We start from the raw sequence: 262,997 nt of genomic DNA, 5'->3' as shown, positions 1-262,997 counted from the left end.
CTGGTACTGTGTGACTTCTGACTTTGTCCAACCCAGTCCAACACTGGCATCTCCACATCATGGCAATCCAGGAGTGAGTGATATGCCCCTGGGTACAGTCAAGGTGGATGGCTGCCTGTACAGTACATCACAACACTGAGGCTGCAAGGACTTGCAACAGAAAATCTTTGAGCCCCGCCCCTCCAACCACCACCAGGACAGAACCCCACTGGTTCTCACCTACCACCCCACCAACCTCCATATACAACATATCATCCGCCGTCATTTCCGCCAACTCCAAACGGACCCCACCACCAGGGATATATTTCCCTCCCCTATCAGCGTTCCAAAAAGACCACTCCCTTCGTGACTCCCTCGTCAGGTCCACACCCCCCACCAACCCAACCTCCACTCCCGGCACCTTCCCCTGCAACCGCAGGAAATGTAAAACTTGCGCCCACACCCCCTCCCTCACTTCCCTCCAAGGCCCCAAGGGATCCTTCCATATTCGCCATAAATTCACCTGCACCTCCACACACATCATCTATTGCATCCGCTGCACCTGATGTGGCCTCCTCTATATTGGGGAGACAGGCTGCCTACTTGCAGAACATTTCAGAGAACACCTCTGGAACACCCGGACCAACCAACCCAACCGCCCTGTGGTTCAACACTTTAACTCTCCCTCCCACTCCACCAAGGACATGCAGGTCCTTGGACTCCTCCATCGCCAGACCATGGCAACACGACGGTTGGAGGAAGAGTGCCTCATCTTCCGCCTAAGAACCCTCCAACCACAAGGGATGAACTCAGATTTCTCCAGTTTCCTCATTTCCCCTCCCCCCACCTTGTCTCAGTCAAATCCCTCGAACTCAGCACCGCCTTCCTAACCTGCAATCTTCTTCCTGACCTCTCCGCCCCCCCCCCACTCCGGCCTATCACCCTCACCTTGACCTCCTTCCACCTATCACATCTCCAACACCCCTCCCCCAAGTCCCTCCTCCCTACCTTTTATCTTAGCCTGCTGGACACACTTTCCTCATTCCTGAAGAAGGGCTTATGCCCGAAATATCGATTCTCCTGCTCTTTGGATGCTGCCTGACCTGCTGCGCTTTTCCAGCAACACATTTTTCAGCTCTGATCTCCAGCATCTGCCGTCCTCACTTTCTCCTCAATAGAAAATCTTTGCCAGCCATTCACCTCACAAGAAGGCTGGCTGTACCATGGGTGGGGGTCAGCTGTGTGTTAAAACACCAGAAGTTGCTGAGGAAGCCTGCTCAGACCCGTCACTCCAGAGGAAGACTGCGGGTTGAGAAGGTGCAGCTGAGCTTTCTGTTTCCTGCTTCACCCTGTCCCAAAGCCCTTGGAAACACAGTCAGGCCCTGAACCTGGGGACTGTCACAGCCCTCAAATTAATAACTACCGTATTTTGTTGATACTTTATGCATGGTTAAAACAAAACTAACATTTGAGAAATAGGCTTGAAGTAGTGTCTTATTTCATTCAATCTTAAATGTAAAAGTCGTCTAGGAAAAGAATGCCCTTCCGTTTTTGGGGGCAATGCCATGTGATTAATCTCCTGTTTTTTTCTCTCCTTACACTACCGCCTAACTGCAGTCGTGCTTATTTTTCCCCCAGCGCCCATGGTGTATGTGTGCAGGTGCATTGGCCTCGGGGCCAATGTGAAATTCCGTCCAGGCTGGGGTGAGCACGGACGGGATCCCACCGCACACCTGAGCGTCCTCCAACTGGTGCACTACGTCGGGTCCGAGCACCGCTGTTTTATTTATTTTTTTCTCTTTTTCTTGTTTTTTTTTAACCCCCACACTACCGCCTAACTGCGGTAGTGCTTATTTTTATCCCCAGTACACATGGTGTGTATGCGCAGCTGTGGGACACAGTGAGAGACAAGGTGTAAAAATCTTTATTCAATTTCCACCACCAGGAAAAGTAGGAAAACGCCCGAGTAGCCTGTGACAAGCAGTGCCCTTCACATCAAAGGGCAATGCTGTGTGATCAAAACAGTGAAGGGGAGGGCAGGGACTAAATCAAAATAGAGTTGGAGGGGGAAATGATGCACTCCACTTCCTGCGGCGCCCACCTCCCCTGAACAACTCCAGGGTGTTGGTGGACACCGCGTGCTCCTTCTCCAAGGACACCCGGGCCCTAATGTAACCGCGGAAGAGGGGCAGGCAGTCGGCCCTAACGACCCCCTCCACGGCCCGCTGCCTGGACCTGTTTATGGCCAGTTTGGCCAGGCCCAGGAGCAGACCCACGAGGAGGTCTTCAGACCTGCCCTCCCTCCTCCGCACCGGGTGCCCGAAGATCAGGAGCGTGGGACTGAAGTGCAACCAAAAGCAGAGGAGGAGGTTTTTAAGAAAATCAAAAAGGGAATGCAAACGCCCACACCCAACATACACATGGTCCACGGACTCCACAGCGCCACAGAACAAGCAGTTGGGCTGGGAGTCCGTGAACCACCGCAATCTGCGGTTGCAGGGGACTGCTGCGTGCAGCACCCTCCATCCCAGATCCCCGAGAGAAAGGGGGAGGACTCCAGCGTAGAGGGCCCTCCACTGGGGATCCCCACCGCCCGGTGGCAAATGGGCACGCCAGGGCGTGTCCGGGCGGTGGATGAGGGAGAAGAGGTGGACGGTGTGCAGCAGCAGTCTGTACAGGGCCCGCCTTTTAACGTCCTTGAAGGGGACAAAATTAAAATTTCGGAGGCGGCTCAGGTTGTGGGGCACAGGCTCCCGCGGGAAGTACGGGACCTTGGGGCCGATGTGAAATTCCGTCCGGGCAGGGGTGAGCGCGGACGGGATCCCACCGCACACCTGAGCGTCCTCCAACTGGTGCACTACGTCGGGTCCGAGCACGGCCGTTTTAAGGCGTCGGATGGCGGTGGCCACGTACCGGACGTCGACCGCTGCCCTGCTCGCTATGTCCTGTGGCAGCGTCCAGCCCAGGCCCCCGGCACCCAGCACGTCCCCGACCCTGGTCACCCTCGCCGCCACGGCCCTCCCCTCCGACAGCCACTCGAACCCGCGAGCACGGAGGTGCGGATTCCTGAGCAACGGCTCCCTGACGCCAGCCGCTACTCCTGCCGGAGGGTAGGCGCGACGCGATTCGACCATGTTCCAGACAGTGATCAGGTCCTGGTAAAAGACAGGCAGCACCTTGAGGGCGACCCCCAAACCGTCACGGTCGACGAACAGGAGCTGCGTGTCGTAGTTGAGGTTACGCACCTGGCGGAAAAAATACGTCGCCAGGGCGCACCACCTAGGAGGAGGCTCGACGTAAAGGTATCGCTGCAAGGTCTGAAGGCGGAAGGTCGCGACCTGGGTGCGGACGCACACCAGCGACTGACCGCCCTCCTCAATGGGGAGACTCAGAACCTGCGCAGCGACCCAGTGCATCTTTTTGTCCCAGAAGAAGTCGACCAACGTTCTCTGGATGTCAGCGACAAAGCCAGGGGGAGGGACCAAAGTGACCAGCCGGTACCACAGCATGGCGGCCACCAGCTGTTTATGACCAGCACTCGGCTCCTGTAAGATAGCACTCGGAGCAGTCCTGTCCAGCGGCCTAGGCGAGCCGAGACTTTGGCCTCCAGCTCCTGCCAGTTGGCCGGCCAGGATTCCTCGGCTGGGCTGAGGTAGACCCCCAGGTAGAGGAGATGGGTGGTACTCCAGCTGAACCCCCGAAACTCCTCCGGCAGGGAGTCCACCCGCCACGGACCCACCAGTAGCCGGGAACATTTGGCCCAGTTGATCCTGGCGGAAGACGCCGCCGAGTACACGGCCTGGCACTCGCGCATCCTCCCCAGGTCAGCCGGGTCGGTGAAAGTGAGGAGCACGTCGTCGGCGTAGGCCGAGAGGACCACCCCCGCGCCCGCGCCGCGCAGAACCAGCCCCGACAACCTCCTCTGCAAGAGGCGCAGGAAAGGCTCCACGCACAGGGAATACAGCTGGCCGGACAGGGGGCAGCCTTGACGCACTCCTCTCCCGAAGCGAAGGGGCGCCGTCAGGGACCCGTTAACTTTAACCAGACACTCTGCGGCGGCGTACAAAAGTCGGATCCGGGCGACGAACTGCATCCCGAACCCGAACGCCCGCAGAGTCCCGAGCAGGTACTCGTGATCGACCCTGTCGAACGCCTTCTCCTGGTCGAGAGACAGGAAGGCGCTCGGCAGACCAGCCCGTCGACAGAAATGGATCAGGTCCCGGACCAGATGGACGTTGTCTTGTATCCTCTGGCCCGGGACCGTGTAGGACTGGTCCGGGTGAATCATGTGGGCCAGCACGGAAGCCAGGCGAGAAGACAACACCCTGGCGAAGATTTTGTAGTCCGTGCTGAGGAGGGAGACCGGACGCCAGTTCTTTAACGAACGAAGGTCCCCCTTCTTTGGCAGCAGGACGATGACCGCCCTGCGCCAAGAAAGGGGCAGCTCTCCGGCATTTAGACACTCCCCCAGGACCTGTGCGTAGTCGCTCCCCAGGACGTCCCAGAACGCCCTGAAGAACTCCACAGTCAGCCCGTCCAGCCCCGGGGATTTGCCCCTCGAGAGCCGGTCGAGGGCGCCGGTCAGCTCCTCTAAGGTGACGGGAGCGTCGAGCCTTCCGGCGTCCTCCGGGCTGAGCTGCGGCAGGTCCTCCCACAGAACTCTGCGAGCATCCTCGCTGGACGGATCCGGAGAGAACAGGGCCGTGTAATAGGATCGGACGTGGGCCCTGATACCCTCCGGATCCGAGACGAGGGACCTGTCGTCGGCCAGCAGCACAAGGAGCTGCTGACGGGTGCCGCGCCTTTTTTCCAGCGAGTAGAAGAAGGGGGAGCCGCGGTCCAGGTCCTGGAGGAGCTGGAGCCGCGACCTCACGTACACACCCCGAGCCCCGATGAGCTGCAGGTCCCGGAGCGCGGCCTTCTTCTCTTCGTACACCCCACGCAGGGCCGGGTCCGCGTCGGGCTGACCGAGGTGTGACTCCAGGTCGAGCATCTCCCTCTCCAACTCCCCGATCCTGGATTTCCGCCTCTTTGTCGACCCCCTCGCGTACTCCTGACAGAAGACGCGGACGTGAGCCTTGCCCACGTCCCACCATAGCCTCAGGGAGGGGAAGCTTCCCCGCTTCCTTCTCCAGCCGGCCCAGAAACGACGAAACGAGTCCCGGAACCGCTCGTCCTCCAGCAGCAGGTTGTTAAAGTGCCAGTACGCGGAGCCCAACCTGGCGCCGAACGGAAGGAGTTCCGCCCACACCAGGTGATGGTCCGTGCACGACACCTGCCGCGTGGAGGCCTTCGGAAAGCAGGAGGCGTACGCCCGCGAAACGTACAGGCGGTCGATTCTGGACGCTCCGACCCCAGGCCTCACGAAGGTGAAGGCGATGGTGTCAGGATGGAGATTCCGCCAGACGTCCACCAGGTCCAAGGACTTGACCAAGTTCCCCAACCTCCTCCCCGACGTCGAACTCGTGCGGGCACCGCCGTGGTCCCCGTCGAGGACGCAGTTAAAATCTCCCCCGAGGACGACGCACTGGTTCTCGTCGATGGAAGCGAGATGAGCGGACACTTCTTCAAAGAAGCTCGCTTGCCTCGGCCCGGCCAGGGGAGCGTAGACGTTCACCAAGTGAAGCACCGCGCCCCCCAGCCGAACCGTCAGGTGAAGCAAACGGCCTGGCACTGGCTCCCTGACCCCCAAGATCTCCGGCTGAAAATGCGGGGCCAACAAGATAGCCACCCCGCCAGATCTGCGGGTGAGGTGACTCATGTAGACCCCCCCTCGCCACTCCAGGAGCCAGGTAGCTTCGTCTCCCGGGGTAGTGTGGGTTTCTTGCAGGAAGCACACCGCATACCTCCCGTCCCGAAGGACCGAGAGGGTCTGGAATCTGCGCTGTGACTCCCTGCTGCCGTTGATGTTGAGGCTGGCTATAGTTATCTCCATGTCGGAAGTATAGTGCAACCACCACCGGTAAACAGTTAACAAAAACTATGTACATTTTTACTGGGAGGACGAGAGAGGGGCACAGAAGTCCCTCGCCCTCACCAGGAGTGCTCCCAGGAAGTTCCTGACTTGCTTTCGCTCATTGACGTCAAGCCCGGGCGCCTGGCGCGCAGCGTGGGCCGACCAGTAGACTCTTTCGAAGGAGCTCCAGCGGTCGAGCGCCAGTTGGGCTCTATCCCGGCGACTCCGAGTTTCCTCGACAAATTCCCGGAGTTCCTCGAGGGGGATGAGGGGGAGATCGGTGGGGGGGCACCTGGGACTCGAAAATCTCGCTGGAGACTGACTCCGCGTCGTCCCCGGTGTCCGCCACCGATCCAGAACCCTCCTCCGGGAGGTCGCCTTCGGTCACCGACCCCTCCTCCACCGAGAGGATGGGGGCTGGTCCGGCACCGCCAACTGGCCTCAAACCTCCAGTGACCCCACCCCCAGGGTCACCTTCCGTATCTTCCTCGGCGCACCCCTTCCCGGAACGCCCCGAGTTCGGGTCGCCGGGCGGCAGAGGCTCGGGGCCCCGCTCCTCTCCCGACACCGGGACGCCCGGCTCCTCGGGGAAAAGGTCCTCCCCCAGGGCCAAGGCCCCGGAAAAACAGTCTGGGAGGGAGGAGCGAGGATAACACCTTCCTCGCCTCCACCGCTCGACGTCCCAGCAGTGAATAAAAATCTGTCGTCTGCACCATGGCCCGTGTTGTTATTGAAATCCTCCCCAGGGGCTGGAGGAGTTATGGCGGTGGAAGGCCCAGCTGTCGCCCCTGGGGGTTTGGGCTGGTTGGGCCATGGTGCAGGACAGTGGGGAGACACCGTCGGCTCATCCCCTGGAGAGGGGAAGCGCCGCCAGCGCGCTGATGGGATTTCTCCCCCCTCCCCAAGGGCCAGCGCCTCTTCCCCAGAGAGACAGGGGGGAGTTTATGGGTCTTCCCCTCCCCGCCCGCCTTGGTGGTCATGGGGTCCAAGGTCCCTCCCCCCAGCCTTTCCCGGAATATGATTGGCTGGGGGAATGCAGGGGGGCGTGGCCAGGGTGGAGAGGGTCAGCCGTGTCACTTCCTGCCCCGCCCCTGGTATAACAGGTGATGGCGGGCGGGGCAGGGGCCCAGTTCCCTCTCCGGGGCCCAGAGACACGGTCGCTGCAGGAAGTGGAGCAGCGGTGGTTCCCCCCAGGTTAGTGCCAGGGGGTGGCTGGGTGGGGCGGGGCTCGGTTTCCGGAGGAGTGGTTGAAGCCCCAGGAGTTTCCTTAACGAGGTGGGGGTCGGGATCGGGGTCAGTGGGACCGGGATCAGGTACGGGTTTGGGGGTTCGGGGGTCAGGGTTCCCGCGCCGGGGCGACGCTGGCACGGCCGCAGGGGCATTGTCGTGTCGTGTCGGGGCAGGTCGTGGGCTATGTGAAGGGGAAGGGGAAGGGGAAGGGGATGGGGATAGGGTGGTCTCCCCATGGGCGGGCTTGACGTGTTGCGTCTTCCTGAGCGCCTTCCGTCCGGTCGGACGCTCGCCCCCCTCCCTGCCAGAGGCTGAGGCATTGGGAGCCTCTGGCTTAGCCCCCGGTGCCGGGGCTTGTGGTGTTGACTTTGGTGGAGTGGGTGCGGCGGCACCACCCGCAGCCGTTGGTGTGGGCTGGGCAGCCTTCTGGGTGGGGCAATTCTTTCTAATGTGCCCCACCTCGCGGCACAGGTGGCACCGCACGCCGTCCGCCGTCCAGAAGGCGCGGTAGGCCGCGCCCTCGTGGAGGATGGTGAAGGATCCCTCCGTGACCTCCTCCCGGGCCAGGCAAATAAACACCTGGCGTCGGAAGGAGTATACGTGACGGAGGGCGGGGTCCTTAAGACCGAGCAGGAGCGGTTGAACGCCTGACCGGATCTCCCCCAAGGTGGTGAGGTGGGGAAGAAGGAGCTCGCTGGCAATGAAGGGCGGGACGTTGGAGATCACGACTCTCTGGGCCGTGACCTCCAAAGGGTCGACTGGCAAATATGTCCCACCCACAGTGAGCCCCCTCTCCACGGCCAGGTTGACCGCCTGCTCGGTCTTAAGGAAGAAGACGGCCTTCCCGTACATGCGGGCCGCAGCGACGATGGCCAGTGGGCCGACCACACCAGCCATGGCCTTACTGCAGGCCTCGATTGTCATGTTAGGATGGGGATAGGCCTTGACCCCCAGGCATTTGGTCAGGTGCCTGAAGGGGGATGCGGTTGCGGCTGGGGTTGGGCCAGCCGAGCCTAAGGCAGCGGCTACCCCGGCGTAGGTCCGGCTGGGCCCTGCGACCTTCAGGCTCGCCATACTCTGCTGGTGGATTTAGGGCGGAGGTGAGCCTCTGGCAGCAGCAGTGGCGGAAGTCCTGGGGATGTGCCCAAGGCCAGTCACCCGAGGAGAGTCCCAGGCAGCGACGTTGGAAACTGGCCTCAGGCAACAGCAGCGGTGGAGGCAGTCCTCGGGCGAGTCCCAGGTAGGCTCTTGGTCACCGGTGGGTGCAGGCCTGTTGGGGAGGGTCCCCAAGGCGAGTCCCAGGCAGCAGCAGTGGTGGAGGTTGTGGGGAGTGGCCTCAGGCGAGTCCCAGGCGGCACTGGTGGAGGCAGGCCTCAGGCGACAGCAGCAGTTGAGGCAGGCCTCTGGCGAGTCCCAGGCAGGCCCTCGGTCTCGGTGGTGCAGGCAGACCTGTTGGGGAAGGACTCCCAGCCAAGTCCCAGGCAGCGACGGTGGAGGTAGGCCTCAGGTCGCACCAATGGTGGAGGTTGTGGGAAGGGGTCTCAGGCGAGTCCCAGGCAGCAGTGGTGCAGGCAGGCCTGGGCGGGGTCCCAGAGACCAGCAGTGGGAGTGGGCCCCAGGTCAGCTGAAGCACTGACTTGACCTGGGCAAGGCCCAGGCTGCAGCTCCAAAAGTAGGCCCGGGACTCCAAGCTCTCACCTCCTTCCACCGCCGCCTCCTCCTCCTCGTTCTTTTTCTTCCTTCTTCTTGCACGAGTGCGCACACTCACAGATCCAGCCCAAGTGATAGGGAAAACACCCGGGTGGTCCAGTGACAAGCAGTGCCCTTCACATCAAAGGGCAGTGCTGTGTGATCAAACAGTGAAGGGCAGGGCAGGGATTAAATCAAAATAGAGTTGGAGGGGGAAATGATGCACTCCACTCCCTGCGGCGCCCACCTCTCCCTGAACAACTCCAGGGTGTTGGTGGACACCGCGTGCTCCTTCTCCATGGACACCCGGGCCCTAACATAACTGCGGAAGAGGGGCAGGCAGTCGGCTCTAATGACCCCCTCCACGGCCCGCTGCCTGGACCTGTTTATGGCCAGTTTGGCCAGGCCCAGGAACAGACCCACGAGGAGGTCTTCAGACCTGCCCTCCCTCCTCCGTAAGAATGCCCTTTCTCTACGAACGGGCACAGACATGATTGGCTAATGGCTTAACTCGCAGCTGTCGAACTCTAATACATTATGTAAGTTAAGGTCATTTTAGGTTTGTGGAAATTAACTAACCTTCCCTGTTGTAAATGGTATCAAATTTTGGTCTGACAGCCAGATTTATTCCAACAAAGCTTCAATGGTCTGACCCAGGTTTTTTGTCCCAGTGGTGTGGAGCAGTTGTGCATTATCCTAACAGTGCGTGTTCAGAGCAACACCTTGCAGGGGCTCGGTGTGGGACGCGGTGAGAATTATGTTGATAGTTGCACACAGCGACTGCCCAAGAGAAGTGATCGTTTTGAAGTTGGCAGTTGCAAACACCAAAAAAGCACCACCAATAAAGGGCGTTTAATCGTCAGGTTGTTACAGAATGTCTGCTATGGGTGCTGTCAGGTACACCAAGAGTTGACCGCATTCTTTTAATCTCTAATCAGAGCTCAACCTACACAACTTCTCTTCATATGAAGACTGCTTTGTCTGGTATCCCCTCTCTGGACTGCCTCCAAATCCCATACACCTTTCTTTAGGTCAGGGGGTCAAAACCATTCACAACAGCAAAGCACTAATAAACACCTTTTCCAGATTGAGCAAGACTTCATTATTTCTTAAGGCAATTGATTAGATTAGAGGATTAGATTATTTACAGTGTGGAAACAGGCCCTTCGGCCCAACAAGTCCACACCAACCCGCCGAAGCGCAACCCACCCATACCCCTACATTTACCCCTTTACCTAACACTACGGGCAATTTAGCATGGCCAATTCACCTGACCCGCACATCTTTGGACTGTGGGAGGAAACCGGAGCACCCGGAGGAATCCCACGCAGACACGGGGAGAATGTACAAACTCCACACAGTCAGTTGCCTGAGTCGGGAATTGAACCCAGGTCTCTGGCGCTGAGGCAGCAGTGCTAACCACTGTGCCACCCATTCATGGTCCACATAGACCCCCACCTTTCTTCCTGCCCAAGGCAGAAATTCATGGAACTAGGATGGAAGCTTAGAGCTAGAACAAACAGTTGTTATTTCTGGTTCATTGCCCGTACTACGTACCAGTGAAGCAAGGAACAGGGAGAGAGTGGAGCTGAACACATGGCTGCAGGGATGGTGCAAGAGGAAGGGTTTTGGATTCTTAGATAATTGAAGCTTTCTGGGGAAGATGGGACCTCTACAAATAGGATGGTCTTCACCTGAACCAGAGGGGTACCAATAAATTGGGGGTGGGGGGGTGGAAGTTATGCCAATGCTCTTCAGACAGGTTTCAACTAATGCAGCAGGGGGATGGGAACCTGAATGGTAGTTCCAGTGTACAGGAGGTTCAGGGTAGTGAGGTCAGGGATAGGTTTACAAGGTTGCGAGAAGGCACTGGCAATTAGGATGTTGGTGTGAAATGTGTGCGCTTCCAGGCCAGGAATAAGGTGGGTGAACTTGCAGCGTGGGTTGGTACATGGGATTTCGATGTTGTGGCCATTTCAGAGACACAGACAGAGCAGGGACAGGAATGGTTGTTACAGATTCTGGGATGTTTCAGGAAGAACAGAAAAGATGGGAAAAGAGGGGAAGGTATGGTGTTGTTAATCAAGGGTAGTATTACAGCAGCTGAGATAATGCTGGAGGACTCATCCACAGTGGTAGTTTGGGCTGAGGTCAACCTGTTGGGAGTTTTCTATAGGCCTCCGAATAGTTCCAGAGATGTAGAGTAAAGGATAGCAAAGATGATTCTTGATAGGAGTGAGAGAGACAGGGTAGTTGTCATGGGGGACTTTAACTTCCCATATTGACTGGGAATACTATAGTTCAAGTAGTTTAGATCGGTCAGTTTTTGTTCAGTGTGTGCAGGAGGGTTTTCTGGCACCATCTGTAGACAGGGCAACAAGGGGTGATGCCAAATTGGATTTGGTACAGGGGAATGAACCTGATCAGGTGTTAGGGGAAGGAAACTGCAGGAGATGGACACACTTGAAACGTGGAGCTTGTTTGAGGAACAGCAACTGTGGGTCCCCGATAAATATATACCTATCAGCAGGGAGGTAGTTGTTGAGAGAGGGAACCATGGTTTACTAAAGAAGCTGAAGCTGTTGTTAAAGGGCAGCACGATGGCTCAGTGGTTAGCACTGCAGCCTCACAGCACCAGGGACCCGGGTTCGACTGTCTGTGTGGAGTTTGCACATTCTTCCTGTGTCTGTGTGGGTTTCCTCTGGGTGCTCCGGTTTCCTCCCACAGTCCAAAGATTTGCAGGTCAGATGGATTGACCATAGTGTTAGGTGCTTTTGTCAGAGGGAAATAGGTCTGGGTGGGTTACTCTTCGGAGGGTTGGTGTGGACTTGTTGAGGCAAAGGGCCTGTTTCCACAGTGTAGGGAATCTAATAAATAAAGAGAAAGGCAGTGGTTTATGTGAGGACGAGGCATGAAGGCTCAGTTAGGGAACTTGACAGTTATAAGTTAGCCAGAAAAGATCTAAAGACCGAGCTAAGAGGAGCCAGGAGGGGATATGAGAAGTTTTTGGCATTTGGATCAAAGAAAACCCTAAGGCCTTCTATATCAGGAATAAAAGAATGACTATGGTAAGATTAGGGCCAAACAAAGACAGTAGTGGGTGGAATCTGAGTACATAGGGGTAGCACTTAATGAATATTTTTCATCAGTATTCACATTGGAAGAGGGCAATGTTAGTGACAATACGGAGATACAGGCTACTAGATTAGATGGGATTGCAGTTGACAAAGAGGAGATTTTAGCAATTTTGGAAGGTCTGAAAATAGATAAGTCCCCTGGGTTAGGTGGGATTTATCCTCTGATTCTCTGGGAAGCCAGGGAGGAGACTGCAGAGCCTTTGGCTTAGATCTTTATGTCATCATTGTCGACAGGAGTAGTGCCAGAAGACTGGAGGATAGTAAATGTTGTTCCCTTGTTCAAGAAGGGGAGTCGGAACAACTCTGGTAATTATAGGCCAGTGAGGCTTACTTCAGTTGTGGGTAAAAGATTATAAGAGATAGGATTTATAATCATCTGGAAAGGAATAATCTGTTTGGGGTAGTCAACGTGGTTTTGTGAAGGGTAGGTCATGCTTCACTAACCTTACTGAGTTCTTCAAGAAGGTGACAAAACAGGCGGATGAAGATAAAGCAGTTGATGTGGTGTATTATAGACGACAGTGAGGTTCCACATGGAAGGCTATTGCACAAAATATGGACTTTTGGAATTGAAGGTGATTTAGCGGTTTGGATCAGAAACTGGCTAGCTGAAGGAAGACAGAGGGTGGTGGTTGATGGGAAATATTCACCCTGGAGCTCAGATACCAGTGCTATGTCACAAGGATCTGTTTTGAGGCCATGGGGTTTGTCATTTTTATAAATGATGTGGATGTGGGCATAGGAGGATCGGTTAGTAAATTTGCGGATGATACTAAGATAGACGGAGTCATGGATGCTGCCGAAGGATGTTCTGAGTTACAGAGGGACATAGATAAGATGCAGAGCTGGGCTGAGAAGTGGCAAATGGAGTTTAATGTGGAAAAGTGTGAGGTAGTTCACTTCGGAAGTAACAGGAACACAGTACTGGGCTAATGATAAAATTCTTGGCAGTATGGAGGAAGAGGTATCTTGGTGTCCAGGTGCATAAATCCCTGAAAGTTGCCACCCCCCCAAGTTGATTGGGTTGTTAAGAAAGCATATGGTGTGTTGGCTAGGCAAAATGTGAGGGCTGCAGATGCTGGAAACTCTGATCTAAACATATGGTGTGTTAGCGTTTATCGGTAGAGGGATTGAGGTTTGGAGCCATGAGGTCATGCTTCAGCTGTACAAGACACTGGTAAAGCCGCACCTGAAATATTGCTTACAGTTCTGGTCACTGCAATATAGGAAGGATGTGGATGCTTGGGAGAGGGTTCAGAGATTTACCAGGATGTTGCCTGGTATGGAAGGAAGGTCTTATGAGACAAGGCCGAGGGAATGGAGGCTGTTTTTGTTGGAGAGGTGGTGGTTAAGAAGTGACTTAATTGAGACATAGAAGATAATCAGAGGGTTAGACAGGGTGCTCAGTGAGAGCCTTTTCCCTCGGATGGTGATGGCTAGCATGAGGGGGCACAGTTTTAAATTGAAGGATAGATTTAGGACAGATATTAGGGGTAGTTTCTTTACTCAGACTAGTAGGGGCATGGAACGATCTGCTTGCAACAGTATTAGACTCGCCGACATTAAGGGCATTGGATATACATATGGATAATAATGGAACAATGTAAGCTAATGGGTATCAGATTAATTTCACAGGTTGGAAGGGTATGTACTGCGCTGTAACGTTCCATGTTCTGACATAAAAATTAACATTCCATCAACTTCTCAATAACCCACTAGTTTAATTTATGCACAGAGATTCCCAAATCTCTCTGCAGTCTGTATTTAAATAATATTCAGTTTCTCTATTTTTACAGCCCAAATGTTTAACATCTCATTTTTCCATTTCATAATCCACTTAACTTGTTGCTTACTCATTTAAAACTATCTACATCACTGCAGCCTCTGTGTCCCTCTCACAGCTCATCTTTCCATCTCATGTTATACCAAGGTAGACAGTATTGCGTCTCTTCATCTAAGTTATTAATGCAGATTCTAAGTAGCTCAGGCCACAGCACTTTCCCATGTGGCACTTCACAATTCATTATCCACCAACCTGAAAACGCTGCACGACACTCTCGACTCTTGAGCTCCAGCATCTGCACTTCCTCCAACTATATTACCCTCAACTCTGAGCCCTTCTCTTGCCTATTAATGTTGTGTGCCACATAATCAAATGCCTTATGGAAACCCAGGTTTTATCATTTATACAGGTTCCCTCAGATTTGTAGTAAAGTGTCAGGCATGATTTCTCCTTTATAAGCCACAGTAAGCCTGCTCCATATTTCTAAGTGTTTTGCTATAGTACCCTTCATGATACACCAACATTTTCCAAATGACAGATGTTAAGCTAACTAGCCTACAGTATTTTTTTTTGTTGCCTCCCCTTTTGAAGAATGGCAATACATTGGCAGTCTTGTAAACCTCTGGGACCTTTCCAGGATTTAAGGATTCTTGGCCGACTACCACCAGGGTACCCACTACCTCAAGCTGCTAATTTAAATGCCCAAAGTGCAACCCATCATGTCCAGTGTCTTTAGTCCCATTTGTTTTCTCGGTACTTCTCTGAACTATCATTAGAGTCAGAGATATACAGCATGGATAATGACCCTTTGGTCCAACTTGTCCAGACTAACCAGATATCCTAAATGAATCTCATCCCATTTCCTAGCTCCTGGCCCATATACCTTTAAACTCCCTATTTGTATGCCCTCTTGTTTAGGAATTTCCTACCCTACCCTAGTCCTGGGATATTCACCCTATCCATGCCCCTCATGATTCTTAAACTTCTATAAGGTCACCCCTCAGCCTCCAATGTTCTGGAGAGGCATGGTGGTTCAGTGGTTCGCACTGCTACCTCACAGCACCAGGGACCTGGGTTTGATTCCCACCTCGGGCAACTGTCTGTGTGGAGTTTGCATTCTCCCCGTGGATGTGTGGGTTTACTCCGGTTTCCTCCTACAACCCAAAGATGTGCAGGTCAGGTGGACTGGCCATACTAAATGGCCCATAGTGTTAGGTGCATTAGTCAGGGGTAAATGTAGGGAAGGGGAATAGGTCTAAGTGGGTTACTCTTCGGAGGGTCAGTGTGGACTGTTTCCACACTGTAGGGAGTCTAATCCAAAAAATACAGCTCCAGGCGATTCAGCCTCTCCCTCTAGCTCATAGCCTCCAACACCCTTCTAAATCTTTCCTGATGAAGGGCTTATGCTCGAAACGTCGAATTCTCTATTCCTGAGATGCTGCCTAACCTGCTGTGCTTTGACCAGCAACACATTTGCAGCTGTGATCTCCAGCATCTGCAGACCTCATTTTTTACTCGAAAATCTTTTCTGAACCCTTTCAAGTTTCACAACCTCTTTCTTATGACAGGGAGACCAGAACGGAACACAGTGGCCTAACCAATGTACTGCACAGCCACAACGTGATCTCCCAACTCCTATACTCAACGCACTGAACAATGAAAGCAAGTGCACAAAATGGCTTCACCACCTTATGTGCCACTTCACTTTCAAGGAACCATGAACATGCACCCCAATGTCTTTTTGTTCAGCAGAATGTCCTAAATTAATGTAGTCTTTTTTGCCAGTATTATGCCCATATCCCTCAAAGCCCTTCCTATTCCTGTACCCATCCAGATGCCTTTTAAATATTATATTATTGTTTATTTTCATCCCACTATTGCTCTTGAATACGTAGCATTTTTGGAAACTGATAAGCGTCTTCTGTTGTGTAGAATCAGTGAATAATGGAATCTCATGAACAAATTTAGCAGTGAGGTTACAGAATTACTTCATGTTGTGTGTTCAAAAGGCCAAGTGAAGGCAGGGGGGACAACTCTGGCATCAGTGCCCCTAGCTACAAATAGTCAGATCTTGAATTGAAAATTAGCCAATAATGCTGTTGAGATATCATTAAAACATGCAAAGCTTCAACAGCAGATCCCTTCAAAGAAATATGTAGATGTGGTACTTTCAGATTATGAGTGACTAAAAGTTATGCAACATACTGTAATTTAGGAATTCTTTAACAACTGCTATTTTGACCAAGTTTTTGGTCACGTGCCTTCACATATGACTCACTGCCAAAATTTGCTTGATAGGATTCCTTCAAAGTGCCTTGGAATGTTTCTTTGCATTGTTGTCCAGATTAGATAGATATCACCAATTTTCAATGACAATGGAAAATACAGAACATACAAAATTTTTGATTCAGGAATTGGAAATCAAATGTCGTAGTATTCTTGCTACCAATTTGTGTGCCTGCCAGCAGGAACACAATCATTAAAAATTAGACTTAAAAATGTCTTTACCCATGTAAAATGGGAATTTGCAGTCCTTATCACTTATATTCACCATACACTTGTTTTGAAGCAGTAACAAAGAGAATTGATGAGGGCAGAACAGTGGGCATGATCTTTCCGAACTTCAGTAAGGCGTTAGACAAGGTTCCCCATGGGAGACTGGTTAGCAAGATTAGATCTTGTGGAACACAGGGAGAACTAGCCATGTGGATACAGAACTGGCTGAAAGATAGAAGACGGAGAGTGGTGGTGGAGGGTTGTTTTTCAGACTGGAGGCCTGTGACCAGTGGAGTGCCACAAGGATCGGTGCTAGGTCCTCTACTTTTCATCATTTACGTAAATAATTTGGATGCGAGCATAAGAGGTACAGTTAGTAAGTTTGCAGATGAGACCAAAATTGGTGGTGTAGTGGATAGCGAAGAGGGTCACCTCAGATTACAGCGGGATCTTGATCAGACGGGCCAATGGGCTAAGAAGTGACAGCGTTCAATTCAGATAAATGGTGAGGTGCTACACTTTGGGAAAGCAAGGAGTTAGGGTCCTCTGGAGTGTTGTGAATAAAGAGACCATTGAGTGCAGGTTGAAAGCTCCTTGAAAGTGGAGTCGCAGGTAGGTAGAATAGTGAAGGTGGCGTTTGATATGCTTTCCTTTATTGGTCAGTATTGAGTGCAGGAGTTGGGAGGTCATGTTACAGCTGTACAGGACATTGGTTAGGCCACTGTTGGAATATTGTGTGCAATTCTGGTCTCATAGGTAACAACAATGACTGCAGATGCTGGATTAGTGGGGCTGGAAGAGCACAGCAATTCAGACAGCATCCAAAGTGCAGCAAAATCACTGCACTTTAGATGCTGCCTGAACTGCTGTGCTCTTCCAGCACCACTAATCCAGAATTCTGGTCTCCTTCCTAGCGGAGGTATGTTGTGAAACCTGAAAACGTTCAGAACAGATTTACAAGGATGTTGCTAGGATTGGAGGATTTAAGCTATAGAGGGAGCGGTTGAACAAGCTGAGCTGGTTTTCCCGGAGCGTCAGAGGCTGAGGGGTGACGTTATAGAGGTTTACAAAATCATGAGGGGGCGTGGATAGGATAAATAGACAAAGCCTTTTCCCTGGGGTCTGGGAGCCCAGAACTAGATGGCTTAGGGTGGGAGGGGAAAGATATTAAAAAAAAAGACCTAAGGGGCAATTTTTTTCCACACAGAGGGTGGTACTTGTATGGAATCAGCTGGCAGAGGATGTGGAGGCGGCTGGTACAATTACATTTAAAAGGCATCTGGATGGGTATATGAACTGGAGGGATTCTGAAACAATTACCAGGAACGCTGTGCAAGATGAAGCATTTTTTTAAAAATCAAAAATGCCCTTTTGCTCAGCAATCTCAAAAGTTGTGTCACCAATTTGAATGCTAAAAGATAAATGATCACTGCTGTCAATTAGTGTAAGAAATTTGGCTTAAATAGAACATCCTGGAAAATCTCAGGTCAGGCAGCATATTGTGGAGAGAGAAAAACAAAGTTAATTTGAGTCGAGTATGACTTTTTTCTGCTCAGCCAGCTGGACAAACTGAGTTTTTACACCACATTATTCTCATTTCAGATTTCCAGCATCCACAGTATATTAGCAGCTAACTCACTACCACTTTGCTTTCAGGAATGCCTGACTTGCAGTAGTTCTGCTCTTTTTTTGTCGACAGGATTGGTCAGTCACTTTCACTCTGCTTTCATTGCTTCTCACTTCTCTCTTGTGGTTTGATAAAGGTGTTTACCCTGACTCACTTTCGCGGCCTCAATGTCCTCCTCAGAGATTGTATTAGCTCCATCTCTAACGTGAGTTCTGTCAGGACTCAATATTAACTGCTTCTTTTTTGGCAGACCTGCTGAGATTTTCCATCGCTTTCTGTTCACATTCTGATTTTCTAACATCCACAGTACTTTGCTCTCAGTTGATTTTGTTGATGCAATTTCCTATCTGACTGATTTAGAGTCATAGAACCATATTGCACGGATAAAGACCTTTTGGTTCAACCAGTCCACACCGACCATAATCCCAAACTAAACTAGTACCACCAGCCTGAACTAGGCCCATATTCCTCCAAACATTTCTTCATGTAATCCAGAAGTAAATCTCGAAATAAACCTGAATTTCAGGAGCAGCTGCAAGATCCATGCTTCTTTCAGTCCACCAGTTTAGAGAATAAGGTGCAGTTGGACAAAAGTGTAGCCATCAGTGGTAGACCAGTTAAAATCAGGGATATGACAAGCAAACATTTCTTCCCATCTTTCATGATTTTGAGTAAAGTTTCTGGCTATGCAGTCGCGAGTTGCCAAATAAAGGGGATTACCTCATCAGCCCAGCTTTCCTCATTAATATTTGGCTTCTAATCTTACCAAAATGTTGAGCAAACTAGATGATGAGAACTCTTGACATGGAAGTCAAAGCAGATACCTGGAGACACCAGGTCACCACTTGCAGCTAAGGGCCTCCAAGATGCATAGGAGCAGGTAGTATCTCAGGACATGATCCGCAGGCATTAGCCACACACAACCCTTGTCCATGGACATTATCTTATTGTCTTTAACATGCTAGTTGACAGACAGTCACATGCATCTTAGCACTGGGAATAAATCAGCCTTCGTTGACAAAGTTACCTTGGAAGAAACAAGCATTTGAATGAAGTTGCCGTGTGGATCAGCAATGATTGAATTCAATGTTTGAGCGACTAAATGGCCTATAGCCATTGACAAAATGCTTGGAAATTATTTACCACTGCCACTGGGCTGCCCTTCAACATTTCTCAGAATCCAAACCACATGACTGTTCATAAATGTCAGCATATTCACACATTTACTTATGGAAAGATGGCATTCTGACCTGCAGAGAAGATTCAGCAAAACGTTACACTCCAGATTGACAAGTTAGCAATATAAAACAAGATTGAGTTTGACCAGAATTGACAAAGTTTTATCACGACAAATACAGCTGTAACTAGTGTCACAAATTGGAATTTCCTACTTGAATGAAGCTTCATGTGTTATGAATTCACTGGAGGGAGAAAATACCTCAATTGACCTTCAGTGGCAACACATTTGCAGCTAAGCAAGATATTTTCACAAGGTGCCTCTCTAACCTTCCTAATGTCCCTGTCGTGAATGATATGAACTGCATAGTATCAACCCGTTCATTTTCAACCATGTAACATTAAAGCAAGGTTCTGGCATTCACCTACCTAGACATAGTGTCAGCTGTAGTGTACAAAAAAGGTGAGGGGGTCACAGTTTTAAGACAGTGAAAGTAAAGTAATCACCAGCATTATTAGTTGTCTCCAAGTTCCATGAGCGTTCATTCAAAATCAGGTATGCCTCATTTAGAGATGCAATTACTCCCCCATTTGAAAAAAAGTACCACATAGAAACAGTGCAGAATTGAACCACAGTTACCCCAGCATATCCACACATTTGATGATGGAAAGATGGCATTTTGGCTTCCAGAGAAGTTTATTTAACAAAACGTTACACGAGAAGAAATGCAACAGCTTCTCATGGATTTACAAGATGACAATACTATACAACATTGAATCAGACCAGAAACTACAAATTTCTAGGAAAAATAAAGCAAAGGAAACTTATTTCACAGGTGCATCGTAAAAACATATACCTCGTGCTATTTACAATCCAAATTGTTAAATGATTACATTCTGTGTAGAGATGCGTAAAAGAAATTGGAAGCCTTTGAAAAGTGAATGTTAAGACATAAGCCAAAAATTCCACACACACAATATAACACAAACGAAGAAACGGCCAAGGGATAGAAATCTTAAAACAAGTGACATTCAGAAAAGAAAATGCCAGTATTATGGCCATTTGATCAGAGCTGAAAAGCTAAGGAGATCTCTTTTAGAGGGCAGCAGAGGGAGAGATTGACCTGGGGTCTGTTGCAGATGAGCTACTATGATGTGCAAGGATGGCACAGGGCAGAAGTGCATGACATATCATGACAGAAGGACTCCTGGGAAGATAAGCTACAAGCAGCAGCAGTCAGCTCACAGTGCTAATGAACAGAGGAAGAGCCTCAGTGGAAAAAAAGGCTAACTACTACAAACGCCAGTGGTACAGTTATCAATAGCAAACAACCAATAACAAAAAAAGACAAATTAAACTACAGCTTCAAAAGTCCTAGCATTATTTAATGTAAAATTAGCCATGGAGAACAAAATTCAATTTTCCTTCATTTGTGGAATGTGGGCAACGATGTCACGATGGGATTTTTGAGCCACTTCAGGGGACAGTTAAGAATCAATCCTGTTCATGTGGGACAAGAATTTCATATAGCTGCCCTTACCCACTCAAGCTTAAATTCTCTTCCAATTTGACATGCAATTCTAGGGAGAGAAAGAGACCCAATAATTATTAAGTTTTAACGATTTGAAGCAGTGCTTTCCAAACTTTTCACCAATCTGACTCTACTTTGAAACTTCAGAAATGGGTGACCTTTTTCACGGTGGGCTTCAGAATAGGAAGGTCTGCCCATTAGGTCACGGCTTTCCTATGAACGAGTTAAAGATGACTGACAGCAGTCATCCTTCTTTCTGAACTCAATATCAGCCTTTGTTGCCTGGGAGATTGCAACTCGGCTCCAAGGTTGGGGGGGTGTTGTGACCCACAGTCTGGGAGGTTCTGATTTAAAGCCTTGCATATGATGTCACTCAATAAGATCACGTGATCTGTTCATGGCTCAAATTCCACATTCCCACCTCTTACCAAATATTCTTTATTCTCCTGCTCAATAAAAATTAATCCACCTCGGTCTGAACAATAATGGTAGATTCCAATGGGTTTGTTCTTGCAGCAGTGTCCAGTACCGGAGGACATAATCTCAGAATAAGGGCTCACGCATTTAAGACAGATGATGGGGTGTTCTGCTGAGGGGAATTCTTTACTGCAGAGGACTGTTGAGGCTGGGTCAGTTCGGTACATTCAAGGCTGAGACACAGATTTTAAATCAGAGAGTTGATCGTGGGTTATGGGAAAAAGGCAGGAAAGTGGAATTGAGGGTTATCAGATTAGCCATGATCTCATTGAATGGCGAAGCAGACTCAATGGGTGGAATGGGCGAAAGTGAGGACAGCAGATTAGGGATCATGCTGGAGATTAGAGTGCTGCTGGAAAAGCACAGCAGGTCAGGAAGCATCTGAGGAGCAGGAATATCAACGTCTGGGGCAAAAGCCTTTCATCAAGGCTCAATGGATGGACCAGCCTACTTCTGCTTCTATGTCTTCTGAATGCTCCCTCCGTGACATTTGGAGACAAAGTTCTACAGCTTCACAACCCTTGGAAAAAATTTCCCCTCAGCTCTGACTTAAAAGGGTGATCCCTAATTTTAGAACAGCACCTCCTTTGCCCCAGGCTTATCTCCAACAGGAAAGATCCTTTCCACATCTACCTTGTCAAGACCATTCAGCATCCTATCCCCTTCTAAAAAGACACTCCTGACTCTTCCAGACTCCAATGGAAAGAAGCCCGGTCAGTGCGATCTAACCTCAAGGCAATGCCCTCATCGCAGGTATCAATATAGCAAAGCTCCTTTGCACTGCCTCCAATGTATTCAAAATGTGGTCTCCGTAATGCTCCTTATAACTGAAGGAGAACATGCTTACATCTATATCCAATTCCTCTAGTAATCACGGGCAGCATCTCATTAGGCTTCTTGACTACTTTAGTACTTGCAATAATAACTGGAGTGTCATGGACTAGGATACCTAGTTATAACATGGGGGTTTAGATTAGAGTGGTGCTGGAAAAGCACAGCAGTTCAGGCAGCATCCGAGGAGCAGGAAAATCGACGTTTTGGGCAAAAGCCCTTCATCAGGAATACAGGCAGAGTGCCTGAAGGGTGGAGAGATAAATGAGAGGAGGGTGGGGAGAAAGCAGCATACAGAACCTAGTTATAACATAAATGGTCCATACATAAATCCTGCATATAATTTTTTAAAAATTGCTTCTAAAGTCATTTCTAGATCCAATTTGTGAATTAACTGATCCAAATAGACACCACTACAGGAATTGGTAGCATATGTTTCATTCTTTTTTTTAAAGCTTAATTCAAGGGATGAGGGCATTGCTGGCAAGGCAGCATATAACGCCCATCCCTAATTGTACAGAGTAGTTGACAGTCAACCACATTGCTGTGAGTCTGGGATCATATGTAGGCCAGACCAAGTAAGGATGGCAGATTTCATTTCCTAGAAGGACATTAGTGAACGAGATGAGGTTTTCCGACAACTGACAATGGATTTATAGCAGTTGTTAGATTTTCAATTCCAGATTTTTATTGAATTCAAATTCCACCATCAGCCATGGAATCGAACCCAGGATCTGAGAACATTATCTGGGTCTCTGAATTAACAATCCAGCGATAATACACTAGGCTGAAGGGCATTACAGGATTCCCAAGCTGGGAGCACCACCCATGAAGTAAACACCATCAATGGATGGAGGTGTGCTAACTAACAAGAAAAAAAATCCACTCTCTTAAGGCACACCAAATTCTCAAAGACACCTGGTTAATACAAGAAAATCCAGCATGAGGAAATCCTGTGCCCTCTCGTTGTCACTTTCACTGCATTATCCACAAAAAGTGCTACAACCACTTCTTACTTTAATATAAATAGCAAATCAAAGCTGATGTAAAACAGTGCTCATCAGACATCTACACAAGGCTGATCAAAACTGATCTATTATAGAAAAAAAACACATGCTCCCCAGAAAAGTATGCAGTCAAAGCAAGTAAAAACATTCTAGTTTTAGATGTTTTCCCACGAACACAGTCTTCCAAAGGCTGGAGCACTACAAACATAGTAGCTGATTGTCCAAGCTTTAATAACATATAAGCCAGTCAGAAATGTGATCTTCAGCGTTTATTAAAACCTTTAAGTCCATAAACGACAACAAAGTTACTGTAGAATTTATCGCATACAGCTAGCATACAACAGCATGTCTTCAGTCTAAATGAAATACAAAAAGATTTTAACATTTTCATACAAAGGAACTTTTAAATTTATTAATGTGACCTTACATTTCTTTAGTTACATAAAATCTGCTACAGCAAAGTATCTTATACTTCCCTTGCACATACAGGTAAATACGGGCGGATGAACAAAACTGCTGTCAATGTCAGCCTCATCATGGACACTGGTGTGCAAATGTTTTGACAGCCAAGACGACAAACAGAATGTTTGATATTACAGCTCATACTGGTAATGCAAATGTCTAAAGGCCTTACTTCCGTGAGTTCCCTTCAGGTTAAGAGGACATTGTGTCAATGTTTCCTTAGTGCTAACTCAAGCAAATACTCTGGTTCTAAGCCGAATCAAGTTGGTTTATTAAAATTCACTGCTTGCTTTTCCTGTATTTATGTGAACCAATCTGAATTCAGCCTGCTTCAGTACATAAGAAACCGTTTCAATTTAAACTGTTAGAGAGGCTTATTTCATATACATACATAAATATATAAATATATATAGATATATATATATGTGCGAGAGAAAGGAATCAGAATTGTGTGCTGTAAGTGTACAAATAAAACTAATCTGATTAAAATGAATTGGTTAAAAAAAATGTTAGCGTGTACAGATCCACTGAATCCATAACCCATGATTTAACAACACTGAAATACATGAGGAAAAGTGCTTCAACGAGGATGTGAAAGCACTAGCCCTTTCCTGTAGCAACAGATTATGTCATTATATGACAATGCATCTATCTAGTAGCTGAGCCTAACACCTGCAAACTCTGAAGTTCTGTTCCCAGGGAGACAAACAAATATATATAAAAAATGGTAAAGATGGTGGAAACATGGCAGTTGTTACCTGTGTTAAGTATTTTGCAATGCATGTACCAAAGCACTAAAAATTATTAGTCTGAAAAGCTAATTATGGAGTGATTAATCTTTTAGCATTTGCCCAGATATCATTTCAGCATCACAACACTGTGCCTCAGAATCAAACACAATCCTGGCAGTGACGACCTTTACTTATGCAGCATCTTAAAAAATGGAGGACTGCAGCCCCACTGCATGCTCATATATAGTGCATTTGCTCACTATACTGTATACAGCTAACGACTGAATCCGTGCATAAAACCATTTACCTTGCCCTTTTAGAGTTTCTGATGTCAAATCATTACGATTAAAACAATTTCACGTCTCCAATTCCTGATAGAATCTGATGCCGCTATTTTTCTTCCTTTCAAAGCATACCACCTGAAACAGGAATCCTTCCTCCTTCCACTGTCCATCATCTAATAAGAACACGCAATGAAATTTGAGTTGTGTAGGATGGTTACCCCAACAACTGACTATGCTTTGACATGCTGGCGCAACACAGTTACGAATGATAGGGAGACAAAGCTCGTCTGAAGATTACCTGCTGGCAGCTTTACTCAGATGGTGTTCAGCTGACTGCAGCATCCGGTGAATGTCAGGCCTGGATCCTGCCCAGATGAATACAAAAGAAATTGGGAAGGGCAGCTGAATTTGATAGTACAGGAGTATTCAAGGCACAGGCTCTGCATACCCTGCTCCAATCGTCCAATCAATTCTACCTTATTTTGGTCATGTCCGGGAGAACTTGCTTTTGTTCAGTCTATTTATAAATACACAGAGAACAAGTACTACTTCCAAAAAAAAATGCCAAAAATGCTGTCTAGGTTCTAGGAGTCTGCTTCTTAATTTCTACAAGGTAAGGTGTTCTAACAACTGTGACCTCTCAGACATGACAGACAGGAATTGTGGCTGCGAACACTAGAAGCAACGTTCAGCTTTCACTTTGGGCTAAGTCACACCAAGTGCAAAAAAATCCTGAAACACTTGCTCTAACTTTACACTTAAACAAAATGTTTCACTCTCTGCAAATTGCCGTTTTCAAAGGGGGGGGAAAAAAAACAAACTACATGACACAAAGGCAACTGCTGGAGAACAAAGGAAGGAAGGAAGGAAACAATAAGAAAGTGGTCTAGTTTTTGTGTCGTAGCACAGGTAGTGCTTTGCGTAAATGTGCCTGTGTATGAGGGCTGTGCTAACTGCACACATGAATTATGGCAAGAAGGACCTCAGCCTTGTGGAATGAAGAAACTAAGTAATTGTTTCGACGAATAAGATGGTTTCCGCTCCACCCCATCTGTTAGCAGAGTGCAAAGATCCCAAATACAAGCCCTGACGGTCTCTTTCTCTCTAAAAATCAGCAAATTCCTTAGCACATTTTTCGGTTAAAGAGACACGGATGTCTTCTTCTTCATAATCATCAAAATTGCTGGTGTCGCCTGGGCCTCTGCACTTTGGTATGAATGGAGCTTCCACCTAAAACAATATCAAAGTGTAAGAAGGTGAGATAGACAAATGTCACTGGAACGATAGCTCTGGAACAACAGTTCGACTGAGGCACACGTAAACCCACTGCAGTCACCAGGCAAATTGTCTCCATCTACCAAACTGAAAAGCAAACACTAAAATGAAGCCACTCACCAACTGCATTGTTTACAGCCACAAATGGAAAGAACAAAGATAACATTTGTTAACAAAATATTAAAATGTGCATGGTAGTATGAAAATGAACAATTCAGTTTGCTGGTGCCTGACTTCTGAGGATAAAACCTCAGCTGGAGGCAGTTGCAGCTCCTTCCATCTGACTCCTCAATTACAGCATCTACCGTGTGGTTTATTAATGTGAAGAAAGATTTAAGATTCCTGCGTCAGCTTCACTGTTGTGCCTTTGACTGTCTTGACCAGAATTAAAAATAATCTGTGGATTGGGACAATGTAAACCCATGACATGCAAGCAGCCAAAAGGAACAAGTCGTAGAAATCGGAAGGAGGGGGAATCAAACGTGTTGCAGAGGTGGTCAGGCATTTCAGACCTTTGGTTGCAATTCAGATAATGTGAAGCATTTTCTATTTCATTGAAAATCTCTTCTTGCTCTAATTTCTGCAATTTCTACTGAGACCCAACACAAGTTGGAGGGACTGCATCGCTTTTTCTGGGGTATTTGACAACCTTCTTGTCTCAACATGGAGTTTGACAATTTCAGACCATGAAGTTAGTGCTTCATTTTGATACAGGTTTGCCCTCAGTGTCTGTCTCTCATTTTCATGTATTTGCTTTCAGTCAGAGTTTATCTTTATTCTGCTCCTAACACTTATTCGGATTCTTTTTCTTTCTTTCTTCTCATCTCTCATGACCTTTTGTTCTGTAACAACTCTGATCAACTCTGATCTGTAATCTCCCTTGCTTCTAATTTTTTTGTTCTATTCTTGTTCCATCCCTTTTCAATGGATGAATCACATCCATTTCTACGTTTCCCTTCAGTCTCATACCGGATTCAAAATGTTAACTGTTTCCCTCTCTGTAGATACTGTCAGATCTGTGTTTCCCGAGCACTTTGTTTTATTTCCGATGTTCCAAAACCAGAAAAATTTTGCCTTTGCTTATTTCTTTAAATTTAGATTTGAAGAATCCTGAACCGACAAAATCACCCCCAGTACGTATCATCAAATTGCTTTCTATGGTTCACATGATTTGTAGACCTGGATAAAACTGGAATTGCAAAATCACCTCACTCAATGCCAGACCATGGGCTCCAAACGAAAAACAAAAGGGTTGTCAATTTTGGGAAATTAGTTTGAGTGCTCCTTGTGGAATGAAGTCAAAAAGAATCTGCAATGATATGTCAGACTTTCCCAGTGACAAACTTATGACTTCTTCCAACTCCTGAGACTGCTTGGCCGACTGCCTGGAGTCGGAAGCGAAATGGGCTCCCACACACCTAGCTACCTTAAGCAGTAAAGAAAATACATGGTGCAGTCAGATCAGATTCCTTTTATGATCTACTTATACTTTTGAAAAAAGTGGTTTTGTGCAAAATATGCGTGGTATGGGCTTGTGGGAAGGGAAGGGGTGGTCACTGTAAGTAAGTGATACCAAAGTAGAAGAGGATGAAGTAAGACTGATCAATAAACTGCATTTACTTCAATATAAGAGGCTTGACAGAAGGGTAGACGAACATGGGACTGAGATATTACAGAAATGTGGTTCAGGGAGGGGCAGGACTAGCACCTTAATAATCCAGGGTACAGATATTATAGGAAGGAATAGAAAGGGGAGAGGGGCAAGGGAGGAAGGGGAGTGGCGTCTTTGGTTAAGCACAACATTACAGTTGTATTTAGGAAGAATATTCCAGGGAGAATGCCCAGTGAAGTCATATGGGTGGAACTGAGAAATAAGAAAGGGATCACCTTACTTTCAGTCCCCCAATAGTCAGCCAGAAATTGAGGAGTAAACATGTCAGGAGATCTCAGATGATAAGTTTGTAATGGTAAGGATTTTAACTTCCCAAACATAGATCGGGACAGCAATAGTGTTAATGGAGAGGAATTTATTAAGTATGTAATTTTAAGAATTAAGAATTTTCTTATTCAACATGGACGCATCTCCGAATATAAGTTTGCTCACCGAGCTCAGAGAGCAAACTTATATCCAGACCCTCACAGCCTGAGCTACAAATGGATGTACCTACTAGAGGAGGATCTTCTCTTGGGAAATAAGACAGGGCAGGTGACTGAGATGTCAATGGGGGAGCACTTTGGGACAAGTGATCATAATTCTATCAGTTCTAAAATAGTTATGGAAAAGAATAGACCTGATCTAAAAGCTGAAGTTGTAAATTGACGATATAAAGCAGGAAACTTCAAAAGTTGATTGGGGGAGGCAAGCACAGGTAAAGGGATGGTTGAAAAGTGGCAGGCCTTCAAGAATGAGATTATGAGACAGTATGCTCCAGTTAGTGCAAAGGGCAGGATTGGCAGGTGTTGGGAATGCTGGATGACTACTTAAGGCTCTGGTTAAGAAAAAGGAAGCAGCACATGTCAGATATAGAAGGCTGTGACTAAGTGAATCCCAAGAGTATAAGGGCAGTAGGAGTACATTTCAGAGTGAAATCAGGAGGGCAAAAAGGGGACAGGAGATACCTTTAGCAAACAGGGTTAAGGAGAACCTGAAGAAATTCTACAAATATATGAAGAGAATAGGCCACTTAAAGACCATGAGAGGCTGTCTATGTATGGAACAGCAGGAGATTGAGGGGTGGCATAGTGACTCAGTGGTTAGCACTGCTGCCTCAGCGTCAGGGACCCAGGTTTGATTCCAGCCTTGAGCGACTATCTGTGTGGCGTTTGCACATTCTCCCAGTGTCTGCATGGGTTTCTTCCAGGTGCTCCAGTTTCCTCGCTCTTTCTAAAGATGTGCAGATCAGGTGAATTGGCCATGCTAAATTGCCTGTAGTGTTATGTGCATTAGTCAGGGATAAATATAGGTTATGGGAATGGGTCTGGATGGGTTATTCTTCAGAGAGTTGTGTGGAAATGTTGGGCTGAAGGGCCTGTTTCCATACTGTAGAAATCTAATCTAATCTAATTATTGGTGAGATACTAAACAAATATTTTGCTTCAGTATTTATTCTGGAGCAGGACATGGAAGTTAGGGAACTTGGGAAAATAAATAGTGATGTCTTGAAAAGTGTCCACATTACAGAAGAGGTGGTGCTGAAGGTCTTCAAATGCATAAAATAGATAAAGCCTAGGACCTGATCGAGTGTATCCCAGAAATTTGTGGGGAGCTAGAGAAGAGATTGCTGGGCTCTTGCTAAGATATTTGTATCAGTGATAGTCACAACTGCTGGAAGACTGCAAGGTGACTCATGTTGTGCCATTATTTAAGAAACGCTGTAAAGAAAAACCAGGGAACTACAGACCGGTGAGCCTGACGACAGTGGTAAGTAGTTGGAGGGAATTCTGAGGAACAGGATTTACATGCATTTTGAAAGGCAAGGACTGATTAGGGATAGTCAACATGGCTTTGTGTGGGGGAGAAAGTGTCTCACTAACTTGGCAACCGAGAAGATTGATGCAGACAGAATGGTGGATGTTGTCCAAATGGAGTTCAGCATGGCATCCAATAAGATTCTGCATGGTACACTACTTAGCAAGGTTAGTTCACAAGCAATCTAGGACAGCTAGCCAATAGGACTGACCTGAAGGTAGGAGACAGAGGGTGGTGGTGGTAGAGGACTGTTTTTTAGACTGGAGACCTGTCATCGTGAATGATTATGATGTTGTAGGCATCACCAAGACGTGGTTGCAGGGGGCTCAGGACTGGCAGTTAAACACCCAAGGATTTACAACTTATCGAAAAGACAGGGAGGTGGGCAGAAGGACGGGGTTGCCTTGTTCGTTAAGAATGAAATTAAATCTATGGCACTGAATGACATAGGGTCTGAGGATGTGTGGATGGAGTTGAGGAACCACAAAGGCAAAAAAAAACATAATGGGAGTTACGTACAGACCTCCTGACAACAGTCTGGACCAGGAGTGCAAGATGCATTGGGAAATAGATAGGGCATGTCAGAAAGGCAAGGTCACAGTGATCATGAGGGACTTCAATATACAGGCGGACTGTTTGAATAACGTTGCCGTGAATTCAAAGAAAGGGAATTGATGAAATGCTTACAGGATGGCTTTTTGGAACAGTTTCTGATGGAGCCCAAAAGGGACCAGGCTATTCTGAACTCAGTGCTATGTAATGAGCCAAACATTATGAAAGATCTGAAAGTAAGGGAACACTTAGGAGGCAGCGGTCATGATATTGTCGAGTTCAGTCTGCAGTTTGAAAAAGAGAAGGAAAATTGTATGTAATGGTTTACAGTTATATAAAAGTAATTACAGGGACATGAGAGAGGAACTGACAAAATTCAACTGGAAGCAGAGCCTAGTGGGAAAGACAGAGCAACAATGGCAGGAGTTTCATGGCTGACAAAAGTAGTCAGGAAATGGATCAAAGAAAAAGAGAGGGGCTATAAAATGGCCAAGAGCACTGGGAAATCAGAAGATTGGGAAGGCTACAAAAACAGAGGACAACAAAGAGAGAAATAAGGAAGGAGAGGATCAAATATGAAGGCAGCTAGCCAACAATATCAGAAATGATAGTAAAATTTTCTTTCAATAAATAAGAAATAAATGAGGGGCAGAAGTAGAAATTGGGCTGGTCCAAATTGATGCAGGAAGGCTGGTGATGGGAGATAAGAAAATAGTCGAAGAACTTAATAAGCACTTTGTGCTAGTCTTCACAGTGGAAGACATGAATAATATCTCAACAATTATGGGGAGTCAAGAAGCACAGTTGAGTATGGTAGCAATTACAAAAGAGAAAGTGCTAGAAAAGCTAAAAGGTCTAAAAATTGATAAATCTCCTGGCCCTGAAGGGCTACATCCTCGAGTTAGAGTCATCGAGATGTACAGCATGGACACAGATCCTTCGGTCCAACCCGTCCATGCCAACCTGATATCCCAACCCAATCTAGTCCCACCTGCCAGTACCTGGCCCATATCTTTCCAAACCCTTCCTATTCATATACCCATCCAAATGCCTCTTAAATGTTGCAATTGTACCAGCCTCCACCAGTTCCTCTGGCAGCTCATTCCATACACGTACCACCATGTGTGTGAAAAAGTTGCCCCCTCAGTCTCTTGTATCTTTGCTCTCTCACCCTAAACCTATACCTCTAGTTCTGGACATCCCCATCCCAGGGAAAAGGCTTTGCCTATTTACCCTATCCATGCCCCTCATAATTTTGTAAACCTCTATAAGGTCTCCCCTCAGCCTCCAACACTCCAGGGAAAACAGCTCCAGCCTGTTCAGCCTCTCCCTATTGCTCAAATCCGCCAACCCTGGCAACATCCTTGTAAATCTTTTCTGAACGCTTTCAAGTTTCACAACACCTTTCCGATAGGAAGGAGACCAGAATTGCAAGTAAAATTCCAACAGTGGACTAACCAATGTCCTGTACAGTCACAACATGACCTCCTAACTCCTGTACTCAATACTCTGACCACTAAAAGAAAGCATACCAAACACCTTCTTCACTATCCTATCTCCCTGCGACTCCACTTTCAAGGAGCTATGAACCTGCACTCCAAGGTCTCTTCATTCAGCAACACTCCCCAGGACCTTACCATTAAATGTATAAGTCCTGCTAAGATTTGCTTTCCCAAATTGCAGCACCTCACATTTATCAGAATTAAACTTCATCTGCCACTTCTCAGCCCATTGGCCCATCTGGTCAAGATCCCGTTGTAATCTGAGGTAACCCTCTTCACTGTCCAATACACTCCAACTTTGGTGTCATCTGCAATCTTACTAACTATACCTCTTAGGCTCGCATCCAAATCATTTATGTAAATGACAAAAAGTAGAGGACCCAACACTGATCCTTGTGGCACTCCACTGGTCACAGGCCTCTAGTCTGAAAAACCCTCCACCACCACCCACTGTCTTCTACCTTTGAGCCACTTTTGTATCCAAATGGCTAGTTTTTCTTGTATTCCATAAGATCTAACCTTGCTAACCAGTCTCCCATGGGGAACTTTATCGAATGTCTTTCTGAAGTCCAGATAGATCACATCTACCACTCTGCCCTCATCAATCCTCTTTGTTACTTCTTCAGAGGAAATAGCAGAGGTGTTGATTGTGATCTTTCAAAAGTCTCTGGAGTCAGGGCAAGTCCAAGATGATTGGAAAATCACTGTTGTAACCATCTTGTTCAAGAAAGGATCAAGACAAAAGGTGGAAAATTATAGGCCATTTAGCTTAACTTCAGTTGTTGGTAAAAGTCTAGAATCCATCATCCAGGATGAGATTTCTAAATTCCTGGAAAAGCAGGGTCAAATTAAAACAAATCAGTATGTATTTAGTAAGGGAAGGTAGTGTCTGGCAAACCTGTAAGAATTCTTTGAAGAGGTAACAAGTAGATTAGACCAGGGAAACCCTTATCTATCTAGACTTCCAAAAGGCCTTTGATAAGGTGCCTCACAGGAGGCTATTAAGTAAGGTGAGGGCCCATGGTGTTGGAGGTGGGCTACTGACATGGATTGAAGATTGGCTGTCTGACAGAAGGCAGAGAGTTGGGATAAAAAGGTTCTTTTTTGGAACGGCAGTTAGTGACAAATGGTGTCCCGCAGGGTTCAGTGTTGGGACCGCAGCTTTTTGCGTTATACATTAATGATCTGGAAGTAGGGACTGGGGCATTCTAGCGAAGTTTGCCGATGACACGAAGTTAGGTGGACAGGCAGGTAGTTCTGAGGAAGTGAGGAGACTGCAGAAGGATCTAGACAGTTTGGGAGGGTGGTCCAGGAAATGGCTGATGGAATTCAACGTGACCAAACGCAAAGTGTTGCACTTTGGAAAAAAGAATACAGGCATGAACTATTTTCTAAACGGTGAGAAAATCCATAAAGCCAAAACATAAAGGGATCCGGGAGTGCTGCCCAGGATTCTCTAAAGGTTGACTTGCAGGTTGAGTCTGTGATTAAGAATGCGAATGTAATGTTGTTATTTAACTCAAGAGGGTTAAAATATAAAAGCAGCGATGTGCTTCTCAAACTTTTTATAAAGCTCTGGTTAGGCCCCATTTAGAATACTGTGACCAATTTTGGACCCCACACCTCAGGAAGGACATACTGGAGCGTGTCCAGCGGAGATTCACACGGATGATTCCTGGAATGTTAGGCCTAACATACAATGAATGGCTGAGGATCCTGAGATTGTATTCATTAGAGTTTAGAAGGTTGAGGGGAGATTGAATAGAAACTTACAAGATGATGCAGGGTGGACGCTGGGAAGTTGTTTCTGTTAGGTGGGGAGACTAGGACTGGTATGCACAGCCTTAAAATTAGAGGGGGTCAATTTACAACGCAAATGAGGAGACATTTCTTCAGCCAGAGTGTGATGGGCCTGTGGAATTCGTTGCCACAAAGCGCAGTGGAAGCCGGGATGTTGAATGTCTTCAAGCCAGAGATTGATGAATTCTTAATCTCACAAGTAATTAAGGGCTACGGGAAGAGTGCGGGTAAGTGGAATTGAAATGCCCAACTGACATGATTAAATGGTGGAGTGGACTTAAGGGCCGAATGATCTTACTTCCAACTCCTATATCTAAGGTCTTATAAACAGTGTGTCACAAGGACAGGTGCTGGGTTCACTGTCACTTATATAAATGATTTGAAAAAAAGGAGGTACATTTAGCAAGTTTTCAGATGACACCAAAATTGGTGGTGTAGCGGACAGTGAAGAGTACAATGTGTACTTGATCAGATGGGCCAATGGGCTGAGGAGTGGCAGATGGAGGTTAAGTTGGATAATTGCCAGATGTTTCACTTTGACAAGGAAAATCACGGCAGGCCTTATACACTTAATGGTAAGGTCCTGGGGAGAGTTGCCAAACAAAGAGACCCTGGAGTGCAGGTGCATAATTACTTCAAAGTAGATTCACAGGTAAATAGGGTATTGACAGCAGCATTTGGCATGCTTGCCTTTATTGGTCAATGCATTGATTTGGGACGTCATATTGTGGTTGTACAGGACATTGGTGAGGCCACTTTTGGAATATTGCGTTGAATTCTGGTCTCCCTGCTATAGGAAAGATGTGAAACTTGAAAAGGTTCAGAAAAGACTTAGAGGAATGTTGCTGAGATTGGAGGGTTTGAGCTATAGGGTGAGGCTGAATGGGCTGGGGCTATTTTCACTGGTGCAGAGGCTGAGGGGTGATCTTATACAGGTTTATAAAATCATACGGTGAATAACCAAAGTCTTTTTCCCTACAGTAGGAGAGTCCAAAACTTGAAGGCATAAGTTTCAGGTGAGAGGGGAAAAGGCACCCAAGCGGTAACTTTTTCACACATAGGGTGGTGCATGCTTGGAACAACCTGCCAGAGGCTGGTACAATTACAATACTTAAGCAGCATATGGATGGGTACATGAGTAGGAAGGGTTTGGAAGGACATGGGCCAAGTGCTGACAATGGGACGAGATCAGTTTTGGATATCCAGATGGAGCAGACAAATTGGACCGAAGGCTCTGTTTCTGTGCTGTACGTCGCTATGACCTGAAACCCATTGCCCTGGAGGGTGATTGAAACAGGGGTGATGAATAATTTCAAATGGAAATTGGATAGACATTTGAAGTAAATAAACTTGCAGCCTTCAGGGATCGGGCAGGTAAAAGAGGATGGGTGCACAATGAGAATTAATGCACAAATCATACTTGTGGCCCAAGCAACTGCTAGATTTAGTAATTTAGTCGAACATTTGAAAGTATTTCTTTTTTTAAAAAGAAAATCAGGACACCTACCTTCCTCTGGTAAATAGCAATCCAATCTGTAGTAGCAAACCACTTGTGGTTCTTAATGTCATTCACACCGTTTTTGAGGTTCCCATATCGTTTGGTCAGATCTACCTGAAGCAAATTTCGCAACAGGTCTTTCAGGTCTGAACTGAAGTGAGAAGGGAAACGCACCTGAATAAACAAAGCAAGCCAGTCAGTGTTTTGAGAGTAGAAGTAATAATATAAGACCATAAGACAAAGGAGTGGAAGTAAGGCCATTTGGCCCATCGAGTCCACTCCGCCATTCAATCATGGCTGATGGGCATTTCAACTCCACTTACCCGCATTCTCCCCGTAGCCCTTAATTCCTTGTAACATCAATATGATTCAAACCACTATAAATGGCGGAGGAAACATCACAGAAGCGCTTCACAGGAGGCTCCCAAGCACTGAGGATGTCACCTAGACAGGGGACGAAACGTCTGCAACACAAATTCCCCAGCTCGGCGAACAGAACCACAACAACGAGCACCCGAGCTACAAATCTTCTCACAAACTTTGAAGAAATAATGTGACTTTAAAACAGCGCATCTCAATACATTCCTTGGAATTTTAAGTGACCAGTTACAACGCAGTTTTCACAAACAGGAAAACTGCAACTTTCATTCACCTCACAGCAGGAAAATCCAGCTGGAATTTAAATCCATTTTTAAAAAATACATTTGAATCTTTGAGGACCAAAGTAACCTTGCCTTGCCCCTGTGTACAAAAGATTAGTCCTGGGAGTGCCTTCAGATCTCTATTGAAGCAGAGACTTCCAGCATCAGCAGTGATCAAACACAGACTATGGTATAACACTGTTAAACTATACCAATATGCAGGTAGCAGCATTTTGTTTACTGAAATTCAGATTCCAGGTCTTCTGCATGTTTCAAAGCATTATTAGTTGAAAAAATTATTAGTTACTTGGGCAAATATGGACTGATTAAAGAAAATGGCAGATATTATGGGAAATTTGTATTTAACCGATCTGTTTGTGATTTTTGATGAGAGGATTGACGATAGCAACGTTGCTGATGTGGTGTACCATAGATTTCATAAAGGCATTTGATAATGTGCCACACAACAGCAGGGTTTGTTGAAGGGTGAATGCCAGGCCAGGATACTGGAGAAGTTTTTGAGAGTCTTTAAATAGAGCTGCAGATCTGATGTCCATCTGAACTGAGACACGAGACTTGGTTTTGCAATTTGTTTGCAAGATTATAATGGGGACAATGTATCAGATGTTCAGCAGGGTCACAATGCTGTGGAATGAAGCTTGATCCTACTAAGTTAGGTGACAGTGCTGCTAACGGAGTTAAGCTGACCCTCAATGGACCTGAACACTTTGTAAAATTACACTCAATATCCTCAAAACTATTTGTAAAGGGGGATCCAGAGGACAGAAGGCAATATGTTTCCAAGTAAATCACATAGTTGAGAAACTTCTCAGAAGCTAAATTACTGCCCCAGACACCAACTTCTGAAAGAAGCCAATTAAAGGTGAATTTACTGACCTTAGTAAATTAGGCCCAGTGAGTACAGCAATTGGCAGATTTTGGGATGAGGGTGTCAGAGACAGAACATTTCCTCGGATGGCCAAGTGAATCTTTATTTCCCCCCTTCTCTTCCATGTGTAATCCAAGACAGAGTGCTGACAAATAAATCACTGGCGCCAGTGAGGAGCAAGAAGCTTCCTTCACCTGAACACTTTCTAGTAGGAACTATTGAACGGCTATTAGGAGCTATCATGGTAGCCAACTGTCACATCCACTGCAGTGTACCTATTCAACCACTAGGGGGATTAAGAGAACACTTCTGAAGGTTAATTGGTATTAGTGAGAGACACGAAAAAGACGAGGTGACACATGAGTATCCCAAAGACAAATTCCTGCTAAACCAACAAAACATAAAATGGAAGAATGAGGGGTATTCTAACAAATATGCAAAAGAATGCATATTTTGTAAGTTCATCAAACTTTACCTTTCCAGAGACAATCTTTTCATAGATCTGTATAGGCTGGTCTGCAAAGAATGGAGGGTACCCAGCGGCCATTTCATAGATGAGAACTCCCAGTGCCCACCAATCCACTGCTTTGTTGTAGCCCTACAAAATGAAAATAAGCACATTCCAGTATACAACCCAAAGAACTTGGTCTACAGCACCAATACAATTTCCCCCAAATAGATAAACACTTTGAAAGTTCAACTGTGATTACACTGTGCCAAAGACACATTCAGGAATTCCTAGAGGCCTGGCATTCAAACTGGAACTCCATTAACAAACATATCGATTTGGACCTCATTTACCAACCTCTCAGAAATAGAACCGGAAGCAATATCACCCACCAAACAGATAGAAATAGCAAACGGGGCAGAACACCAGTGCTTCATCAGAGGCTCACTGATGTTACCTAGCATGGGTGACAAAACATCTGAGAACTAATCTACCAGCTCAGCGAGCAAACTCACAACCTGATCCACAAGCTGAGCTACAAATCTTCTCCGAAATTGCGGAGAGAAACATGAAGCGAAGCTTATAAAAGGAAAGCTTAAGCTAACACTGGGGCACATCACATCTCTCATACGTGCTCAGGCACCTCAAACAGAATTTCTTGTTGAAACTTTATTGCACTGGTGCTGTATTCAATGCCAATACTGTAAGGAAGGTTTATTGATATTCAAAGATCCATCTCATCACGGGTTTACCTTGCTGAGAATAATCTCTGGAGCCAAATATTCTGGGGTTCCACAAAGTGTCCAAGTTCTTCCCTTTACCCTTTTCGCGAAACCAAAATCTGTGACCTATAAAAGATTAAAATTATATTGTTTTATTTTAGATTAGATTAGATTCCCTACAGTGTGGAAACAGGCCCTTTGGCCCAACCAGTCCACATGACCCTCCGAAGAGTAACCCACCCAGACCCATTTCCCTCTGACTAATGCACCTAACACTATGGGACAATTTAGCATGGCCAATTCACCTGACCTGCACATCTTTGGACTGAGGGGGGAAACCGGAGCACCCGGAGGAAACCTACACAGACTCAGGGAGAATGCGCAAACCCCACACATACAGTCGTCTGAGGCTGGAATTGAACCTGGGTCCCTGGCACTGTGTGGCAACAGTGCTAACCACTGAGTCACCGCGCTACCCCAAGATTCATTCATGGGTTAAGGACATCGCTGGCTACATCAGCATTTATTGCCCATTCCTAATTGCCCAGAGGCTGAGAGAGAGTCAACTACAGAGGAACCTTGATTATCCGAGTATCAGATTATCCGAAGGAGATCTCGAGGTCCCAATAGAACATTACATCAAAAGAGCTGTTTCAGCACGAATCGCATCTTTTATTTACAGGTACAATGATTAAAAATCTCGGCTCACTGAAATGTTGCTGAAAACAGTCCTGGACATCAATGGGAGCCCAGACACTGTCTCCAAATGACTGACCTCCTGCCCCCTCTCTCCACACACTTCCCCTGGACCTCTACATAGGGGTGCATCCTAAACCCCAGGAAATGAAGGGGAAAAAGAGCACAGAACAAGTGTAGGGAAATGGGGTTAACGTAGATGGACGTTTTGGTTGGCATGGACCAGTTTGGTCCAAAGGGCCTGTGTCTGTGCTGTAGGACTCCATGAGAACACATTCCTTGGATCACATCATAAAAAATCTGTTTAAAATGGAGACCTGTAATCTTTATTTTGTTGTGCACAGCAACATGAAAAAAATCAGAATAAAGGCAGTTTCACTTTACCATTGAGATAATTGTGGCAATTAGCAGTTGGCTGAAGATAGAAGCCAGAGACCTAAATTATAATCTTTAATGTAAATAAGTTGGTAATATGAAGATCCAAAAATGGAAGTGGAGTATCGTAATACAATATTAGAGGGCACAGATTTAAGGTAATTGGCAAAAGGTTAAGAGACATGAGGCTAAACATTTTTGCCCAGAGAGTGGTGGCAACCCAAAACTCTCTGCCTATAAGAATGGTTGACACAGAAACCCTTGTAACTTTTTTTGTAGTATTTAGATGTACACTTGCAATGTCAAAGCATACCCAGCTATGGGGCAAGTGCTGGAAAATGGGATTAAAATAGTGGGTTTTTTTGACTAGCGTGGACATGATAAGCCAAAAGGGCCTTTTTCTGTACTGTAGTTGACACTACAATACAAGTTCCAAGGATGTATTTCAGATCCTTTTTAGTGTTCTAAAATTAAAATAATTTTCCTACTTAATTGAGCAAATTTATTTCTATGTTGTGAAGTGTGCAATCTGGTCACCGGCTTGTAGAAATCATGTTTAAATCACTCAGTATTGCAGGGGTCATTCCTGATCTCTGGAAGTGCCCCGGCCTCAGGAAAGTGTTCCAGTGCGGGCTGAAAGAAGAAATTCTTTGTGATGATGGTGGGAGAGCTATTGGTATATAATGGCTGATTGCAGATGGAGAATGTGTAAGAAACATTCTTGCGTGTTTCCTTTAAGTATGCCAATAAGACAACCAGAAACCACAAGTATCATTTCCTGATCATGTTGATCATTGAAATCAAATAAGAGGGCAACTGAAAAGAAAACTGCAAGACTTTGAGGGGTGGAGAAACAAACAGAGGATCTTTCATTGGGCAGAGAAAGATATAAATATACATGTTAGAATCTTAAGCCAGTACATATTGCTTGTCAAAACATTGAAGGGTGACCAAAGTCATGTCTAACCTAGAAGCTTTCTAATTTAACACTTACATCTATATGGAAACAGTGGTCTTAGAATAATTTAGATATAATTTCACTCCCAACTCCAAAACAGATTTATTCATCAACCGGTCACAGACCAATGTCCCTGAAAAATTACTGATTTTTAAATAAAAATATAAAGACCAAAGTTCAAATCTCAAGTCAGAGCCGTGATTTTTCTTTAGAGCCAGCAGATACTGTAGAGCTGTCACACATTGTCAAATGAATCAATTTAATAAACTGCATAAATACAGGTTCAATAAAAAAAATCATGCTTCAGAGGTTAGAGGAGGGTAGTTCAGAGGCTGCTATCGTGCAGTGGGGTGACACTAATTAAGTCAGTTTTAAAAAATAAATTGCAGACACAGGGAACACTAAATGGCAAGCCTGAGTGCAAAAATTCTTTCCCCATTAAGGCGTAAATGATTATCCAAGATAACTGAAATTCTTGGAATTTATTTGAAACTCAAAATTGGCAAAAATCATTCCTCAATACAAACACTATACCTGGATATACCCTTGTTGGTCAATTAAAAGGTTTTCAGGCTTCAGGTCTCTGTAGATGAGGTCTAGTGAATGGAGGTACTCAAAGGTCAGGACTATCTGAGCTGCATAAAACCGTGCGTGAGGTTCACTATGAAGAAAAATCAATTAGCTTAAATTATACATTCAGTAATCAATTTAACAAAAACTAATAATACAATTAACAGGCTAATATCAAAATATGCAGCATATGAATACTAGATTACAAGTTACATTGCAATTAATCAATTACTACATTACAAATCTGACTAACCAAAGGAGTTGCAAATTTCAACTTATCCACTGACCATGCATAAAACCTTTTAAAATGTTTTTCAAGGAATTGTATATTAGTGAGACAAGAATGGGAATCTACACACTTTCACAATGGATATCCACCATCAACAAAATTTACAAATTTTGCATGTTACAGTTCTTCAGCTTAGATGGAGGAGAATTATTCATACAAGTGACCCTTCAAGAAGTGTCATTGTGCAGGGTCATACTTTAAAACCTTAAGTGCACACTAGGCAAATGTTGATAATTCACCCTGCTGAGTGTCATCATTTGAGAACATAGTTACAGAGTTGGGTTTGGACCCATCTTTACAAAGAGAAAGGCCAACTGAGGCTGTGGCATTTTTTCTTCTCGATCTCAGAAGTCTTAGCAAACATTCAGTGAGGTGGTATTTTGTTCTTGCACCTCACTCTTTTATGGATCAGGATATTGGTTGACAGACAGTAAATGTGGTTCAGTGTGTGACATTAATGATTCAGTGCAGACAGGATGCATTTGCTCTCAAACATTCTATTTTGGTCTTGTAAATAACAGATTGAATTCCTTGAAGGTACTCTATCAGTGGTATTTACACCATGGATTCCTTGGAAATACTACCAACACTTTTGGACCCAGTACTTATAAAAGAAATTATAGTGGATAAAAGCACACTAATTCACCCCATAATTTCCTAAGCTCTGTATAAGCGAAACTCAACACAATCAAAGTAATTCATCACAATGTTAAGGAAAAGACTGCACTCTCCAAAAGGAGAAACTAACTTCTCAGATTTAAATTGACAAATAATTTGTTTTTGAGCTCAGTATATTAAAACCAGAAATTGTATAAAACAGTGTACGCCAATAGTTTATAGACAAACAAACTTCAACTGACAGGGTTTTGCTTACAGAGATTGCTAAATCAGAGCCGGTAATCAAAACACACAAATTAAATTTCAGATTCAAATACCAAAAATGTATTCAATACAATTTGGGTTATCAGATCAAAACAAGACAAATTATTGATGATGCATTTCCCTTGCTTTCTGGAAGACTGCAAACCTGTGTGGTTGTTGCTGATGACAAATGAAAAACAGGCTGACTAGAAAGAGAATGCTGCTGTCGCACAAAAAGGATGGATCTGCCCTCGGTTCATAACTTTCCCAAATAACCTTTCACTGCCTTGCTTATCAATAATCTTACCACCGCAGCCTTCAAAATATTCAAGGACTCTACTTCTATCACTTTTCGAAGAGCAGTGTTCCAAAGACTTAATTCTCAAAAAAAAAGTCCATTTTGCGTTTTGCTTTGCTGAAACCTTATGTTGAAATAGAAGCCCCACATCCAAGATTCTCTCAAGAGGAAACAGCTTCTTCTAACCCACCCTGTCAAGGCCCTTCAGGATCTTCTATGTTTCAATCACATTGCCTGTTAATCTTTTAAACTCCAACATATGCAAGTCTAACCTGTCAATCTTTTCCTTAGGAGATAATATTTATTAAAATGATTTGGATGCAAATTTAGGAGGTATGATTTGTAGGTCTGTGGATGACACAAAGATTGATGGTATAATGGACAGTAAAGGTGGTTACCTGGGAAAGCAACCAAGATCTTGATCAACTGGGGCCAATGGGCTGAGGATTGACAGATGGAGTTTTAATTTAGATAAATACAAGTTGTTGTATTTTAGTCAGGCAAACCAGGAATAGTAGGGCCCTGGGGAGTGTTCTAGAACAAAGATCTGGGGATATAGCTTCATAGCTCCTTGAAAATGGAATCACAGGTAGACAGGGAATTGAAGACTTTCAGCATGCTTGCTTTCATTGGTCAGAGCATCAAGGCTATGGAAGTTGGGTCATCTTATTGCAGCTGTACAAGACATTGGTGAGGCCACATTTAGAGTACTGTGTGCAGTTCGTCCTCCTATAGAAAGGATATCAAACTAGAAAGAGTGCAGCAAAGAATTACTAGGATGCTACCTGGACTGGAAGGTTTGAGTTAGATGGAAGACTGGATAGGTTGGGACTCTTTTTCCTCAGTTCAAAGTGAAACTGAGACTGCATAGGAGACTGAGAGGTGGCCTTATAGAGGTTTATAAAATCATGAGGGGCATAAATAAGTTAGATAGTCGACAGCTTTTCTCCATTTTAGAGGAGTCTAAAACTAGAGAGCATAGGTTTAGGTGAAAGGAAGAGATATAAAATGATTTGGAGGGGCAAGTTTTTCATGTACAGCAGGGTGAGTGCCTGGAACAGGCTGCCAGAGATAGTGGTGGAAGTATAATTCTCTAATTTAAGAAACATTTAAAAACAAGTACTTGGATGGGATAGGTATGAGGGATATTGACTAAACACAGATACGCGAGACGAGTTTAAATTGTGAAAATTCGGTGGCATGGGCAAGTCAGGCCAAAGGGCCTGTTCCCCTGCTGTAGACCTCCAGGACTATGGCTATAACTAGCCCATTCCAGGTTAGTCTTGCAATCCTTCTCTGAAGTGCTTCCAATGCATTTACAACTTTTCTTAAATTAGGAGAGCAATACTGCACACACTATGCCTGATGTAATCTTAATGTCTTTACAATAAAGCAAGTATCTACTTATGAATTAAATTCTCCTTGCGATAAGTAATACAATTCTATTAGCTGACTTATTTAATTGCTGGGAGAAAGTGAGGACTGCAGATGCTGGAGATCAGAGCTGAAAATGTGTTGCTGGAAAAGCGCAGCAGGTCAGGCAGCATCCAAGGAACAGGAGAGTTGATGTTTCGGGCATGAGCCTTTTTTCAGGAATGAAAAAGGGCTCATGCCCGAAACATCGACTCTCCTGCTCCTTGGATGCTGCCTGACCTGCTGCGCTTTTCCAGCACCACATTTTCAGCTTCTTTAATTGCTGTAATAAATACACTAGGGCAGCCAAGTCCCTACGCATTTAAACTCTACAGTCTATCATTTAGATGACACACACCTTTTCCATTCACCCTGCCAAAATGGACAACTTCACATCTTGCCACATGATATTCCACTTGCTCCATCTTTGCTCACTCATGACCTGTATCCCTTTGCAGCATCTATTTCATTCTAACTTACTTTCCTGATGATCCCAAAGGTAGGAGAGTGAGCAACCATACCTCATTGATAGCCACATCCATGTCATTAAATAACCAAGGGGCCCAATAGATAAACTATGCAAACCTTACCTGAACCTTCCGATTCTTCTAAGATGTGAAAACATTTCACCACCTGGCACGTACTCCATCACCATATACAAGTTAGAGTTGTCCTGAAACACAGTGAAGGTATTTTATATACTAGTTAGTATACATGAACAATCAGTCGGTCACACCTATTAAGCTCACGGTAAGTTACCTTAGCTATCCAGTAAACCAACTCCCACAATGAATTATTTTAAAAAGGTTGACACTTCATAGAAAAAAAATTATTCTTCCATACTTTTGTATTGTTATGATTTCTTAAAGGTTAAGCAAAGCAGTTAGGTAAGATTAAAGTCGGAACTCTTTCAAGCAAGGTGATCTTATGAGTAATTTAACAGAAATGATCAGTGCCAACTTCGAGAGAGTGAAACAGAATAGTATAGGTGGTTGGATTAGCAGTAAGCAGACCTTCAACACAATCAATTAGCAACCAGAAAGTGTCAACGCACTTGAGTAACAGTTATCAAGTATAGTTCAAAGTGAAACCAAAACTCAAAAATAATTACATTTTATGGAATACTTCAGAAGTATTCATTGGATAGTTATGACAAGTCTTCTAGAAAATATTTAAATAGAAGAAGAAATTGCAGAAAATAAGTTATTTAAACATTCTAAGGCTCATGGAGTAATGGGCACAATAAACAGTAACAAGGTATTTGAAGAAAATATACTGTTAGATTCTTAGACTGATATGCCATAAAAACATTTGGATAAAACAAGACAAGCAGGCTTCATTAAAGACCAGCAAGATAAGCAACAAAAATTGAAAGTACAATCTCAGCAGGTCTGGCAGCGTCTGTGGAGAGAAAATTTAATGAAACAATAACTGTTCTTCTCTCCACAGATGTGGCCAGACCTGTTGAGTTTTTCCAGCACTTTGTCTCTGTTTCAGATTTCCAGCATCTACAGTTGTTTGTTTTTATTACAGCAAGATGAGCAAGCAGCTTTGGCAACAATTTAGGAGGGGGTATGCAAGTTCAAACAAAAAATGCTGATATTTAAAACAAAACTACCATTGGACTGTGAATTACAGATCAAATGGGCTAAAACCAATCCTGGGGAAAATGTTTGTGCACTGCAAAGAATGCTAACACTGATCAACTAGTAAGACACAGCCTATTTTGTTCTCCTCACTACTCTCACTATTCACATAGTACACAGAGGAGCTTTTGGTCAAGTTGTGAAAATTGTTGACCCCAAACTTGCATAAGAACAAAGGAAATGGGGGCAGGAGTAGGCCATCTGACTCCTCGAACCTGCTCTGACATTCAATAAAATCATGGCTGATCTTTTCATGGACACAGCTCCACTTACCCTCCCACCCATTATAACCCAAATTCCTTCAGTGTTCCAAAAATTCTATCTTTATTTTGAAAACTAGACCTCAATTGCTTCACTGGGCAGGGCTTGTGCTCAAATGACTATTTTTTAAAAACAGATTTCAAATCACTCAAACGAATCAGGATCAAGCTGGGGTGGGGGAGGGGTGTGTGGAGACAGAATCTGATGGTGGATAAATTTAATCTGCATTCACAAACGTTGCACATAATAAAACAGGGCATAGACCATTTACACATGATTACAGAGTTTACATCAGAGAAACAGCCAGCTAATCCATGTGGTCAATGCTGGATGAACAGATGTCAGTTTTCAACTGCGCAAAAACAAGAGATTTCAGTTTATTAACCAAAACAGTCAGTCAATTCAAAACTGCGATAAATAAAGTTGTCCACGTACTGGAATGATCTCAAGCATGCTTGAAGTGATCCAGAGAAAAACAGATGTTTGAATGCAATCTAATTCGCAAACACTGACTAATTTGGCCATATAAGGGGAAAATCCTGAATGGTACTGGTGGTGTACACAGAACCCTGCAGCTAAACAAGGCATTCTTCTTGAACCACTCCCTCCCTCTCAACTCAGTATTAAATCCCTCCTTCCACTGCTATGCTGTATATATTCCTACATGGTGCACTGCAGCAACTCAGCAGTCCAAAAGCACATCCCCACCACAAGGATTCCAGGATTGAGAAGCGTAATACGAACAGAACACCATAACTTGCAAATTTGGTTCTCAGCGTTAATATCTGGGAATTCTCATCTATACTTTGCAACACAACATCAGCACAGAGACTGAAGGCGATCTGAAGAACAGTCACATTGGAATCAAAACATTAACTCGGTTTCTCTCGCCACAGATGCTGCCAGGCCTAATTTTCTTCAGCACTTTGTTTTTGTAACACTAGGAGAACTGCAGCTGTACAAGGAAGGTCTACTACTCAGACCAACTAGAAACAGGCAATAAATTTGGCCTAGAAAGTTTAAAAGAGTCCAAAGTTACTTGGCATAACTTTCTTTAGAAAAAGAAACATATCTTGGAAATCTAAATTCTATTATAGTAAACCAACAAATCAAGCAGAAGACTAACTTACAATTAGCAATACAAGAGTAGATGGAAAATAGAGCACTGAATATATTCAAGGTTCAGAGAATCAGACAGACCTTACATCTGCAAGGAAATCAAGGGTTGTGGGGGATGTGGCAAATGGAGGAAGGAGTTGAAAGCACCATCAGATCAGTCACGATCTTAGTGAATGGCTGGGTAAACTGAAAGAGGCCAAATCACCGACTAATCATAATCTGAAGTAGTTTCATAACCCTCAAACGCCATGTTCATTTCGGTCACCAAGATACAATGGAAATAAGATAGAAATGGATTGCCAAGCACATCCCTTCCACCCACATCTCCCCACTATCACCAAACAATGAGTACACGAAGATGACTGCCAGCCAAAACGACTGATGATACATCAATACCATAAAAAGGGCTTGGCTGAGATATTCATCGGAGGATTAAATCTGCAGCAGACATGAACTATATATGGTCTCTGGTAGGAGGATTTGATTTACTTTTGCTCATTTCTAAATCTGTGCAATATATCCAAACTATACAGTATGTCATACGTCTAAAGCAGGCACTAGTCAGACCACACCTGGAATATTGTGAACCATTTCAGACTCCTTACTGAAGGAAAGGTATATTGACACTGAAGGCAGCCTAGAGGTGGTTTGCTAGGTTGATCCTGTGTATGGTTGGACTACCTTATATGGGGAGTTTGAGTAGGTTGGGTCTGTACTCATTGGAGTTGAGCAGAATGAGAGCTGACCTTATTGAAACATTCAGGATTCTGAGCAGGCTTGACAATCAGTAAGGGAATCAAGGTTTACAGGCAAACAAAAGGCAGGAAAGGGAGTAGAAAATTATCAGTTCAGTCATGATGTCATTGAATGGCTGGGCAGACTCAATGGTACAAATGGCCTATTTTGTTCTCCTACGTCTGATGACACTTGATGCAACTGCAATTAATTTGAGACAGCAAAAAAAGGTTTTGCTGCTGTAGTACTACCTTTTTGTGACCACAAGGCTCTACTGTTTGAGTAACAATTTAAAATATTTTGACAAGTGCACGGGATCCAGTTCTGCCAATCAATTAGATCATAGTTGATTGGTATGGAAATGCTATTTATTTCTGCTTGTTCCATTCCCCTGATAAGCTTACCACAAAGAAACGATGGAATTTCTCAATTAGATTACCCCTCAGCTTTTCAAACATAAGGGAATGCAAGTGGCTCAGTGGTTAGCACTGCTGCCTCACAGCACAACGGCCCTGGGTTCGATTCTGGCCTTGGATGACTGCCTGTGTGGAATTTGCACATTCTCCCAGTGTCTGGATGGGTTTCGTGCTCCTCTCACATTCCAAAGATGTGCAGGTTAGGTGAATTGGCCATGCTAAATTGCCCATAGTGTTCAGAGATGTGTAGATTAGATGCATTAGTCAGGGATAAATGTAGGATAGTAGGGTGAGGGAATAGGTTTGGGTGGGTTATTTTTTGGAGGGTCAGTGTGGACGTGTTGGGTCTAATGACCTGTTTTCACACGACAGGGACTCTATGATACTATGGTAATGCTCTGTCATTCTGGTGAATCTGTATTTGTACCATCGACAAGGTCAATATCTCTGTCCAAGTGCCCAAGATGCAAAGAAACCCAAGTTCTCTCAACACAACATCAGAAACTCTGACAGGTCAAATCAACTGGTTTTAGCTGTCTCCAAGCAGAATGCCACACATGCAATGCATTAAAAATGTAAGCGTCACAAGGCACACCATATGTTGACCAAATTGTGGCAATAGAAAATCACTATGAGCTTCACTCCAGGCAGTCCCCAGGTTGTTAAAAAATTGTTCTCGAGTCTGTTCGCAAGCCAGTTTGCACTCAAGACAGAACTTGATGTAGAACACTATAAAATAGCCATTTTTAAATTTAGGAAACGTTCAGATGTGGAATCTTTCAAATTACACCATGTTTGGGATTAAATTTGTAAATACAAGCGGTCATAAAGGACTTTGCTTTTCTTTAAAAACAGCACAATGGGAGATGTCCCCACCCTTACAGTTTGCAAAATTTGCAGTTGAAAGCTGTATTTGCGGCATGCTGTGTAGAAACTGAGAATTAACAGGCAGATTTCAATCAACATGAACAAACTAGGACTTGGGACCAGCCAGCATCCAACTATTGGTTGAAAACAGCCGGCAGAACATGGAATTCAGATGCTGCGGGGATAGATTAGCCTTTATTATCACATGTACTCAATGAGTATAATGAAAATGGTGCCAATTACAGTGGGGAATTAGATACGCAAGTACCTCGGCACAGCTTCTTCTGTGACAAGATTTGTTTCCAAATAACATGTCCAGCATTACAGTAGAAAGTTCAATATAGCAGGCCATGCTGGCACTTAGATTCCCTGCTTCCACACTGTGCCGGTGATATGCCATGTCGGGAGGCCCCCACGCTGGGAGGACCCTACAGGACGAGGTTGTTGCGATGAGGCTGGGGGTGTGTGTGTGTGCGTGTGTGTGTGTGCGCGCGTGTGTGTGTGCGTGTGTTGTCGCTGCTGGAGGCTGCTGAAGCCCTACAGTCAAAAGGGAAGAAAAGACGGAGAAGACGACAAAAACAAACACTTGGAGGAAGAAAATGAGAAAAAAGGGAAAGAAAAGGAGCAGGCGGAGAGGACGAGCTCCGGCTGGAGTGTCCTACTCCACTGCGTTTGTGGCCTGTAACATCTTTAATTACCTTGTAGTTTCCAGAATCTGCATATCCTTCATAAAGCATGGTGAATTTGACATTTTACCACAGAACCATGAATGGCGATTGCCAGTGGAACCTGTTACCTAAGAAAAGATGGATCTCTGCCTGAAAGGTCTTCTCAATACTTGTCTGCACCCCTTTCATTTTCTGGACGGCTACATTTTTCAATGATTTTTCACAATAAAATATTACTGATTAGAAAGGCATGATTACATTTAGTGTCATCTCTAAGATGCAAATTTCAGTGTCAGCCCATGTTATCAACCTGCTACACCAGATGAATTTGGATACTGTGGAACAATGCAAATCAAACAAATTACATACGTATTACTCAAGAGATAAGTTAAGTAACGAAATTAATTGTAGTGAAAGCCTTGAGAAACTGCACTAATTCTAAAGGTCAGTTAGGAACGGCAACAAATGCAAGCTTTGCCTGCAGTGCTCACACCTCATGAACAATTAAAAAAACGAGCGTTAGCTCATTGTACAGAGTTAAAAATCACAACACCAGATTATAGCCCAACAGGTTTATTTGGAAGCACGAGCTTTTGGAGCGCTGCTCCTCCATCAGGTTTCACAATTGGTGTCATTAAAGTTCACTTGAGAATGTAACTCTAAAAAAGTTTTGCGATTTACATGTGAAAGAACTGAAACCAACATGTTCATTTTAAAAGATGAAAGACTTAAACAATCCAGGTCTTTTTCAATATATAATTTCAGTTACATCACACTGTAAACTGTTGCTAAAATTCTGTGTCTTACAATCTTACAGTTCCCACCCACCCCACCTCACACGTATCCTCACATACGGATGAGGAAGGATAACACTTCGAATGGGACAACACTACTTTCTCCCCACCCCTACCCTCCTCTAGCTTATCTCTCCACGCTTCAGGCTCTTTGCCTTCATTCCTGATGAAGGGCTTTTGCCCAAAACGTCGATTTTGCTGCTCCTCGGATACTGCCTGAACTGCTGTGCTCTTCCAGCACCACTAATCCAAAATCTGGTTTCCAGCATCTGCAGTCATTGTTTTTACCACATCCATCCTAGGACAAGCCAAAGAAAGACATGCACGAGAATTCCTAGAAGCATGGCATTCCAACAGGAACTTTATCAATAAACTCGAGTTAGACCCCATCTACCACCCCCAAACACTGAGAAAAGGAACAGGAATTGACTTCACCACAGGAAATATCACCACCACAGGAAGTGACATGACCAACCCAAAGAAACCCAAATAAATAAAAAGCAGGAATTTTCAGTATTGCTTCACCTGAGGTCCACAGAAGATGTTACCAAGTAGGGAACGAAACATCTGGAAATGAACCTTCCAGCTCAGCAAGCAAACCTACATCCAAAACCTCAAAATGAGCCACAAATCTTCTCAAAACTCGCTAATCATACTCATTGTATGTACAGAGGGGAAAAGGAAAATGGTCTTTTTGTAGGTGGGCCATTCTTCACGCATTGCACTGTAATAAGAAGGGTCACAATCCAATGTCATTAAAGCACTGTCACAAAACGGTGTTGCTTTTCTCCTGCAAAGAAACTTACTTGCCAATGCTGATATGAAAGATCGTGCAGACAATCCCAAAATAATGAAAGCGAAAGTCATTATAAACACATCCAGCTGCACAAAACACTAGTTGTACTATTAAAATCTAACTGGGCAAGTAACATCATGTCTTCTGTAAAGTGAACAATGCCTTTTAAAGCTATGGAAATTAGCATGCTTTCAGTTTGCGATTAGGTGATAATTTGTGGAATATGTCAAACACCAATTTATGTTGAATATAACACCTTTATTTCAGCATCAACGATATCATGCTATTATCAAAACATTACTTGCAAACAGAAAGGAATGGAGTTGTGCACAAGGGGATTAATATGCAGCTTTCGTTTACAGCCCATAAGCAACTGATTAAAGTGTAATGAAGGGATTAGTTAATATTTATAAGGAAAACGATTATTGAAATATAACTCACAGATTTAACAATAGAGGGGAGGCAACAAATGTCTAGACTGTTAAAGCCTAATGAAGCATCAATAGCAGAAGTCACTTGTTAATAGGTTACAAATAGCCACACTAGAGCCTCCATAATTAAATCAATATATTACAGATTTCCAAACACATCAGGAATGCATCAAAATCGCAATAATGAAAAACATGAACAATCCATGACTTGCCAAATCTCACGACCTTCCACTGAACAGAATTTGAAATCAGGTTTTATAAAATTGAACACAAGTTTGTAACTCTACACCAGCATCTACATAGAGTTCCTTTAGTTTACCATCAAACAACTAGTGGAAAAATTCAGTTTTTACAGCAGAGTTTCAAAGAATGATCTTTTCCAAACCTCTTCCAGTGCATTACAGGCTTCACAATTCTCCCAGCTGAGCAAATAGCTAATAAGTTTAAAAGGTTTTAAAATAAACATTTTAACTTAAATGAAAACAGAATGAGAATAGATGTACAACATTGTTCTTCTGATGTCTGAAATGAATATTTACCTTGAAGGAATACTCCAATTTCACAAGAAATGGGAAGTTTACAGCCTGCAATATTCTTTTCTCATTGAGTGTGTGTTCTATTTGCTTCAGTTTGACAACCTAAAGAAAAATAATATTACTTAACATTTCTGAAGGGATCACCATGCAAGTTTAATTCATAGGAGGATATAGTTAAGGCTCAACCATTTAAACATGAAATGAAGTTCAGGTTAACCGATAAATCTGTATTCAATGATCATACTCAAAGAATTCTGCTCAAAATTTGATATCCGGCCTTCTATAGGGGTGGAGAAGGGAAATGAGTCTTGTCTGTGGGTTTCAATTTGAGTCAAATTAGCATGCAGAGATAGGCAAAATATTGCAAAATTTGTTCACACCAGTTTTTTTCTTTCCTCTATTGCTCTTTGGGGCACAGGGTAAGGTGTAATATTGTTGAAAACAAGACTCATCACACTGTCTCCTACACTAGCTCGCTCTTTCACAGGATCTGAAAACTGTGAAACTCCTTACCTTTCAGTGTTCCCTTCCTCCTATAATCTACAGGCTTTTTAAAACGGGATCCTGGCATCACCTAATCACTGCGTGGCAAGTTAGCTCATCTTCTCTACTACTCTTTTCAACTTTTGGTCCTGCATAGTGTCCTGCACTATGAGCCCTGGCCTCTCACATTTCACCTAAGTTCTCAATAAAAAAAGACAAGAAATAAATAAGAACATTAAGTAGACAAACATTAACTCTGAAGATTCACTATTAAAGTTTGTTTCATAAAAGCCCCATACAAGTCATTCTCAAAAGTGACTGGAGTAGTAGACAGTCTCATTGTTTGCTGTTTTTCAGGGTGATAAATATTAGACAGAGCCACATTTCGAACAATCCTTACTGGGAAATGCATGTATAATAAAACAAAGAGAAAGTGCATATGTCAAAATAGGGTTGACCTTGACTATAGCAAGGCCCATACATTGAATCGGTATGTGAAAATGGCAGCTGAAAAATGTGTTGCTGGAAAAGCGCAGCAGGTCAGGCAGCATCCAAGGAGCAGGAGAATCGACATTTCGGGCATAAGCCCCTGAAGAAGGCCTTATGCCCGAAACGTCAAATCTCCTGCTCCTTGGATGCTGCCTGACCTGCTGCGCTTTTCCAGCAACACATTTTTCAGCTCTGATCTCCAACATCTGCAGTCCTCACTTTCTCCTATATGAAAATGGCAACCTGGGAGGAGTATGAAATGGTTCACATGGATCAGAACACCATCCCATCATGTATTAGAACAATCTGGAGATTGGAGGAAAACCAAAACTAAATTTATATCCTATATTTAATATGCCTAGCACCTTGGAAAGGTTACACAAGCAATGTAGAGTTTTAAATTGAGCCACAATTAATAGAGCAGTTAGTAGTCGGTATGTTCGATAGCAGACGACAAAGTGACTACTTTTAATTCATTTTCCTTCCTGTGTCCTTAGAATGTGTTTAGCATACTAATCATGCCATTGATAACAGGAGGGAGCAGGGACATTAATGAGATTGCTGTTCACTTTGTATGGATACATTGTTTCAATTTAATCCCACTAGTATTAGCAAGCTAGTTTATCAGAAAACTAATATTGCTTTTGATTGGCATCGAGCACCTTAGTGTTCAGTGGTGTGGTGCAAATGCTTAGCTCAGTGTGAAGTGAATGTTTAGCACATGGCTTTCACTGATTTTTACACTCAGTCCCCACTCCACCAACTGCATCCTTGTGGTTAAGCTTACTTAGCACATTGGTGAAAATAATTACATTTATGGCACTGTGTTTTAATGCACAAATGAATTCTGGTTTTTTTGTCTTAATTTATCACCTCAAATTGCTCTGGTCAAAGTGGTAGGTTTATGCTCAGCAGGATGTCAAACTATGGATACGGGCCCAAAAATAACTTTTTCCAAACACAATGCAAGTTTGCAAAGACAGAAATGTAGCACAGCCAGGCTCAGTGTTCTTCAGTAGGAAAATGGCCAGCATCCACCATTGCACTGCACTGAATAACTATGTCATTTCATATCATAATCTTTAAACCCACCACAAATGGAACAAACATCATTCATTTGAATTGTAATAGATTTAGTCAAGAACCTGCAGCCACTGTGTTTGTTTGCAACAAAATGGAATAAAAATTCTCTGTAGCTAAAGAGCACGCAAAGTTAGATAGGATTGTCTGAAATTCGAACATGTACATTAGCAAGAAAAATAAGCCATTCAGGTCCTTCAACCTGCTCTACTTCTTTATTTAAGTATTCCTGCAACCAGAATATTGCAAAATCTTGAATTAAATATTTTTAACTTGATCTTGGAACAGAATTCTAACTTGTGCTCACTTTGGTTTATGACACTCACCATCTGTTTCATTGTAAGTCATTGATCTGAATAATGTCAAAATATGTTGTTGTGGTTCTGTTCACAGAGCTGAGAATTTGTGTTGCAGACATTTCGTCCCCTGTCTAGGTGACATCCTCAGTGCTTGGGAGCCTCCTGTGAAGTGCTTCTGTGATCTTTCCTCCGGCATTTATAGTGGTTTGTACCTGACACTTCCGGTGGTCAGTTCCAGCTGTCCGCTGCAGTGGTCGGTATATTGGGTCCAGGTCGATGTGCTTATTGATTGAATCTGTGGATGAGTGCCATGCCTTGAGGAATTCCCTGGCTGTTCTCTGTTGTTTGCCTTGTCCTATAATAGTAGTGTTGTCCCAGTCAAATTCATGTTGCTTGTCATCTGAGTGTGTGGCTACTAAGGATAGCTAGTCATGTCGTTTCGTGGCTAGTTGGTGTTCATGGATGCGGATCATTAGCTGTCTTCCTGTTTGTCCTATGTAGTGTTTCGTGCAGTCCTTGCATGGTATTTTGTACACTGCATTGGTTTTGTTCATGCTGGGTATCGGGTCCTTCGTCTTGGTGAGTTGTTGTCGGAGAGTAGCTGTTGGTTTGTGTGCTGTTATGAGTCCTAGTGGTCGCAGTAATCTGGCTGTCAGTTCGGAAATACTCTTGATGTATGGTAGTGTGGCTAGTCCTTGGGTTGCGGCATGTCCTCGTTCCGTTGTCTTTCCCTTAGGCATCTGTTGATGAAATTGCGTGGGTATCCGTTTTTGGTGAATACATTGTATAGGTGTTCTTCTTCCTCTTTTTGCAGTTCTGGTGTACTGCAGTGTGTTGTGGCCCTTTTGAACGGTGTCTTAATGCAACTTCTTTTGTGTGTGTTGGGATGGTTGCTTTCGTAGTTCAGGACTTGATCTGTGTGTGTGGCTTTCCTGTATACCTTTGTGGTGAAATCTCCGTTCGGTGTTCTCTGTACCATCACGTCTAGGAATGGGAGTTGGTTGTCCTTTTCTTCCTCTCTAGTGAATCGGATTCCTGTGAGTGTGGTGTTGATGATCCGGTGTGTATTCTCTAGTTCTGTGTTTTTAATGATGACAAAGGTATCATCTACATATCTGACCCAGAGTTTGGGTTGAATTTGCGGTAAGACTGTTTGTTCTAACCTTTGCATTACTGCTTCTGCTATGAGTCCAGAGATGGGTGAGCCCATGGGTGCGCCGTTGATTTGTTCATATATTTGGTTGTTGAGTGTGAAGTGTGTTGTGAGGCACAGGCCCAGTAGTTTGAGTGTGCAGTCTTTGTTGATCGGTTCCCCGTCTTGTTGTCTATTCTGTATGTCCAGCAGGTTGGCTATTGTTTCTCTGGCTAGGGTTTTGTCGATAGAGGTGAACAGTGCCGTCACATCGAATGAGACCATGGTTTCTTCCTTGTCCATGTGTATATTTCTGATGATGTCCAAGAATTCCTGTGTTGACTGCATAGTGTCTGGATCTGCTGATCAGGTGTTTCAGTTTCTGCTGTGGTTCTTTAGCCAGTTTGTGTGATAGTGTTCCTGGTAGTGACACTATGGGTCTGAGTGGGATGCCTGGTTTGTGCACTTTAGGTAATCCATAGGATCTGAGGGTGTTGCTGCCTTCAGGTTTCATTCTCTGTCGGTCAAACCTGGTTACGTGTCTGTATTTTTGGAGGTTCCTCTGTGTTGTTTATCCTATTGGGGAGCTGTGGGGTGGGGTCAAACTCCTTCTTTAGGTAGGTGTTGGTATCTGCAAGTAGTTGTTGTGGTTTTTGGATGTACTCTGCTTTGTCCAGGATGACCGTCATTCTACCTTTGTCTGTTGGGAGTACGATTATGTTATCGTTTCTTAGTGCTTTTAGTGCTTCCCTCTCCTTGGTGTTGAGGTTGTGTTTGTCTTTTCCTATTCCTAGACGTGATGGTACAGAGAACACCGAATGGAGAATTCACCACAAAGGTATATAGGAAAGCCACACACACAGACCAAGTCCTAAACTACGAAAGCAACCACCCCAACACACACAAAATAAGTAGCATCAAGACACTGTTCAAAAGGGCCACAACACACTGCAGTTCACCAGAACTGCAAAAAGAGGAAGAAGAACACCTATACAATGTATTCGCCAAAAACGGATACCCACGCAATTTCATCAACAGATGCCTAAGGGAAAGACAACGGAACGAGGACGTGCCGCAACCCAAGGACTAGCCACACTACCATACATCAAGAGTATTTCCGAACTGACGGCCAGATTACTGCGACCACTAGGACTCATAACAGCACACAAACCAACAGCTACTCTCAGACAACAACTCACCAAGACGAAGGACCCGATACCCAGCATGAACAAAACCAATGTAGTGTACAAAATCCCATGCAAGGACTGCACAAAACACTACATAGGACAAACAGGAAGACAGCTAATGATCCGCATCCATGAACACCAACTAGCCACAAAACGACATGACCAGCTATCCTTAGTAGTCACACACTCGGATGACAAGCAACATGAGTTTGACTGGGACAACACTACTATTATAGGACAAGCCAAAACAGAGAACAGCCAGGGAATTCCTAGAGGCATGGCATTCATCCACAGATTCAAATAAGCACATCGACCTGGACCCAATATACCGGCCCCTGCGGCGGACAGCTGGAACTGACAACCGAAAGCGGCAGATACAAACCACTATAAATGCCGGAGGAAACATCACAGAAGCGCTTCACAGGAGGCTCCCAAGCACTGAGGATGTCACCTAGACAGGGGACGAAACACCTGCAACACAAAGTCCCAGCTCGGCGAACAGAACCACAACAACGAGCACCCGGGCAACAAACCTTCTCCCAAACATTGAATGTCAAAATATGCAATAAAATATTTACCAATGTCATTAAAAAAGGTAAAAGAAAACTCTTAAGACTGTTAGTGATCAGGCATTTACCTTAACCTTTTCTAAAAAAAAACCTGCTCTGAATATGGCTGGTTTCTACATGACATATTTTTGTTTTTAATTTCTTCAGAAAGCTTTAACCATACAACAGCATGCTTCAGAATTATACATTTGTCTTTCATCTGCAAAATACTAAATATTTCAAACACTCTAAACTCAAAAATCAACAGCATTCAACATTGCAAACTACATCAGATTTTAACTATTTTCCCCTGATAAATGAAGTATAGTGAAGATGGTTTTATCCGGGGAACTTACCCAGTGCAGCAATTCTGAAGGAGGGTTATTGGCCTTGAAAAATTAACATTTCACAGATGCTGCCAATCCTGTTGCATTTCTCTAGCACTTTGTTTTTGTTTGTTTCAGATCTCCAACAGATGTAGTTCTTCATTTCCTACCCTTTTTCAGGTTGCCTCAATGAAACTCCACTTTAATGTTGTGAATATAGCTCGGCCAGTATGCATTCTTAGCAAGAGGACTGCCATTTTGTATGTTACGATTTAAAGGAGTTGAGTAAAGCACTTGAGATAAGAAATCAAAAGATGTGGGAAGAGGGGAAAGGGGAGGAGAAAAGCACAGGGAGGAGTCATATAATAATGGGGGGGGGGGGGAGAGAAAGAGAGTCAGGAGGCTGAATGACCAACTCTTAATTCTATTTTGTGGAGGTGCTGGTGTTGGGCTGGGGTGGACAAAGTCAGAAGTCATGGACACCAGGTTATAGTCCAACAGGTTTATTTGAAATCACAAGCTTTGAGAGCGCTGCCCCTTCGTCAGGTGAAATTTCAGCACGCCGAAATCTTAGAGTCATCGAGATGTACAGCATGGAAACAGACCCTTTGGTCCAACCCGTCCATGCCGACCAGATATCCCAACCCAATCTAGTCCCACCTGCCAGCATCCGGCCCATATCCCTCCAAACCCTTCCTATTCATATACCCATCCCGATGCCTCTTAAATGTTGCAATTGTACCAGCCTCCACCACATTCTCTGGCAGCTCATTCCATACACATACCACTCTCTGCATGAAAAGGTCGCCTCTTAGGTCTCTTTTACATCTTTCCCCTCTCACCCTAAACCTATGCCCTCCTTTCTGCACACCCCGACCCCAGGGAAAAGGCTTTATCTATTTTCCTATCCATATCCCTCAATTTTTTAAACCTCTATAAGGTCATCCCTCAGCCTGCGACGCTCCAGGGAAAACAGTCCCAGCCTGTTCAGCCTCTCCCTGTAGCTCAGATCCTCCAACCCTGGCAACATCCTTGTAAATCTTTTCACAACATCTTTCTGATAGGAAGGACACCAGAATTGCATGCAATATTCCAACAGTGGCCTAACCAATGTCCTGTACAGCTGCAACATGACCTCTCAACTCCTGTACTCAATACTGACCAATAAAGGAAAGCATACCAAACGCCTTCTTCATTATCCTATCTACCTGCGACTCTACTTTCAAGGAGCTATGAACCTGCACTCCAAGGTCTCTTTGTTCAGCAACACTTCCTAGGACCTTACCATTAAGTGTATAAGTCCTGCTAAGATTTGCTCTCCCAAAATGCATCACCTCACATTTATTGGAATTAAACTCCATCTGCCACTTCTCAGCCCATTGGCCCATCTGGTCCAGATCCTGTTGTAATCTGAGGTAACCCTCTTTGCTGTCCAATATACCTCCAATTTTGGTGTCATCTGCAAACTAACTTACTTACTCTTATGCTCGCATCCAAATCATTTATGCAAATGACAAAAAGTAGAGGGCCCAGCACCAATCCTTGTGGCACTCCACTGGTCACAGGCTTTCAGTCTGAAAAACAACCCACCACCGCCACCCTCTGTCTTCTACCTTTGAGCCAGTTCTGTATGCAAATGGATAGTTCTCCCTGTATTCCATGAGATCTAACCTTGCTAATCAGTCTCCCATGGGGAACCTTCTTAAACGCCTTACTGAAGTCCATATAGATCACATCTATTGCTCTGCCCTCATCAATCCTCTTCGTTACTTCTTCAAAAAATTCAATCAAGTTTGTGAGACATGATTTCCCATGCACAAAGCCATATTGACTTTCCCTAATCAGTCCTTGCCTTTCCAAATACATGTACATCCTGTCCATCAGGATTCCCTCCAACAACTTGCCCACCACCGAGATCAGGCTCACGGGTCTACTGTTCCCTGGCTTGTCTTTACCGCCCTTCTTAAACAGTGGCACCATGTTTGCCAACCTCCAGTCTTCCGGCACCTCACCTGTGACAATCAATGACACAAATATCTCAGCAAGAGGCCCAGCAATCACTTCTCTAGCTTCCCACAGTATTCTCGGGTACACCTGATCAGGTCCTATAAACCTGTTGGACTATAACCTGGTGTCATCTGACTCTACTTTCTATGTTTTGCGCCTGCAATGTCAATGTAGCATTGAGTGACTCGATTGATGCAACGTTTGCAGCCAACAGGAAAACAGCACTGAATAGGTAACAGTTTCCACACACTCAAAGCAACATTGACATTTTCTTTAAACTTGAAAATTTTTAATTGTATGTGCAAAGTGTCTGAGAAGCCCCTTCCAAACAGCATCTTCGCACCACGTGCTGTATCAGATGAAGGCAGCAGCACACCACCATCTTCTTGTGAGCAATTCGGAATGGGTAATAATTTACAGTCGAGCTAGCGATGCCCAAAATCCACGAACGAATAAAGTATCAGCTTTATTCACTTAGAAACTGCACTTCTCTTTTCTGAATCCGGCTCACCAACCTTTGCCTGCTGGTTTGGTTTTATTCACTTGAGGGACATGGGCATTGCTGGCTGACCAGCATTTATTGACTGTCCTTAGCTGCCCTTGAGAAGGTAGTGGTGAATTGCCTCCTTGAACTGCTGCAGTCCACTTGTGAGTTGACTGACAATGCTGTTAGAGAAGGAATTCCATGATTTTGACCCAGTGACAATGAAGGAATGGCAATACATTTCCAAGTTAGGATTGGGAGTGACTTGGAGGGGACCTTGAAGGTGGTGGCGTTCCATGTATCTGCTGCCCTTGTCCTTCTAGAAAGTAATAGTCATGGGTTTGGAAGGTGCTGTTTAAGGATGTTTGCTGAATTCCTGCAGTGCATTGTGTAGATTGCACACACTGATGCAACTGAGTAACAGTGGTGGAGGTAGTTGATGTTTGTGGATGTGGTGCCAATCAAGTGGACTGCTGAGTTCTGGATAGTGTCAAGCTTTTTGACTGTTGTTGGAGCTGCACCCATCCAGGCAAGTGGGAAGTACACACAGACAACTCTTTATCCAAAATCCAAAGTTTTTTTGGTGAAGTTTCTCACATTAGGATGGTTGTTTGGCATGCAAACAGTTAACACAATTCCACACCCATTCAATGCGTGTCACTCAGATGAGAAATGTGGGGAGCATGGCCCAGCACTGGCAGGTCTCAATTCTGTCTCAGACCCATTACTCAGTCAGTCTGCTGTTCAGTTAGATCTTTTAAAATTTCATCGTTGAACTGTCGCTTATTCTGAAATTCGAAGAATTCTGAATTCTGAAAACCAGTTGGTCCCAAGCATTTCGGATAAAGGATTGTGTACCTGTATCCCATCACGGTGTTGACTTGTGCATTGTCGGTGATGGATGGGCCTTTGGGGAGTCATGAGGTACGTTCTTCGCTGCAGCATTCCTAGCCTCTGACCTGCTCTTGTAGCTGCTCTGTTTATGTGGCGATTCAGTCAATGGTAACCCCCAGGATTTTGACAGTGGGGGAATTCAGTGATGGCAACTTTATTGAATGTCAAGGGTTAGTGGTTAGATTGTTTCTTATTAGAAATGGTCGTTGCCTGGCATTTGTGTGGCTACGTGTCAGCCAAGCCTGGATATTGACCAGGTTTTGCTACATTTGAACATGGACTGTTTCAGTTTCTAAACAGTCAAATTTGGTGCTGAACATTGAGTACACAATGAACATCTCTACCTCTGACCTTATGATGGAGGGAAAGTCATTGATGAAGTAGCTGAAAATGGTTGGGCCTAGGACAATACCTTCAACTCCTGCAGAGATGTCCTGGAGCCGAGATGTCTGAATCCCAATAATCACAACAACCCTCCGGTCTGTCGGGTATGATTTGAGTGTTTGACCCCAGTGGCCACTGATTCCAGTTTAGCTAGGGCTCTTTGATGCTACACTCGGTCAAATGTGGCCTTGAGGTCAAGGCTTGTCACTTTTCCATCACCTCTGGTATTTAGTTGTTCAAATTTGACCCCAGATTATAATGAGGTCAGGAGCTGATTGGCCCTGGCAGAACCCAAACTGGGCATCACTGAGCAGGTGCTTGTTAATGACACCTTTCATCACTTTACTAATGAGAGTAGACTGATGCAATGGTAATTGGATAGGTTGGATTTTTCCTGCATTGTGTGTATAGGCTGTACCTAAAGAATTTTCCACATTATCGGGTAATGCCAGCTTTGTGACTGTACTGGAACAGCTTGACTAGGGAAATGGCAAGTTCTGGAACACAAGTTTTCAGTACTATTGCTGCAATGTTATCAGGGTCCATGACCTTTGCTGCATCCAGTGTCGCATTCTCTTGACATCATGCAGAGTAAATTGAAGTGGTTGAAGAATGGTATCTGTGATACATGGGACTGGAGGAGGCTAAGATGGATCATCTACTTGGCACCTCTGGTTTAAGATTACTGCAATGCTTCAGCCTTATGTTTTGCGCTAATATTTCTCCCAGCATAAAAGATAAGGGTATTTGTGGATCCTCTTCCTCCAGTGAGTTAATTGCCTACTACCATTCACAACAGGATGTAGCAGGACTGCAGTTTAGAGGTGATCCATTGATTGTGGGATCACTTAGCCCAGTCTATAACTTGCTATCAGCATACCAGCAATTCTGTTTGGCAACTTCATTAAATTGACATCTCATTTCGGTATGCCTGGGGCTGCTCCTGCACTCTCCACTGAACCTGGGTTGATGCCCTAACTTGATTGTAATGGTTGAGTGGAGGATATGCCAGGTCATGAGGTTGCGGTTTGTGGAGTACAGTTCTGCTGCTGACATGTGCCTCATGGGTGCCCAGTCTTGAATTGCTAGTTCGAACTTTGTCCCATTTGGGGCAGGGTGAGAGTGCCACACAACACGATTAGATTAGATTTTAGATTACATTACAGTGTGGAAACAGGCCCTTCGGCCCAACAAGTCCACACCGACCCGCCGAAGCGTAACCCACCCATACCCCTACCCCTACGTTTACCCCTTACCTAACACTACGGCAATTTAGCATGGCCAATTCACCTGACCTGCACATCTTTGTGACTGTGGGAGGAAACCGGAGCACCCGGAGGAAACCCACGCAGACACGGGGAGAACGTGCAAACTCCGCACAGTCAGTCGCCTGAGTTGGGAATTGAACCCGGGTCTCTGGTGCTGTGAGGCAGCAGTGCTAACCACTGTGCCACCGTGCCGCCCACACTGTGCCACGATGGGGACATTCTCAAAGTGAAGGTGGGACACAGAGTCTGTAGTGGTCCCTCTTACTAATTAATAAAGATGAGGTCAAGTATCTCTTTCCCTGTTGGCTCTGCCACCACCTGCTGCAGACCTGGTCAAGCAGCTAACTTTTTTTTTGAATGCTATCAGCTTGATAAATAGTGCTGCCATTGAGTCACTCTCAGTAGTGTTATGAACTTGAAAGTGTGTACTGTACCTTTAAGAGACTGAATGTTGTTCTGCACTGAGAGCACCTGCCACATGACTAGCTTGCAGTCTCAGTGTACTGGAAAATTAAAAATATATAACATCTGGCTGTGAAATGAATACCCGAGTTTAACCAGTTTAAATTATGCCCCAGAATTCTAAAACCCAATTGAATTTGAATTTATTGTTTTGCAAACCTCAAACCAATGGGACGATCCAATGTTGGAGGTATAAAAGAGGAAGGCAGTTTGAAAGTTAGACAGAGTAACTGCCATCGAGAAAGACCAAGATACTGAAACACTTTCTATCAAAAGTACCTTTTCATATGAAACATATTTGCAGTAAAGGAAAGGCAATGACTCGGAGATCTTCAGCTGAAGGAAGACAGACACTGCGGATGACAGCCGCTGTGTGGTTTTGAAATCAAGTTGATGTAATTTTAATAAGTATTTTATCAGAACAGTATATTTATACAATTGGAGGCAGATAATAAGCAGCTAAGAGAAAGAGTAGCTTAGAGTTGTGAAAAGTTGTTGTTTAATGTTCACTTTTACAGTTCAAGAATAAATGGATACTTTCTTTAAATAGTGCAATTTGAGAGATTTTAACAGATTACAAGGCAAGGTGAGCTTTTCTGGGTGTCTGGTTTAATTAACAGAAGGGTTCACCGCTGTGGCGTATCAGTATTGAATATTGAAATCCCCTACCCTGAATACAGTTTGCTCCCTTGCAACCCTCAGTATTTCGTGCAGGTGCTGTTCAACGTGGAGAAACACTCACTCATAACTGAGGGGGGACATTACATTTTGTTGCATTGCCAATCCTCCTCCGTGCAGCACCTATTGCTTCCTTGCTCAGCTTTTCGCCTCTCCAAGCTATTGCTCCCAATGAGTGTGGGTTCAGGAGAGGGAAGCAGCAGGGGAACAGAGGGATCAGTAAGCAGGAGGGAAGTAGAAGGAGCACATTTCTTTCATTTTCAAAAATGTACTTTAAGTCCACATACAAACGGAGGAATTTAGGAATATACAAAATATTTCAGTTTGCAGGGTTCGCTCTCCACGCCCCCCCCCCCAAGACAAGTCTTACAGATCTTAACTCCAGCTTTTACATTGCTGGCATCAGAAAATCTGGTGTGCTTCACAGTCAAAAAAAGTGTGGTGCTGGAAAAGCACAGGTCAGGCAGCATCCGGGGAGCAGGAGAGTCGACATTGCGGACACAAGCCCTTCACCAGGAGTGTGGGGGTGTGGGTTGGGGTGATCTGAGAGATAAATAGAGAGTCAAAGAGAAGCTGAGGTAAGGTAGCTGGGAAGTCAATAGGTAGATGCCGGTAGACGAGAAACAGCCATAAGTTGATAAGTTAAGGTGCAGCGGATTAGTGGGAAGGAAGATGGACAGGTACAACAGGTCAAGTGGGCAGTACTGAGTTGGAGGGTTGGATCTGGGTTGAGGTGGAAAGAAGGGAGATTTGGAAACTGGTGAAATTGACTTTGATGCACTGTGGTTAAAGGATCCCAAGTCGACTCTCCTGCTGAAGGGCCTATGCCCGAAATGGTGACTCTCCTGCTCCTCAGATGCTGCCTGAACTGTGCTTTTCTAATGTCCTTATTTTCTCCTTCATGCTGTTAGTTAAAATTGCAATCTTCCGGAGTGCAAATTGAACATTAAATGGGGGTTTTAAAAATTCTTTTTAGTGGTGACATCAGGAAACACTGATCAGCAGAGTTCTGGTTCAGGGTGGGAACGGTTTTATGTTTGTTGGCTTGGTTTCAGCTTTCACATTATTTGCCTCGGAGATTGGGAGTAAGGGTCAGAGTGGAAAGGCCGTATTAGTCAGTTAAGTTGTACCTTGTGATTCCTTGTGCAGCTGTTTTGAGTTGTTCTGGTGGGTCAGACAGCATTCTGTTGTTTGAGATGTGAATTCCACAGTATTACAAGTTGAAACATTTATTTTGTGTAAAAATAAGCTTTTTCTTGAAACAAGCTGTTATATTTAATTTGCAGAGAATTCAAACTGCATCAATTGGCTCAATTAATTTAAAAATGCTTATCTTACAAATCTGGAGTGAATAGTTTGATATTATTAAACCACGCAGCTAAGATAGCTGAGCTAGTTCAAGCTTTAAAAGGAAATGGTCTTTGAAGCTTTGTTGTATTTTTGACGTTTCTGAGGCTGACCTTTTCACTATCGCCCTGTAGCTAAGTTGGCAAAAAGCTAAAAGCCAGAATTCATGAAAGGCACCTCCACATTAACTAACATTACATCCCTCTGAAAATTAAACCACATTGCAACAGGGCAAATCCTTACAAGGAGTGGTTTCAGAAAGGAACGACAAAAGGTCCAGTAGAAAGCATAGCTTAGTTATCATACTATCACTAAAATTACCAGGAAGTGACCTAGTATTCCCTCCATACTTGCATAAAAATGTTTCAGTACAAAGATGCTCAGAAGCTTTAATCTACATTTGTATTTCTTTTGTTTATTTATCATGGGACAGCACACTTACTTTCTGTTTGTCCAGTATTTTCATGGCATAGTACTGTTCTGTTCCTTTATGTTTCACCAACATAACTCTTCCAAAAGAACCCGTTCCAAGTGTTTTTTGCCTTTCAAAGTCATCTAGGCCTGCAGTGTTCTGAAAGATACGGAAAAACAATTTGACTTGTTTTTAATGTTGTTCACTGCTATTTCATACTGGAATTGCCGTTCAACATCCACATGGCCCAGTTTAGGTCCTACCTCCAGATTTTGTGAGGTGACTCCTCCTTTGAGTAGATGTGCGCTGGGGGAGAGGGGGAGTGGAAGACAGAAAACACATCCCCTCACAACTAAAGCAAAAAACCAGATGTTTTCTTCCTCTCAATTTACATTCCGAGCTCCTCCTCTTCATTTAATTCCTTGCCAGGATACAATTCTCACAGTACACCAAGCATGTTACTCACATGTAAAGCTTTTCAGTGGCATATTATTTAGTTATGCAAAGCTGGATCTGATCTGGTCTCTGCTTTGTGCTCATGCTGAGGAGTGGGAACTTCATTAAATGTTTTGCCAGCAAATTTTATTTTCTATTCATTCATAGGATAAGGGTGTCGTTGAAGACTTCAGCATTTATTGGCTACCCCTAATTGCCAAGAGGTTAGTTGAGAGTCAACCACATTACTGTGGGTCTGAGTCACAAAGGCCACACAAGGTTGGCAGTTTCCTTCCCTAACGATCATTAGTGAACCAGGTGAGGTTTTTCCAACAACCTTAATCGCAGATTTTGTTTTTATTGAATTCAAATGCCATCATCTGCCATGGCAGGATTCGAACCCAAATCCCCAGATCACTTACTGGGTCTCTAAGTTAACAGGTCAGCAATAATACCACAAAGCCATCACCCCCCCCCCCTTGACGTAGTTTGACCTGTTTGCTTACTATAGGGCAATCAAGACTAGTCTTGCACGGCATCCAAAATGGTTTTAAGATATATTCCAAATATTCTAACAACAATATCATTATGAAGGAGAAATTATTCCTTTTAATCGAGACATGTGGAGGCCAGTTTTAGCACCTTCATAATCTAGGCTACCATCTTTAATTAAAATCTCTCTTTACACATCTTTGCCTTTGCTTACACTTCTGATTTCTATACGTATCAGAGTATGCCAGCACTGAATATGTCTAATGAGGTACAGAGAAATGTCAAGTAAATTCTCGTCTACCTCTGTCATAAACATGAACAAACATCAGAGTATGTGAATTAAGAGCAGGAATACGCTTTTTGGACCTTCAAGATTGTTCCACCATTTGATAACATCACAGCTAATCTGAATGCATCGTCAATTGCACTTTCCTGACTTTCTTGACACCTTTTGTTGGTCAAGGATTAATTGACCACTGCCATAAAAATTTTCAATGACCAGCCTCTCGTCAGATATTACTTCGTGCCTGTGAGAGAATCCATAAAATAGAACCCCTACAGTGTGGAAACATTCGGCCCATCAACTCTACACTGACCCTCTGAAGAGCATCCCCCTGACCCTATACCTGTAACCCTGCATTCCCATGGCTAATTTACCTAGCCTGCACATCCCTGGAGATTGTGTACAATTTAGCGTGGCCAATCCTCCTGATGCAACAACTTTGATGGTGGGTGGAAACTGGAGCACCCAGAGGAAACCCATTCAGACACTGAAGAATGTGCAAAATCCATACAGTCATCCAAAGGTGAATTTGAACCCAGGTCTCTTGGTTCCTTGAGGCAGCAATGCAAACCACATGCCGCCCAGAGATTATAAATTTCTCTCTCTCAAATATGGTGTAGATTCCAATTCTGGAAAGTACTTCAGCATTGTACTTAAATGTCCATAACGCAGCCGTGATGCCCAAATTTAACATGCACAACTTTCATTTGCAATGAAGAGATTTTCACACTACCATTCCGTCTGTAGGAATCACCCAGATATGCCAGTGAACCACCTTGCTCTCATGCCAGCGGTTCTGTCCTGAGCCTGCTGCAATGCTCCAGTGAAGCACAATGCAAGCTCAAGATACATCGTGTTTTCCACTAAGGCACTCTGAAGATTCGTGGTCTGAACACTGAATTCAACAACTTCAGAAACTGACAACTTCATATCTGTTCTCCATTTTTCTAAACTTCTCTCCACCACCACCACCCCATTCCCCCTAAAGCAGAGTCCTGCTTATGTCTTACTTTGCACTTAGTAACAAAAACCAATTCTCTCCCTTTCACCCTCCTTATATTTCTATTCTCTCCTCTATTAACATCCCCTTTGTCTTTTGCAATGGGTCTCGAAAGCATCCTACCCGTAGTTCCTCCTCTACCTCGGTCAGACATATAAAAAAGAACTATTTTCCAACACCTTTCAGTTCTGAATTCATACCAGACTCAAAACCCTCTTCCTACAGATGCTGTCAGGCCTCAGTTTCTAACATTCTGTGCTCATTTCAGATTTCTAGCACCTACAGAATTTATTTCACATTATCAAGATTAATTTAAACAGAAGAATCCAAAAATTAAAAGGGTAAAGTCTGACCTACTATGAGAATGTAAGATGGAGATCAGAGTCGAATTCAGAGTTTTGGGGTGGGGGTGGGGGGTGGTGGTGGGAAGGTGGGTGTGAGAAGGGAAGGCAGCAGGTAGATACAGGTGGAGGTTGACGCTGATAGGTCGGGAGGGGAGGGTGGAGTGGATAGGTGAGAAGGAAGATGGAGAGGTAGGACAGTTCAAAAGCTTCAAGTTGAAGGATTGGATCTGGGATGGGGTAGGGGGATAGGAGGGGAAATGAGGAAACTGGTGAAATCAACATTGATGCCATCTGGTCGGAGGGTCCCAAGGCAGAAGATGAAGCATTCATTCTCCAGGCATTAGGTGGATTGGATTTGGCGGTGGAGGCACTCCAGAACTTACATGTCCTTGGCAGAGTGGGAGGGGGACTTGAAGTGGTTGGCCAAAGAGTCGTGGGGTTGTTTGGTGAGTCTGTCCCAGAGATATTTCCTGAGACGTTCCCTTAGATGACGTCCTGTCTCCCCAGTGTAAAGGATACCACAACAAGAGCAACAGACACAGGAGATAAGGTTTTGGATGTGCAGGAAAATCTCTGCCAGATGTGGAAGGATCTTCTGGGGCCTTGGACAGAGGTGTAGACACAAGTTTTACACCTAGTGGGCGGCACGGTGGCACAGTGGTTAGCACTGCTGCCTCACAGCACCTGAGACCCGGGTTCACTTCCCGACTCAGGCGGCTGACTGTGTGGAGTTTGCACGTTCTCCCTGTGTCTGCATGGGTTTCCTCCGGGTGCTCCGGTTTCCTCCCACAGTCCAAAGATGTGCGGGTCAGGTGAATTGGCCATGCTAAATTGCCCGTAGTGTTAGGTAAGGGGTAAACGCAGGGGTATGGGTGGGTTGCGCTTCGGCGGGTCGGTGTGGACTTGTTGGGCCGAAGGGCCTGTTTCCACACTAAGTAATCTAATCTAAAAAACCTCTTGCAGTGGCAAGGGAAGGTGCTGGGAGGGGAGGGCGGGTTGGTGGGGGGGGTGTGCACCTAACAAGGGAATAATGGCGGGAATGGTTTCTGTGGAATGCTGATGGGGTGCGGAGAGAAATATATCTCTGCTTCTGGGATTTGATTGTAGGTGGCAGAAATGGTTAAGGATAATGCACTAATCCGGAGATTAGTGGGGTAGAAGGTGAGGACGAGGGGGTTTCTATCCTTGTTGCAATTGGGGATGGGGTTCAAAGGTGGAGGTGCGGGCAGTGAAGGAGATGCACCGGAGGGCATTGTGGATCACAGGAGGGGAAATTGCAGTCTTTGAAGTAGGAGGCTATCTGAGATGTTCTGGAATGGAATTGCTCCTCCTGGGAGGTTATAGGAATGAGGAGGGAAATGTATCTCTGGTGCTGGGGTCTGATGGTTGGTGGCAGAAATGGCAGAGGATAACGTGCTGTATCTGGAGATTCGTGGGGTGGAAGGTGAGGACTAGGGGGTGCAAACCTCCCCCCTCACTTCTCCCCAAGGCCCCAAAGGATCCTTCCACATCTGGCAAAGACTTTCCTGCACATCCAAACACCTTATCTACTGTGTCCGTTGCTCTCGTGTGGTCTCCTCTACATTGAGGAGACAGGATGCCAACTCGCGGAACATCTCTGGGATGCAGGCAGCAAACAACCTCATCACCTGTGGCTGACCACTTCAACTTCCCTTCCCATTTCTCAAGTCTTGAGCCGCGTCCACTGTCAAATCCAACCCACCTGACGCCAGGAGGAAGAATGCCTCATCTTCCACCTTGGGACCCTCCAATCACACGACATCAATGTCGATTTCACCATTTTCCTCATCTCCCCATCCCTCATCCCAGATTCAAGCTGGTACTACCCTCTTGAACTGTCCTACCGGTTCATCTTCCGCTCCACTCAGCTCTCTGACCTATCACCATCAGCCCCAACCTGTATCTATCTATTGCCTTCCCAACTACCTTCCCCCAGTCCCACCCTCACCCGATTTATCTCTCAGCCTCTTTCCCCACATTCCTGATAAAGGGCTTATGCCTGAAATGTGGATTCTCCTGCTCCTCAGATGCTGCCCGACCTGCTGTGTACTTCCGGTGCCACACTTTTCAACTCTGATCTACTATGTCCAGTTTACCATTGGAAGATGTCAGAGCAATGTCAGGAGAGACATGACTAGCAACGTAACATTCCTAGATATTGCTGTTTTAGATGGGACAGTAAGGGAAACAAAAAGGGTGGGGGGAGTTGCACTGCTGTTTAAGGATCACAGCACAGCTGTGTTCAGGGAGGACACATTGGAAGGATCTTTCAGTGAGGCATTATGGATGCAGCTCAGGAATAGAAAAGGGTCACAATATTGGGAGTTGTCTATGGACCTCCCAACAGCCCATGGATGACGGAGGAGCCCATATGCAAAGGAGTGGTAAAAAGCAAGGTGGTTATTGTGGGTAACTTCAACTTTCCGCATTATTGGCTGGGAATCCCATACAGCCAGGGGCGAAGATGGAGAGCAGTTTGTTAGATGTGTCCACCAAATTGGTACAAAAACTACAATCACATGGGATTCAGAGTGGGCTGGCTAGCTGGACACAAAACTGGCTTGGTCATAGAAGATAGAGGGTAGCAATGGAAGGGTGTTTTTCAGAGACCGGCAATTAGTAGTATTCCACAGGGATCAGTCTTAGATCGTCTGTTGTATTAAACACAGTACAGACTCTTCAGCCCACGATGTTGTACCGAGTATTTATCTTAATCTAAGATCAACCTAATCTACACACCCCTCAATTTACTGCCATCCATGTGCTTGTCCAGTAGTTGTTTAAATGTTCCTAATATCTCTGACTCTACCACCACCACCACTCACAGTGCATTCCACGCACCCAGTACTCTGTGCGTAAAGAACCTACCTCTGACATCTCCCATACCTTCCTCCAATTACCTTAAGATTATGACCCCAGTTGACAGTCATTTTTGGCCTGGGGAAAGTCTCTGGGTATCTACTCTGCCTCTCATTACCTTGTACACCTCTATCAAGTCACCTCTCTTCCTCCTCCTCTCCAGTGTGAAAAGTCCTAGCACACTCAATCTCTCTTTCTAAGACAAGCCCTCCAATCCATTGGTATCTTGGGCACAGAAATGGCAGGATGGAGTTTAAGTTAGACAAATGAGAGATGATGCATTTTGGAGGATCAAGTTTAGGTGTGAATTACATTGTAAATGACAGAACCCTTGGAACAATAACATTCAGGTGAATCCGGGCATACAGGTCCACAGTTCTGTAAGAGTGGCCAAGGCAATTAAGAAGGCATTTGGCATACTTGCCGTTATCAGCCAGGGCATAAAGTACAGTGTTGGCAAACCATGTTGCAGCTTTTTAAAACCCTTGTCAATCTGTATTTGGAGTATTGTGAGCAGTTTTGATTGCCACACTACCAGAAGGACGTGGAAGTTTTGGAGAGAGTACAGAGAAGGTTCACCATGATGTGGCCTGGTCTCGAAGGCACTGGCTATGAGGAAGGTTACAAAGACTAGGGTTGTTTTAAATGGGAAGATGACCGCTGAGAGGAGACCTGATAGAGGTCGACACAATTATGAAGCAGAGGTAGAGTGGACAGTCAGAGGCTTTTTCCCAGGTTGCAGTTTCAATTACAAGAGGGCACAGGTTCAAGGTGAGAGTGGGGAAGAGTGGGGAGATATGCGAGGAAAGTTTTTCAAGCAGGAAGTGGTAGGAGCTTGGAACGCATTGCTGGAAAAGGTGGTGCACATTGGCCACATTTAAGAGGCATTTGGATGGTTACATGAAGAGGGAGGGAAGACAGGGATACAGACTGAACAAGAGCAGGTGGTTTGTTTTTTGGTGAGGACAATGATCGGCATAGGCTTGGAGGGCCAAAGGGCCTGTTCCTGAGCTGTACTTCTCTTTTGTTATTTATTTTAATTTATACGAAATGAGGTACCTAGCTCCAACATAAAGTCAGAATTACAAATGTAGCTTGGAGCAGGTGCTGTGCTCGAGGATAACCATAAAAAAGCCATTCCACACTGTTTCCAAGCCATTCCAAAGTGATACTCAGAGCATAAAAATAAATTAACAGCACAACTAGAAACTTATGAAAACACTACTTAGTGCTCAGAGTCAGTCACCTTTACAAAATTGATTTCACCAATTGTGTAATGTTAAAAGATTAAATGGGAATAGTTCTCTGGACATTAATGTAACACGTACAGATGACCATCCATTGTAATTCACACTTCATTCAGAGACACAGTCATTTGCTGCTTGCTATTGGCAAGTTAAACTATCAATCTCTTCCATTCAGAAAAGCTTTCTGGCCATCCCTTGAAGCTGGTTATGTAGCATGTGCATTGTCTTGGGGAATCACGGAGTCAGGAAATAGTCTGCATAACGATTCCCCAGGATGAGGGTATTAGCATTTCCATTATCTCAGAGGATGATCTCATCCTACCATTGTACCTGGGGTAATAGGAGACTGGGAGTAACTGAGGTCCGTCTTGAGTGGCATGTGACTGTGGGGGAGCAGCCAGAGCATCTGAGAGCCCCATCTCTAAGGAAGGATGTGCTGGTGTTAGAGGCTGCAATGAGGTCTGCAGATGCTGAAGATCAGAGTGGAGTGTGTGTTGCTGGAAAAGCACAGCAGGTCAGGCAGCATCCTAGGGAGCAGGAAAACCAATGTTTTGGGTTGGAGCCTTTCATAAGGAAATTGGTGTTGAAGGGGGTCCAGTGGAGGTTTACAAGAATGATCCTGGGGATGAAGGGCATGTCATATGAGAAGCAGTTGACTCTGGGTCTGTACTTGGAGTTTATGAGGATGGGGGTGAGGGGACCTGATTGAAAACTTACAGAATACAAGAGGGTTGGATCGAGCAGACACTGAGAAGACAATTCCACTTGTAGGACAGACTAGGACCTGAGGACCCAGCCTCAAAGTGAAAGGACAATCCTTTAGAATGGAGATAAGGAGGAATTTCTTCAGCCAGAAAGTGGTGAATCCATTGAGGTCACTGAGTGAATTTAAGATAGAGATAGATAGATTCCTGTTTGGCAAAGAGGTCAAGGGTGACAGGGAGAAGGCAGGAAATTGGGCTTGAGTAACATCAACCATAATCAAATGGTGGAGCAGTCTCAATCAGCCAAATGGTCTAATTCTTCTGATCTAATCTCACGAATCATCAAAATAGATGCATCAATGCTTCTACAAAGTACTGATTAATAAATGTTCAATGATAGACATTTTGTCCACTAGTTCTTCAGATAATATATATTGAATGACAGCAATAAATCAACTGATCTAATTTCAATGCCACTTAACTTTGGAAAAATCAGAGTGTGAGTAGCCTGCAAAGGCATTAACAAGTCCAGTGAAGATTACAGACTTAAATTCTAAAAGGGCTGAAACCATCAGCTACCACTGTGCCAAATCAATTTTGCTGATTACAGATCGAGTAGCACTAATTTGGTTGCTTAGAGCACTAGTTTCGATTTAAGTAAGGAAAAAGTCAGATGTCTGCTCCTAATTGCGGTTAGCTTCTTCTGAACATTGCAGCACGTGTGACTGTAAGTTCATAAGATGTAGGAGTTGGCCATTTGGCCCATCAAATACGATCTTTGTTCAATAAATGCTGATTATCGGAAGAACTTGGCTTGGTTTTAATAGTTTCTCTTCAGTGTTTTGCCTGAAAAATAGCTACATGACCAATGTAGCCAGGTGACAGTTGATATGACATACTAGCAAGTGCTGTCAGGTGTATAAAAAGAAAAGAGGAAAAACTGGTGAAAACCTTACACGAGAAGATTAGAGAAATTACAACTTAACATTTGGAGCCGTTGCTCGAAAAACCCAGTTACCAATGATTAAAATGTGAGGAAATGCTCTGCTAAATCTACACGTATGGTACCCAAAGTAAAAGCTAACCACATCCGGAGGTTCTCATGCTGTTATTATTGCAGCCCAACAGTTCAAAAGAAAGAAAAAAATGCAAAAACCTGACCTTGATATTTTTAGTATTAGATTTTAGTGGGTCACCCAAGGTATGTTCCAACAGTAAATTCCTGCTTGGATATATATTAAGTTCATAGCTCCCATTACTGTTAAACTTTCTACTCGAGTTAAGAATGCACCTCACATTTGAGCTCAAGGAAAATGCGTGGGCAATCATTTGCAAAGTAATGATCCATTGACAACATCAGTCTACCCCAGTGTCAACTATTTTCCATTCTTTCTTGATCTGGTGAGGAAGTCTGCATTTTCTTTTTACAGAGTAAAGTAGACAGGCAGCAGGCCAAGAGAACACAGCAGGCCAGGCAGCATCAGGAGGTGCAGAAGTCGATGTTTCGGGTGTAACCTTCCTTGAGGGATGGGTGGGAGACTGCAGATAAAGGGGGAGGTGGGGACAGGGTGGTGAAGTGGGGATAGGTGAAGATAGGCAGAGGGCATGATCTGGTTGGTCAATGGAAGGAATTAATTCTGTTGGTGGCAGAGAGGGAGAAGGGCTGGGAAGGGATTCAAGAAATGGGGAGGGACATTATTTGAAATCAGAGAACTCTACGTTGAGTCCTCAGGTCTTTTACAGAGCAAAAGACCACAGATGTAAGCCTGATACTGTCCAAACCTTCATGTGCGACTTACTGCTAGAGACACTTCAATATAAACAAGAAATGGATTCAGTGTATACACAAATACCCAATGTTCTCAGTTCCCTCCCCTCTGATTTCATCCTACAAGTGGCCTTGAGGTCATTTCTGCACATTATTGTTATGCAGCATTGATGTAGGAGCATAACAATCCAACACATACCTGTGGTGGACTTTCCCATTTTCTTAAGAAGTCTTCTTTGGCTTTGGCTAAGAACTCTTTCACTATAAAACAAAGATAGATTTATGGTTAAAATAATAAAGGAGATGTTAGAAGCATAGCTTATGAAAACGACAATTACAGTATCAAGTGTATAAGTAGTATATCATAGCAAATATAAATATTTAAAATCAAACCTTCTTAAAGATCACCAGACATGTAAAACTACTTGTACACAAGATATCAAACTATATTTTTTAACATTTCTTTTGCACACATTTTAAGCTTCTCAGTTGAGTATTTTAATCAGAACTTGTAGCGAGTGCTACTAGTTCGCAACACACAACTTTTTAAAAAACAAAACCCAAAGCAGCAGCTAGGCAAGCAAGTTTTAATGTTAACAGCTATTCAGCAATGAATTGGAATGCATAATGACCACAGGCAAAGACACACAATAGCTATGAAACAATGCAAAACAAAGCTGCTCATAGTCACAGAAGGTTGAATTTTTGATTTCTGTAAAGACAATTTGTGAAAGGTCAGTCTGACTTTCTTCTGATCTGTTGTAACTTTTAGATCTCGAATCAAATCACCATTGAAAAGTGATCCCTTTGCTTGTTTAGATCAAGTATGGTTATGGTTGCTGCACAGATCCTGAGAAAGTAGATGACTTTTATAGTAATGCCAATAAATGTTCAGCAGGAAATATAAAATTGATGCATTTTTTGCTTGATTTACATTTCAAAAATCAGAAGTTTACATGCATGTATGCTGAGTCTTGGTTTTCTCCAAACTATGTAGGAGCATTTTGACATTTAATTGTAGATGAAATATACGCTATGCAAATGAAAACTTGTAATTTCTTTAGTGCTTGTCAACATCATAGTTAGAATTAAATGAAAGTCTAGCAAATACTTTTGTTAAGGCACTTCATTTTAAATGTTTTCAAAAAATTGACTTTCTGTGACTTTGGGCTTCTTACGAAATAACGCGCATACCAAAGGTCTCTACAGTTCATCAAAGGTTTTCAGGACAATTCACCCCAAGTAACCAAAGGGATGAGATGACGAGAAGAAAAGGAGAGAAAAAAGTTCATGAATTTAACCACAGTAGAAAGGATGAATTACAAATACAACACATAGTACATTTCACACTACCAAAATTAAGATAATCATTTAAACGTTTTCTACACTTAAGTTAGTAAACCACCATAACCAACAAGGTAGTGGAAAAAGTGAGGATCAGGGAATGAAGTTCTAACTACTGCAGAGCCAATTAATCCCTGTAAGTCTTAATACAGAACCTCGAAGGGAACTTCTAGCTTTTATCGCTTTTTGTTTTTCTGTCCTCAAGTGTTCTCAGGATAATGTTGTGAACTTCACCTTAGGAATGATTTGATGCTACATTGGCATAATGGTTAAGTCAATGAATTTAACTAAGAGAAGTATTTGTTGCAAGGTGGAAGGAGGTTGAAAAAAGGAGAACACAAAGTATCTGATTGTAAATAAATACATTTCATCTTAAAAATTGTCTTGTGTATTGTCCGGCATCAGGAATATATGACACAGCAAGCTCTCTCAGTTCCAAATTTGTATACACTGGAATAATAGTTGGAAGGGTCAGAAACATTCGACCAATTAGAACACATGTCTGGATATCAAATTTGCAGCCCTTTTTTCTAACCTACCACCTAGCTCTTAAAAATCCAACTAATGGAGATGGCTCTACAGAGTTAATTCCCAGAACAATTTTTCCACCCCTGCACTAAACAAGTTACGAATGAAATTCCAGAAAAAGAGCACCTGCACAAATAAACACAAAAGAAGATACTTTTACAACACCAAACACAAGACTTTTGCAAGGTACTTTCAGGGCAGATTTGCAGAAGCAGACTAATAATTTACTTTAATTCACAACAGTACAACAAATTTCAAATAGTTGTGTTGCATTTTTCCATTTTCACATGCTGATCATGACAAAAGCGTGCATGTGCGGACATTTCTGTTTATTTAATTATCAAACAGAAGTCTGCACGTGGGTCCAAAGTGGGTTTCTTTTCATTCCATGAACTCTTGCTCCCAACAAAATATCACTCAGTGCACTGAGCAGTCAGGTTTACTCAGACATTAACAAGTAGAAAGATTCAAAATTTCAATTTCATTAAAACTTTGATAATTCTTTACAGATATAGGTGTAAAGAATTGGAAGTACAAACAATGAAAATCCAATTTTTTAAATTATAAAATTAGATAACGGGAGTATATCAGTTAAAAGTGTGTATCATTCTGCATTTGAATAATTTTAAATATTTGATATTTTAAGATTTAGATGACGAGTGTGCGCATTTTAGGTCTACATTTTTTGAAATACATTCACAGTATATTGGCATTGATTGTGGCCCAGCTTTCTATGCCGAGAGTAGGTATTTCAATAGGCCTGGAGTCACATGCAGGCCTCACCAGAGAAGGATGGGAGATTTCTTTTCTGAAAGGATATCAGAGAACCAGATGGTGCTTTTCAATGACAAGCTTACTGAGTCTAGTTTTTTAACCAGATTTTTCATTTCAATAATTCAAAGTGAAGCTTGATTTTCTTATTCTCCTGAAATCAAGACAAAGTTATTTTCCACACAATGGTCTGTTTCCTTTCTCCTTCCCCAACCATTTAATTTCTACACCAGCCTGATTTTCAGTGAGAATTACCCTGAGGTACCCTCTAAATTCCCTCCAAGGCCCCAAGGGATCCTTCCATATCCGCCACAAGTTCACCTGTACCTCCACACACATCATCTATTGCATCCGCTGCACCCGATGTGGCCTCCTCTATATTGGTGAGACAGGCCGCTTACTTGCGGAACGCTTCAGAGAACACCCCCGGGCCGCCCGCACCAACCAACCCAATCACCCCGTGGCTCAACACTTTAACTCTCCCTCCCACTCCACCGAGGACATGCAGGTCCTTGGACTCCTCCACCGGCAGAACACAACAACACGACGGCTGGAGGAGGAGCGCCTCATCTTCCGCCTGGGAACCCTCCAACCACAAGGTATGAATTCAGATTTCTCCAGCTTCCTCATTTCCCCTCCCCCCACCTTGTCTCAGTCGGTTCCCTCAACTCAGCACCGCCCTCCTAACCTGCAATCCTCTTCCTGACCTCTCCGCCCCCACTCCACTCCGGCCTATCACCCTCACCTTGACCTCCTTCCACCTATCCCACCTCCATCGCCCCTCCCCCTAGTCCCTCCTCCCTACCTTTTATCTTAGCCTGCTTGGCTCTCTCTCTCTTATTCCTGATGAAGGGCTTATGCTCGAAACGTCGAATTCTCTATTCCTGAGATGCTGCCTGGCCTGCTGTGCTTTGACCAGCAACACATTTGCAGCTGTACCCTCTAAATTAGTCAGACCAGGGCATGATTGATGCCTCATTCACCCACAGATATTGGATATAAATTAGGGTTTAAGTCAGTTAAAGGGCTCCTGTGGTACACATTGGTAGCACCCCTAAGCCCTGAATTCAAATCCCATCTGGTCTAGAGAGGCATTGATTCAAAACATCTATACAATGGAGTCTTGTGGCAGTGTCTGTGCTGGGTTTAGCAAAGGTGCCTTTAGCATCAAATGACAAATCTTTTCAGTGCATAAATTAAAAGTCGCTGAGTACGAACCATAGGCCATAACATTATAGAGTCATAGTCGTTCTAGATTAGCTGAACATTGAATTTTTCACCATATCTTTCCTATATATATTTCAAACATCTTTAAAAATTTGAGAAAACTACAAGTAATATAGAACTCAGTAGGATAATCAAAGAAACGCAACGATGGAAACATCATACTTTGTTTCGTATCTACTTGAACTGTTAAGATGCTCCAGCAGTACAATTTCAGATTGCAATGGAGTTGGTTTTAAAGGCCTTTACCATGAGGGTGAAGTACTACTTGGTGAGAGCTCTGTCAAAGTCATTATACTGATAGTAGCAACTTGAATTATTGAATTAAACAAAAGATCAGTAGTTTAAAAACAGGACTTCTCCTTACAGTGATAGCACATCTGTTTGATAAATGATAATGATGGGTATCTTAACCTATAAATTTGGTAATCAACTTTGAGAACTGAAACTCCTCTTTTAAAGCCTACCACTATTAAAGAGACACAAGTACTATAAAACTACAGATTGCGTGGGTGCAAAGTTGATTAACACTTTTTACTGAGAAAAAGAGTAAAAAAATTTGACTTCTTTTGCCAACATAAGAATGTATGGACAAATGAGCAGAGTCTAGCTTAACTGTGATAGCTCCCATGATCGAACAGCCTAACACTCAGGCACAATGCCAGGGACTCAGACAGGTTGTGGTAACGGCATTACCAGCAAGCGATCATGTAACAATTAACTCTGTATAAAACAGTCAATTCCTGTACAATAGGTCCTAGCAGATCTTGAGCCAAGAGAAGACCAACACTAATTAAATCTGAAACTATAAGGCCAACAATTAGATTTAAACTGAAAAGAAGTTTTACTGTTAAGTGGAATTTATTAGATGCAACACAGGGATTGGTTGATATATTCACATTGCAGTTACTTTTCAGAAATCAACAGCATCACTAGTTTCAGCTGGGTCATAACTGATTTATACTGCCTATGTCCAAAGCAAATCAAGGCAGAAGACTATGTTATGATTTAGATCAAAGTAATGATTTGGAGGTGCCAGTGTTGGACTGGGGTGGACAAAGTTAAAAATCTCAACACCAGGTTACCTATTGGACTGTAACCTGGTGTTGAGGTTTTTAAACTCTATCTCTGTTATTTAGCCCACAAATCCTAGTAGAATTTAAGAAATCTGCTTGTACACATGAGATTCTGAATTCGAATTGCAGCAGTGCCTTTCCTTCAAAGTCAGCCTCTTAACGAAGGTGACAGGAGGAAAGAGCCACATCACCATAGTCATTTTACAGGAAAGGGCTAATCATTGGGCTGACAGCCCTATTTGCAGTGGTAGTCTCCTTATCTCTGAACTAGGAGGTCCAAGTTGGAGTTCCACCTACTTCAGAGGTATGTCAGAACCTCAAACTCTAAGTGATATGGCAGCAGACTTCAGCAGTACAAGACAGACTCCACCAAGTCATCTTTTGCATAGCGCTCTGTGCAGCAATACAGACATGACACTAACCTGACCTTGAAGAAAGACTTGCAATGCTACATACAGAATCTCTATCGATTAAAACTAATGAATGGATAAGAAACAAAACTGTCAGTTGTTCAACATGGGAGAGCTGCTTCTTGAACATTAAACTGGATGCTACCATTATATTTTGATGCTACATTCTGCTCAAATTATCATCAGGCTTTTTCTGCAGGTTGTTGACTTAATCTTCTTGGATGGGAGGTTGCTTGATGACGAAAACTTCTCGATTTGGGTCCAGCCAGATACATTTCCACTGAGATAGGCTTTTGGAATGCCATTGCATTGAATGTTATGATGTCCAATAACAGATTCTATGCTTTCCTGCTGCAATATCCTACCTTTAGTGGGGAGGAGGACTTCATATGGTGGTTAGGAGGATTGGTCATGCTAAATTGTCCACTGCAGGCTAGGTGGATAAGCCATGGGAAATGTAGGGTTACAGTAGGCGGAAGGGTCTTGGGAAGGATGGTGTGAACCTGTTGAGCCAAATGGCCTGCTTCCATACTGTACAGATTCTATGATTCTATTCTATGAATCTATGTGAATTACATGGTCAAAACCAATAAAGCTGAACCCCAATGAGCTTGTTCTCACAATGTATGTGGCAAACTACCAAAAACTTCGGTGTGAGAATATATTTTTCCCTGCCAATTGATGTTGCAGACCGATATGAAGCAGTGAAACATAGAACAATACAGCACAGAACAGGCCCTTCAGCCCACGATGTTGTGCCGAACATTTGTCCTAGCTTAAGCACCTATTCATGTACCTATCCAATTGCCGCTTAAAGGTCACCAATGATTCTGACTCTGCCACTCCCACAGGCAGCGCATTCCATGTCCCCACCACTCTCTGGGTAAAGAACCTACCCCTGACATCCCCCCTATATCTTCCACCCTTCACCTTAAATTTATGTCCCCTTGTAACATTCTGTTGTACCCGGGAAAAAAGTCTCGGACTGTCTACTCTATCTGTTGCCCTGATCATCTTATAAACCTCTATCAAGCCACCCCTTATCCGTTGCCGTTCCAATGAGAAAAGGCCTAGCACTCTCAACCTATCCTCGTACGACCTATTCTCCATTCCAGGCAACAGTCTGGAAAATCTCCTCTGCACCCTCTCCAAAGCTTCCAGATCTTTCCTAAAGTGAGGTGACCAGAACTGCACACAGTACTCCAAATGTAGCCTTACCAAGGTCCTGTACAGCTGCAACATCACCTCACGACTCTTGAATTCAATCCCTCTGCTAATGAATGCTAATACACCATAGGCCTTCCTACAAGCTCTATCCACCTGAGTGGCAACTTTCAAAGAGCTATGAACATAGACCCCAAGATCCCTCTGCTCCTCCACCTTACTAAGAACCCTACCGTTAACCCTGTACTCCGCATTCTTATTTGTGCTTCCAAAATGGACAACCTCACACTTGACAGGGTTGAACTCCATCTGCCACTCCTCAGCCCAGCTCTGCATCGTATCTAAGTCCCTTTGCAGCTGACAACAGCCCTCCTCACTATCCACAACTCCATTTATCTTCGTATTGTCTGCAAATTTACTGATCCACCCTTCGACTCCATCTTCTAAGTCATTAATAAAAATTACAAATTGTGAGCTGGAATACATTGTAAATTGTAATGTCAGTAGATTGTCCATATCTGAAGCCATAGAAAAGTGACTTGAGAATCCCTGTCTGGTAGATTTCACAATATCGCAGAGCTGTTATGATGCAGGAGGCGGCCATTTGGCTCATTGCGTCAGCACTAATTCTATGAATGAGCATGGTAACCAAGTTCATTCTCCCTGCCTTTCCCTGTGGCCCTGCATATTACATTTATTCAAGCAATCATCCAACACCCTCTGAATACCTTGATTGAACCTGCCTCCAGCACACTTTCTGGCTGCACTTTCCACATCAGAATCATTTGCTGTGAGTGTTTTCCCCCATCACATTAATTTTTGCAAATCACTGAAATCACCGCCCTTGCATTCTTACTCTTTTTTGAGCAGGAACAGCTTCTCATTGTCTGCCCTGCCCACAGATCTCTCTTTTGAAAAAGTATACAATTTCCTCTTAACTTTCTCCTCCCCAAGGAAACAGTCCCAACTCCCCCAATTTATTTTCATAACTGAAATTTCTCATCTCTGGTGACATTTTTGTAAACCTTTTCTGGACACACTCTAATGTGTTCTATCCTTGAGTGTGGCACCCATAACTTCAGGTGAGGTCTAATATCTAGGCTCAAAATATCCTCCTACTCTTGTACTTTACACTCCTTGTAATAAATCAAACAATACTGTCAGCTTTGTTAGCCATTCTTTCCATCTGTAATGACTTATTCATTTATAATCAAAGGTCTCTCTTTTCCTGTACATCTTTCATTGTGGGGGGGGGGGAAGAGAAAAAAATTGCATGTTCTCCAAAGCCTCTGGATAAACCTGCCAAATGTTTAGACTGCTTTTGTCAGGGCATGCAGATGGGAGATTATCATCATCAAGCATGGTGTTATTAGAGAGATGGCAGAATGATTGAACTGGGGGGGGGGGGGGGGTGTAATGTTAATTGTGGATGTGATTTTGAAGATTACGGTCACAGGATAGGTGGGACAAGATTTATTTTCATTTTGAAGACTGAAATTGAAGTGTTCTAAAGCTTAGGCAAAGTGGTTAACAAGCTGCTCAGTGCATTCCTTATACCACAGAATTTTGGTTTTTTTGCTACAAAAGCAAAGCCAGTGTAACAAAAATAGTTAATTAGTTCAAAATTACTTTGGCTGAAATTTTCACTTTGTTGAAACACAACCTTATTGTAAATCAGGTGATACGCCTCCATTTTATAAAGCAAATATGGCTAAAAGTTTAATTTATGATGCCTGTGGGCCATAAGTTTTCATTTGTTCACCTCATCCCTTGCCAAATTACAAAAATAACTCAGACTCATCTATAACCTAAAAGCCAGGAAATGTAGAAGTTTCTCTTTCATTAACTTTCCTTACTACTAACATTTATACAAAAAAGACCCTTCAATCTGTATGCTAAAACCTTTGAAGCAGCCGAAAAAGCTGACCAGGTCATAAACAATTGACATCACAGTCAAATCACATTTTCCATTCCAGGTTGCAAAACGTTGGTTTTGAATCAATGCATTTTGTGAATCAGTTTGCAAGCATTACCAAAGCAACCTTGTTCAATACTTTATCAATTATTTATGTGATCAATTTCAAATGTTAAAACATCTATTTCAACTGGACATCCATTTGAAATAAATATTCAAGAAACTACTTGTCAAAACTTGACTTTCACTTGGGAAATAAGGCGGGAAGTGACCGATGTGTTTAAATTAGATTACTTATACTGTGGAAACAGGCCCTTCGGCCCAACAAGTCCACACTGACCCTCCGAAGAGCAACCCACCCTGATCCATTCTCCTGCATTTACCCCTTCACCTAACACTACGGGCAATTTACAGAGTCATAGAGACGCACAGCATGGAAACAGACCCTTCGGTCCACCCGGCCATGCCGGCCAGATATCCCAACCCAATCGAGTCCCACCTGCCAGCACCTTGCCCATATCCCTCCAAACCCATCCTGTTCATATACCCATCCAAATGCCTCTTCTATGTTGCAATTGTACCAGCCTCCACCACTTCCTCTGGCAGCTCATTCCATACATGTACCACCCTCTGCGTGAAAAAGTTGCCCCTTAGGTCTCTTTTATATCTTTCCCCTCTCACCCTAAACCTATGCCCTCTAGTTCTGGACTCCTCAACCCCAGGGAAAAGACTTTGTCTATTTATCCTATCCATGTCCCTCATAATTTTGTAAACCTCTATAAGGTCACCCCTCAGCCTCCGACGCTCCAGGGAAAACAGCCTCAGCCTGTTTAGCCTCTCCCCATAGCTCAAATCCTCCAACCCTGGCAACATCCTTGTAAATCTTTCAAGTTTCTGAACCCTTTCAAGTTTCATAATATCTTTCTGATAGGAAGGAGACCAGAATTGCACGCAATATTCCAACAGTTGCCTAACCAATGTCCTGTACAGCCGCAACATAACCTCCCAACTCCTGCACTCAATATTCTGACCAATAAAGCAAAGCATACCAAACACCTTCTTCACTATCCTATCTACCTGCGACGCCATTTTGAAGGAGCTATGAAACTGCAATCCAAGGTCTCTTTGTTCAGCAACATTCCCTCGGACCTTACCATTAAGTGTATAAGTCCTGCTTAGATTTAGCATGGCCAATTCACCTAATCTGCACATTTTTGGACTGTGGGAGGAAACTGGAGCACCCGGAGGAAATGCAGAAATGGGGAGAATGTGCAAACTCCACACAGACAGGGAGGAATTGAACCCAGGTCTCTGGTGCGATGAGGCAACAGTGCTGACCACCATGCCACTGTATTGCTCTTAGTCAGGGAATACTTTGGGACTAAAGTTAAAAATCACACAACACCAGGTTATAGTCCAACAGGTTTAATTGGAAGCACGGTGGCACAGTGGTTAGCACTGCTGCCTCACAGCGCCAGGGACCTGGGTTCAATTCCCGCCTCAGGCAACTGACTGTGTGGAGTTTGCACGCTCTCCCCGTGTCTGTGTGGGTTTCCTCTGGGTGCTCCAGGGGATTGGCCATGCTAAATTGCTCGTAGTGTTAGGTAAGGGGTATGGGTGGGTTGCCCTTCGGTGGGTCGGTGTGGACTTGTTGGGCCAAAGGGCCTGCTTCCACACTAAGTAATCTAATCTAATCACAACTAGCTTTCAGAGAGACACTCCTTCACCAGGTGATAGTGGAGGGCTCAATCCTAACAGAATTTATAGCAAAAAATTTACAGTTCCGAAATGTCACAGCGAGAAACTGTAATGACCTCCTCAGGAGATAGACACAAAATGCAACCAATAGAGTACCCTTCGTTGTCCAGTACTTCCCAGGAACTGAAAAGCTATGCCATGTTCTTCGTGATCTGCAACACATTATCAATGAGGATGAGCACCTTGCCAAGACCTTCCTCACACCCCCATTTCTTGCCTTTAAATAGCCACCAAACCTCAAACTGATCATTTTTTGTCACAAACTGCCCGGCTTTCAGGACAACACCAGACAACCTTGTCACAGTAGGTGCTGCAAGACGTGTCAGAGTGTCAACATGGATATCAACATTACATGTGGGGTCACCTCGGGAGATGATTGTGGCAGGTACTCATGCGACTCAGCCAACGTTGTCTCTCTCATATGCTGCAGGCAAGGATACCCGGAGACATGGTTCATTTGAGAAACCAAGCAGAGGCTACGGCAACAGATGAATTGACACTGCACAACAAACAGACAGGAGTGTTCCCTCCTAGTCAGAGAACACTTCAGCGGTCTGGGACATTCGACCTCAGACCTTCGGGTGACCACCCTCCAAGGCAGACTTCAGGACAGGCAACAACGAAGAGTGGCTGGGTAGAGGCTGATAGCCAAGTTCAGTCCCCATGGGGATGGCCTCAACTGGGACTTTGGGTTCATGTCAGACTACAGGTGACCCCATTGCACCACACACACACACACACACACACACACACACACACAGTCTCTCAGACACTCATATGCCCTGCCCTCACCCCCCACTCCCACACATGCACAAGTTTGTGGGGTGAACTTGTACTTGCAGAATTACATTTTACTTTGCTCAAAACTGCATGAATCGATGTAAGATTCTGTAAATCAGTACATTAGAGTCAGTCTGACTATTGTAGCACAGACAGTCTCACCTAGGGCAGCTCACACCTTCAATGCATTACCTGGGCCGACATGACACCAATTGTTAAAGTTCACTTGAGAACGTAACTTTTAAATGTTCTGCGATTTACATGCGAAAGAACTCAAACCAGCAAGATCATTCTAAAAGATGAAAGACTTAAACAATCCAGGTCTTTTTCAATATATAATTTCAGTTACATCACACTGTAAACGTTTGCTATTAATTCTGTCTTATGATCTTATTCTCCACAACCACCTGAAGGAGGAGCAGTGCTCTGAAAGCTAGTGCTTCCAAATAAATCTGTTGGACTACAACCTGGTGTTGCGATTTTTAACTTCATAAAAGTTCAAGTTCTTAACTGGAGTACAGCAAATTTTAAGGCTACAAACAAAAATGCTCAAAACAAAAACAGAAGTTGATGGAAGAGTTCAACAGGTCTGACAGCACCTGTGCAGAGAAATCAAAAGTTAATAGTCGGGTTCAGTGACCCTCGAACCCAACACGTTAACTTTGGATTTCTGTTCTCAGATGCTGCCAAACCTGCTGAGCTTTTCCAGCAACTTCTGTTTTTATTTCTGATTTACAGCATCTGCACTTTTCAGTTTTTATTAAGAACTTTCAAAAGTTGATTGGATTACACTGTTCGCAGGTCAAGAGAGAACCGGAGGTGACAGAACTTAGGGAAATAAATATTGATGTATTGAAAACAGTTCACATTACAGAAAAGGAAACGCTGGAGGTCTTGAAAAACTAAGATAGATAAATCTCCAGGACCTGATTAAGTGTATCCCAGTTTTGTATGCCTTGATATCATAAGTATGCATCTAAAAATAATTTTTAAAATGTTGAGGGTTTCTGTCTCTACCACCGTTACAGGCGAGCCCCAGATTCCCAATATCCTTTGGGCGAAAAATTTCATCTCCTCTATAACCTTCTGCCCCTTCCTTGAAGTCAATGCCGTCTGGTTACTGACCCTGCCATTAAGGGGAAAAATGTTTCTTCTTGTATACCTGCTCTTTGTGAAAAACAAATTTCACTGCCCATCGTCACAAAATCCCGCAGACTATTTGTCATTGTGGAAAGTCAGGGATGAAATTGCAGGACCCTTAGCAGAAATATTTGTACCTGTATACACAGGTAAAGTACCAGAGGATTGGAGGATGGCTAATGTTGTGTCATTGTTTAAGGCAGGCTGTAAGGAAAAACCTGGAAAACATAACTTTGAGTCTGACATCTGTGTTGGGTAAGTTGTTGGAGAGGAGTCTGACAGGTAGGATTTACATGCATTTGGATAGGCAAGGACTAATTAGGGATAGTCACCATGGTTTTGCATGAGGAAAATAGTTTCTCACAAATAATTTTTAATCAGGTAACCAAAAAGACTGAGGGCTGAGTGGTAGATGTTGTTTACTTGGACTTTAGTAAAGCTTTGTCTCGATTAGAATGGTGCTGGAAAAGCACACGTCAGGCAGCTGCTGTGCTTTTCCAGCACCACTCTAATCTAGACTCTGGTTTCCAGTATCTGCAGTACTCACTTTTGCCTAGTTTAGTAAAGCTTTGACAAGGATCCAAATGGTAGAGTAATTAGTAAAGTTAGATCACACGGGATTCAGGGTGAGCTTGTCAATTGGATACAAAGTTGGCTTGACAGTAGGACAGGATAGTGGTGGAAGGTTGTTTTTGGACTAGAGGCTTGTGACCAGCAATGTTCCACAGGGATTGGTACTGGGTCTACTTTTGTTTTTTTAGATAAATGATTTGGATGACAATACAGGAGGAATAATTAGTAAGCTTGTGGATGACACCAAAATTGGTGGTACAACTAACAATGATGAAGGCTAACATTGCAAAGTGATCTTGTTCCAGTGGGTCGATGGGCTGAGGAGTGGCAATTGGAATTTACTTTAGACAGTGCAAGGTGTTGCATTTTGGTAATCCAAACAAGGATACGACTTATACAGTTAATGGTAGGGCACTGGGTAGTGTTGCAGAACAGAGTTAGGGGTTCAGGTAATAATTCTTTGAAATTTTTGTCACTGATAGATAGAGTGGTTAAGAAGCACTTAGCATGCTTGCCTTTATTACTTAGACTTTTAAATATGGAGTTGGGACATTGTGTTGAGGTTGTACATGATGTTGGGGAGGCCTCTTCTGGAGCCTTGAAGAAGGACTTATGCCCGAAATGTCGATTCTGCTGCTCCTTGGATGCTGCCTGGCCTGCTGTGTTTTTCCAGCATCACCTTTTTCAACTCAGATTGCAAAGCTCCTAACCTTAATTAGGGAGCCGTCAGGCAACGTACTATTAGAAATATGCAAAGCTGTTACTATCACCCAGTAACATCACAAAAGACAAATGTTTTTTCAAGATCAATTTTGTTGAAATCCTAAGCTCCCTTTCAGCAACACTAATGACTCTGATATAAATATTTAAATAGAATTTAGCTAGAAAATTGATTCTTAATATGTTTAGTAAACAAGAGCAGTATTTAAGATGCTGCTTATATCTAAAGCTTTACTCACCATCCGTGCTTATTCAAAGCAATTCAAAAGACTCCTACTTCTCACAGCTGAGAAATGACAATGGCTATAAGATCATCAAAAAGTGACTAGATGCAAGATGATGTGCTCCCAGTTGCAATTTCCAATGTTCTCTGCTTTACAAAATGTCTGTTCACTAGTGCATATGGGTAGCTATTCATATTTTAGTAAGAGCACTTCTATAACTACCACTCAGTATATTTTCTGGGAAGTACCAATATGAATAATAAAATTTAGTGCAATGGAATGTCACTATTCTTTTAAGCTACCCCAATGATAGTCTAGGAGCGAAGACTCCAGACGCAAACACTGGAAAGGAAAAAAATGCCATTATCTGAGGATACAGTGAAGCATTTTCTTTTTATCATCAAGCATGGTGTTACCACAGCAACATAACTGATGATGATGATGATGATGAATTCACTACAGGCGTTCTCCAATATAATCACACCCACGCTGGTCCAAAACAACAACAAACTATTCCAATACCATTTACCAGCACTTAGACCATAGTTTTGTATGCCTTGGCATCATAAGTACACATCTAAAAATAATTTTTAAATGTTGAGGGTTTCTGTCTCTACCACCCTTACAGGTGAGTTCCAGATTCCCAACATCCTTTGGGTGAATAATTTCATCTCCTCCATAACCTTCTGCTCCTTCCTTGAGATCAATACCCTCTGGTTCCTGACCCTGCCATTAAGGGGAAAATGTTTCTTCCTGTCTACCTTCTCTTTGTGAAGAATAAATTTTACTGCCCACCGTCACAAAATCTCTCAGACTAATTTGTCATCATTGAAATGAATCTGACTATTGTTACAGATATTAGTAATTTGGGCAATTGTCTCTGTGGTGGCACATCAACACCTAGTGTCAATGTGCTGTACCATACCTCTACCACCCCCCACAAAAATAACCCTGTGCATTGTTTTTATCCAAATAATCAACCAAAGCCTCCTGAACACCTTCACTGACCCTGCTTCTCCCACAGTTCCAGGCAGTGTTTTACATACCTCAATAACTTCATGTGTGTGAAAGTGTTTTTTTTCCACACTTCACCTTTGCGGATCACTAAAATTTATGGCCTCTTCTTCCTTTGCAAGCGGGTATAACTTTTCCTAATCTGCACTATTCAGCCTACTTATAATTTTGAAAACCTTGATTAGATCTCTTCGCCTTCTTCTCTCCAAGGAGAACAGTTCCAAACTTCCTCAATCTATCCCTCAAGATTAAGTTCCTCACTTCTGGAACCATTCTTATAAACCTTCTGCACTCTCTCAAATGCATTTAAATCCTTCCCACAATGCAGCGCCACAAAACACCAGCTGAGGTCTAACAGGAGTCTTGTACATGTTCAACATCAGCTCTTTGCACTTGTACTCTACGCCCCAAAAGTAAAACCAAGGAAACAGCATGTTTCATTTACTGCTCTTTCTACTTCTCCTGCCATTTTCAATGATTGTGCACATATGCATCCAGGTCTCTCTACTGCTACACCCCTCGTTAGAACTGCACCCTGATTTTTATATTGTCTTTCAATGTTCTTCCAGCCAAAATGCATCAAATCACACTTCTTTGCATTGAAACTCCTCTGCAAACTATTTACTCAATTCACCAACTTGCCTATATCCCTCTACAGTTCTACTAGGTCTTCAGAACTTAAGAATTATAAAGTCTATGTGCTGCCACCTTCAAAGATGTTTGTACTGGGTTCCTGCATCCCCTTTAAACTTGCAATACTGCTTCCCACCTTTTCTATAATTAGTTCACACTTCTCTGCATTAAATTGCCCATTTCAATCTTGCGTACCTGGCTCTCTATGATGCTATTGCCTCACCTATGACCTTTAGCTTTTCCATTTGTCATTTTGTTCATCATCTTTTACATGCTTCATGCAAATGTCATGTGTGTTGTGCAAGGGCTTTAGAACCCTGGTGCAACCGTGTGGCGATGTTACAGAATTGCTCGTAACTGGTCTTAAAAAGCAAAGGATGGTGGCGTTAGTACACCAGCCAGTCACAGGCAGCAACATTTAATATAATCTTTCAACAATGTAACAAAAGATTAGAGACTGGCACATCTCAGCATGCTAGACATCATATTTAATTTTCATAAGCAATAAACTGTTTATAAAGAAGTCCAAGGCTGAAGGCAATTCTTCATATTGCTTTCTTCTCTACCAGTCTGTCATGAATCTATACTCAGATAAGACCATAACACATTAAAGGGGTAGGCCATTCAGCCAATCATGTCTGTTCTACGATTCAATGAGATCATGACTGATCTGATAAACCATTTTCCTATCTTTGTCCCTTACCTCTTACTGATCAAAGATTTATCTCTCCCTCAGAATATACTTAATGACTCAGCCTTGATTGCCCTACACAACCCTATCCCACAGATTCACGGTACTCAGAAGAAATTATTCAACTGACTTAAATGTGTAACCCCTTGTTGAGATTATGCTCTCTGGTCCTAAACACTCTCTAAAGATACAAATAACCTTTTCACATCTACACCAGCAAGTCCCATAAGAATCCTGCGTGCTTTGATAAGGTCATTTCTCATACTTCTAAGTTCCAAACAATATTGGCAGGAAATTCAACGTTTCGGGCATAAGCCCTTCATTCCTGATGAAGGGCTTATGCCCGAAACGTCGAATTTCCTGTTCCTTGGATGCTGCCTGACCTGCTGCGCTTTTCCAGCAACACATTTTCAGCTCTGATCTCCAGCATCTGCAGTCCTCACTTTCTCCAAACAATATTGCCCAATCTTCCTAGCCTGTCCTCAGGTTACAGTTTATCCACATCCAGTCAACTTTGTGTACCTTCCCTGGACTGCATCGAATGCAAGTATGTCTTTCCTTAGGTAAGGAGCCAAAAATAGTTCACAGATCCCTATCATCCAACTAGTGCTTAGTGTGGTTTTGCTAAAGCTGTGCAAAGTTTATACTCAATTTATTTTGAAATGAAGGCCAACATCCTATTAAGCACTGAGCATAGACGTCAGCTTTTTGTGATTTATGGATGAGTGCTCCTAAATTATCATATCATGTATTTCTAAATGCTCTATTATATCCTTTGTAATAGACTAACATAATTCCAATAACTGATTAGCCTACAGTCACTTCTTTTTTTGATCTGGGACTTTTGCCAGAATTTAAGGATTCCTGGAAGATTACTACCAGTATACCCACTCTCTCTGTCACTACTTCCTTGAATCTCTTCGGTTGTAACCCATCAGTTTAAGGAGACTTACTGGCTTTCAGCCTCATTCTCAAGCACATTTTCTCTTGAAATAAAGTATTATTTCCTCTCTTCCTTTTGTCCCTTGATTTTTTAATGATTTTGGAACGCTATTTGTGTCTTCTACTGTGAAAACAGAGGCGAAGTACTTATTCAACTCTTCTGCCGTTTTCTGGTTCATCATTATGATTTCGCCAGCCTCTAAAGGGACCCATGTTCACTTGGCCTTCTCTCTTCCTTTTTATACAATTAAAAATACTCTTGTGGTCTACTTTGATATTTTGCATTTCCTACTTTTTTGTTTTTGGTCATCTTTTGTTGGTTTTTGAAACTTCCCCAATCCTCTGGCTTATCACTAGTCTGTAATTTCTTTTGGTTTTTTTTTAAATTTCAATTTTACTATGCTTTCTATCTTATTGTCCTAACCTTCTCTGATTAACCAGAGTGGGCTCAACATCCCTGGAATTCTTTTCCTCACTGGGATAGATCTTCGCTGTGAGCCACAAACTATCATCTTAAACATTTGCCACTGCTCCTCAACTGCCTTTGCAACTAAATATTTCCCAGTTCTAGCTCTATTCAGATCCCTTTGGAATTACCCATATTGTGGTCTAGCACATTTGGATTCTGCTTTCTGTGCAACATCATTTCTTGCTATCCGACCTTTTCCAGCCCATACCAATAATATTACCCTACCACTGTTTACCTCCTGCCCGCCCTTTCAAAAAGTCACATGCCCCTGAATATTTTAGTTTCCAACTTTGAACTCCTTGGAACCATATGTCCAAAAGGGCTATAAGATCACGCCATCAACTTGTACTTGTTCAGAACACTGTGTGTTCAATGAAAGAGCCACTGACAGTGCCTTTTTAAACATTTTCCCCCTTGTTGACACTATTTATTGCTGTTCTCGTTTGCACACCATGCCCTTTCCTGTCCCACAGTTATCCAAATAGCTGCCCTGCAATGATGCCACATCCTCTTGCTTTGCAAGCCAGCAATTCCCCTCTCCAAAATCCACATGATTCTGAGGGCCACTCAACCCAAAAAGGTGAACTGATCTCTTTTCACAGATGCTGCCAAACATGCTGAGCTTTTCCAGCAATGTCTGTTTTTGTTGCCTCTTTCCACTACAGTCCCATTTGTGCCTGCACAGCTTGCAAGAATCACGTAACTATTGGACAATGCAGGGACCAAGGTTCCTCAGTTGTAAGCCCCTGGGGTTCTCATACCGTCCCAACTGCAATTACATCTTCCCATTCCTGATCACAGACTAATTTTCAAATACCTAGTCTGACGGGTGTCACCATGTTCTAGAACAAAGTGTCCAGTTAACTGCTCATTTCCCTGGATCACGATGGTGCCCAGCAGCTTCCACACATTGTAGCAGGAACAGAGCAATCAAGCTGTTATTACTATCACATTTGATTTAACTTATAAATTAGTTTTGAGTGTTCTGTGCTTTAAGTATGAATGCAATGACATTTCACTATCATGAATTGAAAAGCTAAAAAGTCATCAGTATTAATCAAACACTTAAGCAGTTATTTTTAAAAGACGTGGGCATAAAGCCACACAACAAATTACATTGGAAAATTAAAATCAAAAACGAAAGCACTCAAATCAGGCTTTAGTTTTTTTGACAACTAAGCTTTGAGGAAGATCAAATGTACTTTGGAATTGCATTCGCATTTTTAAAAATTCTACAGTTTTTTTTTAAGCACGTACTCAACACAGGAGGTCTCATCCATTTTTAATGCATCCTTATATTTAGAAACAGTGATAGTACATAATTCCCTTTGTAAAGGAGTCAATTAATATTACCATGGATCATTGAATAAGGCTCTGAATGACAAGGAAAACAAAAGAATCCCAAGGCAGAATTGTACAGCTATTTTTTAAAGTCAGTTCCTTGGAACCAAAAAAAGTAAGCCCTTTCACAAAGTAATTATGATTGTTTTTCTCTTGCATCATAATTCATACCTACTACAGAAGCTTAGAATCAAAAAGTGTGATGCTAGAAAAGCACAGCAGGTCAGACAGCATCCAAGAAGCAAGAAAGTTGATGTTTCAGGTATAAACATTCCTGATGAAGGGCTTATGCCCAAAACATTGACGGTCTTGCTTCTTGGATGCTGCCTGGACCTGCTGTACTTTTCCAGGACCATAATTTGATTACTCACTTTCTCCTACCAAAGAAGCTTACCAACTCACTTCACTAATTTCCAAATAAACACACCTAAGGCAAAGATTAGCAATGGGTAAATTAATAAAGAATCAAAAATAAATTTGAACAAATAATTTTTTCCTGTAATCTAGCGCCACCTTCTACACACATGAAAACAGTACAACAAAACACATTACCCTAACTCAAGCGCTTTGTCCAGTTCTGGTCACCACACTTCAAAGATATGGGAGTCTGAGAGGATGCAGAAAAGATTTGCCAAAATAATTTAGTTTCAATGTTAGGTTGGAAAACTCGTAATCATTAAAGTAAGAGAAATTGAGTGGAGATTTGATCGAGACATACAAGACCAGTACAAGGCATAATTAGTCCAGTTGAGACCAAATCTGCTTTGCCATTTGATCATGGCTGATGTTTCTCAACCTTCATTCTCCTTCCTTCTCCTGCAATCCTTCATCCCTTTACTAAAAAAGCTGTTTTAAATACACTCAATGACTTGACCCCCACAGCCTTCGATTACAATGTTCCACACATTAACCACCCCTCTGGCAGAAAGTCTTCAATTTTAAAGGGTCATCCCTTCACTGAAGCTGTACTCCCAGGTCCTCCTACAAGTGAAAACATCTTTTCCACATCCACTCTATCCAGGCCTGTCAGTATTCTCCAAGTTTCAATGAGAACCTACCCAACCTTCTCAACTCTGAGCACAGATCCACAGTCCTCAACTATTCCTCATATGACACGTTTTTCATTGCTGGGTTCATTCTTGTAAACCTCCCTTGGACCCTCTGCAATGGCAGTACATCATTGCATAGATACAGGATTCAAACCTGCTCACGATATTCCAAATGTGATCTGCCCACAGCCTTACAGAGCAGTGCAACACTGCTTTTGTATTCTATCCCTTACAAAATGAATGCGAACATTGCATCTGCCATGCTAAATGACAAGTGAACCTGCAAGTTAGCCTCAAGAGAATCTGGAATTAAGACTTTAAGCTCCACTGTACTTCAGATTTCTGGTACCTCGCTCATTCAGAAATTAGTCTAGGCCTCCATTTTCCCGACCAAAGTATATAAGCCCTCAATTTTCTCACACTGTACAGTAGAACCTTGATTAATGGGCGGCACGGTGGCACAGTGGTTAGCACTGCTGCCTCACAGCACCAGAGACCCGGGTTCAATTCCCGACTCAGGTGACTGACTGTGTGGAGTTTGCACGTTCTCCCTGTGTCTGCGTGGGTTTCCTCCGGGTGCTCCGGTTTCCTCCCACAGTCCAAAGATGTGCAGGTGAGGTGAATTGGCTATGCTAAATTGCCCATAGTGTTAGGTAAGGGGTTAATGTAGGGGTATGGGTGGGTTGCGCTTCGGCGGGTCAGTGTGGACTTGTTGGGCCGAAGGGCCTGTTTCCACACTGTAAGTCTAATCTAATCTAAAAAAACCTTGATTATCCAAATATCAGATTATCCGAAGGAGATCTCTAGGTCCCAATAGAAACATTACGTCAAAGATGTGAATCCAATAGTGATCGCATCTTTTGTTTACAACAATTAAACAGGCACCGTCTCCAAATGACTGACCTCCCGTCCTCCCTCTCTCCCCACACTTTTTCCTGGAGATCTAAAGAGGGGGTACCCTAAACCCCCCTTCCCCAAATAATCTCTCCAACATTGTCCTGTACAGGGCAAAGGTGGGACCTGTCAAAAAGTTAAAGTAAAAAGTGTGTGCGCGCGTGTGTTTTTGTTTCTGTTTGGAAACTTACCCCATAAACGCAGCTGCAGCAACAGTCTTGTTGTTGTTGGTGTCCAGTCTGGCTGCCCCAGAGAAGGAGCGGGAGAGGGGCGATGTAGGACAGGGTGGTGGTGCGGGGGGGGGGGGGGGGGGGGGGGGGGGGGGGGGGGGATGGTGGCAGGGAGCAGGGTTGGCCAGGGGCACACGTGCAGTGTGCTGCTGCCTCATCTCCTGAACGGGGAGCAGACTTTAAAAAAAAACTCCAAGCCCCGGAGGAAAGGTATTTAAATCAATTAACTGAATAATCGATTAACCAAATAAAATAGTGCCTGCCTATTTCCTTCGGATAATCAAGGTTCCTCTGTATTCCATCTGTCATTTCTTTGTCCCAGCCTGTTCAAGTCCTTCAGCAGCCTCTTTGCTTCATCACTACCTGCCCCTACACCTATGCTCTTAGTTCTTTCATCCACATCATTAATGTATAGTGTGAATAGTTGCGGTTCCAACTCCTCCAATTACAGGTTGCCATCCTGAACAAGATCCCCTTCTCCCCACTCTCAGCCTTCTGCTATTGGCGAATCCTCTACACAGGCTACTATCTTGTCCATAGGCTCTTATTTTATTCAGCAGCTTTCTGTGTGGCACCTTGTCAATGGCCTCCTGAAAGGCAAAATAGATTACTTCCACTGGCTCTCCTTCATGTAACTTACTCAATACCTCCTCAAATCATTGTCAGATTTATCAGGCATGATCTCCCTTTGACAGAGCCATGCTGACTAAAGCCCATGCTCTTCCAAGAACTCTGCAATTCATCCTCAAAAATGCACAAAAATCTTAACAACTGAAGTCAGGCTAATCGGCCTAGTGCCTCGTCGACTGCCTCCCTCCCTCCTTAGACAGGATGGCTACTTTAGCCATTTTCCTGTCCTCTGGGACCCTTCTGGACTCGAGATTCCTGAAAAATAACCACCAATGCCTCTGCAATCTCCTCAGCTAATTCCTTCAGAACTCTGGGATGTAGTCTATCTGGTTGGGGCAATTTATCCACCTTCAGAATTTTCAGCTTCCCCAGCATCTTCTCCTTACAACTGTCTCTATACTCATTTCTGCACCCTGACTCTTGAAGTTCTGATATGCTGCTGGTGTATTCCACCACGAAGACTGAAGTAAAGTACCCAATTCAGTTCCTCTGCCATTTCTTTGTTCCCCATTACGACTTCTCATTTTCTAATGGTCCAAAGTCCACTCTTGCCTCTCACCTATCTTTTAGATATCTAAAAAAAACTCTTGCAATCTTCTTTTACATTACTAGCCAGCTTCTACCTCACTGACTGCTTTCTTAATTATCCTCTGCTGAATTTTTAAAAGGCTTCCCACCAATCTTCTCCAGATTGAACTGTCCCCGACTTCCCTTGTCAAATAGTTGCTTCTGGGAAGAGCTCTTGTGGCAGTGACAGTGTCCCTAACTTTGAGCCAGAGGGCCAGGTTCAAGTCCCACCTGCTCCAGCGATGAGTCATGAAATCTCTGAACAGGCTAATTGGAAAATACCTCTAAGAACTAAGGACACAAACCTAAAATCTTGTGCAAGAGATGTAGGGAAAAACTGAGGAAGACATTTTTTTAAATGCAGGGGAGTGGCAATGACCTGGAACTCTCCATGCATACGGGTGGATGTTACAGAAACAATCAAGGCAGATGGGATTAGTTGAGAACAGTATCATGGTCAGCAGAGACATGGGAGGACAAAGGGCCTGTTCCTGAGCTGTTCTATGTTCTAATGATTTCAACAGGGTGCTTGAGGGAAATAAACTTGCAGGGCTAGAGATCAGGCAGAGTGAGAAACTGACTAGATTGGTCCACATAGAGCTGGTACAGATTTCCTTCTCTGCCCTAACTGGCTGACTCAGACAAAACCCATACAAGTATTAAATGTAAATGCCAAGTTAAACAGGAATTTCTGCTGTTTAAATGTGTACAAAATTCTCATGGTAATACTTGAACTCCCAGGACATCACCCCTTTTACCCAAATCAACTCACTGGTCACATATCTAATTTGCTGATACCAAATGGAACAATGCCATGTGAAGTATTAGCTTTGAACTATCCTTTAGACAAGGCGTAATTTTAAAAGTTAACCTTATCCCTGATATTATTTTCCTGCGGAAGTTCGTTAAACTTAGCTCTCAGGACTTAATTTGGAGATTGACAGGAAAGACGACTGGCAGGTTTCCCCAGCTTTTTGACTAATTTATGCCAAGGCCACACAAGGTGAACCATTGTGCACACTTGGCCAATATTATACTGAGCACTGTGCTGCACTTCCATTCATATAGATGATCTATCTGCAGTATAGAAACATCTTGTATTTCCTGTTGACAAAAACTTACTTCCTTTTTTTACGGGAGAGATAATCCTGCGGAAGTTATCTATTTAATTGGCATTCTGAACATTTCTTTGCTAATATGCGATGCTGAGAAACTTGCAAATCGGATCAGGACAGCACAGTCAAAAGTTTGTTTCACCTGACAACCCCATTGACAAAAAATTAATGATTAACGGCAACTTTTTCTTTTTAGCCCGAGGCTTTGGGCTGATTTGCAAAGCTGTCCCCAATATTAACTAGCAGCATCTGCCGATGGAAAGGTCCGCGAATTTGAAATACCAATGCTGAACACAAAGTAATTTACTGTAGAATAGCTGGAAAATAAATAAAAGTAACCTTTTAAAACTTTTCCATTGCCACAGCAGAGCAAAATTTCTATTTTTGACCCTTGCCACATTATTCATGCAAGACTGCAAGTTGAGTGTACACATGGCCAATTGACCATTTCCTAGACACCTCGAATCAATGTCCTTGCTCAGGTATAGGTGCCAGAACATCTTCCTTTTGAACATAGGCAACCTGCTTGTGACCAGCTAATGGATCTCCTGATTACACTGTGTGCTAGTCAAGCTAATGAATTTATCAGAGCTCTGTCTACACTGGCATCTTTGACCAAGATGCCCTCCAACGCATCTCGTCCACATCCCGCACCTCCGCCCTTAGACCCCACCCCTCCAACCATAACAAGGACAGAACGCCCCTGGTGCTCACCTTCCACCCTACAAACCTTTGCATAAACCAAATCATCCGCCAACATTTCTGCCACCTCCAAACAGACCCCACAGGGATATATTTCCCTCCCCACTCCTTTCCGCCTTCCGCAAAGACCGTTCCCTCTGTGACTACCTGGTCAGGTCCACGCCCCCCCTACAACCCACCCTCCCGTCCTGCCACTGCAGGAATTGCAAAACCTGCGTCCATACCTCCTCCCTCACCTCCATCCAAGGCCCTAAAGGAGCCTTCCACATCCAAAGTTTCACCTGCACATCCACCAATATCATTTATTGTATCCATTGCTCCCGATGTGGTCTCCTCTACACTGGGGAGACTAGACGCATCCTAGCAGAGCGCTTTGGGGAATATCTCCGGGACATCCGCACCAATCAACCCCACCGCCCTGTGGCCCAACATTTCAACTCCCCTTCCCACTCTGCCAAGGACATGGAGATCCTGGGCCTCCTTCACCGCCGCTCCCTCACCACCAGACGCCTGGAGGAAGAATGCCTCATCTTCCGCCTCAGAACACTTCAACCCCAGGAAATAAATGTGGACTTCAACAGTTTCCTCATTTCCCCTTCCCCCACCTCACCCCAGTTCCAAACTTCCAGCTCAGCACTGTCCCCATGACTTGTCCTACCTGCCTATCTTCTTTTCCACCTATCCACTCCACCCTCCCCCCGCCCCCCACCAATCTATCACCTTCATCCCCTCCCCCACTCACCTATTGTACTCTATGCTATCTTCTCCCCACCCTCACCCTCCTCATTTATCTCTCCACCCTTCAGGCTCTCTGCCTGTATTCCTCATGAAGTATTTTTGCCTGAAACGTCGATTTTACTGCTCCTCGGATGCTGCCTGAATTGTTGTGCTCTTCTAGCACCACTAATCCAGAATCTAGTTTCCAGCATTTGCAGTCATTGTTTTTACCCATCATAAATATAGCGTCTTCCACCTGCACAGTGACAGTACGTTTAACAGGTACTGTCTTAAATGAGCATTAATTCAAATAGAACATGTCACAGATACCATCTTTATGATCATTAACCTGCAAAATCCAAAGAAAATTGTTGAGAAACCTAAAATTTGAAATAACATAATTGCTAAACTTTGTGGCATACCAAGGAAGCAGCAACTTCATTTTAAACAGAAGTGCCTTCAGGCATTGTTACTCAAGCATACAACTGTACTCTCATCTGAGCTTCTACACCAGACTCTAATCTGATGTATACTCATCAAAATAGCACTATTCATTTTATGATGGGGATTGCCCCTCACCTCCCTCCCAAAGTCCTATACACTACACCTCCTATATATCATTTGAGATCTAGAAGAAAAAATATGCAACCACGTATGATTGAATTGTTCGATCCACAAATTTAGCAATTTTTTTTTAGAAACTCAAAACCAAGCTCTGGACTCATTAGACTTTTCCGCTACGGTTCAATGGTCGATCCCCTTGCAGTCAGGAGGTTTGAGCTCAAGGCTCAACCCAGGGATTACTATATCAAAGTTCCAGTTTATAATGAGAGACTGCTGCAATGTTTACAGTTGTCATCTTTCTGACATGAAATCATCCAGAACCTGCCTGCCCCTTCTGGTTTACACACAAAATGTCATTGTAATATCTGAAGCAGATCAGGACGGTTTTCTTGGTCATCTGGCCAATATCTGTACCTGATATATCCAAAACAGGTTATGCAGTTATGTCACTAAGAGAAAGTGGAGAAACTCAGCAATTCTGGCACCTGTGGATACAAAACACATCAGTCAGAACTGATGGAGTCACTGGATCAACACATTGACTGTTCTTTTCTCTCCACAGATGCCATTAGACTTGTCGAGTTTCTGCAGCACTTGTTTTCATTTCAAATCTCCAGCATCTGCAATGATTTGTTTCCTTTTGTACTATTACATATCTCACTATCCTATAATCTGCTGTGTGCACACTGTCATGCTCCCAGCAATACAACAACAATCTTACTTCGAAATACATGATTGACTGAAGGATGAAACTGGGACAGTTAAAACTGAGACACACTACATATGCACTGATAGTAGTAGTTACGGTCTAAACTGACCACTAAAAATGCCAGGAATATAACTTGAACTCAACAAAATTCTGATTTTGTATTTTTCCCCTTTGCTGGTTTGTTGCCCTGAAGAGCGGACAAATATTTCCACACCATTACTCCCAATTTGACAGACAATCAGGATTCAATTGACTATAATGTGGTTGGGCTGAAACTGGGTAGAAACATCGTAGGAGTCCACAGATCTCTTTTGCAATTATAAACCAAAATGGAAATTAGACTGCTGTAGCAGAAATGCTAGGAGAGTTTTACAAATTTTCCAAAATTAAGTGCGAGGTATTGCTGAGCTGAGAGAGAAGTCAAGACAGAGTAGCACAGAATATTAAAAAGATACTAAGTGCCAGGGACGGCAGAGACCAGACCCAGAACCTGACAATAGAAAGCAACAGTCTCTTCCTCTCTGGCAGTAAACCAAAGAAAGCTTATAAAAAATTCCAAAACACCAAGTAATGGCTAAACAAAGTCCATAGCCAGAGGTAAAATTTCTTTTAAGGGTGAGGATGAATAAGTGTTTAACATGTTTGAAATCAGATAGTCATTGACATGTAGAGCACAGATTAAAAACCTTTCAGTCCAACTCGCCCATGCCAACCAGATAGATATCCTATATAAAAGAGTCCCATTTGCCATCATTTGGCCCACATCCCCCTAAACCCTTCCTATTCACGTACCCATCCAGATGCCTTTTAAAATGTTGTAATTGTACCAGCCTCCACCACTACCTCTGGCAGCTCATTCCATATATACACTACACTTTGCGTGAAAACGTTGCCCCTCAGGTCTCTTTTAAATCTGGAGTTAATCAAGTTTATACAGTCAGATCACACTGAAGCCGAGGTTGAAGAAGTTCCAGAGCATTATTAGATTTTAAAAATCAATTCTGATAAGGAAGAGAAGACATCTTCTTAGACTTACAGACAAGAAATGGTCAATAGTTCAACACTGTGGTCTCACCCAAATACAAGGAGTTATTCCAAGTAGCACATGAAATTCCTATGGTAGAACATGTAGGAATATGGAAAACTCAGTTGTCGATAAACAGGCAATTCATCAGGCAAAAACTTCATAAGGACACATCTCAACTTTATTACACATTCTAGTCTTTGATGAAACAGGAGTTAGATTGTGTAGGCTCATGACCAAGAATGAAGGAGAGACTCCAACAATATCCTTCACAATTATGGATATGAACAACCCAACGTACAGAATCTATACTTCAAGGACAATTATAACAGAAGTGGTAGTGGAAAAGTTCACTTTTACTCTGTGCATTACTAGGTCAGACAAGATTTTAACAATACATCTAAAATTTTTCAGGACATATTATGCAACGTGGGCATTAAACAGTTGAAGTCTACTGCCAACCATCCACAAACATAGGGAGTTTTGGAGAGATAACACCAGCCTCTCAAAACTATGATTACAGCATACTGGCATGAACATTCTCAGAATTCTTACAAAGCATTAGACTTCTTACTCTTTCCAGCAGAGATCTCACAAATGACTAATAGATTTAGTCCATTCAAAATGATGGCCATGAGATGACAGGTCAAATAAATTGATTAGGCAGACTTTTTATAATAAAAAGATGAATTTTCAAGATTGGATTGTGTGTCTGTGTTTCTTGAGGGACTCACAGGAGCATAGAAAAAAAACTCAAAGGAAGAATGGGTAGACAGACTGGCAAAATCTTTATCATTACCTTCACAAGATCAACTTTTGAGTGTGAAGTTTAGTGGAAGGTCTAAGATAGTTAGGAGGGTTAGTGCAGTGACTTATCGGATTGCAGGAAGAATTCTGGGTTGAGTCGTGTGCATATGCTAAATCAATGTCATTGTAGGGAAGCAGATAATATAAAACAAGTATGCCATTTAGTAAGGGGAGGGGAGGATAGCAGACACAAAATGTGGTAAAAGGAGACGCAAACAGCTTGTGTAATTCAATTATTCAATAATGAAATACTAGGACATTTAGATACCATTTTCATATTTAAAGGATCTGGTAAACTTAAGAAATTAAGAATCTATACAGATTCACCAGGATGTACTATGTTTGACATGGAAAATGGTGAAAATGTAGAGGAATCAGTAACTTATGATAACATCCTTATTTTGTCAAGTCCAGATTAAAAAAAGCTCATACGGAATTCATCAGTGGCTTCTATGCCAGATGGATCTACTCGGATCATAGAAAAGGGAGTGTAGTGGAGTGGAGGGACCTTGGAGTTCAGATCCCTGAAAGTGGAGTTACAAGTAGACAGGGTAGCGAGGGTGGCTTTCAGCACACTGGCCTTCATCAGTCAGGGCATTGCGTATAGAAGTTTGGAAAATTATGTTGTAGTTGTACAGGATATTGGGGAAGCCACACTTGAAGTACTGTGTTCAGTTTTGGTCACCTTGCTGTGGGAAGGATGTTATTAAACTGGAAAGACTGCAGAAGAAATTTACAAGTATGTTGCCAGGACTCAAAGGTTTGAGGTACAGTTGGACAAACTAGGACTTTTTTTTTTGAAGAGCATAGGAGACTGAAGGGGGAATCTTACTGAAGTGTATAAGGTAGAGTCATAGAGATGTACAGCATGGAAACAGACCCTTCGGTCCAACCCGTCCATGCCGACCAGATATCCCAGCCCAAGCTAGTCCCACCTGCCAGTACCCAGCCCATATCCCTCCAAACCCTTCTTATTCATATACCATCCAAATGTCTTTTAAATGTTGCTATTGTACCAGCCTCCACCACTTCCTCTGGCAGCTCGTTCCATCGGTGTACCACCTTCTGTGAAAAAGTTGCCCCTTAGGTCTCTTTTATATCTTCATGAGAAGCACGTGTAGGGTGAATGCAGTCTTTTTCTCAGGGTTGGGGAATCGAGGACTAGAGGGCATCAGTTTAAGGTTAGAGGGGAAAAGATTAAAAGGGAACCTGAGGGGTAACATTTTTACATAGAGGGTAGTACACATGTGGAATCAGCTGCCAGCAGAAATGCTTGAGGCGGTACATTAACAAAATTTAAAAGGCATTTGGATAAATACATGGATAGGAAAGGTTTACAAGGATACAGCCAAATTCAGGGAAATGCGGTTAATGTTGATCAACATTTTGGTCAGCACGGATCAGTTTGGGCTGTAGGACTCTGTCTCTAAATGAGTGTAATAACGAAAACAGATGCATGCCCACTTTCTGTGAGAAAACAAAATCGACAGGGTTGGTAGCACTTCATTTCTTTCTAAGATTGATACATTGAAGGGGTATTGGTAAGTACCATTAACATCAAAAGGTTCAGAGGCACCAGCCTTCATTACACCAAATGGGATAAATCAAAGTTCAGTAATCTCAAGAGTTTAAGAATGCCCAGCTACAATCCAAAGTCTGATTAATAACAAATAAGCTAAAGAGCCTAACTGCGTAGTTTATTTAGGCAATATTGAAATACAAAGTACAAGTAACAAGACTTGTTTATGAAACAATAGTTATCTGGTTCAGTAACACATCTCTCCAACAGAAAATGTTCAAAAGTTGGGACAACGTACCCAGGAAATTTCAATGAATTGAAACTTCCCCTCCCGCTGCCACCACTTATACAAAGTCTCACTCGAGTTGGGTGTAATTTTATATATAGATTTATAACAGCTTTTTGGCAGTGGTACAAGGCCAAATTAGTTTGCAATGACACTAGAACTCTAGTGTAATTACAGTCTGAAGCAAACTGTACAACTGTTGTCCATAATAAAATGATGCTCCTTACTGAAGCAGGTACAGAAGAAAGCATGGCAAGTGATAGATTTACATTTTTATCAATGTGAAGAAACATTAAAAAAAAACCTAGGAAGTTTTTATCATTCAGTTTTTCAAGCCAACTTCAAATTCAATTAGATCATCTACTTCAACATCATTTTCCTACACTATCCCTATATGTTTTTAAGATGTCAAGATATATTAATTTCAGACTCCAACATATTTAGTGATTGGGCTTCTGTGGCCCTCTGGAGTACAGATTTTTACTATCCAGATTTCAGTTCATACTTGCTGTAAATGTAATAAATCAGGCCTATTATACTCAGTGTTAACATGCAAAACTCCCAGAATCTATTTAGAAATCAGTGTTGGGCCTTCTCAAAATGTATTCATGCAACATGGTCTCACATCACAATCTTTTGAGGTACAGAATCCAAACTTAAACTAGTATGCAGGCATTATGCATGTACCAAAATTCATTGCATGTTGAGCCTAATTCAATTCTTCTATTCGTGGTTAGAAGCAAGCTTCTTGGATACAAGTTTAATTTTTAAAACATAACTGAAGAATAATGCTATTTGGCTATATCATTTTTCAAATACAATTCCTGGCCTTTCACACTGAACATTGGCCCAAAATCAGTACACTCAATTAATTATGAAAAAATTTCATAAACTAATCCTCAAAGTGGTTTGCACATACCACAACATGCATTTCTATAAGGTTCTTGTATATAGCAATCTAATCCAGGACCTTTCATGACCCATGCTAAAAAATTCACATGACCAAGCAAACTAGATCAATAAAGCACAGTTTAAAATAAAGGGTGTAACATTTAAAATGGCGGTGAGGACGTTCTTTTCTCTTAGAGGGTGATAAGTTCTTGGTACTTTCGATTGCAAGCCATTAAATAAAAGGCAGTGATAGGTTGACTCTCTTGTTAGGTAAAAACAATGACTGCAGATGTTGGAAACCAGATTTTGGATTAGTGATGCTGGAAGAGCACAGCATATCAGGCAGCATCCGAGGTGACAGTGAGGTCTGCAGATGCTGGAGATCAGAGTTGAGCGTGTGTGTTGCTGGATCCTGATGAAGGGGTCCAGCCCAAAACATCGACTCTCCTGCTCTTTCGATGTTGCCCGACCTGCTGTGCTTTTCCAGCAACACACACTCAACTCTGATTCTCTTGTTAGTCAAGGACCTGGGATTATTAGGGGTACAGAAGAATGAGTGTTGAAGTCATCATCAGATCAGCCATAATCTTGTCAGAGCTGACTCAAGGGGCCAAACAACACAATTCGGTGATCAAAAGTAAAGAAAAAGCAAGTTACTACGTATTTTGAAAACCTCAAATAAAAACAGAATGCTTGAAATGCTGGTCAGGCAGAATACGTGAAGAGAAAAGCAGAATATTATTTCAAGTCTGTGTCCCTTCACTCAGGTCACAGTCACAAAACAACTTTTTCACTCTGTGGAACTGCTGAATATTTTGAGCAGTTTTGGTTTATTTTGTAGGCTCAACAATCAAGGATTGTCTTGAGAAGAAAGGGCAGTGCAATTGAAGGGGTGTTAATCCATCATGTTATCTTGAAAACAGCATGCAAATTCAGGCGTAACAGGCAAAGAGTTTCAGTAGTAAAAATTGCATGCGATACACGAATGTGAGATTAAATGAGCTTCACATTTCACACTCAGAATCTCAAATTCAACTCTTAAAAGACATAACTAACGGTTCACTGCTTTCAGTCAGTAAATAACTAATCTACACAGTCTACAAGGTCCCAAGTTTAACTTGAGCACGTACTGTTAGTTGACCACATTTGCGAGAGGCATCGAGTCTTGAGCCCAATAAAATATCTCTGATTATACAGAATATTGGAAAGCGTTTAATGCCTGACAAGTAATGCAAATGCCTTGAGAAGAAGAAATGCATCAATATGATACAAAAAGTACAGCTACAATAATGGATTGTAGTGAATTGGCCACTTCGACATATTAGATACTAGGTGGCGATGACAATAGGTTCCAACACACAGTGAATCATTTCCTAACACAAATCTCCTGTAATAAAGAAAGCTAGCCAAATGGAAAAAAAACGATCTTTTGTAAGAACTGAAAATATGTTTAGACATCCCAAATTGTACTCAGCAGAAGATTATTGACTGGCACCAACTACGTTATTTTTGTTCAATACTGAAAGATCTTGCGTTGTAGGTCATAGGGGAACATATGAAATTATAATGTACTGAATGGTACTGTAACTAACATGTATAGTGATTAATTGTATTAACTAATAATAGTGTTGCCCTGAAAACCAAGCCAAAGGTCGTTCTTGACTTTGTCTTCTCAACTAGTTTATCTTGAATCCAATTTAGCGTGTGATCAAACCACACAATAAAAGTTATGAACTTTATACAGCATTAAAAAAGTTACATTTCATTTCATTATTTTAAGACTAATAGCATAAAAGGCAAGTCCTTATTATTTAAAAAAATACACCAGGAGTAGGCCATTTGGCCCCTCAAGACTGGCCCACCATTCAACAAGATTATGGCTAATCTGCTTCAGACCTCAAATCCCCTTTCCTGCCAGCTCAGCAGGCCAGTGGGTTCTAACGGACTAGAAATTGAGTTTACCTACTACACATGGAATGCAGTGGTTCAATATGGCAGCTCATCATCTTCTCAAGGGCAACCTGGGACAGGCAATAAATGTTAGTCTAAGAGTGAAAAAAAACTTCGGAATTGGGGAACTTCAACAGAGCACACAATGGAGCAATACTTCCTCTATTTTTCTTAACCCTTGCTATGCACAGACTTCCAAGGCCGGTGTCTGACAGCAACTTCCGAAACTGGAAGTCAATGTGTTGACATGCTGACTGGCATGTGTGGAACCTCTGAGCAGCTGTAAAGTTTTGCAAAAATGTTGCTATGGATTAGTACTGCATCACTGACAGCAACCTCCCTGTCTATAGATAACTGCACATGTGCAGACACCAAAACTACTCAGTCTCAAGAGTAATCACAACAAATACCGCCAGTTTCACTATCATTGCTAATGCAAAACCCAGGCCACAGCTGCAGCAGTAGGAACCCTGACTAAATTTCACCATCACTACTTCAACCAATATTTATCCTAATTGTCAAACCCTCAAACACTGCCCTCTGATCTCAGTGTAGATCAGTATTTTAATGGTCACCAAAACAAAATGTCACATGCCACCACAATAATCAGGAAATGTATAAAAAGTTACAAGAAAACTGGTACACATGCATTCTAATGATTTGCAAAACAGATCATATTCAAGTTGCTGTTTAAACTCTAATGATTTGACAGTTTAAAGGAGTAGGTTCAATCTTTAAACACAGCCATGCACAATTCAAACTCTAAGTCAATGGAATGCCCCAAGTAATTTTCAGCAATTCCATTAATCGTAATTCTTTTTCTAACTAAAAATAACTGCAGCACTGCACTAAATCAATGCTGAAGTACCCTGGCATTTCGCTGTGGGGATGAGTTATTCTGCTTGCCATGTACATTAGTATTGTAAACAAATGTAGGAATATTTTCCATTACAGTTGCTTAAAATATTGAACTGACCAGGGAAAGCTTTTCACTTTTATGGATGCTATCACAATACAATGAAAAGGAATATATTCAGAATAGTTTCCCCAGCAGACACTCTGGGGTCAGCCACAATCTGTCCTTTCACATCTGTACTCTTTTGTAGAGCTTCTATCACCACATCACAACTGCGTGGGTTCAAGTCCCAATGCAGAAAGATTGAAGAGAAGACTGTTGTCTCCCTTGGAAAAGAAGAGGCTGAGGGGCAACAGCATTGCGATGTACAAAATTGAGGGGGTCCTGGCTAAAGTGTCATGGAAAGGACATTTATCTTGACAAAGAGGCCATAGGGGACATAGATTTAGAGGGGAAGAGAAGAAAAATAATTTCAGTCAGGAGGACAGTTGGTGTGTAGCACATTGTCTGAAAGGTTAGTGAAAGTCAGAAATGCTTGACGTGTTTAAATGGCGTCTGGAGATATGGATCTCAGGTGCCAGAACCTGCAGGGATCTGGCCAAATACTAGCAAGTATTACAACACAGGATTTAGAGGTGCCAGTGTTGCACTGAGGTGTACAAAGTTAAAAACCACACAACACCAGATTATAGTCCAACAGGTTTATTTGGAAGCATTAGTTTTTGGAGCGCTACCCACACCTGATGAAGAGCAGTGCTCCAAAAGCTAGTGCTTCCAAATAAACCAGTTGGACTATAATGTGGTGTTGAGATTTTTTAACTTTGCACAAAACAGGAGGCCATTTGTTGTTAGCAGGTATGGAGGGACTCTAAAAATGACCATTATAATACCATTCTCTTGCATCTTTCCCCATACCCTTGCACATTGAATATTATTTCAATAGGAACAATCCCTTCTTGAATGCCTCAATTGAATCTGCCTCCACAACACATCAGGTAGCTCATTCCAGCCTCGAACCACTTGCAAGAAAACGCTTTTCTCACATCACATTTTCAAATCACTTCTTATGTGTGCCTCTCATTCTTACGTCATAGGAAGAATCCCTACAATGTGGAAGCTGACCATTTGGAGAAAGTGAGTGCAGATGCTGGAGTGTGTGGTGCTGGAAAAGCACAGCAGGGCAGGCAGCATCTGAGGAGCGGCAGACCATTTAGCCCATCGAGTCCACACTGACACTCTGGAGAGCCTACCCAAACCCAAACCCACTCTATAAACCCTGCATTTCCCCAGGCTAATCCGTCCAACCTGCGCATCGCTGGAACATATTGGGCAACTTAGCATAGCCAATCCACCTAATCCGCACATCTTTGGGAGGATACCAGAGCACCCAGATGAAACGCATGCAGACATGGGGAGAATGTGCAAACTACAGTTAGACAGTCAGCCAAGGGTGGAACTGAACCCAGGCACCTGGCTCTATGGGGCAGTACTGCTAACCACTGAGCCATCATGTAAACCCCCAAGTGAGAATTCTTACAGGTGAGAACAGTCTTTCCCCGTCTATTCCATCTCGCCCAATAGTAATTTTGAAAATTCCCAACAGGTCTCCTCTTAGTCTCTTTCTCTCCAAAGTTGGGATGTTCACTTTTGACTGGCACAGTCACAATGGGCAAGGTAGCCTCTTTCTGAACTTAAACCTTCTAATGACTTATAAAACAATTGGATAGATGCCCAACTGGTCTGGTTTTTGATGGTGCTTCTCAAAGGATAAATATCAAGCAATATATGGAATTCTCTGTAACATTGTTTTAAATATTGAGACAGCATCTTTTACATCAATCTGAACCCAATACAAATGGACATTTATTTTAATGTTCCATCAGAATGTTCATACTTCCAATAATGCAGAACTCCCTTAGTATAATAAACCAAGTTCAGAAAAGAATGTCAATCTTTAGCCTCAAAGCAAGTGCAAAGTAATGAGATAACAGATGAGTCAACTGAAAGTTTCTTGAATTTTGCCTTCTTGGGCATCTTTCATTGAGATTACTAGAACATCTTCAACAGCCTTGGTCTGCTTTCTGAAATCACCACACTAAACCCTTTTCTATTATCCTCTTTTGCAAAACCCATCGTTTAGTCAAAACTCCTGTTTTATTTCTGTGAAGCCTCTTGGAAAAATTTTCCTACTTTAAATGTACTATATAAACACAAGCAGCTGCTGTTGTGCCTTTCATCCATCCCCAGAGATGGGAGTCCTTCTGTTCCCAGAACTGACCCTCCCAGCTTTAATCGGTCAGTCACTTGGTACATAGCACGAAATCAAGTTCTAAAAGTCATGGGACTTTCATCTCTTCCAGGTGGTGGCAATTCCAGTGCTTCAACTTAGTGTGTGGAATTCCACTTTGCTTTTGTTTTAAAATCCCAAGTGATGTTCAGAAGTCTGCTCAATCACCAGGTTTCCATCAAATCCACTTTATTATTTTGAGCAGCTGAATTATCTTCATGTATTTTGTCCTGTCTGTATTGCAATTAATCACTTTGGAATTAAAGACAGTGTTTCAATCTGCACTGGAAATTTGTTACTTTCTTTAAACTATATTGCAGTAACAAAAAAGGAGGAAAATAATGAGATTGTTGTATATAAGTCAGGGATTCTGTCAGGATGACAAATGTGATCACAGTGATAGTGTCCAAAACTATTGCAATAACCAATGACGCTTTACACCTCTGAGTTAACATTATATTTCTTGGAAAAAGCGTGCTCGTGAAAGCTCCTCAGTTTGATACAAATTCTCAATTTATTACACAGCACTCGTGGCATAGACAAATAAATTATTTTGAGTGCTCTTAAAACATCTTATCAAATATTAAACACTTTTCAAATACAGCATTAAGGCACAACGATCTTTCTCTCATTCTCTCAGCCCATGCTGATCCTTAAAGGTGCAAATGGCTCATTGCATTTCACATGAACCAAAAGAATTCACTGAAGGGAAGTATCAATTCCAAAATGGAGTGAAAAACTAGGATCTACCAATATGCCAGTAGCTGTTTTTTCATTAAAATAACTGCAAATTCAAATTTAATCCTAAAAATCTAAATCTGCTTAACGGTGCTTTTTTTGCTCTTGAAGTGGCTGAGAGAAATCTAAATTGTAGAAGGCATTGTTACTGCCTTGATAGGCATTAGAAGTGGAGACCATAAGGAAATAAATTATAGCTGCAATAAACATCTTAATGAGTGAGCCAGGCATTAAACAGTGACTTGTTAAACATTGATTCTTAGGATATGGGTGTCAATGACATTTACTGATCATTCCTCATCATTCTGAGAAAGTGTATTCTTGAAATGGTGCAATGTGTAAGGTTGCAAGATTTTGATCAGCAACCAAAAATGAGTGGGGAGAAGGCAGGAGAGTGGGGCTGCGAAACATAGCAGCCACGATCAAATGGACAAGCAGACCCAATTGGCCAAATGGCTAATTCTGCTCAGATATCTTATGGTCTAATATCTAGCCCTGGCTAATAAGTGGCAAGTGATATTCGCTTCACACAAATTCCCAGCAACGATCATCTCCATCAAGAGAGAATCCAAACACCCTTGACATCAATGGCATTACCATCACTGAATCCCTGACTAACATCATCCTGGAGGTTGCTACCAACAAGACACCGAACCAAAGTAGCCATGTAAATACTGTGACTAACAGCACATATCAGAAGCTAGGAACTGCGAAGTAATTCACCTCACGACTCCCCACAGTTTGTACACTAACTCCAAGACATAAATCAGGAGCATGGAGGACTACTCTTCAGTTCCTTGATGAGTGCAGCTCCAACAATATTAGAGGCTTGGCACCATCCAAGACGGAGTAGCCCATTTGATCAGCATTACACTCTCAATCACTCTGTCTTCCACCACCAAATGTTCAGCAGCAGCACAATGTACTGTATAGAAGGTGAAGTGCTCCTTAGACAACACTTCCCAAACCCATTACCAGTAGAAAGACAAGACCAACAGATATAAAGGAATAGGACCACCTGCAATTTTGACCTCCAAGCAATCTTGACTTAGATAAATATATCATTGTTCCTTCACCAAAATCCAGGAATTCCCTCCCAACTGCATTGTGGGTCTACCTAAATCAAACAGACTTTTGGAATTCAAAACAGCATGTTTATAGATGGTCACACTACAGCTTACGAGGGGAAACAAGAAAGCACCAGCCAGCCAGAATGGAATAGAATAGTAGCATGGTAACCTCCAGTAAAAGTGTGATTGAGAAGCAGATATATAGCTGAAAATGTGTTGCTGGAAAAGTGCAGCAAGTCAGGCAGCATCCAAGGAGCAGGAGAATCGATGTTTCGGACATGAGCCCTTCTTCAGGAAAGGAGCACTTTCCTGAAGAAGGGCTCATGCCCGAAACGTCGATTCTCCTGCTCCTTGGATGCTGCCTGACCTGCTGCACTTTTCCAGCAACACATTTTTAGCTCTGATCTCCAGCATCTGCAGTCCTCATTTTCTCCAAGCAGATAGATAGGCAAATTTGAGAAGTACAAAGACAATAGAGCGTAATAATAATAGGGGATTCAATAGCACTTGGGGTAGTTTTAATGTAAAGAAATTGAGGCAGAACTTTTGACACGCATTAAGAGTTTTGTTGACTAGTACATATATGAGATGGCCACTTTGAACTTAGTTTCAAGAAGTGAATTTATGTGAGCATTTTGCTAGAAAATAAATCATCATCACAGTTCAATAAAGCTCTAACAGAACTTGAGTAAGGTCAAAAGATAGAAAAGTTCTATATTGGCGCAAGGCCAATTTTGCTCAGCTGAAGAATGATTTAGCAAACATGGATTGGAAGTTACTGTTTGAAAGTAAATCAATACAAGAGCAATTGGAAGGAAGGGGAAGATTCAGAGTTAACATGTTCCCACAAAGAAAATGGGTGGAATGGCCAAATCTAGAGTCCTTGGATGTCAAGGGCTAAGAGTTTATACCGAACACTAACTCAATACTACAGAAAGTTGAGAAGAGTAGAGAAAATGGAGAAATAAACTCAAAAACAAAATAAGGAAAGCAAAGAATAATGGCAAATAAAATCTAGGAAAAATTAAAAGATGTTTCATCAACATATTAGCAGTAAAAAGAATAGAGAAGGTCTTTTCCCTGAGATGGGAGAGTCTAGAACTAGAGGGCATAGGTTTAGGGTGAAAGGGGAAAGATTTAAAAAGGGACCTAAGGTGCATGCATGGAATGAGCTGCCAGAGGTGGTGGTGGAGTTTGGTAAAATTAGAACATTTAAAAAGGCATTTGGATGGGTATGTGAATATATGCAGAGAGCAGAACACACAAAAAGGCTTAAAAAGTTAACCTGTGTCAAGGAAGGTGTTGATATGGTTAATTAATATTGTTTCGAGTCAGTCTGCACAAAGAGGGGTCAATGCAGATGGTGCAGTTGAGGAGGAGGAGAGTGAAGCATTGGATGCAAATGGCGTGCAGAGGAGGCATTAACAGGATTACCATTCCAGGCTGTGAAAACAAAACAAGGTGGAAACAGTATCGGTCTAAATGTCACTTCTCAATCCTCACAGGTGTGAAGCAGTGGAGGATTGGAGGACTGCAAACATTGTAACTTTGTTTACAAAGGGAATAAGGAATAGACCAAATAATTACAGGTCAAATAGTCTAACCCCAGTAGTCCACAAATTATTGAAATCAATTCAGAGGATAAACAGTTATTAAGAAATGCAAGGGTTCATCAAGGAAAGTCAGCATGGATTTATAAAGCAGAGTGAGACTAACTTGATTGAATTTTCAGAGAAAGTGTCAATGAGATTAGTGCAGGTGACATGGTTTATGGCTTTTAACCATGTCTCTCAGAGTCAGAGTCAGAGACGTACAGCATGGAAACTTGCCCCGGGGAAACTTGCTGACCAGATATCCTAAATTAATCTGGACCCATTAGCCAGCACATGAATTGAACTGAATTGAATTTATTGTACCGAGGCACAATGAAAAGCTTTGTTTTGTGAGTAAGTAGCACAGATGAGTAAATAATAGGTAAACAGTGGCAAAAACAAAAACACAGGTTCAGGTGAGTGTTAAGAGTTTGAGAGTCCATTCAGTATTCTAACAACAATAGGGTAGAAACTGTTTTAAAACCAGCTAGTGCGTGTTCAAGTTTCTGTACCTTCTTCTCGATGATAGAGGTTGTAGAAAAACATTGCCAGGGTGGGATGGATCTTTGAGAATACTGGCGGCCTTTCCTTGACAGCGGGCCTGGGAGATGGATTGTATAGATGGGAGGTTGGCCTTTGTGTCCAGGCCGAGTTCCCCACTCTCTGTAAATGTCTCCGATCTTGAATGGTACAGTTGCCATACCAGGCAGTGATACATCCAGACAGAATGCTCTTGATAGCACACCTATAAAAGTTGGCAAGGGTATTCGCTATCATGCCAAATTTCCTCAGCTACCTGAGGAAGAGGAGATGTTGTTGAGCCTTTGTAACCAGTGCATCCACATGAAGAGTCCAAGAAACCTTGTTGTTGATGACCACTCCCAGGAGCTTGACACTCTCCACTTGTTCCACCTCTGTTCTGTTAATGTGTAGGGGGCATGAGTAACATCCTGCCAAAAGTCAATGAGCTCCTTGGTTTTGCCGGCATTAAGAGCTAGGTTGTTCTCAATGCACCATTTTTCCAGGTCTTCCACCTCCTATTGTAGTCTGTTTCGTCGCCATCTGAGATTCAACCAACTATGGTGGTGTCATCAGTGATATTGCAAATGGCATTAGTCTGGTATTTGATGATGCAGTCATGGGTGTACAGTGAGTACAGTAGGGAGCTGAGTATACAACACGGGGGGGGGGGGGGGGGGGGAGCGAAGGGGCAGTGTTGAGTGTTAGTGAGGATGAACAATTGCCCCCAATCTTCACTGATTGTGGCCCACATCCCTCTTAGTTATTCCTATTCATATACCCATTCAGATGCCTCTTAAATTCTGTAATTGTACCAACCTCCACCACTTCCTCTGGCAGCTCAACCCATACATGTACCACCCTCTGCATGAAAAAGTTGTCTTTAGGTCCCTTTTAAATCTTTCCCCTCTCACCCTAAACCTATGCTCTCTTGTTCTGGGTTCGCCCATCTCAGGGAAAAGACTTTCTCTATATACCTCATCCATGCCCCACATGATTTTATAAACCTCTATAAGGTCACCCCTCAGTCTCCTGACACTCCAGGGAAAACAGCCCCAGTCTATTGACCCCCACCCTATAGCTCAAAACCTCCAACCCTGGCAATATCCTTGTAAATTGAAGAGGATTCTGAGAGACAGGATTTATGATTATTTGGAAAAGCATAGTTTGATTAGAGATAGCATGGCTTTGAGAGGAGTAGGTTATGCCTCACATGCCTTAATGAATTCTTTGAGGATGTGACAAAACACATTAATGAAGATAGAGCAGTGGATGTGGTGTATCTGAATTTTAGCAAGGCGTTTGATAAGGTTCCCCATGATAGACTCAATTAGAAAGTAAGCACACATGGGATACAGGGAAATCTGGCTGTCCAGATACAGAATTGACTGGCCCATAGAAGACAGAGTATTAGTAGATGAAGTATTCAGCCTGGAGCTCGGTGACCTGTGGTCTTCCACAGGGATCTGTTCTGGGACCTGTGCTCTTTGATTTTTATAAATGACTTAGATGAGGAAGTGGAAGGGTGGGTTTGTAAGTTTGCCGATGACATGAAAGTTGGTGGAGTGTGAATAGCGTGGAGGGCTGTTGTAGGTTGCAACTGGACATTGACAGGAAGCAGAGCTGGGCTGATAAGCAGTGGACCGTGCACCGATCCTTGTGGCACACCAATAGTCATAGGCCTCTAAAATGAAAGGCTACCCTCCACCACACCCTCTGTTTTCTACCTTTGAGCTACCAAATGACTAGTTCTCCATATATTTCATGCAATCTAACCTTGCTAACCCATCTACCATAAAAAACATTGTCAAACACCTTACTGAAGTACATATAAATCACATCCATCATTCTGCCCTCATCAATCCTCTTCATTACTTCCAAAAGCTCAATCAAGTTAGTGAGACATGCATGGCAGATTAGATTAAAAGAAGTCTCTTGGGATTCATGGGAATGTTGCAAGCTGGATACAGTACTCACTCAGTGGAAGGTAACAAAGGGGTAAACGTTGGTAGTTGTATTTGAGACTGGAAGGTTTTCTCCAGCAGGGTTCCACAAGACTCACTACGAGGTCTGATACTTTCTGTGATATACATTAACGATTTGGACATTTAGGTTAGGGGCACAATCAAGAAGTCTGCAAACAAAGCAAAAATAATGGCCCTATGGTTGATAGGGAGCACAACTGTTGACCACATGAGAATGTCAATGGATTGATCAGGTGGGCACACAAATGCCAACTAGCATTCGGTAGTCGAACAAGGCAAAAGAACACAATAAATAGGAGATACTAGGATATGTGGAGGAAGTGAGGGCTTTTGGAAATCCCTGAAGGTAGCAGGGTTGTTTGATAAGGTGGTGTAGGACATTTCTCTTTATTCACCAAGGTCTAGAATACTAAAGAAGGGAGGTTATGCTGAGACTGCATACACCATTAGTTATGCCACAAAGTGTCGTGTGCACAGTTCTAGTTGTCTCATTGCAGTGAAGATGGAATTGCACGAGAGGATACAAGATAAACATTTTGATTATGTCGCTGGATCTGGACAAAAACAACTTTGTGGAAAGATTTAATGGGTGGGGTTGGTCTCTTTGGAACATAGAATGCTGAAGGGAGATTTCCTTAAAATGTACAAAATTATGAAGAGCTGTGGATAAAATAGAAGGGCCTATTTACTTCAGCAAGAAGTTCAGCGACTTGTGGGAATAGATTGCCAGAATGATTAGAGGGGAGATGAGGGAATATTTTCATCCAGAGAGATGCAAGTGTCAGGAACACACTGCCTGAAAGAGTAGTAGAGGCAGAAATTCTCAACTGTAAAAAGTGAGGTCTGCAGATGCTGGAGATCAGAGCTGAAAATGTGTTGCTGCTTAAAGCACAGCAGGTTAGGCAGCATCCAAGGAACAGAAAATTCGATGTTTCGGGCCAGAGCCCTTCTTGAAGGGCTCTGGCCCAAAACGTCGAATGTCCTGTTCCTTGGATGCGGCCTAACCTGCTGTGCTTTAACCAGCAACACATTTTCAGAAATTCTCAACTTACTAGAAAGATATTTGAACATGCATCACATGTGCTATACACTGTACAGCTATGGAGCGAACGTTGGAAAGTGGGATCAGCTCATTGGCTTGTTTTTGTTTTTCTGTTGGCACTAACACAATGGGCCATATGGCTTTTTACTGTGTAAATTTTCTACAATTCAATGAATTGGATACTTCAAATACTTTGTAACTAGTCAAGTACTTTTAAAGTGTAGTCACTGTTGTAATATGGGAAATGCAGTAGCGGATTTGCACATTATATCATTTTGTGGGATATTGCAAAGACTAGTTAAAATGGTTGTTGCGATGTTTGAGAGACAAATATTAAATCAGACCATTTGGGATAACTCCCTCAATCTTGTCCAAACCATCAATATTAAATCATTCGGTTAAGTGTTTGTTGGGTAAATGCAACTTGACAAAATATTGATGGATGTGGAGATAGAGGAAACAACAGATAATGTGAAATACCCTAAAGAGTGGTGACAGTAGAAGCCTTGCTATACTCATGGTGATTAAATTATCTGGCCCAAATGGCTTGTATCCCAGGTTAAGGGAATTGTGGGTTGAAGTAGCAGATGATGAGAGAGAGGTGTCGAGGATTAGAAAATGGCAAATGTAACACCTTTATTCTTTTATCCTTCCATGAATAGTGTTAGTAACTACAGCCTGGTCAGTTTAACATCAGTGATGGGTAAGATTTTACAATTCATGATCAGGGGAAAAAGTATAAAGCACCTGGAGAAGTTTTAGATAATTTAGGAGAGCCAGAACAGGCTTGTGAAGGACAGATCATAACTGATCTAAATTTGGTTGAGGAATAAGAGAATATTAAAGAATAGAATGCAGTATATTTTAAGAAGACATTTTACCAGATACTGGGCTTATGGAAGAGGAGGGTCAATGTACAATTCGATACAAGATTGGCTTAAGTACAGAAATCAGTGAGCCATGGCAGTTTTTTCCCCCCACTCAGGATAACACTAGACTTTTTTTGGGCCATATATAAACGACTTGGATTAGCAAACATGTAGGAGTCGCAAACTATGAGATAGAGTATTAGCACTGGCAGACAAGTATCAGTGAGAATTTGAAATACAATCCAGAAAAGAGAGAGGTAATGTATTTTAGCAAAAGGAACAGAAAGAGGCAATGGCAGGGTAAGTTATGCTTAATCTTACAAAGCTCTGGTCAAGCCCCAACCAGAGTACTGCATTCAATCTGGTCACCACACTTTAGTAAAGATATAAAGGCTATTGAGACAGCTCAGAAGTGATTTACCAGAATAGCTTCATGGTTGGGGAGTTTGTGTTACACATTTAGGGTGGAAAAAACTGGAGCAAAGGAAAATGAGAAACAACTTGATGAGAGTTAAAAGATTATGACAGCCTTGATAAGGTAAACAACTGGGGAAAAAGCTCTTCCCATTAGTTGAAGATACAAAGATGAGGGAACAGAGATTTAAGATTTTGGGTATGAGATGGAAGAGCAATAGGAAATGAATTTTGTCCTCATTGGTAATAACCTGGAAACACTGCCCATGAAAGTAGCAGTAGTGGAGACAACGAATGATTTCAAAGAAAACTGGACAGGCACTTGAAAATGAATTTGCAGAGCTATGGGACTCAAACGGTGGAATGGGATTGACTGGATTGCTCCACTGGGAGCAGGCATTAGTTCAAAAGGCTGAAGGATCTCCCTTATAAATGCTTTATGACCAACTGCAAAGACAAATAGAACTTCTGTCTAATGTCTCATGAGAAATGAAACCTCAGATTGTTCAGCAGTATTGAACTGGAACGTCAACCTAGACTTTTGTGCTCAAATCCTGGTGTCGGCCAAGAACCTGTAACTACCTGCCTCAGAGTCAAGTGTGCGCCTAACTAAGCCACAGCTTTCACAGGTGAGACGAGTTTACATCCACTTGATTAACAGTCATTTCCTGAAACTCTGTACACAGAGAAAGGTTTCAACTTTACTTTGACGCTCCTTGCAGTTGATTAATCATCCAACTATCAAACATACTTCCACCTGAACCAACTGGCCATCTCGGAAGAGGTTACAGTTAAGAGGAGGGGAACACTTAGTAGAATATGGGACTTTAAGACCTTCCTTGTACAGATACTGTTCTTTCCTTAACAAAAAATAAATCTAAGATTGCTGAGTAATTTTGCTCACAAAACAAATCCAGACGACAATTTACTCAGAGCCTTAGTCACTGCTCGGTCGTATATTTTTTGTAATTTTGCACAAAAATGACATTGGACTGAAATGTACAGTAAACTTACTACAATCATCCCAAGTGAGAGTGTATCCAGAAACAAAGACACCTTCAGTTTCCAGAAGCAGATTTTGCTCATTAGCAGCCACTTTTGGTTGTCTGTGAAAAATTCTATTCGCTAAGACTTCCAGTTTAACCAGAGCTGAAGAGGTTTTTGATGGTTCTGGCCCTGTGGACTGGTAACCAAATTGATCCTTTAGTTGGGCCATCTGCTGCTTTGAGTCACATTAAATACTTTTATAGCTATTAACAAGGGTTGCAAACATGTAGCACAGTGATCTTCTTAGAGCAGCTATGGCCTGTAGGCTGAACAAACTTCCTGTTTGCAACCAAAAGGCTGTTACCCCAATCAGCACTTTGACCACGGATTGTAAGCTAGTACTGTAGTTTCCTGTCGACATGAACAGCACATTTCACAACCCTCCTTTTTAAAATAATTTTTTAAAAAAAGTATTTTACAAAGCATCAAAATCTTAAAATTTTAAAACTGCTCTGGCAATTTCATTCTGAGCAGTTTAACAGCTTAAACAAAAAGCCCAAACGTAGAAAGGTTTATACCAAAATAGCATTTCCTGTAAGTGAGCCTGTACGAGACCACAAAACTGTCTGAAAATAGTTTAAAAATATAGAGCCCATGTATTTTTCAGGAGTCAAAGGTTACATAGTGTTAGTTCCTTTTTTTTGCTAGTTTTCACCGCACCAAAGACACTAATTCCCGATTGGGGGCTAAGAGCCCTTTTGTACCCCCTCTACCCAGATTTTAATGTGAGTATGGAGGGACTGCACAAGCAAGGGGAGCTTCAAAGCAGAACCCAAACCTAGCTCCATCTGTGAAAGCATGCAAGTGAAAACTGAGGTCAATGAATAGCAATGAGAAACAAGAACCTTGGCTCATCTTCGACACAAATAAGTGGACATTCTTTACAAGTGTTTTCTCATACAGATGTGGAGCTTCAATATTTTATTTGTTTTTGCAATTGCCCCCTCATACTTTTGTTTGAGAAGACTCTGTCTAACAAGAATGAATCAATTCCTCTGCTCAGATCTTGATTCACACTAAGTCCTGTTCACTCACCACCCCTTTTCTTGCGGACCTACAATGGCTCCCTGTAATGTCAAACTTCCATTTTAAAATTTGAATCCTTGGCTTCCAATTCTTCCATGGCCTCGCACAGCGTGTGCCCTCTATTCCCACATTTGTGCTATAATTTTAGCACTAATCATTCCAGATTTCATTAGAATTCAGCTGTATAGCCCCAAGCTTGGAAATTTCCTTTCTAACCTTTTCAGCTCTCTATATCTCATTCGTCATTCAGCATTGTTTAAAACTCTTAACTAAGCTTTCGACCATTTACCTGAAAGTCACTTCATATTTTGTTTTGTGAAACTCCTGAAGCACCTCAGGACATTGCTTTGGGAAAGTTGTATGGCAATGCAAATCATTGTTGGATTAATTAGCAATAGGGAAATGGAAGCCACGATATATTTGGTTTTAAACATGGATCTATAGGGTTTTAAAAAATGCATCCTCTGACCTGAAGTAAGACAATGGGACCTTCCCCTTCCTTTTTTTTTACTTGTAACAGATATTTTTAGTTCCTTTGCCACCAGAGGGATAAAAGTCAACATGGAACTTGACAGCTTTGCAACATTGAAATGAAATTTCAAACAGCTTGCGTTTAAACAGTATCTTGTATTTCATTAGGAGATATTAAAATACTTTACAAAGTTGCAACTCTCACTACTTCACAGACTCCACTGTAGGCTCCAGCAAATACAATGTTAAAGAATCATAATTGGAACCACACACAAGCTTGTCTTTAAACTTATTTGATCAGACTATGACTTTTGTTTGCAGATCAGGAGAGTGAACTACTTATGCTGTCTAAAAAATACAAAACTTGGCTTTTTGTTAACCAAGTATAATTATTCTACAACATTTTGTTTAGAGCTATTGCATGACTGTATGGTGAAATACGTGCAAGCTAAAAAAAAAAGTCCATTGTGATAAAGTTTAGTTCAGCCTTAAGGTTGCCTCGCTTATGGAGTTGTAACAGATAGACATACATTGATGTTATCCGACAAAGAAATCACTAATGTGCCTTTTCTCATGCGTGCATACAAAAGCTAAGGGTTTGTTTTAAAACAGCCAGTAGAATTTTCATTGATTTAAGTTGTTATCCAAACTAAGGATAGTATTTTAACACACAGGGATATCAGAAAGTTTCTGCATAACTACACAGCCCTTTCCTCTGTCAAATTTAACAGATGGAACGATTTCAGTAAGCAGTTTGTGACAATTTGCAGTTTGTCTTCGAATTGGTGCTGCCATAGAACTTACTTCAGGGGTGGAGTTGTTTATAACAGCACCTGTTCAGATTGAGACTAAGGTGATTTTACACCAGCACGACTCTCCCAGCAAATGAACAATCTGGAAGACATGCTGCTGTTTTTGGCTCTCACATCAAACGCCAGAGAGAGGATTCACAGCAGACAAACTAATGAGTTCGAGACCCATGTGATTCTGTGGATTTCAATTTGAAAACTTCATAACATCTAAAAATCAGAGCATCATACAGAATTCACAGCAGACAGCACAATCCTGTCTAACTAATACATTGCAATTATTTTCTGTTTGTACCTCCTCCCACCTATCATTTAACTATGAGTAAAACTCTTCATTTTATCTCAGTTTCTCCAGAATATAGCGAGTTATGATACCTAAGAAAGCCAGAGAATAAAAGCAAAAGGAGGCATAAAGGGATTTGAATGAAAGAACACAAATTTTAAATTGGAGCTGTTGCTAAGTTAATAACACAAAGAATTGGGGAGAGTAGGGCATGCAGTCCATGAAGTCTCCTCTGTCAAGTCTGATCTTGGGCTTCAACTCCACTTTCCTACCCACTCCCATATTCTTTGACTTCCCGAGACGCTAAACATCTGTCTTTTCTAGCCATATATGTATTCAACAATGGCAACTTCACAACCTTTTGGGATACAGAATTCCAAAAATTCACAACACTGAGTCAAGAAATTTCCCATCTCAGTCCCAAATGACTGGCCTCTTACACTGAGGATACACACATGTTTTAGAGACCCTGGTCAGAGGAAATAATCTTTTAGCATCTGCTCTATGAAGCCTTTCAGACTTTTATTACATTTCAATCAGATCACCTCTCATTCTTTTACTCTTCAGCGTCCATAGGTACAACTTAGCTCAGCCTCTCAAAAGGACAATCCCTCATTCCCAGGAACTAATTTAGCGAATCTTCTTTATTGCCTCCAATACAAGTATGTCTATTCTTAAACGTGCACAGCAAAACTGCACAATATTCAAGGTTTCAGCAAGGCCTTTGACAAGGTCTCACACAGGAAACTGAAAGAGAGCTCATGGGATCCAATCTAACATGGCACGTTGGATCCAAAATTGGCTTAGTGACAGGAGACAGAGTGGGTGGCAGACGTGGTTAGAATTGCCACCTCATAGCACCAGAGTCCCAGGTTCGAATACAGCCTCAGGCGACTGTGTGGAGTTTGCACATTCTCCCCATGTCTGCGCAAGTTTTCTCTGGGTACTCCAGTTTCCTCCCACAGTCCAAAGATAAGCAGGTCAGGTGAATTGGTCATGCTAAATTGCTCGTAGTGTTAGGTGCATTAGCCAGAGAGAAATGGGTCTGGGTGGGTTACTCTTCAGAGGGTCGGTGTGGACTAGTGGGGCTGAAGGGCCTGTTTCCACACTGTAGGGAATCTAATCGAAAAGTGGAGCTCTGTGTAGTGGTGTATCACAGGGATCAGTGTTGGGTCGCTTATTGGTTGTGATATTCATACATGATATAGATGAGGATGTGCAGGGGATGGTAAGTTATTTTGTGAATGACACAAAGAATGGTTGGTGATGCAGTGATAAGGAAGGTAGTCGGTGACATAAACGGATTGGTCAGATGGGCAGATCAGTAGCAGACGGAATGTAACTCCAAGAATGTATGAGGTGACACACTTTGGAAGGAAGACAAGACAGTATCCAAAATGGCAAGATATTAGGAAGCCTCAGAGGGAGAAAGGAATCTATGCTTGTCTATAGATCCCTAAAGATGGTTAAGATGGCACAGAGGATGCTTACCTTTTTCAGTCATGGCATAGATTATAACAGGGAGAAAGTGAGGACTGCAAATGCTGGAGATCAGAGCTGAAAAATGTGTTGCTGGAAAAGTGCAGGAGGTCAGGCAGCATCCAAGGATCAGGAGAATCTACGTTTGAAGAAGGGCTTATGCCTGAAACGTCAATTCTCCTACTCCTTGGATGCTGCCTGACCTGCTGCGCTTTTCCAGCAACACATTTTTCAGCGTGGATTATAACAGCAGGGAGATCATGTTGGAGCCTAACCGAAATTTAGTTAGAACACAGCTGGAGAATACTGTGCGCAGTTCCGGTCACCACATGACAGGAAGACTGACTACAAAGAAGGTTCACCAGGATATTGCCTGGGATGAAGCATTTCAGTTTTGGAGAGAGACTGGATAAATCCATATTGTTTTCTTGGGAGCATAGAAGATTGAAGCGCATGGACATGGTGATGAAAAGCTGTTGTTCCCTTTAGTCAGAGGGGTGATAACAAAGGGGGCATAATCTTAAAGTGAAAAGCAGGAGGTTTGAGAGGATTTGAGGTAATGGATGGGGTCTGGAATGCGTTTGCTGGGAGCACAGCTGAGGCATGAAACCGCACAACCTTTAAAAGTACTTGGCTGAGCACTTGAACTATCATTCAAGGTTACTGGTGTAATGTGGGACAGTAGGACTAATGTAGATAGTAGTACATCTTTGGCAGTACAGAATGGATGGGTCAAAGAGTTTTGACTTAGTTATTCATACATGGTATTACTAAAACCCTGCACAATTGTAAGATAATTTCTTTGTTTTTGCACTCACATCCCCTTTCAATAAAGGTCCAATGTGGAATCTGCCTGACTGCTTATCTGTAAGCTACAGCTGTGTACTTTGTGTGAGCATACCCAAGTCTCTTTAAATATAAACACTGATGAGTTTCATACCTTTTAAAAATCTTGTTCTTGTTCTCTTGCAAAGTGACTAAGCTATCACTTTTCTACAAAGCAATCCATCAGCCATTTTGTTTCCACACTCACTTAAACCTACTATTTCTCTTTGAAGCCACTGCATTCCTCTCGCAGTTCACCTTTCCACCTAGCTTTCTATCGTCAATTTTAGGCATTACTCTGCCTCTTCATCTAAGCACTTAATGCAGATTGCAAATAGGTCCCAACACTGGTCCTGGTGATACTTCATTATTCACTGTCTGCCAACTTGAATGTTCTCAGAAATGCCAATAAACCTGTCAAGGAAGGCTTTCATTAGTAAAACTCTATAAACTTGTTCTAACCATATTATACTTTTTGACTGTACATTGTTAAAACTTTCTTAATAATAGTCACTAATATTTTCCCCAAATCCGATGCAAGGCTAACTGGTCTATAGTTTATTTGTTTCTTTATCCTTTAAAAAGTATATAGCATTTGCCAACTTCTAATCTGTTCAGGCCTCTCCAGAATCTAAGGGACTTTGAAACATCACAGTTAGCACATTCACTGTCTCTGCACTAATCTCTTGCAAAACCCTCATGTGTAGACCATTAAATCCAAGTGATGTCAGATTTTAGTCCCGTCTGTTTCTCCTATATTTGTTCTCTATTAGTACGTATTTGCTCACTTTTTAAGCCATTATGGTATGATCTATTGCTTGAATGAAACTTATTTTTTCATGGTGGCACAGTGGTTAGCATTGCTGCCTCACAGCGCCAGAGACCCGGGTTCAATTCCTGCCTCAGGTAATTGTCTGTGTGGAGTTTGCACATTCTCCCTGAGACTGGGGGTTTCCTCCGGGTGCTCTGGTTTCCTCCCACAATCCAAAAATGTGCAGGTTAGGTGGATTGGCCATGCTAAATTGCCCATAGTGTTAGGTGAAGGGGTATATGTTGGGGAATGGTCTGGGTGGGTTGCGCTTCGGCGGTTCGGTGTGGACTTGTTGGGCTGAAGGGCCTGTTTCCACACTGAGTAATCTAATCTAACTTCTTAAAAAAATATCTTGCAGAAGATGCATCAATGACGAGGAGCAGGACTTGCTGCAGCATAGTAAAGATTTGGACGAACCAAAATTTCAAAGATGAAAGTTGACTGATACACTTTGGAAGTGGAATGGACAGTATATGGGGCTGAGAACTCAGTTTAAAGACAAATAATAGAGACTTTGGGAAAAATGCAGTTCAATTGGAGATACTGCTTTTGTGCATTTGAGCATCATTGAGGCTAGTTTACGTCTTCAGGTGAAATAATACTCTGAACATCTTTGCAAGCAGGGGGGATATTACTCCGAGTAAAAAATGAGGTCTGCAGATGCTGGAGATCACAGCTGAAAATGTATTAGATTAGATTAGATTACTTACTGTGTGGAAACAGGCCCTTCGGCCCAACAAGTCCACACCGACCCGCCGAAGCGCAACCCACCCATACCCCTACATTTACCCCTTACCTAACACTACGGGCAATTTATCATGGCCAATTCACCTGAACCACACATCTTTGGACTGTGGGAGGAAACCGGAGCACCCGGAGGAAACCCACGCAGACACGGGGAGAACGTGCAAACTCGACACAGTCAGTCAGTCACCTGAGCTGGGAACTGAACCCGGATCTCAGGCGCTGTGAGGCAGCAGTGCTAACCACTGTGCCACCCACTATGCCATCGTGCCGCTGGTTAAAGCACAGCAGGTTAGGCAGCATCTCAGGAATAGGGAATTCGACGTTTCGAGTATAAGCCCTTCATCAGGAATGAGAGAGAGTAGCCAAGCAGGCTCGAGGAAGATATTACTCCCCCTAGCAAGAAAGCTTGAAGTTTAAACCGGCCCAGCTTATTCGGATCCAGAGTGATTCATAATAACTGTTCTTTATTCTTCTGTGAAAGTTGAGAGTTTTGAATACTATCTTGCCATCTCAGTGAAATGTGCAGTAAATATTTTTACTCTTTTACCACAGTTGGAACTATAGTACTTTGTATCATGAATAGTAAGATTACAGAGCACATTATTTTACATGCCAAAGGATGAATTTTCCAATCAATCATTAACGGAACAAAATGATCCTTAATACTTTTCATATTTACAACATAATGTCATTTTCTTTCCCTTCAGTTCCACCTTGCATTGTTAGAAGATTCTAAGTACAGGTGGTGATTCAGACTAAGCCACAAATTATCCTAAGAAAAAAAGTACAACTAGCTATTTCTCTTCACTCTTTTTGAATTTATTAAGGAAGAGAATAATTATTGCTCCACTCTCATGTCCTCATTTTCTTCATTCAAACTTATTTTACAACATAAAAAATTCAAGCAAAAGACTCTGGTCCACCTATCCAGTCTTGGTCAACTTTTAACAAGACAAAACCACTAATAAAAGCAAAATACTGATGCCGGAGATCTGAAATAAAGACTGGTGTAGGAAAAACTCAACAGGTCTGGAAACATCTGTTGAGAGAGAAACTAAGTTAATGTTTCTCTTTTTGAGCTCAACTGGTTTAAACGAAAAATCCTATTTGTTGACAAGAATCTTTCTTGCTTCCTTAATGTAACTTTGTGTTGAGTATGTACATAGTCATGCAGCCAAGCAATAATCTCAATAGTGACGAGAAGGAATTCTTTAAGCCTGCTTTCAAGTTCAGTCAGCGGACAGAGTGAATCATTGTTTGGACTGTACCATAGCTGCAGCTAGTCTTAGCAACTTAAGTTGAGTGGCTGCACCGACAGCTTGGACAGTCCAGAAACATGTTAAAATGGCCCATTATCGCTATGGGAGATTAAAACAAAAGATGAGAGATTCCTTTACATATTCTCTCCTACCAACGCTCCTCAAGCTGTTACTCCTTGGTCTTCGCGAGTTCTACCAACCCCTGAGAAAAGGAACAGGAAGTGACTTCACCACAAGAAATGACATCACCAACCTAAAGAAGCCCAAATATATAAAGAGAAAGGAATTTTCAGCATTGCTTCACCTGAGGCCCACTGAAGATGTTACCTAGTAGGGTGACATCAGGAAATGAACGTGCAAACCTACATCCATCCACTCCTTGGTCTGCTGGGTTTCACCATATTTGATGGCATGAAGAAAGGCATACTATTGATGGTTTGAGATCAGTGAATAAGGGCAGGTTTGGGTTAAAGGTAGCCACTCTCCAAAAGCTTGCCTGTTTCTAAGGTCCCCCTTATTTAGAAGCAGGCTGATTGGGGATTGGGAAGCAAAATTGCTCAAGACGAGATGAGTTGTTCAAGCAATTGCTCAATGATGCATAATGGTGTGTTGAATTGCACAGTAATAAGCTGGGTGTTGGCAAATTGGTCACAATGAGGCAGAGTTTTCTGAAGTTGAATATATGATAGCAACAGCAGAGATCCTTAAGATTTTGTCCTGCGATCAAGATAAATCATAGAATCATTGACTCTCTATCGTGTGAAAAGCAGCCATTTGGCCCATTGAGTCTGCACCATCTCTCTGAAAAGCATCCCACCCTATCCCCCCATAATGCAGCATTACCATGACTAACCCACCTATCTGGCACATCTTTGGACTGTGGGAGGATATGTAAATCAGTAACTTCATGATATGGTTATTGCATGTTTTGATTTTTTCTGCAGTCTTGAGGAGGAATTGTCTTTACACACAAGCTTGTACATGACAATGGATCATTGTGCTACCTGTCAATACCTGGCCAACACCAAAGTAGTCAAAGATCCTCTGAGCTTTTGAAATTCAACACCGCTGAAGTTTCAGGTTATTCTATTTTGACTCAGATTTCACTGCAACTTTAAATTGCAAAAGTAATTAGATTAGATTACTTACAGTGTGGAAACAGGCCCTTGGGCCCAACAAGTCCACACTGACCCGCCGAAGCGCAACCCACCCATACCCCTACATTTACCCCTTACCTAACACTACGGACAATTTAGCATGGCCAATTCACCTGACCCGCACATCTTTGGACTGTGGGAGGAAACCGGAGCACCCGGAGGAAATCCACACAGACACGGGGAGAACGTGCAAGCTCCAAACATTCAGTCGCCTGAGTCGGGAATTGAACCCGGGTCTCAGGCGCTGTGAGGCAGCAGTGCTAACCACTGTGCCACCGTGCCGCCCACAAATTTAATATTTGTGTAAACTGAATGCAATTTAATTCTACTGCAGGAGCAAGAAGTGTGAAGTGATGCAGACATTGAAGCAATGAGAATAGATGGTAGAGATGATGTAGAAACAACAGACACACCTGGGATTTCATATGTACAAATCTGAAAGTGACATGTCAAATTGATAAGGATGCTACAAAATAAAACATATGGGATGGGTGATTTCAAAAGTTGCTGCACAGTATGAAAGGGAAGTTACAATAAAACTTCTTTCTTCAGCTGGAGTTTGACCTCAGCTGGAGTGCATGTTCCAGTTCCAGACTCAAAAGAAAAGATGTCATGGTGACCAAGATGCTGCAGGGGACGCAATATTGGTACCAGAGATGAACACTTCAGGCATATGGAAAGGTGAAGGGATTGGGATTTATCAGCTTAAAGCAGAAAAGGTTATTAAAAAAAAATAGATATTTATTGGATGATAGGAAGTTATAATTGAATCTGATTCTAAAGATAACTGGATTAAAAAAATTACTGCTGCAATAGGGGAACAACTAACTGAATTTCCCAAGCTCCGCAAACCCTGATCTCTAAATTAAAAATCACAACACCAGGTTATAATCCAGCAAGTTTATTTGGAAGCACTGGCTTTTGGAGCATTGCTCTTTCATCAGGTGGTTATGGACAGCAGTGCTCCGAAAGCTAGTACTTCCAAATAAACCTGCTGGACCGTAACCTGGTGTTATGTGATTTTTAACTTTGTCCACCCCAGTCCAATACCAGCACCTCCAACATCATGACTACCATCAACACCTCAAAATAATAGGCATGCATCAAAATATTTAAAATGAGGGACAGGTCTCTGAGGGAGTTGTTCTGTTGCCTCCCCTGGACATTCTTCCTCCATTAAAGCTGCATGTGAGCGAGTTTTAGACCTTTTTTAAAAAATATTTTAAATACCCACCTGACTCAAAATGACTTTTTTGGCAGTAAAATTACATCCAAGAATCTAAAGTTCAGCTTCTGGGGGTAGAACAGAATTAAAGCAGTTACTTGTTCCCACAGACTAGCATTTTTGTAGCGCTGAAAATGTTAAGTCACTAGAAGCACTTCAGTAAGGATAAGCAAACATCAAAGAAGACTTTTTCCTGCAGGAATTGCACACAGGGACAGGATGTCCTTCCAGTGGGAGTGTATATTAATGCTGATATGTCACCTTACATGCCCAAAGTATTTCACTATAAACACAATATTTCAATTTCACACCAATAAGAATTAATGCCATTTGGCTCCATTAGTAAAAGTTTGGCTACAGTGCAGAGCTCACTTATTTCTAAGCACTTTTTTCTACATGGCAATCTTTCACATCTATGATAAATGATCAATTCCATTTCTGGCAATGTTTTGGTAGCGAATGCCAATTTGGAAGAATGAACCACGTTCAATTTTGACAGCAAACATCAGGGGAAAAAAAAAACCCCAAGAGGGAAGCAGACTTAAAGACTGATGCAAAACTATTTGCACAACTGACTTATATTTTTCATTAAGGTTGGTAGATGTTCTTTGGAAGATCAGTGCAGACATGATGGGCCAAATGGTCTGCTTCCGCATTGTAGGGATGCTATGATTCAATGAAAATGAGAGGCCATATTTGATTTGTTGTGTGTTTTGGACCCAGTATAACACAAGGAGAAATGCAAAGTTAAGTGACTGTGTGGCATTGAAAATGGACAGGACAGTTCAGATACAATTTCCTGCTCATAGAACATAGAAACATAGAACAATACAGCACAGTACAGGCCCTTCGGCCCTCGATGTTGCGCCGACCAAAGCCTACCTAACCTACACTAGCCCAATAACCTCCATATGCTTATCCAATGCCCGCTTAAATGACCATAAAGAGGGAGAGTCCACCACTGCTACTGGCAGGGCATTCCATGAACTCTCAACCCGCTGAGTAAAGAATCTACCCCTAACATCTGTCCTATACCTACCACCCCTTAATTTAAAGCTGTGTCTCCTAGTAACAGCTGACTCCATTAGCGGAAAAAGGTTCTCACTGTCAACCCTATCTAAACCCCTAATCATCTTGTACACCTCTATCAAATCTCTCCTAAACCTTCTTTTCTCCAATGAGAACAGCCCCAAGTGCCTCAGCCTTTCCTCATACGATCTTCCTACCATGCCAGGCAACATCCTGGTAAACCTCCTCTGCACTCGTTCCAATGCCTCCACGTCCTTCCTATAGTATGGCTGCACACAATACTCCAGATGAGGCCACACCAGAGTCTTATACAACTGCAACATGACCTCAGGACTCCTCTACCAATAAAGCCCAGTACACCATATGCCTTCTTCACAGCACTATTTATCTGGGTGGCAACTTTCAGAGATCTGTGTACATAGACACCAAGATCCCTCTGCTCATCCACACTACCAAGTAGCCTACCATTAGCCCAGTAATCCATCTTCTTGTTACTCCTACCAAAGTGAATGACTTCACACTTAGCTACATTGAACTCCATCATGCTCTTAGGAGTTAAAAGAAAAACACCTTTAACACATTGCAATGGTTCAAGAAGGCAGGTCACCAACATTTTCTCAAGGGCAACCAGTGACACTCATGTGCCATGAATGAGCAGAAAAAGAATTTAGAAACACAGATGCAAGAAAACAGATTTAAAAGTAGCAACATCAAAACAGGTGTTTTGCAGAAAATAACAAAGTATCTCAAGTACCAAATGACAAACTGAAAACGATACCTTCATATGTAAAATCAAAGAAACTGAGTAAGAACAAAAGAAACTGAGCAGAAAACAAGTGAGGGAAAAGAGAATTTAAGGATTATACTATCATTGCTTTTACATTTCTTTTACCCATGTGATTATGAAATGCTTTTAAACTGACCATGTGCCTTAAATTAATTTTTGACTGAAGAGGGCTCCATTTTCTATTGCTCCCTCCAGCTGGTCATATTAATTTTCACTTTCACAAAAGCAAAATATATTTGCTCGAAATCTGAAACCAAAAGGAGTCTGACGAAGGATAATCATGAGCCCAAAACTTAAAATCTACTTCCTGAGCTGAACACTTCCAGCATTTTGCTTTCTTTGCAAAGGAAAAAAAAACTATTTCCTGAGATGATGGGCATTGCTGCCAAGGCCAGCATATGATGCCCATCTCCAACTGCCCTCTCACAGAGTAGTGTGCAAGTCTTTATCAGGCAGCAACTATGAAGCATCCACATTTTTGTGGGCTGGAGTCATACACACCAGACTGGGTAGTAAGGAGAGAGCTCCTTTACTAAAAGGCATTAGTGATTCAAATGAGATTTTACAATGGATAATGACAGGTGGTCACCATCACTGCAACTGGTTACCATCCCAGATTTATCAATCGATTTAAAATTCCACAAGCTGTTTAAATTCCAACACCCCACAAGATGCATTGCAGCGACTTGCCCAGGTTTCTTCGCAAGTGTTTCCTGTGCTTACCAAATGAAAAGATAGGGGGCAGCAGTTGTACAGAATCACCACAACTGCAACTGTGCCACTATCTCCCCATTGTATTTTAGACTCCACATTCCTCTCACTACAAAAACTGTTTCTTGGCTTCATATTTTAACTAAGTGATCAGGGAATTGATACAGGTTTATGAAAAATACATAATTAGTTACAAAGGTGTCTGTTTTAAACTTAGACATTCATGAGCAACAGTAACACATGTAATACATCTAAGCTAACTAAATTAAACATGAGCAGAGTGAAGAGGAGCTGCAACAGAACTTTTGTTTTGTTCATGTATCCTGGGGTGTTATTGAAGGAGGGTTATACCCGAAACGTTGACTTCTCCATCTCCTGATGCTGCCTGGCTTGCTGTGTTCTTCCAGCCCCCTGCCTGCCTACCTGGGGTGTCACTGGCAAGACCAGCACCTAACATCAGTTGCTAAACACCCTCAAGAAAAATTGCATGCCATCTTAAATCACTGCAATCCATATGAAGGGACTTCCATAGTGCAGTTAGTTAAGGAGTTTCAGGATTTTAACCAAGCAACAAGAAATTAGGATGTTGCATAACTTGGACAACATTCTGGATCAGTGGTGCTGGAAGAGCACAGCAGTTCAGGCAGCATCCGAGGAGCAGCAAAGTCGACGTTTCGGGCAAAAGCCCTTCATCAGGAATCATTGATGAGGCCACATTTAGAACACTAATTCTGGTCGCCCTGCTATACAAGGGATGCTGTTAAATTTGAGAGGGTGCTGAAAAGATTTGCAAGAATGTTGTTGGGACTGGAGGGTTTGAGTTTAGGGAGAGGCTGAATAGGCTGGAGTATCAGAACCCAAGGAGTGACATTATATAAGTTTATAAAATCATGAGAGGTATGGACAAGGTGAATAGTGTTTTTCCTAGTGTTGGGGAGTTCAAAACTAAAGGGCATAGGTTTAAGGTGAGAGAGAAAAGATTTAGAAAAGGACCTGAGGGATAACTTTTGCAGCAGAGAGCAGGTTGTGTGTATGGAAAGAGCTACTGTAGAAAGTGGTGGTAGCTGGTACAATTACAAGATTTAAAAAGCTTTTGGATTGGTATATGAATGGGAAGAGTTTAGAGGGATATGGGCCAAAGACTGGCAAATGGACGAAATCACGTTGGAATGTCTGATCAGGCCAGATGAGTTGGACTGCAGGGTCTGTTCCTGCGTTGTATAACTGAACAAATATGCAATTGTGGTGATCTGTTGTCCCTAGTCCTTTGCATTGGAAGCGTGACCTTCATCTACCAAAACACTTGGGCAAGTTGGTAGAGTGCATCTTGCAGATAGTATAAACTATGAATATGCTGCACTGGTGGTGACGAGAGTGAATGCTGATCGGGTCCATTCAAATGGACTGCTCTGTTCTGAATGATCAATCTCAATTCTTATTAGAGCTGCAGTCAACCAGGGAAGTAGAGAATGTCAGAGCATTCTATCATATACCTGACTTCTACCTTGCAGATGGTGGACAAGATTTGAGGAAGTGGCAAGTTACTCAAAACAGAATTTTTGGCATCTAATCTGTTCTCGTAGCTACTTATTCCTGGTTGGCCTAGTTCTGCTCAACTGTGATCCCCAAGATGTGGATGGTGGAGGATTCAGTAAGGGTCATGTTGCTGAATATCAAGTGACAATGATTGGCTTCCATAATATTGGAAATAGTCATGACTTGGCATTGTGTGGTGTAACTGTTGCTCGCCACTAATCAGCCCAAGCTTAGACTTGTAGCTTTTCTGTACACTAACATAGACTGCTTGATTATCCAAAGAGTGACGAACAGAACTGGGCATACTGCAAGCATTTGTGAACCACTTCACTTCTGACCTTATGAAGGGAAAGCCACCGAAGAAACAAATGACGATGAATTGGCTTGGGACACTGCTGTTAAAAAAATGAGTATTTAACGGAGTCCAAAAATCAAAGCAGTGAATGATCACGAGTAGGGTTTGTATTACCATTAACTTTGATGCATATACAATCATAGATTAGCAACAGCACAGGAGGATGGTATTCAGTCCATTGTATCCATGCTTGTTGCAAGAACAACACATTTAGTTTACTTGCTTACCCCCAACTGAAAGAAAACATTGAAAACTAGTATAGTAAAGCAATGAAGAGCACCAGATGATGATTTGAAACTGGAAGACGTTTCATGATTTGCAGATTTTTCTATGCATATAGTTCAATTGTTAGGATTTATGATAGATTTGTAGTTCCAAAAATATTAAAAGTGCCTCACACTAATGGTAGGGGGAGAACTTGAAAAGTAAATTAGGAAAGTGAAGAGAGTGCATGTGTAAGTACTGGAAGGTAGAATAAAGCAAAACACAAACGAGTATATAACGAACAAAAGAATAACTAGGGAAAGAGTTGGGCCATTAGAGTGCTGTCTACACGACAGTATGGTGGCTCAGTGGATAGCACTGCTGCCTCACTGCACCAGGGACCTGGGTTCAATTCCACCCTTTGACGACTGTCTGTCTGGAGTTGGCATGTTCTCCCCATGTCTGTGCGCTTCCTGCGGGTGCTCCAGTTTCCTTTCAAACCAAAATGGGCACGTTAGGTGGATTAGGCATGGTAAAAGTAGGGTTACATGGATTGGGGGAGGGGGCGGGAGTTTGCTCTAAGTGGGATGCTCTGGTTTGGGCCAGGAGTGGTGAGAGGAGGAATCGGTGCAGACAAAATGGGTCTCTTCCACGCTTTAGGGATTCTACGACTCCATCAAGGCATTTGATAAGGTCCCTCTTGACTGACTGGTTAAGAAAGTAACAGTTCGTGGAACCTAAGGCAAATGTGCATGTTGGATGCAAAATTGGCTGAGTGACAGGAAGTCTAGGGTGACGGTAGAAGGAATTTCTGTAATTGGAAATTCGTTTCTAGTGTATTTCCAAAAGACTGAGCACTGGGGCCCTTACTGTTTGTCATGTACATTAATGATTTGGACTGAAATGTACAAGACCATTTGAAACAGGAACAGGTGAAGGCTGTTTGGCACCTTTAGCCTGATCCACCTTTCAAAATTATAGTGATCTGACATAGCTCTTACCCACTTGCCTGCCAATTACCCATTATCTTTGATTCCCTGACTGATCAAGAATCTACCTCAGCCTTACGAGTTCAAGTTTCAGTGTGGCAAGTATATTCAGTATAACTGAATTCAGTAAAAAAAAGAGTCATTTGTGGACTGTCACCAAAAATCTCAATGGATTGCTATTGTCAGCTGTTTGACACACCATGATAACACCTTGTGTTTTCTTTGCTACCTCCTCATGTGGCTAGACAAAGATAGGGAAATGTGATGATGTATCTGCAGCAAGGTCACTGTTTCAGGCAAGTCAACCAATATATTTCATTTGCAATACAATGAACAGCAGCATGTCCTTTAATACTTGCTGAATACACAGACACTGTCTGTGGCTTTGGGATGAAGCATCTTGTTTGGACCAAATCACCTACTTACTCACTGCATGAATAATTCTGTGGCCTAAGAAACTGAGCCAAATTGAGTTAGCCAACAAGGATTAACATTTTACTGCTGACTGGAAGGCATCCAACAGCACTGTTGGCAAAGGCAATAAGGTTTTCAATCCAGGTGCTGATTTTGAACTCTGACAGCCTAACAGATCTAAAATGGTGCCAAATAAGGATTGCCTCAAAAAGCCTCTTTTACACTGACGCTTTAGGTCAGATTCCATGAGTCAGTTCCCTGCATTTAGATGACAAAATCCATCCTTGTTTATCTTGGTAGCATAAATATGAAGTTTTTTCTCCCTGAGTTTTTAATTCTGGCACTGATACAGAAACTGGATTTGAAAGCATGTATATTCTCAGCCAGCTAATGATGTTTCTGAAATCCCAACCTGACATGGGCTTCTTTAAAAATTACATTCCTTACAACAACTCACATTTACATACTACACAGGACACTTAACAGACTGGTAGTTACACAAAAATGAATGTCATGTGAAATAAATAAATACTAGTTGGAGTGACAAAAAACCCAACTAAAGAAAGGTCTTAAAAAAGGTTTTAAAAGGTCTGAAATGAAAAATAGGGATGCAGAGTAGTTTAGGGAGGGAACCTGAAAGGTGCGCTGTCAATTCTTGCCTCTCCCCATTTATGCCAGTGTCAAAAATCTATTTAGTCTGGGATTTGGACATCCTTCCCTTTTATGGCCAATTTGGTGGATGATGTTTTTGTGAAGCACATTTTCTTTTTCCTTACCAAATGTTATCATACTAACACAAGTCTTTATTGCTGTCACTAAACTTACACAAAGTCGACTACACGCTGAAATTCTATTGTTTGGTGTTGCTGTGACAAAGAAGTTAAGGATGTAAGTAGACCTATCTATGACTCTGGTATCCCCAAGAGATTTTTCCAATTCATTTCATAGGATGCGACTGTCAGTAATTAGGCCAGCATTTGTTGCCCATCCTTAATTGCCAGAGGTTAGTTAAGTGAGAGCCACACAATTGTGGATCTGGTGTCACATAGAGGCCAGACCAGATAAGGATGGCAGATTTAAAGCCCAAAATGGACATTAATGAACCAGATGAATTTTCCAACAATAATTGCAAATTGAATGCAAATTTCACCAACTACCATGGTTAGTTTGAAGCCCCATGTCCCCAGAAATGGGTTTCTCAATGACTAGTCCAGTGGTATTATTACTGAAGTTCTACAATCTTATCTACACTCGGCTCCAGTGCCTTAAGTTCATTTTCAATAAAATAAACAGCAAGATTAGAGTGGTGTTTGAAAAGCACAGCAGGTCAGGCAGGATCAGAGGAGTAGGAAAATCGATGTTTCGGAAGCAGGACTGAAGGCTCTGTAAGTTCAGCTAAGTTCAGACAGCCTCATTCTTGCAAACTGGGCACACATTCACACAATCTGCGACCCCACGAGACAACTGCGGAAAGTTGGACTGATGTGAAAAATATTTATAGAAGATAAGCAGGACACATCAATTGCCAAAATCTGGATTTATATCAACAGGTGGCCACATTGTCATGACAGCTGTTCTGGCGGGAGAACACTTAAATACAAGCTACTTTTACACTGAATGAAATCTATGCTGGCAACACCAGCGTTTCGTGCATGACCATCTTCAATCCAAATGTAAACTTGCCAGGATTTTCCAAGATAGGAGGAACTCACTTGCCACCAGCTCAGAGCACCAGTGTCAGAATCCGGCATGATTAACACTGTTTGGGCTCTTTATGAAGGCTTTCATATACCCATCATGTGGCTGCCAAGAGGGGCATGACTAAACAAGCCGATTTGGATTGTTGTTTAAGAGTGAAATGCTGACCAATAAAGTACTTTGCTTCATTTCAAAAGTATGACTGAAATAAAACAGTACTTCACAGCCACAGAGATACATTGTGCTGTCTTCTTCAAACATTGAACTACAGATGTAATCATTTTTAGGGAATTAATGGATTGGGTTGGAGTCCACAATATGGCAAATAAGAATTGCTTCTTGTGCTGTACTTTGTTCTTACACATCACTCCCTCAGTCACCTAAACATTTCAATAAAACAAATTCAGAACTCGAAGAGATTTAACTTTGCCAGGTTATTTCTCTTAGATATGTTTAGAATTTGAAATAATTAATTAATATTACACATTCTGAAATGGGATCACACAACCCACGATTATCTTTAAGTAAGGTGCACAGAGGCAGATTGGGAAGAAACTCATCAACCCAAAGTCGTCATGGGAATTCAACAGAGACAGATGAGTGGGTTATCAGTATTAAGTTGGAACAAGTTAGAATCCTGATGAGATAAGTGTTAAAAAAATTACCTCCATTTCAAAATAATGCTTGATTCTTCTGATATTTACCTGAAGTTTTTCAGCAATTAAGTATTAGTATTTATAAGTATTTGTATTCAATTTTTAAAGCAGTATTTTTTTAGTTGACTTGGATACCAGCACAAACCTTGCAGCTACATTCTTTCAGCAAATACTTGCTCTTTTTGATTATAAAACAAAACAAATTACTGGTCTCCATGAAAATAATAAAGTTATAATCAAATAACCCCTGAAAAAGGCAGCAAGAATAATGGTAAGTATATTTATACCCACAATAGGTATGGCCAAAGAACAACATTGGGAAATCCTAATTTTATAGTAGGCAGAAGATCAAAGCCACTGACTCATTACCTAACCATTTTATTCGTCTGACTTGGAATGCTTGATTCAAATTTGTACAAATTGGAACGTGCTCTACTCATCAGCATTCCCACCTAATAACCAAAACTGAGGAGTTAGAAAATAATTCAAGCCATTATAGACATCTAAAATTATTTTTTAAAACTATACAAGGCTAGCTTTAAACTCATTGGCTTTACTTAATATACATTAGTCGATAATTAAAGTCTGGAGTAATTAAATGGCTTCTATCTTCAGTGGTGCAGTATGATCTATTTCTGTAATAACAGAAACTGTAGTTATAAATAGTTTTGACTTGCTGATTATATTCAATGTTAATTGTTAACTTATGTTAAAAATAGAAATGGACTGGGACAAGAGTTTGAAATAATCTTTGTCCGGGAAAAATGCTTAAATCTTTTACAAATACATTAAGGACAAAACGGTAACGAGGGAGACAATAGGATGCCTCAAAGATCAGCCTTTGTGTGAAACCAGAGGAGATGGGGGAGATACTAAACAAATATTTTGCATCGGTGCTTATTGTGGAAAAGAACATAGATGGTGACATCATGTAAAATTTCCATATTACAGAGGAGGAAGTGCTGGATGTCTTGAAATACAAAGGTGGATAAATCCCCACGATCTAATCAGGTGTACCCTTGAACTTTGTGGGAAGTGAGGGAAGTGATTGTTGGGCCTCTTGCTGAGATATTTGTATCATCGATAGTCACAGGTGAGGTGCCGGAAGACTGGAGGTTGGCAAACGTGGTGCTACTGTTTAAGAAAGGTGGTAAGGACAAGCCAGGGAACTATAGACCGGTGAGCCTGATGTCGGCAGTGGCCAAGTTGTTGGAGGGAATCCTGAGGGACAGGATGCACATGTATTTGGAAAGGCAAGGATTGATTAGGGATAGTCAAGGTGGCTTTCTGTATGGGATATCATGTCTCACAAACTTGACTGAGTTTTTTGAAGAAGTAACAAAGACGATTGAGGAGGGCAGAGCAGTAGATGTGATCAATATGGACTTCAGTAAGGCGTTCAACAAAGGTTGGAGGCTGAGGGGTGATCTTATAGAGGTTTATGAAATCATGAGGAGCTTGGATAGGATAAATAGACAAAGTCTTTTCTCTGGGGTGGGGGAGTCCAGAACTAGAGGATATAGGTTTAGGGTGAGAGGGGAAAGATATAGAAGATTAGTCACAGAAAATATTCAAAGCTGAGTTTGATTGATCATTGAACAATGAAGAGTGGAGGGACAGTTAAATTGGAGTTGAGGTTAACATGAGATCAGCCATGTTCTTACTGAATGATGGAGCAGACCCGAGGGGCCAAATGGCCTACTCCAGCTCCTATTTAGGATCTTCTTCTGAAAGGTTGAGTATAGTAGGGCTGAAAATGACAAAAGCAGAATCTGTGTGCAATTCTGGTCTCCCTTCTATTGGAAGGACGCTTTGAAACTTAAAAAAAGAGCTCAGAAAAGATTTATAAGGATGTTGCCAGGGTTGGAGGGTTTGAGCTAGAGGGAGAAGTGGAATAGGCCGGGGCTATTTTCCCTGGAGCATTGGAGACTGAGGGTGACCTGATAGAGATTTATATCATCATGAGGGGCATGGATAGGATAAATAGACAAAGTCTTTTCCCTGGAGTTGAAGAGTCCAGATCTACAGCGTATACATTTAGGGCGACAGGGGAAAAATTTCAAAGGGCCCGAAGGGTTTTTTTATGCAGAGGGTGGTGTCGGTATGGAATGAATTGGCAAAGGTGGTGGTGGAGGCTGGTACAACTACAACATTTAAAAAGGAATCTGGATGGGTACATGATAGCAAGGGTTTAGGGGGATATGGGCCAGGTGCTGGCAAATGAGAATGGGACTAGATTAGGTTAGAATATCTGGTCAACATGGATGAGTTGGACTGAAGGGTCTGTTTCCGTGCAGTACATTTCTAAGACTCCAAGATCTAAGGGGCAACTTTTTCACGCAGAGGGTGGTACGTGTATGGAATGAGCTGCCAGAGGAAGTGGTCGAGGCTAGAGTCATAGAGGTGTACAGCATGGAAACAAACTCTTCGGTCCAACCTGCTCATGCCTACCAGACATTCCAACCCAATCTAGTCCCACCTGCCAGCACCCGGCCCATATCCCTCTGAATCCTCCCTATTCATATACCCATCCAAATGCCTTTTAAATTCTGTAATTGTACCAGCCTCCACCACATCCTCTGGCAGCTCATTCCAAATACGTACCACCCTTTGTGTGAAAAAGTTGCCCCTTAGGTCTCTTTTATATCTTTCCCCTCTCACCCTAACCCTATGCCCTCTAGTTCTGGACTCTCCGACCCCAGGGAAAAGACTCTGCCTATTTATCTTATCCATGTCCCTCAATTTTGTAAACCTCTATCATGTCACCCCTCAGCCTCTGACACTCCAGGGAAAACAGTCCCAGCCTGTTCAACCACACCCTATAGCTCAAATCTTCCAACTCTGGAAACATCCTTGTAAATCTTTTCTGAACCCTTTCAAGTTTCACAACATCTTTCCGACAGGAAGGAGACGAAAACTGCACGCAATATTCCAACAGTGGCCTAACCAATGTCCTGTACAGCCACAACATGACCCCTCAACTCATGTATTCAATACTCTGACCGATAAATGAAAGCATACCAAACACCTTCTTCACTATCCTATCTACCTGCGACTCCACTTTCAAGGAGCTATGAACCTCCACTCCAAGGTCTCTTTATTATCAGCAACACTCCCTAAGACCTTGCCATTAGGTGTACAAGTCCTGCTAAGATTTGCTTTCCCAAAATGCAGCACTTCACATCAATCTGAATTAAACTCCATCTGCTACTTCTCAGTCCAGTGGCACATCTGGTCCAGATCCTGATGTAATCGGAGGTAACCCTCTTCGCTGTCCACTACACCTCCAATTTAGGTGTCAACGGCAAGCCTACTAACTATACCTCTTATTTACAGAAATGATTTGGATGTGAGCATGACAAAAAGTAGAGGGCACTCCACTGGTCACAGGCCTCCAGAGTGAAAAACAACCCACCACCACCTTCTGTCTTCTACCTTTGAGCCAGTTATGCATCCAAATGGCTAGTTTTTCTCGTATTCCATGAGATCTAACCTTGCTAATCAGTCTCCCATGGGGAACCTTGTCAAACGCCTTACTGAAGTCCATATAGATCACATCTACTGCTCTGCCCTCAATCGTCTTTGTTACTTCTTCAAAAAACTCAATCGAGTTTGTGAGACATGATTTCCCACGCACAAAGCCATATTGACTATCCCTAATCAGTCCTTGCCTTTCCAAATACATGTACATCTTGTCCCTCACAGTTCCCTCCAACAACTTGGCCACTGCCGACATCAGGCTCACTGGTCTATAGTTCTCTGGCTTATCTTTACTGCCCTTCCTAAACAGTGGCACCATGTTTGCCAACCTCCAATCTTCTGGCACCACATCTGTGACTATCGATGATACAAAAATCTCAGCAAGAGACCCAGCAAGCACTTCTCTAGCTTCCCACAGAGTTCTCGGGTACACCTGATCAGGTCCTTGGGATTTATCCACCTTTACCCGTTTCAAGACATTCAGCACTTACTCCTATGCAATCAGGACATTTTGCAAAATGTCACCATCTAGTCCCTTTTCCACAGTAAATACTGATGCAAAATACTCATTTAGTATCTCCCTCATTTTCTGTGGCTCCACACAAAGGCCACCTTGCTGATCTTCGAGGGGCCCTATTCTCTCCCGAGTTACCCTTTTCTCCTTAATGTGTTTGTAAAAACTCTTTGGATTCTCATTAATTCTATTTGCCAAAGCTATCTCATGTTCTCGTTTTGCCTTCCTGATTTCCCTCTTAAGTATGCTCCTACTTCAGAGGGAAATCAGAAGGGCAAAAAGGGGACATGAGATAGCTTTAGCAAATAGACATTTAAAAGTCAGTTGGATAGGGGTTTGAAAAGGGAGGGTTTGAAAAGGAAGTGTTTGAAAAGGATGGGCCAGGTGCTGGCAGGTGGGCCGAGATTGAGTTGGGATATCTGGTCGACAGGACAAGTTGGATCGAAGGGTCGGTTTCTGTGCTGTACATCTCTATGACTCTACATTATATTTAAACACAGTTACTAATTTGTTGGTAGGGAATTGCTACAGGCTTCTCAAATTATCTGAATGTTACCATTCCACTGCAATGCTTGTTTTTGTGTACTGAAGCGCAATAGTTTAAAGCGTAGTTCACATCGGATAATGAATTTACCTTCACTCATCTTTTCCTACTTGCATGCAACTGGGGGTCAGTTAGCAATGCAGAATAACACCAGAGTGGGTTCAATTCCTGACATTACCATGAAGGGCTCTCCTTTTGATCCTCTCTTGCCAGAGAGGTGGTGACCCTCAGGTTAAACCATGATCAGTTGTCTCTCTTTAATGAGACAACAACCCTATGGCAATTGTGTTTAAAACACACATCAGCATTAACTGAAAACATATGACTCAAATTCACAAAGATAGTTATCAGATCCACCGTTTTTAGAATATAGATTGAGTATCCCAAAACTGGCACCATTCAGAGCATGCTCAATTTTGATCCTGGTTTTTGGCCAACAAAAATGGAAATCTTAAAATCAATGAAAGGGAACACATGCAATTAAGAAAGCAAGTTCCTACAGAGTAAAAACGTGAATACTTCTTGGATAAAATAAATTAACTAGATCATTAATTCTTGCAGGCTGTGCAGGATCTCAGTGTGTTCCTGAAGCTGCCAGAGAACTGCAGCTTCCTGTCCATGTGGAGAAAAACAAATTGGTCTGGGTTGGGTGAGATCAAGGGTTATGCTTGAAGTGCAGGAGGAAAGGTGGGGAAATCTGTCAACTAGTCAGCATAACCCTGCAGAATATACAGTGCCTGCTTCAATAAAGTCAGAGTTTTTCCACTCATTTAACAGGAATTAAAATTCTTGCATGCTTCCTTAAAGAAGAGTCCTGTCTTTCGGACAACTAGACGAAGTACTGTACCAGTATTTCAATCAGGGACATGCTATTATCCGTGCACACAAACCATCTAAAATAAAAAGCGAATTGGCTATTTGCGAACCATTTTAAGTTATTCGTACAGTTAGCAGTAATATCTGGTTACAATGACTGGCTGCTTGCATTCAAAGTCAGGGATCCTCAAAAGTATATTTTATGCTTTCTTTCAAGCTCATTAAACTTTTGGACACCCTGCCTATTCCATGTACAAGAGCAGCTGACATTCTTATAGAACATAGAACATAGAAGGATACAGCGCAGTACAGGCCCTTCGGCCCTCGATGTTGCGCCGACCGAATCCTACCTAACCTATACTAGCCCAATAACTTCCAAATGCCTATCCAATGCCCGCTTAAATGACCATAAAGAAGGAGAGTTCACCACTGATACGGGCAGGGCATTCCATGAACTCACAACCCGCTGTGTGAAGAATCTACCCCTAACATCTGTCCTATACCTACCACCCCTTAATTTAAAGCTATGTCCCCTAGTAACACCTGACTCCATTAGCGGTAAAAGGTTCTTAGTATCTACCCTATCTAAACCCCTAATCATCTTATACACTTCTATCAGATCTCCCCTAAACCTTCTCTTCTCCAATGAGAACAGCCCCAAGTGCCTCAGCCTTTCCTCATAAGATTTTCCTACCATTCCAGGCAACATCCTGGTAAACCTCCTCTGCACTCGTTCTAAAGCTTCCACATCCTTCCTATAGTATGGCGACCAAAACTGCACACAATACTCCAGATGAGGCCGCACCAGAGTCTTATACAACTGCAACATGACTAGACTCCTAACTAGACTGAAAAGACAGACTGCAAATGAAAGTGTATTAAATAATTCCCAAACAAAACCTCAAAACACAAAGTGACATCACACTAGATAGTCAGGAAGATAAACTAATGAGTATCAACTGTATTAATGCAGCATATAATGAAGATGCATTCAGTGCTTTTGGCTGATAGGCTGACAGCAATCACACTGACTAAGATTCCACCACTGAATCATACTAGTCAATGCTCACGGCCAGCAAACCAGGAAATTAAAAACCTTGGTTACTCTAGCCTGTATAGTAAAGCTAGTGTTTCATGCTGGATCGAAACAGGAACGGGATCCTCTTGAATACAAAATTAACTTTTAGAATTACCCAACATTAACAAATGGACTGCTTGCATTGTTCAGCTATGCCAACATGCACTGTCAAGACTCACGGTTTGATGCCTACGGGAAATTTACAGTAGTTGAGCCAAGGAACATTACCAATAAACACTGACTTTGATTCTGCATTTGAATGTATAGCAAAACTGTCAATATTTTGGTCCTTGCTTTGCAAAACTGACAGCCATTTCTTGGTGGTCTCTGTTCTGAGGAAGGATCACCAGACCCGAAATGTTAACTTTGATTTCCTTTCACAGATGCTGCCAGATCTGAGCTTTCTCAGCAATTTCTGTTTTTGTAGCCATTTCTTTGCATCTGCTCACATACAATTAAATGGGAAAATCCAAAAGGTGGCTGCCAGTGATCTCTATTCACCCTGCAGGATGTGTTGTGGAGTTGCTCAATATGGAAATCAATAAACTGACAATACTTTCTGTACTACTAATCTTGCTTGACAAAGTAATGTTGAAAGAGGTGTAAATAGGTTTTGCAATTGTCTAAATATAATTAAATCGCTTTGGTCCTGACAACAGTAATGCTTTATTTTTACAAGTTTATATTTCTATTATAAAAAGGTTTTTTTTTAAATAAAATGATATTTCAGTTTCCACCTTGGTCCCAAGTGCACATTCCCATCTTTACTTCAATGTCTATGAAAGGAGTAAAAAGTGAAGCATAATCAAGATTTTTTGTTTCCTGGTTCTCTGGTTGTGAACATACGATTTACTGCTCAACTCTCTTCATGATATGATCATTTCTGAATACAAAGGCTTATCTTTAGTTGGCACTAAAATGAAATTAATGTTGGGGAGAGATGAAATCCTTTCTACAATGATCACTAGTTTCATCACTTTGTTATTGACAGCAAAATTCAGGCCATTAAATTGCAAACATTAGACTAATCAAAACAAAAAGTGACACATTAACACTGCAGGTCAAGATCCTGCAGGAGGTAATCAAAGAGATTCCTGCCAAATATAAACTTGCTTACTCTTTCAATAGTGTGTGCTTCAAAGATTTTTTTCAATTATCAATGTGGATCAAAGACTATTCATGAGATTTCAAAGTGATTTGCCCACCATTTTGTCACTGTCCGGGAAAGAGTAATCAAGGACATGGTCAAAATTTGTTAAGGCCATGATGCATTAAAGGTGAAGGAGTAAAGGTTCAGATGACCAACTGATATTGGAGAAAACAGCCACAACTCATTGTTAGAGAACAATCTCAATGATTTATAGAAGTTGAGGATTTTACACATATCTAATTATAAAGTTTGATAGGCACACTTTCCACAAAGAAATGAAACTATTTGAAATTAGTATTACAGGTCATTCTGTCGTCACGTGAATTCACTATAACGCAACTGACGAACCGGGGACACTTCCCAAAGTGCAAACTTTTCAGACATGTGTTGCCTATAATGTGATTATATTGCCAACACTTTTAAATGCTGTTTCTAAAGCACAATTTTTTTGTAACTCAGGATTGCACAAGAATGCAATCATTGCGTTAGAGAAGAATTATCTATATTATAATCAAAATAACTTAAATCAATTTCACCAAACACACTAAACATTGGAAAAACACCTCAGTGCTTCACAAATGGTTAACGGGGAAAAGGTAGTAAAAGCAGTTAGTCAGGGTAGGAGACCCAAGGCTTGACAAAACAGCTTGGTCTTGTGACCAAGAGTTAGAGGGGCTTCACTTAAGTGTGGATGGGCGTGTGTTGCAGGGGGTACTGAAGATGTGATCATGGCAACTGAAGAGAAGACTGCCAATGGTAAAATGCAATGCTACATGAGGCTAGAGGGAGAAAATTCAGAGGGAGGCTCTGGACCAGGGGCTTAAAGAGAATAAGAGGTGCAAAACTATGAAACAATTTAAAATAATGAAACCATTAAAATAAGCGTGGGGGTAGAATTGAAGGGGAAAAGAGTATGCCAATGTAATTCAATGAAGGAGAAGGAAGGTAAATACTAGTACAGAATAGGATACAGACAGCTAGATTAGAGGATAGGTTAAACTTTACAAAAAGAGTGGAGCACAGAAAGCCAGCCAGGAAAATATGGTTAAATATGAAGTTTACCACTACATTGATTGCAATAGTCTATATATAGATGGCCAGCGTTAAAAGAATTGGCCTGAGAAGATGTTCTGTAGGTCACACAGGATATAGCAAAGCAAGCTCAGCTAAGGAGCAAACATGATAAACTAATGTCAAAAAATGGTGGAAAGGCAGAAATCAGGGACAAGGCTATGTGGAGCTGGGAAGAAAAGTTAATACTTTAAATACTTGGGCTACAATCCGAAAGGAAAGTGTGAAACCAACCACGCATTTCTCAACAGCAAAAATGATCGCAAAGGATGAATTCTAGTTGCCGTTGTTGCTAAAATAATTACTGTTAGATTAGTAGCTTTCATAAATGCTGATTTCCTTTTCAAAAAAACGGAGAGATTATTGATTGGAATTTAGTGCAGTAAAAGAGAAGAAGGTAAATTCGGTGAAAAATCATGCAAAATGTAGAAAATGAAGGATTTTCTTTAATAAAATGCAATTAGATGTAACCATAGGCTAAATTTCATGACAGTAGTAAATGGTTAAAAATATTAGAGTATCAGGTCTATAAAAAAATTAACTTCCTTTGATAAATGGATCAAAAACTACTTGATTAAATGTTGCTCATTCAATGCATTTTGGTGCAGAGTTACAAACTAGCTTGATTGGTTACGTTTCTTCATATTATTCAAGAATCCTGAAAACTGTTATTCTGATTCAAAAGCAGATACAAAATTACTTTGGCTCAAATTTTAGTATGTGGTATACAGAATACACAAAGGAAAGAGTGCTGTAAATGATTGATCAAGAGGTGTAGAAATCATGAATTTGATTGTTTGGCATTAGTGCCTGATCCTGGTTACGTTGAGAAAGAAAGTATCAAATCATGCCCATCCACGCTATTGTACAATAACTTTTAAGAATGGTTGTATTCCATTTGCTGCATTTTAGTTACTGACAGCAATATTACCCAAGGAAATATGTTCATTTAACTGAAACTGACCATAGATTTTGAAACACTACTGCTCTTAATATCAACCAAATTTAATTTCCTGTTTTTTTAAAAATGAAATTTGTTGAAAATTTGCAAGTGTCATTATTATTTTGGAACATTAATTGAAAATAAATTAGAGTGTATGACAACTTCAAAACATAGTTCACATGAACAGTGATTGAAAGAATGCACAACTGATCAGAATCCACATGGACAGATTACATTGACAATTATGAATTTTTACTTGAATTCTAGTTTTACAAAACTGATGGGCATATAAAAGTTCAGCAGCAACAAAAACAGAAAATTGTTGAAAAAAAGTCTGACAACATCTTGCAGAGAAATCAGAGTTAAGGTTTTGAATCCAGTGACCCAAACAAGTTCTGAGGAAGAGCCACGGACCTGAAATATTAACTGATTTCTCCTCACAGATGCTGCCAGACTTGCAGAGCTTTACCAGCATTTTTTTCTATTTTAATTTGATTTGATTTGCTGCATCCACGGTTCTTTTGGTTTTTTTTTGAAAAAAAAGTTCAGTAGGTCGAATAAACCTAAATTTTTAACTGAATCATAAACTGGTATTTAACCAATCAATTCGTAGGAACATGCTGTATTCCACAGCATTATCTTTTGACAGCTGTAGCAATATTTGACTGGTTTCAAAGAAAGATCAGACTGTGCTTCAAGGCGGGGGGCGGGGGGAGAGGGAGGCTCTGTAAGCTGATTTGTGATGGAGTGGCAATTCCTGCACTGGCTGAGGTTACTCTTGAAGACCACACCTTCTCAAACTCGCCCATCTGAGGTGCGATGACCCACAGGTTAGACCACCAGTCATCTCTCTAATGAGACAGCAACCCTAATGTTGACTACTTTAGCTGCATTAAGACCATTGTCCTACTCCTAGCAGGTCTGTTTTAAGAAACCATGCTTATCTGTCCTGTGGACCATCTCTCATCCACTGTAGCTTGCCCACAACCATTCTAGTGCCATTATCCAACCTATGTCAACCCTTCTTTTGCATTTGATAAGGTGCCAAATAAAATGTCATTGCAGAAGAGCAAAGCTTATGGTATTAGATTAGATTCCCTACAGCATGGAAACAGGCCCTTAGGCCTAACAAGTCCAATAGGGATAATGTTTTAGCATAGATTGAGGATTAGTTATCAAACAGAAAAAGAAGAGTCAGGACGAATGGGTATTTTTCAGATTGGTAATATTCAACTAATTGACTGGAACAAGAATCAGTCCTGTGCTTCAATGATTTAATAACTACATCAATGATGTGGAGGAAGGGGCAAATATCTAAATCTGATGACAACACAAAAACAAGTGGGAGAACATGTATTGATGAGGACATAAAGAACTTTCAAGGGGACATAGAAAGGTTGAACAAGTAGGCAAAAACCTGGCAGTTTAAGTTTAATGTCGGCAAGTATAAATATTACTTTCGTAGGAAGAATCAAAAAGCAGACTTATTTAAAATGCGGAGACACACCAATATTGTGCAACACAGAGGAATCTGAGTATTATGCATGAAACATAAATGTTAGCATGCAGGTACAGCAAGCAGTTATGGTTTAAAAACCAGAAAGGTCTGGTTACAGCTTTACATTGCGTTGATAAGGCTGCATCTCCAATATTGCAGACAGCTTTGGGTCCCCATATTTAAAGAAAATGAGAATTTGGCTCTGTAGACCCTCCGCTTCTTCCTTTCCCGCCGCACCAACCAGTACCCTTCCACTGACACCCTCCTTCGACTGACTGAACTGGCCCTCACCCTGAATAACTTCTCTTTTCAATCCTCCCACTTCCTCCAAACTAAAGGAGTTGCCATGGGCAGCCGCATGGGCCCCAGCTATGCCTGCCTCTTCGTAGGATATGTGGAACAGTCCATCTTCCGCAACTACACTGGCACCACCCCCCACCTTTTCCTCCGCTACATCGATGACTGTATCGGCGCTGCCTCGTGCTCCCACGAGGAGGTTGAACAGTTCATCAACTTTACTAACACCTTCCATCCCGACCTGAAATTCACCTGGACTGTCTCAGACTCCTCCCTCCCCTTCCTAGACCTTTCCATTTCTATCTCGGGCGACCGACTCAACACAGACATCTATTATAAACCGACTGACTCCCACAGCTACCTGGACTACACCTCCTCCCACCCTGCCCCCTGTAAAAACGCCATCCCATATTCCCAATTCCTTCGACTCCGCCGCATCTGCTCCCAGGAGGACCAATTCCAACACCGCACAGCCCAGATGGCCTCCTTCTTCAAGGACCGCAGATTCCCCCCAGACGTGATCGACGATGCCCTCCACCGCATCTCCTCCACTTCCCGCTCCTCCGCCCTTGAGCCCCGCTCCTCCAACCGCCACCAAGACAGAACCCCACTGGTTCTCACCTACCACCCCACCAACCTGCACATACAACATATCATCCGCCGCCATTTCCGCCACCTTCAAACGGACCCCACCACCAAGGATATATTTCCCTCCCCTCCCCTATCAGCGTTCCGCAAGGACCACTCCCTTCGTGACTCCCTTGTCAGATCCACACCCCCCACCAACCCAACCTCCACCCCCGGCACCTTCCCCTGCAACCGCAGGAAATGTAAAACTTGCACCCACACCTCCACACTCACTTCCCTCCAAGGCCCCAAGGGATCCTTCCATATCCGCCACAAGTTCACCTGTACCTCCACACACATCATCTATTGCATCCGCTGCACCCGATGTGGCCTCCTCTACATTGGTGAGACAGGCCGCTTACTTGCGGAACGCTTCAGAGAACACCTCTGGGCCGCCCGAACCAACCAACCCAATCACCCCGTGGCTCAACACTTTAACTCCCCCTCCCACTCCACCGAGGACATGCAAGTCCTTGGACTCCTCCACCGGCAGAACACAACTACACGACGGCTGGAGGAGGAGCGCCTCATCTTCCGCCTGGGAACCCTCCAACCACAAGGTATGAATTCAGATTTCTCCAGCTTCCTCATTTCCCCTCCCCCCACCTTGTCTCAGTCGGTTCCCTCAACTCAGCACCGCCCTCCTAACCTGCAATCCTCTTCCTGACCTCTCCGCCCCCACCCCACTCCGGCCTATCACCCTCACCTTGACCTCCTTCCACCTATCCCACCTCCATCGCCCCTCCCCCTAGTCCCTCCTCCCTACCTTTTATCTCAGCCTGCTTGGCTCTCTCTCTCTTATTCCTGATGAAGGGCTTATGCTCGAAACGTCGAATTCTCTATTCCTGAGATGCTGCCTAACCTGCTGTGCTTTGACCAGCAACACATTTGCAGCTCTGTAGACATTTCAAAAGAGATTGAATCAGCTGATTTCTGGAATGTAAGAATAAGTTACTGCAGATACTGGAATCTGTACTGATAAACAAAAAAAAATGAAGATCGTTCAGTCATCTGGACTCGAAACGTTAGCTTGCTTTCACTCCATGGATGCTGCCTGATCCAGCGAAAGTCATAGAGATGTACAGCATGGAAAACAGACCCTTTGGTCCAACTGGTCCATGCTGACCAGATATCCCAACCCAATCTAGTCCCACCTGCCAGCACCCGGCTCATATCCCTCCAAACCCTTCCTATTCATATACCCATCCAAATGCCTCTTAAATGTCACAATTGTACCAGCCTCCACCACTTCCTCTGGCAGCTCATTCCATACACACACCACCAGCATTTTTTTGTTTTTAGCCCTGGGATGTATGGGTTGACTTATGAGGACCTAGAACATAGAACTTTACTGCGGCCCTTGATGTTGCACTGTCCTATGAACTTAATCTGATGCCCATCTAACCTACATCATCTATTTTTATCCATATGTCCAATGTACATTTCAATGCCCTTAACGTCAGTGAGTCTACTACTGTTGCAGGCAGGCCGCTCCTGCATCTATGACTCGAAGAAATTACTGCTAATAACTGTCCTAAATCTATCACTCCTCACTTTAAAGCTATGCCCCCTCGTGTTAGCCTTCACCAGAGGAAAAAGGCCCTCATTGTCCACTCTGTCTAACCCTCTGATTATCTTCTATGTCTCGATTAAGTCACCTCTCAACCTTCTTCTCTCCAACAAAAACAGCCTCAGTTTCCTCAGCCTTTCCTCGTCAGACCTTCCTTCCATACTAGGCAACATCCTGGTAAATCTCCTCTGAACCCTTTCTAAAGCTTCCACATCCTTCCTGTAATGCAGGACCAGAACTGTATGCAATGCTCCAGGTGTGGACTTACCAGTTTCTTGTACAGGTGAAGCACGACCTCATGGCTCTGAAACCCAATCCCCCGACCAATAAATGCCAACACACTATATGCCTTCTTAACAACCCTATCAACCCGAGTGGCAACTTTAGGGATTTATGCAACTGGTCACAGATCTCTGTTCAGCGACACTGCCGAGAATTTGACCATTAGCCCGGTACTCTGCATTTCTTACACTTCTTCTGAAGTGAACTACCTCATACTTTACCACATTAAACTCCCATTTGCCACTTCTCAGCCAGCTCTGCATCTTATCCATGTCCCTCTGTAACCCACAACGTACTTTGGCACTGTCCACAACTCTACCTTCGCGTCATCTGCAAATTAACTAACCCATCCTTCTACGCCCACCTCCAGATCATTTATAAAAATGACCCCAAAAGAGATCCTTGCAGCACACCACTGGTAACTGAGCTTCAGGATGAAATTTCCCATCAACTACTACCCTCTGTCTTCTTTCAGCGAGCCAATTTCTGACCCATACCGTCAAATCACCTTCAATCCCAAAACTCTGTATTTTGTGCAAAAGCCTACCATGTGGGACCTTATCGAAGGCCTTACTGAAGACCATATACACCATATCAACAGCTGAACCTTTATTCATCTGTATTGTCACCTTCTCGAAGAACTCAGTAAGGTTAGTGAGGCACGACCTACCCTTCACAAACCTGTGATGACCTTCCCTACTCAAATTATTCCTCTCCAGAGGACTTTTTCCAACACCTTACTCACAACTGAAGTAAGGCTCACTGGCCTATAATTATGATTTGAAGATGCCAGTGATGGACTGGGGCGTACAAAGTTAAAAATCACATAACACCATATAGTCCAACAGATTTAATTGGAAACACTAACCTCTGGAGCGGACTATAACCTGGAGTTGTGTGATTTGTAACTTTGACCTATAGTTAGCAGCGTTGTCTCGACTCCCCTTCTTAAACAAGGGAACAACAATTGCCATCTTTCAATCTTCTGGCACTACTCCTGTCAACAACAATGACAAAGATCAAAGCCAAAGGCTCTGCAATTTCCTCCCTGGCTTCCAAGACAATCCGAGGATAAATCCCATCTGGCCCCTGGATCTTATCTATTTTCAGATTTTCCAAAATTGCTAAAACCACCTCTTTGTCAACCTCAGTCCCATCTAATCTTGTAGCCTGTACCTCCACATTCTCAGTAACATTGCCCTTTTCCAATGGGAATACTGACGAAAAGCATTCATTAAACGCTTTCATTATGTCCTCAGATTCCACACACAACTTCCTACTACTATCTTTGATTGGCCCTAATCTTACTCTAGTCATTCTTTTTTATTCCGGATATACCCATAGAGGCCTTAGGGTTTTCCTTGATCCTAGCCACCAACAACCTCTCACATCCCCTCCTGGCTCTTCTTCAGATCTTTTCTGGCTAACCTATAACTGTGAAGCTCCCTGAGCCTTCACGCCTCATCCTCACATGAGCCTTCCTCTTCTTTTTGACAACAGCTTCAAATTCTTTAGTGAACCATGGCACTCTCTCGACAACTACCTCCCTGCCTGGTAAGTACATACTTATCAAGGACCTGCAGTACTGTTCCTTGAATAAGCTCCACAATTCAAGAGTGCCCACCCCCTGCAGTTTCCTTCCCCATCCTAAATCTTGCTTAATCACATCATAATTGCCTTTCGCCAAATTACACCTCTTTTCCTGCAGTATATACCTATTCCCGCTCATTACTATTGTAAACATAACCGAATTGTGGTCACTATCATCAAAGTACTCACCGACTGCCAAATCTAACACCTGGGCGGGTTCATTCCCCTGTATCAAATCTAATTTGGCATCACCCCTTGTTGCCCTGTCTACATATGGTGTCAGAAAACCCTCCTGCACACACTGAACAAAAACTGACCGATCTAAACTACTTGAACTATAGTATTCCCAGTCAATATTGGGGAAGTTAAAGTCCCCCATAACAACTACCTTGTTACTCTCGCTCCCATCGAGAATCATCTTTGCTATCCTTTCCTCTCCATCCCTGGAATGATTTGGAGGCCTATAGAAAACCCCAACAGGTTGACCTCTCCTTTCCTGTTTCTAACCTCAGCTCAAACTACCACTGTGGAGGAGTCCTCAAGCGTTATCTCAACTGCTGTAATACTACCCTTGATTAACAATGCTACACCTTTTCCCATCTTCGCTGTTCTTCAGGAGACATCTAAACCCCGGAATGTGCAACAACCATTCCTGTCCCTTCTCTAGCCATATCTCTGAAATGGCCACAACTTGAAATCCCAGACAACAACCCAAGCTGCAAGTTCACCCACCTTATTCCAGATGCTCCTGGCATTGAAGCACATACATCTCAATGCAACATCCTGATTGCCAGTGCCCTCTTGCAACGTTGTAAACCTATCCTTGACCCCATTGCCGTGAACCTCCTGTACACTGGAACTACAATTCAGGGTCCCATCCCCCTGCTGCATTAGTTTATAACACCCCCCACCCTCGAAAAGCATTAGCAAATTAACCCCCAGGATATTGGTACCCCTCTGTTTCCATCCTGTTTGTAGAGATCCCACCTTCCCCAGAAAGGCAGGTTAGGCCTTTATTCAATAGAGTTCAAAAAAATGAGTGACAATCTAGGGACAAGATTCTGATAAGACTTGACAGGATAGATGTTGAATTTCCCCACAAGCGGGGAAAATCTCAAAGTGGAGGACAAAATTACAAAGTAAGGGGATACTCAGTTAAAATTGAATGTGAAACTGTTTTATCTTACTAAGGTTAGTAAATGTCTAGAATCCTCTATCCCAGAGTGTTGTGGAAGTGAATTGACAAAGTGTTTAAAAGTGGTGGAGACAGATTTTTGTAATATTAGTTAAATTGATAGCTATACTGAGCTTGCACCAAAGACGAGTTGAGGCCTGGGGCAGATCAGCTGTGGTTTTGTCTAATAACAAGGCAGGCTTGACAGGTCAAATGGTTAGAAGTAAATATGTGCAACATTTGCTTAAAAATCCTGTATGTGTTACTGGTTTTGGTCTCTCAGAGTTAAAACCAGAATATCAAGATGGAAATTGCTCCAAAGACAGGGACTTGCTCAGGACTGAAGCAGAGTTTAACTCACTGCATAGGGAATCCAACATGCTGACAGGAACAAGTTCTCTGACCAGGTGAAACTGATCGAATTAGTCATGGTGGGAATCAGGATTTCTCTGAATAAGCTGCAGATTCTTCTGCTCAATCGAAAAGCACCACCAATAAGGGTGCTAGACTCATTTTAAAGTTTCTCATCTGTTGTATCTATCAATCAAAATTCCAGCATTTGGAATTTTCTCTGTTTGATATTCTAAAGTATATCACATTGATATTCTTCAGTTGGTGACCCTCTGACCTGTTCAGCATTATACACCATTTGAAGAAAAATTGGTACTAAGGCACGATACTATAATAAATTGTTGACCTGACTATTACAAGTGATTAATTGCCAACCTATTGACTCTGCATCTCTAAGGGCAGAGGAATGATTCAGCTTCCTGACCATCAGGCTGAGGTATTTACATTCAGGAAAAAGATCTATAAAAACCCAAGATGTAGCCACAATGATTTTGACCTGGTATAGCAAACTGATGAATTATTAAACAATTATAAAATATTTCTAAACATAACTTCAATTAACATTCAGCAGAGCCTAGCTCACATCATTCTTTTGAATTTTAACTTCTACGGCCAAAGAGATCTCAAAGCTAAAGAACTACCTTGTAATTTCAAATATGTATCCAGTCATACAAGGGATTTTTTTGCATATTCAATCCAGTGTATCATAATTAAATGTGAGTGGCTGATTAACTTTACCTACCATTCTTCCTTGACAGAGAATGAATTTGGTTTACAACAATACAGTATTTAAAAACAAAGCCGTACTTACACTGTTCTGGTGTCTTTATATCATTAGCCTCTGAAGAGCAGCTTTTGGACAGCTGGTGGCAGTATTACAACAAATGCATTATACATATATTTGCAGAGACGATGTTTTGCTCCCCCTCCCTAAAATGACCCCTGTAATGAAGCTTACTTCGGCAATGCCATCAAGTTGTGTGAGACAGGTTTTAAAACACAGATACACGCTATAGGTGCAGGAAAAAAAATCAAAATTGCAATTTGGAAAAATACACACTAGCTAAGCACCAGAAGTTTCATTTTCTGTGCAATATCTTGCATTTCTACTTGATCTAAAAAATTTAATTTCATGAATGCAGTATTAAAATATCCTTTTATACTTGCAGTTGGAAATTTGGTAAGACTGTCCAAAGGTTACGCAGGTTTAGCCAGCACTGAGCTTAGAACACAACCAGATCATTGCAAATTCTAACTGAAGTCTTTGTTGTTGTAGCTGATCTTCATTAGGGTGGCTGCAACTCTTTACACAGTATGGGGGCAGCATCCAAGTGCTACCTAGCAACCTCACTTCAAGGAAACATTTTGATGTTGGCAATGAAAATATGCAGGCTCAGCTGTGTCACCACCTGTGACCAAAGAATCGGTTGAAAATCAAATATTCCAGGCAGCTCACAAACACTATCAGACAAAAATGGTCACTTATGTTGAGAAGGAACCATTGGAAAGACTGAGCAAAATCAAGGATTTTTCTTGGCAGGCCATGGAAGGAGGAAAGTAATGAGGTTGAAGGTGTTTTGGAAGGGAATTTTCTAATTGCAATATGGCGTCGAAGGACTTAAAAAGCAGGCAAAATTGGAACTGAAGGGAACAACCCCAAAAACAGTAGACACTCGAGCAATGGAGTGTTATGGCTGAAGACAAATAATAGGATGCTTTTGTGAGGGTGGAAGATGCTACAAGTACAAAAGTAAAATTATAAAAACAGATCAGAATTCCAAACAGTCAGCCAACGGATGACGCCCTGAATGCTTCTTAATAGGAGTGGAGGTGTGTTTGCATCCAGAGGACTGCAATTATTCCAGCTGACAGTGAACAGTTACCTTCTGCAAGGCAATGTATGTTAGACAATAAATTCTGACCTGGCCAACGACATCCAAATCCCATGAATGAACGCAAAAAAGATGGTATGCAAAGGTGACTTGTTGTTAAATACGATACTGGCAAGTTTTGGAGACAGTTTAAATGAAAGGACAAGATGACAACCTGCAGTGGTCATGTCTGTCACACCACCAAATTCATTTCAATTTATCTGCAATATTTTGGTCTGTTACAATCCAAATCTTCTTAATCAGTTTCTGTGCAATCATGAAATTGTCAGTCAGGAACAGTTTCCCTTTACTACTGTTCTGGACAAGTTTCAATACAAAATTAGTAAAGAAGCTGTTTGAAATCTAACATCCCAAATGATAGATGCCAAGGGCAGTAAAATAACAATGAATAACTATGAAGTGAAGCACTGGATTGCAAACTTTAAATAAAGGCAGTACATATGCATAAACTGGACTTCTGACTTGGTTCAGATTCTTTTGGGGTTGGGGGCAGGAGATGGTTGTGTTCGGCTATTTGATTGCATTGGAAATCCATACCGGTAGTGCACAAAAACCTTATGGCTGTGATTTATGTTTTATTGAGGAATGACTAGCACAGTGAAGTCCACTGTGCCTACAATGGTTTAAAACCACAATTTTTCCAAAACAATTTCTGCTTTTTCTCGAGGTCCCCAAATTTTTTCCTCTTCAAGTATTTACCCAATTTCCTTTTCAATGTTATGACTGAATCAGTTTTTAAACCACTCTTTCTGGCAATGAATTTCATAGAAAATAGGAGTAGGCCATTCAACCTTTCGAGCCTGATCTGCCATTCAATATGATCGTGGCTGATCATCTAAAATGAATACTGTACTGTGTTCCCATTTCCTCACACTATAACTAAGAACTATAAATCCTTTTTGAAAACATTCAACATTTTGGCCTCAACTGCTTTCTGTGGCAGACAATTTTTTAGACTCACCACTCGCTCGGTGAAGAAAATTTCTCAGGTCAATCCTGGATGACACATCCCATATCTTTGGGCAGATCCCTGGTTCTGGACTGTCCAATCATCAGGAACATCCTTAACACGATCAATGCAGTAAGTTCTAAGAGAATTTTACACATTTGAGATCCTCCCTCATTCTTCTAAACTCCACTGAATACAATCCTAACTGATCCAGTCGCTCTTTCTACATCAGTTAGCAATAAATATTGCCTTGACTTTTTATCTTGCAGGAATAACAAACCCACTTTTTCTTCTCTTTCCATGCAAGAAATTCAACATCTTGGGCACCAGACTATAAATTTCCACTGCACCCTAAGACCTTGCCCAACATCCTTCATAACTAAACATCAGCTGGAGTCAAAACCTACATTGGAGGATAAGAGTTCGAGAAAGTCAGGATCGGCCTAACTGTTCATATCAAATTGTTCAATGTTCTTTCACAGGGTCAACTAAGCCAAATGTGCTAGCTTTCACATGCAGAGTTGAGAGATTGGTCAGCCCAGTGTTCTGGTGGACACATCATTAGGTATTAAAATCTTGCTCATCTCACTTGAATCCCTGAAGAGGGAGATTTCAGACCTTTATTCCAAGATGTAATGTTTTACAAAACAAACCACTGCAGAGGGAGATCGAAATGAAAGACAAATTGCTGGTGAAATTCAGCAGGTCTGGCAGCATCTGTGAGAAGAAAGCAGGGTTAACATTTAAAATCTAGTGACTCTATCAAAACTTTACCAGTCCTGAAGGACCACTGAATCCAAAAGGTTAACTCTGCTTTCTTTCCACAGATGCTGCCAGACCTGTTGACTTTTGCCAGCAATTGTCTTTATAACATTTTATATAAGCTTAATAAAAATTCACGTCGAGGCCAAAGGTCATTTATAATATAAAGAGACTCCTATGGACAACACTGCAGAAAATTCTAACAGGCTGGATACACGAGGAGATTGAGATAAAAAAGCACTGATGCCATCAAGAGTTTCAACTGGATTTAAAGCTATGAAGTCATAATTCCCTCTATTTTGCCACATGTCAAAATCGACAACTGCATCTGCAGAACCAAAAATCGCTTCCACATGTGACTACTTTGTGGCCTTAGTCTAAGATCTTTATGTGTCATTAAATATATAAAAAGGAAGCCAGAGGTCAAAGTAACAAACTGCTTATAAAAAGAAACTGGGGACGCAGTTTTGGGAAAAAAGGAAATGGCAGAGGAATTAAACATATTTTTCATTAGTCTTAATGGTGAAAGATACTTTGAACATTCCATTAATAAGAAAGAATATGGGGGAGGAATTAAATACCACTACCATCACTAAAGCAGCAGCATTAGAAAAGTTAATGGGGCTAAAGGTAGATACCTCCTTGGCCTTGATGGCTTATATCCTAAGAGTTAGCTAGAGATACATTGGCTGTAATTTTCCAAAATCTTTGGATCCTGGAAAAGTACTAGAGAATTAGAAAAAGGCTGATTTAACACCTCTATCCACAAAGGTAGGGACGCAAAAGAGAAGGTAAGTTTAGACCAATTAATTTAACATCTATTATTAGAAAAAACATTCGAGACAGAGATGGAATTAAGCAAGTACTAGCAGAACATTTGGAAATTCAAGAAAAATTATTACAGTTTTGCAACAAAGACTTAACCAGAGTGGATAGAGAAGTAGATGTGTTGTGTTTAGACAGAAGTCATGAGGTAAGGCACCTCACAAAAGGTTAAGTCATAAGACAAAAGCTCAGTGTTGGAGGTAGTGTCCTGGCATAAATAGACAACTGGCTAATGGGCAGGAAATAGCCATTTGGGATAAAGGATTCTTTTTCAAGTTGGTGACCCATGACAGTGGTGTTTCACAGGGATCAGAGTACAATATTCAAAATTGCAGACACACAAATAGATGGAACAGCAGGTTGTGAGAGGGATATAAACAATATACAGAGAAATATTCATAGGTTAATTAAATAGATAAAATGTTGAAAAATATAATGTAGGAAAATGCAAGGTTATTCATTTTGGAAGGGAGAACAAAGCAACAAATTATTATTTAAATGGAGCAAACTGCAGAAAGCTGCAATACAGAGAATTGGGGACATTTGTACACAAAAAAAATAGCAAGCCAGCACACAGATGCAGCAAGTAATCAGGCAGGTTGGGGAAAAAGTAGTAGGGAAGTCTTACTGCAATGGTACAAGGTGCTGGTGAGATCATACAGAGAATACTATGAGCAGTTCTGGTCCCCTTAAGAAAAGATAACATTTCATTGGAAGCAGATCATGTAAAGGTGCATTAGGATGATCCCTGCTATGGAGAGATCTTTTGAACAAAAACTAAACAGGTTGGGACTCTACTGATGAGTTTAGAAGAACGAGGCATGACCTCATTGAAACATATAGGATTCTTAAGGGGCTTGACAGTGTAAATGCTGAGACGATGCTTCCTCTCATAAGAGTGTATAGGACCAGAAGGCATTGGCTCGGCATAAAGGGGCACCCGCTTTAGTAATCAGATCAGAAGGAATTTCATCCCCCAGAGGGTTGAGTGCCCCTGGAGCTCCTTGCCGCACCAAGCAGCGGGAGCAGAGTTAGACTCAGATGTACAGCATGGAAACAGACCCTTCGGTCCAATCCGTCCATGCTGACCAGACATCCCAACCCAATCTAGTCCCACCTGCCAGCACCCGGCCCATATCCCTCCAAACCCTTCCCATTCATTTACCCATCCAAACGCTGGTTGCAATTGTACCAGCCTCCACCACATCCTCTGGCAGCTCATTCCATACACGTACCACTCTCTGTGTGAAAAAGTTGCCCCTTAGGTCCCTTTTCTTTCCCTTCTCACCCTAAACCTATGCCCTCTAGTTCTGGACTCCCCGACTCCAGGGAAAGACTCTGCCTACTTACCCTATTCATGTCCCTCATAATTTTGTAAACCTCTATAAGCTCACCCTTCAGGCTCCAACACTCCAGGGAAAATGGCCTCTCCCTATAGCTCAGATTCCCCAACCCTGGCAACATCCTTGTAAATCTTTTCTGAACCCTTTCAAGTTTCACAACATCTTTCTGATAGGAAAGAGACCAGAAATGCACGCAATATTCCAAAAGTGGCCAAACCAATGTCCTCTACAGACGCAACATGACCTCACAACTCCTGTACTCAATATACTGACCAATAAAGGAAAGCATACTAAACACCTTCTTCACTATCCTATCTATCTATCTGTGATTTCACTTTCAAGGAGCTATGAACCTGCACGCCAAGGTCTCTTCGTTCAGCAACACTCCCTAGGACCTTACCATTAAGTGTATAAGTCCTGCTAAGATTTGCTTTCCCAAAATGCAGCACCTTGCATTTACCCAAATTAAACTCCATCTGCCACTTCTCAACCCATTGGCCCATCTGATCCAGATCCTGTTGTAATCGGAGATAACCACCTTCGCTGTCCACTACACCTCCAATTTTGGTGTCATCTGCAAACTTACTAACTTTACCTCTTATGCTTGCATCATTTATGTAAATGATCTGTGTATATTTAAGGCTGAGATAGATAGATTCTTGATCAGTTGGGGAAAACAAGGGTTACGGGGTAAAAGGGCAGGAAACTGAACACGAGGAATGTTGGATTAGCCATGATCCCATTGAATGGCAGAGCAGGCTTGAAAACTCCTGTTTCTTATGGTAGATTAAACTGTTTTGTTACGTTAAAGATGAAATAGAAATATTAACTAAAACAGCTTCTGGGAGCCATCTTGGATGCAAAGTTGAAGAATAATACTTTGAAACAATTTTAGAAACTTTGTTACAATCTAGTCCTAGCAGGCAGAAACAGTCACAGGCCACAACGGCTTTGTCCAGAAAAAAAAGCAGTGTTTACTGGTAATGTAGAATATCCTGTAACCTAGATACATCGGAAAAATAATTTAAACAAGCAAGCCAAAAGATTATATTAATAACCAGCATACCAACGTTGCCAGGAGTCCCTGTTTAAAAATAGTGCCCTTGAGTGCATTTAAAAAACATAACATAATTAACTGACCTACACATTTGAAGGCTTAAAGTGTAGGGTAAACTGAAATGCCTGCATGTGGTATCTATGGTTATGAAATATTAACAATTCTACAATTCATGTTGTGTAGCTTCACACTAACCCACTGGAGCTTCAAATTCAGATTGGTTTCTCTTGATGAATAACTGGTGACTTGATCAGGAGAATGCCTAAATCCCAATTGCATTACCACGTACAAGGAAACATATACAACATTTTAAATTTGAGTACAGGTGACACACAAAAGAAAATATTCCTTTGTTAATGGTCATTAAATGAGCAGTAAAATTACTTGCAAACTGGAGATCTTCATTTTGAAGAGGATCTTTAAAAAACTTCCATAATGAACGATTCGAACATCTTTCTCATAACCACAAGCTAGATAGAAGATTGCAACATCTCTCATGGTATCCTGACTCTTACTGATACAATACTTCCCCTAATAAAGCCTCCTTCTGCCTCTCATGTACATAACTTATTATTGTCTTACCAACAATGTTTCTGTTTTGAAATAATTATTAAATAATGGTCTCAAATTGAAGATTCCCTCTGCAGTATATATTAAGATTGAGTGAAAAGTTAATGCTAGTTTGAAATAAATGTTCCTGATTCTGCCTTTCCTCAGCTTCCAAGCCCAGAACCATGTTGTACCCCTCCGAGGAGAGATTCAATTTACATCTGGGCCTAATATCAATTGCTTCTTTGTCAGATCCTGACTTGGACCTACGTCTGACTGCTTTAGCGGAACTCTCTAATCCTCACATACTGCTCTGTACCACTCCCCCAGTTTTTGGATGATACAGAAAGGCTGCTGTTCTGCTAAGATTTATTCAGTTTGAATGGTAGGCTGAAGTCTCTGCTGCTAGAAGTGCTGGCTGGCTTCATGTTCCTGGTTTAATATCGTTATAGTCTTAAAGAGGTAGATCTTTCTTTTATGCAGAATTTTACCCTCTTCAAATACTTTGTATTGTTGAATCTGACATCTTCACCAGTCATCACTGCTGGCATTATGTTGTGGAAGATGTACACAACTGGCAATGGTCCTGTTGGGATGTTCTTTGGGTTGATATGCTTTGACCATCTCTCAATGCTGGTCAACCTTGAAGACTAATATTAAGTGAAGGATTAACCACTGAAGTCTTAAGAGGCACAAACTTGAGAAGAAGAAATAATTTACTTTACATTACAAAGGCATCAGGTTACTTTAGCTTAAAACTGGTTAACTACATTAATATTAGGTAAGAGACATTGTTCTCTCCGAGGACTAACGAAGTCTCTGCTACATGCTGTAGAATATAGAACTGACTAACTACTTAGATTCAACCAGCTCCTCTTCGAGAGACAGTCATGTCATTTACACAGCAATGGACAGAGCCATTCCAAAATCTCGTATGTTAACTTTTTCAGGCCAACTACCTTGTACAATAGTTGATATCATTTGGTACATGTGAACATTTTACATTTATACAGCATTTTCAAGTTAAGCAGGTCCTACAACATTTTGCAAAGTCTGCTCATTGTAAGGCCACATCTGGAGTACTTTGTTCAGTTCTCGTCTCCACATGTCAGAAGAGATGAGGAATGATTCAAAGTCCAAATGACAGTTACATTGTCAACTCCTGAAGGGGCAGTGGTATAGATAGTTCAAAACACAAGGGATGGATAAGAATAGAGGGCCGAAGTGTCTGTGCTGGGTGACAAGGAATGGGCAGGGAAAAGCTGGTGACACTGCTGAGGATTTTGGGGAGGGGGTGTGAAGAGACAAATGATCTGGCAATGGGTTGGAGAAGTTGGGAAAGAGAGGGTGCAAGGGAGTGAGAGAACAGAAGGCTGCAAGGATGAAGAGGAGAAAGGAAAGTTGCAAGAGGGTGGAGGAGAAAGGAAGAGATAAAAGAGAGACTGAAAAGCAACCAGAACAATTCTTAAATCTACTGATAAAGAAAAACTGACCAGGAGGTTGAAAAACTTGAAGTCACTGATATAGTGAAATCCTTGCAGATAAATGGGAATCTCTAACTAAGGGTGCATTTGTTCATAAGCTACAATATGGGGAAATGCTCTATAATGAACACAGCAGCAATTGTCAAATTTAAATGTGAGGTCAAGATTAGAGTTAAAAAGGTACAAACTGACTGGTTAAAATCATCCAGCTTTGTAAAGATGGAATGAAAACGTATCAGCTGTGACCTCAATCTGAAATGTGCTTAAAGCAATAGCTTTTAAATATGTACTGGTTATTTTGAAAAATTAACACATATCTGTTGGCTTATGCCAATTTATAAATGTGGTGTCTCTAGAAAACCAATAATTTCCTTGCATAATGACTTTAAATTCAATGGACAGTTGATAATGCAGAGGGGAATTTTTCTACCTAGTCCAAAATATACCTTTAAAAATCAACACAAATGAAGGAGGCAATGTATCCACATGACTGTATCCATAAAGCAGTTACCAAGAATGATAAATTAGCCCAAAAACAAAAATGAATCAAAAAACAGCGTTGTCAAATAAAACAAAATGGTGCCCTAACACCTTCCATTCCCAAGTGCTTTACAGCAAATGAAATACTTTTGGATGAAACAGATTTTCAGTCCACTACGTGGATGATACCTCGGTCATCACCAAATGAAACAAATTAGAGGAAACCCACAACACCATCAATAATATCCTTACTGGCATAAAATTCACAAAAGAGATCAAAAACAAACTGCCATTCCTCTTTGTCACAGTAGAGCAATCAATGGGGAACTTCAAACTTGCATCAACAGGAAACCACACATGGACCAAATACTAACTACAGAAGCAATCATCCCAACACCCACAAATAAAGCTGCATTAAGACACTATTTCAATGATCCACCAGACTGCAGCACCAAGGAGCTACGAAAAGCATAAGAGAAATACCTAAACATCGTATTCACGAAGAATGGGTACCAAATAAACAGTCCACCGAATTCTCAGCAACAAACCCAAACAAGCAGACAACACGCCCAGAAACCCAACATTACCCTACAAAGACATCTCCGAAATGACTTCCAGACAGAGTACATGAACATCAAACTAGCCACAAAAAGACATAGCCCACTTTCACTAGCATCCTTACATACAGGCGAAGGACATCACTTTGTCTGGGACAACATTTCCATCCTAGGACAAGCCAAACAGAGACATGCACAAGAATTCCTTGAAATATGGCATTTTAAATGTAACTCCAACAATAAACACATTAACTTGGATCTTAACTACCATCCTCTGAGAAAAAGAACCAGAAATGATATCACCCACCCAAAGAAACCAGAACACAAACAGAAAGCAGGACATACTGCCAGCGCTTGACTGGAGGCTCACTGATGTTACCTAGGACGGTGATGGAACATCTGAAAACAAACCTTCCAGCTCAGCAAGCAAGCTTACATCCAGAACCGCAAGCTGAGCTACAAACCTTTCCAAAAATCATTAACTCTTGAATTGTATTTACAGTTTTGAAACAGAAACCATGGCAGCCAATTTGTGTAAAACAAAGTTTCCACAAGCTGCAATGAGATAATGACTGTTTTAAAACAACAAAATGATGGTCAAAAGACAACTACTGGCCCAGCACCTTTTTAAAAAAATGTTCTCTCATTAAATCTTTGAGCGACTTGAAGGCAAACAGGATCTCAATTTAACATTAATTCAAAAGATAGCAGTCCTATAGGTAAGGCACTGAAGTATCAGCTTAGATTTTGCAGTCATCTCTCAAATGGGGCTGAAACACAAATCTCCTGACTCACAGTGCTGCCCCCTGTGCACCAGTGAAAAAGGTGAAGAATACAGCACATGGATCCAGCAGGAAATATGAAATTGGAGGGGGCGGGGACAAGGTCTGAAGATGAAAGGCAACAGTCTTGTATACATACAGCTGCTAGGCTTAAGATCAGAGAAAATGCAAAGAATAATGTTCTGCTGGCTCAGCACGGAGGTCTATCTACGTGAATTGATGAGCATGTATCTAAGAATTTAAGTGTTAGTGTTCAGCTGAAATTAATAAGGGCAAAACTAATACCGGATGTCAAACGTGTATTTGAGAGGTTGGCTGTGGTGGTGGTGGGCAGAAAGAGTTCAGAAACCAATCTCGGAACAGACTGCAGAAACCAAATCCATGTTTGCTGATGCTGCGGGATAATGTGGTTATTTAGGGGAGAGAAGGGTTCTGGTTAGCTTAGTTGGCCAGGTGACTATCACTACATTCAGAATCCCAGTGTGTTTGATCCCTATGAGGTAGACACAGGCTGCTTCTTCGACTTGCAGTAAAATCAAGACAAGTCTTCACTCAGCAACCCTTAAATATTTAGGGAGGGGGAGGGGGAGAGAGAGAGAGAAACGTTATGTGGAAAAACAGCATCAAGCAAAGGGTCACACTGGAAATTGCAAGGATTGCACTGGAACATTTAGGGATGGAACCAAACAGATAACTACAGTAAAGTCCTGCCATTCATGTCCTAGCCATTTGTGAAGTCATTTCTCTGCATAAAATACTTTTTCACTCACTACAACAGTGATCAATTATCTGTAGATTTTAGGCACCCAAAAATGTGAAGACAATCAAGGAAACAAATCATTAAAAAAGTAATGAAAAAAATTATGAAACACATAGCAACGACATATTGAGCTGGATTTTCAGAGAAGTGATTATCGCATACAACTTGACACACTACCCTCTTTTTTAATAAAGGGAAGGAGACTCCAATTGGAGCTCCTTCAGATATTTGAAGGCAGCCTTTGGTCTGCTTTCCTTTATTGGTCAAGAGTATTGAGTGCAGGAGTTGGGAGGTCATGTTGCAGCTGTACAGGACATTGGTTAGGCCACTGTTGGAATATTGCATGCAATTCTAGTCTCCTTCCTATCCAGAAAGATGTTGTGAAACTTGAAAGGATTCAGAAAAGGTTTACAAGGATATTGCCAGGGTTGGAGGATTTGAGCGAAAGGGAGAGGCTGAACAGGCTGGGGCTGTTTTCCCTGGAGTGTCGGAGGCTGAGGGGTGACCTTATAGTGGTTTACAATATTATGAGGGGCATGGATAGGATAAATAGACAAAGTCTTTTCTCTGGGGTCTGGGAGTCCAGAACTAGAGGGCATAGGTTAGGGTGAGAGGGGAAAGGTATTAAAGAGAGACTTAAAGGGCAACCTTTTCACACAGAGGGTTGTACGTGCATGGAATGAGCTGCCAGAGGAAGTGGTGGAGGCTGGTACAACTGCAACATTTAGAAGACATTTGGATGGGTATATGAATGGGAAGGCTTTGGAGGGATATGGGCTAGGTGCTGGCATGTGAGACTACATTGGGTTGGGATATCTGGTTGGCATGGACAGGTTGGCTCGAAGGGTCTGTTTCCATGCTGTACATCTCTATGACTATGTGGAGCCGTATGTCCACTCTGACTGCTCCTCTAACAGTGTGATTTTGCAGGATTTCAATGAATCTTTGACATGTTAAATTTTCAAACCAGTCTCTTGCTTTTATCCGGTAATTACATTTACCATAATGCATTGTTTTTCTTCTTTATCTGGGATTAGTTGTGCGATCAAAATCATTGTTTCTAATAATACAGTTTTTGAACTGCAGCATGAATTTCAGCCCCTCAAAACGACTCCTTACTTTCACCTTAAAAAAATCTTTAAAATTCAACCTATACATGAATATACATGGCAATCAGGGATGAGAGAATCAAGTATGCGGCCAGTTGAAGAGTTACTCAAGAGTTATGCACTTTATTTCACAGTCTAATTTTTCCAAAGTAACTACAGCAAACTTTGTTTTAAGCAGCACCTTATCAACCAGGAGCACTCTTGATAAACTGGCAAAATTTATCATAAAGTCAGAGTCAGAAAGATGTGCAGCTCGGAAACAGACCCTTCGGTCCAACTCATCTATGTTGACCAAATATCACAACCTAATCTAGTCCCACCTGCCAGCACCCGATCCATATCCCTCCAAATCCTTCCTATTCATATACTCATTCAGATGCCTTTTAAATGTTGCAACTATACTAGTCTCTATCACATCCTCTGGCAGCTCATTCCATACACGTACCACCCTCTGCGTGAAAAAGCCGCCCCTTAGGTCTCTTTTGTATCTTTCCCCCCTCACCCTAAATCTATGCCCTCTAGTTCTGGACTCCCCCACCCCAGGGAAGAAACTTTGTCTATTTATCCTTTCCATGCCCCTCATGATTTTATCCAATACTGCAATCTACCATGATGTTCAAGTAATTATGCTATAAATAAATAATAGTGGTGTGTGTACCCTCTTCATTAATTTTCTATTACTTATTGTGTTGTCACATTGATTTTAGGTGTGATATTTTGTGCATAGATTTTTTGCGGGATGTTGATGGCTTGAAGCTTCACTTGGTCAGAGCTTGTACTGTGGTTGTGTACCACTTTATTACCTGGAATGCTTGATTAACTGGCAGACTCCTGGTTCCATAGGTGCCAATTCATAAAAAGTTGCTGTATTTACATAATTTCATTGGAACCCTCTGAATTATCTGTTTAAATGGAGAGCTTTGAAGGGTTCCAGATAAAAACAATGACTGCAGATGTTGTGAACCAGATTCTGGGTTAGAGCACAGCAGTTCAGGCAGCATCCGAGGAGCAGGAAAATCAATGTTTCAGGCAAAAGCCCTTCATCAGGAATAGAGGCAGAGTGCCTGCAGGGTGGAGAAATAAATGAGAGGAGGGCGGGGGTGGGGAGAAAGTAGCATTGAGTACATGGGTGAATGGGGGTGGGGATGAAGGTGATAGGGCAGAGAGGAGGGTGGAGTGGATGGGTGGAAAGGAAGATAGGCAGGTAGGACAGGTCATGGGGACAGTGCTGAACTGGAAGTTTGGAACTGGGGAGTGGTGGGGGAAGGGAGGGTTCCAGATGAAGTTCCCAGGCAATTCCTTCAATTCTGCAGTGTCTCCAAACTCAACTCCCATCTATGTTGGAACAGCAACCAGTCATGAGAAAGTCTGGATCAATTAACCTTCCGCCAGGGCTAGAAAGCGTGTATTGATGGCAGTGTGCAAGCTGTCATGACCCACAACATTGCACAGTGCGTCTCTGTACTTTAACTCCACCAACATGACCAGGAGAATGTTGAGAAGATCAGTTTGACACATCGTATTTGTGTACTGTCATTAAAACGGTGTATGGTTGGAACCAATCCCATTGAATCACACTTTCAAACATGTCTGCCATTTAAAAATTCTGCATTTGTGAAATTCTCTAGGAATGCCACAAATAGCTGTAGTTACTGTATATAGCAAGTTAATAAAAATAAATAAATGCTGTTTGCAATGTAAAAAAGCCATCTACAACATTGTATAATGGCCTTCCAAACAGCTCAGTTTTAACCCAGTTGAATGTTGGTTATCAAGAATTCTTCAAGTTTTTTTGGAATCAAGATACGGTTTGTATTGATGATGTCAACATTTAAGGATGTGTTAGCTACCTGTTGGAAAACAGTTAGGTAGCATTTGCTACTTATTGTGCAACTGCTACCATAATTCTGTTGACAAAGGTACGAAAACTTCATTCGACAGGTTCACTATATTGATTCCAGAAATGAACGGCTTATCTTATGAAGAGGTTGAGTAGTTTAGGCATATTCTGACTGGAGTTAGAGAAATGAGAGGAGATCTAATTGAGACATACAAAGTGCAAAAGGGGATTGGCAAAGTTGACAGAGAAAAGAGATCTTCTCACACGGGGCAATCTAGAACTAGATCATCATTTCAGGACAAGGGATAGGAGTTTTAAAAGACTAGAGGAGAAATTAGTTCTCAAATGGTCACAGATTGGTGGAATTCAGCAGCCCAGCATGTACTGGATGTTGGGGGAAGTAGTAAATTTGAGGAGATCGACCAGGTGATCCATGATGGAGGATGGGAAAAATGTCTCGCTGTAACATGCAGCTTCTTTTTTGAAGTATTTTAGATGTTGGAGGCGATTTCCTCGAGTTCCAGGAGCAGCAATTACCTATTTCATATGCTGTTGCACTGTTGTGGAACTTCGGGAAAAAAAGTCAAAACGACAGCACCTTTAAAAGGGAGGGGAACAGACAAAGGCAGCATGGTCTTTCGGTGCAGGGGAGAGCACGAGCATGTGAAAGAAACCCACACTGCTAACTGAAAGCAGTGAACCTGTGCAGTTACTGTCTTTGCTTTTTGAATTAATATATCGCTGGACATCAGAGAGCGCCTAGGATGTGAAATTCACAACTGAGCTTGGAGGAACCTGTTTGGGAAAGGTCACAGCACAGAAACAGATAAGTGAAAAGTTTTAGAGGTAGACACAGTGAAGTCTGCGGATGCTGGAGATCAGAGTTGAGTTTGTGGTGCTGGAAAGGTACAGCATCTGAGGAGGAAGAAAAATCGACATTTTGGGCCAGAGACCTTCATCAGGAATGGCCACCAGGAATGTTTTATCGAGATATATTTTTAAGTTTAATTAATAAAAGTAAGCCATAAGTATTAAGTTAGCTTGGAGCTGTGTTTTGTAGATGAATAAGACAGTGCTATTTTCTGGGTCTAAGATTGAAAGCAGCAAAAATGGCCTTTAGTAGAGTGATATGCTCTTCTTGTTGGATGTGGGAATTTAGGGAGAGTTTACAGGTTACTGTGGATTATATCTGCAATAAATGCTGTTGGTTGTGAATCCTACTAGAGCGAAAGGATCAGTTGGAGTGACAGCTCGAGGCAATGAGAAATTGAAAAAAGCAAGGAGGTGTGATGAACGGCAGTTATAGGGAGGAAGAAAAGCTGCAGATACAGTCACACAGATGAGTTAACTCGAAGATTGATAAGAGAGGTAGGTAGATAATGCAGGAGTCTTCTGTGGTGATCCCCATTTCAAAATAGTATGCTGTTTTGGAAAATGTAGGAGGTGATGGATTCTCAGGGGAATTTTTATCATGAACAGACAAGTTTCTGGTATCAAGACTGGCTCTAATGTAATGAGGGCTACGTCGGGTTCCAAGAGATCAATTGTGTTTGGGGACTCTAGTCCAAGGCATAGGCAGATGTTTCTGTGGCCAGCAGTGAAAAATCAGAATGGTGTTGCTTCACTGGTGCCAGGATCAAGGATGCCTCAAAGAGGATGCAGAATGTTCTAGGGGGAAGAGGGTCCATCAGGGGGCTATTGTACACATTGGAACCAACGACGTAGGAAGGGAATAGAATGAGATTCTGATGGCAGAAAAACAGTTAGGCAGGAATTTAAAAATGAGGTCCTGGAGAGTAGTAATATCTGGATTACTCTTGGTGCTATGAGCTAGTAAGGTTTGGAATAAGAGGATAGAGCAGATGAATGCATGGCTGAGGAGATGGTGAATAGGAGACGGATTCATATTTTTGGATCATTGAAGGCGACTAACATACTGGCAGGGAGGAGAATTGCTGGAGCTGCTTGAGAGGATTTAAATCAGTAAGGTTTTGGGGGGTGAGAGAGAGGAGAGCGAGCAAGAGCGAGAGACACCCAGGGAGATAGTAAGGAAAGATCAATCGGAGACTGGTACAGTTGATAAATGAAGCGAGTCAAACAGTCAGGGCAGGCAAGAAGAAATAGGGAACAAGGTAGGACTGAAGAATTAAACTGCATTTATTTCAATGAGAAGGGCTGAACAGGGAAGGCAAATGAACTCAGGGCATGGTTAGAAACATGGGACATATCAGAACTATTGCAGAAACATGGCTCAGGGATGGACAGGACTGGCAGCATAATGTTCTGGAAACAAATGTGACAGGAAGGACAGCAAGGGAGGCAAAGAGTAGGGGAGAGTCGCTTTTTGATCAGGGTTGGAATTATAGCTGTACCGAGGGAAGATGTTCCCAGAAATATATCCAAGGAACTGAGAAAGAAAGAAATGATCACTTTATTGGCATTGTATTATAGACCCCCTAAAAGTCAGTGGGAAATTGACAAACAAATTCATGAGGAGATCTCAGCTGTTTGTAAGAATAATAGGGTGATTACAGTAGGGGATTTTAGCCTTCCAAACAGACTGGGATTGCTACAGTGTTAAGGGTTTAGATGGAGAGGGACTTGCTAAGTGCATACAAATACATGAAGGACAGAAGGGTAACTAGGGAGAGAAGAGGGCCCCTCAAAGATCAGCAAGGCGGCCTTTGTGTGGAGCCACAGAAAATGGGGGAGATACTAAATCAGTATTTTACATCAGTATTTACTGTGGAAAAGGGCATGGAAGATATAGAATGTAGGGAAACAGATGGTGACACCTTGCAAAATGTCCATATTATGGAGGAGGAAGTGCTGGATGTCTTGAAATGCATAAAGGTGGATAAATCCCCAGGACCTGATCAGGTGCACCCCAGAACTCTGTGAGAAGCTAGAGATGTGATTGCTGGGCCTCGTGCTGAGATATTTATATCATCGATAATCACAGAGAAGGTGCTGGAAGAGGTTGGCTAACGTGGTACCACTGTTTAAGAAGGGTGGAAGAAGGGTGGTAAGGACAAGCCAGGGAATGATAGACCAGCGAGCCTGACGTCGATGTTAGGCACGTTGTTGGACGAAATCCTGAGGAACAGGATGTACATGTATTTGGAAAGGCAAGGACTGATCATGGATGGTCAACACGGCTTTGTGCATGGGAAATCGTGTCTCACAAACTTGATTGAGTTTTTTGAGGAAGTAACAAAGAGGATTGATAAGGGCAGAGCAGCAGATGCAATCAGTAAGGCATTTGACAAGGTTCCCCTTGGGAGATTGGTTAGCAAGGTTAGATCTCACAGAATAAAGAGGGACCTAGCCATTTGGATCCAGAACTGGCTCAAAAAGGTAGAAGACAGAGGGTAGTGGTGGTGGAGGGTTGTTTATTAGACTGGAGGCAAAATTGGAGGTGTAGTGGACAGCGAAGGTGGTTACCTCAGATTACAACAGGATCTTGACCAGATGGGCCAATGGGCTGAGAAATGGCAGATGGAGTTTAATTCAGATAAATGCGAGGTGCTGCATTTTGGGAAAGCAAATCTTAGCAGAACTTGCACACTTAATGGTAAGGTCCTAGGGAGCACTGATGAACAAAGAGACCTTGGAATGCAGGTTCATAGCTCCTTGAAAGTAGAGTCACAGAAAGATAGGATAGTGAAGGTGACATTTGGAATGCTTTCTTTTATTGGTCAGAGTATTGAGTACAGGAGGTGGGAGGTCATCTTGCAGCTGTACAGGACATTTGCTAGACCACTGTTCGAATACTATGTGCAATTCTGGTCTCCTTTCTATCGGAAAGATGTTGTAAAACGTGAGAGGGTTCAGAAAAGATTTACAAGGATGTTGCCAGGGTTGGAGGATTTGAGCTATAGGGAGAGGCTGAACAGGCTGGGGCTGTTTTCCCTGGAACGTCGGAGGCTGAGGGGTGATCTTATAGAGGTTTACAAAATTATGAAGGGCATGGATAGGATAAATAGACAAAGTCTTATTCTTGGGGTTGGGGAGTGCAGATTAGAGGGCTTAGGTGTAGGGCAAGAGGGGAAAGATGTAAAAAAAGAGAGACCTAAGGGGCAACTTTTTCTCATTTAGGGTAGTACATGTATGAAATGAGCTGCCAGAGGAAGTGGTGGAGGCTGGTACAATTGCAACATTTCAAAGGCATTTGGATGGGTATATGAATAGGAAGGGTTTGGAGGAATATGGGCTGTGTGCTGGCAGGTGGGACTAGATTGGGTCGGGATATCTGGTTGGCACGGACAGGTTGGCTCGAAGGGTCTGTTTCCATGCTGTACATCTCTATGACTAAGTAAATTTTCTGAGTATGTGGATGTACCACCAGAGAAGGTGCAAAACTTGACCTACTCTTGGAAAATAAGCCAGAGCAGGTGACTGAGGTGTCATGGGGGAGCATGCTGGGGCCAGCGATCATAATTCTATTAGTTTTAAAATAGTGATGGAAAAGGATAGACCAGATCTAAATGTTGAACTTCTAAATTGGAGGAAGGCTAATTTTGATGGTATTAGCCAAGAACTTTCAAAAGCTGATTGGGGTACACGTTCGAAGGTAAAGGGATGGTAGGAAAATGGGAAGCCTTCAGAAATGAGATAATGAGAGTTTAGAGACAGGATATTCCTGTTACAGTGAAAGAAAACACTAGTAGGTGTAGGGAACACTAGATGACTAAACAAGAAATTGAGGGTTTGGTTAAGAAAAACAAGAAATTGTAGTCAGATATAGACAGGATAGATCGAGTGAATCCTTAGAGTATAAAAGCAGTCAGAGTATACTTAAGAGGGAGAATCAGGAGGACAAAAAGGGGGCATGAGGTAGCTTTTGCAAATAGAGTTAAGGAAGATCCAGGAGGGTTTATACAAAAACATTACAGACAAAAAGGGTAGCTAGGAAGAAAACAGGGTCCCTTAAAGAGGAGCAAGGCAGCTTTTGTCTGGAGGTGCAGGAGATGGGGGAAGATACTAAACGAGTATTTTGCATCAGTGCTTATTGTGAAAAAGGACATGGAAGATGTAGAGTGTAGGGAAATTGATCATGACATCTTGAAAAGTGCCCATATTAGGGAAGAGGAAGTGCTGCATGTCTCGAAGTGCACAGAAGTGGATAAATGCTCAGGACCTGGTCAGGTGTACCAGAGAACTCTGGGAAGCTAGGGAAGTGATTGCTGAGCCTCTTGCTGAGATATTGGATTAATTAGATTAGATTCCACTATAGTGTGGAAACAGGCACTTTGGCCAGCAAGTCCAACTGACCCTTCGAAGAGTAACCCACCCAGACCTATTTCCCTCTCACTAAAGCTCCTAACACTACGGGCAATTTAGCATGGCCAATTCACTTGACCTGCACATCTTTGTGACTGTGGGACAAAACCAGAGCACCCAGAGGAAACCCACGCAGACACTGGGAGAATGTGCAAACTCCACATAGACAGTCGCCAGAGGCTAAAATCGAACCTGGGTCCCTGGCGCTGAGAGGCAGCAGTACTAACCACTGAGCCACGGTGCCACCCATCATTTGTATCATCGATAGTCACAGGTGAGATGCCAGAAGATTGGAGGCGGGCTAACGTATCGCCACTGTTTAAGAAAGGTAGTAATGACAAGCCAGGGAACTATAGACCAGTGAGCCTGACATTGGCAGTGGGCATGTTGTTGGAGGGAATCCTGAAGGACAGGATATACATGTATTTAGAAAGGCAAAGGCTGATTAGGGATAGTCAACATGGCTGTGTGAATGGGACTCACAAACTGGATTGAGTTTTTGAAGAAGTGAGGAGGAAGATTGATGAGGGCAGAACAGAGGATGTGATCTATATGGCCTTCAGTAAGGCGTTTGACAAAGTTCCTCATGGTAGACTGGTTAGCAAGGTTAGATATCTAAAAATACAGGGAGAACTAGCCATTTGGATATAGAATTCTCAAAGGTAGAAAATAGAGGGTGGTGGTGGAGGGTTGTTTTTCAGACTGGAGACCTGTGACTAGTGGAGGGCCACAAAGGTCGGTGTTGGGCCCACTACTTTTTGTCATTTATATAAATGATTTGGATTTGAACATAGGATGCACAGTTACTAAGTTTGCAGATGACACCAAATTGGAGGTGTGGTGGACAGCAAAGAAGGTTACCTCAGATTACAACAGGATCTTCATCAGATGTGCCAATGGGCTGAGAAGTAGCAGATAGAATAAATTTAGATAAATGAGAGGTGATGCATTTTGGGAAAGCAAATCTTAGCAGGTCTTATGCACTTAATGGTAAGGTCCTAGACAGTGTGGCTGAACAAAGTGACCTCAGAGTGCAGCTTCATAGCTCCTTGAAAGTGGAGTCGCAGGTAGATAGGATAGTGAAAGCGGCGTTTGGTATGCTTTTCTTTATTGGTCAGAATTGTGAGTCCAGGAATTGGGAGGCCATGTTGTGGCTGTACAGAACATTGATGAGGCCAGTTTTGAAACATTGCATGCATTTCTGGTCTCCTTCCTTTCGGAAAGATGTTGTAAAACTTGAAGGGGTTCAGAAAAGATTTACAAGGGTGCTGCCAGGGTTGGAGGAGTTGAGCAATAGGGAGAGGTTGAAAAGGCTGGGGCTGTTTTCCCTTGAGAATCGGATGCTGAGGAGTGACCTTATAGAGGTTTATAAGGGACATGGATAGGATAAATAGACAAAGTTTTTTCCCTGGGGGCGGGGAGTCCAGAAGTGGAGGGCATAGTCTCGGGTGAGGGGGGGGAAAAGATATAAGCGAGACCTAAGGGGCAATGTTTTCACGCAGAGGGTGGTACATGTATGGAATGAGCTGACAGAGGAAGTGGTGGAAGCTAGTATAATCACAACATTTAAAAGGCATCTGGATGGGTATAGGAAGGGTTTAGAGGGATATGGGCCAGGTGCTGGTGGGTGGGACTACATTGGGTTGGGATATTTGGTCAGCATGGATGAGTTGGACTGAATGGTCTGTTTCCATGCTGTTCATCTCTATGTCTCTATGACAGATTTTTGATTCGCAATGGGTCGAAGGACTATAGGAAGCAGCAAGAAAGCGGAGTGGAGATCAGCCACGATCGCATTAAATAGCGGAGCAGGCTTGAGGGGCTGAATTGCCTACTCCCACTCCGAGTTATGTTGACTGTTAAAGCTGTCAGTTACTTCTTCCTATGATCTGTTTACCTCATCACAGAAACGTCCATTCCGCTGATTAGTTATAGCACAGAAAAAAGGAGTTTCAAGTGAGAAAAGAATTGGAAAGAAGGCAGGAAAATGTAGAAACATATCAATTTTGCATTGTTACTGATTAAAGTTTCTTACTGGCTATTAAACAATAGCTCTCACTGAAATTTGAATTTCAAAATTGTTAGCATTATCATTTAGGCTAAAGTTACAGAAGAAAAACACTCATTTTGCAACGTGCAGTGAAATACATTGCCATCGCAGCCTTTCAAACAAGAATACCATTTCTGTTGGTAGGGTGTGTGATTTCACTGCAGGAGCATTATATCTCTCAATATAAACTAAATATGAAGACCAAACAACTTTAACAATTCTTACTTTAAACCACACTTTGAAATAGATCCGAAAACATAAGATGTAAGAAAAAATGAGCTGCAGCATGAGTTACTTATCTTAAAGTATTTTTTTTATTACCAAGGAAAGAACTCTAGAACCTTAATGTCTCTCATTTTCATATCTTACGGTCAGCAAATCCTTGCCTCATTTTCTCTGTTTGCCCTGCTGTTGTATAAATAGCACTAGTCGTGTGCAGGTTCTCTGTAATGTCTTTCTGCACAATGCCTATTCTTCGAGTATTGCTAGTTTGGGTGCTGACGTCCTGTGCAAGTGTGTGCTGATTCACTCTTCCTGTAGCAAAGGCAGATTTTAGTAGGTGTTACTTTCGCTGTTACCTTGTTCGACTGAGTGTAGAACAAATAAAATAAAGTTCCTTTGTGTTCAACACCTTTTAATACCATATTGTCTCTCTTGATTCAAAAGTACTTTCCATTATATTCTTGTGAAGTAACAAGAGTCAGAGTTATTCACATTTTCATCCACACATTTGACAGATTCTACTTCTCACCTTCCATGAGAAAGATGTGCCCCCAAATCATGTTATCTAGTGGTTTTCACAACTTCCCAAGCTCTACTCAATCAATGCAAGAGTTGCAATTTGTGTTGCAGAGAAACCAATTAACATTCAACAAACAGCAACGAGACAATGTAACCACAAACTGTTAATAATACTGATTGAAGAATAAGTAGTAGCTAGGAGAACAGGATCTTTTAGGCTTACTCAAAAGGTAGCAGAGCTTCAGTTTAATACTTTAACAACCCAAAAGACCTTGTTTCTCAACAATGCAATCATCTTTTAAAGGGTGAAAAATATTCCACAACCACTGCCTAAGGTCTGCTAATTTTTTCAACAATTCTCAAGGATGTTACAAAGACTGGAGAGTTTAAGGAGAGGCTGGATAAGCTGGGACAGTTTTGCCCTGGAGAGGACGCTGAGCGATGACGTTAGAGGTTTATCAAATCATGAGGAGCATGGATAAATGAAATAGCAACGGTCTATTCCCCAGGGTAGAGGAGCCCAAACTAGATGGCATAGACTTAAGATGAGGGAAAACGTTTAGAAGGGACCAGAAGGGCAACTTTTGTTTTACAGAGGCTAGTGCATATATGGAATAAGCTGTCAGAGGAAAATGGAGAGGACTGGTACAATTACAACATTTAAAAGACATTTGGACAGGTACATGGTTAGGAAAGATTTAGAGGAATAGGGGTCAAATGCAGGCAAATGGGACTCGTTCAGTTTACAAAGCCCAGTCAGTATGGACGAGTTGGGCTGAAGGGTCTGTTTCCCCAATGCTGTATGACTCAATGATTGTACTATTTCGATTCGTACCTCCTCCTGTCCCATTTCCTAATTTTTTTTTCACTCACCCATTACCATCTCCTTTTACTTTGCACGAACATCCCATTTGCCATGTAATCTTTCCTGCCGTCCACCTCAATAAAGGCCTAACTTCCTCCAGCTGTGTTGAAAGGTCACCTAGGCAAAAACATCAACTCACTTCTCTCTTTTTCTATGTTGCCTGATCATGGGAAAAAGAACACAGGCATGGGCTATTTTCTAAACGGTGAGAAAATTCATAAAGTACAAAGGAATCTCGAAGTGCTAGTACAGAATTCTCGAAAGGTTGACTTGCAGGTTGAGTTCGTGGTTCAGAAAACAAATGTAATGTTGTCATTTATCTCAAGTGGGTTGGTATGTAAAAACAAAGATATGCTGAGACTTTATAAAGCTCTGCTTTGGCCCCATTTGGAATACTGTGTCCAATTTTAGGCCCCACACCTCAGGAAGGACGTACTGGGACTGGAGCGTGTCTAGCGGAGATTCACACGGATGATCCCTGGAATGGTAGGTCTAACATACAATGAACGGCTGAGGATCTAGGGATTTTATTCATTACAGTTTAGGAGATTCAGGGGAGATCTAATAGAAACTTACAAGATAATTCATGGCTTAGAAAGAATAGACGCTGGGAATTTCTTTCCAAAATGCGGCGATACTAGGACCCGTGGGCACAGCCATAGAATCAGAGGGGGTCAATTTAAAATGGAAATGAGGAGACATCTCTTCAGCCAGAGAGTGGTGGGCCTGTGGAATTCATTGCCGCAGAGCGCAGTGGAGACCAGGACGTCAAATGTCTTCAAGACAGAGATTGATAAATTCTTAATCTCGCAAGGAATTAAGGGATACGGGGAGTGCGCAGATAAATGACCTGGAAATGCCCAGCCATGACTGAATGGCGGAGAGGATTCGATGGGCCGAATGGCCTTACTTCCATTCCTATTTCATATGGCCTTATGATCTGTTGACTGCTTACAGCATTTTCCTTTAATGATCTGATTTCCTTTGCCACATATGTTTTTGGATCTTACACTTTGAATTTATGTAGAGTTTTAGTATATCTAAATGAATGAGAAAACATTCAAATATAAACAGGTGGAGCATTAAAAGATTCAAATTTTTTTAGTTATATAGATCAGATTACTTCCAGTGTGGAAACAAGCCCTTCGACCCAACAAGTACACACCGACCCACTGAAGTGCAACCCACCCAGACCCCTACATTTACCCCTTCACCTAACACTACAGACAATTTAGCATGGTCAATTCACCTGGCCTGCACATCTTTGGACTGTGGGAGGAAACCGGAGCGCCCAGAGGAAATCCATGCAGACACGGGGAGAATGTGCAAACTCCACACAGTCAATCACCTGAGGCGGGAATGCACCATCACTTACAGCTACAATATCGATAGATACATGTATAAGCCATCAAAATAGATTACTGGAAATTAGTTTGGAGAGACTTTGCTGTTTTGAGACTGGCAGACAGTTTCCTGCATACATCACTGCACTTTGAACATAATCATTAATGATTTTGGAAATTTTCCCAAGATATGCAATAATGCTTTATGTAAATGCAGAATTTTATTCCTAACTGCTGCTATTATGCATATCTGAAAGTCAGAATGAAAATTAACTCAACTGCGGAGTCCTGCATGTGATGAAACAGCCAACCAAAACTTCAACTGACCACATGAAAAATTGCTACTTGCACTAAAGGTTTCTATGGAAGCGAAGCCAAAACATGAGTGACTGGCTTTGGGAAAAGGGTGAAGGAAAGTGGATATTGAAGGAAGAAGTCAGTGTCTGAAAGTGCTTTTATGCCATTTATTTTAAAAACAGTTCAAGCAATATTGTTCCCTTAGTTGCGCACTTTCATCCAGAAAATATTTAACATTTCAAATGTCTGAGAAGACAGCCACACCATTTCCAGGATTATGTCATTGTTTTTGGTTGTTGTTCAAGAGGTGACTCACCTTCCAGTAGGCAGCAATTTGTCTCTGCTCTGGATCTCCTCTGAAGGCTTACTCTTACAGACAGAAGGTACTTCAGCACCCATTAACAAAATCTTTTACTGGAATACAAAAATGTACAAAGACGCAAAGGTAGCAACATGCTGCTAGCACTCAGAAGGTCAATCAATGTGTTAAATGTTGTTTGACCTACTGACTGGTCCTAGTCATACTCTCTTTGTTTAGGTTAAGGACAGAACTTGGAAGATTGTCTTTGTTTAAAAATAAAATCTGTGATTCACTTTCATTTATTAGCTAGAAAAATATTGGAGCTGAGGAAACAGACCTAATTAACAAAGTGTTGTCGTTAAAGATAAGCTATATGATGCACATCCTGGAGTATGTCCAACCAGGAGTTGGCGATTCTGCAGGCCCCATTTCATGTCACAATCAAAAAATCTCTGCAGTAAAGACAACTTAAGCAAATGCAACTAATTTAGATGAAGGCCAGTTAAGAACAGTTACCATAATTCAAGCTGAGATTATTATACGTCACTTTTTAAGGAAATTATTTCATAGGATGAGTGATGCTCACAAGGCCAGACTGTTTTCCATCTAATTGCCCTTGAGAATAGAGAGATGAAATTGCCCTTCTGCATTGTTGCAGACCATGTGGTGTAGGTAACAGGGCTGTTAGGGGCTTGCAGGATTCTGATCCAATAAACAATAGTGATATATTTCCAATTCAAAATTGTGAGACACTTGGAAGGCAACTTGTTATCCCATCTATCTGTATCCTGGTCTTTTAGATGCTGGAAATCATGGGTGTGGAAGGTGCTGTTGAAGGAGTCTTGGAGATTTGCTGCATCTTGTCTATGGTAAATACTGCTATCACTGTCACTGGTAAAGGGAGCGAATGTTTAAAGTGATAAATTAGGTGTCAGTTAAGCAGGCTGCTTTGTCCTCTATGGTGTTGAATATCCCCAACGATTCATTCCTGATGAAAGGCGTTTGCCCGAAATGTCTCTTTTGCTGCTCCTCGGATGCTGCCTGACTTGTTATACTTTTCCAGCACCACTCTAATCTAGACTCTAATCTCCAGCATCTGTCGTACTCACCTTTTGCCTATCCCCAACAATTGCCAGTATTTGACACTGTCTCTCATCCCCAGAACTTAAACATGCATCAAGACATGGCTTAGCTGATGCTGAGAAAGGCACTGCCCATAAGATCCTTCAGTTGTGCTCAGTCTGTGTGCCATTGCTCACTGTCCTCAAAGCAGCTGTAGGGGAGGGGAAGTGGGGTAGAAACTGTCATACATCTCCAACTGGAATGTGTATTTGCGAAGGAAGTCTGGAGAAAAATGCAGTGGCTTTCGTTGAGCCTCGTCCTGAGCAGGTCCGTGATGTAGCGGCGTGCTATACGGTCAACTGTCCTGGAAGCAGAGACAAACAGACTCTGCCTGGATAACCATCAACTTGGTGAAAGACACTCTTCGGTCTGCCTGAAACTTGCTCGCCTCCCATTGCAAGAGTATTGTGTGTTGCAGACTGGCATATTCCAAGGTCCAAGACAATATGCGGAGAGCTACACGAAAGCTTGGGGCCGTTGCCACCTAGGCATAGTGGGGAAAGACCATTGTCGGAGGTATTTCTAAAGTTAACTGGGGGCCCCATTCAATTACTGGACCTTGCTAAAGCATCAAATGTAAATTGTACCTTGTCTAAATAAGAAATGCCTTGGGTATGTTTGAACCATCGAGTGAGTCAAACCCCACTACTTGTTTATTCTCAATATGCTAGCATCGTACAGAACTGAACTGCTCTAGTAATTACATATTTAAGATTACTGTATATTTTGTATATTTTTGAAATAAAGAAAGTTGTTGGAACTACACCTTTCTGGAAAGTAGAGAATGTTCTGTCCTGCTCCTTCCTGATCTGTCTTTTCTGGATGGACAAGCTTCTGGGAGTTAAATGGTGTTATGTTCTGCAGAGTTCCAGCTTCTAAATTTGCTTTTCAGCCACAGTACCTAACATGCCTTGTATAGTTTAGAAGAACACAGAAAAGACAAGGCGGCAGAGGGTTGTAGTGGAGGGCTGCTTTTCAGACAGGAGGCCTGTGACCAGTGGTATCATAACAACTGGTGTTGAACCCACTGCTTTTCATAATTTATAATAAATGATTTGAAAGTGAACAGAGGAGGTGTAGTTAGTAAGTTTGCAGCTGACACCAAAATTGGAGATATAGTGGACAGCGAAGGTTACCTCTAAATACAAAGGGATCTTGATCAGATGGGCCAATGGGCTAAGTGGCAGATGGAGTTTAATTTAGATTGCAGTTTGGAAAAGCAAATCAGAGCAGGACTTATACACAATGATAAGTTCAAGGGAGTGTTGCTGAACATCGAGACTTGGAGTGCAGGTTCATAGCTCCTGGAAAATGGAGTCGCAGGTTGATAGGACAGTGAAGGTGGCGTTTCATATGCTTTCATTTATTGGTCAGAGCATTGAATATAGGAGTTGGGAGGTCATGTTGCGGCTGTACAGGACATTGGTTAGGCCACTGTTGGAATATTGCGTGCAATTCTGGTCTCCTTCCTATTGTGAAACTTGAAAGGATTCATAAAAAGTCTACAAGTGTTGCTAAGGTTGTAGGATTTGGGCTATAGGGAGAGGCTGAATCAGGCTGGGGCTGATTTCCCAGGAGTGTCAGAGGCTGAGGGATGACCTTATAGTTTATCAAATCATGAGGTGCATGGATAGGGTTAATAAACAAGTTGTTTGCCCTGTGGTGGGGGAGTCCAGAACTAGAAGGCATAGTTTTAAAGTGAAAGGGGAAAGATTTAAAAGGGATTTAGGGGTGATTTTTTCATACAGAGGGTGCTGCATATATGAAATGAGAAGAAGCTGGTACAATTACAGCATTTAAAAGGCATCGGGATGGGTATAGGGAGTAGGGAGGGTTTAAAGGGGTATGGGCCAAGTGCTGGCAACTGGGACTAGATTAATTTAGGATATCTGGTCAGCATGGACGAGTTGGACTGATGGGTCTATTTTGATGCTGTACATCTTTATGGCTCTGACTCACGTTTTAATTCGGTTCTTTGTGGCTAGTCGCTTTCTATCGCCACAAGATTTTTTTTCTCCTATTTCTTCATTGGGTGCATCGGCCTCTTTTCCCTGATCATCCTTAAATTGAGTGAATTGGGCAGCCATTTCAGAGGCAGCTTGGAATCTACTACATTGTGTGAATCTGGAGTCACAAACTTACACCACAGCAGGTAAATATGACAGAGCTCCTTTTCTAAAGTATATTTGTGAATCTGATGGCCCTTTTTTTTAAAAAAGGAAGAAAGACAAATGGTGCTAGCTTTTTGGTCATGACTGAAATTAGCTCAGTGTCATAGTTATGAACTGAATTTAAATTCCATCAGCTGTCTTCATATTTGAACTAAGATTCTCAGAGCATTATCCAAGTCTGCTGGATTACTCTAGAGTCATTGTCACAGTACCAACAATTTTCCCAAAGTTCCTTCCAAATAAACCTCTCTGATATGTACTTTTATTCAACACTGACTCCAGATGCAGAAAGCTCATCTCACCAAGTGGGGTTCCCAGGTCCTTCAATTTGAAACATGGCAGACTCCCATACAAGACAGAAATGTAGTTTTCATATCAGATGTTATCCACGAGGAACCAGAAACTGTTAACCTAATACGAACAAAGGTTTACACAAAATTATATGCAGTTATTCCTGTGCTGCAAATTCAAAGTACATGGTGCAAGCAGACCCAAATTCAGAGTATTACCTTTACTGCAGAATCATTGACACTTGACGCAGCCCAGCATTATTGAAGGTGCCAAATGCCATTCAGATGACAACTCAGGTCAGAGGCAACTAGTTAACAGTTACCATCACGTAGGTCAAGACTTCAATTCCCAGAGATTTAATGTTTCATCATTCAATCCTTTATAAACCATATTTTATAATTCTTGTTTAATTGGACTTTTATCTAGGTTGTCATATCAGTCCTTCATAAAATTACATGTTCTTCACTTACATTTCTCAAATTGGCAATGCACCATTGGTGAGAATGGACCTAGAGTACTGTGTACAGTTTTGGTCTCATTGCTTGTTGAGAAACACAAGTGCTTTCAAAGCATTCAGATATGCTTAAATAGATATTTCAAAAAAAGACAGGCCAAGACAAATGTGGACATTTTATGCAGAGACAAGAGAATTTCTAATTGGGTATAAAGAAACCGTAGAGAAGATGAACAAGAGCTCGGTGTCTGACATACAGATGACGAGTTAAGGTGTTTCCCTGAAATTAGCTAGATCCATGGATACAAATGGAGCATGGAACTGATAATTTAACTAATTTCTAAGTATTGGAGAAATTAATGACGACTCAGTTGACAAACCCCCACGACCCAATCACCTTCACCCGAGTATTTTCAAACAAATGGCTACAGAGATAGGGAACACAATGATGATAACCTTGCAAAATTCCAATAATTCTGCAACGTCCTGCAATTACATTGCTTAAAAAGGAGAAAGAAAAACAGGAACTACAGACTTATCAACATGACATTTGTGGGAGGAAAAATACTAGAATCTAATTTTAAAAGATGGGATAATTGGGTACTTATAAATTTTATAATTCTCCAATTTGACAATCTACAGGGATTTATGAAGGTGAAATCATATTTGAAACACTTGTAGTTTTTGAGGATACTACGAGCACATTCAATAGAGGAAACCAGTGAATGTGGTGTATTTTAATCTTCAGAAAATGGTTACGATAAAGTCCCATGCAAGAGGATAGTACATAAAATTGCACCCCATGTGAAAAATAGCTGCACAGATTCAGGATTGGTTAACAGACAGAAAACAATGAAGAAACAATGGGACTCTCTCAGTTGGAAGGCTATGACTGATGGGGTACTGAAAGGAATGACGATAATCTATTATCAATATTAATCACTGGCTATTAGATTGAAGGGATGGGAAGTGCAAATAGATAGACACGAAACTGAAATTAAGGTCATAAAAAGATGAAGCCAGACTTGAGTCAAATTGCCAACTGCTGCTCCTGATCTCAGCATATTTTGATATGATTATTGTTTGGTACATTTTTAATCTCAGAAGGGTCATTCCAAAAGTGACAGAGTTAAATATACTTCTCAACATCTTGTTTGGTTTAACTATTGCACCTTCCTTTTCCAGAATATTCCTACATGCTGCAAAGTAATATTTCCTTTAAACTACACTGTTGTGTTGCCATACAGTGTCCGCACCAAGTGTGCATGACAGCTGGCATGCTGATACGCTGATTTTCAGCTTTGAAAGCAGTTGTCATGCACGGACCTGGCAGGAAAAACGAGGGGGAATTTATTTGGAAAAATGTGCAGAGCGGCTGGCAGAGTACTGGAAAGTTGCAAATTAGTGATATGACTTGAGATGCAACTTCTCCTTAGAATAAATGGTGCAAAAGTGAAAATCACACGAACACTTGAGCTGCGACAGTATTCAAACATGCATTGGCTCCTCCTCTCCCTAGGAGTGGGAAAATCGTACAGTCCTGTACAACAGTATACACAAATAATCATTAAATAACCATAAGAAATATGGTGCTCAGGGTTCCTCAAGCATACAATGCAATACAAACATATCTATTTGCACATTATAGAGAAAGGCGCAATTTATCAATTATTTAAATGCATTACTTCTACCAAACCAAACTTATCCACTTTCGATGAATTTTCCAGTAAAGGTAGCATAAAATCATAGTCCCAGTTTTCTCATTAGAGAGGGATGTTTGCTGATGGTTTAACCTGAGGGTCTCAGGCAAGGTGAGAGGTTGAGGGGTCACCCTTTATGGTAACTGAATTGAACCCACTATTTCACATTATGCTGCACAGCAAAACAGCCAGCCAGCTAATTAAGCCGATTCCCTGAATTTTCCAGTTGGCAAGAGATCACTTTTACACAAAACAGGGTGTAGGATATTCAAGCATGCTTTAAAAATACAACTTGCATTTATGTAGCAGCCTTAATGCGCTCTTTTATTGTAAGGATCGAATTCCTCTTTTAGTACATCACTGTAAATATGAAATCAATTGGGGGATTTTTTCAACTGTTCAGCTGGCCACAGCAGTGAGAAGCAAGCTCAAGCTAGACATCTCCAGGTTGGACATCTGGCGTGTCCTCAATTATTAGTTGGGTGCTACAACTGATCTAGAAACTCCCTGATTAAGGGAGGAAGAAGCCAGAAATCCTGGTTCTGATCAGTAGCCAACAACTCACAGCAGAAGTGAGAGAATGCTGGTTGATGACAATGCGCAAAGCATCAACAAACTGAAATAACAGTACAGAGGCACACAAAGAATAAAACTTGGGAAGGGATAAGTTGGCAAAATCATTCTGGCAAAGAAAGGAGGCAATAGCCTAGTGGTGTTATTAGATTCCCTACAGTGTGGAAACAGGCCCTTTGGCCCAACCAGTCCATACAGACCCTCCGAAGAGTAACCCACCCAGACCCATCTCCCTCTGACTAATGCACCTAACACTATGGACAATTTAGCATGGCCAATTCACCTGACCTGCACATCTTTGGACCGTGGGAGGAAACTCACACAGACAGGGGAGAATGCACAAACTCCATACAATCACCCGAGGCTGGAATCGAACCTGGGATCCTGGTGCTATGAGGCAGCAGTGCTAACCACTGAGCCACCGTGCCACCCCCATTGCTGGAAAGTTCTTGCTCAACATGCAGTTCCCTAGTAACTATGGAAAAGCAACAGGTCCAAATGCTTCAACTCTTGAACTCAAAGTAAAAGGCTGCAGATTCACTATTTAGCTTAAAAATAACCTAACAGAAAAGGACAAAATCCACCATTACAGTGCCGTTTCATTTTAGAAATTTAAATAAAAGAAAACCTGTCAGTTGCCCACATAAACATTTCACATTACTCATGATAGTAACCACATCCAATCCATTTTCCTTTCACTTCAAATCTGGCTGCTTTTTCCCCTTCAGTAACATTCTAAAAGCAACAAAATATGCATTTGTTCAGTATATTTCACAGGTATATTTTAAAATTGAAGTCTTAACACCTCGAGTTGCAAGGCTATGTATTGACACAAGAACTCTATCAGTTCACTCCCAGCGCATTTATGCAATTACAGTACTTGACCTTGTCAGAGCTACGTATGAACAGTAGACAGTCAGATTTAATACATTATAGATTTTGTGTCAATTTGTTAAACAAAGTTGTCATTCTCCTTCTCAGATAATGACTTAAAAGAATTAGCACTACATAGGAGGCCAGAAAATCAGTACTGGAAGCAAGTAAACAAAGTCTTATCACACAGTTGGTTAAATCAGTTGAGGGATGCAGTTAAGATAACATGCACTCAAACTGCTCCTGATTTAATTGGGATCATGATGAGGCAGCTCTGATGAGGATTACATATTTGAAATTTTGGGAACCCTGACCTCTTTCCATATAGAATCACTGAATAATACAGCATGGAAACAGGCCCTTTGGCCCAAACTGATCTATGCACACTGTTACGATATGTGGTAAACCCCTCTGCTAACTTAAACTAGCAACATAAAAGATTCACTCCGTGCTGTAACCTGTTAAAATTCAAGAGGCAAAGAGCTATCCCAGAAGTCATTATTTAAAGTTAAAATTAACAATTTTTATTCTTTAAGTCCAACAGAGAATATTAACCAAAAACTACTTACAACTCCTTTCTCTTAAACCTGCTACCTCCCATTCTACAATATTATTCGATAAAACAATCCAAATTAAGATTTACAAGAAAAAAATTCACGTTTCAAAATCAATCTCTTTTGTAGATTCTCTCCAGGTCAGCCTTGATATTTTGCTGTGCAAACTCCTTCCCCAGACAGGAGAGTAGCTTTCAGGAGAGCTCTTGAACTAGCAGTCTCTGTGGTAATTCTCTCTCAACTGTTGAAAATGTTTGGTTATATACCCCAAAACATTGGATTGTTTCATTGGTTTTAATATTAGCAAAATACTAAATCCGAATTTGATTGGAGTTTGGTATATGGGACATAATGTAAATTGATTGGCCAAATTTGAATCTGCTTGTGTCTCATGGCAACCCAGCTACTCTATTTGTGTCAACCATGTGTTACCTTGTTCAGAACACTGTGCGCTGTGACAGGCACTTTTGCTAGCTTTTCAAGTCTCTTAAAAGGTACAGTACCTCTACACCTTCAAAACATTATCATGGTGCCTACTCAGCTAGTTCCAATTGCCCACATTTGGTCCATATGCTTTGTATAGACTGGTGTACTGTGTTTTTTAAAGTATTGCAATCTTGAAAAAGAAAAATGTTATCTGTGTAAACCAGTTACTTATGAGAAAGGGTTAAGATGGGTTGGACATCTTACTACTCACATCTAAAGGACGGTGATCTTGTTAAAAGACAAAATCTTGAAGGGAAGTGACAGAGTGAGGGCTGAGATGACACATCCTATTATGGAAGGAAAGGAGGATTGGGAGACAATTTAAAACTAAGGGATTTCCCACTTATGGCAAAGATAAGAATTTTAATTTCTTTCAGAGGGTCTTAAATCTGTGGAAGTGTCTTTACCAAACAGCAGTGGAGACTGCGTCACTGAATATTTTTAAAAGCCGTGTCAATTGGATTCATACGAGGAAAGTGGAGATCAGGCCACAGTCAGATCATGATCATCATCAATAGTGGAGCAGGCTCGAGAAGTTGTTTGGCCCACTCCTGCTTCTAACTTACATGTTCATAAGTAGTCAATTTATGAAGTGGAGTCAAGAAAGGTGAGGAGATGAGGTTGAGCCAAATGTCTTTGAGAATATGTAAAAGGTATGAGCAGATAGGGAAAGAGTTAAGATTAGGGTTGCTTGACAAAAGGCTCAGCTAGCATGACTTCGACCAGATAAGAACTTGCAGTAAACAATGAGGTGCTGGAGTCAAGAGTACGTTGCTGGAAAAGCATAATAAGTCAGGCAGCATCCGAGGAGCAGGAAAATCGACATTACTTTCGCCTGATGAGATGCTGGAGGAGAGAGTAGCATTTTAACAAGGTAAAGAACATCCAATGTGTAATGCCAGATGGCTTAATCTTTACTGTTGCTTGCTGATTGTAATGTTCACCCAATCAATATAGGTGTTGCCTTATTTGGATGCTGCCCGCCGTAAGTGATGATACAATTCTTCAAGAATCCACTGTTCGAGAGAAGACCGAGAACTCATATCTTTGTGTACATGGGCGATTGCTCTTTCTCCATGGCTCAGGATAAAAGGTAAAGAAGGTAGAGTCATACTGTATGAGAGTGTTTGCTTTGACTGAAATGGGGATACGGAAACTGCATGACAATCTTGAACATACGTTGAAATGAATTTGAATACTGTGCTTTCAGATGTTACCAAGAAGCAGCATGTAAGTGGAAAGAGGGATCACCAGATACGGGATTGCGAAAATAGCAAGTTCACGTGATCCTCTGGTTAGATAAGAACAGAACCAAATGACAACACTATCCTAATGGGTGATAGTTGGAGGACAAAGGTGCAGTCAATTGGTAAAGATTAATTTTAGCTTGAGCATGATAAGAGGTTCATTGTCAAATTATGCCACACCACAGGATTTTCCAAGTCCATCTCAACAGTGAATATAGGCATCAATTTAACAACCAAAAGATAACACTTACAACAATCCAGAGATCCTTCTAAGTTTAGTGAAGTATCCACCTTGATCAAAACTGCCCAAGAGATGTTTAAGTCAGGAGGCAGTACTGCTCGCTGATTCAAGTTCACACTATGACTCAATTGATCTACACTAATAATCTCTTTACCTCCGCATATAGTGAATAGTGAGAACTAAGTCTTTTACGTTAACTTTTCTAAAAACCAGTACTGTATACTGGCCCATATGTCTGAATATAACAGCTGTTTGACTTCTTTCCCCCAAAGTTTTCATTCAACAACTTGCATTCATTGGCTCAAATTAATTACCATCTGGAGAGGTCCATCATCATCACAACTCTGAAATGTAGTGTTGCAGCTTTACACACACAATACAGGTACTTAGGACAGAAGTCAACTTTATCTGCTCTGAGAGCACTGACACTAGGGCTTTAGTTTCCAGCTGCTACCTACTATAACCTTGGCCCACTAATAAATTAGAATTAGTTGAACATTGTAGCACAGTAATAGCATTCCTACTTCTGGGCTAGATGTTCTGGATTCAAATCTAACTTGCCTCAGGAGTTGAGAGGTAACATGCTCGACTAGGGTGATTCAAAATAATTAAACTAGAATTAGTCTGAACCAAAGAAAGTTGAAGCAGATCAAATTTCTCATGCAGAAGTGTTACTCAGTGCACTATTCAGTTATTTCAGATAGAATAGGAGTAGCCTAAAAGAATAGCCGAAATGTATTCAAGTGGAAGCCAGGTAAAAGTGATGGCGAAATGGCATTGAATGTTGCACTGGTAGGATGAAAAAAAAAGTAGGATGGTAGGAGGTTCATGTATGGTTTAAATGCTAACATATAACACTGCTGATGAACAGCTTGCTTTGTTGTACACAGATTGAAAAAGTCACAAATCCTCTGACAGCCCTGAACAAATAAGTTACAACAAGTGTTCTTTAACAGTTTAATTGTTGCAGCAACATGAACAAATGACCAATAACCAACAAATAAAGCGTATGCACACTGACAATTAGAAGAGAAATTAAGAGCAATTACGTCAAACCTTGCAAAGCTTATAATTATTCTTATCCTCTGACGGATATCTGATGACATGCCCCTATGTTCAATGACAAACAGGAGACCACAGAGACCCTGAAAACAGCACAGATTATCAGAATATAAGAGGGGTTCAGTACTCTAATAACTGCAAAATTAAGATAAAATTAATTGATGAAATTGGCTAGATTTTGCCTGAATGTATTTTAATAGCATTTCCTCGGGATAGGACAGCAATACCTTATTATTTGACATTGCACCCTGAAGAAATGGTTGGAGAAAATTTATCAACACCACACTACAGGCAGCTAAGTTCAACAAGGCAATTAAATTTTCCACTGCTGGGACTCACTGCTGCAGTTTTCCAAACATGACATTTCTGATCTGTATTTGCCAAGGTCATAGAGATGTACAGCATGGAAACAGACCCTTCGGTTCAACCCATCCATACAGACCAGATATCCCAACCTAATCTAGGTCACCCTCAGCCTCAGTCTTGACCTAGCGTGGTGGTCTTGGCCTGGCATGACGGCCGTCTTCGGCAAGAGGCTTCTGGTCCAATATTCCAGTGTGGCTGTCTTGTCCCACTGTGGCGTTCCCATCCCACTATGTTCGGGGTATACTACTGCTCCTTAATCAGCTTTCCTGAATCCTGGAGCCATTAACTGAACTCTGAACTTTGTCTTAATTTTACTTTCTTAAAAATTATGTATGACATTTGCCAATAATGAAGGTGTCGTGGTGTCTTCAAATGTTTCACTGTACTTTTCATGTAAACATATACGCGACATTAAATTTCTATTCCATTACCACCAAGCAATGTTACTGCATTTAACTTGGATAGTAATCAGTTACTTTTCATAATACTGGCAGTTGTAAGTTTTTATAAAGACAAATAATAACACATTAATTTTAAACAAAAGTTTTTAAATTTGCTTATAAATATTTACTGATTGTGCTCATATTTGCAGAGAGTTCTCTTCTTTGGAAGCCTTTTCTTCAGATACATCAAATTCTGAACGGTATGGAGAGAATTGACAGGACCAAAATATTTCTGTTTGCAAAGATGGAAATAACTCGAAAACATAAGTCCAAAGTAACTTGTAGAGGATTATAGAGAAGTTAAATACAGAACAGTTAAAAACAATCTATTTTATCTAGAGATTCATAAAATCATAGAATTAGGAGGGGGCAGCCATTTGGTCCAGCAAGCCTTCTCTGCCATTCAATAAAATCAAGGCTAATTTAAATTCACCTTAACTCCTCTTTCCTGTCTGGACGGAGAGGGGTGAGACCTGGAATTCATTGCCTGAAAGGACAGGACAGAGATCTCATCACATTTAAACAGTACATAAATTTGCTCCTAAAATGCGAACAACCTAAAAGACTACGGGACGAGTCACAATCAAATCATTTATCAGCCACCAGGGATGCAATGAGCCAAATGACCCCCTCCTGTGCCATAAATCTTGATTTCTATGTGCAGAAGTCCATAGTTGCCTGTTTTGTAGAGTTTTAATTCCCTGCTTCTGCAGTAACTAGGCAACCTCAAATAGAGGAATCAAAACATTCCTCCATACAATGGTCTTCAGCAACGTGGACAACTATTCCCCAAATCACATCCAATGACCTTTTGCTCTGGACGAACATTTAAAGTTCTAGAGCCCAGTCTTCTACATTTTCTCAAAAAAAAATTTTGCATTCGTCAAATGTAATACATTATGGTTTCCAAACTAAGTGGGATTTGCATAAGTAAGTGACATTACTCTATTTTTTTTTTTAAAATAGCCCAATAGTTAATAAAATATTTCTGCACAAAAAACACTCATCAGCTCACACCATGTCTAGCTCAGCTTCAAACAGAGCATTGCACCATGCAAGGGCCAACAATGTTAATTTGTTTTCTAAAATTCCTTTGCCAAGTACCAGGTTAAGGATCTCATATGTATACTATAATTAAGAAGCAAGATCAAGTCCGGAGTAATACATTCATTATTCAAACGAGTTTGCAAACAGGGAGGGAGATATTCTCATTAGTAAATTTCTTTAAGAGATCCATCAGATCAACTAAACCTGGTTAGCTTTCTACATCTTTCCACTCAGAAGCTGGTGTTTGACAAATACAAACACAAGTCAGTGTACAAACCAGATGTTATCACCACACTCTCGTACTTCCTTTAACTAGTCCCTTCAGATCAAGGATGACAAACTTCTACCTTACTTCAACAGGTTCTGAGATGAATGGCAAGTCTGAAGCATCTTGTGAAGGCAACACTGATGGTACTTTTCCAGGAGTTTTGGGATTTGTTGTAGGTTGCCCAATTCTCCAAAGCCAATAAGAAAACAAGGATCTCTTTTGCTTGGTATACCATGAAGTCCTGGTCCTCAAATAATCTTTCCCTCAGTTGGTCAAATCTGTTTCTTTGAAGGCAATGAATTTTGTTGTCTATGTCTGCCTTTGGCACGGACAGAAGGCCCCCAAAACAATATATGTTTTTCAGGATTTTGCTGTTGAGCTTGACTGACAGGAAGGTGCTTTGTTGTGCAGTTCAGTTTTCTGGGAGCTTTGTAAAAGGGCCATTTTCTTGTGTGCAACACAGAAAAGGTCAGAAGTAAGCTCAGTTTCTGAGTGAATGCACATACAAGCATGATCTACACAGTGAAGTGCTCTGAAGGCTCCTGTCTGGTCTAGAGATTATATCTATGCCTGTGGGTACTGCTAAAGGTGTAATGCTGCAATATAAATGCAGAAGTAAGAGTTGATGTAATGACCGCTTCACTTAATGCCATTTTTTTGCTGAAATAGGGTGTATGGCCGTTCTGTTTGCATGCCCTTGTGCAGTAGATAGAGATGGTGACAAATTTCTGACAGCAGCCACACAGGAAGAGAACGCTTTTAAGTCTTGTGGTTGACAGTATGAAACGGTTTTAAGAGGTTAAAAAAGATCACATAAAAGTTAGTACTATGGCATGCATGTTTATCCTAAAATTTGCCATACAGTGAATATAATGCCTGCGATATCTTATGATGGGTGAAACTGCTTTACAATTCGAAACAAGTTCCTTTGCCTGTAGCAGGCAGCAGTTAAGGGTGATCCTTGCAATGATTTTCCCTGTTGTCTCCCAGCACTTGTCATCTTTTTTAATGTAATGATAAGCAGTATTTGGGAAACCTTGGCTGTTTTTACAAAGTATTCAGGGGATGTGGGTTTCACTGGCTTGGTCAGCATTTATTGCCGATCTCTAATTGCCGTCTAGAAGGTAGCAGTGTGCTGACTTGCTCTGTGCTTTCTCAGGTAAGGGATAGGAGGTTGTGCAGACACGTCAGGAGTGTATGTCGATTGTGTTTCAGAATTTCAGTGGAGCTTCCACTTACTCCAGAGATTCTGCCAGTTTTCAGTTGTCAAATAGCTTTTCCAACTTCAGTCTGAACTAGCATAACTCAATGATCAAGCCAGATGAGCTAGTGAGGAATGGCACTGAGGGGGTTTGAATTGAAGAGTCTCACCTAAGCTTTTATTCAAAATATTCCCTCCAGAAAGAAATGAAGCACTGGTTTACTCCCACTTCAAGCTTTCGTATCATCCTTTACTCTCAGCAGGGTGGATGAGTGCGCTTGGGCCATAGCTCACCTTGATAGAACTGAAGAATTGCATGTCGATAGCAACCATGTGTTATTGGGTCCCACTCACACTTAGACAATAGGTGCAGGAGTAGGCCATTCTGCCCTTTGAGCCTGCACCACCATTCATTAAGATCATGGCTGATCATCCTTTCTGCATATTATTTATTCTTTATCAGCTTTGTATTCCACTGCTGTTTTTCTCAAGCTATGGTAAAATTTAGTCAATAGAAGTTTTACATTTACCCTTAACTAGGTCCTGGCAGAAACACAGAGGACTTCATCAGAGGTGCTTGTCATTGTGGTCTTTCGGATCAACTGGACAGTAAGGCTGCATGGTAGCTCCTCATGGTTGGAGATTTGAGAGGTTGGCAGTGAGATGCTGATTCTTCCCTTAAAAGGTAACCCTGTGTGGGCAGCTCTCTGGGGACATCCTCACAATGCCACAAGCAAGACTTGACTTGTGCCCAGAAAAAGTCCTTTCTTCTTTCCCAAGTAGCAACCTTTAAGAAAACCTAAAATCAACATTTTTCAAGCTTGGTTTCCTTACTGAAGCAAGTCCTGAACCAAGCATCAGCCAACCCAAAGCACAAAGATTCCATCATTGATAAACTTTGCTGCAACATCTGCATTCAATGGATGGACTGCTGAACAATTAATGAAATCTTGAAGCCAATTCCATAAGCATTCAGGTAAACCCTTGCAGCCAATTAATCGAACAGAAAGTGTCAGGATGAGCAAAACAGGTACTGATTCCCAATATCATTTGAGAAACATTCCAGGGTTCAACAAAGAAAATACTTCGAGGAGAACATTGGAATGCATATGAAGCATGGCAGCAGTGGCGATTTGTGAATTACTGGGATGAGTTTGCTATTAACCATTAAAAATGACAATAACTTGTACATCAAGTAAGCTGCATCACACCTTACTAATCAGGCAGAGCAGCAACAGAGAAGGAAAGATAAGGAAGCAAATTCCACACTCCAAATCGGAGTATCTTCCAGCACATCTTATTGTATGCACTCAAAGATACGTGACTCAAGAATTCTCCAATTTCAACACAAAGACTCACATCATAAATGCACTTTGTTCCATTGCAATTTTCCATTAAATTCATGCTAATGTCCAACCTGGAGGAAGTCTTATTTTTAAAAGTATCAATATTTGCACCTCAGATTCCATGGTGCAGACAGTTTCCATCTCTACAAACTAATGTCAATCCTGGCTGCAAAAGAGTTTTGGGAAGTTTATACCATTCATGGCAATTTCTTCTACAAAATAAAGAGGTAGCAGTTAGAAATGGTTTAAGTCAATGTAAATTATAAGGTCATCTAATTTAGTAAACTAAGCATTAAAACTTGGAAAGAGATTACGTTTGTATTTTCCCCTTTTACATTGCTTTCTACAAGGAAGATGGGCAAAAATCCATATTCTGTAATCAAAATGCTCAAGATGAAAATGTTTCCCAACACCCAAACCTAAAACGTTACCCTAAACACAGATGGCATATATTTGGCAAATGAGAGAGAAAAGTCAGCCAGGATTCAGTTGTTAGCACTCTTGGCTCAAGCTTCACTCCAGGACTTCAGCTCAAAAGTAAAAAAACTAATCCTCCAATGAAGTATTGAGGGAGAGCTGCATTGTCATATATGCTGTATTACAAATGCAATGCCAACCTCTTCTGCCCTCCAAGATGGACATAAAAAAAATGCCATAATATTTATTGAGAATGGTCAATAATCATTCTCAATCAACAAAAATTTCTCTGTCAGTATCGTTACTTTTTGTGGAATTTGCTATGTACAAATTCACTGCCACTTTTCCTTCGTTTTCACAGTGATTACAGTCTAATAATACAGGATGATCATAAAGCATTTTGAGATACCTGGTCTTACAAATGCAAGCCTTTCAAAATGGCACACAGACAGAGGATAAAGGGCTATACTAAATTACATAGCATAAAGTGGGAGGAAGCACAGGTGAAACATTTTGTCCCCTGAACACTTATTTAAATCACACAGGAACAGGAGTAGGCCATTCATTCCATTGAACCAGCTCCACCATTTAATACATTACAGCTGATCAAACACTTCAAAGTTCTTTGCAATTTTTGATAAGATTTGTAGCTCAGGATGAGGTTCAGGTTGTAAATTTACTCGCTAAGCTGCAAGGTTTTCTCAGACGTTTCATCACCATGTAAAGTAACATCAGTGAGCCTCCGGTGAAGCACTGATGTAATGTCCCACTTTCTATTTGTGTGTCTTGGTCTTTAAGGCGTGCGACATCATTTCTGGTTTTTTTTTCAGAGGTTTGCAAGTGGGATCCGAACTGATGCATTTATTGATGGAGTTCCGGTATGAATGCCAGGCCTTTAGGAATTGCCATGCAAGTCTCTGTTTAGTCTGTCCAAGGATGGATGTGTTGTCCCAGTTAAAGTGATGTCCTTCTTCGTCTGTACGTAAAGATACTAGTGATAATGGATCACATCTTTTGGTGGCTAATTTTCTGCGTGTCTGCCCGGCGTAGTGTTTGATACAGTCCTTGCAAGGTATTTTGTAAATGACATTCATTTTGCTGGTTGTTCGTTTGAAGTCCTTTAGGTTCATCAACTGCTGTGTAAGTGTTGGTAGGTCTGTGGGCTACCATGATGCCAAGGGGTCGGAGTAGTCGGATAGTCATCTCAGAGATGTCCTTGGTGTATGGTAACGTGGCTAGAGTTTCTGGGTGTGCTGGTTGTGTCTGCTTGTTTAGGTTTGTTGTTTTGGAATCTGCGGACTGTGTTCATTTGGTATCCGTTCTTCTTCCATCTCAGGTGAGCAAACTTAAAACCTGAATTTCAAAGACCTTTTATCCACACTTTCCCCTCACCCTTTGCTGAACTTCCAGAGCCCTAAGGGGATAGAGAACCGTCTTTCAGTTCAGTAATTTGCAGATCCACAGACTCAACAGTCTGTCAGTGTCTGAGTTGTTTCCACTATGACCACACTTTAAGACTTAAAAATTATCACAACTCTTCAGAAATTTCAGAGGGTGAAAAGAGAGAGACACTAGAGAGGACAGCGTTGAAGCTGGGTAAAGGCCAGTGAGGAGAGAGATTCAGGAGTGCAGGGATGGAGCTGAAGGGGGCCTGAGTCTTGTTATCTGTTAGAGGCGATGCATACCTGAATAACTTAGCCAGAGCATACAGCAATCATTGCTGACTCATAGCTCAGTTGGGATCAGAATTCCAATTACAGGAAACTCTATGCTATGTAATAAGGTTCTCCAGCCTCAGAAGAAATTGTTAGAAAATACAAACACATGAGGACTAAAAATCCTCTTAAAAGATGTAATTGCTTCTAAAAGATGTAACTACAACACAGAAATTCAGGCAAAACTTTACAAGTACAGGTGAACTTTGGTATGTTTGCTGGTTCAAAAATTTCTACAACCTCTGAAATTATCAGTTCACAGAATCTTCTCCAAATTATTACTTCACAATATTCATTTAATTCTATAATTATAAACACATGTTGTTGTACAAAGTTTGTTCCACTTCCAATGCAACAATGGACAATTAATGCCGGAAAACGGATCCAGCCACACAGCGAGAATTTTGGAGAACATGTAGTCATCATGTTACAGTAGCTTACAGCCAACAGTACAACTTCCAAACTTAAATATATCAGTAGTTCCATTTCACAATTATTGAAACTTAAACTAATGGACCTTCACTAAAGTTTTAGGACCTCTAAATCCAAGTTAATGACATTTCATTGAGAAATCCAGAAGATTGAACGTTAAGTGATTTTATCTTTTACTTTGCAATTTGGTTATCAGAAATTCAACTTTCATTCAGTGATCAATACAAAAGCCTTTGGACTGTTTCCTCTCCTGTGTATGTTTTGAAGTAGAATATCAAAATGCTTTGCATGATTATTACTAAGATTTACACACCAACAATGCCAATTCTTTTGGTCTCATCAAATGCTTTACTGAAAAAAAACTGTTTTCTACTGGGAGCATTTCCTCACCCAAACAGTCACTCTTCAAAAATGACCCTGGGCAGTGAGTGCTTGCCATTACACAACAGAGGGCATCATAGCCAGGTCTGCAAATCCTACCTGGCATTATATAGCAATCATGAAAAGTGATGTGACATAGGAAGTCTGGCAAGGTTACTCCATCCCTAGCCATCAACAGTACATTTAGTATTCCCTGACTAGTCACTAGGTTGATTTCAGTTAATTTGTATTTATTCAGTACTTGGCTGTGTACACTAACAGTGAGGGAATTCCAAATAATCAAAATTATTTCTTGGAGCCAACGGAACAAAATTGAGGAATCCTTCAACCACAACAGGCTTTGTATTATACTCACTAAATATTGCATCCTAGTTGAGTGAATAATATATTATGCACACTATTCTTTAACATTTTGCTTAATAGCTCTAGGAATATTTTGCTTTTGCTTTCCTTACATAGCAAATAAGGTGTTAGCAAATAAAAAAACATCAAATTTAAGGGCGTTGGTATAAAGTGAAATATCATGCATAAGAGTAATCCAAAAGAACAAAAATACAAGTAATTGAAGCATAAATCCAGTAATCAATGCATGCAGAAAGTTAATATGTGCAAGTCTGATGAAAATCATAAACCTGAAAAGATAAAGTTTTTTCCCTCTCCCAAGATGCTGCCAGATCTGTTGAGTGCTTCTTGTTTCATGTAGTAACCTGCGTCAACTAAGTGGGAAAGCTTAATAAACATGATGACTGGCTTATCGGAATATATTAATCAAGGCGAGAAAAGAAAATACTAATAGAATTTAGTGAGCATTCCTATTCAAATTTCCACTCCTTTCTACTCAAAGATGTATCTTAAAACTTAGCTCTTTGGTCAAGCTTTTGGTCATCTGCCTAGGATCTCTTACGTGGCTTCACGTCAAATGCTACTATATGACACTCCAGTGAAGCGGCTTTAAATATTTAAACACAGCATTTAAAACATATTATAAATACAGGTGGTTGTTGGTGGAACCAGTTTTTAAGAAATTATTCAGAAATACTTTCATATTCCTCTTTCATGACAGTCTTAGTGGCCAGCATACTTTAATGACATTTCATTCAGAAAACAGAATCATGCAATTAGTCATTCTAATAAGTCAATTACTATGAACGCAAATCATGTTCATTGGGTCTCAGTTTGACAAGCATTTGTAGCATTTTATCATGACTCAAAACTTATATGAATAGAGCACTTACAAAAAAAACTGTCCCAAAGTATTTTTCAGTGCTGAAATGAAAAGATGTGGAGGAGCCATTTTTGGACTGGGGTGGACAATTAAAAATCACACAACACCAGGTTATAGTCCAACAGGTTTATTTAGAAGCTCTCCAAAAGGTAGTGCTTCAAAATAAACCTGTTGGATTATAACCTGTTATTGCATGAGATGAAGAGAGACATTGGGAAGCAGGAGAACATTACAAGTGACAAGATCAAAGAGAATGTCAATGAAAGCAAATGGCCAATCACGATGGAACAATTAAGATCTGAGTGTGATTACATGGTTAAAGTCCTCAATACAGTACCTATTGTAGGAATGTTGTATTGGTTTGCAATTCTCATTAAATGCCACTCTTAACATCCTACTCTGATCTGCTATTATGTCAGTCCATGACTGTTACATATTTGTACGTTTTAAAACTAATTTTAAAAGCAGATACAACAGCAACATTTAAAAGGCACCTTGTCATACATGAACAGGCAGTGATCAGAGGGAGACAGACTAGGTAGGGGCAAAAAATATTTAGTTTAGAAAGCACTGTGTCGGTGCTGTCTTGATGGGACGAGGGGCCCGTTTCTGTGCCGTTCTTTGCTCATAAGTTAATCTCTATATAAATATTGATGTGGCGGTTAGTGTTGTATTGGGGTGGACGAAGTTAAAAATCTCACAACACCAGGTTAAAGTCCAACCTGCTTTCAGAGTGCTGCTCCTTCATCAGGCAGCTAACGGGGCATTGACTGACTACCTACAGTTTGTGTGCTTTCTGAACAAAATAGAACGTATCTGCAAATGCAAATTCATCCCTTAGACTTATATGCACGCTTGTATGAGGGAGGGGGAAAGCGAAGGGGGAAGGGTGTGCGTGGCAGGGAGAGACAGAGGTGTATATGTGGAGGTGGGAGAGAAGAATGAGAGTGAGAGCGGTGTGAGAGTGCAAGCTTGATAGAGTGTGTACACGACTGTGGTGTAGTATATGTGACAAGGTGTGCGCGCTCTCTAAGCATCCACAAACATAGGTGGGAGGAGACAGCCAACTGATCTCCAAGTCCACTGCGTCAGCCTGAGTGTGGGTAGAACCCCACTTTCCTTCATACACACTTGTCCCCAACTGTGCATTGCCTTGAATTTGTTCAATGACTATCTCCATCGCTCTCTTAGGACGAGAATTCCAAAACATTTACTCACCTCAAATAAAAATCCCCTTCTAATCTTTATCTTTAAACTTTAGCCCCTTGTTCTAGATTCTACTCTGTCAATCCTCTCAGAATCTTATGTTTTAATAAGGTCACCTTTCTCTCCTTTAAAATGCAATGAGTATAAGCCCAACATGTCCATCTTTCCTCACAGAAATCAGTCCAATACAGGTACAGCTAGTAAACTATGCAACCTGTTAAGCTTGCTCCATCACGTAACATTATCACGACTGATCAAACACTTGCATAACTTTTGCTTGCAATATCCCCATTACTTACATCATTGAAAATCAAAAAATTGATCAATCTCTGCTTTACATCTAATCAAAGATTGAGCTTCCTCAGTCTGTGAATCAGAAGATCAAAGTTTTAACTCGGTGAAACAAATTTTCACCTTGGCCCCAATGGCACCAACCAGGGAAACATCTTACCTAAATCTACCTTGTCTGTCCTGTGTTTTAAATTCACTTCTGTAATGTGGGCACTGCTGGGTGTTCCAGCATTTATTTTCCATCTTTAGTTGTCCCTGAGGGTAGTGGTGGTGAACTGCCTCTTGAAGTGTTGTAGTCTGTGCGCTGTAGATAGACTCATTGCTATTAGAAAAAAAGACTTCCAGGATTATGACCAAGGGACAGTGAAAGAACGGTGATATATTTCCAAGTCAGGATAGTGAGTGGATTGGAGGGGGATTTGCAGGTGCTGGCATTCCCATGCCTCTGCTGCCCTTGTCCTTCAGGATAGAAGTGGTTACGGCTTTGGAAAGTGCTGTTCAAAGACATGTGGCGAATTTCTGCAGTGTATCTTGTAAATAGTACACACTGCTGCCAATAAGAGTCAGTGGTGGAGGGAATGGATTTTTTTGTGGATGTAGTGCCAGTCAAGAGGGCTACTTTGTCCTGGATGGGATCAAACTTCTTAGGTGTTGGTGGAGCTGCACTCATTCAGGCAGTAAGCAGCATTCAATCACACTCCCAATTTATACATGGCAAGTTTCTGGCCAATTGAACTTTTAGAATGTTGATAGTGGGGGGAATTCAGTGACAGTAATGTTATTGAATATCAAGGGGCAGTGGCTAAATTGTGTATTATTGGAAATGGTCATTGCCTAGTATTTGTGTGGCACCAATGTTACTTGCCATTTTTCAGTGAAGGCCTGCCCAGTCTGATCAACCTCTCTCCATAGGACAGTTCAGCCATGAACAAATCTGGTGAACCATTGTCGCAATGAGTCACTTCCTCCTGCACCCCAAGTGCCCCACAAGATAAGGTGATTAAAACAGCATACAGTACTCTAGGTACTGTAAAACTAAGCTCAGATACAACTGAAGAAAAGCTTTAATGCTCCTGGACAGTATGGATGAGTTGAGCTGAAGGGTCTGTTTCAATGATGTATGACTTCACGACTTTAATATTTCTGTACTTAAATCCTGTGATTTCCATTAGCATCCCAAAACATTTGTTGCTGCTGCCTGTTAGCATTCAATGACTTACCTATTTTCAAATCTATGCTTTCCAACCTACCACCTTTTCCGAATTACTGTTATTCCTATCAAAGTAAATAGCCTTACAGTTTTCCACTTTATATTCCACCTGCCATGTCCATGTCCACAATCACCAAGCCTGTCCAAGTCTTCTTGAAATTGTTTTGGTGTCAAAGAACAGGAACAGGTCCTTTGGCCCTCCAAGCTTGCGCCAATCCATATGCTCCATCAAAATTCACCACCTATTTTCTAAGGATCTATATCAGTTTGCTCCCTGTCCATTCACGTGTCTGGCTACATAATCTTAAATGACGCTACCGTTCCCACCCCCACTGGCACTGCATTCTAGGCACCCACCACCCTCTGTGAGGAACTTTCCACTCTCCTTTAAACTTTTTCCCTCTCACTGAACTCGTGACCCCAGAGTAATTGGTCCTCCGGTCTGAGAAAAAGCTTCTTGCTATCCATCCTGTCTACACCTATCATGATTTTGTAGACTTCAATTAGGTACCCCCTCAAACCCCTACTTTCCAATGATGACAATCCTAATCTACTCAACTTCCCCTCATAGCTAGCACCCTCCATACCAAGCAACATCCTGTATAACTTGCTCTGCACCCTCTCCAATGCATCCATATCCTTTTGGTAAATTGATGACCAGAACTGTACATAGCATCCCAAATGTGGTTGAACCAAACTTTTATACAACTATAACATGACTTGCCAATTCTTGTGCTCAATACCCTGTCTGATGAAGGAAAGCATGACGTATGCCTTCTTGACTACTCTATTGACCTGTCTTGCCACCTTCAGGGAACAATGGACCTGAACATCTAGATCTGTCTGTACATTAGTTTTTCCCCAGGACTTTTCCAGTTACCATATAGTTCGCTCCTGAATTGCATCTTCCAAAATGCATCACCTTGCATTTGTCCAGTTTGAACTATATTTGCCATTTCTCTGCCCAGCTGTCCAATCTATCTATATTCTGCTGTATTCTGACCATCCCCTTCACTATCTGCTACTCCACCAATCTTAGTGACATCTACACACTTGCTAATGAGGCAACCTACACCTTCCTCCAAATTATTTATGTATATCACAAACAGCTGGCCCCAGCACATAATCCCTGTGGGACACCACTGGTCACAGGTCTCCATTTTGAGAGGCTCCCTTGCACTCCTACTGTCTCCTGCTGCCCAGCCAGTTCTCTATCCATCTAGCCAGAACATCCTGCACCCCGTGCGACTACACCTTCTTCATCAGCCTACCATGGGGAACCTTATCAAATGCCTTACTAAAATCCATGTATATGACATCTACTTCCCTTCCCACATCAATCAACTTTGTCACCTCTTCAAAGAATTCTCTTAGGTTTGTAAGACATGACCTTCCCTGCACAAAACCATGCTGCCTCTCACTGATAAGCCCATTTTCTTTCAAATGTGTACATATCCTATCCATCAATATCTTCTCCAGTAGCTTCTCTACCACTGACATCAGCCTCACAGGTCTGTAATTACCTGGGTTATCCCTGCTACCCTTCTTATACAAGGGGACATTAGCAACTCTCCAGTCCTCTGGGATCTCAACCCTATTCAAGGATGCTGCAAAGATATCTGTTACAGCTCCAGATATTTCCTCTCTCGCTTCCCTCAGTAACCTGGGATAGATCCCATCTGGACCCAGGGACTTATCCACCTTAATACCTTTAAAAATACAGAACAATTCCTCTCTCCTTATGCCGACTTGACCTTGAATAATCGAAGATCTATCCCTAACTTAAACATCTGCCATGTTCCTCTCCTCAGTGAATATCAAAACTAAGTACTCATTAAGAATCTCACCCTTTTTCTCTGACTCCATGCATATCTTCCTTGAGTGGGCTAATGCTTTCCCTAGTTACCTTCTTGATCCTTATATATGAATAAAAAGCTTTGGGGTTTCCTTAACCCTGCTCGCTAAGGATGACCCTTTACAGCCCTCTTAATTCCTCACTTCAGATTGGTCCTACATTCCTGATTATGTTCCAAAGCTTCATCAGTCTTCAGTCACCCAGACCTTACCTACGCATCATTTTTTCTCTGAGCTAGTCTTATAATTTCACCTGTCATCCATGGTTCCATAATCTTGCCATTTCTATCCCTCACTTTCACATTAAACCCTCCTGAACTCTAAACAACCTCTTTTTAAAAGCCTCCCACATATCAAGTGTAGATTTCCCTTCTTACAGCTGTCCTCATAACATATTCCTGCTCAGCTTTGTTCATCTGCAAATTTGGAGACATTACATTTGACAGATTGAAAATAGCTGGGGCCCCAAATGTGATGGTTGCAGAATCACACTAGTCAGTCTGCCAATTTGAGAATGACCCACTTGCCCCATTCTATTTTTTGCCTGTTAACCAATCCTTAATTTATGCTAGCATATTCCCCAACTACTGATCTCTAATGAACCTTCTATAAACTACTTCTAAATATGCATCTGCTTAAGGAGAGCAGAACTGTATACATTGGGTGCAGTTGCTCTCAAGTTTGTTGCAAGGCTTCTACACCTTTATATTCCAACTCCATTGCAATAAAGATTAGTACAGGCAATAAAAATCAGTTAATTGCTTTACCACTATTCAGGCAGACAGGAATGGCAGCAAGACATCATAAAACCTCCTGCATTTCTTTGAATAATGCTGGGAAATCCTTAGCCTCCAACAAATGAAGAGATGGTACAGTCTCATCAGCCTGTAGCTAGTAACATATTATAAACAACGAGCAAGCGCAGGCAAATGGGATTAGTTCAGTTTAGGAAACCTGGCCAGCATGCATGAGCTGCAGGGTCTGTTTCCATGAACTATATCTTCATGACTCTCTATGACAATGGTGAATTAATTAAGATCTTTTGATGATTAAGACTTGCTGTTTGGTACAGATTACACCCGCAAACCTAAGATTTTGAACATTGCATCATGCATTTATGTTTTCTTGGTTGCTGTTGTAAACCTTAAGAGTGGTTTTTAACAGAGCATACACTGACCTTTCATCTGAGCACCTTGCTGCATCAGACTGATGAGGCAAAAATCTTGTCTTCTATCTCTCCAACATCAACTTAAGGAAAACTCATGAACCTTCTCAACATTACATCTAATTGGGCAACTTCCTACTGTTGCCTCCTTGCAGACACACACAAAACATTTCCAGCAGGCAAAAAACCAAGACAGAAAACGTTGTTGAAACATGTGCACAAAACTGTAAACCCTTCCAATTAACTTTCTTGCTTTTAAACCAGTTCCAAGCACTTTGAGTTCCCCTATGTAAGTATGTAGAACAGGAAATACAAGGCAACCTCGATTATCCAGATGACACAGGCAGGCAGTATTTTGTTCAAATAATCAAATATTTGGATAATCAAGTGTTCGTATAATACAGTTTACCCAAGCATCGGGACCGAGATCTTGTTCAGATAATCCGAAATTCAGATAATCAATGTTTAGATAATCAATGTTGCCCTGTAAGAGATTAAGCTGCAAAATGTAGCAAGGGTAGGTGATAGGCACACATCCATAAATTGGCCCTCAAACTGGGGTTTTCTGAGTTGGCAGAACAGGGCAAACATATATTGCTTTAATGGGTGACTAGCAACAATGCAGGTTTGGAACCTTAATGAGATAAATGTGTGAAAGCCTAACTACCATATCCTGTTTAATCTTGTGAAGCAACCAAACTATCAAAAACTCATTGCAATAAAAAAGACAAAGCTAAAAGTCTTGTGACCCAGTGCTAGTGTCCCTATGCCTGATTCAGCAGGTGAGTTCAATTCTCACCAGTCCCAGGGATGTGACATAACATGTGGAACAGTTTGATCAAAAAAAAGGCAAGCCAAACTACAGTCATACACGAAGCTTCACCTATCAAAATGCAACAGGCTACATTTCAGGCATCGTTAGAATCCAGCAACTGTAATGAGTTATAAACTAGAGGTAGAGCTGTGCCACCATTTGTAAGAACATCTGCTGTCAATAAGCCATGTAGAGCTAGGATGCAACATATATAGTTTTTAAAGTACAGTGGTAATGTCTTCGAGCAAAAAGTGAGGTCTGCAGATGCTGGAGATCAGAGCTGAAAATGTGTTGCTGGTTAAAGCACAGCAGGTCAGGCAGCATCCAAGGAACAGGAAATTCGACGTTTCGGGCCAGAGCCCTTCATCAGGAATGAGGAGGGTGCCAGGCAGGCTAAGATAAAAGGTAGGGAGGAGGGACTTGGGGGAGGGGCGATTGAGATGTGATAGGTGGAAGGAGGTCAAGGTGAGGGTGATAGGCCGGAGTGGGGTGGGGGCGGAGAGGTCAGGAAGAGGATTGCAGGTTAGGAGGGCGGTGCTGAGTTCAAGGGAATCGACTGAGACAAGGTGGGGGGAGGGGAAATGAGGAAACCTCCTTCCACCTATCACATCTCCATCGCCCCTCCCCCAAGTCCCTCCTCCCTACCTTTTATCTTAGCCTGCCTGGCACCCTCCTCATTCCTGATGAAGGGCTCTGGCCCGAAATGTCGAATTTCCTGTTCCTTGGATGAAGCCTAACCTGCTGTGCTTTAAACAGCAACACATTTTCAGCTACAGTGGTAAAGTTCCTACCTCTGAAGGACCTGCTGGTTCATGTTCTACTTGCTCTGGAGGTATGTGATGACATCTCTGAACAGGATGACTCGAAAATATCTAAAATTGCAGTCAAATAGACCAAGGTAACATATGACCAAGTCCCCAAACTTGGTGTCAGTTTCTGGTCAGACCATTCAGCCCTTATCGAAAAGTTGGTGGTCCAGGTCCCATCTACTCTACAGGTGTGTAACAACATCTCTGAACAGGATGATTAGAAAATATCTGGATAGAACACAGTACCAATTGATCTTAGCCACAACTGCCTCCTTTTTAGGAATGCTTCAGTTAATTTGTCCACCTTCATACGTGCAATTTTATTTGTAGCCCCTTGTTAACATTCTAATCCTCTGCCTTTTTCCAATTCTAGGTCAAAAAGTCTTTGACGTTCGGAATTGTTCTCACTGTCAACTGTATGTGAAAGTTTAGCTATAGCTATTCGTACCTTCTCTACAATACATAAAAACAAAGTTGATGATGTTGGAAATCCAAAACGAAAACAATGGTAACATTTTCAATTATATTAGAATTCAAATCCCTACAGCATGGAAATCGGCCTTTCAGCCCAACAAGTCTGCACGGTCCCTCCGAAGGATAACCCACGCAGGCCTTTTCCTATCCGATATTTGCCCCTGATTAGTGCACCTCGCCTACACATCCCTATGGACAATTTAGCATGGTCAACTGACCTAAGCTGCACATCTTTGGGCTGTGGGAGGAAACCCACGCAGACACGGGGAGCAAACCCCACACAGACAGTCATCAGAGGCTGGAATCAAACCTGGGCCCTTAGCGCTGTGAGGCAGCAGTGCTAACCACTGAGCCATCGTGCTGTCCAATATAACTCTTCTTTAGAATCAATAAGTCATTTTAACTTGGAAATGCTAACTCTGCTTTCTCTCCACAGATGCTGACAGACCTGCTGAATTCCTCCAGTGCTTTTCGTATTTCTTTCTTCTTGACTTATCCTTTGTTTCTTTTCTTAATCCATTATCACCTCATTTTGTCATGTATCATCAAATATTTGCAATGTAAAATCCCTTTATACACTTTTTTGGACCTCTCCTATTTTTCCTGCCTGGTGTTCAAAACCTCTGAAAAATCTCCTTCCCATATTATCAAAAGGCTGTGCATTGAATTTAATTCTGCTGCTCTTCCCAGACGCTGTCTGACTTGCTGAGTAATTACTAAATTTTCTGTTTTTATTTCAAATTACCAGCATCCATAATATTTTGTTTTTAAACCATTTAACAATTTTATTCAAACTTGAGGTCTTTTTTGATAGATGTACCAGTCATTCAATTTGCAAATCTGTTGTTTCTCTTTAACGTCACTTTTCTGAAGCCTTATATAATTCCAACGAACAAAATCTTCAGAAAGGCCTTGACCACACATGCAACCGAGTTGAGATACAATACAAGGATTTTAATCTGACTATAAATATAAGGTAATACATGTTGGAAGAGCCAACAGCAAACTCTTTAATACTGAAAGGTTTTTATTTTGAGATTTGGACAGGATGAAAAGGATTGGCAAGTGATTAATCATATCTTGAAAGCATCTGGTCAGAGGGAAGTAGTATTTAAGCTAAACAGTGTGCTGACAAATTCTTCTGGACAGCATATACATAGTGGATAGGCTTAAAATGAGACCAATTCCAGAGAATGCTTTGCAGATTTGGATCCTACTTCAAAAAGGGACACCAATTTATCCAGAAGCATGCATCAGGGTTGATTCTAGGCTACAGACAAGCTGTTACAAAGGAAGATTTAAGCAAATATACTTTTTTTTGCGCTGTAAAAAATAAAAATGAGGGAAACCATGACATGAAAGCTATAAATAGAGTTTTATTTGAAGTAAAACAAGCCCCGTGAGCCAAAGTCTACAAGACAAACTCCAACTTCAAAAGTCTCTCAGCAAGGTCAAAATTTAAAAAAAAACATTATCTCAACAGTGGACACAGGGATCAAACTCCAAGATAAGGTAACTAATGTCCAGTCAGTCAACAACCTAAAGGGTGCTGGTAACTACTAAATTTTTAATGCTGTTCAAGATCATGAGGTAAAAATGGTTCAGCATCTGAGTGGGAGTGGACCTGGTGGGCCGATAGGCTAATTCCAATCTTCAATCACAATGAAGTTTACAGAGATATACAGCGTGGAAAGAGACCCTTCAGTCCATCTTGACCATGTCAATCAAATATCATAGATAAATCTATTCCCATTAATCAGCATACAGCCCATATCCCTCTAAACTATTCTTATTCATACGGACATGCCTTTTAAATGTTGCACCAGCCTCCAGCACCTCGTCAGGCAGCTCATTCCACACATACACCATCTTTGGCATGAAAAGGTTGCCCTTTAGGTCCACCCTCAAATCTCTTCCGCATAAACCTATGCCCTCTGGTCTTGGACTCCCCCATGCGAGGGAAAAGACCTTGTCTATTTACCCTAACCATTGTCCCTCATGATTTTATAAAGTTCTAAGGTCACTCCTCAGCTTCCGACTCTCCAGAGAAAAAAAAGTCCTAATCTATTCAGCGTCTCCCTATAGCTCAAACCCTCCAACCCTGACAATGTTTCTGTAAATATTTTTTCTGAATCCTTTTTGGCACTTCTCCCCATTGGCTACTGTAACTTCAGCATAAACTGATTCGATGTATAAAATGGGTTTCTGCCAAGGTTACAGCAACCAATTGGGTAAAACCTAAGAGGAAATTCCCACTAAATATTCCTGCAGCTACAAATAACCAAGAAGCCCAGAAGGCGAAGCTACTATGCTATTATGATGCTATTCAGGAATACTACAGCTATTACTCATTCAATCATGCTCAGACCTATATATCTTTAAATCCTTACATGTATTTACCAAATTTTCATTGGACATAAAATACAAATTGCTCCATGCACCATGCAGAATAAAGAATAACTTAAAAAGCCATAGATCACACCAAACCAAACCCCCTCCCCATTTTGTAACAGCTGAAATTCTATGAGAGCTTACTATCTGGGAATTACCATCTGCAATACATTGCCTCAGTATAGTGGCAAATTGTCTTCATTTTGTTCTCATTGCATTGTTTGCTACATCAAAAATGGTGATGACAACCAACGGCTAGGATGCTCCATGCACTGTATGCATGATAATATCCTCACAAGCAGATCAATGTCTCAGCCAGAATTACTGCTATTTTCAGTAAACAATCATAACTCAGCCAGTAAACAGTGCAAAACAAAAAGCTTGTTAAAAAACTACAGTGCAAATTCTCTTTCAAAATACTGAAAATATGTCAATGAAATGTCAAACAGGTTGAAATTTTGAATAATTTTAGTAACAGAAGCATAAAAATTACAACCATGACTACTTTTCTGATCTCAAATATCACAATTTGTAATTTTGCAAATTTGTCATGAAATAGATCATTAACAAGATTATACAATAATAAAGCTGATAAACAAAATTAATTACTCCTCAAATCCTAACAATAAAACAAGTTACTATGAAAAATTTCAAAGATTACAACTAATCACCAAATTAAAGCCATAGACTGATGTCACAAAACCATACTCTGAAATTAGGTCACCACTTTTAACAGCTACCCTCTTGCCTCTGGAATTAAGATTACTGCACAGATAACATGTAGCAAAAGGAAACTCAATGTTGTACCACAAACATTCTAAAAATGGCACTTGAGCAATGGTAACCTATTGCTCGAGATAAATTGTTACAAATATATTAAACGCAATATATAGTTTTATCACAACTATTCAGTGCTAATAATTCAAACTTCACAAGCAAGTAATTAACTTCCAGCCAGAACAAGAAAATAAGCTTTCAGGTAACATCATTCAGAAAACCACTCTTTGAACATGGCTATTACCACCTCAAATAGCTTTGTAGTTTGCAATGACTGCTGACTTCCTAGCTGTCCGCAGGTGTCAAAAATAGGCTGACAGCAGTATGCTGACTTAATCTTGCCTAAATTGACAACTTACAGTGCAAAAATATAACCATCCCTGATCGCAAAATGCTAGTAATATTTGAAAATTTGTATAAGTTCTTTAAAAATTACATCCACTGGGGGGGGGGGGGGGGAAAAGAGTAGAGGAGGTTGATAAATTACAGCTCGTATTGAACTCATGTCACATGCTTTTAACTGAACTGTTAAAAAAAACTTTGCCTACAAACGGTGGGGGAGCAGGAGAGAGAAGGTACAATATTGCAACGAAATACCAGGTAAAACTCTTACAGAACAAAACAAATACCTTTCGAAAACAGAAGGTTGCTATTTTTCTCATTCTGCAACTCTGTTCCCTCCACAGACACACACACACACACATACATAAACACAGACACACACACACACACAACCACAAGCTGAAGGGGGCTCGGGAGGAAGAGGGAGAGTTTGTAAGTTAAAGGTTTTAATGAGGCGGTATTAAGGCAGGACAAGGGGGTCTGGGAGGGAATCATGGTCACATCGGGGACTGTTTGAAAGGAAAGGGAAGGGGAAAGGGAAAGGGAAAGGGGGGGGGGGGTAGAACACACAGACAGATCTACAGTGAGAAGCTGCAGGGGGGCACCAGGCCCGGAACTGAATGAATGAGCCTGAGGCTCCCCCACCACATCCCCCCCCCAGTCCCTGCAATGACACTCACCGCTCTCGATCTCGTTGCCTTTTTTGGCGGTCGCAGCGTTTCCCATCCTTCGGAAGACACTGAGGGAGAGGGAGGGGGAACTCGGTGGCTAGAGCTTTGTCCTGTCCGCCTGTCTCTGTGTGTGTGTGTGTGTGTGTGTGAGGGCTTTAGGGCCTGGGCCTTGGGGGGGGGGGGGGCTGCACTCTGGTGATTTTACTCCCCCCTCCACTCCTCCTCCCTGATGTCCTCCTGCTGCTTCAGGAAGGAGTGAATCTCCCTCTCTCCGTCCGGGAGGAGGCGCCGCTCCGGCCGACCCCGGGCTCCCTCCCGCCCTCCCTCCCTCTCACACACACAGAGGCAGGCCTCCGCCTCCCGGCTGGCTGGCTGACAGGCAGGCTGGGTTGATGCTAATCCCCTGTCGGCATCTAGCGGGCTGTGATGTTCCTGGGGTCCCCCCAACCTCGTCCGCCGCCGCCGCCACAACCACCACCGTCTTCGATTTCTCTCTGACGGCGGCAACGGCCACTTCAACGCACCGCAACCCAACTTGATGATGCCGGAAGTGACGAACAAAGCAGCCCCCCTCCGCGCGCGCGCGCGCGCACACACACACACTTGATTGCTCTCTCTGGAGACGGCGTGCCGGACGTGGTGATGTCAGACGTTTCGGGTGGTGGGGGCGGGACAAACCCCGGCACGTCGTGACGTCGCAAGCGGGTCGGTTTCAGGAGCGGGAGGGCTTGCAAAGGGGAGGGCACAACGCGCGTTGTGTGCCGTTACGTCATGACGTCACGCGGCACGGCGGCGGAGTAACGTGTTAACGACTCGACAGCGCGGAGGCCGTCGTGCTTTTAATAGGCAACGACGTCACGACGCGGTGTGCGCAGCTTGATGTCACAGGGAAGGCGGGAAAAGGGGCGGAGCGTCACGCGACTGATGGGTGGCTGAGGCGGACGGCGACGACCCGTGCGCGAGCGGGGAAAGAGCGCATGGGATGGTATGATTTGGAGATGATACGCATGCGTGTGTGGGCGGAGCGTCTAGCGTGACGTCACTGCATGGGGCGAGGTTACGCGTCGGCCACGTGATCATCAGTCCCGCCCGGGGCGGGACCTCTGGCGGTTACCCCGCCCCAATAAAAACACAACAAACAAACCGACAGTGAAGGTCACGTAGTGATTGTGGATCAACATTGTTTACGTTCAGGTCAGTTTATTCCCGAGGGCTGAAAAGTTTTTATTTGTCTTTTTATTTAGTCAAGGCGGTTGCTGTTGCTGTAGTTCGGGCTTCTGCTGAGGAGAGATTGTCGCACTATTTTATGTGTAATGAGACACGGACTGTGGGCGGATCACCGTCGTTTCCACGTTAACGGCCGTTACTGGAACTACTTTCATCTGTTCACCGCCCCGCGCGACTGGTGTGAAGGGGCCACTTCCGGTGTGTGAGTTGACTGTGGGCCCCACCAGGTTCTCTTAAAGCGGCTCCTCACACAGTTCTCTGATGGAGTGTCATCTGGAATGGAAGCGTTAGCTTTCCTTCTCCATGGATGCGCTCCAGTCTCCTTCCACAGTGAACTTACACATTAGTGCCGAGACAAAAATAAACTCGGGCAGTTCAAATTAAACCATTAAAGGGCACAGAAGGTGTTGTGAATAATAATAGATTTTATTAAAAAGTATAAAACATAGAAAATAGGAATAGGAGTAAGGCATTTAACTGTTCCAACCTTGACTACTACACATTATAGTCAAGATGAGAGTGTGTTGCTGGAAAAGCACAGCAGGTCAGGCACCATGCGAGGAGCAGGAAAATCGACGTTTCGAGCAAAAGCCCTTCATCAGGAAAGGGTTGCACATTATAATAATGATTAATCATCCAACTCAACAATCCCATATCATTTGATGTCCTGAGGACACTCAACAACATGAATTCTGTGTTATGGGAGAAATTAGAAGTAGGAATTACTTAAAATCTGATTGAAGATTTGTAGCTCGGGTATCCGTTGTTGTGGTTCTGCTCGTCGAGCTGGAAGTTTTTGCTGCAAACGTTTCGTTCCCTGGCTAGGGAACATCATCAGTGCTGTTGGAGCCTCGTGTGAAGCGCTGCTTTGATGTTTCTTCCGGAACAAACCAATATAAATACCGGAAGAAACATCAAAGCAGCGCTTCACACGAGGCTCCAACAGCACTGATGATGTTCCCTAGCCAGGGAACGAAACGTTTGCAGCAAAAACTTCCAGCTCGGCGAGCAGAACCACAACAGTGGGAATTACTGTTTGGCATCTCATTTCAAAAGGAGGCTAAGAGGTGTTTATAGAGAGTTGTGATTCTTTGAATTCATTTCCCCAAACTTCAATGTGACATGGAATTGACCTTCTCTCACTGGTATCCTTACATACAGACAACAAAAGACACCACTTTGACCGGGACAACACATCCATCCTAGGACAAGCCAAACAGAGACATTCACGAGAATTCCTAGAAGCATAAAGTTAAAAATCACACAACACCAGGTTCTCGTCCAGCAGGACTAATTGGAAGCACTAGCTTTCAGAGCGCTGCTCCTTCATCAGGTGGTTGTAGTGGTTGTGAAAGCTAGTGCTTCCAATTAAACCTGTTGGACTATAACCTGGTGTTGTGTGATTTTTAACTTTGTACACCCCAGTCCAACACCGGCATCTCCAAATTATGACCAGAGTTCAAGTACATTTGGCACACAAAGCAAATAACTCACTTTGGCTTGTGTCAGTCACATGCCTGATGGACACATGATTTTCCAATTGGAAAACAAAAATGGGACTGGTGGTATCTAAACTGGACAACAGCTAACAAAAAGTAATATGAACGAACATCGATGCAGAGCTAAAACAGAGAAGATGGGAAGTACTGCAGGATTCCAGACTAGACGGTGCCAGAGTCCAACACCGGCATCTCCAAATCCCGGAAGCATGGTATTCCAACTGGAACTCTTATCAACAAGCACATCGAGTTAGACCCCATCTACCACCCCCTGAGAAAAAGAACCGGAAATGACATCACTACAGGAAATGATCTCACCAACTAAAGAAACCCAAACATATAAATAGAAAGCAGGAATTATCAGCAGTGCTTTGTCTGGAGGTCCACTGGAGATGTTACCTAGTAGGGTGATGAAATGTCTGGAAATGAACCTTCCAGCTCAGCGAGCAAACCTACATCCATAAATGCTCACCCACATCATGAGTATACACTAAAGAAATTTAATAGATTCTCCTCCCTTGTCAGGTCAAACATCCCACAGGCTTAAGATATGAAAGTTTCCGTTTGCTTTCCAATAATTTATTTTAAACTAGCTGGCTGACTGGTTCACCACAAGTTTCTGCCTCACTCACTCTCTGCATCTTCTTGCCTCGCCACCAACTTCCCCTCCATTCAATGAAAACCAAAGACTCGTAACTCCAAATCCTTCATCACTGAACAATTCGTCCATCGAGCTATCAATCAAAGTGTCTATCTTTCTGCTAAGAGTAATTCTTAAAAGGCTTCTCATTCTGGTGTTACATGTATGAGGAATTCTGTGTCTTGTTTGCTCATCTAAGATGCGATAAATGTTTCCACAACCTTATCATTTACCACCACAAACCACCCTGTGATAAAGTTGCAGTTAGTGCTTTATAAACCAAGCTTTATTTGAAAGTGCAATCTTCACACATTTCCTTATTAAATAGTTTTCAAGAAAAAATGATAAGAAGTCCTGAACTGAATGATTGATTTCCCAAACACTACATCTCCAACATCCAATTCCTAGATCATAACTTTTGATTAGAAAGATCTTTTACCTGCCAGCCCGATGTTCACATTCGCTGCTTCTAAAAAAATCCTCATGTTCCTTCTGATAAAGTTAAAAATCACACAATACCAGGTTACAGTCCAACAGATTTATTTGAAAGTACAAACTTCTGACAAAGAATAACGTTCTTATTTTTCAAATAATGGTATGATTGTCTTCTATCTGTGTTCTCTTGAGGTTTAGAACTTCAAAAGTTGTCAGCTTTAACATTTGTTGAACGTTCTGGCCCAGTCCATAATGATCAGTGTCAGTTTACTCTGGGTCATCTTGTGCATTGTTTGCATCTCTGAGGAACTCTGCATGTGCACTTTTCATCTGTCACTGTCTGGAATTTCTCCAAATCAGTGCTGGTATCGCTGCTAGGCAAACTTGGCAGAACAACAACATTTCAAAATTGGTGTCAGGATGACAAAAACGTGGAACTATATATTTATCATGATATATAAGTAAACAAGCAATTCAGAAGTAGGATGAAAGGTCTGGATCGAGTGATATATGTTCACATACATGGACAATTGGACATCTGAGTGTGTACATTGCAGCCTTTCCCAAAATCTCATTTTATATTCCTCATTTTGTTAATGCAAGAGTGCAACACGACGGTTGGAGGAAGAGCGCCTCATCTTCTGCCTGGGAACCCTCCAACCACAAGGAATGAACTCAGATTTCTCCAGTTTCCTCATTTCCCCTCCCCCCACCTTGTCTCAGTCAGTTCCCTCAACTCAGCACCGCCCTCCCAACCTGCAATCTTCTTCCTGACCTCTCCGCCCCCACCCCACTCCGGCCTATCACCCTCACCTTGACCTCCTTCCACCTATCACATCTCCATCGCCCCTCCCCCAAGTCCCTCCTCCCTACCTTTTATCTTAGCCTGCCTGGCACCCTCTCCTCATTCCTGATGAAGGGCTCTGGCCCGAAACGTCGAATTTCCTGTTCCTTGGATGCTGCCTAACCTGCTGTGCTTTAACCAGCAACACATTTTCAGCTCTGATCTCCAGCATCTGCAGACCTCACTTTTTACTCTAATGCAAGACTTTTGCAAATCTGTATATCTACATAACTATTCCAAAACTGCAATCCAGTTATTGGGTAGCACAGTGGCTCAGTGGTTAGCTCTGCTGCCTTGCAGTGCCCAGGAACTGAGTTTGATTCCAGCCCTTGGGTGATTGTGTGTGGAATTTGAGTGAGCTCTGTATCTGTGTGGGTTTTCTCCCACAGTCCAAAGATGTGCAGTTTGGGTGGATTGGCCCTGCTAAATTGCGAGTAACAAGTGAGGTCTGCAGATGCTGGCGATCAGAGCTGAAAATGTGTTGCTGGTTAAAGCGCAGCAGGTCAGGCAGCATCCAAGGAACAGGAAATTCAACGTTTCGGGCACAAGCCCTTCAACCTGATGAAGGGCTTGTGCCTGAAACGTCAAATTTCCTGTTCCTTGGATGCTGCCTGACCTGCTGCGCTTTAACCAGCAACACATTTTCATGCTAAATTGCCATGTAGTATGCAGGCGAGCTGGGTTAACTATGGGGAAAGGGTAGGATATTCTTTGGAAAGTTGATGCTAACTTGATGGGCTGAATGGCCTTTATCTGCACTGTTGGGATTCTAACTTATATCAAAGAATGTAATTTAATCTACTCCACTCGACCAATGATTATTCGCTGTGTAAAACGTGAATGAAATTATCTCGTAACAGTAGTAGGAATACACAGGATAGCATCACCTAAACCATCCAACAGATTATAAAGTGCATTTCTCCCAGTGCTTTTCCTTTGAAAAGTCTCAAGTAATGAGGAAATGCAATCAATATCAAAACATTTTCCTTTTTCATGTGAGATAACTCTGAAATTTTCAATACAGAATTGTCATCCATGCTGTTGCACAAAATTCTTACTCCAGGATATTTGTGTGGGTTGGGGAGGGGTTTAGCAAGGGCACACAATATTTTTGCAGGGTAAACATTTAGCTCAGTAGGATGGACAGCTGGCTTGCACTTCAGAGAGATACAACAGCAAGAGTTGAATTCCCATGTCTGATTGAGGTTATCACGCAGGTCCGTCTTTCTCAACCTCAGGTTAACCCATCACCAGTTACCTGTCTCTCCTATGAGAAGGTAGCCCAGTGATCTTCTCGGACTGTGGAATAAGAATTAGTTTTACTGTCCTGTGTACTCAAGTGCAGGAGTACAATGAAAAGTGTAAGAAGTCTCCATTCACACTGCTATATTAGTTACAAGCGTACTTAAGTATTCTGCAGAAAAGCAAAGAAATACAGTTAAAAGTTCAACATTACAGACCCTCTATCACCATGGGCCTACAGTTACTTCATGCAATGGCTCGTTGTCCCCTGCATTAGGTCTGCACTCCCCCATGCGGGACTGACTCCCTCACTGCCGACCACCATCCGGGCTCTCGATCCCCTTTATCTCTGACCATGATCCGTGCTCTCGATCCCCTTTGTCTCCGACCACCATCCAGGCTCTCGATCCCCTTTGTCGCTGACCACCGTCCGGGCTCTCGGTCCCCTTTGTCTCTGACCACCGTCCGGGCTCTCAATCCCCTTTGTCTCTGACCACCGTCCGGGCTCTCGATCCCCTTTGTCTCTGACCACCGTCCGGGCTCTCGATCCCCTTTGTCTCTGACCACCGTCCGGGCTCTCGATCCCCTTTGTCGCTGACCACCGTCCGGGCTCTCGATCCCCTTTGTCTCTGACCACCGTCCGGGCTCTCGATCCCCTTTGTCGCTGACCACCGTCCGGGCTCTCGGTCCCCTTTGTCTCTGACCACCGTCCGGGCTCTCGGTCCCCTTTGTCTCTGACCACCGTCCGGGCTCTCGGTCCCCTTTGTCTCTGACCACCGTCCGGGCTCTCGGTCCCCTTAGTCTCCGGCCACCATCCGGGCTCCCGATCCCCTTTGTCTTCGACCACGATCTGGGCTCTTCATCCACTTTGTCTCCAACCACCATCCGGGCTCTTTATCCCCTTTGTGTCCGACCACGATCCGGGCTCTCGATCCCCTTTGTCTCCGACCACGATCTGGGCTCTTCATCCACTTTGTCTCCAACCACCATCCGGGCTCTCGATCCCCATTGTCTCCAACCACCGTCAGGGTTTCTGTCCCCTTTGTCTCCGAATACACAAGCATTCTGAATTTCATGTTTGATTTTCAGCTGGTGAAATCCACATTAATCCAATTTCCTCATTTCCCCTCAATCCACCTTACCCCAATCCTTAGCCTCCAAATCGGCACTGCCCTCTTGAGCTGTCCATCGTCTTTTATAATTATCCGTTCCACCCTCCTCTCTGTCCTATTACCTTCTCCCCCACCTTCACCAACCTATCGCATTCTCAGCTATGTTCCCCGCAGCCCCACCCCCTCCCGTCTATCTCTCAGACCCCTGGCCCACAAGCCTCATTCCTGATGAAGGGCTTGTGCCTGAAATGTCAATTCTCTTGCTGCTCGGATGCTGCCTGACCTGCTGTGCTTTTCCTGTACCACACTCTTGACGGGTGACCTTACTGAGGTTTATAAAATCATGAGGAGTATCATAAAGTGAGTGACAAGGGTCTTTTCCCTCAGGTAGGGAAGTTCAAAACTAAGGAATGTATTTTTAAGATGAGAAGAGAAAGATTTAAGAAGGACATGGTAACAACTTTTTTATACAGAGTGCTTCTTGTATGGAATGAACTGCCAGAGAAAGTGGTGGATGCGGGTACAGTTACAAAGTTTAAAAGTCATTTGGATAAAGAATGAATAGAAGACATTTGGAGGAATGCGGGCCAAGTACAGGCAAGTGGGATGAGTTTAGTTTGGGAATGTGGTCGGTGTGGACTGGTTGGACTGAAGAGTATGTTTCCATTCTATCTGACTCTGTGATTTTAAGTCTCATTTGAGGAGGTACTGATATAAAGGTAATATTACAGCTACAGCACTGAAAGGGGCTATTCAGCCCATCAAGTCAGCACTGAACCTCCAAAGAGCAGCCCTCCCAGACCCAGACACCTACTCTATTTCTGAAACCCTGTATTTACTGCGGCTAACCCACCTAGCCTGCACAGTCTCTTGACACAAACGGCAATTCAGCATGTCCAATCCATTTACCCTGGTCATCTTTGAACTGTGGGAGGAAACTGAAGCACCCAGAGAAAACCCACACAGACACACAGAGGAAATGCGAACTACACACAGGCAGTCACCCAAGGCTGGAATCAAACACGGATTCCTAGTGCTGTAAGGCAACAGTGCTAAACACGGATCCATTGTGTGACCCCCAAATTAATTTAGATTGTACCAACCATGATGCTAAGATTTGAACCCACATCATCAGAACATTAGCCAGGGTTTCTGCATTACTAGAATGGTGATGTTGCCATTACACCACTGTCTTTTCCTTATCACGAGGTGACCAAGAGGTTTATAAAGTCATGAAGGTCATGGATAGGGTGAAAACCAAATGTCCTTTCCCCAGGGTAGGGGAGTCCAAAACTAGACAGCATAGATTTAAGTTGAGAGGGGAAAGATTTAAAACTTACCTAAGGCACAACTTTTTCACACAGAGGGTGGTGCATGTATGGAATGGGCTGTCAGAGGAAGTGGTGGTGGCTGGTACAGTTACAACAGTGAAAAGGCATCTGGATGGGTACATGAATAGGAAGGGTTTAGAGGGAATTGGGTCTAATGCTAGCAAATGGGACTAAATTAATTTATACAGAATTCCATAATAGATATGAAGTGTAAAGCTTTATTACCAGTTATCTGTGTGACAATGCTGTGTTTTTAAGAGATTTTGTTTTGTCCTTTTTTTTCAAAGAGAGGGTCTAAGACTAAGGCATCGAGCTGGCTAGTGAAGCCCCATAAAATAAACAACTTGTGAGGCAGTACTGGAGGGCATAGGTTTAGAGTGAGGGGGGAAAGATATAAAAGAGACCTAAGGGGCAACTTTTTCACCCAGAGGGTAGTGTGTGTATGGAATGAGCTGCCAGAGGAAATGGTGGAGGCTGGTACAATTATAACATTTAAAAGGCATCTGGATGGGTATATGAATAGAAAGGGTTTAGAAGGGTATGGGCCAGGTGCTGGCAAATGGGACGAGATTATGTTAGATATCAGGTCGGCATGGACGAGTTGGACAGAAGGGTCTGTTTCTGTGCTGTACATCTCTCTGAGTATAAGCAGCCAGGGATGGGTGTGGCCAGCTCTTACAGACCAAGATATCTAGTTTTTTTAGTTTTATTTAAGTTTAAGCAGTTGCTGTTGGAGGCTCAACAGAGCAGAAGCTGCTGGAGTTTTAACGTAGTAGAAGCTGTTCTTTCCCCTTCCTTGGTTACAGCTAGAAGCAGGGGCTTGTCTTCCTATTGTGGGCGCTGCATGTGAGAAAATCTGATTTCTGAAATTTATCAAGACAAGTATTTATGGAATGTTACTATCTTGGAACAGTTACTTACTAACAGGTCATATAACTGTTATTATGTTAAGTTTTCCACTAGAGTTAAGTTATTCTAGGTGCTTTCTTTTGTTGTGCTGTAACTATACTGTTTGAATAAATTGTGTTTTGCTTAACGTCAAGTAATGTGACCAGTCAGATTGCATCTGGAACACAGCACTACACATTTGCCTTTAAAATTGGAAAAAGTTAGGTTCTAGGCTGCCTTCTTAAAATATTTTGAGGGGATCTGGCCTGGTCCATAACAAACTGGAGGCTCGTCAGGATTAATATCATGTGAGGTTCAGCAGCATGTGCTCCTAGTGAACTGTTAACAATTTAGTTTAAGTGCCTGTTTTAACTGTGTTTCTTTTCTGGTCACAGACATTTAGGGAACTGGGCCCAGTGAAGTCGTTCTGATTTTTTAGTGAAAGATTTGCACATGCTTCACAATCACAAGGGAGCTCAATGCACCTTACAGCTAATGGTATGTTTTTTGGCAGTGTAAACACTGTTGTTGAGTAGGAAATGTGAATGACCATTTACATACAGCAACCTTCCACAAACAACAATGTCACAAAGGAGCATATGATGTCTTTTTAGTAATGTTGATTGAAGGTTGAATTTTTGCTAGGGCACTGCTAAGTACTTTAAAACGTGTTATGCTGCTTCCACCTGAAAGGGTTAATGAAGTGAATTGTAGCATGGAGAAATCCAAATACCCATTCAGCCCCTTGCGTCTGCTTTGCCAAGTCTGAGAGGCCTCAACCCCACATTCCCGCCTTACCCCTCATAACCATTGTAAGTCCATTAGTTGTCTACCTCTGCCTTGAAAAGATCAATGATTCAACTGGCACTGCTGTCTGGGGAGGAGAGTTTCAAAGATTCATACAACACACTGAGTGAAAACAAACCTTGTCTTTAATTCCATCTAGATGGGAGACACCCTGACTTTTAACCTTTTCTTGTCTGTCCCACAATGGGAAACATGCTTTCAGCATCCACCCTGTCACATCCCCTCATGATCTAGGATAAGATCACCTCATTCTCCTGAACTCCAACACGTACAGGCCCAACCAACCATCACAGATGGTAGAATTTGAATGCAATAAAAATCTGAAAGTAACAGTCTAATGATGACCATGAGACCAAAAGAAATCAGAACAGAAGAAGGCCATTCAGATTCTCAAGCCTGCTCCACTGTTCAGTTGTTGGCTGATCCAACAATACTCACAACAAGACTCATAGCAACATGGCTGACTTTTAACTGCCCACTGGGCAATTAGGGCTAGGAAATAAATGCTGGCCTAGCTAGTGGCCCACATCCCATGAATGAATTTTTAAAAAATCTCCTCTTAAGACATCCTTCCTACTCAAGATCAACCTTGTGAACCTTCTGTGGATTGTTTGCAATCAGTATATCTTTCCTTAGATAAGGGGCCAAAGTCTGTTTGCAGTATTCCAGGTGTGGTCTGACTGGTGCCTTGCATAGCTTAAGCCAGACAAAGTGAACAAGATCATATATGTGGAGAAAGTGAGGTCTGCAGATGGTGGAGATCAGAGCTGAAAATGTGTTGCTGGAAAAGCGCAGCAGGTCAGGCAGCATCCAAGGAACAGGAAATTCGACATTTCGGGCATAAGCTCCTGATGAAATGTCGAATTTCCTGTTCCTTTGATGCTGCCTGACCTGCTGCGCTTTTTCAGCAACACAAGATCATATATGTCCAAGTTATACTCCATTTGCCAACTTTTGTCCACTCACGTTACCTTGTGTATTGTTTTAATCAAATATGGTCTGAAAGGCGTTAGTTGGGTGCGAATTGGTATGAATACGGAGAACTAGTAATCATTGGGGATGTGGGTTTAATGGAGTGTGGCTAACTGAAATAAAGCTTTCACTTAAAGTGTAGACTTGGAGTCTGTCCTAAAACATTTATGTTCAAGTGTGTAACACCCAGATTGTTTTGTAGACTATCAATGTCTCCTCACAATGTACTCTCCTATTTATATCTGGTGGAAAGGCAATCTTGCAAAGATTGTGGCTGATATCCATTTCTAATCAACCCCAATAACTGAGTCTGCTTTTCAAAATAGCACACTGAAATTGATTTTCTTTATATCATCTGCCATGACCAGCGGCAATTCTAAAAAAAATGCTCAGGGTGTACAGTCAGGATGAGGTTGTTTCAGCTTCGACTGCAAATGCTAAACCAGAGAAATTGGATGTGGTATCTGGTACAACTGAACAATTAAGGTCACATTGAAAGAAAGGCAAACTAGCTTTGCAACGCCACCTTCGCACTCCCTCACCCCAAGAATGCCGAAATATCAGTGAAATGTTTTGAAGTGTTGAAATACAGGATACATAGCATCCACAGCAAAGTTGCACAAACAGTAATGCAATAATGACTGGTTTGTATTTTACATAAAACAAAGAACTATGGATGTTGGAAATCTGAAACTAAAACAGAAATTGCTGGAGAAACTCAGCAGGTCTGGCAGCATGGTGGAGAAAGAAAAACAGAGTCCAATGACCCTTCTTCAGAAATTCCTTCTCTTAGAAGAAGGGTCACTGGAATTGTAACATGAACTTTGCTTCTCTCTCCAATTATGCTGCCAGACTTGCTGAATATTTGACTTAAGTGATGTTAGTCAAAGGATAAATATTGGGAATGACTATCAAGCAGAAAAACAATGCAAACAGCTGAGTAAACACGTTATTATCATTGAGAGGGCAAGTGAAGCTTGGTTTTATTCTCTCTCAGAGACACCTCTTAGATATGGTGGTACTCCTTCACTACTGCTCTGAAGAAGCAGCTTAGATCTCAGGCCTGAGCCTCCGGCATGAGACTTGCACCCATAACGTTCTGACAGTTTTTCCCTTCTACTCCTTAGGCTGGTCCCTTGGGACTGAGGATGACTTTGTCCCACTTCAGAGTTGTGGGCCTGGAGGTGTCTAAGCAACTCAATGATGGATCCTTTTGCAAGTGGGACAGCTGATGTTTCAAGAGATAGATGCTGAAATGGAGGGACAATTGTTCTGCAGATTGTACTTGGTCTCGAAAGGCTTGAAATGGTTGATATTTTTGGATATGCTTGGTCTTGAGTTGGAGATTTCCAAGAATCAGTGGGGATGTTGCATTTTTATGGAGGTAGTTATCGTGGTAAATGCTTGCAAGGACTGGAGAGTTTGTTCTGAACGAGTTGTCAGACATGCAAAAGCATTGGCCTGCCCAACCCAACTGCTTGACGATAACCAATGCCTCAATATTGGGGATGTTGGCTTGAGAAAGGACAGTGAGCCGATGCTGCCAGTGGATTTGCAGGATTTTGCAGAGGCACCACTGGTGATATTTCTGTATGGATTTGAGATGTCTGCTGTACATTGTTCACACCTGCAATGCTCACAGGAACCTGGTAATACTGTTAGAACATAGAATTTAGAACGTTACAGCACAGTCCAGGTCATTTGGCCCTTGATGTTGTGCCGATCTGTGGTACCAATCTGAAGCCCATCTAACCTACACTATTACATTTTTGTCCAAATGTGTATTCAATGACCACTTAAATGTCCTTAAAGTTGGCAAGTCTCGTACTGTTGCAGACAGTGCGTTCCCACGCCCCTACTACTCTCTGAGTAAAGAAACCTCCTCTGACATCTGTCCTAGATCTATCACCCCTCAATTTAAAGTTATGTCCCCTCATGCTAGCCATCACCATCCGAGGAAAAAGGCTCTCCCTGTCCACCTGCTCTAAGCCTCTCATTATCTTATATGTCTCAATCAAGTCACCTCTCAACCTTCTTCAAATGAAAACAGCCTCAAGTCCCTCGGCCTTTCCTCATAAGACCTTCCCTCCATAACAAGCAACATCTTGGTAAATCACCCCTGAACCCTTTCCAATGCTTCCATATCCTTCCTATAATGAGGCGACCAGAACTGTACACAATACTCCATGTGCAGCTGCACCAGAGTTTGTACAGCTGCAGCATGATCTCATGGCTCCGAAACTCAATCCCTCTACCAATAAAAGCAAACACACGTATGCCTTCTTAACAACCCTATCAACCTGAGTAGCAACTTTCAAGGATTTATGTACCTCGACACCGAGGTCTCTCTGCTCATCCTCACTACCATGAATCTTACCATTAGCCCAGTACTCTGCATTCCTGTTACTCCTTTCAATGTGAATCACCTCACACTTTTCCGCATTAAACTCGATTTGCCCCTCTCAGCCCAGCTCTGCTGCTTATCTATGTCTTTCTGTAATCTACAACATCCTTCGTCACGATTCTCAACTCTACCTACCTTAGCGTCGTCCGCAAAATTACTAACCCATCCTTCCACACCCTCATCCAGATCATTTATAAAAATGACAAACAATAATAGACCCAAAAACAGATCCTTGCAGTAACCCACTAGTAGCTGAAGTCCAGGATGAATATTTCCCATCAATCACCACGCTCTGTCTTTCAGCTAGCCAATTTCTGACCCAAATCACTAAATCACCCTCAATCCCATGCCTCCGTATTTTGTATGATAGCCTACCGTGGAGAACCTTATCAAACACTTTATTGAAATCCATATACACCACATCAACTGCTTGACCTTCACCCACCTGTTTGGTCACCTTCTCAAATAATTCAATAAGGTTTGTGAGGCACGACCTACCCTTCTCAAAACTGTGTTGACTATCCTTAATAAACTTATTCCTTTCGAGATGATTATAAATCCTATCTCTTATAATCCTTTCCAACACTTTACCATCAACCAAAGTAAGGCTCACAGGTCTATAATTTCCAGGTTTGTCTCTATTCCCCTTCTTGAACGTGGGGATAATATTTGCTATCGCCCAATCTTCTAGCACAATTTCTGTAAACAATGACAACATAAAGATCAAAGCCAAAGGCTCTGCAATCTCCTCCCTGGCTTCCCAGAGAATCCTAGGATAAATCCTATCAGGCCCAGGGGACTTACCTATTTTCACACTTTCCAGAACTGCTAACACTTCCCCCTTGTGAACCTCAATCCCATCTAGTCTAGTAGCCTGTATTTCACTATTCTCCTTGACCGCATTGTCTTTTTCTAACGTGAATACTGATGAAAAGTATTCATTTACTGCTTGCCCATCTCCTCTGACTCCATGCACAACTTCCCACTACTATCCTTGATTGACATTAATCTTACTCAAGTCATTTTTTTATTCCTGATATACCTGCAGAAAGCCATTGGGTTTTTCTTGATCCTTTCCGTCAATATCTTTTCATGTCCCCTCCTGGCTCTTCTTAGCTCTCTCTTTAGGTCTTTTCTGACTAACTTGTAACTCTCAAGCGCCCTGAGCCATCGCATCTCATCCTAACATAAGAAGCCTTCTTTCTCTTGACAAGAGATTCAACTTCCTGAGTAAACCACGGCTCCCTCACTCGACAACTTCCTCCCTGCCCGACAGGTACATACTTATCAAGGACACACAATAGCTGGTCCTTGAATAAGTTCCACATTTAAATTGCAGTTTCCTTCCCCATCCTATGCATCCAAAACCTTGCTTAATCGCATTGTAATTGCCTTTCCCCCAGCTATAATTCTTGCCCTGCAGTATATACCTATCTCTTTCCATTGCTAAAGTAAATATAACTGAATTGTTGTCACTGTCACCAAAGTGCTCATCTACCTCCAAATCTAACATCTGGTCGCGTTCATTACCCAGTACCAAATCTAATGTGGCCTCGCCCCTTGTTGCCCTAGACCTTCCTGCACACATTGGACAAAGACTGACCCATCTAAAGTACTTGAATTATAGTATTCCCAGTCAATATTTTGAAAGTTGAAGTCACCATAATAACTATCCTGTTACTCTCGCTCCTATCGAGGATCATCTTTGCTATCCTTTCCTCTACATCTACGGAACTAATTGGAGGCCTGTAGAAAACTCCCAACAGGGTAACCTCTCCTTTCCTGTTTCTAATCTCAGCCCTAACTACCTCAGTAAACAAGTCCTCATCAAATGTCCTTTCTGCAACCTTAATACTGTCCTTGATTAACAGTGCCATACCACCCCCTCTTTTACCATTATCTCAGTTCTTACTGAAGCATCCCTGCACTGCCTGCCAGTTCCCTTTCCGTCCCCTGACGGTAACCCATCTACCTTCTTCTTTCCCTGTGATCTATGAATTTGATGTCAGCTTTGAGATCTTTGTCATCAAATCAGATGGCCAAAGAATATGATAGCACTCTGGAGACGATATTGAGTATCATTGTTCAGAAAGCCATAAGACATAAGAGCAGCGGTCAGCTATTCAGCCCATTGAGTCTTCTCTGCCATTCTGTGAGATCATGGTGACCTTATAATCCTCAACTCCACTTTCCTGCCTTTTCCCCATAACCTTTGATTTGTTTAAAAAATCTCTCTGTCTCAGCCTTGTCTATCCTGATCAACCAGCCTTTTAAGCCTTCTCCTGCAGAATTCCTAGATTCACTACTCTCTGAGAGAGAAAAAAAATCCTAATCTCTGTTCCTAATTCCTAATGTCTGTTCAAACTGGACAAACCAACACACTGAGATTATGTCCTTTGATCCTATCCTCTCCCACAAAGGGAAGTAACCTTTCTGCATCAATTTTAAGAATACACCTCAGAATCTTCTATGTTTCAATTAGGGTGCCTCTTTTTTTTAAACTTCAGTGGGTACAGGCCTAATCAAATAACGCAGTCCCTCAGTACACCAGAATCAGTTTAGTCTAGTAAACCATACATCAAGGATATATCAGAGTTAACTACTCAGACCCCTGGGAATCTTAGAGGCTCACAAACTAGGAAACACCTTTCACTAGCTACTCACATCGGCTAAAGACCCGACACCCACATCAAACAGGATGAATGTTATCTGCAAGCTACCTGCAAGGACTGTGAACACACTACATAGGACAAACAGGAAGAAAACTGACCACACGAGTGCATGCCACTGCCAGACATGACCAGCACTCTCTCATTTCCACCCACACAAACAATGAAGGCCACAAATTCAACTGGGACAATGTAACCATCCTAGCACAGGTATGTGAGAGAATTTATTGAAGCCTGGCACTCCAACTGGAACTCAGTCAATGAACACATTGAACTGGACCCCATATACAAACCGCTCAGATACCGAACTAGAAGTATCAGAAAACAGAGAAGCATAAAAATCAGGTGGGACAGACCACCAAAGCTTCACTGGAGGCGCACTGATGATGTCACCTAGTGAACTGACAAAGTGTCTGCAGCAAACCACACCAGCTTGGTGAACAAATCTACAACCTCACCCACAACACGAGCTAGACATCCTTTCAAAACTTTGAACCTTCTCAGTCGTGTATATCCATCTGCCAGGATATCTTTCCTTACCTAAGGGCCCCAAACCGTATAAACTAGAGAAGAAGCATCCATGAAGGTACCAATAATTTTGAACATTTACAAAGGGCTCGATGTAGCCAAGTGCAAACTGCAAAACATTTGTGCAAAACCTTGATTATCCCATCCATCTCTTCAAACACCACCTACCCTACTTGTGGCACGGTGTTCATAATGTTCCAACTGTGGTCTGACTTGTATTCTTTTACCAAAAGCTCACTACATGAAGACTAGGTTCCCTTTGAAATACAGGTCAGGACTCCATTTCCTTTCCATGACTGCTGAACCTGTATACTAGCTTTTTGTGAGTCCTGCATGAGGATGATACCTGCTGTTACTGAAAAGGACGATTCCAAGGTATGAGAAATGATCCTCCTTATCCAATGGCTCACTACGAATCTTGGTAGTTGAGGGGTGGAAGGGAAATATTTAGCTCTCTCCTGCTACTATGGGTCAATGATCATTTGGAGCTTGTCCCCTCAGTGTATGCACCTGTAAACATCACCTACATACTGCCCATGCAACAACATAACAATTGAACCACGACAGACATGTGCAGTCTAAAAATGCAGCAATATTGTAACAGTAACAGTAAAAATCCTAGCAAACCTCATTACCTCATTATTCGTCAGCCTGCAGTCTGACAGTAGTGTAGACTGGGCGCTGTAAAAATCACCACAGGTTCAGCTGTAAGTTTGTGTTTAAATGCATTTTAGTGACCAGGAGCAGTCTCTTTCTGGATTCTCAAAAAGATCACTTTCTCTTTTTCTGTTCTCAGTTATTTTTGGGTGTAGGCTGAACAAGATTTTCCATTTAAAGAATTTATTCCTGTTTCAATGTGTTTATTATGGTCCAAAGTAGCCTTAATTGTCACATCAAATCAGGTTTCATTTCATTCCTCTAGACACCTCTTTTGTTTCTTTACTTATCTCTTTGACTTTCGATCATCAGCCTTTTCTTTTGCCATTTAACATCTCCCATCCTTCATCCTATCAAGGACTCAACATTTCTTATTTGTTCTTATTCCCACTCTTTCCACTCTTACACCCCATGTCATCCCCCCAAAACCACTATTCATTTGCTCCAAAACCTTACAGTCCCATCATGTTCCAGTTTTGATGAAAGCAATATAGAAGCAGGAGCATGAGTAGGCCATTCAGCCCTTTCAGCATGCTCCACCATTCAATATGATCCTGGCTGATCATCCAACTCAGTCACCTTTTCCCACTTCCGCCCTTTGATCTCATTAGTCCTAAGAACATTCAACCGTTTTCCATGGCAGAGAATTCCACAGACTTACCATTCTATGGGTGAAGAAATTTCTCCTCATCTCAATTCTAAATGACCTACACCATGACTCCTGGTTCTGGACTCCCGATCATCAAGAACATCCATCCTGTGTATACTCTGTCTCGTCCTGCTCGAATTTTTTAGGTTTCTATGAAATTCCTCTTCCCCTTCAACCTTCTGAAGTCCAGTGAGTGTAATCCTAACTGAAACAAGCTCTCTTCATGAACTGTGGACAGATTGAGTACAGTCTGTCCTCTGCCTATTAAAGATGACTGAGGGAACATTGTGTTTTAGGTAATCCACCAATCACTGTAAAGTCTGGCATATGTACTTCATGTTGTGGGTCAAACTTGTTCTCCGACTACACAATTGAGCAGCATCATGTATCAATTTCTGTGCCTGTGCTATATCATGCTCTCAGACAATGCATTCCAGATCCTAACCACTCATTCCATTGCTGGGGAAAGGTTTGAATCTGGCTTTTTGATCTCTCTAAATTGTCATATATGTCATTTTTTTGTTTTCTATTTTGTAATAACCCTGTACTCTTTTGTTAAAAGGACATTGATAGCCTCATGTGAATAAGTGAGCAACCAAATTACAAAAATACAACTTATGATCTATCATGCCAGGTTTCACTCTGACTTCCAATTTATCCAAAATTACCCTCGAGCTGGGATTGTAACACTGTCTACTGTGTGTAAATCCCACCATGATTATGAACACTCTATGAATCTTCCTATGATTTATTCTCTATGATGAATAACATCTATTTCTCCAATCTATCCATGTAGCTGAAATCTCTCAGTCCTGGAACCATTTGTATAAATGTATCTCACGCCATTACAAATTTCTAAAGTGAGGTGTCCAGAATTGGCTGCAGTGCCTTGGTTGAGACCAAACCATAGCATCCTCACTATTATACTCTATACCTCTATTTACAACGCCCAAGGACACAAATTCATTGCTAACTATTTTTCAACCTGTCACTTTAAATGATTTGGGAACTGTTATGACATAAAGACAGACAGCGATATCAAATCAGCCTCCCTATTCCCATATTCACAATATTGTAAAATGAAAACTTTCAATGATCCTCAAAAGTGACCCCATGATTCCTTAAACGGACTTTCTGAATAACTAATACCAGATATCAGGTTTGTAGCTTAAACAAAATATTTAAAAATATTTAACAGAGCAAAGTTAAGCCACAAGGTAACCTAGTTAATGTCTGTGATTTGTACTCAGTTTTCTTTGTTTGGAGCTCCCATTCACACAATGACAAACAAACAGGTATAGTTTAGGGATAAATCAATTGAGATACAACAGGCTGTTTCACCAAAACAAAATCCACAATCCGTAGCATCTTACGCATGTGGGCTTGTTTGTTGCTTGGTTTCTGAGGATACCTACACATGCAACTGGCTTTCTGTAGACTCAAAGAATATTCACCTCATACATGTAACTTAGGTTCTATCCTTCAAACTTTCACTTAGATAATAATGAGAGAATAACCAGTAAGCAATCAAACCTCCATCCTGTACCTTTAACAGGGACAATCCATCTGATTTGACACAGTTCAAAAACCAGTTGAAACTTTGGTTTCTTTGTGTTAGACTTGGTATGTTCCTGTGAAGCCCCTGCTAACATTAAACTGTCTGCCAGCTCTTTCACATAAAGCATCCCTGGTAGTGAAACATCTATAGGGTTCTTTGAACAAGAATCAATCTGCAATTATCTTCCAGGCTTAGCCTGGAAACAAATATCTCGATATTTTCTTAAAACAGTCCAAAGGTCGCTTCCAGCTCTCAGCTCAGAGTTCACAGCTCAAACCAAAAATGATAAAATAAATATAAAATCATGAAAAATCAGCAAATGATCAGGTCTATTTGTGTGCCTCCTTTAGAATTGTACCCTTTACTTTATATTGCCTTTCCTACTTTATCCTGGAAAAACATATCATTTCATACTTCACTGCACCATATTTAATGTGTCACCTGTCTGCCCATCCACTCACCCGCCTCTGTCTCCATGAGGTCTGTCAATGTCTTTCTTACAATTCACAATATTTCCAGTTTATGTATAATCTACAAATTTTACAATTGTGCCTTGTACACCAATGTCAAGGATCTTGGTATCGATCAAGAAAACCAGAGACCCTGGTCCTGACCTTGGGGAAACCCTCTATATAACTTCTTCCAGTCCACAAAACAGCCACTCATCACTGCTCTCCATTTCCTGTCACTTAACCAACTTTGTATCCATGCTGATATTGTCCCTTTTTTCCCATTGACTTTTATCTTTGCAGGCAAGCCTTTAGTGTATCACTTTATCAAATGTTTTTTGGAAGTCGATTTCTGCCACAGCAACAGATTGTGTCTCATTAATTTGATTGAGTTTTTTTGAAGAGGTGATCAGGCAGTTTGACAAAGGCCAAGCTATTGTCTACATGGACGTTAGCAAGGCCTTCAACAAGGTTCCACATAGCAGACTGGTTTGTAAGGTTAGATCACATGGGATCCAGGGAAAACTAGCTAATTAGATACAAAATTGGCTTGAAGTTAGGAGACAGAGGGTGATGGTAGAGTTATTTTTCAAACTGGAGATCTCTGACCAGCTGTGTTCAGTCCACTGTTGTTAGTCATTTATATAAACAATTTGGATAAGAATATGGGAGGCAAACTTAGTAAGTTTGCAGATGACACAGAAATTGATGGTATAATGGACAGTGAAGAAGTTTAGTTAAGAATACAATGGGATCTTGACCAATTGGACAGGTGGGCTGAAAAATGGCAGATGGAATTTAATTCAGATGAATGCGAAGTGTTGTGTTTTGGTCAGACAAACCAGGGCAGGACTTAGACAGTTAATGATAGGTCCTGTGGAGAGTTGTTAAACACTCCTGGGGTGCAGGTATGTAATTCCTTGAAAATGGCATCACAGGTAGATGGGTTGATGAAGGAACTGCTTGGCACCCTTGTCTCCATTGGTCAGAAGGTTGAGTGCATGAATTGGGACATCAGACTACAAATGTACAAGACATTGATAAGGCCACAATTCGAGTACTGCATCCAATTCTGGTCATCCTTCTTTAAAAAGGATAATTAAACTGGAAAGAGTGCAAAAAAAACATTTACAAGGCTAAGACATAGAGCTGTACATCACAGGAATGGGCCCTTTGACCCACAATGTTGTACTGAACATGATGTCAAATTAAACTAATCCCTTCTGCCTACCCTTGGACAATATCCCTCCATTCCTTGTATATTTATGTGCTTATCTAAAAATCCCTCAAATGGCCCTTTCGTATCTGCCTCCACCACCACCCCTGGCAGCTCATTCCATACACGTACCACCCACTGCATGAAAGTTTTGCCCCAAAGGTCCCTTTTGAATCTTTCCTGTCTCACTTTAAGCCAGTGCTGTCTAGTTTTGGACTCCCCTACCCTGGAGAAAAGACTTTGACTATTCACCCTATCCACGCCCCTCATGATTTTATAAACCTCTATAACTTCAGCCTCCAACGCTCCAGAGAAAACAGCCCCAGCCTATTCAGCCTCTCCCTCAATGTTCCCAGCTCCAGGACATCTCTGCAAGTGTTTTGTAGGCTAGTACTCTTGGTTCAACCATCTTTAACTGTTTTATTAAAGATCTTCCCTCCATTATGAGATCAGAAACGGGGATATAACTGATAATTGCATAATTTTCAGTTCCATTTACAATTCCTCCAATAATGACACTGTCTGTGTCTGCATGCTTCAAAAGATAGCTGATTAAGTGGCGTGTAACATTTGTGCCACAAAATTGTCAGGGCATTTCCATCTCCAACAGGAGAGAATGTAGCCATCGCCCCTTTTCAATCTTTGCTATTACTATGCTGAATCTCACACTATCAACATCTTGTGGGTTACCATTGACCAGAAATGTTTGAGTTAACCATGTAAATAATGAACCACAAGGGGTCAGAGACTGGAAATTCTGTAGTCAATCTCCTGAAAACCTGGCCATCACAAGGCACAACTTAGGTATGTGATGGAATGCTGTCCACTTACCTGGATGAGTGCAGCTTCAACAAATCCTAGAAGCTTACTTGATTGTCACCCATTCACCACCTTAAGCATTCATTCCCTCCTTGATCAGTGCACAGTGTCGAGCTGTGTGTATCGTCCACAAGTTACGTTGCAGTAACACACCAAGGTTACTTTACCAGCACCTTCCAAACATCTAGGACAAGGACAGCAGTGGCATGGAAGTTCTAGTAAGACTGAAACCATTGTGGAACATTAACTACGCCTATCTCTTTGACGGTGATTCATTTGCTAAAGCTGCAATAGCACCTGAGGAAGAAAACAATTGTTTCCATGTCATTGTTCTAACCACGAGACAGTAAGTACTGCAGACGCTGGAAGTCCAAGTCAATAGATGTGAAGCTGGAAGAGCACAGCAGGTCAGACAGCACCCGGAGCAGGAATGTCATCATTTCAGGCTGAAACCATTTGTCAGAACCGATGAAGGGTTTAGGCCCAAACATTGACTTTCCTTCTCCTCAGATGCTGTCTGACCTGCTGTGCTCTTCCAGCTTCACATCCTTTGTTCTGACCATAGCCAATAGCACGGAAACCAGAACAACTAATGATTTATTCACTGGCGGTGTGAACTCATGCTGTACTCAAATTTGTGGATGTCACACTTATGGAATGCCTTGTCAGTGAAATGTTTTGAGGTGTTTTTCAGAAATGATAGGACACCATATAAATCCACATCATTTATTTAGGAAAGCCTAACAATGTGTTCAGTGTTCTGAATGCCTGCCTGTATGAAGGCCAATGTCACCTCCAGCTCAGTTACTGTCTGTTTAATTAAAAGCATCAAGATACAATATAGTGGGAAGCTAGTATATCGACAATATTGTCACATTATGTGGAATAATGGTACTCAATACAATATTGGAAAAATCTCACTTAAACTGCCAGGCTTTAAAGTTCAGTGATCCTCTTAATTCTGTACATTAAATTTCTCTCACCCAGTCTTTAACCGAGGGCAATCTCATGGCCACCAATGCTTCAACTTGAGTGTTTTACAAATAAGCATACTATCTCCAGGGACAACCTACGTTTCAAAGGGCAAAATCAATATCGTGTCTGAGTCCAAACAGACATGGTGTGAAATTTACAGATTTTCATTGCTTTCTGTTTTTGACAGAATCTATTTAGCTAGAGCTAAGGAACAAAAAAGGTGCAATTTCTTTGCTCAGTGAAGTCAATAGACTGCCAGCTACTGGGAAAGATGTGGACGGTACTTATGATTTTGAGGAGGGGAGTGAAAATGTAGTGGCTACATTTGAAGATGACATAGAGATAGATGTATATTGGGAAGATGGCACAGGAGATTTCAGTCTGGTTGGGATAGGTTGTATATTGGGAAGATGGCACAGGAGATTTCAGTCTGGTTGGGATAGGTTGTATATTGGGAAGATGGCACAGGGGATTTCAGACTGGTTGGGATAGGTTGTATATTGGGAAGATGGCACAGGGGATTTCAGTCTGGTTGGGTTCGGTTGTATATTGGGAAGATGGCACAGGGGATTTCAGTCTGGTTGGGATAAGTTGTATGTTGGGAAGATGGCACAGGGGATTTCAGTCTGGTTGGGATAGGTTGTATGTTGGGAAGATGGCACAGGGAATTTCAGTCTGGTTGGGTTCGGTTGTATATTGGGAAGATGGCACAGGGGATTTCAGTCTGGTTGGGTTCGGTTGTATATTGGGAAGATGGCACAGGGGATTTCAGACTGGTTGGGTTCGGTTGTATATTGGGAAGATGGCACAGGGGACTTCAGACTGGTTGGGATAGGTTGTATGTTGGGAAGATGGCACAGGGGATTTCAGTCTGGTTGGGATAGGTTTTATGTTGGGAAGATGGCACAGGGGATTTCAGTCTGGTTGGGATAGGTTGTATGTTGGGAAGATGGCACAGGGGATTTCAGTCTGGTTGGGTTCGGTTGTATATTGGGAAGATGGCACAGGGGATTTCAGTCTGGTTGGGATAGGTTGTATGTTGGGAAGATGGCACAGGGGATTTCAGTCTGGTTGGGATAGGTTTTATGTTGGGAAGATGGCACAGGGGATTTCAGTCTGGTTGGGTTCAGTTGTATGTTGGGAAGATGGCACAGGGGATTTCAGTCTGGTTGGGTTCGGTTGTATATTGGGAAGATGGCACAGGGGATTTCAGTCTGGTTGGGTTCGGTTGTATATTGGGAAGATGGCACAGGGGATTTCAGTCTGGTTGGGTTCGGTTGTATATTGGGAAGATGGCACAGGGGATTTCAGTCTGGTTGGGTTCGGTTGTATGTTGGGAAGATGGCACAGGGGATTTCAGTCTGGTTGGGTTCGGTTGTATATTGGGAAGATGGCACAGGGGATTTCAGTCTGGTTGGGGTAGGTTGAGTGATTGGGCAAAACTCTGACAGATGAAGCATAACGCAGGAAAATATGAAGTTAAAAATTTTCGCCGGTAGAGTATTTAGCGTATCCTTAACACTCTCGAGATGAAAACTCTCATTGGGTTTAAAAAAAATCACTTGTTCTGCAATTGAAGTGCCAAAACTTGCCAGGCTTTGAACCCAGAGTGGAAAAGTAGGATTACTGTGACAGTATTGTAGTGACTTACTTCTAAAGCCATTGAATCTTTACTGGCCAGAGGAAATAATAATCAGCTCATCAGATATTTTTCTTTTGCCTCCTCGAATTGGTTTCAGATTATCCCACATGAGTGAATGACTTCTTAGAAAACTGTCACTCCCAGCAGCTGTAGCCTGTCAGAGTCTGTTCTCTATCACACTGAAATGCTCCATCTAAAGAAAGAAAACGTGGGAGCATTTTTCACATCTCACTGTGCTGCACGGGACTTTGTGAAGTGTTGTCATGATTGTAATATACAACAACAATTTACCCCTTTATGATGCCTCTAAAATAGTAAAACATCCTAAGTTACTTCATAACAGCATTATCGAACAAACTGAAACTGAGCTGCATGAGGTTAGGTGACAGGTGGTATCATTCCTTCGTGACATCTCACTTATCATCTCTTCTTAAATGGAACAAGTAGCTTTGGCTGCAATGAACGGACAAGGAGAAAGGAGCTCGAAAAAAACCTGAAGACTGTCAACCATGTTGTGCAAGCAAATGTTTCAAGTCTAGATAACTCGTCATCAGAGCTCTGCTTATTCTTTCTCCATGGATGCTATCTGATTTGCTGTGATCGCCAGCATTTGTTGTTTGCAGTGTAGATTTCAGTATCTGCAGTAATTTGCTCCTACATCATGTTGTGCATTTGGTATAATACATCTGTCCAGAACAATTTGTGGTTGGCACAGTGGTTCAGTGGTTAGCACTGCTGCCTCACAGACAGACTATCTGTGTGGAGTTTGCACATTCTCCCTGTGTCTGCATGGGCTTGCTCTGGTTTCCTCCCACAGTCACAAAGATGTGCAGGTCAGGTGAATTGGCCATTCTAAATTGTCCATAACATGAGATGTACTAGTCAGAGGGAAATGGGTCTGGGTGGGTTACTCTTCGGAGGGGCGGTGTGGACTAGTGGGCCGAAGGGCCTGTTTCCACACTGAAGGGAATCTAGTCTAATTTTACAGCTCTTTCACACTGCCTGTTATCCAGGGAAAAGAACATGTTGAGTCAAACAAGGCTTTTGTGGAGGATGTGCTTCAGTTTGGACAATTGTAAACTGGTAATTCAGAGCAGTCTAAGGGATTCCAGAATTGTTGGAGGCATCACTGGTGATCCATGTTTGCCTACTCTGGTGGCTCAATTCAAAGTTTAATGCTTCGATACAGAGGAGATAAATAAATACGTGAAAGGGAACAATTTACAGGGCTATGAGGAAGATGTAGAGAGTAAGACTAACTGGATAGCTCTTTCAAAGAGTTGATACAAACATGATGGACTGAATGGTCTCTATCTGTTCTGCATAAGAGCAGTAGGTCCTCCTGGTGTTCTGAACTAGATTTCTCTTTCAGCAAGTATCATTGCTCACAGACAAATTGACAATTGATCTCATTCTGGTCATCCCTGACATAAGTGGCTGTTTGTTTTGCGACATAGCAGACTACTTATATTTCAAAGTAATTCATTGTATACGATGTACTTTGAGCTGTTCCTAAGTGACTGTTCAAAAGCAAGCACGTCTTTCTTCCTCAAGCTATGGCTGCACTGCCTTTACAAGCTGTCATTATTTCCTCTAATTGGCCATTCTTTATGTTTTGTGAGTGTTATCAGCTTATTAAACAGTGCCAGTCTCACAGTTACCTTAATCTCATTTTTCCGGTGACATTCACACACATCCCTTTTACACGAGGAGCCTTGTTAATTTACACTTGGCAGAATCTAAACTCTGGTTTTCAGCATCTGCAGTCTTCACTTTTGACTAATTGTTTCCTGTCGTAGTGCCTTTGGCCAGGCCAGTTAGCTGAGTGTAAATTTGGTTGCTAACTCTCTTGGTAGTTCCAAGAGGGTTCATCACATGACCTGTGCCTCTAATCATCCAACCCCCACGATCCTGGCATTAGTACCTTCCTGATGAAGAGCTTTTGCCTGAAATGTCGATTTTCCTGCTCCTCGGATGCTGCCTGACCTGCTGTGCTTTTCTAGCATCACTCTAATCTAGACTCTGATCTCCAGCATCTGCAGTCCTCACTTTCACCTCACATTAGTACCTTGCTGCTAGGCACACATGCCAGTCCCAGAACTATTTAGCCAAAGGAATGGTTACTTTGGACAAGATTCCCACCCTTATATGGAGATGCAAATGGAGGCAGGTGGGCCTTTCATTTCCCAAAGCTACAGTAGGTTGTTAAAGTAATTCAAAGGTCAACTAAACTAATGATTGGGGCTGCATGACAGCTCCTCCCTGGTCGTGACCTGGGGACCAATGCTCCAGGTTGTCTTTGTCAGATCTGCCCTGCCTCTCAAAACAATCATATGCTTAATAGTTCTCTCATTCTGGTTTCTGCCTGTCCATTCTTTTGTGTCATCTTCTTTCAGTTTCAGACTCTGTCACATTGTCCAAAGATGCTCAATCAAGCTGCAAATCCTTTCAGAGTCACTGAGGTCACTGCTATCAGAAATCCCGCAAGAAAACACACTGCTCTCACCTATGTCCATTAACCCATTATTGCAATGATTCCCAACTGCCCTCTGAAATGACCTAGCAAGCCACTGAGTTCAAGGGCATTGAGGGATGGGCAATAAATGCTGGCCAGCCAGCAATGCCCATGTCCCACAAATGCATAAAAACAATTTTTTTTCCCCTATTTCTCACTTCTCTTTTCCTCTCTGTTACAGCGGTTTCATCCTCTGAAATTAAAACAAAGAAATGTGGATGCTGGAGATCTGAAACAAACGAAAACAGAAATTGCTGGAGAACAGTGATCATAATTCCGGAAGTTTTAAGATAATTATAGATAAAAATAAGATGCAAGTACTAAATTGGAGGAAAGCTAATTATACCAGTATTAGGCAGGAACTGGAGAAATTAGACTTGGACATCTGTTTGAGGAAAAATCCACATCAGACACATGGGAATCTTCTAAAGGCCAGTTGAGCAGAGTTCAGGACCAGCATGTTCTTGTGAGGGTGAAAGATAAGGATGGCAAGATTCTGGAACCCTGGGTAACAAGAAAGGTTGAAAGATTAAAAGGAGACATATATAAGATTTTGGAAACTGAAGTTAGACAAGGTGCTTGAGGAATATAAAGGAAGCAGGAAAGAACATACGCAAGGAATTAGGAGGGTTATAAGGGGCCATGAAATGCTCTTGGCTAGTAGGATTAAGGAGAATTCCAAGACATTTTATACATATATTAGGAGCCAGAGGGTAGCTAAGGAAAAGGTAGGCCCATTAAAGGAGAAAGGATGGAATTTATGCATGGGCAGAGGAAGCGGATGAGGTCCTTAATGAATACTCTGCATTCATATTCACCAAGAAGAAAGACATAGAGTCATACAGTTATATAGCATGGAACCAGACCCTACAGTCAAACTCATCCATGCTGACCAAATATTTCAATCTGACCTAGTCCCATTTGCCAGCATTTGGCCCATACCCGGCTAAACCTTTTCTATTTATAAACCCAGCCAGAAATCCTTTAAATGTTTTAATTGTACCAGCTCCAACCATTTCCTCTGGCAGCTCATTTCATACACTGTTTTAAATTTCTACCATCGTTCAACTGTTTATTTTTCTGCTGAACTCCTTCCCATTCCACTCAGGCAACTCAGCCCTTATCCGTGTTTAACGAACCTTAAGTTTTGCATTTTTGGTTCCAAGGAGAAAGTGAGGACTGCAGATGCAGGAGGTCAGAGTCGAGAATGTGGTGCTGGAAAAGCACAGCAGGTCAGGCAACATCCAAGGAGCAGGAGAATCAAAGTTTTGGGCATACGCCCTTCATCAGGAATGATTTTTGTTTCCAACCCATGTTTCTTGATGTGGATGATGGTAAGATTAGGGAGGGGTACTTTGATATTCCAGGGCATGTTGATATTAAGAAGGAGGAAGAACACTAAGTCCCCAGGGCCTGATGGGACCAACCACAGGATACTTTCCTGAGGCAAGGGAAGAGGTTGTTGGGGCCTTGACAGAGATCTTTGTATCCTCTTTAGCCACAGGTGAAGTCTCAGAAGACTGGAGAACAGCCAATGTTGTTTCTTTATTTAAGAAGGGCAACAGAGATAATCCAGGAAAATATAACCAAGTGAGTCTTATGTGGGGAAATTATTGGAGTTGGTTCTTAGGGACAGGATTTATCCATATTTGGAAAAAAGTAGATTTATTCATGATAGTCAGCATGGCTTTATGCAGGGGTGGTATTGTTTTGATTGAATTTTTTGAGTAAGTGATGAAGATGATTGATGAGGGTGCTGCCCTTGACCTTTTAGATGGAAGTAGTCATGGATGTGGATGGTGCTGTCTAAGGATCTTTGTTGAATTTCTGCAGTGCATCGTGTAGATAGTACACACTGCTGCGACTGAACATTGCTGGTGGAGGAAGTGGATGTTTGTGGATGCAGTGCCAATCAAGTGGGCAGTATTCCATTACAGTTCTGACTTGCACCTTATAGATGGTGGATAGGCTTTGGGGTGTCAGAAGGTGAGTTACTTGCCACAGTATTCTAGCCGCAGACCTGCTCTTGTAGCCATTATGTTTATATGGCTAGTTGAGTTCAGTTTCAGTCAGTGGCAACCTTCAGGATGTTGACAATGGTGATTCAGTGATGTTATTGCCAGTGAGTGTCAATGAATTATAATACATTGTAGGCCATCCTCAGTGTGAAGATGGGACTTTGTCTCCACAAGAATTTTGCAGTAGGCACTGTTACTGATACTGTCATTAACAGATATGTCTGTAGCAGGCAGATTGATAAGGATAAAGTCAAGTATATTTTCCCTCTTATTTGTTCCCTCAAAGACCTTTAGGACTCAACCAACTTAGTTAGCTGTGCTGCTGCCGAGCTCCTCTTGTTGTGATCATTAAAGCCAGAGAACATTGTGTTGTTGTGACTCTCTGTGCTTTTTCCAAGTGAGGTTCAACATGGAGGAGCACTGATTCATTCGCCAGCGCTGGGTGTTATGTAGTGATAAGCAGGAGGCTTTGATGTCCATATTTTATTTCATTCCATGAAATTGCATGTCTTTCAGAGTTAACGTTGCAGGTCCCAGAGCAACTCTGTCCTGAATTATTGCATTTTCTTGTGCAATGTGAAAAGATTTAAGCATCTTATAATATACACCCATAGCACAATGAAGCGACAAACATTGACTAATACTCCCACAATTGACTACTAGTGTGCCGCAGGGATTGGTACTGGGACTTTGTTATTTGTAATTTAAATAAATGATCTAGATACAAGGCATGATTAGTAAGTTTGCGGATAATTCAAAATTAGGAGGAATCATTGATAGTGAGGAAGGTTATCAAAGATTACAGAGGAATCTTGATCAGATGGGGAAGTCAGATGAGGATTGGCAAAAATAATTCAATACAGATAAGTGTGAAGTGTTGCACTTTGGAAAGTCAAGGTAGGATTTGGACATCAAATACTAAGGTCCTGAGGAGTGTTATGGAACAGATGGACCTAGGAGTACAAGTACAGAGTTCTTTGGAAGCGGCATCACAGGTAGACATTGTAGTGAAGAAGGCACTTAGCATGCTACCCTTCATTGGTTGAGGCATTGAGTATAAGAGTTGGGATGTTGTTACAGTTGTGTAAGTTGTTGGCGAGGATGCGCTTGGAGTATTGTTTACAGTTTTGGTCACCCTGTTAGAGGAAAATCATAGTTAATCTAGAAAGAGTACGAAGAAGATTTATGACGATATTGCCAGGACTAGTAGGCCTGAGTTGTAGGAAGAGATTGGCCAGGATTGGACTTTATTCCTTGGAACATAGGAGAGTGAAGGGTGACCTTATTGAGGTGTATAAAATCATGAGGGGTATAGATAGGGTGAATGCATATAGTCTTTTTCCCAGGGAATGGAAATTGAAAACTAGAGGCATAGGTTTAGGGTGAGAGGCGAAAGACTTGAGAAGGACCTGAGGGGCAACTTCTTCACTCAGAGAGTGGTGTGTATATGGAATAGGCTGCCCGAGAAAGTGGCTAAAGCAGATATAATCGCAACATTTTTAAAAACGTTTGCATAGCTACATGGATGGGAAGGGATTAGAGGGAGATGGACCCAATGCGGACAGTTGGAACTAGCTGAGTAAGCACTATGGTCAACAAGGACCAATTTGGGCTGAAGGGTCTGTTTCTATGCTGTATTACTCTATGACTCTAATGACAAGATGGCGGAGCTTGTCCACTCTGCCCATTCTTCTTCTCCTTATTTTCTCTTTCGCTTTCTCTTGGTGTTTTTTGTTTCTTTCTTCTTCTCTCCTGGCTTCTGGCCATTCCTGGCCAGGCTCAGGTGGCCTCCTGGTGTGGCGTGTCACCGGTGAGGTTTACAAGCTAGGTGCCAGCAAGCTCACGCTGTACTGAATTTTTACTTCTGCAATGCTGGACATTTTATTATCTAAAATCTTGTAACTAAAGAAACTGTGCCTAGACAGTCGCCCAAGGCTGGAATAAAACCCGGGTCCCTGGCATTATGAGGCAGCAGTGCTAACCACTGAGCCAACATGCTGCCTGGTGATGCGTAAACCTTTCACTGTACTCATTGAGTATATGTGACAATAAAAGCTATTCTATTCTATCCTTCTGTTTTGTTCAATGCACAGATCTCGGTTTTATTTTAGCTCTGAAACACTTGTTGCGCATTTGTTTGAATAATTTAAACTCTTTTCTCTTAACACACAGGATAATCCCCATTTTGAGGTCTGTGCGTAGCACTGATTTCCAAAATGGGAAGTCACTGCACCAGCACATCAATCAATGTGAGCAATGATGATGATGATATAATAATATTATAACATAAAATCAGTGCTGATGATCAAATATTTTGATTCCAAAATCCTTACTAAAGATTTGCCAAATGTTACAATTTTGAATAAACCAGAATGGCTAGCAGTGACTGCATTGTCAACTGGCAGTGATTGGTTCTACTGCTTCAAGTCTTTGTGATGAGAGAAAACTTTAAATCAATCTACTTAATACATTTTTCACAGCAATGAGGATTGTCCCGTGTGTTGAGAGAAAAAGGGTTTAAATTATTCAGAAGAAAGTGCAACAAGTGTTTGAGAGTTAAAATGAAAAATGTTGGAAAAGCTGAGCATCTGTGCAGAGAAGAACAGACATTAATGTTTCAGGTCGATGGCTTTTCATCAAAAATGCTTTACCCTGCACAGATCCTACTTAGTATTCTCAGCTGTTTTTGTTTTTTAAATCATGCTACATAAGCAATACTTTCAATCTGTTAGTCTTAATTCTATTGGTGTTTAATATCAATGCTGACTGGTATTAACTCAATTCTTAACATAAAATCTGTTGTGATAAAAGGTCACAGACCTGAAATGTTAACAATGTTCTTTCCTCCACAGATCAGCCATAACCTGCTGAGTATTTCCAGCATTTTCTATTTCTATTTCCTATCATGTTTTCTATTTGTATTGTTGAGTATGTTCATAAATTGAATTGAATTGTAGTGGCTTGGTGGTTCAATGTTTAGCACTGCTGCCTCACAGCACTGGGGACCCGGGTTCAATTCCATCCTTGGGTGATTGTCTGTGTCGAGTTACCACATTCACCCCATGTCTGCATGGGGTTCCTCCGGGTGCTCTTGTTTCCTCCCACAGTCCAAAGATATGTGGGCTAGGTGAATTGGCCAAGCTAAATTGTCCATAGTGTTCAGGGATGTGTAGGTTAGCTGCATTGTCAGGAGTAAATATAGGGTAGGGATTTGCAGCCTTATGTTCGGAGTCAGAGAGCAGAATAGTGTTCTAAATATAGAACTAACTTACTTTGGGGAGTGGAAGAGCTGCAGGGAGAATGAGCCAGCTGACCAGCACACCTTGGTACAGGAGGCCATTTGGTTGGGGGGGGCGCGGGGGGGAAGCAAAAAGTCGAGTAGTAGTTGTAGGAGATTCAATAACTATGGGGATAGATAGTATCGTTTGTGAGCAGGATCGAGATTGGCAGGGTGCAGCTTATCTCTGATCGGCTTGAAAGGATAGTGGAGAGGGAGGGTGAGAATCCAGTTGTTGTGGTCCAAACAACTTGGGCTAGGCAAGGCTAGGAAGGACAATCTGTCTGGGGATTATCAAGCACGAGGAATGAAATTAAGGAACGGGTTCTCAAGCGTTATAATCTATGGATTACTACCCAAGACACGTGAAAATTAGTTTCAGGTAATTGTATAGAATACTGCATTCTGAATAAATAGAACTGAAATTCATCTTTCCCAGGTAGCCATGGCCATTCATTTTCTGCATCTTTTTAAATCTTTCTCCTCTCACCATAAAAAACAATCCCTCTGGTTTTGAACTCCCTCATTCTATGAAAAGACCTTTGTCATTCATCTTATCTAGGTCCTTCATAATTTTATAGACCTCAATAAGGTTACTCCTTATCCTCCTGTGCTCCAGTGAAAAAAGTCCCAGTGTATTCAGCCTCTCCATATATCTCAAACCCTCCATTCCCAGCAACATCCTGGAAAATATTTGCTGAACCTTCTCCAGTTTAATAATATCCTCCCTATAACAGGGTGACCAGAACTGCACATGGTACTCCAGAAGATACCTCACAATTTCCTGTACAACCGCAACATTGCATCCCAACTCCTATATTCAAAGGTCTGAGGAATGAAGGCAAGTATGCTTAACAACTTCCTAACCATCCTGTCTACCTGTAACACAAATTTCAAAGAATTTTGTACCTGAATCCCTAGAGCTTTTTTGTTTTACCACAATGCAATGCCTCATATTTATCCAAATTAGACTCCATTTGCCAGTCCTCAGCCCATTGACCCAATTGACCAAGATCTCTTTGTAATCTTAGATAATCTTCTTCACTGTCAACTTTAACACCAATTTTGGTGCCATCCTCAAACTTACTAACCTTGCTTCCTGTATTTTCATCCAAATCATTTACAAAAATGATAAACAAAATTGGACCCAGTACCAATTCCTGTGGAACACGGCTGGTCACAGGCCTCCATCTAAACAACATCCTCCCCCACCATCCTCTGTCTCCTACCATAAAACCAATTTTGTATCCAATTGGTAAGCTCACCTTGAATCATATGTGACCTAACTTTACTCATTTGTCTACCAAGCAACACCTTATCAAAGTCCATGTAAACAATGTCTATCACTTTGCTCTACTCAGTCTTTTTGATTACTTACTCAAAAACGGAGTTAAGTTTGTGAGATATCATTTCCCTCATACAAATAGATGCTGACTATCCCTAATCAGATTTTGACTCTCCAAATGCACGTAAATCTTATCGTTTAGAATCATCTCCACCAACTTACCCACCACTGATTTCAGACCCAAAGGTCTGTAGTTCCCAGGCTTCTCCTTACAGCCTTTCTTAAATTAAGGCACCACATTAGCCACCATCTAGTCGTCTACCACCTCACCTGTGGTTATAGATGATGCAAACTGCACTGCTGAATACAAAACTGCTGGTGGTTTAAGAGGGTAACTATTTTTCTGCTGGAATGAAACTGACACTGGAGTCTTCTGAACTGGCAGTTACCAGTGTCCCCCAATTAACTGCTTTTCTTTATGTTGTAAAGTCAGAAGCGTAAGTACTTTATCAATTAACACCATAGATGCCTGGCTAAGCTCTTATTAAGTTACGTGCTTTCTTGGAAATGATGTACTTATGTCACTTCTCTAAATGATTTTCTGACCTCTTTTAAAAAAAAGCCACCCTCACTGAATTGAAACAAATCCATCAGGCTCTATTTTCAAAATACAAATGATAATAATATTTTCACTTTTAGCACATTACTAAAAGTTAGCATGCATGTGTAGCAACCATTTGGGAAGGCAAATAGTATGTTGATCTGCATTGCAAGAGAATTTGAGTACAGAAGTCTTGCTTTAGTTGTTTAGAGCCTTGGCAAGACTGCACCTGGGATATTATGTACAGTTTTGATCTCCTTTCCTAAGGAGTGCAATTGAGTGAGTGGAAATGTTCACCAGCTTAATGCTATAATGGCAAGATTGTTTAATTAGGCGAGATCAAAGAGGCAGGAACTATATTCCCTTGTGTTTCAAACAATATCCAGTGACCTCATTGAAACTTACAACATTCTTACAGCATGTAACAGGGTGTTTGTAGATATAATGTTTCCTCTAGCTGGTGAGTCTATACCCAGGAGAAATAACCTTATGATTAGGTGTAGGGATAAACCGTTTAAGATTGAGATGAGGAAGAATTCCTTCACTCAGAGGCTGACAAATGTTTGGAAATCTCTACCCCAGAGGCCTGTGGAAGCTCAGTCATTAAACAGATTTAAGGTAGAAATCGATAGCATTCTGCAGACTAATGACAGCAAGTAAGATGTGGGAATGTGACTTTCAGGCATATGATCATGCACAGACTAATTGAATACTCCAGCTTTGATGTTCCTATATCCTCATTTCTATGAATGATTGAGTTTATTTGTTCTTAATTACATTAGATTGCAAGATATTTTTAAATCAGAGTTTTCCACAATGTGACTGAAACTCAGTTCTGTCTTCTGTGCCACACAAGAATAAATACTTACACTGGGACAGCAGTAGGACATAAATCTGCTAAGATGCAACCTATGGCTATATCCAATATTCCGTTGAATTGTAACATAAATAAAAGTTCTATTTGGGCCCTCAATGTTTCCAGTTTGTACACTATTCCAACCCAATGAAAGCACATGAGAAGCCATTGATATCAGTGTAACACAGTCCAGCTGTTACATCAGCTTTAACTCAGTGGCAAGTATTGTTGACTCTGAATCAGAACATTGTGGCTTCAGCACATATACACAATAATCCTCGCTGAAGTTCCCGTGGAGGAGCCACCTTTCAGTTCAGACACTAGTTACTGTTGTGGGAATTTCTGGGATCCAATAGCCACTCAACTATCCTCCAACCCTTATCTGCAGGGAGTGACCAGATGGAAATCTTTAGAATGTTAAACTTTATTGTATGCTATAGCGAAGATCCCACAATGTCAGACCATGACATGCTGGAGACCTTGAAAACAGGATTAAAGAGTTAGTTAAACTCTTGGACTTAGTGGGAAGCACATAGTATAAACCAATTAAAGGTGTACATTCATCTAAATCAAATCACTATATCGGTTAAGTTTACTTGTGCGTGCAACAAACCAATCACAGTATGGGCATGCCTAACTAGTTATAATATACAGTGTGAAATAATATCAAATCTAATCTTACTCTGGCCTACAATTTGTTCTTAAAGTGGCAATTTAGAGTTGTAGAGTCATAGAGATGTCCAGCATGGAAACAGACCCTTCAGTCCACCTCATCCATGCTTACCAGATATCCTAGATAAATCTAGTCCCCTTTGCCAGCATTTGGTCCATATCCCTCTAAATCCTTCCTGTTCATATATCCATCCAGATGCCTTTTAAGTGCTGTAATTGTACCAGCCTCCACCACTTCCTTTGGCAACCCATTCCATATATGCTCTACCTTCTGCGTGAACAAGTTGCCTCTAAGGTCACTTTTAAATCTTTCCTCTCCCATCTTAAACTTATGCCCTCTAGTTTTGTTCTCCCCGACCCCAGGGAAAAGATTTTGTTTATTTAGCCTATCCATGCCCCTCATGATCTTACAAACCTCTATTGTGTCACCTCTCAGCCCTCGATGCTCCAGGGAAATTAGCCCCAGCCTATTCAGCCTCTCCCTATAGCTCAAACCCTCCAGCCCTGGAAACATCCTTGTAAATCTTTTCTGAACCCAAGCAACATCCTTCCTAAAACAGGGAGACTAGAATTGCACACAGTATTCCAGAAGTGGCCTAACCAATGTCCTGTACAGACACAACATAACCTCCTCATTTATGCCCAGTTTGAGTAGATCGATTATCCTCCCCTCGTCATTTCATGACTTCTTTCAAGGTTGTAACTTCTTTGCTATCTCTCAGGCAACTTGGCATCAGAGTTAATGATTGGGTATAATCAATCCCTTATTGTTTGAACTGGCAGCTTGCAGTTTTTTCGTCTTGTGTATTTATTCACATCCAGCAACTCACAGTTCACAACTGTATGCCTTTTAATATAACTCTGCAAGATTCTTTTGAACACTTCCATTACATTGTAAGAAAGTCCCACTATATCAAAGAGTAGTTGTGGAGGTATCCTGGCCAAGAGTTTTCTCTCAATTATCATCTCAAAATACAGACTATTTGATCATTATTTCATTGCTGTTTTGTGGTGAAAACTTGCTGCAGTGATTCATGTATTGCAACAGTGACTACACTTCAGAAGTAACAAATAGGATTTTCCATCCTTTCAGTGTTACGGTTCCATTTCAATAACAACCTTTGTTTCCCCTTTCTTAATACTAACAATGTTGGATCATCCTGGAATTAATTAGATCAAATTGACAGCTCACCACCAACCTTTTATTGTTTACATTTTACATTGATGATTTGGAATTGGGGACCAAATGTAGTGTGTCAAAGTTTGCAAATGACACTAAAATGAGTGGTATGGCAAATTGTGCAGAGGACTGTATGACTCTATGACTCTGAAAGTCTGCAGATGGATACAGTGAGTTGGCAAAGGCCTGGCAGATGGTGTACAAGTTGGTAAATATGAGGTCATCTATTTTGGTAGGAATAACAGCAAAACGGACAATTATTTAACTGGTGAACAATTGCAACATGTTGCTGTGCAGAGGGACCTGAGTGTCCTTGTGCATGAATCACAAAAAGTTGGTTTGCAGGTGCAGCAGGTAATTAAGAAGGCAAATGGAATATTGTCCTTCATTGCGAGAGGGATGGAATTTAAAAATAGGGAGGTTATGCTGTAGCTGTACAGGGTGCTGGTGAGACCACACCTGGAGTAGTGTGTACAGTTTTGGTCTCCATACTTGTGAAAGGATGTACTGGCATTGGAGGTGGAGCTGAGAAGGTTCACTGATTTGATACCAAAGTTGCGAAAATTGGTTTATGAGGGGAGATTAAGTAGACTGAGATGGTACCCATGCTTTATCATTTGCATGACCATCTACGACATTTTCCCTCACTCACTATCACCGATCCTGACACCACTCTCTATTACTACTGACCCTGCATGCTGTCTGCACTACCTATTCACTCACTTGGGACACTCCCTACCTGCAACAATACCAGCTATGCCAACCACTTTCGGCTCCCTTAATACCTGTCCCTGGCTCATTCCAGGAGGAAAACAGCCCACAATAGTGAGGAAAAACTCAAGATGGTGGTGGACTGCCCAAATTTGGCTCATCACTCTTATGTGAAGAGTATTCTGATTTTGATCAAACTGCTGAACTAATACCAAAAATGACCTTTACTGTGCCTTGAACTTCTGATTGAAAGCTATCTCTCTTGACTTGACTGAGAGCTGCTAACAACAATCGTGACAAGCATTGTGCCTTTGTGACTGCGCTGATCGGAAAGTTAGAAGTAAATGAACCTTGTGTTCTGACTGGGGAGCTGAAAATGTGTTGCTGGTTAAAGCACAGCAGGTTAGGCAGCATCTCAGGAACAGGGAATTCGACGTTTCGAGCATAAGCCCTTCATCAGGATGAAGGGCTTATGCTCGAAACATCGAATTCCCTGTTCCTGAGATGCTGCCTAACCTGCTGTGCTTTAACCAGCAACACATTTTCAGCTGTGATCTCCAGCATCTGCAGACCTCATTTTTTACTCTTCTGACTGGGGAGGTCTAGCACAAAAAGGCAAAGCAATGTTGTGTGCATCCAGATAGGGCCAAAGTGAGTGAGCAATATGACAGTGAGTGAAGAGCCTTGAGGTTTGGCCTGGTTCAGTCCTGTGTAACCTAGGTGACAGTGTCTTTGCTACAGCATTACAGTGATAGTTAACTGTGCAGCCTGAGGTTTAGCATTGAAGTGCAGAAATGTCTTGTAAGTGGTTGAGACATGTGCCTTGAATGTTTGTAGAGTTTGGGCAGCACGGTGGCTCACAACACCACGGACCCGGGTTAGATTCCAGCCTCGGGCGACTGTCTGTGTGGAGTTTGCACACTCTCCCTGTGTCTGCATGGGTTTCCTCCGGGTGCTCCGGTTTCTTCCCACAGTCCAAAGATGTGCAGGTTAGGGTGGATTGGCCATGCTAAATTGCCCATAGCGTTAGATGCATTAGTCAGAGGGAAATGGGATTGGGTGGGTTACTCTTTGGAGGATCGGTGTGGACTTGTTGAGCCGAAGGGCCTGTTTCCACACTGTAGGGAATCTAATCTAATCTAATCTAATCTAAACACATATTGGATGTTGTTGTTGGATTGCTGGATATGGAGTGCAAGCGGCCAGTGTCTACTGAGCATGACCTGAGATGTGAATGCTAGTGTCCTACAAAACAAGTGATGAGCTGATTCCACCAGGTCGAGAGTGAGGTGCTGGAAAAGCACAGCAGGTCAGCAGCATCTGAAGAGCAGGAGAATCAATGTTTCAGGCAAAAGCCCTTTATCAGGAATCTGATTTGATTCCAATGGTGGGTTTTTTTGACACTTATTTGATGCTTTTGGTAAATTAAAAGTCTGCATATTAATGAGGTGAGTCAGGCTGTTAATAAGGCATTTAACAAGTGTCAATTCTCCTCAACCACAATTCACCACTACCTAGTGAGAACCTGGCCATGCCACCTATCAAATATGTACAAGATGAGGTGAGATGCTCCTGACATGCAGTTTGGCCTCATTGGATTTCTTGTTCAAATCTACTGCAAATCTCACCACAGCACTTGCTGCTCAGACCCTGATAAGATAGCACCCACTTTCTTCACTTGATGTCTGTGTAACTACACTACTCAGTGGAGATGAGAGATGGGTAATTGTCAAAAGAGCCAGACATGAGTTGAAGAAATGTTTTTTTTAAAAGGAACAAGATCTTTTGGATCTGAAATGTGTTGCTTAACAGGGTGGTGAAGTTGACTCAATAATAACTTGGGCCTGGGGACTGGGTAAATATTTCATGGCGAGAAGTTGCACTGGGCTATGAGAGAACACTGGGGAGAGTGAGATGTATTGAGCCCTATCAAGGAGTTGACAAAGTCACGAGAGGCTGAATAATCTCCTTTCATTAGTGATAATGGTCATTCGAAGGAGTTCACTTTGATTTTACAAAACTGAAGACGTACGCCCCAGCAGAAATTAACTAACTCAGCAGAAGGAAACACTTACAAATCTGGTTGCCTCAGTTAAACAACTGTAGTGATTGTAACAAGGTCAGCCAGGTGGACCTCATAGAATATGAGTTCCCTGATTATGGCTGTTAATCTGGTCCAATTAGGGAGTCCTGACTCTCAGATAAGAACAGAAGTGTCAGTGTTTCTGTTCACTCTGATAGTTGACTCTGAGAGAGCTGGATCAGTATTAAGAACTTTCCACGTGTAAATAAAGGGTGACTTGGTAACACGATATCGGCCTCTGTGGATTTATTTCAGTGGCAGCAAAAGAAAAACACAGCACTGAAGAATGTTTTTGCAACAGTCTTCTTTGAGTTAGAGTAAGCATTTCAGGCATCATGTCGTTATTTGGGAAGCTTGATTCTTTTGATCCTGCCAACAAAGACTGGGTCCAATATGTGAAAAGAATGATATTTTTTCAAGTCAAATGACATTGTGGCAGATGAAAAGCAACAAGTAATTCTCCTGACAACTTGTGGACCTGCACCTTTTTCGGTTATTAAGAGCCTAACCTTTGCTGAGGCACCGGACACTAAAATCTTTCAAGAGTTGAAAATTCAGTTAAGAAATATTATGACCCCAAGCCTCTAATTTTGAAATGCCATTGGTTTTACATGCCAATTTGAGAACCAGGGGAATTGGTATCAGGATTTTTGATGTTAAGACATCTGGCAGAGGCGTGTGACTTTGGTTTAACCCTTAATGATTTGCTGAGAGGCTGTTGGAGTGTGGGGTTAATGATGTAACCATGCAAAAACATCTACTAGCTGAATCCCAACAGGCACTACAACTGACTTTATCATTGGAAAATGTGACGATTGGACCATATGAGTTGCAGGGTATTCGAATGGAAGTGGACGCCCTCACCAATCTGACTGAGCTTGGAGAACATGGCAATCGCATAGCCTCACTCAGGTTAGCCCACAGCAAATCCACAAAACAAAGTCAAGCCTTGGCCAAATGGTTAAAATTTTCTTCAGGCTCAGGATTAGCAAGCCATTATAGTTGCTGCCGGTATATGGACTTGAGACTGCAAAAGAGTCCTACGAGGCCTATCCTCATTAAGAGAACTCATTGGCCGGTATCCAGGAGAGTGTATAAGCAGGCACGTCAATCTACATCTGGTTTGGAACAGTTAAATTGGTTAGTAACACCCAAATCTGAACCAGTGAAAATAAATGTCTGGTTAAATGGTCACTTAGTTCAAATGGAGTTCAATGCCAGTGCAGCTGTTCAGTGATTGCAGAACCAGTCTTTAACAGAAATCAGACTGGGCTCCAACTCTTAACTTTGCACATGACCTCGGCCAGATGGTGGTTTTATACCAAGGAACCTTTACAGGTTAAGGGGACAACTTTTGTTCCAGTCTCTTATGAGAAGCAGCTGCTGCAGTTCCCACTGATTGTAGTAAAAGGCTTGGGCTCAAGCCTGATGGGACGAAATTGGTTGAGAATGATTAACCTTTGATTGGCTCAATATTTTTAATTAGAAAATGGCTGCCAGAGTGAAGTCCTATTTAAATACCTGCAGGTCCTTCAGGAAGGTTTAGGGATTATCAAAAGGAGCCAAGGCCATTTTGCATTTTGGCCAGGAAGCAATTCCCTGATCCTGCAAGGCCTGGCCAGTGCCATTGCATTACAGATAAAAGTCGGGACAGAAATCAGAAGGCGGGAAAGTGAGGGAACCATCAAACCAGTCCAGTTTGCAGAATGGGCAGCACCAGACATGATTGTGAAACCTGATTGGTCGGTTCACCTTTGTGGGGATTGTAAACAAACAGTAAACTGCTTCTCACAGCTGGGTAAATACTCGATCCCTTGCATAGAGGATTGATACACAGAGTTGGCAGGGGGCTGTCCTTCATGAAGCTGGGCATGAGCCTTGCATACTTGCAATTGTTGTTAGATGAGGAATCCCAGATGTATGCAACAATTAATACCCAAAGGGGTTTGTACCAATATACGAGACTGCCACCTGGGCTAATGTCAACTTGTGCAATTTTCAGTGGATGATGGAGAACATTTCATATGGTTCACCCCAGGTCACCATTTATCTAGATGGTGTGTTAATAACAGGAAAGACCAAGAAGAAGCATTTAGAGAACTTGGACATAGTCCTTAGGTGTTTCTCTAAAGTGGGCATATGCCTCAGAAGGGAATAATATATGATCCAGGTACCCGAAGTGACCTACTTGGCTGCAGAGTTGTCAAGGCCAGGTTATACCCTTTGGAAGATAAAGTGAGGGTGAGCAAATGTTCCACGTCTGTATCAGAGCTTAGGTCTGTCCTTCGGTTGGTGAATTGTTGTGGAAAGTTCATGCATAGTCTGGCCTCCATCCTGGCATAGTTGTATCAACTCCCCTCGGGAATGTTTGTGTAGAGCCAGAGCTTTCACGGAGGTGAACAGACAGCTTTTATCCTCTAATGTTGCCTCCCAGGTGCCAGGGGTCATAATGTCTCTGATCATGCTTGGGACCCTTATGGAGGAGGGGGAGCAGCTCCAAGTCGTGGTCCACATAGGCACCAATGACATAGTAGGAGGAGAGACGGGGATTTAAGACAGACATACGGGGAGCTAGGGTGAAAGTTTAGAGCTAGAACAAACAGAGTTGTTATCTCTGGTGTGTTGCCTGTGCCATGTGCGAGCAAGGCGAGGAATAGGGAGAGAGAGGAGTTGAACACGTGGCTATAGGGATGGTGCAGGAGGGAGGGTTTTGAATTCTTGGATAATTTGAGCTCTTTCTGGGGTAGGTGGGACTTCCACAAGCAGGATGGTCTTCACCTGAACCAGATGAGTACCAATATGCCGGAGAGGAAATTTGCTAATGCTCTTCGGATGGGTTTAAATTAATTCAACAGGGGGATGGGAACCGAAACTGTAGTTCAAGTATAAAGAATGTTGAGGGTAGGGAGGTCCAAGATTAGGTTTCAGGGGAGCATGAGGGCATTGACAAACAAGACGTTGGTTTGAAGTGTGTCTACTTCTACGGCAGCGGTATCCGGAATAAGGTAGGTGAACTTGTAGCATGGGTTGGTACTGGGATTTTGATGTCGTGACCATTTCAGAGACATGGACAGAGCACGGACAGGAATGGTTGTTGCAAGTTCCGGGATTTAGATGTTTCAGTAAGAACACAGAAGATAGTAAAAGAAGTGGGGGTGTAGCATTGTTAGTCAAGGCAGAAAGGATGTTTGAGAACTTGTCAATTGAGGTAGTATGAGCTGAGGTTGGAGTTGAGAGTGTAGTGCTGGAAAAGCACAAGGGGTCAGGCAGCATCTGCGGAGCAGGAGAATCTATGTTTCAGGCAAAAGCCCTTCATCAGGAATGAGACTTTGTGGGTCAGGGCTGAGAGATAAATGGGAGGGGGCTGGGTTTGGGGTGAAGGTAGCTGTGAAAGCCATAGGTGGATGAAGGTGAGGGAGAAGGTGATAGGTCAGAGGGGGAAGTGATGGACAGGACCAGAGAACAGTGCTAAATTGGAGGCTTGGGACTGGGATTATGTGGGAGGAGGGGAAATGAGGACACAGTTGAAATCCACATTTATCCTGTGTGGTTGTAGGGTCCCAAGGCAGTACATGGAGTGCTCACTCTTCATGAGCAGTAGGTTTATTACTTAATAGAGTGTTGCTGGAAAAGCACAGCAGGTCAGGCAGCATCTGAGGAGCAGGAGAATCGACGTTTCGGGCAGGCGCCCTTTGCCCAAACGTCAATTTTCCTGCTCCTCGGATGCTGCCTGACTTGTTGTGCTTTTCCAGCACCATTTTAATCTTGACTCTAATCTGCAGTACCCACTTCTGCCTTATTACTTATTATGTAATAGCTAGTAACATTACATCTAAGATACAGGATAACCTCTTATGAGGCATCAGGCTTAACTGAAGAGTAAGTTAATATTACAGCTACTAAAACATTCTTGCACAATATTTGCAGTGAGCCAGAAGCAGAATGGGTAAAGACACGAACACAGACTGGTTAGTTTCTCCCTCCTTTATATCCTGATGAATGGAGCTTATCTTGTTACGTCAGTTAGCCCTTTTAGATACTAACTACCTGATAATAGCAGAACCCAGAACAGGAGATCATTGGACACAGGTGCAGAAGTAGGCCATTCAGCCCATTGAGTCTATTTTGCCATTCAGTAAGATCATGGCTGATCTGATCATCCTCAACTCCACTTTCCTGCCTTGTCCCTGTATTCTTTGATTCCCTTACTGATTAAAAATCTGTCTGTCCATCTCATACATCAGTGTATGTGGCAAGGCTCAAGCATCTACAAACACTTGCAGCTGAAAGTGATTATTGGTTATCCACATTACCTTAATGCTTATTTAGTGCAGAGGTTTGTGGCTAAGTTAATGGATCTGCTCATAGGCCTGGCCATGTTTGCTATTAATTGATACAGGCTGTGGGTTGTGGAGGGGGTCATATCTGCTGACTGCCTACTCCTCATTAGTGGCTACAATTGTGGCTGGATGTCCGTGGAGGGAGAGTATGCAGTGTCCATCCGTACTCTCAGTGCCTCTAGAGAGAGGTGGGCACTGCAGGGAGTACAGTGGTTCAAGAAGACAACTCCCCACACTTTCTCAAGAGCAGTTAGGGATGGATCACAAATGTAAGCCGCGCCATCAGTGGCCAAATCTAGGAAAGAATGAAAAAACAGTTAAATTTGTCAGAGAACATTAAATCTTGTCTGTTCCAATCTAAGTACCTAAGTGTGTCCAGTTCAACATAACTTCACTCGCTGTGAAGTGTTTTAAGACTTTTTCTGGTTCTGAAAAGTTGTATGTAAATGTTAATCACCATGAGTTGACCTCTTTGGAGTCACATGTTTTCATATTTTAGTTGTTGTTAAGGACATTTTAAAATAAATATAAACACACTTTATTTTTTTCAATCTTTGTCTGTCACCTTATTCTCTGAATCTAACCTTTCCCCTCTTTCTCTATCGGTTTTGACAATTAATACATCCAATGTAATTGATACGTACTTCTCAATCTTACGATTTGTAAAAGAATTATACAATTTGTGCCCCGTTTGCTCAGATCCCTGATGTTCTAGTTGAGGGAGCCATTCTATTTCCATTCATGCTCCCTGCAACTTGCAGAAGGATGAGACCGGTCAGATTAATAGACAGAGGGCCCCCTTTACTGACCGGTTACAGGCCCCTAAGGAATTGCTACTGCTGATAATTACCAAAGCTGCAAATATAACCTCAAAGAACATGAGATTCATTCTTATTAAATGTCCTGGAAGGAGAAGCTGGCTGTCAGAAATAATTCATGTCATCATAGCATTAGATAGATCATCTTCAGGAATGTGCTGAGTGTTAGAGTGAATGCAACTGACTGCTGCAATGTATTTGTGTTCACGGAATCACCACTGCAGGGTTGTAAGTTCAATTGTCATCATTCAGTAATGAACAGTGCCATGAAGAGCAAAGCCTGAATACTACTCTGAATGAGAGCCCTTTGCAGCTGGAACTTATCATCACTTTAAAGTCTTTACAGCGTGCAGCACTAATCCTCCAGCAAACGTAGATCCAAGTACCACTCGAATACTATGTCCAGTTTCACACCCTTCACATGGCGAGAAAGAAATATTAATGTCTTGGGGACTTTTCCAGAAAAAGTTATCAGAATAATTGAAGTGAACATTACGGGCATTTCATTACAACAGAACCTATAAAGTGATTTATTGTTTAAAATGATGGTGAATTGGTACAAACTAAATTGAAATAGATTAGATTAAGAGTTTTGCAATGAGAGGACATTGGTATAAGGTTGAGGAAACAGGTCAGGAAACATTACTATACAGCGGTTTATAAAACTGGGGCGTACACTCCATTAAAATTAATGATTGAAACAGAGACAGAATATATCTGTATAATAGACATACTTTCAAAGATTGTCATCATCGCCAGGAAAGATGCAAGAATACATATTGATTAGGCCACTTGTGGAATATTGTGTTCACGTTTGTATCCCTTCTATAGGAAAGATATTGTTAATCTTGAAACGGTTCAGAAAAGATTTACGAGGTGTTGCCGAGATTGGAGGGTTTGAGCTATAGGGGGAGGCTGCATAGGCTGGGGCTGTTTTCCCTGGAGTGTCGGAGGCTGAGGGTTGACCTTACAGAGGTTTATAAAAGCACAAGAGGCGGGGATAGGGTGAATAGCCAAGGTCTTTTCCCCAGGGTAGAGGAGTCCAAAACTAGAGGGCACAGCTTGAAGTTGAGAGGAGAAAGATTTAAAAAATGGACCTAAGGAACAACGTTTTCATGCAAAGGCTGATGGGTGTATGGAATGAGCTGCCAAAGGAAGTGGTGGAGGCCGGTAAAATTACAGCATTTAAAAGGCATCTGGATGGCAATATGAATAGGAAGTGCTTGGAGGGATATGGGCCAAATGCTGGCAAAGGGGACTAGATTAATTAGGATATCTGATTGGCATGGATGAGTTGGATCGAAGGATCTGTTTCTGTGATGTACAACCCTCTGACTCTAATATAAAATCTCAAAGGGAATAACAATTTATACTGCATGATATAAGGGTGCTAATTGGTTGATTTGTTATCATGGAGAGAGCACTAGAGAGCTATTGTCCTGCATACCTTCCTTTAATTAAAACAGACAATGTTTCAATAAACACACGAATAGTTTAAGGATGTGTTTCCTGTCTAGGCCTGAACTGTTCATCTTAAACATTATCTATGTTGACCTCTGCAATTCCATGTGTTTTAACAACTATGTCAACTAATCTGCCAGTGAAATCGTACAGACCTGATCATTTCAATAATCTTTTGGTTGGTTTCGCATTGTCCACTATCGATGCAATTCACAAAAAGCAGGACAAATCAAACCCAACCAATTACCATGCTATCAGTCAACTCTCAAACAACAATAAAGTGATGAAAGATGTTATCAACAGTGCTATCAAGCAACACCTGTTCAGCAATAACCTGCTCAATGACCCCCAGTTTGGATTCTACCAGGGCTACTCAGCTCCTGACCTCATTATAGCCTTGGTTCAACTCCAGAAGTGAGGTGAGAGTGATTGCCTTTTACATCAAAGCTGCATTCGACTGAATGTGGCATCAAAGTATGGAAGGTTTGATTATAAAGAAAGGCTGGATTGTCTGGGTCTTTTTTCACTGGAGCATAGGGGGTTGAGCAGTGACCTGAAAGAAGTCAATAAAATAATGAGACGTATAGATAGAGTTGACGGTAGTTGTGTTTTCCCTAAGATGGGGAATTTCAAGACTGGGGGCACATTTTTAAGGCGTGAGGAGAAAGATTTAAAAAAAGACTTAGGCAATTATTTTGCACAGAGGTTGGTTTGAGTGCGGAATGAACTTCCTGAGGATGTGGTGCATGCGGGTACAATTACAATGTTTAAAAGACATTTGGACGAATATATGGAAAGGAAAGGGTTGAAAGGATATCAGCCAGGAGCAGGCAGGTGGAACCAGCTTAGTTTGGGATTATGTTCGGCATAGACTGGTTGGACTGAAGGGTCTGTTTCCATGCTGCATGATCCTACGACACTATGGTATCAATGGAAACCATGGAGCAAACTCTGTGCTGATTGGAGTCATACCTGGCACTTAGGAGGATGGTTGTGGTTGTTGGAAGTCAGTCATCCCAACTTTGCGATATTTCTGCATGAGTTCCTCAGGGTGGTGTCCTAGGCTAGACCAACTTCAACTGCTTCAGTGAATTTCCCTCCATCTAAGGTCAGAAGTCGGGATTTTCAATTGAATGATGTTCAGCATCATTTGTGACTCCTCTGATACTGAAGCAGTCCATGTACAAATGCAACACAATATGGACAATATCCAGGCTTGAACTGACAAGTGATAAGTAATATTTGTGCTATAAATGCCAGGCAATGACCATCTCTAATATGAGGCTATCTACAAGATGCACTGCAGAGGTTCACCAAAGATCCTCAAACAGCACCTTACAAACCCACTTCCATCTGGACGAACAAGGGCAGCAGGTACATAGAAACACCACCATCTGCAAGTTATTCTCCAAGCCACTGATATAGAAATATATCACTGCTCCTTCACTGTCACTGGGTCAAAATCCTGGAATTCCCTTCCTCAGGGCATTGTGGGTCTACCTACAGCACATGGACTGCAAGGGTTCAAGGAGGCAGCTCACCACCACCTTCTTAAGGGTAACTTGGGATAGGCAATAAATGCTGGCTAGTTCGTAACACCCAAGTCCAAAGAGTTTGTTAATAAAATCTCTGAACCTCTGCTGTCCATATCCTAAGTCTCACCAGGTCTCATCCATTCACCACCTTTCAGCTCGTTGGCTGACATTGGCCCACGTTCTGCCACATTTCAGATTTAAGATCCTCATTCTTGTCTTCAAATGCTTTCACAGTCTTGTTGCTCAATATCTTTATAATTGTCTCCAGCCCCAGAATTAACGTTGATTTCTGCATTCCTTCAATTGTTATGCATTCCTGATATTTGTTTCTCAACATTTGTTTTTGCTGCCTTTGGTTTCCTAGGATTCTCTCCCTACATCTGTCTACCTCTCTACCTCTCTCTTCTCCTTCAAGTTATTATTCATAATCTCTCATTTTTTTGCCAAGCTTGTGGTCACCTGCGTTAAAAGTTCCAATGGTATTCTAATCAGGATTTGCTTGGTTACCCCCATGAAACATGTTGAGTCATTATTACACCGAGCACGGCTTCAGCTCTGAATTCATGCTGGTTCTCTAGTATGATCCAGTCAATCTCATTACATCAATCTATCCCAAAGCTCTGCACATATGGTTCCTTCAAGTACTATTCCAATTCCCTATTGATAACCTCGATTAGCACTGCTGGGAAGTAATAAATTTCTGGTCGTTAAGAAAGATTCTCCTCAAATCCCCCTAATTTGCATCACCTGCCCAAAATCCTAAATCTGTGTTACAAAAACTGTCCATCATCTCCAAGGTACAAGTTCAGAAGTGTGATGGAATACTTCCTGCTAGTCTAGATGAGTGCAGCTCCAACAGCACTCAAGAAGCTTAACACCATCCAGGACTAAGGAGCCCATTTGATTGGCATCACATCCACAAACATCGACTCCCTCCTCCACCAACACTCAGTAGCAGCAGTGCTTACTCCCCAAAAGGTGCACTGCAGAAATTCACCAAAGATTCTCAGACAGCTCCTTAAGAACTCATGACCACTTCCATCTAGAAGAACAAGATCAGCAGATACATGGGAACTCCACCAACTTCAAGTCCCCCCCACCCCTCCAAGCCATTCACCATCCTGATTTGGAAATGTATCACAGTTCCTTCAGTGTTGCTGGGTCGAAATCCTGGAATTCCCTTCCTAGTGGCATAATTGTTCAAGCAATGGCAGGTATATTGCATTGGTTCAAGAAGGCAGCACACCACCACCTTCTCAAGGGCAAGTAGGGATGGTCAATAAAATGCCAGTCAGTGACACCCATTCCCCACAAATGCCTTGGTCCTTCAGTTCATGAATTCAGTGCCTCTATGTAATCACTCTCCATTTGCCCAAGGAGAGCAGCCTTAGTTTCCATCCAAATCTTGTAGCTAAAATATTCCATCACTGGAATCATTATGGTAAATCTCCTGTGCACCATCTCAAGGACCTTCACATGCCTCACGAGTGGTGACCAGAACTGGATTGAATACACTAGTTGCGGCCGACTGAAAGTTTTATAAAGTTTCAGCACAACTGAGTTGGATGATAAGCCATCATCATATTGAATGGTGGAGCAGGCTTGAAAGGCTGATTGGCCTTCTGCTCCTATTTTCTATTTTTCTATGTTTAGTAGTACCTGTACTTAATAGCTAATTACATGACACCTGACTTACATGACAGTCTCGAGGCTAGACTTGAGAGTAAGTATGCTTGGCTATTAAAGACATAGTGTTTAGCATAGAACTGTAACCAAATTTGAACTAGTGAGTTCCTGCCAGGAACAATCCTTTATATCTTGATGTTGATTAACCCTTTCAAATATTAACAATCTTACAAAATAGTGAGTCCACATATCTAATTCAACTGGCAATTAGGGAATCTATATAATTACAAATGCAAACGAACAAATCAAAACGGGACTGAGGATAGAGTTCATTCAATTTATCTATTCAAGGAAAATTGCTTTCTTTCCTTTTCTTAGTCTGTTCTTTGGCTTTTTGCCCATTCTTATGCATTCCTGATATTCATGTCTCAGCATATATCATTGTTGCCTTCAGCTTCCATTACCCTAACGCCTGGGATAATTGCTGATAATTGCTCACTTTCTTTTTCTTAATCTGTTCTTCAGCTTCTCGCCTGTCAGCCTACGCAGTTGCATTTTTATTTAAACCACTCTCTGATTCTGATGTAGTCAAACAGAATTTTGGTTTTGTGACCAAAAATAAATCTTTGTCTTTCTCAGTCTCTGCCACAGATTGTTGATTTGACTCTTCTATTTTGTACAGGTCAGTACCTTGTACTTATCAGAAATATTAATGAAATATGAATCTGTCATTAAGCAGTGTGTGAGTGAACTCCTAATTTGATGTGAATTTCTCAGGGTGGTTGACTTTCTCCAATACCTTTAAAACATCCTTGTCACCTTCCAATAGGTGTGGTATAATCTAAGTACATCAGGGGATAAGAAATGGAATATAAGGGAATCAAGAGTTATGGGAAAAGGCAGAAAATTGAGTCAGGGATTAGTAAATCAGCCATCATCTTATTGAATAGTGCAGCAGATGGACTGAACGGCTATGTATTATGGGCTTATGAAGGTCTACGTGTGTAGTCCTCCAAGTAATTGGGGTTATCAAGATTGTACAATATATATGGGTTTACAAATCCTATTTGAATGATTGGTGCTTCTGTTCAATATGAAAATCATGAAGAAATGCCCCATTGCCCACTCTGCACATGTGAGACATTGAATCCTTCACATCAAGAACCTCAAACAAGTTCTGCCTTCAGAAGCATCTGACGATTAAATGCTAGGATGAAAAAAACACACTGTCAGGTGTTCAACTGAGTATGTCATGCATCTGTACCAGATAGAGACAGTCAAAATTGAGCTGAACTAGTCACACTGCCTGAAAACTCCCTTACCAAAGCAAATAGTTCAAGTCATAGAGATATTAAGCATGGAAACAGACCTTTTGGTCCAACTCATCCATGCTGACTAGTCCAATTTGGCTCATTGAGTTGAGTTGAATTGAATTGAATTTATTGTCACGTGTACCGAGGCACAGTGAAAAGCTTTGTCTTGCAAGCAATACAGGCAGGTCACAGAATCAAGTAATATAGATAAATAAATAATAGGTAAACAGTGGCAAAAACAAAAACACAGGTACAGATGAATGTTAAGAGTTTGAGTCCATTCAGTATTCTAACAGTAGGGAAGAAACTGTTATGAAACCGGCTGGTGTGTGTTCAGGCTTCTGTACCTTCTCCCTGATGGTAGAGGTTGTAGAAAAACATTGCCAGAGTGGGATGGATCTTTGAGAATGCTGGTGGTCTTTCCTTGACAGTGGTTCTGGTAGATGAATTCTATAGATGGAAGGTTGGCCGTTGTAATTGTCCAGGCCGAGTTCACCATTTTCTGTAAATGTTTCCGATCTTGAATGGTACAGTTGCCATACCAGGTAGTGATACATCCAGACAGAATGCTCTCGATGGCGCACGTATGAAGTTGGCAAAAATATTTGCTGTCATGCCAAATTTCCTTAGCTGCCTAAGGAAGAATAGCCCTTGTGACCAGTGTGTCCATGTGAAGAGTCCAAGAAAGCTTGTTGTGGGTGACCACTTCCAGGAGCTCAACACTCTCCATTCGTTCCACCTGTGTGCTGTTAATGTGTAGGGGGGCATGAGTAACATCCCGCCAAAAGTCAGTATTGAGTTCCATGGTTCTGCCAGCATTGAGAGCTCGGTTGTTCTCAGTGCACCATTTTTCCAGGTCTTCCACCTTCCGTCTGTAGTCTATTTCGTTGCCATCTGAGGTTCGTCTGACTATGGTAGTGTCATTAGCGAACTTGTAAATGGTATTAGTCTGGTATTTGGCGACACAGTCAGGGTTTACAGTGAGTACAGTTGGGGCTGAGTATGCACCCCTGGGGGGGCTCCAGTGTTGAGTGTTAGTGAAGATGAAATATTGTCCCCAATCTTCACTGATTGTGGCCTGTGGGTCAGGAAACTGAGGATCCAGTTGCAGAGAGTGTGGCTTAGTCCAAGATCACTAAGTTTAGTAATCAGTCTCCAGGGGATAATACTGTTGAAGGCTGAACTGTAGTCAATGAGTAGGATTCTGGTATGGAAGGAGTGAAGGGCAAGTGATGTAGCATATGATGTGGATTTGTTGGTTCAATAGGCAAATTGGAGTGGGTTAAGACTCGTGGGGAGGCTGGAGTTGATTAATGCCATAACCAGCCTTTCAATGTACTTCATGACCACCAAAGTTAGGGCCACTGGACGGTAGTCATTGAGACATGCTGCACAGAGGTGATGTTGGCCCTCTTGATTCAGGCAGGGACAGTGTCCTGATGTAGGGAGAGGTT

General features: G+C 42.3%; 1 protein-coding gene across 2 annotated transcripts; it reads right to left on the bottom strand.

Annotated features, from left to right (window-relative positions):
- Positions 1 to 23,176: 23,176 nt before the first annotated feature.
- Positions 23,177 to 211,269, bottom strand: prkacba (protein kinase, cAMP-dependent, catalytic, beta a). Of its 2 annotated transcripts, none has more exons than XM_060830646.1 (10): positions 210,699 to 211,269; positions 73,755 to 73,816; positions 64,433 to 64,561; positions 50,926 to 51,024; positions 43,244 to 43,326; positions 39,757 to 39,883; positions 37,224 to 37,319; positions 36,499 to 36,621; positions 34,503 to 34,667; positions 23,177 to 25,627 (listed from the first exon to the last, which is right to left on the bottom strand). In XM_060830646.1, the coding sequence occupies exons 1-10, from the start codon at positions 210,742 to 210,744 to the stop codon at positions 25,502 to 25,504; spliced, it is 1,056 nt and encodes a 351-aa protein (XP_060686629.1). In that variant the 5' UTR covers positions 210,745 to 211,269; the 3' UTR covers positions 23,177 to 25,501. The 2 variants fall into 2 exon arrangements, with proteins under 2 accessions (XP_060686629.1, XP_060686628.1); XM_060830645.1 differs by lacking the exon at positions 210,699 to 211,269 and adding an exon at positions 118,313 to 118,606.
- Positions 211,270 to 262,997: the final 51,728 nt, after the last annotated feature.

The sequence above is a fragment of the Hemiscyllium ocellatum genome, chromosome 9 (assembly GCF_020745735.1).
Source record: "Hemiscyllium ocellatum isolate sHemOce1 chromosome 9, sHemOce1.pat.X.cur, whole genome shotgun sequence".
Lineage (NCBI taxonomy): Eukaryota > Metazoa > Chordata > Chondrichthyes > Orectolobiformes > Hemiscylliidae > Hemiscyllium > Hemiscyllium ocellatum.
This window is presented reverse-complemented; position numbering and strand designations above follow the sequence as displayed.

What these genes read in the sequence shown, in the direction of transcription:
- prkacba (XM_060830645.1), bottom strand. Translation starts at nt 118,514, where the DNA reads ATGGCCCAACTAAAGGATCAATTTGGTTACCAGTCCACAGGGCCAGAA. An exon ending in AATGGGAAAGTCCACCACAG is followed by an intron (nt 64,562 to 73,754) that starts GTATGTGTTGGA and finishes CGTATCTTTCAG; the next exon opens with AACACTGCAGGCCTAGATGA. An exon ending in AGAAGAATCGGAAGGTTCAG is followed by an intron (nt 39,884 to 43,243) that starts GTAAGGTTTGCA and finishes TTTTCTTCATAG; the next exon opens with TGAACCTCACGCACGGTTTT.